Source organism: Miniopterus natalensis, chromosome 7 (assembly GCF_054644295.1).
Source record: "Miniopterus natalensis isolate mMinNat1 chromosome 7, mMinNat1.hap1, whole genome shotgun sequence".
Classification (NCBI taxonomy): Eukaryota; Metazoa; Chordata; class Mammalia; order Chiroptera; family Miniopteridae; genus Miniopterus; species Miniopterus natalensis.
Genome location: NC_142087.1, coordinates 46,627,391 through 46,915,748, shown reverse-complemented (window position 1 = coordinate 46,915,748; position 288,358 = coordinate 46,627,391). Strand labels below are relative to the sequence as shown.

Below are 288,358 nucleotides of genomic sequence, written 5' to 3'. Positions count from 1 at the left end.
GCCTTAGCATTCACACCATGGATGGGCTCCTCTCAGTAGGCCCAGAGCACAGAAACGGGAGTTCCTGCACAGAAACAGATTTGCCAAGGACACATAATAGATCATTCAATTTAGGAAAATGACTAACAGTAGCCTACACCCTGCTAAGATTAATGAGCAAACAAAGTCATCAATGTTGTGTTGACTTCAAGGACTTTTTTAAAGGGATAGAGGACCCCAAGTGGACCTGAACATTATACCAAAGAATTTTCATTTGCGTACATAGCTACGATTTTCTTCAGGTTTTTTTTCTTTTTTTATTTCATAAAGCAAATGAAAATATTTACTCCAGTTGTAGAATACAAGATCAGTAGTTAATAAAGAACTTGAGAGGAATGATGAAATCTAAAAGAGAGACCTTGGACCATGTGTGAGCCAGATGTTATAGAAAAGTAGAATTCAACACATGGAAAAACTTCCTAAAGATTCTAAACTCACTTAAAAAACAGAATGGGTTGCCTTATTAGGTGGTGAACTCCCCATCGCCAGAAATATGCAAGATAAGGCAGCCCTTGCCAGGGATGCTGTGAGGTAACTCCTACATTGGGGTGGGAGGTGGTACCAGGGGACCTCTAAGGGCTGGAAAGGAGGCTGGGCCCCATTACACGGCTCCCTCCCGTCCCTCAGAGAGATGCTGTGTGTGCTTGGATAAGCCCAGCTATGTCAAACCAGGAGGTGTTAAGTCATTATTTCAGACAGCATGTTAATTCTGAATAGCACAGGGACCCTGGAGATGAGTGAATAATAAATAAAGCATTTCTTCTTTTGTTGGTAGCGTCTGTCTCTGTTCATTAACTCTCTTTCTGGGCTGCCAAGGGGGGTCGGGGGGTTGGAGGCATGATGCCTTGAGGTATTCTCGCTGCTGAGCAGAGCCACTAAACAGCTTGAAGCATGCTGCCTGCAGTCCCCGAAGGGAAACTCTCAGAGTCTTTCCCCCTTTTTCCATCTACAACCCCTCCTTTATTTGCTCTCTCCTGATCTGTATATCAAATATGATACACACAAGCTACATACATGTTCCCACCCCACTATCCATTGTCATTTGTTTCTTAATGACTTGGGCATAAACGTTGGAAAGGTAACTAATTATGGCCTTATTTTTTAGCTACTCATTTTATTTTTTCTAGGTCATATTATGGAATATGTTGTTGTTTTTTCATTAGTCTTACTCAAAATTTTAGAATTAGAGGCTTTTTTTTTTCCTCCTCAGAAAGCAAATTTCTCTATCCATTTTTCACTGCAACTGTTTTGTGTTTTGATCGTGAGAAATGACTGAGAGCGAGAACTGGAGAGCTCTCGACCTCGAGGGAGAGCTGCCACTAACTTCCTCAGTGGCCTTTCATTCGTGACCCACCACCGCCACTCGATCAGCACACCAGGCTGGCACAGCTACAGACCAGCCACCCCGAGGATCTCGTCTGGGCCCTGACGCTCTCATCCCCTCTGCGGCCCTCTGCATGTCGACTCCTCCTCTGCAAACTTCTCTTTTTCTGCTTCTGTGCGACTGAATTCTTCTGATTCTTTTGTTTCTCCAGTGATCATTCTAGGCCTCTTTGGTTCGTTTCATACTCTCTTTTCATCTAAATGTCACTGTCCCTTTTCTCTCCCTGTTCCTCCCTTGCCCTCAAGACCTAATTACCTCATTGATAATTATTCTCAGAGTTGTAGCTCTACCCCTGCCCTCTGCCCTCAGCTTCAGACCTGCTTGTAAACTGCCTGCTGGACATCTGCACTGGACACCCCACTGACCTCAATCACAACAGCCCCCTAAGGAGTCACGTCACCTCGAAGGTCAGTCCCTTCAGGGCCTCCTCAATGGCAAAGCAAAGGAGCTTAACCAAATTATCTCCAAGGCCCCTCCTAAATCTATAATATGGCAATTTCTTCAGATGTTGAACTCATCCTTTCTCCCACAATAAGCTCTCCTCTTGTCTTCTGCTTGATTCCTCCCAAAGTAGACTCAAACCCCCAAAGATCACTGCTAAAAACGGAAAAGTCAAACTTAAACTAGGCTCACCTCCAGCTCAGGATTCTTCCCACCTGACCCCACCTCAGTATTTCTCCATCTGCCTCAGCTGTATCTTCTCCCGGACTTGGGATACTCCCTCCTGTATGGAGGAGGTCCTCTCACATTTTCTACACACCCACCAGTTTCACACACCCATGGCTTTTCTCCTCCTTCTCAAACATCTTTCACTCCCAAGTTTCTCTGCCTACTAAGCAGAATCACATCTACTTCTTCTGTTCTCCAATGCTGTCTTTTCTGATCTCAAGGAAATGAAAGTGCCTCTTGGACATCTCTTGGACGCTCTTTGCCAGTGGTTCTTACCCTTGACTGCATTTGAATTAGCTGGAAAGCTTTTCTGAAATCCCAGTCCCCCGGCTGCACCCCAGACCAATTAAATCAGAACCTCTGGGGAGGAACCGGCTGGGGTGTTTTTATCGCTCCCAGGTGATTCCAATATGCAGCCAAGGTCGATAACCACTGCATTGCACCATTTATCACCTTCTTCCTTGTCGTTGTAATTACACCGTATTTATCTTATTCCCACCACTAAATTTGAAACTCCTTGAGGGCACAGACCATCTTACCACATCTGCTTATCCCCTGCAGTTCCTAGTGAATCAGGGAGGCAATAAATATTGCTGAATTGAATTTGGAAACTTGAAATTAACCATAAACTTCCATTTTAGATCTTGCATATAATTTTAGAAAAGGAATTATATTAGTGGAGAACTAATCTGAATTTAAAAAAACAAAACAAACCAAAAAAAAACCCCACAACAACCAGGATGCTGTTTGCCATTACCAGAAATATTCTGATATGCCTTGGAAATCAGAATAGCTCTCATCAAGTACCAATGACCTGCAGATAGGTGTATGGCTGCTGTCCTTTGCCCTTACACTTTCCTTTCTGAACTCTTCATAGATCAATTGCATATTCTGTGATTCTTTGAGAACTAACAGCAAAATGTGACTGTGCGTACACGCTCATTTCTAATTAAAATCAACCAAAGCAGTCGATGCCTTGCACAGCGATCTGCCTTCCCTGAGACAGCCCTGAGACAGAAGGTACCACCAGCAAACACTGCCATGTGAACTTAACACAGCGCATCTGACCTCCTTTCAGGAGATGCAGAAAATGAAATGAAAAATGAGACAAGAAAGACTTGCCAGCCTTTCGTGTGGCTACAGTTGCTAGGGAAACTGCTTTCTTAGCTTCAGCCTTTCCAGTACAGCCCCGTTTCACGTATTCTTCTGGGGGTTTTGACAATAAGGATATCAAAGAGGGGAAGATGATAAAGAATAAAAGTCGGGGTTGCATTAGTCCAAGCAGAGCCCAGTGCGGTTTCTCCCTGCTACACTCTTTCTCAGTCACCCAGAATACCTGTCACTTGGCAAAACCCTTCTGGAACTAAAATCATAGAATGAGTCGATACGGTAAACAAAACAATAGGAAGTCCTATTTGACATGCAGCAGTGGCTGAAAATCTGCTTCCTCACCCCAACTGGGCTCACTTTCCTGCTGGGAAAATAGGAGGCAACTCTTAACTCAGCAAGAGAAGCACCTCAGCCCTCTCCTGCCCCACATCTGGGAAGAAAGTGCCCCAAGTCTCTCAGCGTCCTGAATATGACCTGGAGCTCGGAGGCAGCACCCGAGCAGCGTGGGTGGGGAGGGGCAGGCAAGGGACTCCAAAGTCTCCAGGTCAAGTGAGGGCAGGTGACAGGCTGGTCAGAAAACAGGGAAATCAAAGGTGAGGAGGCCCAGCTTGCCTGATTCCAGGCCTCACAGAGGGTATGGAAACCGAAGAGAGCACACGGGAGCATGTGGCCTACCAAGACGTGGAAGGAGGCTAGCATTCCCTCTACTGCCAATTAAATGAGCAAATATTTCTTAGACGGCACTATGCTTGGACAACAATTGATGGAGATTGATTTTGAAAAGTAACTCAAAGGTAAATATGGGCATAGTGCATATGCAAAGACCATGCCACGTTCTTCATTTTCCATCGAAACTTATTTTTGTGCTTTCAGTGAGAATGATCTGCTTCGTCATCCAATTCTACCTAAATGTTGCATAAATGAAAGTTCTCTATCCAAGGGACTGGTAGCACTGTGTGGACCAAGAAGGGGAAGTGGGTAACTGGAAGAAGGCTGGGAGGAAGGCTTTTCACTGTTGGCACCTTTCAAAATATGCAAGTATCTGAAAATAAGTAAATAATATCTTAAAATAAAATTAAATGCTGCTTACCTAGGTTAAAAGGCCCAAACTGTACTATAAATGTTTTTTAAGATTAGGGGAAATGTGTATTGATTTTCCTCAAATTTATAGAATTTTCATAGGATCCAGATAATATATTCAATGTGTTCATCTAGTTACTAATCCTATGAATGACAATTTTAAATGTTTTCATTATATTTTATATAATATGTATTAGGTGTGTCACACATATGCTTTTTAAATATAGGATTCTACTATATTATGTAACAGAGCTTAATACATTCTCTTTATTCAGGCTCCTGGAATATTACAACTGAGCCAGCAATAACGCCCTAAGATCTAAACACATGTTTGGGTTTTCTTGGTCCTCATGTCAGAAACCATTTCTGCTTGAGGTTTCGACAGAGAGCCATGCTGTTCGAGGGAGATGGACTCACTGTGGTCCGAAAGGTGAGCAGGCTGGCCCAGTCGCACCCGGATAACGCTGACCAAGCTGCCCAGGTGCTTCCACTTCCTCAGCGAAAGAACAAGGAGCAGATATAATTGTGGCAATCTGAAAAGACTGACGAATGACCAGTGGGACTCTCTCAGAGGGAGAGTGAAACCCATCCAAACACTCATTACATTTGGGTTTTTCTTCATTTTACAAGTAAAGGAAAAGATGCCAACGTGTTTTCTCAGATGTGTTTCCCCTGACAGGGAAACTCGTGGGCATGTGACAGCTGGAGGCTAGCAGTCTGCTAAGCCAAAGATTACCACGTGGCCACACAGGACAGTGTGAGCGATTTTAACACTTCTGGAGACCTGCTCCACAAAATCAATAGGTCAAAAGGATTTCCTGTATCTAAAAAGCGTGACAGTGAAATCCACCTGAAGTACAATATTAAAAGCATATTCTAATCTGGCTTAAACTCAGAGTTCTGACCTTGTCCTCTCCTCTAGGCTTAGTAGGGATGATCCAGAAGCAGGTGAGGGCTGATGGTCGGTTGTGCTTCTCCATAGATGTCAGGGGTTCTCAGCCCGGCCTGAATGTCAGAGCCACGAGGGGAGCAGGGGAAGCACGCCCAAGCCCCAGGCCCGCTCCAGAACCGTCAAATCCAGTCTCTAAGTGTGAGGCCTTGGCTGCTTCCCAGGCTGAGGGCTGCTGGTTTAGACAAAGAATAATTTCAAAATGTGATTAGTCAAAGGTAAAAATATTTCTGAATGCAAGGACCATCTTAAGAGGGAATTAAGATATTAGTTGTTGGGACTGTGGTCTCAAGGTAGGGGGGTGTGTGTGTGTGTGTGTGTGTGTGTGTGTGTGTGTGTGCCTATTTATACTATGACAGGTTTCCTCGGTGCTATTATTTCAGGGTGGGGAGGGGAGAGGGAGTGGCTTGTATTTACAAAATTGCCTTAGCTAATAAAACCTCGGGGCAACCTGCACATAGAAAGGCATCCATCAAAGGAGTAAAATATGTCACTTCCCACTAGGGAATGCTTTTGTTGCATAGGTGCCAACGGCTTGGCCTGCCTGAAGAATGCACACTCCTATACAAAACCTTGGCCAGCCCTTCCAGAGCTGGCTGGAAGATTCTACGCTGGGCCAGGAAGCATTTTCTGTTCCCCACAGCAACCAGTTGGCAAGGACTTTGCTCACACACGCAGATCCTCTCTCTCAGCTCTCATGGCCAGGAGCTTTTTGGGCACTCGGAGCAAAACGTCTCCTTGAAGGCTCCCTCGTCTCCAGGATGCACATGTGTACTCTCCATACATGTATGTATTTTGGCAGCTGAGAGGTTTCCTTTAGGATTTCCCCTGAGGATGCTTTTAAAGCACTGTGGCCTGTGGACAGAGGCGTCTGCAGGCAGCATATGGGCTCTTCCCACCTAGCATGAAATCCGATAGAGCATCTTGGGTCTGGGGATAAGGCGGTGGGTGGAGAGCTGAGGAATGTCTTCATTTCCTCTCCTGTCATTAAGCCCCTCCGTAGCCTGGGCTTTGTCAGCTCCAGGCAGACTCCCATCGTCAACGTGAGCCCAGGCTGCTTTGATTTCGCTTCGTTTGGGATGTAACTCAACCTTGTTAGATGACAAATACCCTCCAGGGTGTCCTACTTTTTCTGGATCTTCTCCTGTGTCAGAGCTACTGCAGCTCTGTCTTTCTGTCCTTTAGGAGAACAGCACCCCACCACCTCCCCACCCTTCCCAGGCTGTCCTCTAGGCTGGTTCACCTGCTATTTAAAACACTGGGCAAGTGCATTTAACAATCTTAAGTGAAGATTGCGAATATGTGAAGTACTATGACAAAATTATACCAGCCAGGTTTGAAAATAAATGGAGCATGCTCTGAATTTGACTGAAAAAAAAAAAAAAAAAAAAAGATTCAAAAGTCATTTGAAAAATTGAGTAGGGGAAAAAAGTCCCTTTTCTCTGTTCCTGCCCAGACTTTTCTTGGTTTCTTTCTTCCTTCCCTATCCAAATCCTATTTATTTCCACTTAGAGTGACTTCTCAAGTCTGAGAAACTAATGGAGGTGGAAGCAGTGTTTCTTAGAGAAGCCAAAGATATTTTAAACCATACAGGCTCCAGAAGAAATTACAGGGCACCAGAATTTCATGATGCTCTGGAGTTACACGGACTTGGGGTTAGATTCTTGATCTGCCACATAATAACCATGTACCTGGAGTGATGCACTTGATCTCTTTGGGCCTCAGTTTCCTTCTTAAAATAAGACGAGCATCTCAGAAGATTAGGATGAGTATTAAATGAAATTACATGACATATTGGTGTTGACAAAATGTTATCTTTTGTTTTCTAAAGAAAACAAAAAGAGTTCAAGTTCCGTCTTTGGAATTCACTGGTTAAGTAGCCTTGGGCAAGTTATTTAACCTCTCTAAGCCCCAGTTTTTTCAAATATTAAATAGAAATTTAAAATTTAGCTCATGGTATATGGCACATTCTAACTGCTCAAAAAGTCATAATTTTAGAAAAGCATTATTTTAAACCACTTTCAGATTTATTAATATAACTATAATATTTTTCTATTAACATGTATATAGCTCTGCCCCAAAATATTTGCTTTGCTGGTTTATGCAGAATTTGCTAAAGACACAGTTATCTCCTTACATATACTAAGTGTGTTTGTGTAGTTGTCAAGTTCTTTTTTATGTGGAATGTTTGTTTTGAACAACTAAATCAAAGATAACATTGTACTGGTCAAAATGACACAGAAATGTTTCTGTCTCCAAGTATGACTAAACCATGTCACCCTACACAAGATAATCAGCTACCCCGTGATTGAATTGGCTTTGGTGAGGATCTTAGGAGTCAAAAGTCAACAAGAGAGAAGTTTCCATTGTAATTAAGGATTTGGTGGAGCCAGCTCATCTGGTTCTGATAGGAGTCTGGGAATGGGGCATGGAAGTGCAGGAGAATTCCACACTGTGGAGGGACTGCGTTCCAGCAGGAGACTGACCAGACCCCACGCATGTGCAGCCTGCCTGATCAGTCTGCCTCCATGACTTCCTAGTAGTGGGGATAAGATCATGACAAGACATGCTCTACTTTTGCCTATATAACAGCCACATTCACCCCAAGAGAGAGCATGCTCAAGAGACAGGAGACTCTGGTCCCAGAAACAAAAGCAAAGACTGGGAGACAGCTGGTGGCAATCCTTCTTCTTTCATTTTATTTATTTATCTGGTATTAGAATTTTACAGTTTGGTTGATAGGCATAAATAAATGAGATAAAAGTGTGCAACACTCTGCTACATCTGAGTGCAAAAATGAATTTCACATGACTTTAAAGAAACTTTGGATTCTGAAAAGTTGAAATTTTATGTTATTATTTTCAGGGATGAACTGAGAATTAAGGCACTGAGACCCTCCCAAGTTCCTAAGTGCAGGACACTCAACTCGTCCAACCCTCCTTCTCTCCCACATGCCCTTGGCCGCCCATGAAAACATATTCACACGCTCCCGCAGACCACTCTCAGCAGCACTCCTCAAACCGCCCCCAGATCAGCAGTTGCCTGTATTGCCTGTCCTCCAGGCTCATAATCTCAGTCAGCTCGTATCTCCATTCTCCTGCCGTAACCCAACAGACACACTGCGGGGATGCGGCACGTTTATTAAAGCAGGGACCAGTACTTGCTTGTTGTGATCACTACATGTGACACACAGTAGGCATTCATAAGAATAAGGGAGAGAGGGAGGGAGGGAGGGGGAAGGAGGAAAATTTTTATAGCTTAATTAACATTAACTGCCCTAAATGTATCCATTATCTTGTCCTGTCTCTCGTTTTTGCTCTAATTCCAAGGTCCCAATCTGAAAGGGTGGTTCAAAATTAAGATCAAATGCTTTATTGTTCAAAATAAATGTATTCTAAAAGAAAGCCTAAGGTATCAAAATAGATGCTGTTCTCCATCATGCAGACAAACTATAAAAGTCAGAATTCTGTTACAATTCTACCGTTAGGAAGTGGTCAATGGTTAAGTAGCTATGGTACATTTATACAGGAGAAAACTGTGGCACCTTAAAAAACCGGGTTTTAGAAGAATACTCGATTGCATGGAGACATTCTCACAACAGATCCTTAAGTGGAAAAAAAGCAGATTATACAATGAAATGTATAGTAGATCCCAATTTTGAATATGTGCATGTGAGTATATATATTTATGAAAGAATAGAAGAGCATATCCCAGAATGTTAGCAATGGTTACTTCCAGGTAGTGAATTCGTTGTGGTTTTCATTTTACCTTTATATTTATACATGTGTTGCCAAAATTTTTGCAAAATGTACATGTATTAAATTTATAATGAAAAAGAAAATGATTATATGAAAATAAAAGCCATATGAATACTAAATGAGAAAGAAGTGGTTTAAGAAAATATCTACATGCAAGTCAAGATTCCCAGAACATGCTGGTTAGTTCCAGATGTCGTAAAGGCAGGAACGGTTGTTATAATTATTGCTTTCCAGATCAAGCTTCCCAGAAACTTCCACTGCTGTGTGTGAGTGATTTCTGATGACTATACAACAAACCAACTTCTGAGTTTCACTTCTCATTTTCTAAGCAAGGCTGACCATGATCTCCAGGGAAATACAGCTGACTTAATCCTTGAGGTTTTCTGAAAACTGCAGCGGCCACCCCAGCCAGTTACATTGTTGTTATTGTTGCTCTTGTCTGCTTATTTGTTTGTGAGGGTTTACAAACACAGACCCGCACACAGACAGGAAACCGTAAAACAGTAACCTCACTGTGTGAAACCTCAGGAAGACATGTCTCAGAGTATACCATGATAACATCTGCTTTTAATTGAGATGATTTATCAAAGTGGCCATCAGCAGGAACGGGTCAGCAAGTGCATAAATCTAGCACAAACACTTTCAGCTCTGAGCCTGGAAACATGAAAGTCTGGTTTTGTTCCTGACATTAAGTAGCTAGTGACTGAGCCCATGGAAACCGATTCATCTCTCAATAACTCAGGCTTTCCATCTGCAAAGTGAAATTAATATTAGATATTGATTGTCAATTTGTATGTCTGGTCACAGAGACACTTGTGCTTCACTCATTTATTCTTCCAATAACCATATATTGAGGGTTTCCAATGTTCCAGACCAGGGCCCCACAGACAGGCTGCCTGAGGACTCCAGCCCCGCGAGTCCTGTGCTCACACTGCCGGTCCCCTCGGAGATCAAGGTGGGAATGGGGGAGGAAGGGATAGCAGAGGGCACAATAGGGGCTTCACACTTGCAAGGTATGTTATAACAGGACAGAGGACCAGGTAAGTTATAGAGAACACAGCTGCTTTCTCACATAACATCGCCATAAAGCTGAGAACAGCATGGCCTCCCGTTGGTTGCACCTGGAAATGATTAAAGTCTTTCTTTTGTTTTGTTTAGCATCCATTTGTTTGGTGTATTTCCTTGGCGTTGTTTTGGCACTAGGACCCACTGAAGGTCAAAAGCAAATACACCGTGGTCAAAAAGATGACCCCACGTGCTGCAGCAGGGTCAAAGAAAGATGAATTGGCCTCTTTTCAAAAATGTTAGGAATGCTTCCTGGGCTCCCCAGCAGGAGGAGAGAAGGCTCTCTTTGCTTGAGGCGGAGCTGCTCAGGGGAGTGCAGACCTTGTTGCTTCTGCCCAGCAGGAGGCATCTGCAAACGCTGGTGCCCAGGACTGACTAGCTCAGAGGAACCTTGCTTGGCCTTCAGTTTTTTTTAAAATCAAATCTGGGATCTCTGGATTCTTTAAAACAGCACTGGCGTTGCCATATGGGCGCTGAGTCATAGAGTCAACATCGCCAGAGCCCTTTCCTTGTAAACAAGGAGGGACTCTGAAACCAGTTCAAGTGGCCGGCCTGTAGCCTGGCTGAGGGACGCGGGTGGGGTGGAGGGGGAGGTTCAGGATGTGTCTTAAATGAGTAGCTCTGTGGCTTGTTTGAAGTCTGTCTCATTTTTCACATTTTTTTGTTTTGGGTGAATCTAACCCAAGCAGGCAATTCCCAAGCTTTCATTTTAAGCAGTAAGGACACTTCTCAAATATTTCCCTGAACAAAGGGAACTGGCACAGAGGCATTGTCTCGTGCATGCTAGTCCCCATGAGCATAAAATTTAAATTAAATTTCCTTTAAAGAGGAAATAATTCATGTAGTGATGCAGGCAAAAAAAACAGGAAATAAAAATCTATCACGACGGGATGGTGGCCAGCATTAATCCTCCCATGAAAAGGACTGACCTGAGAGTTACATTAGCAAGTCCGTAGTAATAGTCTGTACTAGTACTTTTTAAAAATGTGTACACCCATGATTATAACAGCATTACTCACAACAGCCAAGATGTGGACACAACCTAGATGCCATCACCAGATGAATGGATACACAGAATGTGGTATATATAAACAATGGAATAGTATTCAGTCCTAAAAAGGAAGGAAATTCGGATAATGCTACAACATGGATGAACCTCGAGGCCTTTATGCAAGGAAAATAAGTCAGCTGCAAAAAGACAAATGCTGTATAATTCCAATTATATGAGATATCTAGAAGAGTCAAATTTATAGAGAGAGAAAGTAGATTGGTAGTTTCCAGGGGATGGGGAGGGGGGAATTGGAGTTAGTATTTAATGGGGACAGAGTTTCAGTTGGAAAAGTTCAGATGAAACCGTTCTGGAGATGGGTGGTGGTGATGGCTGCACAGCAATATGAGTGTGCTTAATGCCAGAGAACTATAAACTAACAGTGGTTAAAATGGCAAGCACGTTATGTATATTTACCACAAGAAAAATAAGTTTAGAATTTATAGAACATCTTTACCAAAAATTAGAGTCATAAAGTCTTTTGACCATGAAGATTTCTGTAAACAAAGCACCAGGAATTGTTACCTATAGTGATGATGTATTTACATCCATTTATCTGTCTGCTTTTATACAACGAGGGTGAGAGAAGTACATGACTGTCCAAGATGAAGAATGAAGTCTCTAGGCATAAACAGAAAATATCTCCTCGCCTGCAAACTCGAAGGCTTCTTGTGCACATAAAGGCTGAACCTCTGATCTTCATTGGCTTCTTTGTACCATGCACTGTTATTCTATCTCAATTATCATCAAACAGCACTGAGTGAGCACCAGCAGTATACAAACCACCAATTAAGTCACAGTGGAAATTAATTACAATTAAAGGGTGTGAAATAGAATCCCTGACTTCTAAGACAAAGAAAGAAGAAAGAAAGAAAGAGAGAGAAAGAGAGAGGGAGAAGAAAGAAAGAAAGAAAGAAAGAAAGAAAGAAAGAAAGAAAGAAAGAAAGAAAGAAAGAAAGAAAGAAAGAAAGAAAGAAAGAAAGAAAGAAAGAAAGAAAGAAAGAAAGAAAGAAAGAAAGAAAGAAAGAAAGAAAGAAAGAGAAGAGAGAGAGAGAGAGAGAGAGAGAGAGGGAGGGAGGGAGGGAGGGAGGGAGGAAGAAAGAAAGAAAAGAAAGGAAGGAAGGAAGGAAGGAAGGAAGGAAGGAAGGAAGGAAGGAAGGAAGGAAGGAAGGAAGGAAGAAAGAAAGAAAGAAAGAAAGAAAGAAAGAAAGAAAGAAAGAAAGAAAGAAAGAAAGAAAGAAAGAAAGAAAGAAAGAAAGAAAGAAAAGAAACTTATGTTTGTTTTGAAGGACAATTAGCATTCCAGGAATCACTCCTGCACTAATTAATCATGGATGTCACTGATTGCTTTAGGACACATGGGTAAGAGACTGTTTTTAATACCCAATTCTATATTAAGAATAGTCCTTTTGCTGGTTCTAGGAGTAAAGATAGGTAAAGATCAATTTATGATAGATAGCATGTATAGATAGCCTATGATTTGAAAGTCTGAATGCTGACTTTAAAAGGTGTCTGGACTGGCCTCTTGCTTTCAAAAGTCTCTATCCAAAGTCTCTGAATTCCTACCTCTAGCTCGTTAATAAAAGTGCGCATGCTTCCACTGTAGCTCTTCACTCTTCATATGATACCATCAGCAATGATCACTAGAATATGCGATTTTGGTCATTTTTGTAACAGCAAGCATCCACTTGTGCTGATTCATCCACAGATTTGTCGGCCAGATGCCCCACTGGCAAAGCCCTGGAGCCTCCCCTTCATTAGCTCTCCTCTCCAGCCATGCGAGGTAATGCCGTCCTCTCCTCTCCTCTCTCTTGGTCTGCCGGCTGCAAAGAGAATCTATCTGGGGAATAAACCAATCTTGCGGAATGGGTACACTAGGCTGCCTGAGGTGCACGTGGGCAGGGCCTGCAGAGGTCAGAGCCTAAATTTGGGAGAGGGCTGTTTTTCTCTGCCCCTGACACCTTCCCCTGGCAGGACTGAGAGCAAGGTGGAAAGAACAAGGCCACCAGTGAAAGGAAGGAAAGAAGGGAAACGTTCGCTGATATGGAGAAAAGCCATCTATGTGTTCCATTATCTGTTATTTCTGTTCAAATTTGTTTTAAGTGCTTTGTTTGGCTTACTTTTGATTGTAACAGGAACTCAGGCAAATTTTTAAGAGAGCTAGACTTTGAATCTCACTACTAAGTGAACAAAGAAGACTAATGCAGTGTGTGTGTGTGTGTGTGTGTGTGTGTGTGCGCGCACCCATGCGCCAGTGCTGGTGAGCATGTGTGTGTTTTTAAATCAGCAATAGCAGATTGTAGCTCCAAAGGCTTCAACAGATAGTCAATGATTAGGGGGAAATAGTGAACTGAGGGCTACTGAAAAGATGGTGTCCTGTAATGCATTGTTCTCTTGATGACTTTGCCTTAAAGCCAGGACACAATGGGGCAGAGCCTGGAGATGAGAAAGGAAACTAACTTTTATTGAGAGCTTACAGTGTGCACAGGTGGTTCACTTAAGGTAGTTTATTAAATCTTCCAAAACAGCTTTCAAGTTAGTATTGTTATCTCCATTTTCTGGCTGTGGAAACTGAATCCCAGAAAGTTTCACTTACCCAGTGATCCATGGAAAACAGGAAGGGGTAGAGAGGGAGTTCAAAGCAGGTGTTCCCACCTTCTCCCAGCAGGGGAGGCTAACGGGACAAAACGAGTGAGACAGCCAAGAAGACAACTGTTCATATAATGTATATGCATAACCAATGGACGCAGACAATAGTGTGGTGAAGGCCTTCCGTGGGGCAGGGGGTGGGAGAGGAGAGGGGGAAAGGGGAGGGGGAGAATTGGGGGACATCTGTAATACTGTCAAAAATAAATTAAAATAAAATAAATTAAATTAAATAACGTTTGCTAACAATGAAACAAACTCAGAATGATTTTTCTTAATATACCTTTGATAATCATTGATAGTCAAATAAGCACTTTGAAGGGTTCTAGGCATAAAGCTGGGTGTGATTATGATATCCTCGGACATATAAAAACCCCATATAATCCAGAACAAGAGTTAATTAAGGGGCTATTGTTTTTTTAAGGTTTTAAATATACAGAATACATATTTAATTTTACAGAGAGTTTCATATTCAATATCTTGCTTTTTTTACACTTAGTTACATAATGAGGGTTTTTTAAATAAATCAATAAAAGAAAATATATACTCAAGGGAGAAACATGATAATCTGTTAATAATCTTCATGAGCTAGACCATAAACTCACACCTCAGCCAGCACCCATAAACCAATGTCAACACATCCTAATTATAGGAGGAAAAATCTGTAGGCAAAAATAAACCTTCTCTGGGGCACTGGTCTTAAAGGTAGAAACTTATGAAATGATAGCTTGTGATAGATCAAAGATAGCCACAATTTTTTTTTTAATTCTTCCCATCAAGCATTGGGTTTATGACCACTCTTGGCCAAGATTATTTGACTTTAGGTGGACTTCACTGCTTGACCAATAGGATGTGGTTGAAGTGACTCTGTGTCCATTCCTGGTCTCCGGTCTTAAAATACTGAGTTTCTTGGAGCCTGGCCACCATGCTCTGAGGAAGCCCAAGCAGTTCCACGTGGAAGCTCAAGCAGAGAGGGCAGGAGGCCCTCAGCCACATCTCCAGCTGAGCTTCCAAATCACAACCAGTAGCAAATACGTGTACCAGTCACCTTGGAAGTGAATCCTCACCGCCTCAGCTGGTGCTGTGTGGAGCAGAGATAAGCTATTCCCACTGAGTCCTGCCCAAATTGTGGATTTGTGAGCAAAGTAAATGACTACGGTTATTCAAAGCCACTAAATTTCAGTGTGAATTATAATACCACAATAGAATGCAAAACACATTTTATTGCTTCCTTAGCATTTAACAAAATTTGAAATTATACAGATATTTGTAAATCTTGTTTAGTGTCTGTCTCTCCCATCAGAGTGTAAGCTGCATAAGGATAGGAACTGTATCTGTTTCATTCATCTCTCTATTCCCGGCTCCAAGAACAGTGTTTAGTGCCCAGAAGAGGTGATCAATAAAATATTTGATAATTGACTAAATAAATGAGAGCAGGATCAAGCCTGCATATGCTGCACTCCTTCCTCCCTAATTTAAGGATAAAAACCATACATTCAAACCATTTAAAGCATTCTTCTAGAACACTGATGTTTTCATGAAATGAAAGAACAGCAACAACTAAAAAAGATCAACAACTTGGAAAGTATTGGGCTCCACCCAGAGAGAAGAGAGAACTCACAGGGTCTCTCGTCAAAGATTACGTCACTGAGCAGAGCCCAACAAATATTTTAACCTGGTTAGAGTGCCCATCTGTGAGGTATATCTTCTCCACGTTAAATAGTCCTGGTTTCATCAGTTATTACTCAAAATGACATCAAGAATGAAAACAGCACAGGATTTGGACCTTGGGCAAGTCATTTAATCTCTCTATTTCACATTCAAGGTCTGTAAAGTCACTGTGTTAAAAAGTCCTACTTAATATGATCTTTGTATGTTATAAATAAAATGATAGTTATGAAAGCATTTTTAACCAATGAACACAATTTGATTATTAGTTATCACCATCATTTTCATGAAGATTGATGAGTTCATATTTGTGACACATTTAGAACATTACCTGGCACGTAGCAAGTGCTGCAGGCATGACTGTTAAATGTAATAAAATAAATGGGGCCATCTTGTATCCCCACACTAGAGTCCTCACCACCATCCTTTCTGACTTCACTTTCTACTACTCTCATCCTCACTCATTACTTCCCAGATACACCTGCCCTATGTCTTTGCTGTAGGTTTTTTCTCACCTCAGGGCCTTTACACTAGCTGCTCCTTCAGCCTGTAGAATTCTTTTCCTGGATAGTCCCATGTTTGCCTCTTACTCATGCTTCAGCTTTCAGCTCTTCAGAGAATCTTTTTCTGACTACCCTATATAAGTAAATCACCCCCTCCTTCATTTATTAAGTCACTTTCCAAAACGTCACCTCATTTTATTTTCCATAAGACTTATTCCTATATACAAATATCTTATTTATTTGTGCACTACTTGACTGCCTATTTCTCCCCATTGGAACATAAGTTCACTGGGAGCAGGGACCATGTCTATCTTGTTTGTGGCTAAATCCCCAGTGTCTAGAAAAGTATCTGGCACTTAGTAGGTGTTCAATAAATATTTGGGGAATAAATGAATGAATAAAGCCTCTCTCCTGGCTACCTTCTGGTGTGTCAGTGATCCTCATAAAGTGTGTTACCCAGTACTGGACTCAGGACAGTAGGGGCTACCAGACAAAGATTCGTTACACAAATTACTAATATCTATCAATGCAGCCTGAGATCAAATGAGCTATTTTAGGAACTACATTCTAATCTTGACTCACATCATGCTTTCAACTCAAATCCCCAAGCCTTTTTCGATAAGCTGTTTCTGACATAGTTTCCCCTTTATTTATGCTTGTTCACACCTGGCTGGTGTCTAACTATTCCCTTCCCACCCATGCCTAAGGCCATTGCAACAGTTAAAAACAGCACAGCAACCACCGGCACAGGAAGGGCCCCAGGCTCTGCCTACAACCTGCCTCCGCCCTCTTCAAGACTTCTCTGTCACAGATCTCTACTTGGCTGGCATTGTCGACAGATGCTCCCTCCCTCTCTAACCTCTTTGGATATTACTTTGTTGAATGACCTGGCCAGCTTTTGGTTCAGCATCTCCAAGACAATGCCCCAACCCCCAAGCCTGAATACTACACTTTGAAAAACAACCTTCCCCCTTCCAGGAGACAAGAACAAGGCATGGTGCTGGGGTGTGTGTGTGTGTGTGTTGCTGGTGTGTGTGTGTATGTGTGTGCGTGTGTGTGTGTGACCCAAGCATGTGACTTTACATTTATTCTTTTTAAATTCTATCTTGTTTGATTTCACCCACCGTTTCAATATTTCTGGATTTTTTTTCTGTCATTTAATGTATTTGCTAAACTGATTCTGCTTCCCATAATCTATATAGGTGATCAGTGTGTCATGAGTGATCTCATCCAAGTCACTGATAACCAATATTTAACAGTAGAGATTAAAGGCAGACCATTCATTTCAACATCCTCCAAGCTGACAATGATCCTTTAAGCAGTAGTCTCCAGGAACTAGTGGCTCCATTAATACTGCCTAAACACAGGATCAGCCAATCCACCTGTTCCCTCAAATTCATAAAAGAATTTGCCAGCTGCCTTGCTGAAATTCAGCATTGTTTGCCCATGTAATATTTTTTTATAATCCTTGAACCATGCCTACAGGCACCACATAATTAAGTAGCCTCTCTCTGGCTGCCTTTTGGTGTGTCAATGATCCTTGGAAAGTGTGTTATCCAGTACTGGCCCCCCCTGAGGGTTGGGCCCACCATTACCTTTAGCCCCATCTACTCACCAAGAAAGAATGTGGCCAAGAACCCAGGGTTAGGATGGTATGGCCTCAGCCATCTAGACTAAAGAGGGGCTCTGACTATACCTGGCAGCAATTCCTGCCTGCTCTGTCTTGATGGGCTCCCCCCACACACACCTCTCAGAGAGCCATGGAGCATCCAGATGGATTTCCCTGCCAGCCCTGGTTGGGTTTCTTAAAGAGGACAGATTGATCACACACCCCTATGGCTGCAGTTCAAAGCAGTGAGCTAAGCAGCAAGGTGCCTGAAGGAGACGATGTCTTTCTGCCAGAGCGAGAACACAGGCAGCTATGAACTTCGAAGTCCAAACCCAAAAATGCTACTGCAAGGGAGCAGGAATGGGGAAGCCATTCAGGGTGGTTGGCGGTATCTCTCGAAAGCATCTTGTGCTATGAAGGAAAGAAAGATAAAGACAAGGATCACTTCCTCTGAAGAAAAGTGGTGAGGCTGCCCTTAATCTGACTTTCCTCAAGCTTCCAGGGTTGTTATCTCTGTGTCTAAAAGAGAAATACCAAAAGGCAGAGGGGTGAGACTAAAGCAAACTAAGTCTTAGTTATAATATGGCTTACTGGCTTTGGATTGACCTTTTCATTGATAGTTTCCCCCATTGTCTAGATCTTACTGGTAAATGCCTAGCACCTGTCTTTTTTAACACAGATCTCAGCAGCCAAAAGAAAAGATTAGAACGTCCTTCTACCGTTTGAGCAGTTAAGGATTTAACATATGACAAATGTATCTTTTTAAGTGACCAGGTAAACAATGACCATGTGGGGTGAGTAGTGTAAAAAAAGTGGGCAACGGCAGTCAGAAGAGAATCAGGATCCAAAAACTATACTCCAAATATACATTACCCCATTTTCTAAACTATGTGCAATTTGACTCTTCATTAAACCTGCAAAAAGTAGGACCACTCATTTTTCAAATTCCTAGAAAAAAACAACTGTAATGTTTTGTGGGGAAAAATCAATTTTTTTAATTAACTAAACAGAAATGAGCATGAATCTTTTAACTACACAAACATAGCAGAATCATAGATGCCAAATATCAGAGGTGTGAATCCAAGTCACTCTGAAAATAGCAAGAACAAACGTATTTTTGTTCACTCTTTCATTAAGTACTCAATGGGTATTTACCATATGCAAAATCCTTCATTAAGTACTTTGTGGGATGCCAAGGCATATAAGGAACCATCCTTCTGCTTCATAATTGTATAATGTTTTGATAGAGATAAGACAAACCCAAACATCTATAACAATGGAAGAATTGTATGGGATAGCACAATGTTATCAAATAATGTTTGTATCAATTATCTGCTGCTATGTAACAAAGTACCACAAACTTAACCACTTGAAACAGCACACATTTATTATCTCATAGTTTCTGTGGGCCAGGAATCTGGGCACAACGTAAGCAGGTCCTCAAATTCGGGATCTGTCACAAAGCTGCAGTCAAGGAGTCGGCTAGGACTGGGGTCTCATTTGAAAGTTCAATTGAGGAAGAATCTGCTTCTCAGCTCACGTATGTGGTAGTTGGCCGGATTCCATTCCTCTGGGGCTGTTGGACAGAGGGGCTCAGTTTCTAGCTGGTGATTGTCTGCAGGCCATCCTCAGCGCCTGTCCATGTGGCTTCCCAAACGTAACAACAAGCCTACAAGGAAGAGTGTCTGCTGACAAGACAGAAGTCATAACCTTGTAATGTGATCATGGAATTGGCATTCTCTCAGGACTGAGATATGCGACTCACTAGAAGCAAGGGACTCAAGGAGCGGAGGTCGCACGAGGCAGTGAATATCAGGAGGGTATGGTGATTAAAGGCCATCTTAGAAACTACCTGCCACCATGTTTAAATACAAAAGAGAGCAAACAGAAGGACATGTTAAAAAATGGCATGCATTCAAATTTGGTCCACATTTTTTCCTTCTTATATAAGGTGTTTAAAAACAGGAGAAAATTTTTTTAAGTCTTAGTAATCTTTGCTGCCCCCATTGAAAAATAAGGATCACAATTGCCCCAGAGGTACCCCCACCCTGGAAAAAGAAGGAAAAGAAGAATTGGGGGAAGGAATTGCCTTTACTGGGTGCTGCTCAGGCCAGGCCCTATAGAAGGCACAGAAGCCACCACCAATCCAGACAGCTCGGCTAGAGCACCCCTGTGGCCTTGATTATGCAAAGCACCTACTAGACATAAGAGAACGGAAGTACTTCATTTCATTGCTAGCAAAGTAGACATTTGACTTAAAAATAACAGAGTCGGAGACACCTTCCAAAGCCATCAGGAGATAGCAACCATCTGCCTTCTTAAACCTAAAGCAGTAGGCTCCCCCTAAAAAGGCATGTGTCACATCCACGCTTCATGATTTGAAAGGCTGCACGTGTACTCATCGACCCTTAACACCTTCCTCAACAGCTGAGCCTTGTTAAAAGGCAAAATTCAGAGCACTTGTATTTTCATTTTGTCTTGCTATGCCTTTTATTTACATAAATAATATAACACCCTGTTTTCTATAAACTCCTTCTTTGAAATCCGAATTTTTAAAGCTAGCCTCTCCATCTCGTTTGCGCCTTGCGAGTGTTCTAGCACACATGCGATGAACTGAGGGTGGAGTTGGATGGTTATGACAAGCCTTGTCCACAAGTAACAAGATGAAAGTAGCTACCTCTCCTTTTTCTCCCTTAAAGGAAAGTGTCAAGGGCAGATTTCTTTTCTCTTCCCTCTCTTCTACTCCAAGGGAAATATCAAGAGTTCTGTGGGTCACACTAACAGACTAAAGCACTGCTATGACTTTACCAGTGAGCTACTAGTGTCGGTTTGCCACGTGAGCATCTTCCCCAGGTGCAAAAGGAGAAATCTTTCTGTTGCTGCCCCTTCCTCTATCAGATTCCCTAATGCATGAAGATTTTTATCTGCACAGATTTTTAAGTCTTGACTGCCCCTTTACGTCCTGACGATTATTATCAAATGTAAAGATCAGTACCCAAGAACCATGACGTGAAAACAATTTCCCATGACTTATTTTGGTGTCACTAAATGGAACCTAAAACTCTTATTGATAACATTTCTATTGTGTAATGTGTAATTTTTTTCTCCCTCCCAATTTTATCACTTTCTCTTCTCCCAATTTCTCTCCTTCTTTCTCTCCTGACAATCTTTAAGAAAAAATATCCCTCTCCCCAAAAAGTAATGGTGGCATGTGGAGGCTGCCATCCAGAGTGACGTAGAGAAATCAGTGAGCTCTTCAAGTTCTTGGGTCGAGGTCCAGGCTTCAGGGGTTTTTAAGTTTCCTGATAATGATTCTATTGTGTGGCTAATTCAGAGCTTCTCCAATACTTGGCCTGAATCTCTAACTGTATTTGGTCTCTGTATCTGAAGCAGTAGAAAGGGTTATGAATCATCTCAGAAAGACACAACAGTAGGAAAGACAGCAGGTATACCCATTTCTCCTGAATATGGTAGGTTCAGTTAGAACTATGGGTCTCAAACTGAGCACACATCAACATCACCTCAGGAACTGTTTTAAATCCTGATGTCCTGCCACACCCAAACCAGTTAGGACAGAACTGGGGCCCAGGATGTTCTCCCAAAAAGGTTCCCAGACAGACCTGTTCCTCTTCTACCAGCTTCCCCTCAGTACTTTTTAAAGATCTCCAAGTGATCCCAAAGTACAGCAAGGCTGAGAATGACTAAGTTAGAATCATTTCATTTTTCAATCTAACCAAGCCTGGCATTTTAAATCAAGTTTATTTACATGAACATAAATGCTAACAACTGTCTAGTTTTCAGTTCTATGCACTTCAACAACAAAGTTCTACAGCACTCAGTGGCAGGGTGTTAAGAGATGGGGATATAAAAATGCATGTGACAGGCTCTGCCTCCCAGAATCTTATAGTCTGGGAAAGGAGACAGACATAAATAAATACTTTTTATACATGTGGCAAATGCTTTGATAAACAACAGACAGGAATTTAGGAAGTATAAGAGGATAACTTAGTTCAAGGTGGTGGAGATAGGGGAGAAGACAAAGAGAATGGTAATAAAAGAACAGCTTCCCAAGGACAACTAAATGGAGTTTTCAAGTTGCCATGCACAGAAGGTATCCTAGGTAGAAGGGCAGCTTGAAGGAGCCAAAAAGTATGAAAGTCCATGATGCATAAGACTCTAGTGTGTAGTGTAAGGCTGGAGAAAATGAAAATGAAGCTGGAGTGGAAGGCAAAGCCCTACTTAGGAAGCACATAGCAGACCATACCTCAAGAGCTGAACTTTATCTGTTGGAAAAGAGTGCACAGAACTTGCAGGGGAGTACTGGGGTCAAGTCTTCATTTAAAGAGGTGACTCCAACAGCATCTTGTCTAAATTTGAGTGTCATAAGAACTAGCTAGGAGTCCAAGAACAAAATTTCAAGGGCTGAACTAAGCCAATGGCAGTGGGAAGAGAGGAGAGGGCCAGCTGGAGATCTTAGGAAACAGGACTTGGGTAGCTAACTCAATGTGTCCTGGCTTTCTGGATTGAGCAACAAGGTAAATGAATGATGGTGCATTAACTAAAGAAGTGCATATCTGAGAGGTGCTAGAGTCCCAGTAAAAGATGAAATCCATCTATATGCCTTTTTGGAAGAACTTTGTAATTTTACTAATTGTAACCTGTGACTGATTTTCAGAGGTACCCCAAGATCTGGGCCTCAGCTGTTGTCATGGTGAGTTTGGCTGAGTGCTTCGCCATCCCCTTGACTCTCGAACTATAGAGCCATTTTGGAGGGCTGCTGAGACTTTTGCCTATGTTTTAGAATGATCACCTTTTTTCAACCAGAGTTCAGAGGAGCCCAACAAAAATACATCTTTTAATGCCTTCTGGAAAGTTACTTGACATCCATTTCTGACCTCACAGTTCCAAGACCCAGAGCTCCTGTGATTCTCATTCAAAGAGAAGAAGTCTTGGACTCACTATGACTCCCAGCCTGGGAGACAAGAAGGAGGTCTATTACGCTCTGGGTCACAGCTGGGCCCCCATTATTTCTACAGCAGCACTAGGTGGCTCTAACAAAGGAGAATGGGGAGTTTAGGGGGCCCTACACCTAAATCTTTATACAGTATTATTCTGCAAAGACTAGTTCTCTAGGAAAACAATGAGAACTTAAATGCTAGAAAGTAAATTAATTGCTCCCAAAATTCCATGCTACTTTAACATATTGTGGTCATGTTGTTGTGTGTTTTTTTTAATTCTGACAAATGCTTAAAATTTTGTCAAAACAGAGAAAACTGCAATCATGCCTTGTTACGCTGGCATTATTCACACTTGCTCATGATTAACTTCCTTTGACACTGTAGTGCTGTAGACAGCAGAGTTGAACAAACAGCTTCAGGGGGCCCAGAAATGAGTTACATTAGACTGGGCCAACTGAGTTGGAAGAGCTCCAGTGCTAGTTCCCTAGTTTAGACTTGTCCTAAGGGGCATTTCCATTTGGGGACTTGAAGTTCTGGAATTCCTTCCTCTTCCTGGTTCAACAGAACTTTAATTTATTGACCTGCAGGGCACAGTGTAAGACATCTGTTAAGTTTGGCATTTCCTTGACCTGTGCAGAATTCTGGTGAGTAAAAATGATTTGTCTTTTTTAATTCCAGAATTTTTTGCTTGCAGTATACATGCATCAGACTTTCATTGAAAGGAGAGACCTCTTTATAAAACCATGAAACAAAAACGTGTTGCTCCTTTGTGTCAAAGCTGCTCACTTTGAGGTATCCCCCTAATGCAGTCCTCTCTTCCAGTGTGGTAGAACTTTGGATAAATAATCAAGAATACTCTTTTTCCTGTACAAGGGGAAAAGAAAATTTATCAAACAGCAAAATTTTGTGCTTTGCATAGAGAAAGTAAGTCCTGCAAGAATGTGAGAAAATTTCTATATACAAGCCAAACAATTGTATTATGAGCGCTGCCTAATAGCTCATGTTCACCTTGGATGAAAAAGATGATGAAACATAAACAACCTTTGGAACCAAGAAAAAGGAACAGAAATGCTTACAAAGCTCCCACTTTGCACTTTCTCCAGCCAACAACTGACAGCCAGGCAATGCTTGGCAGGTCTCGGAGATGGAAGAAAGAAGCTGAAGGTGGCACATTCCCCATTCCAAATGAGGGGTCCCGTGGGTGACACTTAATATTGCTGAATCTCTGATTTTCTATTTCCTACTCTTGCCATAATGGGAGGTGTCCATGGGATTTCAGCGGGAAGAGACCTGGAATTAGATTTGTATAGGCCCTCAGTCATCTAAAGGGAAAGGAGGAAAACTTACACAAGGGCTGGTGGGCTCCTAATCCCTTCAGTTGGTCAGAAACAAGCTCCCCTAACTTCAAAAAAAAGCCAAACTTTTATCCCAAAATGAGAGATTTCTTTTTTAGTGTATCCAGATTAAAAGGGGAAATAATTCCAATTTGTTTATAGAAAGTGTAGACATGCCCAGGGGTTATGATAAATTGAGATCTAGGTTTCATGTGGGAGTTGAGCCTGCACAGCTTACAATAATGGTAAACTGTGTAGTGTCTTTAATACAATGTCCTCAGACCTTGCAAAGCCAGTGTAATTGGAAACCATAGGCAGAAGATTAAGCTGTTTACCAAGGATAGAAAGAGATATATTTTCACTGAAGTTTAGGAGGAGCCAAGAAGTTGAAAAAGATGGTAAAAAGTAGACTTGTGACTACAGTTGACCCTCAAACAATGCAGGGGTTAGGGGTGCCGACTTTCTGTGCAGTCAAAAATCTTTGTATAACTTTTTACTCCCCCAAAAGTTAACTACTAATAGCCTACTGTTGACTGGAAGCCTTACCAATAACATTAACAGTCAATTAACACATATTTTTTATGTTATCTGCATTACATACTGTAGTCTTGCAATAAAGTAAGCCAAAGGGGGAAATGTTATTAAGAAAATCATAAGGAAGAGAAAATACATTTTCAGTATTTATTGGGGGGGAAAATCCATGTATAAGGGGACCCACACAGTTCAAACCCATGTTACTCAAAGAACAACTGTATATATAAGAATTTCAGGAATAACACATAATACTCTTCATGTAGCATGTTCATTATCTAATTATCTAAAATATGAACTTATTAATGTTTAAAGAAAGAAGGTATTTCCTGATTTTGTCTGTATAGAAAGAAAACAATGTTATATATTCTTAAACAAGCATGTGATTATATATTTGTGCATGTTTTCTAAAGTACAAGATAGAGTCCAGAGAGAAAAAAGAAAGGAGGCCTATTGTGATTCACATTACATTACAAAAATTAATTAAAAATATTAAACTTGGTAGAGAGTCAAAGATACTGCCCCAGTGGGCCATTTTTGTTTAGATTTCCAACAGTGATAATAAAAGTACATTAACCTGCCCATACTATTTTTTCTAAGAACAAGTGCAAAGATTGGGTACGCTCTACAGATAGATACTACAGCTAACTGGCACCTGCCCAGATTCAAACCACGGGATTTGTTTTCATGGGCACCTTCAATTACAACAAAGTCATCCAGCCAAGCAGAGCAGGACATTCTCTCTGCCTCGTGTGGTTTTTGCTGATCAAACGCAAACTACTTGTTAGGTCCTTCTTAAAGAGTTTAGCCTAAACCCTGCAGCCATTTGCAGTAGTAATGATAGATTTGAAGCCAAGAATTATCTGACTTTAAGAGTTGTTTCAACTTTTTATGTTCTGCTGCAAATAGCAAATTTTACAAGGGCACTAACTGGAGAAGCCAGGTGGGATCAAGTTTTGACTGCAAAAGGAATGAAAACAAGGAAGAATCTGTGATAAGAAAAAATGTTCATGAAATTCACACAGTTGTGCTGTTTGCTAGGGCTGCCATAACGCAGGCTGTGATGGCTTAAGCCACAGAAATTGATTTCCTCACATTTCTGGAGGCTAGAAGTCAGGATTAAGATGTCCACAGGGTTGGTGTCTTCTGAGCCATCTCCCCTTGGCTTGTAGATGACCATATTTTCCATGTGTCTTCACATAGCCTACGCTCTGTGTGTTTGTGTCCTAATCTCCTCTTCATATAAACAGCCAGTCATATTGGATTAGGGCCAACCTTAATGATCTCATTTTAATTTAATTACCTCTTTAAAAACCCCTATCTTTAAATATAGTCACATTCTGAAGTACTGTACTAAGTTTTAGGACTTCAACATATGAATTTGGAGGGAATGCAATTCTACCAGCAACAACAGTTAAATATGCTAATATCCCCACCAGGGACCACCACAAGGAAGGAAGAAAACCACAGACACAAAAATTAGGAACTGTGTGTGATTGCTTTGAAACAATTCAACCTGCCATGAATGTAGATAAAAGTTACCTGTGCTTGAGATGGAAACATTCAAGAGCCCTGCTTCCCGCACTCCCCTCCCAAAAAAAAGCTTTAAATCAATCCCTGAGATTATGTAAGAGAGTTTCATAACTAAACAGGGCCACAAAAATCATGCTCCAGGAAAAGTAGGTAAGAGCTTGTAGATCTACAGAGATACCTTCTTATAGTTCTTGAGAAACACGGATGGCACCTAGCATAGTACCTGGCATGTAGTAAGCACCCTCAGTAAAGGTAAATTGTGTTATAAGTATCTGGTCTGAAATAAGTATGTGCTTTGTAATTACAAATATTATAAATAAGTTGTTTTATAAACTCAGAAAAGCTATGTCTTCTGAAGGTCAGATGACTGAAATGCATTTCACTATTAATTTATTCAATAAACATGAACCCGGCACCTACTAAATTCCAGGAACTATACTGGACACTGAAGACAGTGTCTACCCTGGAGGTAGTCACAGCCTAAGAGATGAGATAGACATAAAAATACATGGGTGCCTGGCCAGTGTGGCTCAGTGGTCAGTGGTTGAGTGTCGACCCATGAACCTGGAGGTCACAGTTTGATTCCCCGTCAGGGCACATACCCAGGTTGTGGGCTCCATCCTTACTAGGGGACGTGCAGGAGGCAGGTGATTGGTGATTCTCTCATCATTGATATCTCTATCTCTCCCTCCCCCTTCCTCTCTCTTTGAAGTAAAAAAAAACACATATGGATAACCAAGTAAAAGCTATAAAGTAGGTGTGATAGTTACTTTTATGTGTCAATTTGGCTGGGCCACAATGCCTAACTATTTAGTCAAATATTATTCTGGATGTTTCTATGAAGGTATTTTTTGTAGGGAATTAATATTTAAATCAATTGACTTTTAGTAAAGCAGATTGCTCTCTATAATGTGAGTGGGCCTCTCTAATCAGTTGAAGGCCTTAACAGAACAAAGACTGACCTCCCCTGAGCAAAAAGGAATTCTGCCAGCAGATGGCCTTTGGATTCAAACCGCAACTTTTCTCTGAGTCTCCAACCTGTCAACCTACTTCATCGGAATTTAGACTCATCAACCTCCACGCTGGTGTGAGCCACTTGCTTTAAATAAATAAGTAAATAAATAAATAAGTAAGTAAATACATAAATATAGTTTTCTGGAGGACCCCAACTAATAGAATAGGGTTAATTTTTTAACACCCCCCCCCCCCCCCAAATTACAGAACGTTTCACAGAAGAACTGGCATCTCAGTTGAATCTGTAGAAGAGAATACTTTCCAAAACCAACTGGTTATAAAACTGACTGGGACCAAACCAAGGGATAGTATTTCTAAGACTAGTTTCCGTCAACCAGACAAATATGCTGAAATCCACAGATGTCTACAAGAATTTTTTATAATTTTGCTTCCATCTTGGTAATCTTTATAAATATGAACATAATCATATGTGTTATCACCTGCATAACTACACAGTAATAGAATGTTTTCATGCAATTTTAGCATCTCCAATTGCATTTATGTCTATGAAAAGTTTACAAGAAATGACATTAAAAAGGGATCTACAGTGACATGATGAGAGAATTTAGATACCATATGGCATACCCTGTACTGGATCGCCCAATAGTTAGGTTAAGGAAAGCAAAGATACATGCATATAAACACACACACATTCATTCACATGGGTTTTTTTTTAAGATTCCTGATATTTAGTAAGTCTAAAAAATAGTAGATTAAACTAATACAGAAATCTCTCACCTATGACACCAAAATTGAATAGTTGAGCTTTGAAAGAAGAAAAGAAGATGGAAAAAGGAAAGGAGGAAGGAAGGAAGGAAGGAAGGAAGGAAGGAAGGAAGGAAGGAAGGAGGGAGGGAGGGAGGGAGGGAGGGAGGGAGGGAGGGAGGGAGGGAGGGAAGGAAGGATTTTTAAGGAAATGGTAAATATATTGATTACTTATAGATCTGTTCTGATCAAATGGTCATTTTAAAAGTTTAAGGACAACCACTAAAAGAATAAAACCAAACGTTTAACAGAGGATAAAGGGAAAAATAAAAAATGTAGGAAAGGTGGCAAAAAATAAAGGAAAAACAGACACAAGGCACAGAAAGAGATGGTATAAATAAATTTTAAATATCAGTGATCTCAATCAATGTAAATGAAGCAAACTCAACAGTTAAAAGACAGAAACTCAGAAGCCCCAGTAGCCTAATGGATAAGGCATTGGCCTCCTAAAAGACAGAAACTCTGCCCTGCCGGGCGTGGCTCAGCCGTTGAACCTTGACCTAAGATCCAGGCGATCTGGGTTAGATTCCTGATCAGGGCACATTCCCTGGTTGCGGGCTTGATCCCCACTTGGGGGTGTGCAGGAGGCAGCCGATCAATGACTCTCTCTCATCATTGATATTTCTGCCTTTCTCTCTCCCTCTCCTTTCCTTTCTCTGAAATCAATAAAGATATATTTAACAACAACAACAAAAGACAGGAACCCTCAGATTGAATAATTTCCACTGAAAGGAAATACAGGGGATTGTAGAACAAGATAATGATATCACAAAGGAAAACAGACTTCAAAAATGCAAAATATGGGCCATTCTACAGGAAACTAACTTGTTTCTGCAATAAGTCAATAGCATGAGAGCAAGGGGAACTGTTCTGTATTAAAGAAACCTCAGAGACATAACAACCAAATTAAATACATTGACCTTGCTTGATCCAAATTCAAATTACCAACTGTAAGAAAGCACGAGAAATTGGAGGAAATAAATTATACAGAGGTGGGCAAAATCAGGTTTATAGTTGTGAGTTCATGAAACACAGAGTTTATTCTTATATTATTACTGAATAATCATTGTATTCTTTTCCATATTAATAGCTGTAAACCTACTTTTGCTCACCCTTGTATTATATGATACCAAAGGATTATTATTAATTTTGTTGGGTGTGATAATGGTATTTTGCTATGTGAAAAAGAAAATATTCATATTATTTAGAAATGCATACAACGTACATATGGTTAAATGACATGATATCTGGAAAATGCTTTAAATTCTTCTGCAAAGAAAACAAAAAGAAAAGAAACATTTTTAAAAGGTTTGGAGAAATATATGAGATAAAATCTTAATAAAGGATGAATCTCATTAATGGGTGTATGAAGGTTCATTGCACTATATTCTCTACTTTTAAGTAAGTTTTTAAAATATATTAGTCCAACTATAAGAGCTGTTTTCAAAAAACACATTTCTAAAAGACAGTAAAACACAAAATATTTAAGTAAAATGATAGAAAATTACATACCCACCCAAGAAAGTTGGAAAAAAACTTATATTCATATCAAACAACTAGATCTTAAAGCAAAAAAAAATAAAATAAAATGTGTAAGCATAAAGAAGGTCATTAGATAATGATAGAAGAAACAACCAGTGGGGGAAAACCCTGAACCTATGAGTACCTAAAACATCACCCCCAAAATACATAAAATAAAAATTGGCAGTGGTGTGAGGGCTTGAAAATTGACCAGCATAGTAGGAAATTTTAACACATTGTAGTAAAATGTGTTACTACAAAAGATATGTGGACATAGACGACAGTGTGTTGAAGGCCTGGGGTCGGGTAGAATGGGTCAATGGGAAAAAAGAGGACATCTGTAATACTTTCAACAATACAGATAAATTTAAAAAAAAAGATGTGTACTCATCCTGCCCAATATTTGTAACTAACCTTATTTGGAAAAAGGATCTTTGCAGGTGTAATTAAGGATCTCGGGATGAGATCATCCCGACTAATCTGGTGGGCCCTAAATCCAGTGATAAGTGTTCTTACAAGAGACAAAGCAGAAGACACACAGGCAGAGGAGAGGCCGTGAGACGATGGAGGCAGTGATCAGAGTGAAGCAGTCACAAGCCAAGTAAAGCCTGGAGCTCCCAGAAGCTGGAAGAGGCAAGGAGTCCTCCACTAGTGTCTTTCGGGGGGATATAGCCCTGCCATCATCTTAATTTCAGACTTCTGACCTCCAGAACTGTGAAAGAATAAATTCCTCTTGTTTTAAGACACCAAGTTTGTGGAGATTTGTTATGGCAGCTCTAGAAAACCAATACATACATCTCTCTCACTAGTTGACAAATCAAGCAGACAGAAATAAAAATATATAAAAGATTTGAACAATGTCATTAGTAATTTTTATCTAACTGGTATATGTGCCATCCTGCACACAATTATTTTTAAAAATATGCATTCTTTTTTCATTGCACATGAACGGTTCATATAAATTTGAGTAGTGTTGTAAGAGAAAATAATCTGAGTCAATATTGTAGAGCTGAAATCATTTTTGCCCTCTAAAACAGCAGGTGCTTTGCTCAAGTGTGAGAAAAATTGGCTTAGAACTTTCTGATCCTTTAATGTGCTGGAGACAGCTTGTCTTCTCTGTGCTTAGGAGAGAACATAGTTCACTAACTGGCCACAAATAAACAACTACACCCAGACTCTTAGTTTTATCTCTTTTGGATGACTCTTACAGGAATTAAAATTTTCGAGGACACATAGATGCCGTTGTCATTTTGAAGTAAGCACTCATACTGGAGTCATTGTCATCATTACCAGCAGAATAATTACTCTTAAAGTAACAGTCCGGGAAACAAGAAGGATTTTCCCCCCCTAGTGTTGCTGGTCAACCCTGAGGCTTCATAAGTAAATACACACAAAGTTAACATGCTTTAATATATTTTGCATGAATCAGATCGTGCATTTAATATGCCTCTCACAAAAGGAAGTAGGTTAACAAGTATAACACATTGGATATCTAGGAGGGAAAAAAATAAAGATAGTTTCCAGCAACTAGCCATATCTGTCTTTTTAAACTAGTATACCAACATAAACAAGAATCAAAATAGAGCAACAGGATGGGAGGATTACTGACAATGTGAGCTGCCTTTTCCTTTCTCCTTGAATTGCATCATTCATACCGTTACTACCTCAGGGCAAGGACTAGGTTATTACTTTTTTGCAGAATTTTATTTAACCATGCAATGCCTGTACATTTAACCATGCAATGCCTGTAGAAATATTAGATAATAATTTTATTAAAAGAAAAACCTCTTACTACTTCTGCCATCTAGTGTGTGTGTCTCCTGGCCCCCAGTGAGGGATGAAACCTTTGGAACTGAATCCGTTTTGAAGGAGGGATGTTTGCCCAGTGAAGCATACCATGTGTCCTAGGATATCTGGGAGAAAAGTCACTGTGCCAGGATTTCCATTTCATCAGCTGTACACTGACTCGGCACTTCCTGGAGGGATCATGTAATGTATTTGGACAAAGACTCTCTGGTTGCCCACTCTTAGTAAAAAGTGAGCTTTGGAAGGAACAGTTAAGGCATAAAGAGACAATTCCTTAGGGCAGCTTGGCAGATAGAGCCACAAAGTCTCGTGACCCATAAAATACTTTAAGTTCTAACCAGCTTTTGCCACAAAGCAGTGTCAGAATCACAGCTCACAGCATGAGCTGCATCTGCCAGCAAATGTCATGTGATGGGTTCCAAATTTCTGTTTCATTCTCACTCTTCCTGATAGTGTGGTTTCTTTTCAAACTAGATTGATTGCTTTTGAATTCCAAACCTAGAGATGTATGCTATTTGCACGGCTGCCTTAGAGGGGTGGAAGCGTTCCTCCTGAGAAGCCATCTCAAATATTAGGTAAAATCAAAATTTTTGTGACAATTTTTAAAAAAAATATATCTGTATTGATTTCAGAGAGAGGAAAGGAGAAGGAAAGAGAGAGACAGAAACATCAATGATGAGAGAGTCATTGATCGGCTGCCTAGCCCGCAACCCGGGCATGTGCCCTGACCAGGAATCGAACCCCGATCGCCTGGATCCTAGGTTGACGCTCAACCGCTGAGCCATGGCCGGATGGGCAATGCTAAATTTTAAGAGCAAATTTGTAGTGCTCTAATTGTCCTCTCTAAAAACAATGTGTGCGTTTTATTTTTTTTAAAGAAATTATCTCAGGCAATAGCTAAACAGCTGATTATAGACTGATGTGTAAATGCTACCCCTTGATTTTCAGGAATGGAGCAGTTAGAACCAAAATCTTGGATTAATTACAGCACATTAATGTTTCATGGCTACACAGAAGCACATTCCTTTTGGAAGGTAGACATTATAAGCCAGGTGATATCAATGGGTAAAGAGAAATGCTTACAGGTTGTTCTGGGAGAAACAAGGGCTTTTAGCAAAGGGCTGCCCCACCCCTCAGATGTTCTATGGTCCTGCAGATGCAGAAGTTGTCCCTTATCTGGTCCCTTACACCTTTTTTCTCCAATACATTCTCAATATCAGTGCTAAAGACTGTGTAACCCATTGTTTTCAACTATCTATACTTTTCTGGGGTTCCTACATTCATTTCCCATTGCCCTCGGCATCAAGACTTAGTCTCTCCTTCAAGAACTTGGGCCGCCACATTCTACAAAGATTCAGCAACCACAATACCCTGCACTTTGAAACCCTCAAGTCTTCCCCAATGGGTTTCCTTCCCTTGGCTTCTCCCCTTTTTACTTATTTTCTGTTACCCCTCCCACCCACTGTCCCAAAAAAAGAAGAAAAATGAAAGGTGTGCAGCACCTTTCATGCTTAAGCCACACTGAACTCGAAACACCAACTTTTAAGCTAGCCCTGCCCTCGCCAAGGCAAATAGGTCCTGAACCTTCCCAATCTCCTCACCTCCTTCATCAGCTCCATAAGAGCTTTTGCAGCCCTGGCCCAAACTTCCTGATCTCCCACTATACTCCCACCTCGCCTCCAACCACTGGATCTGCCTACTCCTCGGCTTTTTAGTGGGTGCTTAGCTAAATGCTAGGTGGTATGCACCTTCATAAGATAAACATGGCATATCTCCCAGGGGTGACAGTTTTTCTCACATTGAAGATGGGTGGAATGAGGAAGGAAGGATCGAGTAATTTAAGTAATTTGAAATATTATTTTTGTTTTAGTACACTAAATATATTTAAGACATTAAAACATTGTTGTAATACAAATGAACACATTTAATACATTAAAACATTGTTTAAATACAATAAACATGAATGTGTTGTGGAGCAGAATGCAAAAGCCACATTCATTTTTTAAATGAAAGTGAGACTTCAAAGGAGTTTAGCATCTGTGGAGGGTGGGTTCTGGCTGCACCATACCTCTCTCTGCTTATACACTTCACTTTCCTCTACCTGAGAGGTGAGCAGAGACACTGGTAAACACCTGCCAAAATCCCAGGCCACTCTTAACTCAGTATCAATTTCTTCATTCACCAAATTGAGCACCTACTATGTGCCAGGCCCTGTGAATATAAATATTATTTCAACACAGTCCCTACCATCCAGCAGCACACAATTTACAGACTAACATAAATAACTATGTATACTACAATGTGATAACTTTTATAATAAAAATAAAGGTATGTACAAATGTTATGAAATCGCATATAAAGAAAGTAACAACCATTTCAGAGAGAACCAAAGAAGACCCAAAGTTTAGGAATCTGACTATATTCCTTATATTGTGTATACTTTTCTACCATATCTCCTACTATCAACAAAGTCTGCCTTAGGCACTGTATTTTTGTGTCTAATGAATTTATTTTGCATTGTACTGAGTACTTATAGAACCTAGTGTATTCTTTTGATGCTGGGAAATGGTAGTAGTAATAGCAGTTAAACTCATTGTTATGGTTGAATTGTGTCCCCCAAAAAAGGTATGTTGAAGTCCTACCCCAAGCATCTCAGAATGTTACCTTATTTGGAAATAACATTTTTTCAGAGGTAATAAAGTTAAAATGAAGTGATTAGAGTGGCCCAAACCCAGTATGACTGGTGTCTCTACAAGAAGAGGAATTTTGGACACAGACACACACTGGAAGAAGATGATGTGAAGAAACATGGGCAAAAAATGGCCATGTGACTGGAGTGATGTGTCTATAAGTAAAGGACTGTCAAGGATGGTTGGCAAACACCGGAAGCTACGAAAGACAGGGAGGGATTCTCCCCTACAGCTGTCACAGAGCTTGGCCCTGCTCACACCTTGATCTCAGACTTCCATGCTCCAGAACTGTGAGACAATAAATTTTTGTTTTAAGCCACCCAATTTTGGTTTTGTTTTCGGTATCTGTTAGAGCAGCCCTAGGAAACTTATACATACATGTTCTCCATTTCAGTGTAAGTTTATAACCTTTTCTCAAAGTAACTCTCAGCTGAGTCTCCATCAGCAATATTCTCTGCTTGAAGCTAACCTTCAGTGGTTCTCAAAGTGCCGTTGCTGGACCAATGGCACAAACATCGACAGGGAGCTGGTTAGAAATGCAAATACTCCAGTCCCACCCCAGGTCTACTAAAATCAGAAACTGTTTGAGCAGGTCTTCCAGGGGATTCTGGTTTGAGAGCCACTGCTCTACTGCAAATGTCAGCCAATCTCACTTTGCCTCTGAATCCTATTCTGTTCCAACTACTAAGGGTTGTTAGATATTAGTTCTCACCTTCTGAAATACCATAACAATAAAAACAAGCTATATTTTGCATATGATGGTCTCCCAACTAGGTCTGCAAAGACCCAAGAGAGTTTCTTTGGAAAGGCCTTTAATTATGCAATAGTCAAAACCGGCAAATAAGTGAAGTGTAGAGATTTTAAGATTTTTCTCCTACTCTTGGCACTGGCCTCCTGCCCCTCAGGTGTCCTGGTGTCTAGCATCTTCATGGATAGCAGGTCTATCCAAATTCACCAGACCACCTCACCCGGGCCTATTTTTTCCCATGATACTCCATGATCTGAAATTACTTCCTTTCCCTCCCACCAATAAAATATCCATTCACTCAGAAGATTGATCTCAACTAAGTAGTTGGAGGAAACTATTGATTAATTTATATTAAAATACTAATGACCAACAATCTTCCCTTTTTAATTAGTCCAGGTTCTATAGTTTTATTTTTAAGGTGATTTTTCACCTAAAAGTACTCTATTTGGGAAGGTTTCAAGCACAGTGTGGAAATAAAATGAAGATGTTTGTTTTTCTTTTTGATGGTGGGTTTGAGGAATGGATGGCCAGTGCCCTTTAAATGACAAGTTCGAGGAACAAACACTCAGCTCACAAGGCCAGTTCTGTTTGGCAACTCCCTCCCATTCCTGGTCACCAGCCTGCCAGCTCATTGACCTTGAAGACATGGCAGCAGGCCTATCCTTCTGCTTTTGCTGCATTCCATATTGGGTGGTTTGGGGGTATTTCATTTTCTTAACAGGAAATTTTAGCTGCTGGTTTGAATCTAATTGAAGTATTTTGTATCCACACCCTGAGACCCTCAGGCTAGGGTATATTTTTAATAAATCAAACAAATAAATCCCAAGCTTTGTGCTAACTGAAATGTCCTCATGCCTTTAATGGTGGCCCCCTAAATGAATATACTAAGAAATGCAGGAATAATGCCTCCTGAGTGGCAAACAAACCTAATGAAGGAGGGAGCAGGGAGCCCAAGTTTAAAAGAGAACAAAGTTCATGGCATAAATTGTCCTGGAAATTGGCCCCCAGTTCTCAATTTACAGAGATTACTCTGAACCTAAGGCTATGGGGGGGGGGGAGGGGGAATAAGGGAAATTAAAGTTTAATGAACATTGTGCCAGATGTTTATTTCTATTATGGAACAGTCGGGTTACGAAACTTCAACCAATCAAATATAACCCACTGAAGAGCAACCCCAGTTCTTGGTCAGGGTTTAGGACTGATTTACATTTGCCTATATAAGTTATCGGCCAAGGTTACATGATGATTTGATTCACTCCCAAGCTAACTTCTTACTCTCAAACTGAAAGGAAACCAAACCAGCCATCAGAGAAATGGAATCTAAGCCATTCTATGAGTTAAGATATTGTTTTAAATAATCAAGGAAATTTGTTGGCTGTTACCATTGGAATGTCAGTGGAAAAATAAGTTTCAGGGGCTGTTTATTGAGCAACTCGAAAAGGTCATTAAGCAAGAATCCAAGTTCTTTCCACCCCTCCACTCTGTCCTCTACATAACAGGCAACTTCAACCCAAGTCTTCTTCATGGTGGCAATGGCACCATAGTTCCAGGCTTCACACTGTTATGCCACAGTAGCCGGAAGAAAGACAAGGTCTTTTTTGATACCTCTCTCAGAAGAGTGAGGAGACTTTTTCCTCCAATTCCCTAGCAAAACTCTCTTTTATTTCATTTATTCATTCATTTAATATTTATGGAGGACCTGTATGTGGCAAGCACTTGGGATTCATCAAGAAACAATACTCACTGCCCTTATGGAACTTAGGTCCTAGCAGAAGCTTACTTTTTAGTGTCTCTTGAGTCTCAGTTGACTGTCCTATGAACTCTTAGACCCGGATAACCTCACTTCTTCCCTTTGTCCCCCAGCCTTAGGCATGGTGGCTGCTTTCAGCAGTTCCTGATCTCTAGTTAACTGAATGTCCCCTTTTTGTTCTGTCAACTTTTAAACATCTGTGTAACCAGTTCCCCAAATTAAACCCCCTTCTGTTTGAAATGCAAGTGTGTACCTCCTTTCTTGAAAGGACCCTAACTGATACAGGATTAAAAGCCTAAACAAAGATCTAGCGGCTACTGGAAAAAGTTGTGAAGGTGAGAGTGAATCCTACATAGGCACCCAAGCATTGTTTCTAATCACTGATTATTTTTCACAAACTGAGAGACTTCTGAACAAAAAGTCATAAGTTAACAATACTAATAGGATTTTTTTTTATTTCAGTAAAGGTGGCACATGTCTGGACGTAACTGGTGAATTGATCTCCAGGCATCTATCTGCATAAATTGATTTGAGTTGAATGGAAGGTAACCTTCTAGAAGATGTTTTCTGAATAGGCATCTAAAAGCAGAAGAGGAAAGGAAAAGGGAAGAAATTATAGGAAGATAATGTGGCGATGCTGCCAGACTTCAGTCACATGGTCTAGGACTGTGCTCCATGGAGAGACAGAGCACAAGCCACCACAGGAGATACCCAGTGCTACTTAAAGCCCAGGTGACAACTGGCTGGAGAATTCTCTGACTCTGTATGGAACTCAGCAAGCTCTGGCTCATTCTTCCTTGGATCTTGCTCGAATTGGATTTGCATTCCATCATTCCACCAAAACTGCTCTTGTGAAGGTCACAGATGACTTCCATGTTGCCAAATCCATTGCTCAAATGTCAGTTCTCATCTTACTTCAATATCAACATTGCTAATCTTTTGTGTGTTTTTCCAAAAGCTTGTGTTTTAAAGACATTCAGCTGGTCTGAATGAATGCCAAGTAGCTAAAGGAAAACTAATCCATCTAATAATTTGACTAATAAGAATAATGACAACAGTAATAGCTAACACTGTTGAGCATTTGCCATGTGCCAGACACTATTCTAAGCACCTTATATAGATTTAATCCTCACTGCAGTCCTGTGAGATTAATACTATTATCTTTATTTTACAGATGAGGTCTCTCAGGTATAAGAAAGTTGAGTAATTTCCTGAGGTCACACTGCCAGTGTGCAGAGCCAAGCAGTCTCCATATTTCTATTATTTGACTTCAAGCCCATCAAACTCTCTATCAGAATTTTTAAATTGTCATCCAGGTATGTTTTGGTAATATCTATATCAGAAGACTAGAGAATTGAGCTCAAGGAGGTCAGGTTTTGGGAAGATCTCTACACTATTTTTCCATCTCCACATTACTGGCATAGCTCAGGCCATGGCTGGCTATGGTGTGGTTACCTGCAGCAGGATGGGTTAGAGCACCAGTCGCAGGAGCCATGAAGGGCATGTGGTCCAGTGGGCAGGAGGTCTATGGATGGCCATCAATGTTCAAGGAGCCCAGAGTTCCCAGAGCAGGACAGAGGGAAACCTCAGGAGAGGACAATGCTCTGAACAGAGGCCAATGGAGAAATCCTTGGAGGGTCCTAGGGACCCAAATACTAGTTGGGGTTCAAGGATAGAACTGTTACACCTGCAAAAAGAAACTGGGGAAACAAAGCAAGACGGGAGCACTAAAGAAAAAGATTTTTCAGCAGATTGTAAATACTCAGAATCAGGAGCAGTGGACCAAACATAAAACCATAGACTCCAGAAGTGCAGGAAACCTCTTTATCCTGCGCCATCATATCCCCATACAACCTTGCACACAATCCACACTGGTCAGTGAGTTCCAGTTATCCAATCTCAAGCCAAAGACCTGGCACTTACAGCATGTTCAGGTTCATATTTAGTAGACGTTGAGCACGTACATGGCAAGAGGCGCTGTGCCAGTTTCCTTCCTACTGAATCTAAGAGTGCTGGGCTACAATTTCTTGACCTTCTCCAGCCTAAGGATATATAAATAGTAATGAGTACTCACTCGTACTGTACTAATATGAGTACTAATATGAGTACTAAAGACTAGGTTGAGGTTGGGTCTGCAGTTTTCGGTCTTAGCAGCCAAAAGTGAAGGAATGTGAAGGATAGAAACTAGGTAGGTCAAGCAATTTTCTTTTATCTTTCCTACCATGAGTGCTGGTCCTATTTCTGAATTTCCATGTCATTTTTCATTCAAGTCATACTGCTATTAGAAGGCTAAATGTATCACCAAGCGCTCCTGAAGTCCGATAAAAACTGATGGGATAGTCTGATATTTTTTGAATAACCTTAGCAATGGAATCAATTAAGATCAGAAGCAGATTATTTCCAAAATCCTTTTTTTCCCCCTTAGTAAATACCCTTTATTTATTTATTTCCACCTGGTTAAAATGTTACTTGGACATTTTTTTTTACCTTTATTGGGATTCTTCATGCAAATGATTTAACATTAAAACTAAATGGAATCAATTCTCAAAACCAAGTCAACCAGTTGAAAAGGGGTTCATTCACATGCATACAGAGACTTTTGTTTTTATTAATTCATTTATTTTCTCCTTTCCAAAAATGCAGAATTGTGCAAAATTGTGAATTAGTTACAACACAGCTTTGCAGGGCTCTTAAAATATATTTTGTTTCCTTGAAACAGTAGTGTATTTCCCTTTCTTGTGGTTTAATCATCCCATCATACATTCTCTATCTCAATTATCAAAACTTTAATTTCACGAGGCCCTTGTATCACCAGAAAGTTCACCTTGCCCCAACAATGGCGTTTAAACTGTCCTTGCTCTATCCCATTTTAACTCTCCGTCTTAACACATACCTTACCAAAAAAAAAAAAATTTCTCATGAAGAATGACAAAAGAAGGGATAGATCAAAGAAGTTCAGTAGAAACCCTGCAGTCTTAAACTTGAATTGGAAGTAACAGTATAAATTCAGTATAAACAAAAAGACTAAGAAAAATATGAGACAATTAGAAATATGAACACTGACTAGATATTTAATAATATTAAGGAATGAATGCTAAATTTCTTAGGCATAATGATGATATTGTGGTTTATTTTTTAAAATAATCTTTACCTTTTAGAAAACCATACAAAATATTTTCAAATAAAATGATATGGTATCTTGAGATGTTCTTAAAAATACTGCACAAGTGAAGGAAATAGTTGTTGAGTTTGGGTGATGGATATATGGGATAGAATGGTACTAATGGATCTAGCTTTGTATATATTTGAAGTAGTGCAGGATAAATTACTGGATAGTCATGGCTAGCTGCCTTGTAGCTGTACAATGTTTTTCTCGAGAAAATTCTCTTCCTTTTTTTTTTTTTTTTCAATTTCCTTGCTTTTATAGGGTTTTCTTCCACAGATTTATATCTTCCTCTTCCATTCATGGGGAGTAGAATCAAACTGAATATTAATAAAGAAGGTCAAATTAGACAGCAATTTCAAAGGAAGTCACTTACATATGCCATTTCAGGAGTGGAACTAGTAGTAAAACACTAGATTATTTTTTATTTTCTAAGAAACATACTTTTATGGTCATCAATACTAAAAAAAAACCCTTCACCACCATGTCACCTAAGACAGCCCTCAGTCTCCTGTGCCTCTGGGGTTAGTTCTGCCATCTCTAGAGTGCAAAAGGCTGGGGAACACTACTGTGTATTTCGGTGCACTTCCAGAACTCCCCCCGCCAATACCTTCAAGGTACCAATAGTTGGAGTTCATTAAGAACTGAACCAGCAAAATAGAGACAGGCCCACAGAGAGCGAGCAGGCTGACAGCTGGCGGCTGGGGGTGGGGAGGGTTACTATTGAGGTGAAGGGACTGGGCAAAAAAGAAAAAAAGAGAAAAAAACTCATGGACAGGGACAACAGTGTGGAGATTGTGGGGAGAGGGGTGTGGATGGAAGTGGAGGAGGGTATAGGGGAAATAAATGATAATGGAAAAAATAAAATAAATATATATTAAAGAATAAAAGAAGTAAATGTAAGAGTCAAGTTTCTGAGGACTAATTCTGGATGGATAATAATAATAATTATTATTATCATCATTTCCAGTTTATATATATATATATATATATATATAAAGAAACTAATGCTGAGAAAGATTGAGTAATTTTTTCCAAAAAATGCAAGAACTTGTGATAAACAGTCAGAATTCGAACCCAGGTCTCACTCAGGCTATTCCAGGCCTGCTTCCCACTATTAGATATCACCAGGAAGAACTCACATTCCTGTTTGCTCTTTAAATTCATGACCACAAATGTTCCATGGATGCTCAGCTCTTCTAGGAAATTCTGCTACACTTCATTATTTAATTCACTTTCCAAAAGGATGATTTCACTGTTCTTTCTGCTCAAATGTACAGCGACCCCTTCCCATCTCCTCTCTCATAATTGTTGACTTCGCCTCATGCTTCTTCAAGAAAATATAAGCCACCCGGCTGGGCATGGCTCAGCGGTTGAGCGTCGACCCAGGACCCAGGCAAACAGGGCTCGATCCCCAGTCAGGGGCGTGCAGGAGGCAGCCGATCGATGACTCTCTCATCATTGATGTTTCTCTCTTTCTCTCCTTCTCCTTTCCTCTCTATGAAATCAATAAAAATATATTAAAAATAAAATAAAAGCCATCAGAAGGGAATTCCATTGTCTTTCCCAAACAATTCTGCAGCCTGCGCACATCTCTGTCAGTGCTCCCTGCCTCTATCCTGTTGCTAAGGGAGACTCCTATTGCACATGGTGTATTGTACACAAACTCTCCTTGGTCCCTCTCTCCTTCTGGAGGAGTTTGTGATAATAACCACTTCTTCCCTGCATCTCAGAGACCCTCCTCTAAAGCAGCCCATCTCACAGAAACATGCTCTGTTATTTATCTTCTATAATAAATAAAATAACAACACTGCCCCTTATCACATAGTCTCCTCCACCTACCGCTTCATTTCTCGTCTCTCCTTCATAGCAAACACCCCGAAAGAGTCAACTCCAATGACATCTTCTTCTTCCTCCAATGACATCCTTCTGTTCCTCACCTCCTTTTCTCTCCTCCATTCACTACAATGAAGCTTCCACTCCCACCAGAGAAATTGCTATTGTCAGAATCTCTAATGATCTCCATCGTCCCAAAGTTAGTGCCTGATTCTCCACCAATGTACTCAAGCTCTTGACAACTCTCAACCCAGTTGGCCATGCCCTCCCTCTTGAAACACTCTTCTCTGAACCTCCTTGATTCCAAACTCTCCTGTACCGAGCAAGGCAGGGATGAGGTGGGTGTATTTAAGGGACAGCAAGATCATCAGTATGGCTGGACCGTACTGAGTGACAGGAGAGTGAGATGACATAAGGCTGGAATGTGAAGGGGACTGAGCATGATGTAGGACCTTTCGGGGAGGGGAAGAAGTTTCAGACATTTGGGGGGGTTTTAAGCAGCTGACAACGTGCTCTTCGGTTATGTTTTTACAGGTCACTCTGGTGGTCTGTGGAAAGTGAGCTGCGCAGCCATCAGAGCAGGCACATGGGCAACACGTAGGGCCCTCTTCATAAGTTCCAAATGAGCGTGTGTGGGTTTGAACTAAAGTGGGAAGAAGGAAGGGAGGCACCAGCAAGCAGAGATGTCCGGAGGACAGAGATAGAACCAAAGGGTAAAACTCCAGACACAGACAAAGAGCTCGTGGAATTAGTGGGGGGACAATTTCACCCGTGGGATTTGGCCCCGGTCCCAGCAAACCCAAGACATTGTCAAATGCAGGTGCTTGTGCAGGTGCGCCCGTGGAGCCCGTTTGCGCCCACGAGGGGGAGCAGGCCGTCTCCTCCAGCGCCTGCGATTCTACCGGGAAATCGGCGGCGGTCGGCAGCGGGGGCAACTTGGCTCAGTATCGTCCACGGTGTGTGTCCTGTCATGTTACTCCTCAGGTCCTGACAGAACGCTCTAGAGACACGATGCATTAGGAATTGACACCGGTCACCCGGTGCGGCGCCTCGTTAGAGGGAGCGGGACAGGCGCGAGCGAGGGGCAACCCGCTTTGTACTATCCCAACCCTCTCCACGGCTAAGGAGTCTCTTGGTCCTTTTGTGGTGATCATTAGGGGCTCAGAGTTTTATGTCCTGGTCAAGTTCCAAATGACAGCTGTTAGTGTCAAAGTGATCAAGGAGGGCCGCTTTCCCCTCCCCGCAGTGACAGCGCAGACAATCCCAGGAAATTGATCATGTTGGATAAACTCACCTGATCCTAAAAATGATATTGCCTTCATGCTCCAGGGCAGGGCAAAAACAACTGAAAAATAATTGCCAGTACACCCCAGAGGGAGATTCTTTCCCTTGCCCAAATTTGACAATCAATCTAGCCCAGCGCACGTGACTAAAAACCACTGCTGTAAAGAACATAATTCCACTTACACACCAAAATACCATGGCAATTTGGTTTGAATTGGGGGTCATTCTGTCTGGGTATTTACTTTTCCTTATGAAAGACTATATTTACAAGAGCAGCAAGGACTTCACAATACAAAAACAATGACCACATCAAGAACATGTCCTGCTGCATTTTTTTTTTTATCAATCCTGGTTAGATTAATCTTTAACCGTGTTTTAATTATTCCTTCTCAATTTTTAAACATTAAAAAAATATATATGTGGCACACTGTAAGGCTCTTTTCCACCGTCTCAGAGTTAAATGTCCTATCTTCAGAAAACATGCCATATTTTTTAGCCTTTCACATATGGAAAGTCTCTAGAAAGGGTTTATTCATCTCCCCAGAAGTGAGGAGTCCAGCCTGACCAATATGATTCAGAGAGAGTCTTTCTGTAACCAGGAAAAAGAGCTTTCTCATTCCTTTACATTTAATTTCCAAATGCAACCAGGGCTTTTAATCTTTGCATTGTTTGAATTTTTAGGGAAGTACAGGGAAGGCACTTTGGGTAAAGTTGCTCTCTGAATTAGTAAAACAGCCTGCAGGGCTAGGCTGTGACTTTATAACGTGCGCTGTCCTTTGAAGATCTTGAACTAATTAGCACATGTCTGCTCATCACTTGCTGCACTGCCCTTCCATAGCGAAATGACCCTGTGCTCATTTGTATATTATTTTGAAGATGTTCGATTTGTAGTTTTCTCTCTAAAGGCTCTGCTCTCTCCCCAAGCCCTTCAAGAACCAGAGGTCCTGGGTCACCATGCTTTCTCCATGCCAGGTTGCCTTTACACATCCTACCTGTGTATTTCCAACTGGCAAAACGGCCCTGACTGTGATGCAAGAAACCAAGCAAGCCCTTTGGAAAAGAGAGCCAGGTTCAGAGTCCTAGCACACAAATCATCATCAAATTCCAGAACTGTGTTTCCTAAACTCTATGTTGTTTTAATAGTTAGAAGGAGATTCAGCAACCGATAAATATACAAGCAACTCTGAAAGTGTTCGGTGAGAAGATTAATTGATAAAGGACAAAGGAGACATTGGAAGACAAATGACAAGCTTGCCCAATGTCATCCGAGGATAGCATCTGGCTATAAGAAGCTGTGTCAACAGTACTTCCCACCCACCGTATATAGTCTATTTCTTTATCTGCATTTCTATCATTTACAAGATGAGTATCTCTTTTTTTCTTCACATCATCTTTTTCTGGATGTATAACAAAGGCCACGAAACTTAAAAAATAAAAACTACAGTTGGAAATTGTGTGGTGTGCATGGTTTCTTGACTTGTATTAGAGGTTTCATGGTCAAGTCTTTTTAACAAATCTAAGGTTAAATCTACTTAGGTGTAGGGTGATCTAAGATCTAGGGATAAATGAAGTTATGTCAACTAGTAAGGCAGGATGGATTCAGGGAGAATCCCGGCTCTACTATTGATTCATCACTGTATTTCTTTGGGCAGACTTTCTAATCCCCCAGTGTCTCAGTTTCATTACCTTTCAATGGGCCAGTAATAACACTCATAGTGTTATTGTGAGGATTTAATGAAATATATGTAAATCAACTAGGATAGCTCCTGGTACTACATTTTTGGTGATCAATTATACCAGTTCTTTTTCCTTTTACCTCCTGTTAGTTTTATAAAGTTCTTAGAAGTCCATACTTACATTTTAATATGATCTGTAATAAACTTGAACATAACTATGAAATAAATGTTTTATCTTTATTACAGATCCTAGTTTAGATCATTCCCTTGTCTATTTGAGGGCTAAAGCCAAAATCTCCATGCCAACCTGGACAGCAGCCATATGTGGCTATGGAGTACTTGAAAAGTGCCTTGTACAATTTGAGCTGTGCTGGAAGTATAAAATACGTGCCAGATTCCAAACACTTGGTATCATAAAAAATGTAAAATATCCCATTAATAATTTTTATATTGAGTACATTTTAAAGGATATTTTTATATGTTGAGTTAAATAAAATTTATCATTAAAATTAACTTGACCTGCTTCTTTTTCCCTTTTGAATGTGGCCACAAGAAAATTTTAAATTATATATGTGGTTCACATTATATTTCTATTGGACACTGTTCACCTAAAGGGTAAAGACCCAGAGATGACCCAAAGGATCACAGAAGGTGAGGTGTATGCCAAGTTCGCCAACACCCTGAAGGCCAAACTCAAAGAATTAGGGGTCTATATGCTTATTTAGTTCAGTCCCCCTGTTACAAACACACATCACAAAAACTCCTTTGCACCTGGCACAGCTGGCCTCTCCCCTTCCACTCCTGCTTTTCCTTCCTTGCTTTCTTGCTTTCTAATGTATCTTTATTGATTTCAGAGAGAGGAAGGGAGAGGGAGAGAGAAGGATAGAAACATCAATGATGAGAGAGTCGTCATTGATCGGCTGCCTCCCGCACACCCCTGACCGGGAATCAAGCCCGCAAACAGGGTATGTGCCTTGACCAGGAATCAAACTGCGATCTCCTGGGTCCTAGGTCGAGGCTCACCCGGTGAGCCACCCCCAGCCAGGCTACTCCTGTTTTTTCTGGAGAAAATTTCTAAAGCAGTTCTGTCTTATAATCTGGATGAGCCAAATTGCAAATGCTCAGTAGCCACAGGTGGTTAATGGCTATTGTACTGGGCACCTTAGCTGCAAAGTATAAATTCCCTATATTTTCTTGAGTATAAAAATTGGGGTGAATTGTCAAAATAACAGAAATATGGCTTCCAAAAAAACCAAAAAAAATTAAGCTCATGCACTTCCCCTGTCCTAATCAAATTCTATATTTTTATAGGTTACTATAATAACCTTTATTTAAATAACAACCTCAATGTAAGTTTTGGATTGGCCTGGCAATCAGAAATGTTTGTCCCATAGTAGGCTTACAAAATAGCAAAAATACACAGTCTAAGTAGAAACAACCTAATCTCCCATTTGTTACCGCACAGTTGCCAGATGTTGCATCTTGACCCTGAAGAATTCAGAGGCACACACCTTGGCCAATTGCAAAGTGGATATAGGGACCTGGTAACATGGAAAAGACTGGCCGTGTACAGAGTCCTGAATCAAAGGATCTTTTTTTAGGATTTAGCTGCTATTCCTGCCTTTCACAAATGACAAAAGATTTTTTAAATCATAAGACACCGTGCAGTCTGCTTCTCGGGTTTCTAAGGCTTCACTGGTGGGGTAGTTCTGTACAAAGAACCACAGCAGTTTATTTGGCACTGCAGATTGTATATGTAATTTTCAGTGACACCTTCAAAATGCTGGGGAAATAGCAATTAACTCTTCTCATATAGAATTCTGGTAACAAAGGCTTGCAAAGGCATTAATTATTTACTACCCTGAGATGAATGCGCTTTGAGATTTTTCCCCAGAGAGAGAAAGTTCAAGTAGAAGTAGTGGCCATGAAGAGCATGGAAGCTACTGTGAACTAGGGTTGTGTTCTGACTAACTTTATTGCTCCCCATTCTTTGATTTGACCAAATATCTTAAATTGATTTATCCACTTCATGAAATGCATTCACTTTAAAAAAGCAAATCTGTATTTTCTTAGAGAGCAGATGTTGCTTAGCTGAGCTGTTGGACCACACAGGAAACACAATGGTAAGAACAGTGGGATTAGAGGGGCTGTCTTCTCCTCCATGTCTCAACTCGGCTTCAATAAACATAAACTAATCACTTAACCCCTCTGGGTCTCTGCTTCCCATTAGGAAATTGAAAGCAATCACTCCAGCTCTTCTCCACGGCACAAAGACATTTGCATGGCTAGCAGAAATAAGAGTGTGGCTCATTCCTCTGTTCCCTGGGAATGAGTGTCGCTCATTCCCAGGGAACATAGGTTTAACCGCTCACCCCATCTCCTCATCTCCCTCCTCCTCCTGGCACCCCATCCAGCTCCAGGAAGAAAGCAGAGAGACAGAAGAGAGAGCTGTACAGCAGGACTCAACAAGAAAAAGTAATGAACTGAAATCAATTAATCCTTAACCTTTAAAAGACGGCATTTAAAAGATAGCATCATACAAACTCCATATATTTTCCAGGACCAACTGTACAAATAATGGTTTCTTTCCTTTTGCCTGTAAAAAAGAACATATATGCTTAGGTTTCTGAGTATTTAATGGGTTCAAGAAACTCAGAACTCCCAACGAATTTGATCTCGCTTCATAAGTCACTAAATGCTCAGTGCCTTTTTTGTGTCCAGCCCCTTGCTAGCCTCTGGAAACAATGCAAAAGACCCTCCAGATGTGGTCACTGCCCACTGTTTATTATCTTGCCATGGAGACAATATTCATTCATGAAGCCAGCAGAGCAGGTATGGACAACTTTTTAAAAATGAGGTAACACGTTTTTCTGTTTCTCTGTAATGCTAAGAATGGAAGGAAGACAGTGATGACTCCTGCTCATCTGGCAGGTGGCTGGCAGACGTGGAGAAAGTGTAGTGGGCTTCTGCGTAGGCCAACACGTGAAATTCTCTGTGTGGCGGTAGACAAGCAGGGTGCTGTGGTATATCCAGACACTGAGTATGAGGAATACGTTATTTCAAAATATGAAACATACACAATTAAATTAATGGATTTTTAATATAAATAAAAGACTTGAACAAAATGTTTGTAGCATGCTGCCTTTAATTTATCCTACTCAAGGGACATGCTCACTTCCCTTTGCCCTTAGAGGTTCTTTGGTATACATTTTTCAGAACTTAATTTCCTGAATTTTTCTATTACCACCAGTAGTACTTATCACTCAAGTGTTTCAACAGACAGATCCTCAGAGGATTCTCTTGGGGACACAGGGAGAACATGCTAATTTCACTCTTCTAAGAAACAAATCCAAATGAGTCAAACCAAAGAAGATGACCAACCCCTGTGGGGTCCTCAGAAGCATCAGGAGGTTGTGTTGTGGGATGTTTAAACAAATACACATGTCCATGCGGAACTCAGTGTGCAATAAACATACCCAACCCATCTTTTATATTTTCAATTACTTGTCAATAGATCTGAGGTCAAAAAGTTGTGGAGTTCTGGCAGGCAAATGGGTTACATTGGAGAGATGAAAGATAAAGGATTTGCTTTTAAGTTCCCCCTGAACTTGTTACTTTCCAACTTTAAAATGGCTTTGGTAAGAGGAAATAACACAGAAGACAGGACTTTGCTTATAGATGGAATGATAGAAAGCAAATTTATCCGCCTGCCTTAAACAGCCACCACCAAGGACGAACCCATGACTGGTTTTCAGACATTAAACAATAAGCAGTGTGGAAATGTGATCCCTGAGCGAATGGTGACTGATAACAATTGATGAAGGCAATTTTCAAGCTGCAGGCAGGAAAGAAGAACCTGAACAGAGACCAGCAGTCCTCTTAAGGTGAGACAGAGATCAGAGTTCAGAGAAGCCAAGGCAGCTGAACCTTGAGGGGTAGAGAACCAGGGGCATGAGAACTGCATAGTGAGAGAGCTGCAGATCTCTGTAGAAGGGTCCCCGTCAGTCTTTGACTTAGTACTGATCTTCACATGTAAAAACAGAAATTATCAGAGTTAAGAAAAATACCAGAAATGAATACACAAAAACTTTCCAAAGTTCACACAGGTCTGTACCCACCACCCCAGACCAAGAAGGACATTTTAATATGGGCATCAGGCAGAAGCCACAAAAGTGAATCCTTTATTATTTACTAAGAGATTAAATTAGACCTACAATCTGCTCTGGACCTACCCTAACAAAACTTATAAACGAATCAAGAAGGCAAATTGATTTCAAGTCATTGAATCTTGCACCAGAAAAAAATTCAATAATATTTTTTAATAATACACAAAATTCAGCAAGTAACAACATAAAATTCATAATATATAGTATCCAGTAAAAGATTATAAGGCATGAAAAGAAGCAAGAAAATGTGTTCTGTAACAATAGAGAAATTAATAAATGGGTACAAGCCAAGAAATAAAAGAGATGATGGGACTAGCAGATAAAGATGCTAAAACCAATAAATAATAATAATAAAATGACAAAGTATACCTAATAAGTAAAAAGGAAAGACAAAGTAGAACCATAAAAAATTAATCTAAAAGTAGGCAGGAAGAAGCAATAAAAGGAACAAAGAATAGATGAGACAAAGAGAGAGAAAATAGCAAGATGGAAGTTTTAACTCAAATACATTAAACCTATATGTCCAAACACAAATTAAAATACAGAGATTCTCAGATGAAATGTAAAAAAAAAAAAAAAAAAATCCAACTATATGCTATCTACAAGAAACCTATTTTAAATATAAAGTCATGGCTAAGTTAAAAATAAAAGGATGGAAAATTACATGCACTAAAAAATACTAATCAGAAAAATGTTGGAGCCCAGCCACTGCTGCTCAGTAGTTGATCACTGACCCATGCACCAAGAGGTCCCCGGTTGGATTCCCAGCCAGGACACATGCCCGGGTTGTGGGCTTGATCCCTAGTAAGGGGCATGCAGGAGGCAGCCAATCGATGTTGATGTTTCTCTCTCATCGATGTTTCTGTCTCTCTTTCCCTCTCCCATCCTCTCTCTCTAAAATCAATAAAAACATATATTTTTTTAAATGTTGGAGTGGCTATATCAGACAAAGCAGATTTTAGAACCTGGGATAAAGAGAGAGAGATTTCACAATAAAAAAGTCAACTCATCAAGAAGGCATAATCTTAAATATATGTACCTAATAACAGAGTTTCAAACTATATGAAGCAAAATTGATAAAATTCAAAAGAAAAATAGACAGATCCACAATTACAGTTGGAAAGTTCAAAACTCTTTTTTCAGTGATTGATAGAACAAGTAGACAGAAAATCAGTACACGTACAGAAGACTGAAACAACCTTATCAACAAACGTGATCTAAATTTATAGAAGACTCCACTCAACAATGCCTAGACCAGTCACCGACTTAGACTGTATTGTGGGCCATAAAACTAGTCTGTATATATACATATACATACATATGTCTGTGTATAAATTATATAAAATATTTATATATAAAAATACTCATATATATAAATTAATAAAATTAAAAACAGAAAACCTATGGAAACAAAAGTTGACTTTTGGAAAGATAAACAAAATTGATAAACCTCTAGCCTGATTGATGAAAAATAAAGGCAAGAAGACACAAGTCATCAACATCAGAAATTAAAGATAGGATTTTATTAAAGATCCTATAGCTGTTAGAAAAGATAATAAGGAACTACTTGGAATTTGATGCCAATAAATTTGACAACTTGGACAATATGAAAAAATGTTTGAAAGACACAATCAAAACTTATTCAAGAAGAAATAGGTAACCTGAATAGCCTTAGTTACAATAAAGATATTGAATACATAGTTTTAAAACTTTACATGAGGAAAATCCAGAAAACTTGACCTAAGGAATTCACTAATGAATTTTTCCAGGCATAGAAGAAATAAATAATATAAATTCTATACTCAATTTTTCATAAAAATAAGAAGCGTGAACACTTTCTATCTTATTTTATGAGCCCAATACCAAAACCAGACAAGATATTACAAAGAAAAATAATTGCAGACCAATTTTCCTTATAAACATAAACATTAAAATCTATAACAAAGTTTTAGAAAATCAAATCCAGCCATACATAAAAAAATTTCACCTTATAACCAAGTGGAATTCAATCCAGGAATGCAAGATTGGTTTAATATTCAAGACCAATCAATGTAATATTCAAGACCAATCAATCAATGTAATTCACCATGTTAACAAACTCAAAAAGAGAAACCAGAAGTTCATCTCAATAGATTCAGAAAAAGTGTATGACATAATTCAATATCCATTCATGACAAAAGTTCTCAGCAAACTAAGAACAGACAGAAACTTCCTAGACTGGATAAAGAGCAGCTACAAAAACCGTACAGCAAACATTTCATGTAATGGCAAATGACTAAATGCTCTCACCCTAAAATCAGGAACAAAATGAACTTCTTTCTCTCGCAGAATGGGAGAAAATATTTACAAAATATGTACCAAATAAAGGACTCGTATCTTTACTCAATAAGAATTTTAAAACAGGACTAAAAAATTAAGTTAGATGCTCCACTAAAAGAAGATTTACAAATGGCAAAAAATTTCCGGAAAAGATGCTTAGTACCATTAGTCTTTAAGGAAAGGCACATTAAAACCACAATGAGATACCATCACACGTCCATAGAATGGCTAAAATTTTTAAAATTCTGTTGACTAGGATGCTGACAAGGATGTGAAGGAATTAGATCCCTCATTCATTGCTGATGGGAATGCAAAATGATAGGGATCCATTGGAAGCCAGTTTGGCAGTTTTTTCTAAAGTTAAAAATACACATACTACATGACTCAAGAATCCCTCCCAGATGTTTACTGAAGAGAAATGAAAGTATACATTTACACAAAGTCTTGTACTCAAATGTTTAGAGCAGTTTCATTCAGAATAACTACACACTAGAAACAATACAAATGTCCAACTGTTGAATAGATAAACAAATTACAGTTTACTCATTTAATGAAATACTACTCAGCAATAAACAGGAACGAATTAATGATACATGAAATAATGTAATGCATCTCCAAATTTCACGGTGAGCAATAGAAATCAATCACAAAAGACTGTGAACAGCGTGATTTCGTTTATATGAGACTCTAGAAAAGACAAAACTGTAGTGATGAAAAGCAAATCAGTGATTGTCTCGGGTAAGCGGTGAGAGGTGGGAAATGTCTACCAAGGGGCACAGGGAACTTCGGGGGGTGATAAAATATGCTGCTACAGGCATTTGTATCCAAGGTTTTGAGTGAACATATGTTTTTGTTTCTCTAAGGTATGTCCTTAGGGGTAGAATTGCCAGGTTCTATGATAACTCTGTGTTTAACTTTTTAAGGACCTATAGGGTGTCAAAAAAAAAATGTGTATACACACTTTGAATAATTATAGAGGTATTGTTTATTGAAATACATTTCATTTTCAAAATTGAGCTATCAGCTGTTCAAGTGTGTATATAGTTTTTGGAACACCCTGTATATCATGAATTGCATTGGTGGTTGATTACACACTGTACACATATGTCAGAACTTACTGAATTATACACTTAAATTCATGCAATTTTATTCCATGTAAATTATACAACAAAAAGAAGTTACTTTTAAAGCAAAAATTAGATCAAACATCAAAAAAATTATTAATCCTGAATTATACACTTTACCGATGCACAGCACTCAAATGAACAAGATGCTGCCGAATCTATTCATTTAGTGCTGTGCAGAGCAGCCAAGTCCAAAGTCTCCTGTGCCATTCAAGAAGCTGTGACAGGAACACAGGCAGTAGAGAGAAAAGACTGGGTTTCACTCCTGGAGCCATCACCTACCACCCGAGGGGCGTGTGGTATGCTAGTTGAGGTGCCTCCAACCCCCCCCCCCCCCCCGCCGCTTCAAGTATTCCACCCCCACTTGTGGCCTCTACACCCCTCTGCAAAAGCACTCTCTGTGAGCGTTTCAGACTGGGTTTCCTTCTTCAGTCTAAATCTATCTGCTTTCCATCTTTCCAGGATTCCTTGTAGTTTATGGTTCACCGGAAAGACTCTTACTCTTGTCTTTGAACGTGTGTGTGTGTGTGTGTGTGTGTGTGTGTGTGTGTTCTGTCATTTCTAAGGGCTTGGAACAGAACACTATGTGTGCTTAGTCTGCCTTCTTCTTGTATCTCTCAGAGTTAGTTTCCTGATCTAAAAATTACAATATATAGTCTATCAATTTTTTGGAAAAAGAAGTAAACATAATGATGTAAAAGAACTGTTTAAATGGAAAGAAAAGAAAATGCTTGTAATTAAAGCCAATTACTATAGAATGAGTTAAAAGCCAAAATGAGATTTCTCATTAAGAATTTAACTCTAGCCCGGCTGGGTGTGGCTCAGCGGTTGAGCGTCGACCTAGGATCCAGGCAATCAGGGTTCGATTCCCGGTCAGGGCACATGCCCGGGTTGCAGGTTCGATCCCCAGTCAGGGGCGTGCAGGAGGCAGCCGATCAATGACTCTCTCATCATTGATGTTTCTATCTCTCTCTCCCCCTCTCCTTTCCTCTCTCTGAAATCAATAAAGATATATTTAAAAATAATAATAATAATTTAACTCTAGCCCGCCAGGCATGGCTCAGCAGTTGAGCATCCACCTAGGATCCAGGAGATCTTGGTTCGATTCCCAGTCAGGGCACATGCCTGGGTTGCGGGCTGGATCCCCATTCGGGGGCGTGCAGGAGGCAGCCAATCAGCGACTCTCATCATTGATGTTTCTATTTCTCTCTCTGTCCCTCTCCCTTCCTCTCTCTGAAATCAATAAAGATACATAAAAAAATTTTAAGTCTTTTCATTAATAAATTTTACTTGTCTACACATGTCCTACTTGAGGTCACCCACAGTTGCAGAAAAATCTTAAAGTGTATTTATCCAGAAACACAAATTAAATTAGTGCTGGATTTTTAGCATAATGTCGATGAGAGAGAAAGAGAAAAAGAGAGGGGTATAGATGACAGGTAGGTAGGTAGGTGTTGTTTCTTATTTTCTAATGTTGTTAAAGGAATATGAAATATACCTGTATGTATGTCTTTATTTTAAAATGATGAAACTGAAGTCTAGTACATATGAAAACCTTCCCCTGGAGTGACCTTCTAGGATTCTGCCTTAAAACACAAAACAGAGATACATTTGTCTTTTTTTTCTCCATCATATAACACACATTCAGAATTCTCAGAAGCTTTTCTAGCTTCTCTCAGAAAACAAGCGGGGTTCTCTGCTCCTGATTATACAAAATCTTGCCACATTCACCTGACGGTGTCTGCTCACTAGGGCCTGAAGTTGTCCAGCCAGAGGTTTTCTCAGGACAAGAGAAAGTGCCAAAGGAGAAAGAACTGGCAGGAAGCCAATGTCAGCACCGACGGACACCTGAGACAAGAGTGGGTGGCGTGGGCAGACCCAAGCTACACTTGCACCATGCTAAAGTGCGGGTTTCAAAGTGACACTAACCATTTAAAACATTAACAAGTAAAACTTGTCATGCACAAAAGTGTACAAATATCAGGGCTAAATGTCAACTATATTTATTTAGCTAACAAAGGAAAGGTTGAATTTGGCCAGAATGATCAAACACAAAGAAGAAACAGATTCGTAGATACAGAGATCAGACTGACAGCTGTTGGAGGGGAGGAGGCTGAGGGGCTGAGTGAAAAAGGTGAAGGGATTAAGTAAAAAAGAACAAATCACAAACTCAGACAGACCACAGTATGATGACTGCCAGAGGGAAAGGCGGGTGTGGAAGGCAGAAGAGGGAAAAGGGGGATAAATGGTGATGGATGGAGACTTGACTTTGGGTGATAAACACACAATGCAATATACAGCCTGGCTGGCATGGCTCAGCAGTTGAGCGTTGACCTAGGATCCAGGAGATCCTGGTTCGATTCCCAGTCAGGGCACATGCCTGGGTTGCTGGCTCGATCCCCAGTGCGGGGCATGCAGGAGGCAGGTGATCAATGACTCTCTCATCATTGATGTTTCTCTCTCTCTCCCTCTCCCTTCCTCTCTCTCAAATCAATAAAGATATTTTTAAATGTAATATACAGATGATGTATTATAGAATTGTACACTTGAAATCTGTATAATTTTGTTAACTGTCACCTCCAATAAATTCAATAAAAAAATTTTTTTAAGGTACTTAAAAGAAAAAAACAATTCTCAATGTTTTCAACATTTCGGTGGATGTTGGATAGCACCCACAACCAGGAGACAAAGCACAGTCAGTAACTCCCACCACTGTCCCAAGGCAGCGATTTTAGCCCACCAAGCAGAAGTGAGAGGGCACTTGTGACCAAGATATTTGCTCCCAGGGCTTCCAATGTGGCAGACACACATGTGAATATCCAGTAATAGAAAGTGCCATTCCTTATGTTGTGTCAGTTTCCGAATCCAGCAAGATGGAGATATAGATGTCAGCTCCTAGGACAGGCCAGCTTCATTGCCCACGGACATCACACTGCCAGCACCTGTCGGCTCAGCAGGTTGTGTGCCTTCGAGTGGAGGAATACGCATGATCCCTCCCCAGCCTCTCCTCCCTGGGCTGCAGTGGCCGTAAAGGGGGAGCCTCCCCTCAGTCTGTGCCAGCACATGGAGAGCAGTCAGGGGAGACCACTTATAATTATTTGATGCAGATGGTCACTTCATTAGCATATACACTAAGCAGCCCGTTGCAGGGTGTTGAGCTTGCCTACCAATCCCTCCTGTGCAAGCCTTCAGGCTGCCAGGCAATATAGTTTAAGCAAAGAAGAGCCTGCTCCTACCTACCACTCCGGAGGCCCATTTGTGAGACAGGCAGAGGTGTTTTAGGAAACCCTGAAAGAATGACAAGTTCCTGGGTTTCTGCCACTTAAGACCAGATGCAGATGCAGAAGCTCACCTGTTCCTAATGAGGTCATCAGAGTGCGTGGGACTTGTCATTAGACCTGGCAGTGTTCTCAGTCCCTGTTCCATGAGTTTAGACCATGTGAGTCCATAGCAGGTTCTGAACTGTAAAAATGGGGCCTCACCATAGCACTGAGCTATGACAACTCACCTCTCCCAGCACAAAGAAAGGAACCAGCCCTGCCGTTGTGGCTCAGTGGTTGAGCATCCACCTATGAACCAGGAGGTCACAGTTCAATTCCCAGTCAGGGCACATGGCCATATTGTGGGCTCAATCCCCAGTAGAAGGTGTGCAGGAAGTAGCGGTTCAATGACTCATCATTGAAGTTTCTGTCTCTCTCTCTCCCTCTCCCTTCCTCTCTCGGAAATCCATAAAAACCTATTTTTTTAAAAAAAGAAAGAAAAGAAACCAGGTGGCCAGGAGCAGCTGGAGACTCAGGTCTCCAAAATTAAAATGAGAACAGAACTTAAGAGACACACAAGTCCATTGGTTTTCCAATCATATTTGAGAAGCACATGTCATTTGCAAATAACATCTTTGAGTGAGTGCCAATGTACAGGCCCAAAAAGGCAAAATGGTTTTGAAGGAGGCTTTGGGGCTCAGAGCCCCATCCACCTGTCCCCCTCCCCTAGCACCTTGCCTCAGAATGCCACAGGGGAGCTCTTAGAGGACACCTAGGTCTCCTCAGAGCACAATCTGGAAAACACTGATTAGAGATTCTCTTTATGGGAAGAAGGAACAGAGCCCTGGGAGAAGAAACCCCAGGCCCTGTAATCTAGTCTCCCTTTTCTCTAGCCAGGCAGGTGCCCCATATTGACCCCAAGGACTCAGAAGTGTTGCTAGCAAAAGTGCAACGACCTTTTTGGACAAAGAGCAATTCCGTTCAGGTTTAACCCTGAGTTCTGTCACATATAGAGAGGGATCCACTGAGGGGTTCTCAGAAAGATAGCTTAATCTCACCATCTGCCCTGCTTTCCAGCCCCAGGTCACCAAACTATATACACTCATGCTATGTATTTTGTGGTGAATGTATAAGTAGGTTTGAGTGAATGCCAATGTATATGGAACAGGAAAAAGAAATGGGGAGGCAGGCATCTAAACCTGATCAACGAGGACAGACTATCTGTAAGAATTTATGGCCCTCCGCTCCTTCCTACCCTCCCTTCCCCAGGATTTTGCTGCCTGAGTTATCTAAATAATTGCACTTTGCCTGACCTTCTGTAGAAAAATCTACAGCAGAAAAATTCCTTCCTGTTCACGAGTAGAAATTTCTTCAGATTCTTCTCCATCTATCTTCTGTGCATTTTAAAGTCTTTTAACAAACACTTGCACCATTCCTAAAAAGTGCCAGCTATCTGAAAAGCATATCTTAATCTCAGAGTACAGGGCTGATTTATATTCCCAGGCAATCATGACTAAGACGTTGCAGCCACATTTATTTCATGGTTCACATAAGGCTCCTTGCTCAGCGCAGTCTCCATGCATCTTCTCACTAGTCAAGTCAACATCAGTGTCTTTTTAAAAACACAGTAAATCTCTTTGATTGGGACTTGAGGCTGCAATCATTCAATTTGTGTTCAGCTAAATTGTCTTATCTCCTTGTGTGCCAGGCTGTGCCTGGCATGTCCAGAACCACATCCCTGGATGCCAGCGCATGAAAGCAACTAACAGGAGCATTGGAGCAGGACAGACAGGCTTTCTCTGGCTCTCCCACTACTGGGATCCCAGTGATGACAGAAAGGAAACTGTCATGTGATCATTACTCCAAAAATAAGGCTGTTTCTTCCATGCAGAGACAGACAGCAGCCTGAGCACAGGCTTATTAATTTCAAAAGGGAAGGGACAGCTGCACATGTTGCCTATGACTGATCTTAGGCAGAGTCTCCCAAATGCCAGGAAAACTATTTGTCAAGAATGTTTTTTAAGAATAGCATTTCTCCTGCAGTTTTAATGCTTGTTTTTAAAAATTTATTCATCCCATCACTTGACATTATTGAACAACTACTACATGCAGGCATTATGCTGCACATGGATGCATTTACTCTTGGCCTCATTACATATTCATTCTTTTAACAGCCAAGTATTGAACAACTATTTAGCATCAGGAACCTTGTCATGGACTGGGCAAATAGAGCGAAGACACTATCCCTCTCTTTGAGAAAGTCAAGGGGCATTGGTGCTGAGTTAGTGGCTGTTTAGTGCCAGGTCCTTGCCAAGGACTCTATGGCCATTGTCTCATTCAAGACTCACTGCAATCCTGGACCCATTTTACAAATGAGGAATCTAAGGACCCAGGAAATTGAAGGCACTACCCCAGGCCTTCCTAATTCCGGAGTTGCAATTCCTTCCAGCTTACTAATGACTATAACATAAGAAGAAAATGTACTATCGAAAAGATACATAAAGAATAACATAGAACCATCCTTTCCATGCCAAGGCCACAGCAATTTCTACTTTCCTTTGTGTGCCTGTGATTAAAAAGAGATGTATGATGTGGAAAAGGGTTTGACAATTTCTCAAAAAGTTAAACATAATTATCATCTGATTCAGCATTCCCACTACTAGGGATATACTCAGAGAAATGAAAACATTTCTTTATACAAAAATGTGTGCTTGAATGTCCATAGCAGCACAATTTGTAATAATCCAAAAGTGGAAACAACCCAAGTGCCCACCGATGAATAAGTAAACAAAATGAGAAATATCCATACAATGGGAAATTACTCATCTATAAAGAGGAATGAAATACTGATATCTGAAGTACAGGTGGCTGAATCTTGAATATACTATGCTACGTGAAGGAAGCCAGATACAAAAGACCACATATGGTATGATTTCATTTATATAAAATGTCCACAAGAGGCAAGTCATCCTGAGCCAGAAAACAAATGAGTGGTTGACAGGGGCTGGAGGAGGGGGGTGACTGCTAATAAGTACACGGTTTGTGTTTTGTGGTCATGAAAATGTCCTAGAATTAGATAGTGGCGATGGCTGCCCAGCCTTGTGAATATACTAAAAATCACAGGATTGTGCTTTTTTTTTCTCATATGGTGGCAGCTGCCTACTTAACCTTGAGTAATACTGAAAATCAAGTAAACAGCCGCCGGATGTGAATGCGAAGCCCGTTAGCACTGGGCCCACCGGTTCTAAGGTGGACGGCTGCAGAATTGAAATCTCCTTCTAAGGGAATGCCCCTCCATCAGAGGCACCCGGGAAACAGAAATCCGCTGTACCGGGAGGCCAGCCGGGCGCTCGGTACGGTAAGTCATAGATCTTCTGAGCTGGAAGAGTCTTCCAGATCATTTAGTTTAGACCCCTTGTTTTATAAATGAGAAAGCTGAGCCCTGGGCCCTTATGTTCCTTGTCCCCAAGTCACAAGCTAATAGAGGCACAACCCCATTCTCTGCTGCCTCCTGCCCAGGGCTCTTTTTAACCCAGCACACTGCTTCTCCAGGGTCTTTTCTTATTTGTAGAAATCCTATGCTGGAAATGGCCAAAAAACATTTGTCCTAACACCTGCGACAAGCCTGAGCCTCTCCAAACCCACTGTAGCCCAGGCACAAAATTTCGTCCATTCGAAGCTTGTTTGTAGGTTCAAACAGAGCTGGACCTTAGTTAAGTGAAAGTCAAGAAAAAGCTAGGAGTATCATTAGGGGAAAGTAAATGCTGCTGCTAAAATTTTTATCTTAACTGTGAGAGTCTTAATCCATGAAACTGTACCTTCCCATCATAGCATCTGTTTCATGGGGTAAGGTAATATTTTATTTTATTTTTCTTAATACTGTGACTACTAGAACTCTTGATTGAAACTGAGAGAAAACTCAATTCAAACTAGCTCATAAAAAAGATTTATTAGTGCGCAGAAGTAGACTTTAGAGAGGGCTTGATCACACTTCAGCAATGTCACCAAAGATTCAGTGTCGCTCTCTCTAACTCTTGACAATTCTCTCCTCCACGGAGGCTCTGTGCCCACAGAGACCTGCCCCATTCCAGAACCTGCCCTTTCTTACCCTCAAACCAAAGGAGAAAAGTAAGCACCTACCTCCCAACAAGTGTCTGAGAATTGAGTCTTGCTGCCTCAGGTTGGCCTAACTGAGGGTTTTTTTCCTCCTTCCATGGAAATAGTGTCTTATTTTCATTCTCTCTGACACTGCAGACGAATTACTAAAGGGCCATTAAGCACAGAAGAGAATTCTGCCACCATTTGGCTTATATCTATTAACAAAGGTCACCTCAGCATCAGACCCCACCTTCTGAAGAGTGGCTGCCTCACTCAGCTTGGACACCAAAACCCATTTAGATTACAAGAATCCTCTACTGGGTCCACTCAATATTTTCCTTAGACTAGGAGATTATTCTCTGGAGGTTTGCAGTGCTAATTATAATACACAGTGTGAGACCTTGAAGTTGATCTAGCATGAAAGCAGACTAAAGCCTCCTGCTATCTGGATGATTCATCAAAGCCAGAAAGTGTGCCTGGTCTGCCACCCTCACCCCCACAAGAGGAAATTGTTGGGAAACGTTATTTTTTTAGTCATTTGGCTGCACCAGTATGCTCATTCGTGCTAGACAGGGTCAGCCCCAGGCAAAATGTAAAGTAGGAAAAGTTGGATTTTCATTATTAGCAACACCCCTCACCCCAATTTCCTTTTTGAGCAAAACTTTTCCCTCCTTTCAGTAGCCTTGACCATTCCCACACTCCCACTAGTGCCTTCATGTTGCCCCCAGGATGCCTGGAGTTCCCCTCTTTGAAGCCTGGGCCTCCCCTTTCCTGGAAACACTTCATCATCAAACAAACACTAGTAGAACACCTATGATGTGAAAGCATTTATGGGATGAGTTGGACATCTGTTACCTTACATCACTTTCCTTGGGAACCTGCCTCTTCCCTATTCCATGCAATTCTTTGGAACTGCCAGTCAAGGGGAAACTCTTCCACACTGATTATATGGCACCCCCACCACCTGCCTGCTCTTCCATTAGCTTCACTCGTTGGTTTCCTCTAAAAACTTTGTCCGAGAACATTTTGAAAGGTTCCTGGCTTTCCCCAGCAGACATCAGATTTTCAGCTTTCACTCTTCCCCTTCTGGATGTTATTAATATAGGCTTCCTCCAAACAGCTCCCTCATGCACTGAAACCTCAGTCACCTCGAGATTATCACCTACCCTGTATCACCACCAACTCCACCTACCCTATGGGCTTGTCATCTCCGAAGGACAGTTGGGAAAAGTCCTCTAAATACTTGAAAACAATTGAATGTTAACTGTAAGTGAAAATTTTTTAAATACTTTAAAACACTACAAATATAACATGTTGCTTTGGGATTTCTTTGCTCTCAAGATTGGGAAATCTTATGGAGCAATGATTAAGTATTAAACATAAATCCACAACAGAAATCTCAATTATAAAAAATATATATAAATAGCAACAAGTCTGTTAACTTTATGGCTTTCTTTTCTTTTTAAGTAGTATTAGTAGCACCAGCATTGCTCTGGAAAGGATGCTCTATCCAGAAGCATAAAATGGGAAATAACTATGGCTATATTTACAACTTTCTTACTCTGCTTCACATCCATTTCTTTGAAATATAGGTGCTTGTCATCAAACCTCAGTTAAATATTATGATATCACTGATACTGAACTGAATACATTCATGATCTACGAAACACACAGGACTATCAGAGTCCCTGAAAGAAGAATCCAAGAGTTAATTTTTGAGACAAGAGGAAAAGGTTGGTTTAGATGTTATCCCAACTTCTTTTGTGACATAAATAAGTTCTTTAACATTTATGGACTTGACTAGTCCCCTCAGCAAAATGTAGGCGATGCCTGGCCAACCACAAAGCAGTGTCATAAGAGCTTGCCAAATGGTCCTTTTTGAAGGCCCAACTAAATACACAAAGTTTAAAGTATTAATTATTCTGCATTATTTCACTCATTACAATTCAGCTTGAAAATATAAAGGACTATATACAAGGTTACTTTTGTAAGCATTCTATAAAGACTTCAAAATCAAAGGATATAATTAAGTATATAATTAACTTTTACCACATCCATATGATAGAAAAATTGGCCTCCTCCAGTTGCCTTTATTGGAACACTGATTAAAGGCAAGCCCAAAATGGCTGTTGTTGGCTACAGAGTAGTACCTGATATTATATCAAGTGTCCCTGGTTCTCAACAGAACCATACCTTTAAAGAATTTTTGTTTTATTTCCCAGAAGAGCTGTTGTAGCCTTCTTACTTTCTCCAGAGTTTAACATATGTATAATTTCAGACCAAACACATTTCTTTTTCAAACTCACATATCAAAATTGTGCACTGCATCTTAATGCCGTCTGTGCCCCAGTATGTAATTTGTTTGGGGTTTTTCCGTTGCTTTTTTGTTGTTGTTGCCTTACTTTGAATAAGTAAATTAACCAATGAATGCCTGAGGACACGCAGCACATGTTCAGGGTTTGTGACACAGGAGGGCATAAAAGCAAGGATGGTAATATCTGCTAATAGAACTTCCCATCCCACGAGGGGGTTTTCATTTCTTTTGTTTGCACAATTTGAATAGGCAAAGCTACCCCTTTAAACGACAGGAACCTTTTGTCCCTATGAGATTTCGGTTATCAGGCCACAGTCTGTCGGTTAAAAACCATTTCCTTCCCAATTAGCTTGCAGTTGGGTGGTGCATCGTGCTGTTTTGCAGTTTCTCTACCTTCATTTGACCTTCAGCATTATCTGCAGTGCTGTCTGTTTAGCACCAAAAATCACAATCAATGCAGAGAGGCACTTGGGGTGTTTGCTCAAGAATTCTGTGCCTGAAACCCTATAGCTTGAGAGAATTTGAGGACTGTGGTTTGTCTGTAGTTGAAGGTTTTCTATGTGACCAGGATGCTTTCTCTTCCTGGGGCTTCAAGGAATAAAAACCTAGAAAAAGCTCCCATAGTTTTAGGGCATTAGCAGCAGTGCAAAGGAAAACACCCTTATCAGCAGATTCTATCTCTCCAACCCTTATCTGGTTTTAACTGAGATTTGGGCTATTTCCCCTGAAGCCAGTCCTCTCCAGCTATTCCTATCTCCCTTCCTTCCGGTTCTGCAAAGATAGCCTGCAGACATTCCTCCTCACACTCCTCTTTACCACCATCTCCCAGTTACAAACGACAACTGGACAGCATAGAATAACAACATAAATGGGGGTGGGGGAATAAACGAGTCCAGTGAAAACACCAGTCTGTCCAAAAAGACCCCAGAGCAAATGAAAAACAAATAGCAGTTCACCTACCACTTTGAAGTAGGATCCTTCCTAGTGAGTGAACGGTAGCATCTGATAACAGTCAAGGGTGTAATTAAGAAAACCTTGAAATTAAAATATAAAAGAGACACCTGTTCCCATGAATATATCAGGGTATCATTAAGGTGCTGGAGGGGATGTAGGAAATATTATAGGATCACTTTTAAAATCTCTTAAATTAGAATCTTTATCTTAAAACTTTAAAACTCTTCTAAAAAAACAAAAATTTGTCTAGAATTTTTTTTTTTAATTTCAAAAAAACAACAACATAAAATCTTAAACATCATTTGATTCAGCCTTGTTCTATAAGTGAGGAAACTGAGGCCCCACTAAAAAGGCAAGGCACCAAATCCAGTTAAGTGAAATGACCCAGCAGCTTAGCGGCACAGCTAAGTGGGAAGGCCAGCTCTGTTAACTCCCAGCTCTGCTAACTCCCAGCTCATTTTTTCCCCCATACCGTTCTATGGGAATTAGAAGAGGCTTGAGAAGTAACTATGACAGAAAAGAAAGGTCTAAGTTTTCAAAATTTGTTTATTCTGCATTTTATTTGGAGTCCGCTTCTTTTGACATTTAAATCATCAACCTTTTGCTGGGTGAAGACTGAAAAGGAAGAGCAATTGCAATCTGGACTAAGGAGTGTGTCTGACAAAGAAGCAAAGCCAAGAAATGTCACAAGGGTTAAAGCTAAACATCCAGGCTACACAAAGAAACTCTAAGTGAGCTTATTGTACTAGGAGCATTAGCCTGAAAATCAGTTCTGCCCCGAGCGCTTCCATCTGTCAATCAGAAAACATTAGGGCGGGTACTTAGGAAGCTAAAGTCGTGAGTTTCCACAGGAAATCTAAGGAATATCAGCCGTAATTTGTGCTAGGAGATATCACTCACTCCATTATAAATATCATCATTGCTATCAACATCAATTTTCTACCTAGATACCCACCAGAATGGCTAAATTTTAAAAGGCAGGCAACACCAAACACTAGCAATGATATGGAGCAACCGGAACAACCACACATTACTGGTGGGACTGTAAAATGGGGCAACCACTTTGAAAAGGGGTCTGAAAATTTCTTTAAAATCAAAAATACACCTACCCTATGACCCAGGAACAAAAACATATACTGTACTCACAAAAAGACATGTATAAGAATAGTCATAACAGCTTTATTAATGTAATTCAAAAACTGGGAAAAACGCAACAGTGGGAAAATGCATGAACAGGCTATAGCATATCTATACAATGAAATACCACTCAGGGATAAAAAGAAACAAACTCTTGATACATGAGACATGGATGACCCTCAAAAATACAGCCTGGTGAATCTCAGGGGGAAACAGGGAGGGGGGGAGAGATTAACCAAAGAATTCATATGTGTATTATGCATAACCCATGGACACAGACAATAGTGCAGTTTAAGGCCAGGGGAGGGGCAGGAGCGAGGTGGAGGGAGTCAAGAGGGGGGAACATCTCTAACGCTCTCAACAATAAAGATATATTAAATAAATAAATAATAAAAATAAGTTTTAAAAATACTATACTGAGTATTGGAAGAAGCCTTGGATTACGTTGATAGAAAAATCGGGATGATGGTTGTCTCTGTCAGTGAGGCAGGGGAAGCAGGAATGGCTGGGAAGAGGAAATTTTCTGAGGTGATGGTAATATTTTATATCTTGAGAGGGGGTTGGGTTACACAGATATATATGATCTTATCAAAACTCAGCAAATGTGCACTTAAATCAGCATCAAAAGAACTGTAAACAAATATTGAACTTCAGTTAAATATGCACATTGTGAAAGTATTTAGGGGAAAGAGTACTGAAGTCTGCAATTTACTTTGAAATGCATCAAAAAAAGATAGATTCACAGATTATAGAGGTATAGATAGAAAATGATAGATAGAAGATTGATAACAGATAGATGATAAAATATGGTAAAATATTAATGGCAGAATCTAGGTGGTACACGAATGTTCCCAATAAAATTCTTCCAACTTTGCTCTTTGTATGAAAAGTTTTATTATAAAATGTAGGGGACAAATTCTTTGAGATTTAAGGCTGTGCTCAATCTGTATTAGCAAATCCTTCTCTGGTTCTTTCTCTCTCTCCCTCTCCCTCTCTCTCTCTCTTGCTTTTTCACTCATACGCACACACACCCTGTTCTCTAGGAGTTTCCAATCTCAGATGTAAAGCTTATTAATTTGAATGTGAACATATCAGGGAGAATTTTCTCGAAGGATCCTTTCAGCATGCACAGCAAGATATAGGGTGGACTCGTGGCAAACTGGCACAATCTGACCAACTTGGACTTAGACCCTGCATCTACTACTTAAAGAAGTTGTCTACACTCTCGGAGCCTTACTCTTCCCACCTATAAAATGGCTCATAATCATCTACCTCTGCAAGTTGGTATGAGGATTAGAGATGTTTGTGGTGACTTTAGTTACCAGCCAACCTGACCCCTACAAAGTGCTCATCAGGTTGGGCATTCAACAAGCAGTGCTCACTGTAATTGAATAACAGGTTACCTTCAACATGCTAGACAGTTCTTCATTTAGGGAAAACTATGCTTGAAAAATACCCTACTTAGAAACACTCTTTTCACATCCTAACTTCCTTTGGAGATTTTCAACTATAACAGTCTGGAGGCGGGACTCAGATGAGAAAGAATGCCCATGTGCTCTGTACATAGCACAACACCAGATAGATCAAAGCAGACAAAACAATACCGTCAAGCTGGGGGAGGTCTGGGCATTAGAGCCCCCATTGATTTTGTAATTTTTCTCCTGTTAAACGCACATGCCGGCACATGAACACTATTACCTTTGCACTGTTGGAAGGGTGTCTTGAAGGACATCTTTTGCTCTCCTATTTTCTCATGACGACCTCCCACCCCTCACCCTTCCACAGAGTGTAACTACTTCATCAGCGTTTCCATGGCCGGCACAGGGCCCTGACTTTCTAAACAATAAGTGCTCTGTTTCTCACAACCATGTTCTTTGCCAAAAAAAAAAAAAAAATCTGTTTGTGAAAGACCAAGATTAAAACCTTCTTTGCTTTTTGCAAATGCTGTGTTCTAGCATTATGAATTCTTAGAGGAAACCATAACCAAGTTAGTCCTAAATGCCATATAGTCATCATATATATCATACTTTGGGGGGAAGTATGTTGAAAAAATATTGTCCTTGGAGACTCTGCTCCCATTTTCTTTTCTGAAAAGCCAGAGCACCCCCAAATGAGAAGGCATGGGATATTGGCAATTGCAGATAAAGCCACCAGCATGCTCTGACTAACCCTCCTTACCTGTTAAGAACATTCCCTTGGCAGCTTCATAAATAGTGCACATTGCTTTGGGACCACTGCCTCTGACTGAAGGATTTTGATTATGGGTTCAAAGGACAGCTCATAATAAGGAAGTCTGAGAATTGAAAACCAAGATAGCTTGACAGTAGCCATCCAAGTAGGATACCTTGCAAGCTGAATATAAAATTGCATGTTACGTGAGGGTCTGGCTGGTGCTCTCTACAGGAGACCCTGTGCATTCTTTTCCCTCTACAAGGGTGGACCTGATTGATTCTCTCTGCTGGGGAACTGAGCCGTAAGCAGGCATCATGTCCATTCACCTTGGCACCACCATACCCAGAACGCTTCCAGGCACATAGAAGGCCCCCGATAAGTGTGTGTTGGACTAAACTTCCAGGCCCTGAATCCTCCTAGGTTCAAATCCTGGCTCTGCTACTTACTTACTAGCCAGGCAAACTTGAACAAGCTATTTAACCTCTATGTTCCTGTTTTGTTTTGTTTTCATTTGTAAATGGGAATAAAAATAGAACACCAGTCTCAGAGGGATACAAGGGACTGAATAAATTAACACATGTAAAAACACATACAAGAGAGCTTAACTTATGGTAAGTGCTATATAGATGTTATCTACTATTTTCATTTTATCCGAGCAAGTCAATAGGAGTGCAATTTGCATAAGAATTCCCTTCTCGGAGAAAATTCAGAAGGAAACTGTCAGACTAATAGTTGGGCACCTGACCACTATCTTTAAAAAAATCAGGCACATTGGAGGATAGATCAGAAAGATAATTTTTATACACCCCCGTTGTTCTAGTATCATGAGTCATAGCACGTCTATTTACTCTCAAAATTATCTGTCTGGATCACAGATTATGTGATCCCCTTACACATGATGTGCCACCCCATGTGCCCTTTAAGGACCCGCCCACTTTGTTTCAGTGGAGGCCACAGTAAAATGCAAAGAACAAGATCCTTTGATCACCAAAGAGTTGTAATTAGTTGGGGTGAGGAAGGATACCTCTAACTCTGAAAACCCTGGAGCTAGGAGAGCGGTGCTTCGAAAAGGACAAGCCAAGAGGAGGGGCAACCTCATGAGAAATGGAATGCAGGGAGGGCAGAGCCGAGCACTCACTCAGGCAGCAGCGCTGGAGGAAAGAGGGTTGGCCGCAGCTGTGAGGACGGACAATGGCAGTAACCAAGCTACAGCGGGTGGTGAGGAAGGCTAAGCGCCCCTAAATCTATCCTCCAGACAGGGAGAGGCTTTGAGAATTTGGAGACTTGGAGAATCAAGAACCATACTGAGATGAGTGCTTGTACCTAGCATGTAGCAGGTAGGTGACAAATTCTCTTTCTGAAATCCAACCCTGATTGCTCTATTCTTGGCCCTTCAAGCCAAACTTACTCATCTGCCAACAAAACACCTGCAGGTTCCTAGAGGTAAGTTGCAAGTTTGTAGCCAGGAGCATAATTGTCCAGATCACTCCCTCTTGCTTGTTACTCACATATTTGAGGTGCTGACCTATCGCCCCAGCTGAGCTCATGGATCTATAGGCTAGACCCTGATGCCCATCTTTCTGACCCCTCCCATCTGGCATTTATTATGTAACCCTGGATACCAAGCCTTGGATTTCTCTAGACTGCAAAAAGGCTGGCCCTGTGCCTCCCAGCTCCTCGACAGTCCAGTACAAGCTCCCTCCCTGCTCAAGGCTGGTTCTCTCAGAAGCAGCCACTAGCACAGTAGCTGCCACAGAGCAGGCACTCAGTACCCCTTGAATGAAGAAATGTGTTTGGGTTAATGCTTGCATCTACTCCCATAAAGAGGGAACTGCACCAGCATTAACACGCTTTGCCTCTCTGTACCCTCACCAGGAAAGAAAGACTAAAACACCAAACTGGGAAATCATCTGAGGATATTGACTCAACTCTTCACTCTCTGCCATCTGCTGAAAGGGTCTATCTGAGAGGGGAGGCCTGCTATCTCTAGAGATGCCTGTGTGGGGTGGGTAAGTCTGCCAAATCCTGGGTTTCAGGATATCCAGCCCACTTGTCGATAGAATAAAGCCATGCTCTCCAGAATCAGTTTTATCTGTATCACAGCGCCTCTTCTTCAGCAGTCCAGCTGAAATTCTCCAGCTCCACTCTCAAAAGCACTGTGACCAGGAATGTATATGCACATAAAGAGTTCTTTTTGTTTGTAACTTCATGGCAAAATGAGTTACAAGTATTCATTTTTAAGGCATGAGTTCATCCCTTCATTATGTTCATTCCATGCTCATTCTGAAGCCAATAGGAGGGCCAAGACCAAAACTGGAGCCTCTTCGCTTTCATTTCTTGGTCAGAGCTCTGGACTAAACACAGGTCCTCCTGTTTATGTTGTACAAAGGAGTACGAAGCGCTTCATGTAGACACCCACGGGAAGAAGGAAGACATGAGGTAGGCGATGCCACCGTGTTTGAGTCGATGAGGAAACATGCTGTGATCACAACGGGCTGCGAATTACGGAAACTAAGCTACCTGGAACACATGCACCTCACCTGAGACACTTGGCTTGAGAGTAAAATCAAGCTATTGATTTAGACAGGAAATACTAATCTTCCCAGAGTAACATGTCTCTGAAACTTATTCACCTTCTCTAAGAATCACTACTCCTGCAGGGGTTCCAGGACATATAGCTCTTCCTTAGAGAAGCAGTTCTCGAACTCTCTGGTCTTGCGACCCCTTTACATTCCTAACTATCACTGAGAACCCCAAAGATCTTTTGTTCTTGTGAGTTGTATCTATCTATATTGACCATAGTAAAAATTAAAACAGAAAAAAATTAAATATTCATGTAGTAGTTTATTTTAAAAGAACAATAAAGCCATTACGTGTTAACATAAAGAACACTTAGATAGCATAAATAGAATTTTTATTTTATAAAAAGCTATATTTTCCACAACAAAAGAATAGTGAGAACTCTTATGTTATTAAACATTTTTGTAAATCACTTTAACATCTGCAATCAATTTTTTTGCAATATGTTGTCTTAAATGATGTATTTTAAGAAAATCTAGCCTCATACACATACATAGTTGGAAAACAGAGAATCTCACAGACTCCCGAGAGGCTCTTGGGGACCTCCAGACTGTACTTGGGAACCACAACACTAGCAGGAGTTTTTAAATTTAATTTTTCAATTACAGTTGACATTCAACATTATTTTGTATTAGTTTCAGGTGAACAGCATGGTGGTTCAACAATCATATACTTTACAAAGTGTTCCCCCCGATATTTCCAGAACCCACCTGGCACCATACATTGCTATTACAATATTATTGACTCTATTCCTTATGCTGTACTTGACACTAGCGAACTCTTGAACTCATAAAGGAGGCTGACTGAGGCAGGGTCCTCTCTCCCACCATCTCCCCTCTTTGCTGTACTTTTTTATTTCCACCCCTTTCTACTTGGCTCTCTTCCTTCTCGGTTTGGTAATGAGGAAAATCACATCTGAGAGTGTCTTCCACTTGGGAGACCCCCCCGCCAATGACCCACTGCCAGGCTGCCAAGCAGAGCTTTGGTAAAATCAAACTAGCAGTGTGCCTGGAATATCCCCTGCTGTGAACATCCCCTGGGAACCCATGACAACAGCAGGCAGCTTAGTGCTTATCCAACCATCCAAACCCTGGTTATGCCTTTTTCCACCAAAAATGTTACTTCTTCTCCTCACCTGTTTTTCCTAGTTTAGTATCACCCTATACTTTCCCCAGGTACGCCTATGGGACACTGACAGTTTACAGCATTTAAGAAACCATGGGTGAGACTCATTGGAAGAGGTAAAGAAAATTTCCCGGAAAGAGACACAGAAACCACCCCGAGAGATGTTAAGCTGAAGCAAAAGTCAAGGATTCAAGACGAGAAATGAAGGAAAAAGGATGTGTGTGTACATGTGTCAACTTTTCATGTGTTCCGTTATAATTTCAAAGGAATTCTTTTGAAAATAACAATTTTATAAAAGGAAATATTTTAAGCTCAGAGTGGGAATAAAAATTTCACTTAAGAATTATAGTATCCATGTAAGGGACCATTCCATCTTATAAATAATCAATCTGTATTGACTTCCCAGGTAACTCTTGCCAGAAGTTAGCCAATCAAGTCATGTGAACTTTCACCAGCATCTCCTAACACTATGGTCGGTGTCTATGTCTGTTGGAGGTCAACTCTGATTTTCAAAGACCTGCGAATCCTTGGCTTTCCCTCCTTATTGGATATTTAGCTGAATGACTAAATGATACTTGTTCAAATCTCTTAAACAAGGAAATTATCCCCTGACTCAAATTCTGAAATTCTCTGTATAGTGTGATTGCACAGCTATCAGAGGTGCAAGTGCATCAACTCACAGCAGTGCTTTTAATGGTTGCGTGTTCCTCAGGCACTCACCATAATCAAGCATCGAGGTGTGTGTGCTCCTGTGGACCTCCATCCGCACATCCTTCCTCTCTGCAGAGAAGGGGAAGAAGCAACTTTCCTCCTCCTGCATCCATTTATCCCAGTCCTGTTAGTATGCTCCTCATTTGTTTCCCTTGGTTTAGAGCCCTGAAGCTTTAATCTAAGAATTGCTTAGGGATGCCTTCCCCTATCTCCACCTTGGAAAGAAACTGTTAAGCTCTCAGTCAATTGTAAAGAGGCTAAGCATAGGAATTGGGGGCTAATTCTCAGATACTTTGCACCTTTCACCACCGCCAAGCTCAGGCAAGCACTTTTTATCACTTCTCCCCACTCCAACTTAAGAAATATTATCAACCCCAAAGAGTGACTTGGGTGCCAGCAGACATGAACAAGCATAAAAATTTCATTTTCTATTTACACTCTACTCACATGCTGGGTGCCCCAGAGTTCCTGTGCCCCTGGGAAGTTCTTGGTAGCCCACCCCATGCCCTCCAGGGGAGGAGAACAGCCACCCCTGCTGCTTGCACCACCCTCACGTGACACCCCATTAAAAGGGCATTCAAAGAAGAACATTAGCTGACAGGGCTCTTTGAAGAATTTTTTCCATTCCCGTAAGAGTATCTTCCCAAAGGGAGATTCAGATCACTGCCTTGGTTTGTTTAGTGCTTTAACTTTAGTTTGCAGCTACCCCTTTGCAGGAAATCAATCAACAAATATTTAATCAGCACCTACTCTGTATCTATCACTTGGAGAGGCTCAGAGTGAGAAACAAGGGAAACCAAAGCATCATCTTTGCCCTCAAGGAGAACGTGACCTATTTAGGAAGAAAAAGCTAACACAAAACAATTAAATGCTGCACTGTGTGGATCTAAATAAGGGAGAGAGTAGTAGGAAACTATATCCTAGGAGAGAGAGAATTTGTCTTAGGACTTGAAAGATGTATAGGATTTAAACAAGGCAAGGAGAGAGATCACTAAAAGCAAGAAGAGAGTGTATAATTAGGGACACTAAGGAGACTGCACCAATTAGAAAGAAGATAACACCCCAGGAATTCTTGGGAAACAGGGTGGTTAGAGACCAGAGTTCCCAAAGTCAGAGACTTCAGTAAATTTGAATACGATCTTGATGTTTTCTGGAGTCATAATTTTAGATTTTCCCTTAGATTTTTTCTCTGAAAAATACGGCATCTTATCACCAGGTCCTGGCAATTATGTGATGTATACTTTGCCTGAAATTCAGTTAGCTATGAACATTGCCTTTCAAAAAAAAAATTTAAGTATTATTAAAACAGTCAAACAGCACACAGTGAAGACTTTCATTTTTACAACCCTTTAGGGCAATTGTTTTCATCCTGGCTCCTCTGAGCCCTAAAATTCCTCAGGGAGGCCTTTGGGGCAACCTTAGGTGATGAGACAGGAATAAACCAATGAGGGCCTGCATGCCTGGGAGTGACTGCGCTTATCCACTTGTTATTGGGTTTCCATTTAGAATTTTCAAACAAGCACATAAATAAACCCCTGATGCAAAGAAATCCTTGGTGACCAGTCATTTGTGTCATCAAAAGCACTTACTGACTTGTTGGGCCTGAATTCTTTAAAAGACCCCCCCCCACACACACACACACACCTCTATAAGTACATTACTGATGGATTTATTCTCTTATTCCTCAAGAACTTGTGGAGGGCCTATTATGCACCCAGCACCGACTAGTCAACATCCTATAAGGGATGACGCCACATTGGACTCTGGCCTTAAACAGCAGGACAATGAAAAGGGTGTGAAGAGCCCAATTAATGACAGTGACAATGATGACACCACCAACACTGAGCACTTACTGTGTGGCAAGCACTGTGCACAAAATGCATGATCTAATTTCATTTTGGTCATAATCTTATGAGATAGTATTAAACTTGAGACTGACTGAGGTTTTAGATACTCTGCCCACAGTCATATAGCTAGAAAGAGGTAGAAACTGACTTCAAAGGCCATACATTTAGCCATAAGGATTAATTGACATGATTTTTATAGCAAAGACACCCTACCAGAAGCATTCATTTGTTCTTTAAATATTGGTTTACACATGAGGACATTTTCTGAATATTTTCCCTACTCACTCTCAGACTTACAAGGCTAAATAAGCATTCTTCATCCCCTAACCAGGGAAGGACCCTCCCACCATATCCCCCCTTGCCTTGCCAGTCAGTCTCACCCTCCTGCTTGGAGTCCATGAACAGCCACACCTGAAACGACAAATTAAAACAAAAACTGGGGACAAACTTTAAGACCACTTGGAGAGAAAACAGGAACTACCAGATTCAGACACTGTATATTTTTCCAAACATGCGCCTATTAACTTCATCCCAGAGCTAGTGACAGTGACACACACCCTGTACCATTGTTAGTCCAGAGCCCAAGTTTGGAAATCACATTATTTGCTAACAGGATTTGGGTACTTGCTGCTGTTGTCTGTGCTAAAAAAGGGCAAAAAGTAGAGGAAGAGAAGAGGAAGGAGAGGGGCGGGGGAGAAGCAGAAGCACATCCATATTGCTCCTAGGAGAGGGGGTTTCTCACAAAATTGCCCAGTTGCATCATAAGTTACCATTACTCTTACAGTCACTAGGAACAAAACAGAAGTCAGCCAAATAACCCAGCCCTAAGCAACTCTTATTTGCTGGAGGAGGGAAATGAGACCATAGGATGCCACCACGATGTCCCCTTGCTAGAATTATTTCAGCACACTATCAATTCCACCTGAGAGCTTTAAAACATTTGGCTTTCCAGAAAGTTAAATTGTATATCATGACACAATACAAACTTACATATGTATGTAAAAATATGATAAATTTCATGAAACTGAAAAAAAAAATAAAGCATTTGCCTTTCTCCTATGGATCAGGCTGTAAAGCATTGAAACAAAACCAAAAAATAAGTACATTATTAGCATAGAACAATATTAGTGTTACTAGAAAGGGAATCAAGATGTTTGGGAGGCAGGGAGAAAATAGCTCACGTAAGTCGTCTCCGCATTTCAATCAACTTCACTGTAGCTGATAAACTGTGAAATTTCCATAATAATATAGAGTACAGAAAACAAACAGCAATTTTATTTGATAGGAAAATTGCATCTTGTTACTGGATATAAAATTCTACAGCATGTTCAATGGCATTTTCAAAGCATTGAATATGTAGACATATGTTTTCATTTTTAAATGCAGTTGTAATGTAAATAATAAATCTACCACAATTTGGCTGGTCCAGAGACTGCTAGCATCATTAACCCAGAAACACGAATGCTCTACTTACCTTCTTAGGCCCACGGCCAGAGTCCCCTATGACTCTGTGGATGTTAATACATGCCCTCTGCTTCATCTACATTTCCGTCAGGCTTAAGGAATCTTTGGGGTTCTTTATTGTTACTTGTATCACATTTTAACCACTCATTGCTCTTTGATGCCCTTATTTCTCCCTTGACTGGATTCTTTTTTATTTCTTCCTACTTCTCTGCTCAGTCATTCAATAACAAATCAAGCTTATCTTTCCTCAGCTTCCCAACACTGTCCATTCTGTATCCATACCCTTTAAAATGTGTCTTTGCAGCTCCTCTCACCAAGAGGACTAGCCTTGTCATTAGCTTGGGTATGTCAAAACTTGTAGGTTTCCACTTTTTCTTCAAACTCTGCCACTGCTGTAGGAATAAGCTCATGATAGCCTTCTAGAGGATGAGAGACAACCCACAGCCCCCAACCCCCAGAAGACCCAACCAGTCAACCTAGAGTCTGCAATAGACACATGAGGAAGACGAGAGCAAAACTGAGCCCAGCCTAAATTGCCAACCCTCAGAATCAAATGCTAAATAGATGCAACTGGTCGTTGTTTTAAGCCACTGAGTTTTAAAGTGGTTTGTTACACAGCAACAGCAGACTGATACATTTATGTTGTCTTGCTTTTCTCTTATTTCTCTCCATTCCTCACACTAAAAAAACACATATTTCTTTCAGGAATTCCAGCACACTTTATAAAATGACATTACAAACCAAACAAATCATATTTACCACTAATTCCCATATATAAATGTGTGGGAAGATGGATAGTCACCAATTTAAAGGGATATAAATGCTATTCCCAATTTCTACCACCACCAACTCCCATGACGTTTTTTAGCCTTCATTTTCTGTCTCAATATCCTTTATAACATGGGAGTGAACATTTCATTCACCTACTATGGAAAAATTACTTATAAAAAAACTATAGATTACATCAAAAAATCTTCAAAAATCTTCATAGATTACATAACATTCATTAAGCTTCCCAGTTTTAAAGCTGAAAAATTCTTGCTCTCTTTCAAATTCACCCGGCAACGTAAAATACCTCTGTGAGGCAAATAAAATCAATTCCATTGATTTCCATGTAATTTATTAATTTCAGCCCTGACAAATACCTGCAGAAGCTAAATGATAGCTATTGTGAGGTGGGCCTCTCAGGCAGTGTTCATGCATTAAACAGCGTTTATCCAAACTAGAATATGCATAGCAACTTGCTTTCCATTCCTCCCCTAAAATATCCCAAAATTTCATCTTCAAGTGTGATTTAATTGCTTTGTGACTCTAAATTAAGTTTGTGTATTTCATTCACATCTTTATCACTGACAAATCCAATTGACCTAGCACAGCATTGGGCATATAGGAAGAATTGAATCACTTTGTCTTGCACCAAATTTAACTGGAACATTGTCATAATTATTTATATAATACACATTGAAAGAATGCATAAAAAACGTATCGATTTTGCCTACATTAACTGTACCCATTTCAGTTTCAGGATAGTCAAGGAGAGATTGAGAATATAATTTACTTTCTTGTAAAGCATATTCTTAGAACTGCCTTTAGGAATTAATAGGATTATGCTTGACACACTAAAAACACCTCAAAAATAAGAATTTAAACAACATAAAAGTCTATCTCTTTCTCACGTAAACATTCAGGTATAGGCAAGCCAGAATTGTACAATGGCTTGTTCCCTGAAGTCCTTACGGATCCAGGCTTCTTTCAGCTCATAGCTCTGCCAATTCCGAGATACAGTCCTGGTCTTATGGTACCCGATGGTGCTTAGAATTCCACCCATCACACCCACATTTCAGGATGTAGGAAAAGATAAAGTAAAAAGGCAAAGAGCACATGCTAGAAGTCACCTGGAAGAGCTGTTTAAATCCCTTTGTGAAGAGGTTAGCCACATGACCACACTGAGTGATAAAAGCATCTGACAGTCTTTTTTTTTTAATTGGTTATGGGTCCAGTATAATCAGGACTTTGAGAGGGAAGAACAAATATCAGAGTAGTATTCTGTTCTCATTTGGTCATCTGAAGTCTGTTTGGCCCGCTGAGCCTTTTCTGTATCTTACTTGTTATATCTCTCCTATGAAAACTTTTATACTGATACTAGAGAATTATTAGCTCCTCTGTCCTCGGTGGCCCAAAGTTCCTATTTCATATACAAAGTCTTCATCTCATGAATTTCTAGGTACATCTTCCAACACAGTCTTGGTAAAAATACCAGCTGTAGCAATGATCTGGAATGGTTTCCTCTGTTAATTCCTAGGCATTGCTTCTGTCTGTCTCCTCCTACAAGAAACCCTGGGAGAGCTTTATAGGCCCCAGCGTTGGGCAGGAAGTGAACAGTTTTCAGGTTCGTATCAACCTGTTTCCACCAGGAACTTCCCAATATATTTTCTTAACAGCAGTGTCCCAGCACTTTGAGGTTTAGGCTTTTATGTACTATCTGTGGGTTCAACAGCTATCTGTAAATGGTAACAATTATCATCTATTGAGCATCTACCGTATCCCAAACATTCCTTGCACATTATGTATTTTTCTCTCAAACCCAGTTTGTTTACCCAATTTATTATTCCCATATCACAGAAAAGGACACTGAGGACTTTCAAGTTTTTGTCAAACACCCCATGAGGGTGAACAATGAAACTGATTTGAAATCAGTGTTGTCTGATTCCAAAGTCTCTGATTTTTCCACTCTGATATGTTGCTATTAAAAAGTTATTTCTTAAATATACCAATTGGGTAAAAAGCTATTTACATTTGATAAATTATTGCAATTAGACTTGTTGGTATGTGTGACAGTGTGTCATCAGTGTGGTGTCTCACTACAAATCAGGATTCACCATGGAGTCAGTAAGTATGCTCCAAAGATACCCACCCTTGGCCAAAAAAAATAGGGAAGGGATTGGCTGGCCTGTAGATAGAGCTATATAATTTGCTTCCATATTAGGCCCTACAAAACTCATTTCCAAATATTAGTTCCTGTGCATCCCAATCAAGTGGACACTGGTTACAGTGCAGATTCCCAGGCTCCACTCTTGTTGATTCTGTTAGTTTTGTATTAAATTATCCCATTTGATCTGCTGCCTTAATCAACTAAACTGATTATTTACCAGATCACCCTTTCACTTTGTGCAAACAGCATATCAGAGCTCATGTGAACAATTTCTTAGGTCCGAGCTCCTATCTTCTTTTCTAAACACTAAGACTGCCTCCCATCTCACCTTTGGCAGCACCTCTGCCCCAAACCTCATGTTCATGATTCTTTATGCCTCTGTCATTTGGTTTGTCTAAAAAAAAGTCAGGAATTTCTGATTTTTATTACCTGTTTGGGGGAGACATGATTTGGGGGAGAGTTGGTGAAGTGACCGAATAAAACCAGTTGAACAGTTAATGCTTTAACCTTGCGTATAATTTATACAATAAACAAAGTCACATGCTCCCCTAATAATTTAGATGTAAGCAAATGTTGATATATTCAGGAAGGCTACTGCCAGAAGCACAGCCTGCAGCACTAAAATTTGAATTAAACTAGGACAGAAGCAGGCTAGTCTATAATAACATTTGTATAATTTTATTTTTGCCCTTGGCTCAGTTCATTTCCTTGTACAGTAGATGCATGAAATTGGTTCTTCAGCCACCTTTAGCTGATGTTCATTGATATCCGGGCAGGCAGGCAAGCAAGAGAACACACCTCTCTAAGCTTTGTGTTTTCAGTCACAAGGCCTGGAATTCCTAGGTCACTTCTGACAATGATTATCTTTCTCTGAATTGTGTTTTTGACAAATATCTCAGAATGGCTTCATTTAACCTCGAGATATGGTTTTTCCCACTCGCTGTGAGGGGGCTTTTGGAATTGAGGCTGCTAAACAGATGCAAATGTTGTGCTGTTTTCATTCCTTTATTCAAGCCCAGGGGCATGAAATCTGAGTTCTCTTACTCTGCTTTCAGCAGTGAAATGAGGGCTGGAGGAAATTCTTTAAATGATGGTGAAAATAAACATTAACTTGAAACAGTGAGGGACCAAACCCCCTTTTACTATTAACCTCTGGCTTAAATAAAAATTAGAAACTACATCTTACAACTGACCCCTTTTGTTAGGGACTGAGGCTCCTTTGGAGGGATCAGGTTTAAGCCGGTAAATAATTTGCAAACGCTTCTGAAAACTCGGCGAAGTTTTCCATCCAAACAGAGCGAAATTTGGATTTTCACAGTATTTCCCTGCAATCCGACACCCACCAACATGCACAGTGCACAAAAGGAAGCATTCTTCAAACCCACCATCACTTAAATGCCTTAGAATTTTTATTCAATCTTGTCCATACTTTCATTTCAGGCAAAGTAACAGCCCTTAGGGGGTCAAGAGGTCTGAAATAAAGAATTTCTTCCCTTAGGTCAGGAAATCAAATATGCTAAAAATTCTCCCTCGCCTTTGTTTAGAGGGAGTTAAGAAGAAGAAAAAAAACCCTGAAAATAAGAAAGAGTTGGTATTTGCACTTTATGTGAAATATGTATTTATCACTCACTTCTTCCAGCTGAGAAAGTAACTCGCAGCCCTCGTGTTTGGGAGGCAAATATTGTTCTGTCCTATTCTTGGTAACAAAATCTGCTCTCAGGCCTTCTCTATCCCTGTCTGATTGTGCCCTGGGGCTGTTGCAGGCAGCCAAAGGGAGCCTTTCAGAAAATCCAGGCCATGTTTTGACTTCATTACAAATTCCAAATAGAACAAGTTTTCGCCTGGCTTAGGCTTGGTTATGAAAGTTTCCCACAGCTCTGGAAAATATACAGAATAATAAATGGCTGGGCAGAGAAATAGAAGGCAATAGTAATTCCATCAAAGGTTTCTAGTCACATCAGAAACCACAATTGCAGAGCCTGAGGAGCTGATGTCACTAGGACCCAGAGATAAAATGTTTTGCCTGGGGCCCCGAGGTCACGCGCTGGGGCAGGAGCTTTGAGGTTCTGTCCTTTGTTCACCGGCTGGCAGGGAGAAGGGCACTTGATCCCTGACTAGAAGAGAAAGGACGCCTCTCTTCCCTACCCTGTGGCCCGCTGGCCTTCCCTGGGGACACACCGCCCTGAGGCTCCTTGGGCACTGTGAAGCCTTCTCACCCCAAGGGGTGGCTGTGAAGCTTCCAATGTTTGCGGGCATTTCCAGCATAAAAGCAAAAATTGATGAGTTTCAGTGGGATAAGCTATGAGGCGCAAAGGAAAAAACCCTAAGGCGGTGGGTGTGAGGAGGAAACTTTTTATTGTCTTGCTGTGGATTTCTTCTTTCATTTTTCTTTTCCTTTTGTGAGTCTCTTTATTAAGTCAAGATGTTATATGAATGCACCAGTTAAATATTACATGCCAACTTCTTAAGGGAACCTTTCCTCCCCAGTTTATAGATGAGATTCCAGTTTGGCCATATTTCTGTTCCCCATCCTTCTTGCCCCTCCCATCTCTCTCCTTCCAGGTTCTCCCTTCACTCACCCTTTTTTTTTGGGGGGGGGGGACATAATGCAGTGCTTTAATGACAAATTCTAGAAGGCCATATCTTTAGAACTCCAGCTATTGATACTGCCAGCTCCCACAGCCTGCCCTTCTTTTCCCACCCATTTTTATTTTAGAAAACATGCATCTAATACTTAAAATATCTCCAGCAATGGGAGATTTACTCTAACTCCCCCCCCACAAAAAAAGTCTATTAACATATATTTCTCCCCCCCAGGCAGATTTCATTGGCTCCTTATTTTTTAAAAGCCAATAACTTCTAGCCTGACAATTCCTAATCCATCACACTGACATCAGATTGGTGGTAGACCCTGGTTTATGACATCAAAGCCATTGATTATGGCTTTTTCATATGTGGTTTTCAAAGCAGCGATTCCCATTATCCATACATTATACTCTAACCTCTTGGAACCACTGAAGTGATGATAGAGACATGCTGTGGTTAGTGATTAAAGACTGGAAAATAAATAAATAAATAAATAAATAAATAAATAAATAAATAAATAAAGGGGGGGGGCAAAGAAAAATAAAGACTGGACACAAAATTCCAAAACCCATTTTTGAGAAGTTTCTGGATGTGACCAAAATTTTATTATGAGCTTTGGCTGGGAAGAACACTCTTGTATCTCTATCTCTGTTTCCCCCACTTAGTTAAACTTGTAAAACTCATCCTCTAGACGTCGTCATAGTCAACAGAAGCATTAGATAGAATCTACAAGAAAGTGTTAAATCTTTTTCTATTTATACATCCCCTGGTAGAGAATATGCACCTTCAGTATAAATTAGGTTTTAGTAAATATTTCTAACTCGATTCAATGGGAATATAAAGAGAAACTGTTTTACTGGAAAATCTACTGTTTGCAGGGAGCAGCCTGCAGGCCTATGTGCCTGGGTGCATGTGTCTATATCAGGCAATGGAGGAAAAGCAGCCAGGAACAAGGTGGAAAGAAGTTCATTTACTGTCTCAAGGAAATAAAGGCTTCAGATATTTAAAATGAAAATATACCATTGGCATCAGATACTAATCACAGGTAATTATTTTTGAAGAGTTTCCTGAGTGAGACGCACTCACCCATGACACCCTTAGGCTAATATATGCACCTAGAGACTAATTTTGCCCTTGGTTGTCATGAGTTAGTTGTCCCTGGAGTAAATAAAAGCTGCTTTCCATGTTACTCTACCCTCCTGTTAAAAAAAAAAAAAAAAAAAAAAAGCCACTTTAGAAGATATGGATAAAAATGCATCAGATTAAAAAACACTCCTCAAGGGCAATTTGAATGAAAAGTTAAGCTGGGCAACATCAAACTAGGCCCCTTCCCGTAAAATACATCAAACTCAAAGAAGTACTTTTTTAAGTTACTAATCTTTCTAATGAATCTCAGACTCCATCAGCCAAACTACTTTTTTGGCAACAACAGATTTTATCTATGTAAAAGACGGCAAGGATTGATTTAACAGAAAACACCCAAAAATTAATCATTTAATAAAATATCTTTCTATTCTTTGTCCAAAGAAAAAGTCTTTGTTCAAGGAATTTTGACCTAATACAATTCCCATAATGGAGGGGATGATCCTTAATCCAGGTAACTTGTCAGTGTAGGTCTTACCTTTGGGATGCCCAGTCAGTGGGCACTCTGAGAGGTCCTGCCCTCAGCACATCCCTTATATCTTCGATGGGATGAATTGCAACACCAGGTGGTCTCCCCAAGACCTTTCCATGACTAAACCTTCAACAGTGTAAAATAGCAGATGTTGTGCCAGATGTCATGGGGATTGTTTTCAAGCATAAAGATAATTCCTGACCTCATTAGGCTACATTTTAGACTACATATCTGTCCATATCTTTTACCAAGCCTATGAGTTATGTTCCATAACTCTCTTTAGAGCTATATTATAGTTAACATTCTATATTCATTCATTCATTCATTCATTCATTCATTCATTCATTCATTCATTCCACCACTAGTTATTGAAGACCTACAATGTGCCAGGCACAGGGAATCAGTGGTGAGGGAGAGAGATAACATCCCACTCTCAAAGAGTTTATTTTCAAACAAGCAAAGGCATCAACAGACCAGCACACTAAGGAAGGCAGTAGTTCCAGACAAGGATTAGTGACACAGCGGGAAAGGAACGTGGTGATACAGAGTGAGCTAACATGGACGGAAAGCCTCGCGGGGGAGGTGAAAATGTTGCGCTGAAACCGGAAGGCCAAGAATGAGCCAGTTGTTGCAAACTAAGAAAATGAATTCTGCCTGTTTTCTTGGTCGTGACATTTACTCATATTATTGTGCAGAGTGCATCCCCTCACAATGGTATCTCAGAAAACTCTTGTGATCCCAAGCAGAGCTCTTCAGTCCCAGGCACAGCGAGAACACTTACCTTTTACTTACCAGCAGGACAACCCCAGGCATTATTCCTCAGCTGAGGGCACATTTAATTACCAAATGTTCTGCAAATGTCTTCCAAATTATATAGATAAAGCCATCTAAACTGATGACCTTTCAAGAGCATATCCTTCATCTTCAAGGGTTTGTTTTAATTTGCAATTATTTTCTTCAGCCCTTCTAAACCGCCAGGTACCTGCAACAAAGGTGTGCTTTATGTCATTGGATAACTAACTTCGATGCTACATGAGCGATTTGAGGCTTGAGAAGAAAATGCAGCGGGACTGTTATTTCACTGTGCAAGGAGCATGCTCTCCACACCAGCCAGAGTTAGGAATGATTACTTTAGCTTGTGGCTTACAAGAAAAGACTTCCTATCACATATTAATTTTTAAAATGTTTTCTTAAGCCCCTTTTAGCCTTTAAGGCTAACCCGAAAGCCAGGTCAAGATGAATTATTAGGATATGGTTTTGTTTAAAGGCAAGAAAGTTTACCATTGCTTTCCCCCCCCATGTCACATCTGGACACCTCCATAATGGTTACTTAGGTGTCTGACGGTTTGTCAGAAAGCTAGCCATAACTTAGATGGAAAACTGGACTCCATTAAAAAAACATTAAAAGCTGAGAGGGAGGCGAGTCGATGGGGCATGGCTCCCAGCAATAAGGAAGCAAGAGTGCATGCTGCAGCTTAGAAATAGAAAGTGATGTCCTCATAAAAACATGGCTCGAGGCTGGTGTGCCACTAGAAATTCTTCTGTCAGTTTAGAATATTTTGCTCTAAGGGATTTCGACTTTCAAATGTATCTTTGGATGCAAAATAGGCTGCACAGGAGGAGATAGCATTGAAAGAGGGGAAGAAGCATTTGCTCCCAATTATGATCGGTTTACGTTAAACTGCAGATTTTTTTTTTCAGATAGAATATTTGATCAGGAAGTGTGCAGGTGGGTTAGATGAGCTACCTCCCTGACATCAAGAGATCTACTGGCCTTTGTAACTAGAGAACGTTGCTGAGAACCGATAGAGCGAAGCAATATTAAAAGCTTCAGCACTACTGGTTATCAAGGGAAACTTTCAGCCTAATTGGAAAGCTCAAAGCTTCGGGCATCTAAAATTTTTGGTTTGGGGCTCTTCTAGGGCATTCCAATGCAGCTTTCCCAATCAATAACGTGATGCTATGCACTACACCATTGTGAGGTTTATTAAGTCCCCTGAGTTTTGTATTTGACTTGTTAAACTGTAAAAAGAGTTAGAGAAACAAACAGAAAAGAAATATCTTGGTCCCTAGTTGCCAAAATATAAAAACAATAGAATAAACAAGCTCCAGTGCTCAAAGAAAACTGAAAAGGGGAAAGTAGGAAATATGTACAGATGTATTTTCATGCACAAAACATGAGCATCTTGGGTGACCTTCCTTAGTGGGATCTGTCCTTCTGGGTCATCTGTCCAGGCAGACTGAATTATGTGTTAAGATTGAGTTATAATGATGTAGATTCCCCCTGAAACCTATAGATACGAGGCTTTTTCCACAACAAACTGTGGTATTTTTCAGCCCAACCTAGCTCCAAGTGGTGGGTGATGGACCAACAGTTACAGTGTCACAGGAGGTCAGCACAGTCCGCCCCCCAGAGCGACTGTCATCTGCACCTGGAATATTCCACAATTTTCTTCACTAATCTCCTTGCACAAAATTGAGCAGCAGAATCTTCATATTCTGGCGATCTTGATATTTATGGAATAGTGTGCTCCGGAGAACTTCTGCTGAAATCACTGGGGAGCGTTCGAACTGGAACAAGACCGGAACCAAGTATTCACTGGGCTTTGAATTTTCTTTTTCTCCCCAAACTTCACCAAGCTGCCTTCATCAGAAGTTTGAAAAGGGACACAAGATACATTAGCAGTTGAGTGAGAAATAAGGAGCTGAAGAAGGTGAAATACAGATCACATCCAGCACCAGCTGCTTTTAGGTGTGAAACATCCGCTTCTGGACCAGAGGACAAACGCCTCCTCTGTGTGTGGCTAGGAGAGAGGCAGGCCTCAGGTTGAACCTAAAGACACATGTGTACTCACCTTTTCATATTTTTGAAAGCAGAAAGTTGTCATTGCCTGTACACAGCATAAAACTTGTGGAATGGTTCAGAAGGGAACCCTGAGGAGCAACCTTTTAGGAAATACTACATCGCCAGTGCTCTTGCTGGCCCAGAGGATGAGCCTGTGCAGCAAAACGGGAGCACCGCTGACTCCGAGTTGGAAAACAGTTCCTGAAAGTCGCACTCTGGATGTGCAGTTTCTTAGATACCTTAACCAATTTATTTCATTTATCTTTTTCTTTTTCTTTTTTTTTAAATCCTCACCAGAAGATATGTTTTTTATTGATTTTTAGAGAGAGAGAGAGAAATAAACTCGATGTGAAAGAGCAACATCAATCGGTTGCCTCCCGTAGGCGCCTCAACCAGGGACGGAACCCGCAACCTAGGTATGTGCCCTGACGGGGAATCAAACCTGCAACCTTTTGGTGCACGGATGACATGCCAATCAACTGAGCCACCCAGCCAGGGCCATATTTTTCTTTTTACATATGCACAGGAGACATATACGTGAGAAATCATTGTCAAAATAAGTTCAAGAACCAATAAGTATATACAGTAATAAAAATTCTAAGGCATAAGAAATCACTATGCTACAGTTGTGGGAATATTTCTTAGTGGTACGTAAAATCATGGTGGGTCTGACAATGGTTGATATCTAAAATTTAATGAAATAAACAATTTGCATAACCTAGCATAGTTTGCTTAATAGCTCTGAACTTCGGATTTTCCTTCTGAAAATGGAGAGCCATAACCCCCACATCCTAGAGAAACAGGGCTGACAGAGTTACTTTATGTGGCATGCTGTCTGTTCCAGGTCAGTGGCAGTAAATATCACTCTCTAGTTATTTATCTGTTTCAACCAGGCCACAGTACAAATACCACAAACGAACTCATTCAACTATCCTAGGGTGCCTTCCTTTGTTTGCTTAACTTGTCAACTCTGTACCAGTGGACTAAAAAACAAACGGCAATAAGGCCTCCATGACAAGTGTATTTTTTGGTGATCTCTTGTGAAGCAGATGAAATGAAATAATTACTTGGATCCAGTGTTATAACGATAGAATGTGGCATCAATTCAGATTTTTTTAAATGCCATTCTAGGGGAATAGAAAGGAATACATCAATCTTACAGTGGATAGAGGGAATTGGTTTTGTATGTTTGTTTGATCTTCACCCAAGGATGTTTTTTTATTGATTTTAGAAAGAGAGGAAGAGAGAGAGAGAAACATCAATGTGAGAGAGAAACATCAATCGGCCACCTCCTGCTCGCACCCCGACCAGGGATCAAACCTGCAACCCAAGTATGTGCCCCGACTGGGAACTGAACCCGCAACCTTTTGGTGTTTGGGAGGACCCTCCAAACAACTGAGCCACCTGCTCAGGGCTATTTTATTTATTTTTAATTAAATTTATTGGGGTAACATTGGTTAATAACATTCTATAAATTTTAGGTGTACAACTTGATAATACGGCATCTGTAGACCTCATTGTGTGCTCACCACCCGAAGCCCGGTTTCCTTGCATCATTGTGTATTTGACCCCTTTTAACCTTTCATTTTTCCCCCACCCTTTTCCCCTGTGGCAACCACAATTCTGTTGTCTGTATCTATGAGTTTGTCTGTTATTTTGTTTTGTAACCAAAAAAATTGACAGAGAATGAGCGAACTGAAAAGCTGAAATGTTTTTAAGTTAAAAGGCTGCATTATAGCTGCTCTTCTCTGATTCTAAAAGTCTGTCTTTAGGAAAAACAAGGTTGAGTAAGTGAGCAATCTTCAATCAAAACTAAAAATTTTACAACTAGCTTTTATTTTCACTTGTTTTTTCCCCTTTGAAAATCCATTTTTAAAATGACTGTTTCTTTGTCAGCGGATAAACAGAGAACCTCTGAGCTTCTGGTGCTATTTTCTTTCTTTGCTTATTAGTAATTTCCTGCATGAATTCTGACCAAGATACTGTGGATATCTTACTCCTGCTTGGCTGAGGTCATCATGGCGAAGTCATAATACAGAAGAGAGCAGGTTAGCCCATTTACACCTTAACAAATGTGCAACATTTCTCTTTTAAAGGGCTAGATTACTTTTCAGGGAGTTAGAAAGAAACCAAAATAGAGAATATCTGGACAAGTCAGCAATAGTTACTGTATTCTTAGATGTATGGAACTTACTACCAAATTAAAATCCCATAATTTTAGGTCAATGTACACCTCAAACAAAGAAAACAATCTCTTTCTAACACTCAGGGAGGAAAAAGATAATATAAAATGTAACACCAAGAAAAAATAATTATACTTGATAGAGACCCATGGAACAGTGAACTGAATAAGGAAGCAGTTGGCCATCAGCATATTCAGGATCAATTCAAGATCTTTCCTTTTTCAAGGGTCCTGAGGCCCCTATCCAGAGAGTGAGATTTAGAACAGGCAACATCCTAAGGCTATAATTTAGGTTTTATATTATACACCTCACACCCTCCCATGGTATTTCTCCAGGTATCTGTGGACTGACTGTAAGAATGAATCAATGGAAAAATTAATGAACGAGATGAGATAGAGAGCAATATTCTCTAAGCTCCAGAAGTCCAGGATAAGAGCTGGTTAAGAAGAAGCTGTTAGAGATCAAGAGTTCTGAGATCATTGCTGGTCCTGGAGCAGGGACATCTGGTTGACCTTACGGGATAGGGGCAGGGTCATGCTCATGACTACAATAGATGATATACTGGACAGGAGTGATTCAAGATCTCCAGAATGTTCTCAGGCCCTCAGAACTCCAGGGAAGTCCTGAATGTTTTGTATATATTTGAAATAGACTAAAAGATGGAAAGACAAGGAGAAAAAAATCCTAAGAGTAATTAAAACTCTTTCACTTCCAGTTGAAAGAAAACTTCTAAGAAAGGAAATGAAAGGAGAGAGGAAGGGAGGGGGGCAGAAGGAGGAAAGGGAAGGAGAATCCCCCAAGATGAAGACTGTTCAGGAAGCAACATGATTACTTTTGCTACCCAAGAACCAGTACCTGAAGTCCCTTCACCTCCTTCCCCAACCTCAACAGACCAAGTTTTATGTGTCTCATAGGAGGAAGTAACTTAAAACAAAAAACATTTTTTTCAAGCCAAAACATTGGGTTTCAAAGTCTGATCACCCTAAAGACTCTTATTTTAAATATTATAAAAATACACATACACCTAGTCACTGAACAGTAACTGGAGTTCTTAAAACAATAGAAATAAAAAAAAACCCAAAGATTCTCTGGGGTTTTTTCCTATGAAGCATTCTAGGTGTTATCAGGGGAGGTGATATATCAATGCCTTATAAACGACTCCTTAATCCAACTCTTGTGAGTGTCAGCTGGTGTGGGAGCTGCAGTAGGCAGCTAGATCACCGCAAGAACTAGGTTTGATATTTTAGTTGAGGGTGACTCCCAAGAAAAAAAGTCTGTAACAGTGAACTTGAGCAAAAAGGGCAAAATCCAGGAATAAGAAGAAAATGGTTAATAGCAAGCTGAAGGGCAAAGAGAAGCTCAACCCTCGGAATCAGCTGGAGGCTAGTTAAGACACCACGTAGAGGTGTTCAAGGTCTCCGTGCCTCTGAGCACAAAACCAAAGTCTGAAAGGAGGTAAATTGGAGACCGTTGAACGGAAAAGTGTGTAGATTTATGAAAGCAGCCTGTAAAAACTGCACACTTTATCAGAAACTAATGAAACAAAGAGTCCTCTCCCTCCTCCCCTCTATTCCTTTACCATCGCTAATCAAAGGAACTGACAAATAAAATAAAAGGTCTTGAAAATTGGAAGGGGGGGGAAACAGATGGGGTGGGAGGGATTGGTGAGGGGGAGAAGAGAATTCTACATTTGAAGACAGAATCCTACAGGTGAGACTGGGGGCGAGAGTTTCCAATTACAGTGAAGGGTGAAAATGGCAGAGAAGATATGAAATATCATATTTGTGTTTGTTCTGTACTGAAAATGAGGATCTTCCTACCTCAAGGACAATTTTCACAGAAAGCAAAATGAATTGTGAGGGGGATGGGGGCTCTCTCCACGTTCACCAAGCAGCCTAGAAGGGGCTGTTCCGCCCACCTTTGCGAGTGCCGATCAGACGCTGAGCCCCGCGCTGCAGCTGCGAAGAGGCCCAGCCATGACCCTCATGGGTCCTTCACTCCAGTCTAAAGCATTCACTGTTGGGACTAAAGACCCATCCGAATGAACACATACACCCACAAAGGTGTCTCCTTTTTTGTCAGAAGACACTACAGTCCTCCTTCTGATTTTTCTTTCCTGCTTACTCCAGCCCATGACATTATGATAAATCTGAAAAAATAAAATAAAAAAAGGATCTTTTCTGCCCTTTTTACCACCCCAGAGAGGCCTCAAACTCCCTCTAAGGTCAATTCTGAACCACTACACTTGATGTTAAGTGACCCACCTTAGCACTCCATCCCCTCCCTCAATTCTCCAGTGCAATATTCTCTCGAACCCAAGTTCACATGCCCGGATTACATGATCCATTTCTCATCTACTCTGCCCTCCTGCTCTTCTAGACCTGTCCAAATAAATACCAGGCCTTTTAAAATTCACTTTTTTTTTTTACAGCTTTATTGAAATATATTTCACATACTAAATAGTTCACTAATTTGAAGTGTACAATTCAGTGGCATTTAGTACATTTGCGATGTTGTGTTACCATCACCACCATCTAATTCCAGAATATTTTCATCACCCCTAAAAGAAACCTCAAATTCATTAGCAGTTATTCTGCCTTCCCACCATCTCCATCCTCTGGCAACCATGAATCTACTTTCAATCTCTATGGGTGATTTGCCCACCCTAGGCATCTCACACAAATGAAGTCATATAATATATGATCTTTTGTGACCGGCTTCTTTTACTGCATTTTCAAGGTTCACCATGCTTTAGTATGTATCAGTATTTCAGTCTTTTCTATTGCATATAATATTCCACTGTGTGAACATACCACATTGTGTTTAGGCATTCATCAGCTGATGGACATTTGGGTTGTTTCCACTTTGGGGCCATTATTAATAATGCTGCTATAATATTTGTGTACAAGTTTTGTGTATATATATTTTCATTTCTCTTGGAGCAGAATAGCTGGGTCATATGGTAACTCCATGTCTAATATTTTCAGAAGCTGTCAAACTATTTTTCCAAAGTGGCTGCACCATTTTACATGCCCACGAGCCATGTATGAGGGTTCCAGTTTTTCCAATACTTGTTATTGTCTAAGATTCGCTTTTAATAAGAAACACATAACATGTAGCCAATTTTTTGATCTTTTACTATATGCCAGTGTCTGTGCTTAGTGCTCTGTATATGTTATCTTGTTTAATCTTTACAACACCCCAAGAAGTAAATGTCATTTTCTTCTCTTCACAAACAAAGTAATCAAGGACTAGAATTTAATGACTGGACAAAAATACCAGTGGTAGGGTGGGGACACATCCCCATTTCTGCCTCCAAAACCCACTTTCAAATACTACCCTAGGTAACCTCCCAAGGTGCCTTTCCAGGCCAACCCCAGCCCCCAGGGTCGTTTCTTCTTTTGAAATGAGAGCTAGTTGGTAATGGTTTGTGTACCACTTGGTATTGTTCTCGGGTTGTTTCCTGTATAAAATGTTATTTTTCCCAACTAGACAGTGAACACTGTTGGCTGGCATTACTCTGCCTCCATTTTGTACTGGAGAAATAAAATGTTTAATAAACATTTAATGAGTTGACAACACTTTTTGTGAGTTTGACATGCTTTCTTTCTTTTCCTGGGATGTGGGGGGTAAGCTGAAGACATAATTTCCCTTTCAGCTTGTTTCCATGATGCTTGAGTGAAGCAAGAAGGACTAGACCGTGACAACGCTTACACTCAAACTCATGTAACCCCTAGAAAACTCTAGAAGTTTGTGTTTCAGAGAGTGTTACTTGGGTTTGGTTTTTTAAAGCAAGACTTTATAATAGAAAGTCTGGGCTCTTCCTTTGGAACCCAAGATACACACACACACACACACACCCTGCATACACATATATACATATGTGCATAGACATGAGTATTTTTTGCATGTGTATTATATACCAGGCACTTTATATATGTTATTTCTTATCCACCTAACTCAACTACAAAGTAGGTACTAATTACCCCCATTTTATACATAAACTCATAATGCTCACAAATTCATTTGACCAAGGTTACACAGCTAGTAAATGACAACTTTGGCTCTTTAGCCGATGCTCTTTTCACTACACAGCACAACTTCTCTCAGATGTCCAAGAAGGAGCCACATAGCTTGGCCACGGGGCCATCAGTTCGTCCTCTTATCTTCTTTCGGCACCTACCCTGTGGCCACCACAACCTGCCCCACATAGTCCAGCTCAGTGTAATCTAGTGCCCCACTCTATCACCACACCCTCTATACCCAAACATCCTGATCAAACCCTGGGAACTTACATAAAAACATTCTGGAATAAGAAGCAGGTGCACTTTGGGTTCATGGGATTGGGCCTTCAGGTTTTGAAATGATGTGCTAGTACTGAATGGTTTTGAAATAAACTCATAAAAACATGCTCAGCCTCAACAGGTTCCAAAGTGTTACCCAAAAACCCCTGTGTGTGGGGTGAGGGTTGGGGGTGGAGAATAAAAGGTTCCACAAGTTAAAATGAGGTCAACTTGATCATGTTCTCATTAGTCACATCTCATAGACAAATGTGAATGAGCATCATCAAAAGAACATTCAACTCAATCTAGATAGCTTGGTTTTAATCCAGTGTGACATTCATCGCTTAATTTCCTTGGGCCCCTGTTTCTTCTCCTATTAGGAAAGCTATTTGATTGAGTTACATGATCCCTAAATCTCCTTTAAATGTGAAATTATATCATTCTTTAGTAATGAGGAAGGGGTCTCTCTGGGAGGAAGAAGATTGTAAACAGGGTAATGTATCTGGACTCTACAGATGTGCTTCAAAGGCACAAGAACCTCCGGAGGGTACGTGGACATTTTTGCAAGTTCATGTAGGAAGAGAGAGGATTCATGGTTTCCTTGTATTCTCAATAAAATCAGTAACCTCCCAAATTTGCCAACCACCAGCTCTAGATTAGAACTGAAAAGTGATTGTGAAGAATCATTTTCCACAGAGGACTGAGTGAATTCAGATTGAGGACAATCTCAAGGTTTTCTCCTTACCTCCTACAAATAGTACAATACAAAATATTTGGACAAAAAATACGGACTTAGCTGAGCTCTTTAAAGGTTCCTCCTCTAAGGCAGTGAGCGGGGTAGACCAGTGTTTCTCAGTGTGTGATGAGGCTATCAGCATCAAGACGCAGATGTTCACTATCACACGCCAAACTTGCTGGGTGAGCTTTTCCAGGGCTAGGGTCCTGGAAATCTACAGGGGATTTTCACCCACATTTGAGATGATCATTCTTCATTGGAGAACAAATGTGAGAGATTCATATACCACCCATATTCCTTTGTACATAATCCTGAACTCTGGATTTTGCTTTAAATGTTAAAATTGTCTCTTGGATTTGCTGATCTCTATAGATAAGTAGATTAGATCTGAGAGCCAATTAAACATACAAATTCAGAGGAAGTATAAAAATAAGGGTATAACTTTCTCCTGGAGAAGCTTCAAATCTGAAAATAGTTTAACTATGGAAGTTTAAATGGGATCAAACTCACATGCTATGTGTGCTGGCCTTTACACAACCACTCAACATGAAGCCAAAGAGGAAGAGCTGGATATTTTTAAAACAGAAAATACAAAGGACAGGTAATAAACACTTCTGTTTTAAACAGTTACGATAGGCCTTCATTTTAATCAAATGGACGCTGAATTTTAGGGGATCTTAGGGTGTGTGTGTACATAGTCTTTCAGTGTTTCTTGCTTAAATTGAAGTAAAATATACATACATACCACAAAATTTACAATTTTAATTGTTTCTAAGTGTGCAATTCAATGGCATTAAGTACATTCATATCAATATGTAACCATCACCACCATCCATCTCTGGAAGTTTTTCATCTTCCCAAATTGAAATTCCATACCCCTTAAACACTAACTCCTCATTCCCTCCTCCCCCAGCCCCTGGCAACACTGTGTAGCTTTCTGTTTCTATGAATTTGACAACTCTAGGTACTTCATATTAGTGGAATCATACAATGCATATCCTCCTGTTTCTGGTTTCTCTCCCTTAGCACAACATCTTCAAGGTTCATCCATGTTTAGCATGTATCAGAATTCCATTCCTTTTTAAGACTGAATAATATTCCACTGTAAGTGTACAATAAGTTTTGTGTATCTGTTCATCCATCAATGGATAGCTGAGTGTTTCCACCTTTTGGCTATTGTGAATAATGCTGCCATGAACTTTGGTATACTGGTTCCTGATTGAATCTCTGCTCCCAATTCTTTTGGATAGAAATCTTAGATTTTAGGATAAGTTCTCCAAGACCTTGGAAACCTATGACAAAAACAAAACAAAAAACACTACTGCAAATTCATAAAATCACCAAATCCCAAGGACACTTATTTCTCTCTCCCCTTACTTACCTGTTAACAATCTCAGCCTTCCCCCCTCTTCAGTTGTTTTTCTAATGTGTTCTTTCCTTTATATGCATTCATTCATCATTCATTTTTTCCTTCATTAACAAGTACTTATTGGACAACAACTGTGTGCCAAGCATTTTGTTGGGCGCTGGAAACACATGTAAGAAAAAGTGGGTCTAGTTCCTACTTTATGGAAATAGATGGTAATCAAATGATAAACAACTGCATAATTGTAAACTGATTAGTACTCTAAAGGAAAAGTCCAGAGAACTATAAGTACTTATAAAACAAAGCAAAGCGCTGAACTGGTCTTGAGGGGAAGAAAGACCTCCCTGAGGAAGTGATATTTGAACTGAAGGATAAGCAGGAGTTACCAGTGTAGACAAGGGAAAGAGCACTCTAGGTACAGGAGTTTCCTCCTGTGCAAAGGCCCTGGGGCAGAGAGCTGCGTGGAGGAGCTAAAGGAGGCCCAGAGTATTAATTAGGGACAACCCAGAGTGAGGAGAGAGAAGCCTAATGTGGGTGTAGAGGGAGATGGACCAGCTCAAACAGGGCTTAGAGAAATTTTGGTCTTTAAGAGCAGAGAGAAAACATTGAAGAGATTTGTTTATTTATTGAGAGCCTTCTGAGAGCCAGGCCCTTTCTAGCAACAAGAAAAGTCTGTGCCCTCAGAAAGCACAGGAAAAGGTGGGCCTCTGTTTCTCTGTACTGTGCCATGCATCCTTCCTGAGTGTGAAGCGACCCTTTGGCATAACACCAAGGCTGTGGGGATAGTGGTTGACTGGCTGGTTTTCAATACTCTTTTGAAACTTCTCTTGTTACTCTCCAGACAACTAACTACTATAGCTGTGAACGTGGAGTTTAGAATTCCACATCAGCCAGACCTTTTGTTCATTACCAAGGACATGTGGAATTAAGCAAGCCAAGGGTAATCAATTCTGATGCTTCAGGCTATTAGACCACCCATGGGGCTTGGGAGAGATATTTCCTCTTTATATAAAATGGTACAATTGGCTTTGTGTGAGAGGCGCTCTCCTCTCCCTCACCCTGACGTATTTATTACATTGTGGCCTCTGCCAGAGGCAAGTACCTGACTACCCAGGTCAGGGTCCAGCTCAGTTTGGGAAATCGTAGATTCATTTAAAAAATAATGGAATTGGTTTTCATTTGCAGGAACCATTTCCTTTTCCTTTTTCAAAAGGAAAGGTGCATATCTCTACCTGTAATTTTTATGAAATTGCACATACAGACATAGTACAGGCAGAGAAAAGAAAACTGGGAGACTGACAATTTTAAAGTTAAACTTAGAGCTCTGCAGGATTTTTCTGTGATTTGATGCATGGTATATAACTGGGCAGGGGGTGCAAGGCCTCCTCTTGTAAAAAGTTTGATTTTAACTGAAGCTGGAGTTGGGTGTAGTAATTACAAAGAGAAAGAGCCATGGTTTTCTTTGGATGGTAGCTGTTCTGTGCACACAGCTTGCCTCAGGGAGGCAGTGTCAATGCTCCCATTAGGATTTCCGGGTCTAATTAGGAAACATACACAGTCAAGTTTCTCCGAAATGAAGAGCCAGCTAATTAGGCTGTGAGGATGTTCCTCTAGAACTTGCGTTGGTTTGGAAACACCTTTCCCTTTATTTGTCATCAACAAAGGGTGAGTGGAGGTGGTGAGAAGGAGAAAGATGTATGCAATTTAAAAATAAATGGGGATAGCCCAGCTGGTGTGGCTCAGTTGGCTGATCATCGTCTCATGCACCAAGAAGTTGCTGGTTGGATTCTCAGTCAGGGCACATGTCCAGATTGTGGGCTCAATTTCCAGTAAGGGGTGTGCAGGAGGCAGCCGACTGATGTTTCTCTCTCTCTCCCTCTTTCTCTAAAATCAATAAAAACATATTTAAAAAATAAATGAGGATAGAGTATGAACTGGCTATCCAAAGAATGGAGACCTTATATTCTGCTCTCTCAAATCCTATCTGTATCCACTCAGCCTCCAAGTCCTCAAGTTGCACCCTGGCTGGGAGCTAAGCCAAGCGACAGGGATTAAACCCTAACAGTGTTTGTCAGCTCAGCAACATGCGGAAGATACTTTCTGCTACTTGTCTACCTGCCTGCCTCCTTTATGGTTTCAAAAAATAAGGGTGGGCATGGGCTATAGAAAGTCTCAACCACACCATTAATAGTTTCTCTTCCTTCAGGGCAAAGTAAACTCCTTTTCTGCTCACCCACAGGACAAGGTCTTCCTGAGGATTCTAAGGACAGCTGCACCTTGTTCGATGATCTGAGATGTGGGGGTGACTAAGCCACGGTTCTCTGGAGAGATCATCCTCGTATTTCCAGGGGATGGTATCAGAACAACTCCAAGAGTCAAAGTCTTCACAGAGAAATAGTACAAAGGAGGGTAAGGAAGGAAAGGGGGAGGTCGCCTGCCTGTTTCCTTACGCAGACTAGGAACTCAGCATCCTATGGATAAAGAACTTGGTTCATTTGATTCCTCTTGCTCTACTTCATGAATATTGTGGTGACAACCCTGGCTGAGAAGACCAGATGAAGTAATGGAGGTGACTGCCAGTGTTTGGTAAATTGTATAAATATAACTCCTCATTGTCTCAGTCTGAATAAGAAAAGTTAAAAAAGGAAAAAAATCATAACAGGATGACGTGAAATCGTGGCAGAGCTAGTTACGGTTCAATTTATTGTAGATTAAAATATAGACTCAAATATGTGTCAAGAGGTTTGGAAAGTAAACATGTGGCCTGAAAATGGAGATTAACATTATCATCTTAATTTATTCATTCTGGTTCTTCAGCAAATGGCCATGAGAACGTGGGACCCTAAAGAGTCCAAAGGAGTAAAGGGAGAAGTAGGTTTATTCATTTTCCACCACCAACTCTAATCCTACTGCCCAGAAACCTGCAGAGAAATGGGTGGCTGGAGTTGGGTCTATCCCTTAATTTATTCATTACCCATTTAAAATTTCTTCTTAAGTTTCTACGACAGGCTTAATTTTTCTAGATCAAACACAAGAAAAATACTTCTCATTCTGTTCTAGACCCTCCCTTTTGCTTGGGTGAGCTTCTAGGAGACCCAGATACAACTCTGAGAGGACAAGTTGAATAATAATACCAATATCTGGAAAACGCATGTCTCTAGTGTGATCATGATAGGCCACTCTGCCATTAGCACCAGCACTCCTTACAGAGAACCCACAAGAAATAATAAAAGATAAACCATAGACGAAGGCCAGTTTTTAGGTTAAACAGATTTAAAAACCAGACAGTGACTCTTCTATAGGAAATGAAGGGATGTGTTCTGATTCTTTAAAATCTAAAGCTTCCTCTTGCTATTATTTCCAGAATAATAAAAAGATCAATTTCTGGGAAATAAAAGGACACCAACAAATCTATGACAAGTTACTATGAGCCCAAAGGAAGGGGGTATTTAGGTTGAATAGACAAATCTAAGCATCTCTAGGTGGCCACAAGAAGGTAAGCAAGAAAAATTAAAGCTGTGGTTATAGGTGGTTGATCCAATGCAATCCAAAACTCAGGAGGAATTAAAAAGTAAAAACAGATTTTTTAGTTTCATGAATTCTAAAAGCAAAACAAAACAAGGCATCCAGTTCTCTGATTCCCTTCTTAATGTAGCAAATGATTCAGGTTAGTTAATTATTTTACTAATCTACAAGCTGTTTTAGATTTTGCATTTTTCAGGTACAAGTCCATGTCCACACAATGGCAAACACATAGGACACATCTAAAACACTGAAACAACCCAATGCTTTGCCTACATAATTCCAAGTATCCAGACACAGATGTTTTCTCTTTGATATCTCTTTACTACATAAAGATAAGTTTTCAATTATGTATTTGTTGCAGACCAATTTCTTTTTCTAGGCTTTACCATAGGAGGAAATGTTGGAAAACTTCAACAATTTCCAGGGATTTTACCTGAATCAGAATATTCAAGTTTTTATAACATAATGAAGAAATCTTCAATGAATGGGGCATCTTAGGTGATCTGGATACAGAATAGTGAAATGGTCTGTCCAAGCTCCCACACAAGCTGGGTCTTCAATGCAATGCCACGGCCAACACAGAGAGCTGGAGTTTCTGCCCCACTTCTTGACAAGTAGGCAGAATCAGGTGCAACTCATTTGCCATGTGTTATGGATGTAACGCTAGTTAAGAAAAACATCAGAGAATCAAATGCCTTATTTTGTTTTGGTTTTTACCATATCGTAGCCACTCACCATATTTTTAAGAGATATTTGTAGAGTTTTTTCTTTTTTGTTGTGGTGGTGGCAGTAAAATATAGATCAGATAAAATTTAGCATTTTAATCATTTTTAAGTATACAGTTCAGTGGTGTTAAGTACACTCAGGTTGTTGTGTAACTGTCACCACTATTTATTAATAATCACTCCAGATTATTTCCATCTTCCCAAACTGAAAGTCTGCACCCATTAAGCAGTAACTTCCCATCCCTTTCTCTCCCCTAGCCTCAGTAGCTACAGATCTACTCTCTGTCTCTAGAAATCTAACTACTCTAGGTACCTCACATAAGTGGAATCAGGCAATTTTTGTCCTTTTGTCCCTACTATATTTTGACATGGCGAGAGAATCTAAAAATTAGAAATAGCTAACTCCTGGGCATAATAAGTAAAACTAAAACAACAGATCTACTCATACTGTCCATTTTCCAGGTTCTGAGTGAGATGCTTTCTCTGATATTTCTCATTACTACATAAAGATAAGTTTTTAATGATATATTTGTTGCAGACCAAAGGTTAGGCCCCCCCCCCCCCAAAAAAAAGTTCTTTCGGTAGGCTTTATTATAAGGAGAAAACCTGGGAAAATTCTTGCCCCCGACTTGGGTAAGTGAGGAGTCATAGTATTATAATAATATTTTACCTATCAAAAACCTTCAGAAGCAAAATATTAAAATAAAAGGCTAAGTTACTATCATTAATTTACAAGTTCTTCCACAGAGCCTTTGTTTTGTTTTGGGATAGCAACAATTAGAAAAGAAATAGACATGCAGGCTTTGTTTTCTCCGCAGGAACTGCTCTGGGTTTGGTACAATGGATATGTTTTCTCTCTCTCCCTCTCTCTCTCCATCTCTCTGTCTCTCTCTGTCTTTAAAAATTAAGATATCCATTATCTACAAAGCAACCTTACAGGGACAGATTGAGGATTTAATTTTAGAATTTCACATCTGACTATCATAGCCAGATGGTCTTTACACAATGGAAGCTCCCTACCATCATTCATAATTGTTTCTTATCACTATCATTAATGTTATTATTAAGAACAATGTTGAAATCATTTAAACGCCCACGTTTAATAGTCTTGATGATTTGCTCCCCTCCTCCCAGTGCCCATTTGAACTGATCAGGCTCATTAAGACTCTAGAAGCTGCTTTCTCTCTTGATAACTTTAAAGCAAGCACGCAGGCCCTTGCTTCCTGTAGCATTTTGTGGCTCTTAACACAATTTGAAGAGAAATATGTGTGTTTCTCGGTTAATTATTATTTTTTGACCAGATATTTTTTCCTTCTTGGGTTTGTTTGCTTTTAACTAGAGCATGTTCATGATTCTTTTTCTTTTAAGTAAGCCTTATGTTTTTAACCACAGGATGATTCCATCAAATAAGTTTTATAGGGTATTCTTCAGGGGCGGAGCAGGGAAAGGTTTTTTAAAAATTGAAATATGACATCCGTATCATTAGAGTTTTAAAGTTAGTAATATGCTTAAGGCAGATATTTCATGGTTAGCAAAGCTGAGAGGTTCTGACACCCAAGGATGCACGAAGAGATAACTACATAAATGTATATGGTGCCCCCGAGGGGCCTCGATTGTATCACGGGGTTTCTCACCAACGGCCGTGGTTCAGACAGAAGAACAGTGAAGCACAGCTAAGTGGTTCTCTACCGGACGGGCTGTGCCTGGGCCGCATTACGCTGCAAACAGAAGCACCTTCCAGTGCCAGCTGGTTACCGCGAGGCACTGAAATATGAAATAGAACAAAACATCTAATGAAATGTTTATCTTATTTTAAATATTTCCTTAAAATAACCATTGCATGGCTTTAAATTGGATCGCCTGCCAGATGACGTGGAACAATCTGAAAATGGGAAGGTCTAAAGCTTGGGAAAGAAGACGTTACATAAACTGGGGGAGGTGGGAAGTTGGGTAGTGGGATGACCGATTGACAGAGGGGACTATTCCTTAGAGATCTGAGAATCGGCCCTAAAGTTCATTTCTTCTCATTTCCAATACACACACACACACACATACACACACATAGATATATACATATATATATGTATATATCTTACTTGCTTGTACTGATTCTGTAATTCCTGAAAGGCAAAAAGCAAATAATTATGAAGAAAGAGGTTCAAGGCAGAATTCCACTTGAGTCCCATTTCTTGTACAAGCAGTTTATAGAAAATGCTTAATTAATTATTTTATGTGTGTGAGGCAGTCTTGTAAAAATCAAGGCTCCTCAAAGGAACAAAAAGAGTGTTCCCTAGCATGCAACATCACAGGTATATGACTTGTCATTGCTAGAATTTACCTTGGAGAAAATCTCTTTTTCCCTCATTATTTTACAGCAAAAAATGAGGTGTCTGTGTAATTTCTGGATAAAAGAATGAGATTTAGTTATTATCCTTAAAAATGACGAATCACAAAATTTTCAATATATTAGCTATCTCCCATTGCATAAATATTTTTCTTCTGTGTTATTAAGTTAAACAGTAACATTTTGCTAGGGACCATGTTATTTATTCAACAACTACTGTAAACCGTAATGACAGTAATTGCTATCATTTATTGAGAACTCCCTGTATGCTAGGCACAATTCTAAATATTTTCCACATATCCCATTTAACCTCAAAATAAGGCTTCATAGGAATTTTCATTCATATTTTATGCCTAAAGAAACTAAGGATCAGGTCACACTGAAAGTTAAGATGCAGAGTTACAATTGTAACTCAGAGTCATAAACCTACTTGCAATTATTTATTCTAAATATAGACTGTGAACACCCACCAAAGAATATTAAATGCCAGTAAGGAGTATAGGTGCTTCGGGACTCTTGCTGCACACATCTACTTCCTTGCCAACGAATGTATTTCTCCATTAAATAAGACCAGCTAAAATGGGGCCCAGGGCATCTGACCACAGTTAAGTTTATTTCTGCATTCACCACCTACGTTCTCTATAATGTGAGAATATAACCAGTATTCATACTGCACAACTATAGAAAAAATTTTGATAAAAGACTGAACTGATTTAAGGGCCTCGGTACAAGAACTTGGTGTCTGTTTTTACTCAGATTATGGGTAAACTGAAATGAATCCCCAACAGCAGAACTGCCACGGTTAGCAGATCTACCTTTTCAGAAAGTGAGACATTACAGACTCGACATGGACAGTGATAGAGAAAACTAACCTGTTTTCCAGAGGCTAATCATAGGGAGGTGGTGGTCGGGGCCAAACCTCCAGGAATCGCAAACCCATTCTGTTTCAGCTCGTTAATGCTTCTAGTCACCTCCAGAAACATGTGCACATTCCACAGTATTGTGGGGAGTCTTGGGTTGGCTGATAGAAAACAGGTGATTGGCTACAAAAAAACTGACTCAAAGATAAAATAAAACAACAGAATGTGCCTTCCCGTGCTGCAGGGCCTCTTGTGGTGACTATAGGTGGATCCTACTGGAGCAGTGATGGAAATGCTGCCATTTAGTGACGCTCAGGGAGAAGAGCGTGGCAGCCTTGTGGTGCTGGTCACAGCCAGCACGTCCAGTTTGAACCCAAGCACTGGGGCTTCCCTCTTCTTCCTGATGGAAAATGCAGTAGAATTTTTAACTTTGATCTGGGTGTCTGGCTTCTTCAGCAAAGGGCTCTTCAATTTCACATTTCATCTCAGCAGCTAATGTCCACATCTCGTCAAATTGCCACCAAGAATGTACCACAGGGCAGTCCCTGAACAAAACCGTGATGTTCCGTGAGAACTTGTGATTTGAGGGTTCAGTGACTATAATGCTACCCAATGAGCTGTCCCCAAGTTATTAGAAGGGGCTGCCGCTCCCCTTAAAGGACATCCCATTTTCTCTTCTTCAACAGTCATTGTGCTAAACTTTTTTCTACCAAGCTCCTGGTTTCAGTTGAAAATATCCTATCACTGTTTTTATGCCTTGAAAAACTGGTGGAACTCATTTTGATAATGAGACCCTGGAAGATGGCAACAGAGGTCTGTGTTTTCTTTCTGATTGTTTTCTTGCTGATAGTTTTATTGCCATTCTCTTCCCTGTTGCTAATGGTGTTGAGGCTGTTGATCTCACTTCAACTATTTAATGAAAAAGGAGGTTAGAAGGATTTTTAATATGCTTTTTCCCCCAACTTCTTCATGATTGGCAAAAAAGGGGGGAAAAACCAAAACAAAACACTGTAGAAATCACAAAATGCAGAAGTTCACTTGCACAGGTATTTAGATAAAAAGTACTTTGTGGGTAGTTTTACAATTGTAGGGGCCGATTAAAGTTAAGTTGGTAGGTCTTGGTATCTTGTACTTGGCAAGATATGGACTCTGCTTTCCACATGCCATTTCATCAAAAAGCTATTTAAATTTTAAAGTAAGTTGTCAATCTCCTTGATCTGAAGGTCGTGAAATTTAGTCATCTCTTTGTATTGCACCATCCAAAATAAGTTTTGACTCTGAATCCCTGTAGTCTCAACTTTGAGTCCCCTTTAAACTATAAGAAAATTAAGATCCTCACTACAATAAAATGAGACCTTACTCGGCAGTCTATTTGCCAATGAGATTACCACAGATTTACTGATCAACCAAATAGGTTGGATCACTTTAAAATGTCAATGATCTAAAGCTTAAAGAGCATCATTTTGTAAGTGGTATCATTCTGAAATATTAAAACATCTAAAATGAACAATTCAGAACTTAATTTGTTCAAGTGAATATTATTCCCTTCAGAACAGTTATCTTGGAAAGCGAAGTGCCAGTAATTCCATTGCTTATAAGTAGTTTGAGAATTGTCTTTAGTCCATTGGGGAACTAATAAAACTGGTCTCAATATTTTTAGTCTCTCTTTTTTAAACTCTAAATAGCATAATCCATCTACATCATTCACTTATTCTCAGACCTGGTATTAATTTTTTTGTGGTGGGGACCCAAAAGTTAAACATAAAGGACAAAGATTTGTTGCCATCAGAGATATTTAAAAGAATGTGCTAACAGGTTTTTAGGACAATTCTAAAAAGGAATTTCCAAAGTATGTTTTTTTTAAGCCATGTCAGCACAATTTAGAACTGTGCAGTTTCTCAAGGTGAGTGACTTCAGGGGGCTACCTCTTACCTTTCTTCTAGTCCTGCGTCTTTGTGGCCTAGTTTTGGCTCTGTTAATGGCAGGCTTGTGACCTTGTATAAGCTGCTTTAGTTTCCTCATCTGAAAAATGATGGGAAGGCTAGATGCCTGCAAAGGATCTTTCCAGTTCTATCATGCCAGGATAATCACACAACATTCCCTAGACTTTGATTAAAAGTCACTGTAGGCCACCATACCCTCAATGTATTGTCATATTAATAATTGAGGATGTTTCTTCCATAGTCTGTTTTCTTCTCACACTAGTATGTTAACATTTTGTGCCATTTGGGGGCAAGAACAAAGTTTTTATTCATTTGAATTGGGGGTATTGTGGATATGTAAAAATTTTTATTGCAGATCAGAGGATGTATTTACCTTGTGTGTATGTGTGTGGGTGGGTGGGGGTTGCAAAGAATACCATTTGATATTGAGTTATTTTGTAAGTCATTCTGTTTTTAATTCCTACAGAAGACTGATATTTTCAAACCAGATACCCTTGTTAGATGAGCTTGTTATGTTAAACAAAATCTACCAACACACCTGATTCTTATTATGACATTAGTTTCTCATGTCATTTTAGCAGTAATCTGACTGACTATATTTTTATAAAGCTTGGCCCTTCCCTTTTCTGCTGGTGTTGCAGAAGTTGCCGACCTTAAAGGTAAAATGATGGTTAAAATATACATTCTGTGAAATGTTGCCAATTGCAGGTATTCACAGGACATGTCTGGTTCTATTTAGGTGTTTGCGTTTTTTCCTTTTTTCTTTTTTTAGTATCTTGGACTTACAGGCTGGTCTTTTTCATAAGAAATGTCAGCAAAGTCTGTGAATTAATGAACTGTGAAGTGCTCAAAAAACATACCATTTCAAAAAGTATCCTGCAAGGATATAACACTAATGGGAGGTGACCCTTGAGTTACAACCAAACATCCCACTCTAACTAAAAAGAATTAAGATAACAACTGGCTCAGGCACACACAATGTCTTTGAACAAAGACCTAGACAGAAAGCAGAAGTGATGAGGAGTGGGGGAGGTCAGAACTCGAGTAGCAATCTGGGGAAACGTGTTTATGTTAGAGTCTCTTTAGCTCTGTTGAGCACTTCCGTCAAATAATGGAATTATACAAACCCCCCTATAAAAGATACCAGGTGGAGAGAGAGCAAAGAGAACGGAGCAGGCGAGGTATGCTCAGAAGGTTGATTAAATAAACCTAAATTGTAGGTCCTTGGCTACACCTAATGTACGTTTTGTTTAATTTAGCTATTAAAAAAAAAAGGCAGTGTAACTCCTTCAATCTTTTTGCAATTCTGCATGGTTGAACATTTGAAATGAGTTTGTGTATCACCCCCAGGCGCTGATTCAGACTTGATTGGGGCAAAGCAGATTGCATGTGCTTATTTTTATCCACGTCATTTGGGACGTTATGTCGCCAAAGGAACCAAAAATGTGCTGCTCTATTGCCAAATTATCACCTATTCTTTGACCAGACAGGGCAGCAATCCTCCCTCAACAAGTTGCGCGACCTTAGTGTAACAGCAATGTCAGGTCAACTTGAGAAAGTGAAGAGAGAGCCCTAAACACAAATAAAAAGAAACAACCAACAATCCTTATAATTATCATCATCTGCTGCTTTTCCCTCTTTTGGCAAAGAAACACTCCATCCATTTGCAGAAATCGCCCGCGGAAACGTTACATCAAAACTAATCACAACGATTAAAATCAGCTTTTCTGTGCAAGAGGAGGGTAAAGCGCAAGTTGGAGGCTGGAATAAGGCTGTTTTTCCACCCAAAAAAATCTGGGGGGAAAATTTCCTATATGTATATTTATCTATACTATGTGTAGACCTTTATTTTTGAAGGAGATCAATTGTCTGCCCTGTGATCAGTTAATTTGATTTAAGTTTTATTTTGGAGATTGATTTAGACTGGAGGTAGAGGCATGAGCTAATTGTATCCTGATCCTTGCCTTGAGGGGTTTCAAAGCCCTGGAGCAACTCTTCTCTGTATTTTGTTCTGTCTACCTTAGCCAAGCTATTGCATTTCTCTCTGGTGTGGCGAGCCGAGCAGATCGCTGGGAGAGAAATCGGAAAAGGGGGGAGAGGAAAAGGAAAAGGGGACTTGGAGAGAGACTTTGTGCTTCAATGTTTCAGGTAAGATCTGACGGTTTGGGTTTGTTATTATTTGCTAAGGAGGGTATGGCTGGGACTTTGGGCGCAACTCGCTTTTACGCATGTGCCAGGCATGGGGCGAGAGCGCGGCACACTCGCACACACACAGCCCGCCGCGGCGGCTCGGGACCCGCTCGGCCGGCGGCCGGCTCCTCCGGGGCTGCGCCTGCCCGTTCTCGGCTTTCTTCCTCGAGTGGGAGCGGGCACGCGGGGCGGCGGCGGGGGCAGAAGGCGCGGGCGCGGCCGGCGGGGGCTGGAGCCGGGGGCCGGGGGCCCGCGCGCCGGGGCCGGGCTTCCGGAGCTCCGGGCCCGGTTCGGGAACGCGGAGCGGAGCGGCCGCGGCTCTCGGAGCCCGTGCCAGCGCCGCCCGCCCGCCGCTCGCGCGCCAGCCTCCCGGGCGGCCGCTTCGCCGCGGCTCTCCCCCCGCCCTCCTCTCCCCCGCCCTCCCTCCTCGCCCGAACCGCGCGCGTCCCTTTCTTCCCGGGCGCGGAGCTCGGCGCCTGGACACGAGCCCCGCCGGGAGCCTCCCTGCGCCGCGGGCCCCGAGCCGCCGCCGGCGGGAGCGCCCGCAGCCAGCACCGCCCCGCGGCCCCCGGCGCTCCGCTCCCACCCGGGGAGGAGGGGCCGCCGCCCCCTCCGCGCAGGCAGCCTCGGCGGCGCCCCCGGACGCCCCGTGAAAGACGCCATTGTGGCTGCCGAGCGGACGGAGCCCCGAGGCGGTTTTCTCTTCCCCTCTCGCTCGGGCCGGACCGCGCCGCTCCCCTTTGTGAGTGGCGGCGGGTGCCCGGCGCTGTCCGCCGTCCGTCTCCGGCCGGGCTGATCCGGATTCACCGCCTCCGCCCACCCGGGCGCCTTTAAAGCCCCCACCCACCACCCACCCCCTCCCTTTCCCAGCCCCCCCCCTTTAGATGCAAACGTTTCACTTATTTTTAAAAAGCTCTCATTCCTCTCGCTCCCCACCTCCTTCCCAGATAAAGGGCACGGCACATGCTCCGAATTACAAGTCTCCTTGGGAGGCGGAGACGGGGGAGGGGGCCCTGGGTGGGGGAGGAGGGGAGCGCTGCAGGTAATGGCTGTGGCCGCGCTGCGCTCGCTCCCCTCCGCGGTGCCTGCGGCGCCCAGGCCGGGGCCCGCATCCTTCCCGCCCCTGCTGGCGGCCAAGGTTCCCTTAAAGGGCCAGTTTCCCCGCCGCCTCCCGTCTCCGCCGCGAGAGCCAGCGCTCGGGGCACCGAGGTGGGCGGGAGGGATGCAGTTGGGCTCCTTTCTGACCTCTTTCCTACCCCCCCTCCACTCCCGCCGCCCCTCTCTATTGAAACGTGAAGTGTGCTTCCTCTCGCGTCCCCAAGAGGGACCTGGCTGCAAAACGGAGTCCGCGCCTCCTGGAGACGGAACGGGGTGGGGGGCGCGTTCCGGTGACTTCGTCTTAGAAGTGCGGCGGCTCCCCCGAAATATCCGGGAAGAGGAAGGCAGACGCGTGGCGCGGGACTCCCTCGCCGGGACGCGTGCGCCCCGCGGCCGCCCGAGCGCCGCAACTTCCGAGCTAGCGCGTCGACATTGTGTGCCTTTGTGCTTTCCAACACTTGCACTGTCGTGGAAACGGTTCTCTGGGATCGAAACGTTTTCACCGTGACCGTGCTGCGGGGGCCGGCGGGGCGGGAGCCAACTAAGTTAGCGAAGTTGGAAAGGGGCCGTCGGCTTTGCGCGTGGGGAAGAGCACGCGGGAACTGTCCAGTGTGCCCGTGGCCCTGGCCGAGAGGGGCACCGCAGTAGGCAGAAGTAATTTGGTACAAATGCTACATTATCTTTTAGATCTCAGAGCTGGCTGCTTTCAAGCAGATCCTTGACTCGTGTGTGCGCGGATGTGCGTGTGCCGGCGTGTGTGTATCCTAGGTGGAACTAGGAGAGACATAACAGTTTAACATACTCATTCTTTAAGAAACGTTTGCCTTCTGTTTTCAATCAACGAAGCTGGCAGCTAGAGATACAAGTTTATTTGAGAATACCCTCTGGGTACCAAGCATGCTTGGATTGTTTTAGCAAATTAAAAATGAGCAAAATGCTTTTACCTTCCCAGCAGTAGACTCCTTAAGAGACCTCCTGTTTTGTGGGTATGTGTGCATTTTTTAGAGAAACATTTTCTGCGTGTATCTCAAATGTGTTTTTAATGTGGGAAAGGAGAAAATAAAGGATTTTAAAAGGCTTAGGCTGATGCCATAGAATGAGCCATTAAACCTGATTGTACGTCAAGAAATTCACCTGCATATATGGGAATCTGTGGAAACTAATAATAGCTAACCTACTTGGCGAATTTGAAATAGTGGTGGATTCATTTGTCTCCTGGATAAAGGGCAATGTGCTGATCTGTTCCTCGTGTTTATATTTGTGTGGCATTTGGTTTACCATGAGGGGCTGGTGTTCAGGAGACTGCTTACAGACTGCACCAGTTTGGCTCAGGAGTCCTGCTGCTGCCTGCATGGAAGTGTTAGCAGTTATGGTGAAAGTAGGTTTGATGTTTGCCAATTAGGTTGCAAAGGTGACCATTGAATTGGTAAAACTTTGCATCACAGAGAAAAAACTTCATTGGTTTAGGCCGTATGTTTATAAAAAGAAAGTAATTAAGTAAAAATATTAGACATTTGCTGAGAAAAATGTGAAGTGAATTGAGCGTGAATGATAGTTGGCAAAAAAGAAATCTCCCACCACAGTATTCAAAATGACTGCAGTGACTTTGCTGTATTAATTATGCCTGAAGCACAATATAAAGTTCTCTAACACACACTAGAGGTCTCTCTTCCAGCTGTAAGATTTTCGCGTTTGTAATTCTTTGCCAGGGCTTACATAGTAGGGGTGTGCGATGATAACTTGGCTCATACTTCCTGAAGTAATAGTGATTTACTGACCATTCAGATTACTCTGATGTAAGGTACTTATTTTGGAGACTAGTCAGTAATAACAGCACAAATTAAACTAAGTACCAGTAAAGTAACTGCAAAAAGACTTTTACTAAATGATGATGAAAATATATTATTCAGTTTGTTAACTAGCATTATGGACCTTTTGGCATACAATTATTTATCCAAAGCAATCTGTTTCTAAATGTAAAAGTAATTAGTTAACGATGTATGATGTCAGAGAACTTTCTGAAAATTAAACTTCTATTTCACTCTAGGTTTTGCAATAAGTTGCTCGCACAAATACTTTCTTGTCTTGACGTTTCCAAAATCCAAATGATTGTTTTCTAGTTCTGAGATATGATGTTGCCTGCTAAGATCTTTTTTGTTTTAATTTACATTGCTTCTGAGTCATTCAAAGGATGTTTATTTGTTTGTGAACCATCAATTCACGAAGGCTTTTATTTAGTTGGATCTTAAACTGCATTTCTGAACCTTCTGGGGGGACTGACATTTATAATTCCCCAAGCAAATGGAGCTTTTATTTTCTTTATCTTTAGAATGAACATCTTGGGAATAAAAATGAAATTTTCAGATGCAAGCATGTATGCTGATTTTAATAGCTTACTCATGCAGAAGTTAGAAACAACTCAATTTTCCTAGGCACTGTAATAGTGCTCTGTCTTTTCATTCATAAAAAAAGTACTAGATGTAAATCACGTTATGGTTGTTGATGAGTTTGGTTTGAGAAAATCGTGCAGAAAACAAAACAGATAACCCTTTAAGAATAACAAATCAGTATTCATTAAGTTCATTCAGTCAGCAAATATTTACTTGTGCCCGCTGTATGCAAGACAACTGTGCTAGATGCCAGAGACACATGCCAGTGATGAGAAAAGCGTTCAGAGTCCCCAGTCTCTAGGAGTTTATGATTCAGGTAGGGAGACAGATGTTAATAAAATCAGTTGAACAACGAACGCACAGAGATGAGTGCTTTGAAGGAAAAGGAACATGGGACTCTGTTAACATTAACCAAATAGGGACAAAATGGCCAATACTGGAGTCAGGGTTCCGGAGGAAGTGTTTACAAAATGAGATTTAAGGTGACAGGCAGGAGAAGAAGAGAGAAAACAGGGAGTAGGTCCCAGGCAGAGGTCAGAGGAAACAGCATTTGCCAAGCTGGGAGAGGCATGGCAAAGCGAGAGGAGCTCAAGGGTTAACTAGCTGGAGTTGAGGGAGGTAGGAGGGAGGGAGGAGAGAGCATCCTTCAGGGACTGGCTCCTGGTCTTAACCCTAAAAGCAGTGTGACGAGTGGGCCAGGAGGATTCAGGGGCGGGGGGCACAGCAGTGACATAATCAGACTTGTGTTTTGAAAAGATAATTCTGGTGTCACTGTGAACAATGAATGGAGGCACAGCCCTTGGGAGGCTATTATAGTAATCCAGGCAAGAGAAGGCATAGCTGGGGTTAGGGGAGGGGCAGAGGAAACAGAAGAATGGAAGAATTTGAGATCTACTTGGGCAAATTGACAGAACATAGTGAAGGACTGGTTATGGACAAACAAGGAGAGAGATGTCAAGTGGCTGCCCACCTAGATTTCTGACACATTAACCTAATGGACACCAGACTTCTGAAGGCTGGGTAGATTTTGTACTTTTCACTTAATTTCTAGTAGCCAGAATGAGTACCAATGATGTGTTATTCGCATCCCATGTAACTGAATTCACAAGAGAAACCAAGGTCATTTTTTTAAAAATCCTCACTCGAGGACATGTTTTTATTGATTTTTAGAGAAAGGGCAAGGGGGAGAGAGAGAGAGAGAGAAACATGGATTGTCGGTTGCCTCTTGAACTCACCCTGACAGGGGATCGAACCCTCAGCCTTTTGGTGTACAGGACGACCACACTCCAACCAACTGAGCCACCTAGCCAGGACCCAAGGTCATTCTTCTATCCCTCCACTGCTCCCCAGTCGTGGATGGAGGACCTACAGTGTGTCCGACTCTATGCCCTCTCCGTTATGAACTGCACTGCGATGTTTCGCCTAGCCAGCTCCCGCTCATTTGAATTCGTCCTTTGTATAGGCCTGTGTTTAACCTGAAACAAAATCAAGTCTATGTCTTATGGTGTAAATTAATTGTGCTTAAAAATATTATAAACATGTATTCAATAACTATGAAAATTAATTGTTCAACCATGCTTTTAAAAAGGCCGTTTACAAACAGATAACTGGCACAATTACTGCAAATCACTCATTGAAAAAACTTTTAAGGACCTGAACATGGTCAAGTTTGTTTGGTCTGATCTTAGTTGACTCAGCTCTGCTTCCTCCCAGTCAGATTTTAGTGCATTTGTCCCTCAGGTGTCTAACTTTTTGTGCTGATTCTTGGCTAGTGTCTCAATGCAACATTTTCACACTTTTCTTAAGTGGACATTGTTTTTGGTATTTCTAATATCTTGTCTATTCTTTCCATTTGCTGTTATTTCTCTAAATCCTGTTCCCTTATGCTCAGCTTCACAAACATGTATAAACCACCAGGAGATAGTGTTTTGCCCAGTAAGTGTGTTATTCATCACCCAAATAACAATGGCTTATGAGAACTGTTGATTAATTTTAAAATAACCTAAAATTAGGCGTTCAGTTTTTCTCTCAACATTAAAACTTTTAGGAAGAGAATTTCAGTGAAAGAAGTCTGCCATGAAAGTTTTATGATCGCTTTCTCCCTTTCTGGTTGCTCTCCTTCCAGGAAATTCCAGGTTAGAGCTCCTTCCAAGAAATTTGGTTTCAGTTATTTCCAGGAAACAATTTGAATATCGCTCTCTGCATAGAGGTTTGAAACATATATTCAATTCCATAGGATACTTTCCTTGGTGGTTCCTCACATGGGTGGCCCTGAGTTCAGGCTCTGGTTGGAAAAACCAGTTCGTTTTAGCCAAGTCACCTGGGGATCCATTTCTCATGTAAATATGGGAGTGATAATATCTCTCCAATCTGCCTCATAGGATTGTTGAGAGGAAAAACAAGAGTATGTATGGCAAACTGATGTGCAAATAGGAACATCAAGCAACCCCAAAGGGCATTTTTTCTGAATTTCTGGCTCACGTGAATTTCTGGTTCCGACTACACGTAGTAGAGGCCAGTCTGGATTACCTCACCAAACCCCAAAACAACACTGTGAGATAACCCCACCTTCCAGGTGAAAGAACTAAGGATTAGAAAGGTTATGTGACTTGCCTAAAGTCAAAGACTAGGCTAGTGGCAGAACAGAGGTCCAACCAGCAGGCTGGCTGCCATCCCTCCACCCTCCACTGCCCGCCTGGCGCTCCCAGTCCTTCATGTCCAGGAAGTACTATCTGAGCCCTTTCCAGAGGCACCTAGCACAGCGTGCTTTTCTTCTCAGTCACCAGCTTCCATTCATCTCTCACCTCTTCTTCCCCTTCTGTCATCCCCTGGTGTCTCCCCTCCAGCACCAGCATCCCACTCTTACACCTGGAGAGGAAGAAACAATACGTGGTTTGAGATTGTTGCCATTAGACCTCTGAAGTGTTCTCAAGCTCTTGCTGAGCAAATCATTCACTCACACGTACTCTGTCACGCTGACCGAAATTCGGATTTGTCTCCATCCAATGAGAACTGACAACAATTAAGGCCCAGCTGCCAACACCAAGGCCACGATTAAGAAGAGTTATGAACTGGAGAATGTTACCTAGATAGATTTCAAATGCTTGCCAGAGGAAGGGATATTCTTCCTGATAAATCTTCCCAAAGCATCTACTGCTATCATCACTTACTCTGTATTGTAGCACTTTCTCTTTGCTGGAAATTTGTAGCTAATGTGTATACACAGAATATGTGTGTAAAACCGAAGACTAGGTTCTCTACGTGGGGGGAAATAAAGTACATGGGTCCAGGTTGTCGACACTTCTCCACCTACCCCACGCCAAATACCTACCCCATATTCAGATCCCACTCCAGCTCTTTCTAACTGTATTATCTTAGGTACCTGACTTAATCTCTCTTAAGCTTCACTTTTCTGAACTCTAAATGAGATAGTCCTTATAAATGAGATGATAATATGAGATCATTATAAATGAGATAATAATGGATCTGATAGAGGGTTGTTCTGAGGATTCAATGAGATGTAAGGGGATGTTGATGCCTGGCACCTAGCAAGCATTGGGAAGCAATTTATATAATATTCTTAAGTGCAGGGGCTATGTTTATTCATTTTTGCTTCCTCGATTCATAATACAGTCCCTGGCTCATAGGATAAGTGCTCACTCAGTGAATAATTATTGGCTACATGAACACAGAATTTCAGAGAACACAAGAATGAAGCCAGGTGGTTATTTCACTTCCCTGTAAGTACTTTTTGCCATTGACAAGAGGATCCAAGTTCTTTCAGATGCCCCTGCCTGATGGTTATGGGTTTTTCCTAACCAATTAAATCTAACATTTGGGAACAGACCAAATTTAATCTAGGGAACAACTGTTAGTGCTAAGTGGGACGTTGCCTCCGAGATGTCATCAGTTTACCTTTTGATTACTCACAGGAAGGTCCTCCTGTACTCAGTTGTCATGAGATTTCTGAATGTGCAGACATTTAGAACTGATGCTGTGAAATGTTGAAACCACTGGGTCCTGAACCCACAGTGGGAATCAGTGAGTTTGGTTATTACTCAGGAAAGAAACATTGGGACAGGACCGATACCCATTCCATCCAGCAGATGGCAGCGGTGTACACTCACTACCAAATTCTGGGAGTAGCCTCTGGTCTTTCTCTTTAGTTTCTCAGCAATGCCCCGCCCTCAGTGGAAACGAAGCCTCAGCCAACTTGCAACCCACCCCACAGCCCCTGGCTCCTTTGGAGGAACAACTGAGGTTCAACAGGGCTAGCTGGAAGAATCCACGCCCGGGAGTCACCCTTTCCCACTGTGTTGTGGAGCAGGGCAGGGGGAGAAAGCAGTCACCCTGGTATGTGAGAACCTACTTCCTGCCAGGTTCCAGAGAGACAATAAGCAAGAGGTCTGTTTTCCTATGCCCTTAAGCAGATCAACAGAAGAAAGCGCTGGCAACCTCCAGCATCTAGGATGCTACCACCTGCTCTGGGCGGAGAGAACTTGATGCCAGTTAGAAACCAGGAGTACTGGTAAAGATGATAACCTGTTTTAGGCAGTCATGTGGTGCCAGGGAACAGAAGAGTGCCTTGTGCAACTGGAGACTCATCGGTAGCCCTCTCATGTGGGGAAGTGAAATGAGCTTGGTCTTCCAGTTGCTTGGAACTGTGGACACACTATTAGCTGTGTGACCCTAAACCTTGGCTTCATTGTCTATACAAATAGAGGTGTTGACAACCACCTTACAGGGTGGTTGTGAGAATTAAAACCGTAACACAGTACAGTGCTTCAGTACAGTGCCAGGCTGCTTTTTAAGAACTTTACAATGTATTATCTTGTACTGGTATGCCCATTTTTGCGATGAAGAAATCGAGGAACAGAGAGATTAACTTGTCCAGGGTCACATATTGATGAGTGATAGAGCCAGGATTTGGATGATGTATTCAGGCTTCAGAGTCTGTGCTCTTAATCCCCAGGTACCATTGCCTCTTACTAATAATGATTGTTACTAACAGCTGATAATTCCTAGGCACTTTCCTTGTGCTAGGAATTTCACATATGTTAACTCCTTTATACTTTCAGCCACCCTATAAGGTGGAAGCTGTTACTTTCCCCATCCTATTTGTAAGAAACACAGGAAAACATTAATGTGAAGACTCTTAATATATTAAAGTGCTAAATGGTGAGTCCCTCTGTAACTGCCATAGTGATTTAGAGATAAGAGAGATCACCAGTGAGAATACAGTATATGGGGGTTATGGTCCAATTGTAGAAGATAAGATATGTGAAAAATGTTAAATGTCTTACCCTTTAAAATTTACATCAGGGCCCTTAGGTACAGGATTGGGCAAAAGTAGGTTTACAGTTGTGAGTATGCGAAACACAGAGCTTTATCCTTGTGTTATTGTTTGTAATTGTATTATTTTCCATACAAACAACTGTAAACCTACTTTTGTCCCACCCTGTATTTATAGCCTCAGAACCATTTTCAGAAATGGTGAATGGCCTGCACGACTCGAGGTTGGTCCCACTTCTGCTTAACACTGCTTTCCTCTTCTAAGCTCATCATTTAATAAGGAGGTGGGAAGATCCAGGCACTTTGCTAACTGCCCATGGCCTTCCTCTCATACATGAGAGCCAGGAACTGGAAATGGTGAAAAAAATTCACCTGCAGTATGAACTAACTCAGCTTCTCTCTGATCAAAAATGCCATTCCAAACCTGGGACAGGAGGCAGGTTTTAGTACCTGGAGCCTAACGGTTTTGGAGCCTACCTTCTACATTATGCCCAAGTGAGGTTTGGGAGGACAGACAACTCTAAATGAAGGGCAGATTTTCAGAATGAAGCCTTCCTCAGTGGCTGACAGTAACTGGATTTCAAAGATCCAAAGTCTCTAAGAAGTTGATAATCCTAAGGTTGCACAAGTCAAACTAGCTGCATAAGAACTGCAGGTGATTTTCTATAGGAAAAACAGATCCTAGCCTAAACCTGCTTCCAGTGTCGCTTGTCCCTATTTAGTAGAAATAGTCACAGGAGTTCATGACCAATGGAGTCACAGGGACCGTGCCAGTCATGTATATTGCTGGGCGATGAACCGGGGCTGAGTAACTGAAAGACAGAATGGAAGCTCTGCAAACTTCCACCTTAAGAAATCAAGGACATTCCCTCCCTCCCTCCCTCCCTCCCTCCCTCCCTCCCTCCCTCCCTCCCTCCCTCCCTCCCTCCCTCCCTCCCTCCCTCCTTCCTTCCTTCCTTCCTTCCTTCTTTCTCTTCCTTCCTTCTTTCTCTTCCTTCCTTCTTTCTCTTCCTTCCTTCCTCCCTTCCTTCCTTCCTTCCTTCCTTCCTTCCTTCCTTCCTTCCTTCCTTCCTTCCTTCCTTCCTTCCTTCCTTCCTTCCTTCCTTCCTTCTTTCTTTCTTTCTTTCTTTCTTTCTTTCTTTCTTTCTTTCTTTCTTTCTTTCTTTCTTTCTTTCTTTCTTTCTTTTCTTTCTTTTCCAGATAAGCCTTTGTATTCATGCAAATCTTGGCACATTTTTCTTTCATTTCTGATATGACTTTATGTCTGAATGCATTAAAAACTAAGAATATTTTCAGCTAAAGCACTTTAGGAAGCTCAATCATTTAGCTATACATAATCATTTAAGGGGTCTCCTTTGTTTCTTTTTCCCTGTTACAGAAAATTCTGAGTCAAAATGCATTTTAAGGTTTAGACTTAGATTCAGATTTTACTTTTGAAAGCATGCACCCAGATTCCTTTTAAAGTCACACTGGCTTTTTTTATCGCATAGTCAAAGCATTTATAGATCTGATTTCTTTTTGACAGCTCTTCTGCAAACTATAAATGTATGATAAACACGTTTCCAAATTATTCTGCTAAGGGGTAAGACAGAGACATTTTTAAACACTTGAAAATTATGCCTTTTGATAAATTTGTGTTAATGTAATAACCATTTATTATGGATGTGGGTAAAGTGCTCCTGAGCTGACCGATTTATAAAGTTTTTAGCAAATAATTACTCTTAAAGTCAGTTTCTAAATGTGAGTCTATATAGCCACACATATAATACAGATACTTCACATCGGTTTGGTTATTCAAGAGCTGATGGTATAGTTTCTGTATGCTCTATTGTCTCTCCTTCTTCCCACCGCTGTCTACCTTTTGGCCTCATAGTTACTTTTTATATGGAGAAGGGAAAAGAAAGGAAATCCATTTCAAATCCATTTCTCTTTCTTTCCCTCTCCCGCTGGCCCAACAACTTGACAAAGTATATTAGAAAAGCATCTGCTCTTGATTCACGCTAACAGAGGGACCTAACAATAATCCCAAGGACAGGCAATCCAAAGCCACTTTTATTAATATTTTGATGTGATTTGTTAAGCTAGTATTAAATTTTAAGGTCTTTATTTGAACATTACTGTCAGACACACATTTCTCTTCTCCGTTTCAGCTCCTGCAGTCATACTATATGACTTCAGCATTAGCGTGAGTGACTTATCCCACTTCTTAACAAATAGTCTGTCCCAAATGTGAACATGAATCAGTCTTCTCCAAAGTATTTTCTACCTCTATGAGAATCGCCTGGAGGGCTTATTAAAACACAGATTCCTGGCTCCACTCTTAGTTTCTGATTAGACTGGTCTGGGATGGGGCCTGAGAATTTGCATTTCTAACAGGTTCCCAGTGGCTGCTGATGCTGCTGGTCCAGGGACCACACTTTGAGAAGCTCTGTTCACGGGGACAGTAGGCCTTAGAGATGCTCCTGGAAGGACATATGAAGAATTAATCAGTCAAATAAATTTGGCAAACACTGTCCTCTTTTGCAGTCTTTTTAAGTATTTTAAAGATTTGCAGAAGCGTTGCATTTGTGAATCAGTTTCTGACTCGTGTTTTCTAAATGTATTTGACCACAGAGCCCTTTATTTTGTTAGTACCAATTGACTCTCAGAATTGCTACTCCTGGGACACGTTAGGAAAGGCTGCCCTGCCTCATGGTGCCTTGATGGGGCTAAACTTCAGTATCTTTCACCTTCCCCCTCCTGTGGGCAGCCACCTGCCATGGACGCAGTTTGGATGTTTTCATCACTGAGCACCTCTCCGACTCAGCAGTCTCCTGCTCCAGCATTCTCCTCTCAACCAGAGCATCTTATACTCAAACTCATTCCCACTAGACCTGCCTTTTGCCCTTTCCCCCTTTTCCCAGCTCTCTGGTCCTCCATCTCCCCCTCATTCAGCTGGGCTCAGTGGACCACCATTTCCACAGCACGCTCACCGACACCCTCAGTTCCTCTGTCGTGTGGCCCTCTCTGTCATTCCCACCTTGCCGACGCTCAGTCCTGGATAACCTTCTTGTCTTCACTTTTGATCCTGGGAGCCTGAGCGACATTAGTAGAATGTCACATAATTATTCTCATTGCGGCCATTCATCCATCTCTACCAGTGGAGACTTCTTTGGTTTTTACTGGATTAGGCACTACCCTAAGCCTTAGAAATACAGCAATGAGCAAGGCAAAAAGATCCAGGGCCGCATGGAGTTTACATGCTGGTGGAAGTATAAGAACTTAATCAGGCCACGATTAAGTGCTAAGCAGAAAATTAAAAAGGAGGTCAGGTGAAATCTCCATAAAAAGCCGACATAAAAGATGATGTCTGGATGGCAATCATGTTAGCTTTCCTTGGCAGGCCCCTTGATATTGCATGGCAGTCCCCAGTTAATTTCTATCTCATTCCCCTCCGGAGGCTGTTCTGGATTTTTTTTACTCTCCTTAAATTTCAAGCCCTTTCCCACTAGTCAGATAAACTGGCCTCATGATTTACTGAGTTGTCCACTCCCTCCACTCCCTGACACCAAAAGCCCCTCCATGGCTCCACTAGTCCTCTATTGCTTTCCTATCCCTCCTCAGTGTCCCATCTTTCCTTTCTCCACTGGCTTTTCCCTTTAGCCCTCAACCATTTGTGAAACAACCCATTTGTTTGTGACCCCAAAATTCACGTGTTTAAGCCCTAATCCCCAGTGTGACTGTATTTGGAGATAGGGCCTTTGTGAACATAATTAAGGGTACATGAGGTGATAAGGGTAGGGCCCTGATCTGAAGATTCATTTTCTTTTAAGAAAAGGCACCGGAGAGCTTGCTTTCTCCTCTTAAAAGAAGTGATGTGAGCCCACAGTTAGAAGGCAGCTATCTGCAAGCCAGAAAGGGAGCCCTCGCCAGAAACCAAATCACCAAAACCTTGATCTTTGATTTTCTAGTCTCCAAAACTGTAAGAAATAAATTTCTGCTGTTTAAGTCACCCTGTCTGTGATGTTTTGTTATGGCAGCCTGGGCTGATAAGGGTGCTGTCTTCAACACAAAACAGAAAACCTATGCTCCTGTTTCTACTTGCCTCACCCCCCCCTCACTGCCAGCATGTAGCCAGTACTGCATGCCTCCTGCCCACCACAACCTGGCTTCTCACACCCCCCTCTTCCCTCCCCTCCACTGCAGGTTGTACTTTTCAAATCACCTTTTATTTTAGTGTGTGTTCTTAATGCCTTTTCAGAATGCACTAGCATTGCGAAACCTAGGGTGTTCTAAAAGGCTTTATTTTTAACTTCTCTGGGATTGTAATCTCTGCAGTCTTTGAATGTTTCATGCCACTTAACTGACCTCAAACACCAAAGTTAATCTCTACTTGTCTCTGAATCCAATCATATTTCTCAGTGAAGTTCCCTTATTTCCTCAACTGAATGTTTTTTTCAAACGATTTAGAATAATAGGGGTAGTTATTGCTCTGTTTTCTGTTTCTACATCAACACTGTTGGTTTCCTATCATTTTCCACCTGAAGTGGTAATAGCCCTAAGCAGAGTGAATTGTGAAAATAAAGATTAGGAAGATGATTTATTCTTTTTAAGGAAACTTTCCCTCCTGAACTCTGTCTTCTCTTTTTAATTTAACTAGAATCCCATCAAGCTTTGCTTATTTAGTGGAATATTGTCACAGACACATGCCCCACAGGCACTGGATCTCTGGGGGAAGGTCAACATCATCATTGCTTCCCCAAGTTGGCCTGTGGCATCCAGAGGCTGGTCGCTGTCCCTGAGGGAGAGGTGATAAGAGATAGAGGTGAGGCCGGGTCAAGCCATCTCACTTCACTGCTGCCATGGATTTCCTCCAAAGCTTCTGTGCTGATCATGGAAAGTTCCTAGGTTTCCCCCTAGAACACCCCCAAAGGGAAAGCCAAAAATTCCTACCCAGCACTGCAGTGATTTACTGGCAATCCCAAAATTGTACAGCACATGAAAAAGCCGCAAACAGGGAAGGGGACATTAAATGAAGCCACGTCTATAAGGCACTTTGCATAGTGCCTGGTATGCAGGGAGTTCTCAGATACGGTAGTTGTTATCAATGCCGTTGTCGTCATAATTATTACTGCTCTATCACATACACATACACACATATATACACATATACACAGGTATATGAGTGAGGATTTTTTCTGGCTCCACATGGACCCTGCGAGGATTGAAGGAACTCAAGGTGAAGCCGTGACACTCTAGGTGGAGATGTGCCGTGTGCCATTATAGTTGCCTAAGGGCAGGTGAAACACTGCTGAGTTCTGTGCTGAAAGAAGGGTCGTGGAACAGACTGTATCTGCCTCGATCCCATCAGGTTGGTGAATATCTAGAAAGAGTTCAGTGGATGGGCAGACACGGCACACAGGAAGGACTGCACCGTGGGTTCTAGGATGAAGCGGCGGGTGGTCCTACATTGGGAGTGAGGGAGGCTGAGGCACAACCCATAGAGACCAGTGGGGAAATGAGGAAAGGAACGTGAACAGATGAGTCTCAGCTCCTGGGCTGCCTGGGAAGCATTTGAGTAGCAAAGGCCAAGGCACCAGGGAAGACTATGCCATGGGAAGAAGTCACAAAGCTGAGATTGAGCTCTAAAGGGCGGAAGAGCTTCTGGTGTGCAAATAATCCAAAATAAGTAAAATAATACACTGTATGCTGAGGGTGTAAGCAACAAATTAATCAGCACCTTGTTATCAGGCTCCGTGGGGCTCCAAGGAAGACAGAGCCCTGCCCCAGGTGCTTGGCCTCTTGGGAGAAAACAAGGTGAGTGACAGTGAGGAGGTGAACAGAGAGCTGGAGCCCAGAGCCAGGCAGGTTGGGACGGCTTGCCTGAGGAGGTGAGAGCAGCCAGGCTGAAACAGTGAGGCACAGCAGAGATGAACAGTGAGAGGAGCCTGAAAAGGGGTGGGGGGTGGGGGGACAGCAGTGAATCCAGCAGCCTCTTGTTCCCATCCTGTCCTCTCTGTGGCCCTGAGCTTCCTCTGCAGATGTCTCCTCTTTTTCTTCTGTCTGTTCTTCCCAGGGAACCTCCAGTCCCTTGACTCTGGTATGAACGAATGTAGCCGACTCCACTCTGTTTTCACCTGTGTGTCTCTAACTGCCTGGTGACCAGGTCCACCTGCAGACAGCACCTTCTCGTGAGGTCTCACGAGAACTCATCACCCTCTTGGTCTCCCAGACTCTTCTCCCTCCTGTGATGGCTTTAGCATATAGTCAGGTGCTCAAGAAAGAATCCTCAGAATTTTCTACCACCTAAGGGCCTCTGAATTTATCACCTCTTCCCACCCTCATTCTCATAGCTGCGCCCGCCTTTGCATGGGTGTCTGCAGCAGCAACCATCGAGCTTGTCTCCCTCCCACCACACTTTCTGAACCACTACCCACCTACACAGCGCCTTCACAAGTTCACCGAAATTCTTTTTAAAACCCCAATTTGGGAAATGAGGATGCCAAACTCTATTTTAAAGAAAATTCTGCATCTCTTCGTGTGTTGTGTTGATTGTGTAACTGCTGAGCAGCAATGTGGCCTAGGGGCTGGTGCCCAGTTATCTGTTCCAAAGTCCAATTCTGCCACTTACCAGTGGTGTAAAGCTTCTTAACGTTTCCTCATCTGTAAAAATGCATAATAATTCTGTCCACAGCACAGAGCTGTGAGGAGGACCTAAGGAGAGCTCTGGTAGCCATGCCTGGCACATAGTAAGCACTCATTGCACAGAAGTCAGAATGAGAGAGAAGGAAAGAATAGGAAGTGAGTACATGAATGCCATCCATGTTTATCTCTGGACCACAGGATTTTTATTTCCTAATTTTAATTTTCTGTATTTTTCCAGTTCTCTGCAATAACCAGGAAATCCTTTTATGACCATTAGGCTGATCCTTGCTTAACACTGTTCAGTACCTCCCACTGCCCCCAGGCTAAACGCAAGCCGTGGGCTGGCCTAGGAAGCCCCGAACCACCAGCCTGGGCTCCATTTAACGTGTCCTCTCCCACTGCCCCACTCATGCCCCAGGTTTCAGCCTCTGCAGACTTCTTTGCCTCCAAATGCTGTGTCCTGCCATCACCTTCTCTTTAGTGTGTCTTTTCTTCCCAGGGACTCTTGCCTCCTCTGACTTGAACACCCCCAACTAGATCCCTGTTTCCAGGGGAGCCAGTCCAGATCTCAGCTTCCCCAGGTGGTGTTTTTCCCTCTGGGTTCCCCCTGTACTCTGGGCTTTGTCACATCTGCCAAAGATGTGAGCTTCCAGAGTCTGCAGGCTGTGTCCAAAGTCTGCGGGCTGGGTCCCAGTCCTGTTGATATCTCCATATATTTGTAGGGCCCATTCATGTCTGAAGGCAGAGGAAGGATATGGAGGTAAAGGAGGGTGAGAAGAGGAAGGGAAGACATTGGGAAGCTATTCCATGCAGGGCTGTAAATGCAAGACAAATCAAGGGGATTTTTGAAGACTTTTTTTAATAGGAGAACAACATGATAAAAGCCACATTTGGGAAACAGAAGTTGGCAACAGTATGCAAAACGGATAGTGTGAGGAGGCCAGAAATCAGTTAAGGGCAGTTGGCAGGAGTTGAGGCAAGAGGAAATGAGGCTTTGCTTTAAGGTGGCCTGGCCAGTGGAGACCTCACCCAGGGCCACAGCAGCACCCGAGCCTGGGCTCTGCCCTGTGTGCCCTGCGGAGCAGTTCCTCTTGTGGTCACAGTGACCCCCACCAACCTAGTGGCAGGTACCAATGTCACATTCACCTTAAGCATGGAACTTAGTCACACAGTTGACTGGTGAGCAGGAGAGGTATGATTCCAACCTAGATGCATGGGAGCCCAAAACAAGGGCATCTAGCTAAACCTCCCACATCCTAAACAGCCCACACAACATCTTCAAAACAGAAACGCAGAGGGTGAGAAAGAAAACAGGAGGGTGTGATCAGCCCTGGAATGTTCTTGCAGGTGCACTTTTAAAAAGTCTTAGAGTTACCAGAAAAACTGTGGTGAAAGATAAATAAAATATGAAAGAGGGAAAAGATGCTCAAGTGTCGAGGAAATTAGGAAGGTTAGGAATCGTGAACCTGGAACAATTTGCCATTGAACTGAGAGGGAGGCTTTCGGGTAAGTAAAGAAGCTTCTATTCTACACAGCAGGCCACAGAGGGTGTGAACTTTATCGCCTGCAGGGATGATACGGGACGAAACTAGAAAATGGGTACAAAAGGCTTGGATAGATTGATGGATCTGCCATAGATTTTTTTAAAAAAACAAACTGCATATATGTGGGAGAGATTTCCCTAACGTTTTGAAGGGTGACACCAGGGAGAGCCGGCCTGTGATCTCAGACTGTCCTCGATAAGACAGTCTAAAATAAAGAGTGACAACTATAGCTACAGTGTACTTTATGCCAGGCACTGTACCAGCATCATCTTGTTCAACCCTCATAACAACCATGTGAGGAAGGAGTTATCATCCCCACTCTTGAGAAGAGGAAACTCCTGAGAAGAGGCACAGTGCTTACGTAACTCTCACAGGGTTGCACAGAGTATGCTGGCAATGCTGGGATTCTAGCCCAGGTCAGTAGACTCCAAAGTCAACGCTCTTTCCATTATTGACACTGCCTGTAGGTGGACTGACCACTGGACTCAGACAGAGTAGCCTTCCCAGTACTTGTGTGTTCTGGAACCCCCTCTACTTGCAGGAAAGGACACTGCGCCTCTTAGTCATGGCCCACCCTCCCTCTGTTTCTAGCTTTGAATTCACTCCTAGAGTGGTCACCCTCCCCATTATAGAAGACTTCACACAGTGGTCACCCTCCCGTTATAGAAGACTTCACACAGTGGTCACCCTCCCCGTTATAGAAGACTTCACACAGCGGTCACCCTCCCCGTTATAGAAGACTTCACACAGCGGTCACCCTCCCCGTTATAGAAGACTTCACACAGCGGTCACCCTCCCCGTTATAGAAGACTTCACACAGCGGTCACCCTCCCCGTTATAGAAGACTTCACACATTTCGCTGCCTGCCCACACCAAGGCACCTCCTCCTCACAGCTAACCTCAGCACCGCCCCCAGCAATCTGGATAGGCCCGTGGCATTTGGGAGAACACTCTTAGTTATTCACAGCCTCTGGTGTTCACATAAAGGCCAAGTTAATGCTCTGGAGTGTTGCCATCGTCCTGTGACAAATCTGGACTGGGGCATAAGCTTCAGTGCGTGGACAGAAAGAGTCAGGGGGAGGAAGGCGGCAAAGAGCAAAGGGTGGAAGATGCATGGAGATTTCCTAGTACCGTGCAGGGAGAAAATGCAAAAAGACCATTTGATCGATTTGAAAAGCAGGAGCGGTGTTGGAAATGTCAGCAGTACACAGAGCACAGACGACGGGCCTGGAGTCACCCACGAGGCCCTTGGAGCTGGGGAGGTGAGGGAGGGAGCGTGTGGGCTACAGCACCCGCCTCAGGAGCATGCTCGTGGGAGTCTGGGCCCCGGCTTCACCACCCTCCAACCCTGGAATCACGGGGGGTTGCTTAACTTCTGTGAACCTCAGTTTGCTCTTCTTTATAAGGGGGTGATAATAATTGGAAGAGAGAAAAATGGCCCGGGCGGCGGCCAGCTAGGCTGTGATGGGTCCAATCCTTGGACATGTGGGACCCCAGGCAAATATTTTTTACAGGTGCCTGTCTATATGAACAATCAGAGTGAATCTTAAAAAAAAGTCAAATTCATAGAAACGGAGAGTACAAAAGTGATTGCCGGGGGCTGGGGGGTCAGGAATAGGAAGAGGTTGGTAAAGGGCATGAACTTTGAGCTATAAGTTGAATATGGCCTGAGGATCTAGTGTATAACATGGTAGCCATAGTTGATAACACTGTATTGTTTAATTGAAATTTGCTAAGAGAGTAGAGCTTAAATATGCTCACCCCCTTAAAAAAAAGATAAATATGTGAGGTGATGGACCTATTAATTAACTAGATGGGAGGAATCCTTTCACAATGTATACATATACCAAAGAATCACAATGTACACTTTAAATATCTTATAATTTTGTCAATTATACCTCAAGCTAAAAAAATAATAAAAATTAAAATATGCATTAAAAATAAAACACTATATGTAAAAAAAAAAAAACACCCATATGCATACACACACAAAAAAACCCCCCAGAAAAACAAAAAACAATTTGTCACTCCAAATCAGCATGTCAGCAGCATTCTGGCAGCTCAGTTCCACACAGTCTGCAAAAGAAACGCTGCATCAGCCAGGGGGAGCAATCTGCTTGCCAGGTGCCCTCCTGGAGCAGGTGTCCAGACACAGGGCCTGGAATGACCACCTGGGCATGAGCCCTCCAGCTCCGCGGGGCATCAGGCGACCCCGTGCTCAGGGCAGAGATTAGAGAGCGCTCTGAAGGTGAGAAACGGAGCCCAAAACCCCCATGAGCTCCATCGAGGCTCAGGGTGTCTTGGCATGATGGCATTGCCAGCTTTGGCTGGTCTCAGGCATTGGGAAGGGACCGAGAAAATTCCAGGGGGCTTGCTCCAACGTGAGGGGTCCTCTGAGGCACAGGGCCAGGTCTGGACAGCTCTGGCTGTGATGTTCCTAAACGAACATAAACATCACTCACAGAATGAAAACAATAATCAGACAAGGTCATTCCATGACTGTGTTGGAACAAACCAGCCGCACGGCCACCCATGACTGTGTATGACACAAAACAAAGAGAACATAATTAATGTCCTTGTCTTTGGACGAACTGGTATGACTACTGCTTCTCTATAATGACATTTCTGTCTGCCTTAATCCTCTGTCTTCCTGTACAAAAAATAATTACCAGGATGCCCAGTCATCAAATTGCCCTTGTGCCTGGGTGGCACCCAGGCCAGAACTGGTGCCCCTCCCCTTAACCCTCCTGAGACTCCCCCAGCACAAGCCCAGATTCCATAATGAACCCCTCCAACTCCCTCATATGGTTCCTTGGTGCGTGCTCTCTCTTGCAGCAAGCTGAATGAATCTGACTTGTGTGACTAGGGGTGTGTTCGTGGGTCTTTGGGTAGAGGGCGGCAAGGTAATAGAACCCACCTTACAGGGCTATTGTAAGGACTAAAATGTCCACAGTGGTGCTGGTGTATAGTGCCCTGTCATTATTTTGGTGCATTTTAGTCTTTCTGACCCATTCACCACGTGTCCTGCCCGGCAGCACGTCACGGCTCACAGGGAATGAGGTCAGTGGACCAGGCCCATGGGCATCACCTGGGAGCATGTCAGCAATGCAGACTCCTGTGCCCCACCCCAAACCCATCGAGTCCGAATGTGGTTTTTAACGATCCCCAGTGATCTGTGTGCAAATTCAAGTTAGAGAGGCACTGCTCTGCCTTAAGAGGAGTGACACAGGCCCAGGCAGCATGAGGGATGAAGGCTATCGCACCTGCCAAATCGCCACCCAAACAGATCAGAACTATGGGCGATTTTCCAGCGATGCACGTGGGCAGGACAAGTGCATGGGAGCACGTCCAAGTCTAGCAGCATCTTACTCAGAGCTGCTTAGTTTCTGACCGCAGCCCTGTGAGGGGGGCAGGGAAAGGATCGTCCCCCTTTATAGATGAGGAAACTGTCACACGGTTGCCTAGTGATGGAGACAAGCAGGACCAGGATGATGCTGAGGCAGGTGAGACGCTTACCTCGGGCACGACATTTCAAGGGGCGCCCAAAAACTCAGTAATCAAGATAAATAATGTTTTAATGCAATAATTTTTAAAAATCAAAACCTATGTGAAAACTCTATGAGCAAAATACCAAATTTTCCGTGAAGACAACATCCAAGGGGGTTAAGGTCATGTTGAGGCGAGTGAGGCTGAGCTGTGAGTGTGCAGGGTCAAACTCTGTCTTTATTGCAAATTTTCATAACTTTGTTCAAATATGGAGTTTTTACATTAATTTCATTTTTTTTTTCCAAATATTGTTTCTCTGGCTTTCTTAGTTTCTCAGTACCTCTTTACATTTTGCACCTAAGACAAGTGCCTCACTCACTTCTGCCAAACTCTCAGAAGATACCTAAATATCTTGTGGATGTGACTTGTGGAGTTAGGCTGTCTGGATTCAAATCCATGGTTTTCCACTTCCTAGCTGTGTTCATTTGAGCACGTCAATTAAGCTTTACAGCTTTCGTTTCCTCTCTGTGAAATAGAGAAGGCTAACGTTCAGTGTGAAAATAAAGGACCAGTATGATGTAGTCTGACTACAGAGTTCAGAGGTCTACTTTAATTCAAGGATCACACTCAAAATATCTACAAGACGGACAGTGTTTTCTTTGAGTAATCCTCTATAAATAAAAACTTGAAATACATAAAGCACAAATATAACCATGTCATGAATACTGTGTTTTTCGCTGTCTTTCCTCTTTTGGCTTGATGCCCCCTTTCCCCTCTTTTCCTTCTTCCATTCCCCTCCCCTGAGATACAGACACAGCGTCCACATGTATATACATAAATACACGCTGACAGACAGAGGTGGGCCCCTGTTTCACAAACACGGGATTATGTTGTTGTACTTTCAGCCCCTTGTTTATAAACAATACCTTTTAGAAATTCCCCCCGAACCAGCTGTTATTCTGCCTTCTTTTCTCTGTCGGCAGTGTGGTGGTCCTTGATGTGTACTACAGTCCCCCACTCCTTACTCAGTGTCTTTCGCCACTCTGAATAATGCTTTAATTAAACATCCAGATGCACATATTTTAACACTGTATATTAGTTTTCCCTGTTCTAAAAGCTGGCATAAATGAAATCATAGAGTCTGGACCCTTCTGTGTCTGTATTATTTTGCCAGCATGTTTTTGAGATTGAACCATGTCGTTGCATATAGTCCCTTCCTTTTCATTGCTGAGTAGTATTCCATTGTGTATACATGCCCCCATTTGTGTATCTAGTCTTTTGAGTATGTATATTTTAAATCTTAATGGATAATGCTAGATGTATTTCCTCAAATGCTATAAAATTTACATTTCCACTACTAATATAGGGTGGGGCCAAGGGAGGTTTACAGGTTTTCGTATGGAAAATAATACAATAATTAATAAATAATAATAAAAGTATAAACTCTGTGTTTCGCACACTCACAGCTGTAAACCTACTTTTATCCCACCCTGTATGTGTTATAGTTTTTCATTTTGACTGGCCTACTGATCATGAAGTGATGTCTTGTTATTACTCTAATTTGCATTTCCCCAACTTTGGTACATTCAAACATCTTTTTGTACACTTTTTGGCTGTGTGGATTTGTGCTTCTGTAAATTGCCTTTTCATAGTCTTTGGTCATTTTTCTATAGAGTTGCCAATTTATAAAATATCTTTCTATATTATATAATTAATTCCTATATTTATCCCTATATAATTGATTCCCATATAATTAATTTATCCTATGTATTTTGAATTTATTTATAATATCTTTTGCCATACAAATAATTTTTAATGTGGTCAGCTATATCTTTTCCTTTATAGTCTCTGTTTTTTTCAGTCTTGTTAAGGTTTCTTTGTCCCTAGATTGTACACAATGTCTCCTAGATATTGCTGCAATATTTTGTTCTGTTTTGTTGTTTACTGTTAAGACTTGTTTTGTTCTGTTTTGTTGTTTATTGTTAATCTCTGGGGAATGTATATGGTGTAAAATAGGAATTTTATTTTATTTCAGATGGATAGCCAGTTGTACTGGTATCATTTTTTAAATAATTTAGTATTTTCCCACTAAATTGAACTACCACATTTGATATATAATGTATATTAAATTCTCATATACAAGACTATTTCTGGATTCTCTTTTCTTTTACCACTGATTTATTTCCCATTCTTATGCCAATACCATATTTGTTTCATAGCGGCTTTATAGCATACTCTGATGTCTAGTGAGGCAATTCCCCTGCCACTGCTCTCTTTAATTCTTTTCTTGGCTATTCTTGAACATTTATTCTTCTGTATGAAGTTCAAAATCATTTTATGTGGTCTCCTCCCCCCCCAAAAAACCCCTGTGCAATTGCAATCATAATGGTATCATATTTATATATTTATTTTGGGAGAATTAATAATTTCATGATGTTGCACCTTCCCATCCAAGAATGTGGTATATCTTCCCATTTGTTTAGACGTTGTTTTGTGACCCTTGATAAGATTAGTTTTCTTCATATAGATGTACCTTTATTATTAACTATTTCTTGATGGTTTTGCTCACTATTTTACAAATAGAATATTTCCTCGTTTCAATTTCTATATGCTAATTATTAGAATCAATAAAAGCTAGTAATTTATGTGTATTTATCTTATATTCTTAAATTTATATTCTTAAATTCTCTTAGTAATTCTAGTGACTTAAAAAAACACAAGGAACTTTTTGATTTTCATATCAGCAAAAAGCCATAGTATTTATGTCTCTTTCCAAGTGTTTATTCCAATTATTCTCTCTCTCCTTTAATTATATTCACTAGAACTCCCAAGCCATGGTCAAATTGTAATGGTTGTAACCGGCTTTCCTGGGGAGATCTTGGTTTTAAGTGAAATGGTTTTAGTGTTGCCTTTAAGACATTTGGTTGCCAGAGGGAAGAGGGGTGGGGGGTGAAGAAGACCTAATACATGGTGACAGAAGGTGATAGGACTTTGGGTGGTGGGCACACAGTGCAATATACAGATCTCGTAACATAGAAATCTACACCTGAAACATACGATCTTATTAAGCAATGTCACCCCAGTAAATTTAATTTTTTTAAATAGACATTTGGTGGAGGGTTTTTGGGGAAATATTTTTTATTATATTTAAGTGGTTTCCTTACAGTCATGTTAACTAGAGTTTTATTGGTCTGCTATATTAAATTAAATGCCTTTTAAGGGGAGGAGTTTTTAAAAAAAGTGCCTTATAAGCATCTATTGATAAAATCATATTTATTTTCTCCTTTAAGTTATGCTATGTTTACCAGTTTCCTGATATTGAAATACTTTTGCATTCCTCAAATAAACCCCAACTGGTTTGTTGATATGGTGTCTGATTCTAGTCTAATTATAATTTTTGTATCTATATTTATAAGTAAAATACAGGTTTTTTTCACACAGGAGTTTTTGAAAACTTGCTGTAAAACAATTAGTGGTTATATTGTCCGATGGGTACCTGGAATATTATCACTATCAGTCCTATCAGAAAGTATTTGTCAGTATTGGGTAGATATCAAGATCCCCACTAAGAGGTACAAGTTTTCCACAATTCTAAAATTTTCACTTGAAAGCTTAATTTTTATTTTTGTCAACAAATACTATCAGTTGTTTTCCTTGAAGTGATAGGCATCCTTTATTCATTTTTAAGAAAGTGTGTGCCTTCGCCCTGGCCGGATGGCTCCTTTGGTTGGAGTGTCGTCCTGTACACCAAAAGGTTGCAGGTTCAATTCCCAGTCAGGGCACATACCTAGGTTGCGGGTTCGATCCCTGATTGGGGCACATACAGGAGGCAACCGACCTATGTTTCTCTCTCACATTGATGTTTCTCTCTTTCTCTTTCTCTTCATCTCTCTCTAAAACCAATAAACATATCCTCAAGTGAGAATAGAAAAAAAACACAGTGTGCCAGCTACCCAAGTCTTAATAACAACACCGCCAGTTTTTCTTTCAAGTAAAAATGGCCTTTCATGAAAAGTGGTGAGCGCTGCTCACAGCTCATTCGCACAGATGCTTTACCTTGAGACAACCTTCATCCTTCAGTATGCAGCAGACGCGCTTCATACACCCTTTCCAGTTAGCAGCACAGAATATTAAAAAGACATGCACTCGGGGGTTGAGGTTTAGTAAGCCTAATGATTTTTACCGCATCATCAAGGACATTCTTAAGTGAACAGGCATTTTTTGAAACTGAGTGTGTGGCAGTGAAAAACAGTGACCTGTTGTGCCTTTTGGTGTCATTGCCTTTACCATCAGTAAGGCACCTGCACTTTTATCCACTGTTGCTTTTGCACCACTTGGGTAAATGTCAACACAGTGAAAAACCAAATATCTCAGTATTATTATAAATGCGCTTTTGACCTTGCTCACCTCCTAAAAAGGTCTCAGGGACCTTCCAAGTTCTATGGACCACACTTGGGAACCGCTGCTCTAAACAGATTGGGCTCCATTTTTGTTCCTTGAAAGAGCCAAATCCTTTCCCACCTCATGGACTCTGCTTATGCTGGTCCCTCTGACTGGAATGCTGATCCCACAACACTTTGCCAGATCAACTTTCCTCCCCGAGGTTCCAATTTAAACATCTCTTTCACAGGGAAGCTTTCCCTGGGCCCACTGCTCATCCAGGCTCAGCTCTCATGTTCTAGGTCCTCAGTAAGCCTCGACATTTCTGACATAGCTCTATTATAGTTTTAATTAACACAATACTTGTAAATGTATCCATTAATGTCTGCTCCCCCAGAATGCAATAATCTTGTTCCTGTGCGTTTTCTCTGCCTCAGTATCCCCTTCACCTAGCACACCGCACTTAATCAAGATTATTGAGTGAAAGAGTGAGTGAATGATCTGTTTTGCCGGTAAGTGGTTAGCTCAGGTCTTGGCTTGAAGGGCTGAGTCCAAGGTCATGGGTTGGACCTACCTCATCCTCTCCCCTTTCTACGCCAGTTATCAGCTTTTACTTCCCAAGCCCACCTCGGATGAAGGGTGCATGTGAATAAGGGCAGGCCCATCACCACTAGTAGGAAAGGCATGCAGAACTCCCTCCCTGATCGTTTCTTGTGGATCTGCTGTCATCTGCAAAGCCAGAAAGACAACTACAGCAAGTCCTGCTCATCTGAGACCTACTTAAACTTCCTGAGACTGTGAGATGTTTCTTATTTATTCATTTACTGAAAGTCCCCTGGTCCCCCAGCAAATACACACTCCTTGCAGAACCTTGAAAAGTCATCGGAAACTCCCTAGCAGTTATGAGCCATAGTTTAAAAACCTCTGAACTAACAAAATTATCATTCCGTCCCAGATTTAAACCGAATTGTGGTGATTATAGCGAATACTGTGCAGTTCTGGTTGAGAAGGCAATTTAATTAGGAGCCTCTATCTTGAGGCTCTTGTAACTCCACCCAGACACCTCCCACCCCCAAATAATTCTTTAGGATGAAATTTCTAATGTAGTCCCTCAGCCTAAAGGTATGTTTTTTTATAGTTGAGTAAGATTACTTTTAGGCTATTTTTTAAACTCAAGAAAAAGGGGCAAAAGGGGGATTTCACCACTTAAGAAATCACTCAGATGCGTTTTTACTAGTTTTTTTCCCCAAATGCAAACTCCTTCCTTTAGAACTTTCAAGTTGTCCTTCTTAGTGCCTTTGGCACGTTTAAAGAAATTTGGTTGAGCTGTAATGAAGTTGTTCACAAATATGTATTACTCGTATGAAGATATTTCCACTCTTTCAAAGAAACTTGCATGGAGATTGTACATGGGGGAATTATGATCAAAAGCAAAGTTCTGAATAAAAGTGTGTGTGCCTATAACAGGTGCATTAACACCTTACCAATGAAAAGTCACTGGTCAGCCATAAGATGTTTGCTAAAAGTGACCTTAGAAGTTGATTAGTCCTTGTTTTACAGGTGAGAAAACTGAGGTCCAAAGAGTTATTTAAGTGTTTTGGTCCAGATGAAGAATAAACGGTTAATTCTGAAAAGTGTGCCTTCACATAAAGAACCCAGCCTCATAAAGCAAGAGTAAAATCTACAGCCACTTTACTATTCTGGAGGGAAAGGAGGGCCCCAAGCCCAGGGAAGGTTCTAGTTGTCACCACTCCTGGCAGATCCTGTGATAGGAAGTGGGTTGAGGGCCAATGCCATCGTCCTGGCAACCAGATCCCTGGGGGCAGCACTGTTTTGTGTTCTTTCATTCAAGCACGGGAAGATAGTTCCATCCGGGGAGTTCCTGGGCCCAGAGTCAGGACCCAGGGGTGCCTCGTTTATGGGTAACCAGATATAGTCAAGGCTTCTATCTAAGGAGGCTGCTAATTTCTGGCCTAGATGACATATTCACTAATAAGTCATCACTCTTCTCAAATCATTACTAAAAAGCAGTCACAGGCACAAAATGTAAATGCAGCATCCAAACCTCAATTCAAACAAATACTAAACTGCACAGTGGTTTTTCAAAAGTAATTTGCTGGCCACAACTAATTTAGGGGACAGTCAGGTGATTGAGTGTACATTTCATTACAAAGGAGCATTTCCTTGAAGGGCCCAGGTTGTACAAAGGGAATTTTTTTTAGAACCATGACCAGTGTATTTGAATATTGTGGCAGAGTTGGACTATCTTGTAATTAAAGGTGATGCTATAATATGGGCTGAACCATAAGATATTGCTGATATTTGATATTTTTGACCCCCCGAAAAATTACAGTTCTGCATTTATGTTTCAAATATACCCTGGTAGGGAGGCAGTGAGTCTAGAAGCACAGTGTACTTTTATAGCATTTAAGTTTCCCAGTGTTAAGCTTTTGTGATGGACACACTAAAAATATAAGATGCTTTCAAAGACTGGAGATAAGTTGAAGAAGCCAATAAAATCACAAGAAACAAATTAGAGAGCCAGAGAAGACAGTACATGACAGCTGCTTTCCAAGCCCTAGTTCCCAAGTGTAAAGGACGTCATGGCCTGGGAACACAGTAGTCCAATAGAGAAGGGATTCTTAGCTCAGTCAGGGCAACTTCAAGAAGGAGGAGGGGCATACGATAGGCCTTGAAATCTTCCAAAGAGTTCTAGAAAGGGGGAGGTAATCAAGGGTGTGACGAGAACAAACATCATTGCCTTATACTATTCTCCCCCTTTGCTCAGCCACAGCGCTCCCTGTCTGTTCCTGGAAACCACCAAGCTTTTTCCTGCTGCAGAGTCTTTGTGCTGGCTGTTCCTTTTAGAATGTTCTCCCCATCCACCCATGGTTAGCCCCTGTTTCTCATCAAATATAATCTCCTCAGAGAAGCCTTTACTGACTACCCAATCTAGAATAGCCGTCCCTCTGCCCAACCTTTCTCTGTCGTTGTGGGGTTTTTTTCTTCATAGAACTTACCAATATATAAATATTTGTTTGTTTGCTTGTTTGTTTGTTTATTGTATGCCTCCTCCCAGCCCCACAATACTAGGAAGGCTTCATGAGAGTAGACCCGTGCTTGGAATACAGTAGACTTAGGCAGTTAGGATGTTCTTGATTGCAAGCAACAGAAAGCCCTGATCAATGAAAGTTCAGTGTCCCATGTCATCAAGGAAGGGCCTAGTTTCTTCTCTTTGCTCTGCTTTCCCTCGTGTCAGCTTCAGCCTACGCCTGGTGGCAAAATGACTAAAACAGTTCCAGGCTTCACGTTCATGCATACATCGTCCAGGAGAGAGAACATCTCTGTCCTAGGACTCAAGAATCCAAAATGCACTCTGACTGGTCTGGTTTGGGTCACTACACATGCTCTCCCCAGAGCAATGATGGTAGCCGGGGAAAGGGGACGTGCTGAGACAGGGTGGACTACGTGGAGAAGTGGAAACCAGAAGGAAATTCTGGATCCTGTCAGGAAGAGGGAATGGGGAGGTGAAAGGCACCCAGTACATCTCCACTGAAGCTCTGATGCATGAAGATGCTTGGAACTGTGAGGAGACTTCTTGTAGGGCACTAAGGCAGGATGGCTAGAATGGGGCCGTGATGGTGACGATCTTGAAGGAAGAGAAGTTGAATCATTATTTGATAGGCAATAGGAAGACATTGGAGATTTTTTTTTTAACCATCACCCGAGGATATTTTTTCCATTGCTTTTCAGAGAGGGTGGAAGGGGGGGAGAGAGAAACATCGATGTGAGAGAGACACATCAATTGGTTGCCTCCCGCACACACCACGACCGGGGCCGGGGATCGAGCATGCAACCGAGGTATGTACGTGCCTTTGGTCGGAATTGAACCCAGGACCCTTCAGTCCACAGGCTGACGCTCTGATCACTGAGCCAAACCGGCTAGGGTGCCACTGAAGATTTTGAATGGTGGCATAATAGAATGAAAGCAGTGTTGAGAAGATCAGTTGGCAGCAGTTTACGGACTTAGTAAGAAAAAAATGTAGAAAGTGAATAGGACTTGTGGTTGGGGAGGAGGAAGAGATTTGGGGCCATGGGACCCAATTAGGGGATCTGTCTAATCATAAGATTGTCTAATCTAATTACCCAGATCAGACATTAAAGATGAAAGGATGTAGGAGATAGAAAAGATGTTCAAAACAAAAATTAACCAGATTTGATGACTGCATATAGACGATGAATAAGATTAAATGAAAGATGTCCTGCCATCTCCCTTTGAACACAACCATTCCTGGTTGGCTGGGAGGACCCCGTGGGCCCTTCCACCTGTATCTTGCCCCTTTCTCACTCACTCAGCAGCCCCGCATCACACTGGTTTTCTTTCAACTTCAGCTGCTCCTCTGGCATGCCAGGATCTCCCCACCCCTCTCTGCAGCCCTGTCCTCCTGCATCAGGTCTCAGATTCAATGTCACCTTCTCTGGCTACCCAAATTAGGTGCTCCTTTCTCATACTGGCACATGCACACACCCACACTGTGTTCGATTAAAAATATATGGTGACAGAAGAAGATTTGACTTTGGGTGGTATATACACACAATGCAATATACAGATGATGCATTATAGAACTTTACACTTGAAACCTATATAATTTTATTAACCAATGTCACCCCAATATAAATTTACTTTTTAAAATCTTTTTTAAAAGAATGTTTTTTATTGATTTCAGAGGGAGAAAGGGAGAGGGAGAGATAGAAACATCAATGATGAGAGAGAATCATTGATCAACTGCCTCCTGCACCAGCACCACCCTCCACTGGGGATTGAGCCTGCAACCCGGGCATGTGCCCTGACCGGGAATCTAATAGATGACCACCTGTTCCACCGGTCACCGCTCAACCACTGAGTCACACAGGCCGGGCTAATTTTAAAATAATATATTTTTCTTTGTAGAACTCATTACCATGTATAATAGGCCTATGTATTTGCTAAATTGTCTTCCCCACCAGACCTTAGCTCTAGGATCAGTGGCTCGCAAGGTCTAGATGAGTAGGATGAAATTTAATATGCTATCAGCAGGTAAGGATGCTGGGAAAGAGAGATGGTTTATGGAAGAAAGACAACAGCTTTGTTGTGGACAAGTTGAGTCTCTGGAAGACATCCAAGTGAAAATATAAAATAGGAAGCAATGAAGGGATTAGCAAACTTAGAGCTTGAAAGATCTTAGCCCAGGGTTTTCCCAAAATAAGGCACATCTTGCTCAGCCCTAGCCCTCCCCCCTCTGCCTCTCCTTTCCCCTTAGTTTATCATGACCTGGTTCCTGTAGGCCCTTCTCACCCTTTTTTTTCTTCTTACTTCTGTGTGTTTAGTAGAGAATTTAAATACCTTGCAATCCATCGTTTTATTGGATTGGGTAATGTAAGCCCTAATGAGTCCCTTTGTTTTGCAAATAAGAAAGATACATCCCAGAGATGCAAAATTATTTACTCAAAGCCACACAGCTAGTTAGAGAAAATCTGGACAAGAACCCATGGTTTGTTGTTTTTGGTTTTGCTTTTTAATTCCATTTCGGTGCCCTTTCATTAGCCTAGGCTCAGTATGGAAGTGTAGATCAAGCCTTGGGAATGGATTGCCTGAAATGCATGAACTTCTTGGTTCCTTTCTGGAACCAATTTAATTCCCCTAAAAAGAGGCCACAGAAAGTACATGAGAACACTCAATGCATATTTTGTTCCTATTTAACATGGATTAAAATGTGCTTTCTGACAACAAAGGAAATATAGTCAATAATATTGCAGTAACTACATATGGTGCCAGGTGGGTACTGGAAATATCACGGGGAACACTTTGTAAAGTATATGATTATCTAACCATTAAGCCGTACATCTGAAACTAATATATAATAATATTGAATGTAAACTGTAATTGAAAAAAAATTGTTTTTAAAGAAAGTAAAATAAATAAGTGTGCTTTTCTAGAATGCATGATGACACTGTTAAAGAAAGATTCAGCTACTCCAGTACCTTTTAATAAAAGAAAGTATAAGCCTACTCTGTATTAACAGATATCATTAAAAATAACATTACCACCCTGGCTGGTGTGCTCAGTTGGTTGGGCATTGGCTGGTGCACTGAAAGGTCGCTGGTTCGATTCCAGCCAAGGCACATGCCTGGGTTGTGGGCTCAATCCCCAGTAGGGGGCATGCAGGAGGCAAATGATCAATGTTCTGCTTTCACATTGATATTTTTCTCTCTCTCTTTCCCTCTCTATGTAAAAATCAATAACAAATCTTTTTTTAAAAAATAAATAACATTACCAAAGATCAAAATATTCAGCAAGCTGGCATTTGCCGCAGCTCTGGCTGCTCCGTGTGCATACTGCGTGTTAGCTTGTTTGTCAGGACAGCTCAAGTGAGGGAGGGGGAAGGTTGGATTCTTCCCCTTTTGAGTTCACTTTTCTCCCCCCACATCATCCCTCCTTCTCCCCCTTCTCCACTTACAAGTAACAGAAACACAACTAAAAGTGACTTAAATAAGAAGGTTACTTGTTATCTCACGTAACAGGAAGTTCAGAGATGGCATAATGGAGCTCCTGAATTCATCAAGAAAGGATGTCTGCTTCCTTTCACCATGGCCATTCCCAGTGCTGGCAGTATCTTCCCTTATGATCTGAAGATACAGATAGCGCCACCACTGGTAAGAAGGGGCATTTCCTCCTACAATTCCATTTTACAGGCCCCTCCACCAACCCATCTGCACACATCTCTGGTCCCATTGCCCAGGCCTTAAGGCAATCATGGGCCCAGCAACAGGAGACCTGGAGGGCCGCCCCCAGCCAGCATCCCTCAAAGCACGCGCATTAAGAAGACTGAACACAACCAGGTTCTAAGAGCAGTGAAAATGAAAATGTTCTTAGACAACCTGTGGTATCAACTACAATATGTCTGTATCACCCCCACAAACAGATGGCATGCACCAAAGTATTATTAGTATTGCTAGGAAGTAACATTATAGAAAAATTTTGCTTTCTTCTCTTTTTACTTTTCTATTTTCAAATTTCCAAAAGTGAGCATATAGTCTTTTTATAATCAAAAGTAAAATCTATTTTAAAAGTTAAAAAAAAGAAATAAGCACTACTTTGGCACAGCTGTTAAGAAAGCACTCAAATAGGGAAAAAGGAATAGGAACACAGGTAGTATCTGATATATTTCCTACCCAAAAGGAGCTTAGGACACACTAAATAGTTTGTAAACAAGTGAAAGTTTCTGCCCCCGTTTCCAATGTGGGGGGTGGGGGGTGGGAGGTTTCCCTCACCAACAAGCTACTGTCAGACACCAGATGGGCATCCTACAATTTAACTCAGTTTCCACACTATCTACCCAAAGATAGCATCAGACCCCACAGGTGAAGGGCTCAGTCCACAAGACTACCCCCTTCCCCTTTAACCCCCCTCAGCTTTCCCAGTCACAATTCTAGGTTGTCACCTGTGCTTCTGACCTACTAGCTATAGATTGGAGGTCCCCATGACCTCCTCCTTGGACTCAATTAATTTGCTAGTATGGTTGGCAGACTCAGAGAAACATTTTACTTACTAGATCACCTGTTTAGTATAAAAGGATATAACTCAGAAACAGCCAGATTGAAGAGTTCCATGGGTCATGGTATGGGGAAATGGCTCAGAGCTCCCATGCCCTCTCCAGGCTCTCCACTCTCCAAGTGCCTCCACACCCTCAGCAACCCAGACACTCTCTGAACCCCTTCCTTTTGGGTTTTTATGGAGGTTTCATTACTCAGGCAAGGTTGATTAAATCATTAGCCATTGGCTACTAATTCAACTTCAAGCCCTCTCCCCTCTGGAGGTCAGGGGGATGGGACTGAAGGTTCCAACCCTCCAATCACATGGTTGGTTCTCCTGGCAACCAGCCCCCATCCTTAGGTGAGGTCCGAAAGTCACTTCATTAACATAACAAAGGCATCTTTATTGCTATCAACACCTAAGAAATCCCAGTGGTTTTAGGAGCTCTGCGCCAGTAATGGGGAATACCTACGACCAAATGTTGTATATATTTCTTATAAATCACAATATCTCAATAGCAAAGGCATATATTCACAACCCATCTAGGCTAACTTTTTTCTGGTACTGAAAGTTAGAGATCAGGAAAGTGTCAATTATGCTAATTCTGCCAAATAGACAATAACTATGCAAGAATTCAAGGAGGACAGAGGAACTTCCATCTATGGCAAGAAGAAAAAGACACAGGCTTTTCATGGACGATTGTAAAATGCTGTTCTTCCTATTCTTAAAGAAACCCTGAAAAGGGCAGCATCCAAACAAAAATGCACTTCCTCTATGAATAACTTCCCAAGTGTCAATAGAGGCACAGCTACTTTAATTCTAAATAATAACAACCTTGACCTGGAAAGCAGCTGAAACAGAACCCTAAGTGGATTTGTGGCACATCAAGACCTGTACAGGATGGTAAATTAAGTGGGTCAACAGCGTCAGTCTTGAAACACTTTCTTGCTTTCAGGTCCTTCCCCATTTACATTTATCTCTGTCCTAAGATCTTCAAGTCTGGAAAAGATGAAGGTTAGAAGCATCATTTATTCCGAGAATGTGTTTCCTTGAGTCCTTGACTCTTGGTTCTCTAACGATGGAGTTAGAGGTGGTAGGTGGAATGCACCCAGTCCCTATAGTGTGAGCTCGAGTCCTCTCATAGGGTTCTCTAAGACCATTCAGACACCATAATTTACCATAAAGGAGCACTGACAAAAGTGAACTATGTTGCTTCATCTCCCTAATCCATTCAGTGAACTTCCTTGAAGTCTGATCTTTTGAACCTGTGAGAACCCCTTAATTTGACAGTTCCCAAGGGCATTCACCTCGTCTGCACAATCCCTTATAAGAGTTGTCCCACATATTGTACAAAAGAGGAAAAATAAAATTCAGAATGATAAAACAATTTGCTCAAGGTCACATGTCCTTGGGTGGCAGAGTCTATTTTTCTTAACTGAGGTCTTCATGTTCATCCAAGTTCAGAGTTTTTTCCTTGATAAAAGCCTTAATACACAGGCATAGGAAGAATCAGCCAACAAAGAAGTATTATATATCTGGACTGTGTTAAGAAGGGTTATAGTTCAAAAGTTCATATAGACTTTCTGTCTTCTCCCTTTCTTTTCTTTCCTTTTTCTCTTCTCCCTTTTTTCCTCTCTTCCACTCTCCCCCTATCCCTCCCTCCTTGTCTATCTGCCCCTCAGTGTTTAACACCAAGCTCTCAGCTGTTTGGGATAGAAACAAATACCTTAAGCTAAGTTCTCTCTTCCACCTACACCCTCTTATTACCATATACAACTGTTGGTTCTATTATAACAAACATAAGGGAGACTTGGACACTGCATTCTAAATGCCAAGTCCATTCCCTACCACACAGGAGACTGTGGCATAGTTTGAAAAGTTAAATGCATTAAAATTATATTGTTGGCTACTTAAAATACCTCTCATCATTTATAAAACATTATCCCCTTTGGTTTCTCATATTTTTAGCTCAATAAGTACCCAATGGACCAAAAGACTCTTATTTGTTTATCTTGATTTTCCCATATAGTAATATTTCAAAAGCTAAATTGTTAGTTACCATGACTATTGAGAGACTTTCCTCCCCAGACAAAGCATGGGAGTAAAATATGTTGAGAAGCTTCAGCTGATTCCCATCTTTGTCTGGGCAGTTGACAGCATGCATTCCTCGTGGCTGACATAACTAGCTCTGTGAATTATTGCAATGCCTGCTCCTTGATCCTGAATGTAACAGTACTCAAGACATAGTCTATTTTTTGAGCAGTGTTTTTGAATGGGCTCAGCCTATAGAAACGACCTTGAAAGAGTCTCTTGGAATGGCCAGTTTGTTAAAATGCATGGGTCCACTACTCAACGGTGTTAGGTGAGCAGAGAAAAACAAACTTGGCACTTCTCTTCCTTTTTCCCTTCCTTACTTGACCAAATGCAGGTCAGGCAGAATACACTTAACAATCTCATAATAATAGGGACAAGCTTTGCCTGTTGCCCACATTGGTGGAATACAAAGAACTGAATGTATATATAAAACCCTATGGGAGATTGAGCATCCCATTCCCTGTGAAATGGCCTCCCACCAGGCCATGTCTATGTCCTCACTTGGAATGGATAAGCAAAACGGGGTGGAGTTCTCGGTTGCATTAGAAGTCAGGGGTTAGATGTAAACAATATCATGAATAGGCCTTGAAGGAATACTATAGAGTGAAAAAAGAAATAGGCATATAGCAACAATCCACATCTGGCAAGAACATGTACAATAAAGAAATTCACCTTAACGCCCGGCCGGGTGTGGCTCAGCAGTTGAGCGTCCACCTAGGATCCAGGAGATCGGGGTTCGATTCCCGGTCAGGGCACATGCCCGGGTTGCGGGCTCGATCAATGACTCTCTCATCATTGATGTTTCTATCTCTCTCTCCCCCTTTCTTCTCTCTGAAATCAATAAAGATATATTTTTAAAAAGAAAAAAGAAATTCACCTTAAAACTGAAGAAGGGGGGTTGTTGGGGAGGAAGGGCAGATGAGCATAAAAGAAACCTGATCAATCAGTCAATCACTCAATCGAGTGAGGGCCTGGTACACACCCAGGAGGATGAGCCATGAGTTGAGGAGTATGGTTAACTCCAACTCAGCACCTGAGGTCCAAATAGGACAAGAAAGGGGATAAAAGAGGAAAATTTTTAAAAAATAGAATAAATTATTGTCTCCCATGACAACTACAAGCACTGATTATCTAAATTCCCATTTCTATTGGCTAGTGCTGGGATGTTTTCCTAGCCCTGTTCCTATCCTTGGGATTTCCTTTTGTATCCATCCACCAAAACACTCCCATTTTTAAATAGATAAGTGTTCATTTTTTAGTCACAGTGGGATAGGATACTGTATCTCGGACTTTTTAAGTGGCCAGTAATTTATGGAGACAGGGGACAGAGACTGGAGGACTCACCCAAAGCAGACATTTCCTTGACCTCTTCTGTCCCAGCTTTAAAACCCATGTTGATTTTTTACTCTGATCATAATAGAACCTCATTTGAACATTAAAATGCTCAGTACTATTTATTTCTTAACTTATTTAACTCTTCCCTCTCTTACTCCACCAAAAGCCCCCTCCCCAAAACTCTTGAGTAAAACTGACAGACTAGCAAAGTGGCCCCATTGACGCTGTTGTTTCCAGTAGCCCTGACATAACCTGCTTTTGTCCAGAGATAAGAAGGGTAAAAAGCGCTCTGATCAGACTCATAGGTTTGGTCCAGCCCCTGAGCAGTGGGAACCTTTGGCCCAGTTATTCCATCTGGCCGAGCCTCAGTTTCTTATCTGTAAAGTGGTGGAGTTGGCTTGAGCCGGATGGGGTGGAAAGGGAAGGAACAGGGATGGGAAGTTGTTTACAAAGATGTGATAGTCTCTAGGTTTCCCTCAGTCCAGGATGTTTCCCTGCGCAGGTGGGGAGAATCTGCCCCACTTCTCCTCCTTACACTGACTGCATCGAATTCATTGGGCACACGTGACCAGACCCAGAGGCCTCCTCAAAAAAATGCTGTGTTCCTTTCTATATAGAAACATAAATGAAGATCGCATGTAAGGTAAGATTATTATTTAAAAAAACAAACACTAAATGAATCAATGAGGAAATGGTCAGTGAAAGCTCTTAATGACTCTTCCCGGTGAGACAGCCCTTTCACAGTACATAATTGCTAAGAGAAACAGTGTCAGTACATATGTTTAGGGAACAACATAAGCATAGTCACCACCTCAATGAGTTCATGTTGAAGTGCTGGTATGCTGATGCGGCAGGCTGATAAACATCCAGGTTTCCTGGGTGAGAGACGGACCAGCCAAAGAGGGTTTTAAACCACTAACTTAACTCCTTTAAGATAAATTCCAAAAGCCTTAGCTGGCTTTCCATGATCATCAAGCCCCAAACCTCCATTCTCACCCCATCCCCTTCTACACCTTCACAAACCCAGCCACGCTTGTCTCCTCTCAGGTCCACAACAGGCCTGCCACCCCAAAGGCTTCGAATGCCCCCCACTCTGTGCCTTCAGGCTGGACTCCCCAGCCATCCCCTCAGTGGTAAGGGTTGTCACGCTTCTGCAGTAGGGTCATCTCAAAAGCCACTCTACCTCTCTTCACCCCTCCTTCTTTTGTGCTTTCAAAATACATTATTTATTCCATTCTTCTGCTTTATAGCATAGTCTTGGGTCTTTGTGCTTGTTTTCCTCTTAGAAGATAAATTCCTTTAAAGGATTGGGGTGATTCATATCATAGTCCCTCGAGTGCCTTTGCAGAGTAGGAAATCAGCAAATATTTGTTCATTCATTTAACAAATACTTATCGAATGCATACTGTGCACTGGGCACTTTTAGATGCTGAGAATATAGAAGGAAAAGTTTCTCTTCTGTTGGATTATGTACTGTGGTCAGGAAGGAGATAGACAATAAATAATATGTGTTATAGAAATATATATGTATAATTTTACTCAACTGTCAGGTGGTGAGTGCTAAATGATATGAAGAAAATAAAGCAGGGTATGCGAAAAGAATATCACTTGGAGTAGGAGTGGGAGCTGCAGTGCCCTTACAGATTGGGTCGTCAGGGAAGGCCTTGCTAAGGTGACCTTTGAAGGAAGTGAGAGAGTGGACCTTGTAGATACCTGAGAGGAGAGCAATCCAGAAGGAACAGTACATGCAAAGGCCCTGAGGTACAGACATGCTTGATGATTGTTGAATAAATGTATACAATTATGTTATTAGCACATCTGCCAGCCATCTGGTCCTATGAAAGTGTCTCTTCTTTCTTTGTTCAAAGCAGGACAATAATTCTGCCTGCCTTGAAAATAATATGTTAATGCCATGAATCTATAGCTATGTCATTCAAACAGCTTATACTTGGAAAATCTTAGGCCAGAGTTTATGTATCCTGTCTCTCAGTGGACACCTTCCTTTAGCAGTACAATAAAAAAACAGTTAATTTGAGTCTCCAGAATGAAAACACAAAATGTGATTCTGTTTTTCCTTTTATGCCCCTGTCAGAAAAAGCCTGGTTACCAAATAGTGTTATATCCTTCTTTGAAAAGAACTGAGAGACCAACAAAAATGACAGGCAGGAAATCCAGATGAGCGGTGACAGGCTGTTCGTTTCACTTCACAGTCTGGGTCGTTGGACCCGAGAATTTCCTCCACAGCTCTGTGCTGTAATGTACATGGCTGTTAATTTAAAAAGGGAACTAGTGAGAGTGTCACTTCTTTGAAAACAAGATAGGAACAAAAATATTTTGGTTTCAGGCTATTTTTCACTCGCTAAAAATATCGAGTTGAATAAGAAATTTCACATCCATTGATTTTTCATCATGAGTCAATCCTTAGTGTGCTGAGTCTGAGGAACCCAAAATATGCTGTTTTGCTCCGATATGTGTTGCACTCTGATTGTGTGCAGTGCCCTAGCCTGGGCATTGTGGTTGGTACAAAAAAGTATGAGACATAGCCTCTGATCTCAGAGTTTATAATCCCATTGGCAAGCCAAGACCTGGTCACAAGAATATGAAACAGTGATAGTGGACACCATGCAAATAAGGATCGAATGAGTAAGGATTTCTGCTTCCAGCCAAGGAGTGACAAGGACCAGACTTCCCCTTCCACCTGAAACAACAACAAACAGGAAAGACATTGGCTATCAGACAATAAAGGACTGTGATCTCTGAGATGGGAAACACACTCAGTGAATCGTACAGTTGTTCCAGCTTACAGCCATGAGGATTTCCAGACCACAGTGCAAGAAGGATATGTTCGTCTCCTAGGGCTGCATAACAGAGTACCACACACTGGGCCTTAAACAACAGAAATTTATTGGCCACAGTTTTAAAGTCTAGAAGTCCAAAATCCAAGTGTTGGTAGGGTTGGTTTCTTCCGAGGGTTGTGAGGAAGGACACGTTCCAGACCTCTCTGCTGGCTCAGGTAGCCTCGGGCACTCCTTGACTTGTAGATGGCATTCTCCCTGTGTCTCCAATCATTTTTCCTCTGTACCTGTGGGTATCCAAATTCCCTCTTGTTTTAAGGATGCCAGTTATAGTGGATTAGGTCCCACCCTTACAACCTCATTTTAACTTGATTACCATATTAAGACCCTATTTTGAAATAAGGTCACATACTGAGGTACTGAGGATTAGGACTTCAACATCATCTGCAGAGAACACAATTCAGCCCATAACAGAGAGGGACTCCAGAGAGAGTCTGGTGGATTCCCTGAGTTGATGAGATGAACCAAGGGTTTGGGAACGCCAAGGCTGCTACAGTTTACAAGACAGGATACCAGAGGGGAGAAAGCTGCACACAGAGAGACCCCTGGAGATCTGCATGTGCACCCTGAAGTATCCAGCAGAGTAGGGTCAGCACATTCATGTGAGGAAACTACACAAGTCTTTGGGAAAGACCATTCAAAAGGGTGCTCAGTGCTTTCACAGGCCACAAGTACCGCCTATTCCTACCAGCCAGGTTGGAAAAACTCATAATTCACAGGGCTTTGGGTAGCTTACTAAGAAAAGTCTTGCCTTACTGTGGTGAATAATTAGCCTGAGCACTGCTACAGACACACCTGGCAAATCATAAAAGTAAGAGCCAAAAGGATCAGACTGTTTCCAAATAACTTAACTGCATCCCAGAACAAAGCTCAAGAATATTTATAGAAATACAGAAGTATCCAGCACCCAACAAGGTAAAATTTACAGGGTCTGGCATCCAAGTAAAGATTACCAGGCATACAGAGAAGCAATGACCTACAATGAGGGGAACAGTCAATTCATCAAAACCAACCCAGAACTAATACACATATTAAATGAGCGGGTAAAGGCATTAACACAATTATTATAACTGTTTCCCACATGTCCAAAAAGTTGAGGCATGGGAGATATAAAAAAAGACCCATATCAAACTTCTAGAAATGAAAATTACAAGGGTTGAGATGAAAAATACTCTGGATGGGATTAATAGCAAATTACACATTGGAAAGGATTATTGTTCTCAAAACAACAATATAAATATCCAAAATCAAACAAAAATTTAATTTTTTTAATTTTAAAAATTAAAAAGGCTAAAATTAAAAAATTTTAAGAACAGACAAAAATTAACTTTAAAAAATAAAAAAGCATCAATGAGATATGTGACAACTTCAAGCAGCTTAATATACCTATAATTAGAGTTCCCAAAGAAGGAGAGAGAGAACCAGAGTGTAGGAAATATATATATATTTGAAGAAATAACGGCCAAAAACTCTCCAAATTCAATGAAAACTATAAACCCATAAATCCAAGTAGGTCAATAGATCCCAAACATAAGAAATATGAATAAAACTATAAGACATGTTCTAATTAAATTGCTCAAATCAGTTATAAAGAGAAAATCTTAAAAGCAGCCAGAGAAAAAGGGGCATGTTACTACAGAAAAACAAAGATAAGGATAACAGCTGGCTTGTCAGAGAGTACAGAGATAAACCCACATATGTAGGCACAACTGACTGTTGACAGATACAAAGGCATTTCAGTGGAGAAGAGAGAGTCTTTTCAACAAATGAGGCTAAAAAGCTATATACATAAAATAAAAAATATGCAAAAAATAGAACTTGGAGTCATACCTTACACTATAGACAAAATGGAATTTCTAGAAGAAAATAAGAGAAAATCATTGTGCCCTTCAGTTAGGCAAAGTTTTCTTCATTACAATACCAAAAGATCAATCCATAAAATAACCAATTGATAAATTTAACTTCAAAAAATTTTTTAAAGTTCAGATTTTCAAAATAACAGTTGAGATTTTACAAACTTCCCACAGGCTGTAAGATATTTGTGAAGCATGTATCTGATAGGGGACTTGTATCAGAATATATAAAGAGCTCTCAAAATTCAGTAATAAGCAAACAACCCCCAACATTGGAAAAAAGATCTGAAAAAATACTTCACAAAGGAAGCTATTCAGATGATAAACAAAAGCTCGAAAAGATACTCAGTATCATTCATCATTAAGGAAATACAAATTAAAACCACAATCAAATACCACTATACACCTATTACAATAGTTAAAATTTAAACGATTGTTGGTAAGGATGTGGAGAAACTGGAACTCTCATACAATGGTGGTGAAAATATAAAATGGCACAGCCACTTTGGAAAATGGTTTGGCAATTTCTTAAAAAGTTAAATATATACCTGCCATATGATCCAGCCATTCCATTCTTAGATAATTGCCTAAAAAAGAATAAATAAATCCTATATCCATATAAAGGCTTGTACATGAATGTTCATAGCAGCTTCATTTATTAAAGCTCCAAACTGGAAATAACCCAAATGCCATCAATAGGTGAGTGGAGGAACAAATTTTAGTATTTCTGTACAATGGAATACTATTCAGCAGAGAAAAAAAATTAATGAAAAATTGATGCAACAAATGGATAAATTTCAAAATAATGAACCTGAGTTAAAGGAATCAGATCCAAAAAGATACATACTATGTGATTATATAAATCTCTGGAAATTGAAAATTAATTTATAGTGACAGAAAACAGATCAGTGATTACCTGGAATGGAGGTGGGAAGGTGGGTGTGAAGATGAGATTACAACAGGGCATAAAGAAACTTTTGGAGGTGAGGGATATGTTCATTATCTTGATTGTGATAATGGTTTCATGAGCATAAACATATGGAGAAACATCAAATTGTACAGACTACATATGTACCTCAATAAAGCTGTTTTTAAGAAAATAATTAAATGAGTTGTCCAGATAATGAACCTTAGCAGGGGTCAGAAAGAGAGTAAATGCTGAGGACTAGAGTGAAGGGTGATCTATAACCATTCTAAATATTATTGTTCCTTCTCCTGTTTGGGTTATTTTTGTTGTGTAACAAAACCATCCAAAAAGTAGTGCCTTAAAACATCCATTTGTTATTGCTCATAATTTTGTGGGTTGAGTGGGTGGTTCTTCTGCTCTATGTGGTGTGGGCGGAGGTGTTGGGAAAGCGGGGGGTTCACTGGGCTACATCTTGCTCGATGGCTTCCCTACACCACGGGGAGCTCAGCTAGGGCAGACTCCTGGAGGGCCTCCAAGTGGCCTCTCCTGTGACTTGGGCTTCTCATAGGATGCTAGCTGACTTCTGAAAGGCAGCAGCCCAAGTACAAGACAATCAAGAAACCCAGGTGGAAACAGCAAGGCTTCCTATAATCTAGCTTCTGAGCAGCCTACTTTTTTGGTTAAAGCAAGTCACAGGCCCAGGCCAGATTCAAGGGGATGGAAAATAGACCTCACTTCTCAATGAGAGGAATACTAAAGAACTCCTAATCACCTTTGATCTACTACACTATCCCTTCCCTGACACTCACCAACATGATTTATATTTATTTATTTACAGGATTACAAGGTAAATAGGGACAAGCACTACACACATCTTATGCCATGCCTCATTCTCTTGGCTTCTCAAAATCAACTTTTAAATGAAGCATGTTTGAATAAGTTGTTACATGTTCAGTAGATAAAATGTCACAAGGTGGATATAGTGCAAATATCCCCATTTTGCAGATCACAGACCCAAATCATCAAGTTGGCAGACTTTATGTATTTTAGGGAGGAAATCGAGCTCACTTTTGACATTACTTTCAAAGTTTACCACTGGAGCCTTTGAATTTAAATGAATATCCAAAATGAAATATGATTGATTTTGTGCTTGTAGAAGTAACATTTTGAAAGCTCTTTCTAGAATTTGAAGGCTTTAGTTTCAGCCACTAAAAGAACAGAAAATCACCTGTTGGTGATTAGACAGGCAGGCATGTTAACACTGAGCTTTGGAGTAGCTCCAAAGTACCCCATTTAGAGCTCAAAGGCAAGCTTTCTGTGCAATTCTGAGACACAATCTTAATGGGGTGGGGGATCAGTCAATGATTTAAAAAATAAATTGTGTCCAGAATTTTAAAGAGCAAAGAATTTTAGTGCTGCACCCCTGTCCTTTCAGCTGTTTGCAAAACAGAACTTTTAGGTGTGGTTGTCCATCGCCTGGTAATATGTCCCCACTAACCTCCTGCGGGCTGAATTTGGTACTTAAGCAGGAAGCCTTTTGCCTCAGTGCAGTGGCGCGATTTGCCCATCTTAGCAGTGCACCATACCGAGAGCTGGAACTAGATTTATTTTAAAATCAGAGCCCATTAAAGAGAATTAGGCCAGGCACTTGAAATGTTTACTCTTTCCATTAAAATTTTCTCCTTTTAAATAATGAATGCTTACGAGTTTTTATTTAAATGTATCATGCAAAATGCAACAGCTGATGTGGCAGGACGTAGCTATTACATTGTCTGAGTTCTTGGTACTGCTTTAAAAATGTATCCTATGAACGCAGAGGTCTAGCGGATGGGGCATGAGAGTTACAACCCCAATTTTGATATTGCCTTCTGCAGCCCTGGGCAAGCCACTCATCTCTTATCTCTGTTTCAATATCTGTAAAACAAGCATCATAATTTACTGAGCACCACCAGAGCACAATGAAGTAGAACTAATTAGTGTTTACCGTCTGGTTTGATGAAAGGCATTAAGTGTTGTTGTTGTGTTATTATGTAAATGATTGTTGTTAACTTTGACATCAGAAACAATTGGCTTGTGACAGCAAAGTTTTCTGATGAAAATCAGACCTCGCAAGAGGCACACAACACACTTCTTGTCAGTAGATTTCCTTCTTCAAAATAATTAAGTAGATTGTATTCAGTGTAAGGTCAGTGAGTCATCCCTATGCACTCAGTGAGTCATCCCTATACATATATTCGTATGTAAGATATAGGACGTGATAAATTATACATTCAGATGTTTGGGGACTGACACATGAAATACAATAAAGAGTAATGAGGGGGCAATGGGCTGGAGGTGGTGTCACAGAGGAGGGGAAGCGGCCTGTGAAAGCATTTCCCCAGTTTGGTCTGCTCTCTTCTCCCAGAGTCCTTCCATTAATGCTACAATGACCAGAAAACTCATTTTTGTGCCTTTCTTCAAGTCCTTTCTGTCACAACTTCACCATTTTGCACTAAGGACTGTCAATTGAGCCGTGTCCAACTGCCATATAACAAATGATGTATGAGTGAATGGGTTGAAATTTAAAGAACTTGACACCACAGGTCACCAAATCCTGCATCGTTGTCAATAAACTTGTGATAAGAACAATTTGCTCAGCCTCCTTTACTCTCACCTAACAACAGAAAATTAGTGTGGTAAATAAGATGAGATATCACTTTAAAGGAAGCTGACGGTAAGGCATGGAAAGCAAATGAGTAAATTTTTAGTCCAATTACAAGGGTAGTAATGAATATGATTGAAAATTAAATTGAACAATTGAGAAACTTTAGGAATTTGACATTTTAAGAGTATTTGCAAGTAACATGACTGTCCAATATGAGAAATTATCAATCAAGGAAAATATGACATTGCACAGTCTTAAAAGCCACTTGGGGAAAGGAGAAGGGGCATAAACAGGTTAGCCAATATGTGACATATGATTGAAATTTGGGGGGCACATCACGTAAGGAAGGACCTAGGCAAAAAAGGAAGAATATTTATAGTTTGGAAGAAAGAGAAAAGAAAAAGGATTATATATGCTTAACACCCTAGCATTTATTTATTCATTCATGCAACAAGTATTTTTAGTGTACATGATATAATAGGTCATCCTTGCCCTCAACTAAAGCAGAGATGGATGTGGGAACAAGTAACTCTGTTGCATGCTATAGTCGAGGTGGGAAGCTCATCAAAGAAAGTGGCTAGATCTGCCCAGATAGGGACAGGAAGCTTTCCCAATTAAGATGATTTTTAATCTGGTTCTTGATAGATGGATTCAGATTACCAGACTGAAAACCAAAAAAAGAGGCATTTCAAGGCGAAGGAATAGCACATACAAAAAACACTGTATCCTTGAGTTATTGCCACAATGAATGTTGCAAACAAGCCTCCCCAAAGCTTGGTGGCTTAAAACAGAGCCATTTATTATGTCTCCCGAGTATCCGTGTCAGTGATGCCCTTCCTCTGATCTGAGGGTGCCTGGGCTGGTCATAGCTGAGCTGACTTACAGGTCTGAAGTCAGCTGGCAGGTCAGCTGATGGCTAGATGGCAGAGTCAGTCTTGGCTGGGGTGACTCAGCAGCACTCCTCGTGGCATCTCATCGTTCAGCAGGCTAGCCCAGGCTTGTTTTAATGGCAGAGACAGAAGTCCAAGGAAGCAGAAGTGCACACAGCAGCTCTGTAGGCCTGGACTCAGAACTGGCACATGGTTATTTCAGACATGTTCACTGGCCAAAGCGAGTCACAAGGCCAGCCCAGATTCAGAGTGGGAAAATAGACCCTATCTCTTGATGAGAAGATATACAAAGTCACACTGTAAACAGAGAGGTGTGAAAAAAAAAAAAAATAGTGTAATCAATCAGTTAATCCACAGTTACTAAGATGTGCAAGAATGTTATATATTCAAGGAAAAGCCAGGCTTTAAGTATGGCTTGAGCATCAAGTTCAAGTAGAGGGAGAAATGGGCAGAAATGAAGTTGTAAGATTAGACTAGAGCTAGATCATAAAAGGACTTGTAAACTACATTTAGGAGTTTGTTTTGTCTTTGTTTTTTTCAGTTAATTGGAAAGTTATGTGATTGATGTAATAATATACTTAGAAGGGAAAAATTCCTAGAGAAAAGAGAGACTGGATTTAGGAAGATCAGTTAAGAAGTACTATGGTAATTTGGGTGAGAAGTGATTAGTGTCTGTACAAAGGAAGGAGGAATGGAGAAGAAAAAGGGGTGACAAATTTGGAAAAATATTGGAACAGAAGTAAAAGATTGAATGTGTGGTCATAACTACTTGTATCTCTCCCCCTTTCTCGTGACAATAAACCCCCTAATTTTCATGAGCCCGTGTTGACTCAAAATAATGACCACATTTCCCAGCTTCCCTTGCAGCTAAAGGAGATCATGTGAATACAGGATCCTGGTCACTGAAATGTAAACAGGTGGGTCACGAAGCAGTTTCCTGGAACCTTCACTAAAAGACAGCTGAGGCATGTTTTTTGCCTGCTGCTTTTTCCTTGCACTATCCTGTTGCTGGAAATGCAAACATCCATTTTGGGGCCAGCAGGGTAAGAGCTGCACCCTAGGGATGGCAGAGTGGTGAGCTGGAAGGAGTCTGGGTTCCTAGAGAGTTAATAGAATGAAGCCACCGTATCAGCCCTGAACTGCATGCCGACTCCTTGACTTTAAAGTGAAAAAGAAATAAACTACTATCACATTTAAGCCTCTGTTATTTAAGGGTCTCTGTTATTCACAGCTAGCCTAATCTGAACTGATACAGATGTGGACGGATAATTTAATATTTGTTTGGATCATGATATTATTAGGCCAGGGGGAGGAACAAGTCTCCAAGGGAAGCTCATAAGTTCTGTTATACAGCAGATAAGTTTAAGAAACAGAAAAAGGTCTTTACCTCTGGGGATAGTGTAAGGGAGGGTATTGAAAAGAATTATAATAAAAACACTTTTGTATCTTTGATATATATTTTGTACCACTTGCTTCTTTTACCTAAGCATAAATAATTAAATATCAATACTTAAAAAAAATACTTCCAGAAAATAAAAGAGGAGAGAATATTTTCCAGCTCATTCTATGAGGCTAGTATTAACTCTGATATCAAAACAAGGCAAAGATATCACATGGAGAAAAAAAACCTGCATCAATATTCCTAATAAGTATAGTTTAAAATATCCTCAACAAAATGCTAGCAAACAGAATCCAGCAACATATATAACTGGGACTTATCCCAAGAATGTATATGGTTTAGCACATGAAAATGTGTAATATACCATTTTAATAGAATAAAAGACAAAATCACATGATCATCTCAATCAATACAGAAAAATTATATGACAAAATTCAACACCATTTCATAATAAAAATAAACAACTTCTTCAACCTGATAAAAGGCATCTATAAAAAGCCCACAGTTAGTATCATATTTGATGGTGAAAGATCTAATGCTTTCTCCCTCAGATCAGAAACAGAACAAGAATGTCTTTACTCACCACTTCTATTTAACATTATAGTGGAGGTATTGGCAAGAGAAATTAGAGAAGAAAATAAAATAAAAGCAGCTAGACTGGAAAGGAAGAAGTTAAACTATCTCTGTTTGCAGATGACATAATTTTATATATAGAAAATACCAAAGAACCTACCAAAAACTATTAAAATAAACAAGTTCTGCAAGGTTGCAAGGTATAAGATCAGTATACAAAAATCAATCATATACACTAGCAGTGAACAATCTGCAAATGAAAATAAGAAAACAATTTAATTTACAATAGTATAAAAGAGAATAAAATACCTAGGAATAAATTTAATAAAGGAAGTGCAAGATGTACACTAAAAACTACAAAATATGTTCAAGGAAATTAAAGAAAACAAATAAATGGAGAGACACTCCAGATTGAAAATTTCCCTCAGTTTATCTTTTGAGTCAATGCAATCTCTATCAAAATCACAGCTGCTTACATTACAGAAATTGGCAAGTTCATCTTGAAATTCATGTGAAAATGTCTTGGAAAAAATAAAAGAACGAAGTTGGAAGACTCACACTTCTCTATTTTAAAACTTAATACAAGCCTTCAGTAATCAAGAGAGTGTCATATTGGCATAAGGATAAGACATAGATTAATGGAATAGAATTAAGAGTACATAAATAAGCCATTACACTTATGGTCAATTGAATTTCAATAAGGGTGCCAAGACAATTCAATGGAGGAAGAATAGTCTTTCCAACAAATGATGCTGAGAAAATTGGATATCCACATGCAAAAGAATGTGATAAGAAAATGAAATAAAAGATTTGCTACCTCACAACATGCAAAATTACATATATATTATATACAAAATTACCATATACAAAAGTTAACTCTTACACCTAAGTGTATAAGCTTAAACAGTAAAACTCTTAGAAGAAAACAATAGTAGTAGATCAGATTTAGCAATGGTTTCTTAGATATATGACACCAGAGACACAAGCAACTAAATAAAAATAGATAAATTGGATTTCATCTAAATTACAAGCTTTTTTTTTCTTCAAAGGACACTATCAAGAAAATGAAAAGAAACATAAAATAGGAGAAAATATTTATAAATCATAACCAGATAAGGGACTTTTACCCAGGAAAAAAGTATGTGTGTATATACATATGTGTGTGTATATATATATGTATATGTATATATCTTATAACTCAACAATATAAAAAGACAAACCAATTTAAAAATGGGCAAAGGATTTGAATACATATTTCTTCAAAGAAGATATACAAATCACCAATAAGCACATGAAAAGATGTTCGATACCATTAGTCATTAGGAAAATGCAAATCAAAACTACAAGATACCACTTCACACCCACTAGGATGTCTATAATCAAAAACACCGACAATAACAAAGTGTTGGTGACGCTGTGAAGAAATTGGAAGCCTGCCCTGCTGGTGGGAATGTAAAATGCAGCTACTTTGGCAATCAATTTGGCAGTTCCTCAAATGTTGATCTGTTTGAATCCAAAGTATGAGTTGTTTAATAGCTAAACTCCCATGCTAGAAATCCCTTACTGGGTGCAGTAAGTTAGAATTAGGTTACCTTATATGTTCAGTCGTAAAGGCTTCTCTTATTATGGAAACCTTGAAACTTTAAGAGGGTCTAATTAAAAGTAGATGGAAGCCAAAAATATCCAGTGGTGGTGACCTCGGGTAGGTGAGGACCCTGGAGTCCTCCACACCCATTCTTCTTTGTGATTGCTTCTCTGTGCAGGACTGCCCATCCCAAAGTCACCTCATGGAGATCTAGCCATCCCATCTGCATTCTGTCTGCAAGAAGGAGGAAGAACAGCTCCCAAAAGTTATACAGACCACTTCCCCTTACATTTCTTTGGCCAGAATGTAATAACATGGTAACATATACCTGCAAGGAAATGTAGTCTTTATTCCAGATGGCCAAGTGTTCACCTAAAAAGTGAGGATTCTATTTCTACCGAGGAATGGAGAAAGGTTATTGGCAGTACACTAGCAGGAGCAGGTTCTGCCACACCAGAGAAGAATGAAGGAATCCTAATGAAACTGAGGGCTGAACTGAAGACGGAAATAAGAAATGAATAGTGATGCTCAGGGCCTATCATGGGAATGGGGTGGGGAGAGAGGGGAAGACCCTTGTGTTAGGCCTGACATCATTCATGAAGAGCCTCAGATTTAGACTTTCAACCTCATGTCTAAATACAGCCATACATAGAGTCTGTATTAGTTAGGGTTCTCCAGAGAAATAGAACCAATATGATGGAGAAAGAGAGACTAAGGAACTGGCTCACATGATTGTGAGGGCTAGCATGTTTGAAATCTGCAGGGCAAGACGGCAGGCTAGAAATTCCAACAGGGGTTGATGTTGCAGTCTGGAGTTCAAAGGCAGTCTGGACACAGAATTCCTTCTCCAAGTCTTTTCTCTTAAGGTCTTCAACTAATTGAATGAGGCCCACCCACATTATGGAGGGTAATCTACTTTATTCAGTGTCTACTGATTGGAATATTAATCACATCCAAAAAATACCTTCACAACAACATCTAGACTGGTGTTTGACCAAATTAATCATCCCAGGATCAGGAAGATACACGACTGAAATGCACTCGTGCCATGGGGTTTGTGCTGCAATCATCCAGGTCACACCACCTAGAGTACACTGTGGTTTTTGTTTCAATTTCTCTGTTATATGAATAGCACAATCATAATGCACTATATTTTAACTTTAAAACCTAATTGTTAAATGTAAACTTTAAGATATTTTAAGGGAATTCAACAAAAATTATTTCTCTTCACCTGACTTCTAAATGTCATTTAAGAAGAGTCAGCATATGGATGCTAATATTTTTCCTTTGCTACTAAATAAGCTTCTATTGGAGAATACAGCAGACAGATGCAGGTAAATGGGCTTTTTGACAATTTTAGACATTGTCTCCTCCTTCCTCCCCTCCTCCTTTCCCCTCCCCCTGCTCCTTCTACTCCTTTTATTCCTCCCCAACCCCCTCTCAAAAACAGGAATTCTCAGGGCCTTTGGATAACCTGAATGTTCTCAGCAGCCTGCGGGCAACAGTGAGCCATGGAAGTGTCCCATTTTTTCCGTGGTTGAGTGTTAACTCAGACCACGTGGTGGTACATCTGAGAACCACTGGGGAGGGTGAATGAAATGACTGACCTTGAAGGGGGTTGAGAGACTGGTAGGGTCACAAGACCAGCATTTTCTTTGAGATCTAAGAATAAAGTTTGTAGGTGTGAGAACTAGAAAGAAGGAAGGGGAGGAGAGAAACTAGCTTCACTGAGCATCTACTACGTGTGTCACTCGTTCCTTTCAGTCCCAAGATTGTAACCCATATTACAATTACAATCCTGCAAAATACATGTTGTTGTCCCTCTTTCACAGATAAGGAGTATGAGGCTTAAAAACATAAAGTCATTTGCCTGAGGTCACATAGCTAGCAAGGGGCAGAGCCAATTTTTAAACCCAAATTCTCTCTGGTTCCAAAACCTGTGTTTTATTTGCCCATTACATCAGCTGCCAACTGGGCCATGAGAAAACTAGAAAATAGAAAATTTCAGAGAAAAGGGGATTATAATGTTTAAGCTTTCAGAGCTGGTAAAGTTTCAAGGGAAGATAAAGTAAAGGGTGCGGCCAATGGGCGTGAGTGGATGAAGCGGCAAGGAGATCGAGCTCTTTGGAGTACAGAAGGTCAAGAGAATATGGGGCTCAAGTTGAATGGACCATCAGCATGGACAGTGAACTTGTCTAGGAGACTTGTCTGAATAGAGATAGAATAAGCATGTCAGTAGAAACCCCAACTGATATTGGGGAGAGAACTAGAGATTGGTAGGCATGGAATTGTGATAAGCAGTTAGACAGACATGAGCAGAGCAAGGTCGATGAGCCAAGTATAAAAGGTCATGGTGGGGGGAGGGGGAAGAGGCCCAGGTGCCTAGCAACAGGCAAAACTGGGAAAACAAGGACCTCACCCCCAGGGTAAGCTTTCCTCCCCTAGCGTATCTCTGTTCGTGCGGTTCAGAGCCTCCCCTGACCTTTTGTCCCCTGGCATGCTGCTAGTCATGCAAGTTAGACCCCCTTAGAGGGGGAACAAACAAGGGGGTCAGAGAGTAGCCCTTAAGCATTAAGTCCCCGGAACAATGAGGTTCTGACCTGCATCAAATACATCTAGTCCTCAGTTGTGTTTCATCTCCAGGCCCAGAAAAGCAGCAAAATCATATGAGGTGATACCATGGCTGACATCAGGACTAGCAGCCTTGACTAATGACCCCCTGCCCTGGCACTGACCAATCATTAGAGACCACACCCTGAAAGGACACACCTGGGAAGTTGATGAATATTCTATTGGGATCCTCCCCTGAGATCTCCAGATAAATACTCTCAAGACTAGAACGCAGTGCAGCTCTCCAGCACAAGCACTACAGCGCCTTTCCCCACCCCCTCCCCCGGGCATGTTTTCCTTTGTCTCTTTCTTTCTCCTAAGCTCCAAGGGCCCTTCTTTTGCTTCTGCAACTTGTTCCCTGAGCCCACGGAGCTCAGAAGGCTCACTTCTTCTACCTCTGTGACTTTCTAAATAAGCTTTTACCTGTGTGAGTCTTGGCTCTGAATTCTTTCTTAGCCAGAACTCAAAGTACCAAGGTTGCTGAACCAAAGTCCAGTCTGCAATAACATCCTGGTTTCATTTTGCTGCCTACAAAATCATAGGTACAAAACCATTATAGCTTGGTGACATGGTCATTATGGAAATACTGTAAATGAACAGCCCTAAAGTAACTGGAATTCTGAGTTTTTATCTCTTTTGTGGTTTTCTCTACCGTTTTACGGGACCATAGTCATCTTCATATACTTCACTGTAGAACCAAACAGTTTTGCAGGATATTGTTTAAGTTATTTTTCAGCAAAGGGAACAAAAAACCTGTTCCTCGGGTTTTGTAATAGAAGGGATTTTTTTTTTTTTTAAAGGATGGGTTTTAAGAATGTAGACAATTCAACTCTTAATAGAGGGAAACTGAGGGCTTAATCCTTTTGTTACTAGAGTCACAAAGTAACCAGTAGTTATGGTTACTGTGTAAGCAAGTGATTTTGGGAAAGTTAAAAATAATCCATTGTGCCAGGATATTTATTTAATTCTTTTGATAGGATTTAAGAGTAACTAGAGAATTTGTACAGCTGATTACTAGATAAGGAGATAATAGAGGTCCTTTACTTCTACCCTCTTCTCTGCCCACCATTTGAGCAGTTTGCTGCTTATCACAGTTCCTGCAGGCAGGTGGCCTTGGTGAAGTTAAGGGGTTAATTCCAGCAATTGGGACTGAGTTTGGGGTGCATCTGAGCTCTGCCATCAGGTGGACCTGCAGTTCAATCCCAGTTCAGGGCCTCTTTTTTTTTGTTTGTTTTTTTTTTTTTTTACCAGCTGGGAGACCTTGGGTAATATGCTTTATCTTTTATCTTCAGTTATCTTTTCTGCATGAGGATAAAATAGTCCTTAAAAGATGGCTAAAGGAAGTTGAAAATAATTTAGTTTTGCAAAGTATTTTCATATACATTATGTAATCATAACCATTGATCTTTGTGTTCCCCTTAGTGTGGATAATCAATAATTAGCTCTCCTGGCCTGTCAAATAACCCAACAATGAGTTTACCTTCAGGACCATTGTACATGGAAATCTTTTCTTAAATAATTATTTAAATGGTTTTCTTTTGAAATTAGTCCCTGTCAGAGGGGGACCTAGCTAAAATCTGTTGAACCCATGACAAAATGCTATATTCAGTGTCTCTAATAGATCCAGATTTTTTTGGATTTAGAAATACCAAAAATGCATATAGACATTTTTGTATAGAGCATAAATAGTAACCTAAATAAGTAAATATTTGCAGCTGTATCATGTAACATTTTGACATTGCTCTGCAAATAGCTATTCATCTTTCAGCAGGTACAATGGTGCCAGACAAGCAGAAAAGAAAGCCTGATTGAGTTTATATTTTCTAAGAGAAGCTTTGCTAAAAGAAAACAATAGTACATTTTAAAGTATTCCTTGATCAGTTACTTTTCTAAATAGATAGGGCAATAAAAGTAACCAGTCATTTAGGATGCTTTGGACTACAAATAATAAGAGACTCAAAAATGGTCTATTTAACAGTAAGTAAAATAAACATATTGTCACTTAAGAAGTACAGAGATCAGCACTGCCTGGCATGGCTCAGTTGGTTGTCATCCTGTGCACCACAAGGTCACCGGTTCAATTCCCAGTCGGGGCACATGTCTAGTTTGCAGGTTCTGTCCCCAGTCGGGGTGCGTACGGGAGGCAACCAATTGATAATTCTCTCTCACACCAATGTTTCTCTCTCTCTCTCTCTCTCTCCCCCTTCCTTTCTAAAATAATAAAAACATTTTTTTAAAAAAAGAAGTACAGAGGACAGGGTCTTTTGGGGTTTGCTGACTCAGCAGCTCAACAACAAAAGCTTTGCCTCTTTTCAATTCTGCTTTCTCAGGTGGGCTCCCCTCTGGTTACAGGATGGCTGCCACAGATCCAGGTGTCACGAGTAATAGGACTACATGAAGTGGGGAAGGGGGATGTTTCTTCCCATGCATCTCTTTATCAGCAGGAGCACACAACATTACCCCTGTAAACGTCTCATTTCTCACTGGGCAGAATTGCCTTGTGGACCCATTTCTGAACTAGCAAGGGGATCAAATCACCCTGCTGGGCTTAAACCAGTCAAGACTGACCCTCTTAGGGCCAGGGAGGGACCTGACCTCCCTGGATACACATGACCACCAGATACCTGAATGAGATTAGGATTTTGATAGCGAGAAAGAAAGGGAATGGCCAGTTGGTAGACTACTAATAATAACTACACCACAGTGGCCAAGATGTTTTGAAAGCATTGTTGGCATGTTCTTTATGTTTATTTAAAGTCTGCAAGACTTTATATGACTAGTTTTCCTTGAGAACTTTGGAAACTGGTGCTAATATTATCTGAGTGTTGATTTTTTTTTAAAAGAATGTAATATCAAATACCAGGACAATACTTAAATGACTCATTACTTCAGAATTTTTAAAAATCAAAATCTTTTAATTTCAGCTTTATTGAGGTATAATTGACAAATAAAATTGTAAGATATTTAAAGTGCACATCATGATGATTTGATATACATATACATTGTGAAAGGATTCCCCCCATCTAGTTAATTAACACGTCCATCACCTCACGTCTATCTCCATGTGTGAAGAACATTGATGTTCTACTCTCTTAGCAAATTTCAGTTATACAGTGTTACCAACTATGGTCACCATGTTATACATTAGACCCTCAGGTCTTCTTCTGATTGCTGAAAATTTGTACTCTGACCAAAGTCTTCCTATTTCTCCACCCCCCAGCTTCTAGCAACCACTTTTCTACTCTGTTTCTATGAGCTTGACTTTTTTTTTTTTAGATTCCACATATAATAGCATAGAGTATTTGACTTAAAATCAACTTCTGTTGTCTTGGCTGTTGCCTGCTTGCATTTCCAAAGCTGTATCTCTAGCTCAGACTCTGTGCTCTCAGTTCTTTCCTTTTGACTCAGTACAACTCCAGTTGGATGCTCTACAAACAGTAAAGATTAAATGTTGAAAACTAAGCTCCTTGAGGGCAGGAACCATCTTCACTCTGTCTCTCCTGTGAGGTACTAGTGGGCGCTTCACGACTCTTTGTTGAACGGATGGTTGGAAGAATGGAAGAAACAATGATCTCATCACCTTCTTTCTTAAACCAGGACAGCATAGTTCTTAATAACAAGAACTCCAGGATCCTCTCCCCGAGTTCAAAGCCTGGCTCCTCCACTTCACACCTGTGCCCCTTTGTACCAGTTACTTAATTTCTTCACGCCTCCGTCCCTGTAAAATGTGGAAGATAGTACCTCACAGAGGTTTTGTGAGGGTTAAACTAAATCATTCTTGGAAACTACTTGACAGAATGCCGGCCATATAGCAAGCATCTAATATTAACTGTTATTCGTTCTTCACTCTTTACAATGTCCTCATGCGGCCAGCTGGCTGGCCCCTGGTCCAAGACTCAAAGTCTGAGGCCCACCTCTGCATCCCTCTCGGTTTCCATCCTGTCCTCTCCCGGCTCTAGTCCCACAGCCACAGGTCAAGTCGAGGCTTTCATTGCGACGTGGCCTCCTGTAGATGTACCTCCCCCCCACACCTTCGTGTCGTCTCCCCCACACATGGCCCCAGGGAGGGAACCTGGGCCCACACCCTCAGCGTTTCCCCAGCCCGACTGATTGTCTGCAGCGGGGTCAGTGGTTTCCCCGAGGCCCAGGGAAGGGGGGCCCTTCCTCAGGGCTGGCTCTGTCTGAGGTGGGGACAGGTGGGCTAAGGACACCAGGTCGCACAAGCCCCTTCCCTACTTCAGCCAGACTGTTCTGTGCCATATACAGGGGGGCTTCGCGTTGGATTCTGCTGGGAAAGGAGCTCCACTCACTCCTCGGAGAGTCTGAAAGCGACGCACTGCATGGTCCCTCCAGGCGCTGTCAGGAGCCTGTCAGAGCCTCTGCCCTGCGCGGTTTCCTGTCTCACGCAAACTCCCTGTAGCTTGCGGGCCCCCCAGCTGGTTCCTCTTTCTCTGGGCTCTGCTTCCTTCACCACCCACTCTATCCTTCTCAGTCTAGAACGTTGGTTTTACACACATCTGCTAATGTCACCTGCCACCCAGGCAATTGTCATCTTCAATGCTGCACCCCCCAGGGCCAGTGTCTCAGCCACTGTTTATTATTGATCAGTAATCCCTATGTTCAAACCTTCTGTTTTCTGCAGAGTACAAATTCTTTTGAGCTAATCCTTGCCAGGAGTTCTCAGAGTGTGTGGACCCCTGGGGTTCCTCATAAAACCATGCAGGGGAGTCTGTGACTTAAAACTGTTTTCACAGTAATAGTAGACATTATTTGACTCTTTTACTCTCATTCCAGAGACCGCATGACATGGGATATCACTACAGACTGAATGCAGAAGCAGATAGGAAAACCTAGCTGTCTTCTCTTAAGCCAGACATTAAAAAGACTTGTAGCCCGGCTGGGTGTGGCTCAGTGGTTGAGCATCGACCTGGGACCCAGGAGATCGAGGTTTGATTCCCAGTCAGGGCACATGCCCGGGTTGCTGGCTCGATCCCCAGTGGGGGGGGGGTACAGGAGGCAGCTGATCAGTGATGATTCTCTCATCATTGATGTTTCTATCTTCCTCTCTCTGAAATCAATAAAGATATATGAAAAGAAAAAAAAGACTTGTAAAAAATGTAAAAAGAGTCCACATTTCTCACTAAATTTTTTTGTTTTGAAAAATATAGCTATTTTCATTAAAATATGTCATGTATGCTAACATAATAAATTTATTATTTTTAAATACATTTTACAATAAATATTAGACTGTGTTCTCAGTTTAGATTTCTTAGATGGTCACTATTGAGAGAAATAACCCACATTAACAAAAGCTTTTTGTGGTTTTCAATAACATATAAGAATGTAAAAAACACCCTGGTACTAAAAACTTTGAGAACTGCTACTCTACACTCTGCTGTTTTAGTATTTCCCAGCACAGTGCCCTAGATTCCACAGTGGAATCCAGAATGTTCCATACAACGGGAGCCCCACGATGGCTGCTGACCACTGACTTGAGCTGGAAAAGTCTCCAAAGCTCCTGGAAATCCTATTGGGTCAAAACTGTGCTAGTTTTGTTTGCTTATTTAATAATTGTATAATGTACTTGTATTGAAATACAATACTTTTTAAGTGTTAGTCCCAGTTAATCAAATTTGGTAGGTTTTAAAATGATCAGGAACAGTCTGTCCAAGGGGTGCATATTGCTCTCATTTTGCACATTTCCCTTTAAAAAAATTATAATAATCATCAGATGTGTCACACGGCATAATTCAATAAAATATGACATTTTTGAATAATAGTTGTGAAATATGTAATTAGTTCTCTGTCTTGGACCATTAAACTGAATGAAATCCCATTTTTGCCTTCTTGCTATTGTACCTGGATTTTTCCTAGTTAGATAATTCTTTTCTTTTCATTGATTTGAGAGAGTAAGAGAGACAGAGAGAGAGACAGAGGAAGACACTGGTATTTATTGTTCCACTTATTTATGCATTCATTGGGTGATTCCTGTATGTGCTCTTACCAGGGATCGAACCCGCAACCTTGGCATATTGGGACGATCCTGTAACCTACTGATCTACCCACCAGGGCTAGATAATTCTTTATTAGTGTGATGCTAGTTACCAGGCCCTGTGAAAACCACATACGCTGTTTTTAATTTTCTAGTGTCCACCTGAAAAAAGTCAAAAGAAACAGATGAAATTAATTTTAGTAATAAATATTGTTTAACCCAATATATCCAAAATATTATTTTTCAAGGTGGACTCAAACATACAACATGATTAATGAGATTTTTTTATTTTATGCATTTAAGTCTTCAAAATCCAGTATGCATTTTATACTTTAGAGCACATCTCTGTCTACGCTAGCCACATTTCAAAACTAGTGCTTTGGTACTGGGAAATGGAGGTAGATTGATCCCAAGAAATTTCTGCCCAGGATATTACCAGGACACTCATGGCTCATCATAGCTCCCACTCCAGTCACATTGCCTTAGAATTTTGGTCTGAAACACCAGAAATGACTTTAAGTCAGATGAAAACTTCCAGGCCAGTATCAAACCCATCTGGCATTTGGAAAATACAGAGAGGCCACTGTGTAAGACTTGCCCCTTGACCTTTGGACTGATGTTAACTTGAGGATGTAAAACAACAAGCCAGACTCCAAATTGAGGTAAGCCTGGCATTCATTTGGAGGGAAAGGGGACAGCTGTCCTGTGCAGTCAGGGAGGAGATACCGTAATTGAGAGTATCAGACTCTTTGCCCAGGGTTCTTAGGAGTTGATTTTATATTTTAATAGACTTTTTTAAAACAACTTTTCTTAATCAGAAAGATATTTTAAAACAACTCTTAAGAAAATGTCAGGTAAAGTGAAAGCTGAAATGACTGAGAAGTGACTTCCCTGTGTCTTTGTTGTGCTAAAGATTTATAGGATAACAGGATCAGATGAAAGAACCTTTTATCCATTTTTATTCAATTTTATCTATGGCCAAGTGCTTTTGAATTCTTTAAGGTAGAGTATATAAGATAGTATCCATTTGCATAGAATAAAGGAGCAGGCAGAGCCAGGTTGCATATTTTAGGTGACTGGTGGTTGTAGTAGCTGTCATAGTAGGTCTTATGCTCTGAATAAATAAATAGAAGCACATGCTCACTTTTGTTCTCTTACATCTGCATTGTGGTTTACTTTTCTATGCACTTTAAACATAGAAATATAGTATATAATTTAAAAATGAAAGTTCCCTATAATGTCAATTGTATATGTTCTTTCATATTTTATTATGTATGTTTGGCATTTTTTCTTCAAAAATTTCTAAAAATTTCAATGTTAATGGTATTTATTAAATATATTAAGAGAACCAAAAGGTATGAAGTAAAAGTGAAGCTCCCTTCCCTCCTGTTCCCCAACCAAACAGTTCCCCTTTTCAAAGGCAACCACTGTTACCACTTCTTCTGTATTTTTCTAAAGATAGTTTATGCAAGAAACTCCATATAATTCTTGTTCTTTTTTTAAACAAATGTATCATTCCATTTACATGCTTTGTACCTTTTTCACTTAATATAATTTGGAGATCCTGTCATAACTGTACATGAAGAACTGCCTCCTTCTTTCCTAGGGCTGCATGGTATTTTTCAGGCTGCAGAATTTTTTTCCCCCTCACCCAAGGACATGCTTAGAGAGAGAAAAGGAGAGAGAGAAACACGGATAGGCTGTAGGCTGCCCTCCATTTGTGCCCTGACCAGGAATCAAACCGGCAACCTTTCGGTGCGCAGGGTGGTGTTCAACCAACTGAGCCACTCCAGCCAGGCAGGCTGCACAGTTTATTTCTCCTCCTGATGGACATTTAGATATTTAGGTTATCTTCAATATTTTAGGATTAAAAACAATGCCACAATAAATAACTGCAATTGTTTCAAATGTGAATTTCAAATGTGAATTTTTCTGGAGGATGACTTTCTAGAATTAGAATCACTAGGTGAAATAGTATATGCACTTTAAATTTTGGTTAGTTATTGTCAAATTGCACTCCCTAGAAAGTTTTGCCAGTGTACAATTCCACTAATGCAATGTGTCCTCATTAGCTTAGAGGTAGGAAAAATAGTCTCACTTAGTTTGTTTTCCTCTTATAAGTAGCTTGCTCCTCTTTTCATAGGTTAAAGAGGTATTTGCAGCTCCTTCTCTGGGAATTGCCTATTGATATTTTTCCCCACTTTTCTACTGGGTTGTTGTTGGTCGTCTTATTGATTTGTAGGAGCTTATTGAGGAGTAGACTCTGTGCTTTTTGAGGTTTATCATTAGTCTGGTGGATTTGCCTTGCAAAAACAATTTATACTTTTTTTAGTTTTGTATAGCCAAACTTATGAGTCTTTTATTTTATAGCTCCCTAGATGTTATATTCATTCAACAAATATTTACTGAGAGTATACCTTGGATCCCACGATTCTAGTTACTAAGGACACAACAATAAACAAAACAGCACTCACAGTGGGATATTTGGCAAAGCCATAGGTATTGCACTCTAATTGTTTTTGTTTGTTTTACTTAACATATCACAAACATCTTCCTGTGGCAATATAGAGATTTATCTCTTTTTCTTTCATGGCTATAGTATTCTTTTTTTAGCATATACCATAAATGTTATAGCCAGTTCTTTGCTGAGTCCATAGTCTTACCCAAGGGTCAGCTGACATTCTTATAGGGCAAATCATAAATATTTTAGGCCTGATGGGCCATTCAGTCTCCTCCCAACTAGTCCACTCTATTTTTTTTATTATTGTCTTTAAATTGATTTGAGAGAGAGAAATATCACTTTATTGTTCCACTTATTTATGCATTCCTTAGTGGCTTCTTGTATGTGCTCTGAGGAGGGATGGTATCCAAAACCTTGGCATATCTGGACGACTCTGGGACTGGGCTACCCAGCTAGGGCTCAACTCTATTGTTGTAACACAAGAGCAGCCATAGACAGTACCTAAAAAATGAGCATGGCTATGTACCAATAAAACTTTATTTATAAACACTGAAATTTGAATTTCACATACTTTGCACATGTCACATTATGTTAACTTCTTCCCAGTCATTTAAAAATGTACAAAAATATTTTAGCCTATCGTCATATAAAATAGGCTTTAATAAAAACAAGCAGCAGGCTGGATTTGGCCTGTGGGCTATAGTTTACTGACTTCTGTTCCCAACCACTCTGCTGCATTGCCTTCCAAATGTTCTCTGAGCCATGAGTTTCAGTGGCCACTTTAAGAATTAGATCAGGTAACAACCCAGGAACTTCAATGCCAAGGCCACCTGTAGTAATAATCATTATAGTAATAACAGTACTAATAAATCACATCCTCAACTGCAGAAAGCAAAGGCCTGCTCCCGGCCACTGTTTGTCCTGTAGTGTTGATTGTCACCGTGTGTCCTGTCCTTACCAAAATATAGATCTGGTTCAGTGATTTTGGCACCAGGCTCACTCCAGAATCGGCTCGTGTAGCCTTACAGACTCTTGGCATCTCAGGCCCTGCCTTTACCAGCAACAAGCCTCACCCACCCATAGAGCTTTTCTCTCTCTCATGGGGCGTCCTCATTAAGAGTGTCCTCATTGCACTCAGGACACCTGACTTTACAGGATATGTTTACATGTTTCTTGTTTACACACTCACTGTTTAGTCCCAGAGCCTAGATCCGGGCTTGGCATATGGTAGGTGCTCAATAGATATTTGTTGACTGAATGAATCACCTCTCTTAGCAATTCATCCACTTGGCATTGGGCAGGTGGAGTCTGAACTCTCATAAACATGGAAAGTCTTACTATAGATGGAATATATCTGCTTCAGAGACAATCAGTGAGGACCAGGTTACTATTGGCCACGATCTTCGTACAACTGGGTAGATAAGAGAAGAGGCAGATATGAGGCAGCTCACATTTTCTTCATTGCACTTCCTCCATGACTCAAAGGATAAACAAGGGTCCTTCCCACCTCCAGAGAATTAAGCACCAATGATAAAATAGTCCTGAAATGGTCAAACAGAGCCTGAGAACAATAGGTAGGAACCTCTGTGCTTTGTTTTTTACTCTGAAGCTGAGAAATTGCTTTGGTTTTCTCCTTCCAGCTTAAGAGTCAAAAACAAATAGTTAGGTGCCTACCTGTTGTTCTCAGGCTCTGGTTTGGCCATTTCTGAACTAGTTCATTCTTACTGAATGTTTCTGCATGTTAGTAAGGAATGGAAATATGAAATTTTAATGGTGGGAAATAGCTTCTAGATTTTGCATGTCATTTATGGAAAACCGATTTTTTTCTAAAAATATTTCTATATAATATTTGTATTTTAAGTCTAACACAACTAAATTTTAAGAAGAAAATTAAGCTTCCTAGAGCAAGCTGTACAGAAAACTTTAAGTAAACTTTATCTAAATCAAGTTGAACACTCTAGATGACAGTTACTGAAAAATGTACAGTTTTGTTTTCTCTATAGTTATCTGCAAAATAGATGTCTGATTTAATTAGTTCCTAAGGTCATGCACAAAATAAAAGAATTATCAATCACCAAATTCGATGTGACTGCCAAGTATGTAAGACAGCAGTAAATATGGCTGAGGTTGGGGCAGATACAAGAGGTCTTTGCCTATAGGGCGATTACAAAGGAGTGGAGACTATAGGGCATAAAGCTAAGAAAGGGGCTTTTGAGTGTCGTCACATTGTCGCATTGACCCTTACTCATACCTATTGTGAAATTAGGGGTGGGGTGGGGTAGGTTATTAATCGCTAAAGTAATTTCTAGCTCTAAAACTTTTTATAAATTTAAATACCCTAGCATATTCAGGCCTTTGGATGCTTTTCTTTTTCTTTCTTTTTGTCATAGCAAGAACAAAGCCCTCATTGTAAAAAATTAACTTCCTTTCTACTGTAGTTATTAAAAAGATCCAATAAGTATGTTTAGAGAGCCTATGAAGTGCACAGCTACATCTTGGAGACACAATAGAGTAAGACAAATAAGGAGCCTGCAGTCTAATGTTTCCTGCTGCTTAAGTCTTTGTCTTCCACATTCAGGTAAGAACAGATCCTGTGGGAGCAACATGGGACATATAAAATAAGCCTGGCTTTGTTGAAAAGGATTCTTATTTCCTATACAATTGGCATGTGGTAATTATATTTGCTTTCTAATTCGTAATGAGCACTTGCTAAGTAATTGGCACCCTGTTCATGCTTCCCAGTATAAGAATTACACTGGATAACCTCCACGGAAGTGGTGTGTGTGTCATTTGATGAACTGGAAGGGAAAGGCACCCACTGTAACTGAAAGCAGTTTCCCTGTTGCATTTGATACGGGCATACCAAGAAGGGGGACAGGAGTCACATGTAATCATGACTAAAGGGGAATTTGTCAGGCATTTCAAGGGCTTCTGCACACAGCGACCTAGGTAGGAAATGGGTAAAGTCGTGCTATTTCTGTGGCACAGAGCCAAGCCAGTGTCTGCAGCGAGGAATCAACCGAAGTCACTTCTGTTAAGTTGAGCAAACCTCCTCAAACTATGTGACATGCACTTTGCTAGGTACAAATTAAAAAAGAAAAAGATGCAGGCTCAAAAGCTCTTTGTAATTGTTCAAAGAGTTTACTAACTACTTGGGTAGATAGGACGTAAGAACAAATGACGACGATAGTTTGTGACACAAGCAATTTCAATTCCTTGATAGAGTTTTATTTTTTTTATTTTTTAAATATATCTTTATTAATTTCAGAGAGAGGAAGGGAGAGGGAGAGAGAGATAGAAGCATCAATGATGAGAGAGTCATTGATCGGCTGCAGCCCGCAACCCAGGCATGTGCCCTGACAGGGGATCAAACCCCGATCGCCTGGATCCTAGGTTGACGCTTAACCACTGAGCCACGCCCGGCTGGGCCCTTGATAGAGTTTTAATCTCAGGATAAATATATTTCCATTAAAGCCAGTTCAGGTCTTTTATAAATTATATTACACTACCAAAGTTTGTAAAAGTGATTTGTTTATTTTACATCATTATTTATAGAACTTTGCTTAATTGCTTATTAGGAAGCAAAATAGAGATGAGTAAATAGGAAAGGCTGACATGCATACAGTGATGATGGCATGGAAATAATAATCATGAGTGACATTTTCCCAAATCTTTATATTCTTTCTAACAATTCAAATCACATACACAATTGTATTTAAGAGCAATTAGAATTAAGAAATGCTAATGAATGTATCTGAAAGAAATAATCACTTTCAAAAGAAGCGGGAGAGCCCAGTTCAAGATTGCAGGCTAAGTCTTTATCTTTACTACCTCCTCAAGCCCCATTGAGATAATAAAAAAGAAATCCTGAAAAAGAATTGGTTTATAACAACTCTAACAGCAAGATAGGTGTTATCAACAGACAAGACATCTCGACTAATTTCTGGATGCCTAAAGCAGAGGTGGGCACAGAAAAATGGAAACCGCTAAAGCCCAGATACAAAAATCACAGACCCTGACAGTAGCTGAGAGAAGTTTGACAAAGTGGGAGGAGAGGGAAGTGTAGATGCTCTAACATCTGAGACACACACAGCAGGATGCCAGTAGTTGTCGGTGACAGGTTATAGGGCAATTAGAATTTTAAGGTCAACAGTGTAACCATTGAAATAACTAAACCTAAGGACAGAAAGAAAACCAGGTGGTGAAAGGGGGAGGGAGGCGGAGTAAAAGCACTAAATTCTTCTACTTTCTTATCAAGGACTTGATAGATTCTATCGATAGATACCATCTAGTGTTGAGAAATCAAGAAGTAATTTGGAGTTGTTGAGATAACAACCAGAAGTAGTAAAACTAAGCACAATTACAAGTGTTTACTCTGAGGTATGGAATGGCCAAGAGGAGCACTGTAGACTTTCTGTACTGTTTGAGTTTTCAAACAAGGGCATTGGAACATTTTTATAATGAACAAATAAGAAGATGAATACCTGAGCAAAGAACAAGGCAGTCTATGTATTCAGTGGGGAAGCAAGGCAAGACACAGGAAAACACCTAAAATATAAGAGTGTTTTTAAAAAAATACTTTTGCTATATTAAATATGTGTTTATAAATGCAAAGAAAAGGTATTAACTGTGGCTTCCTCTGGGAGAAAGGAGTAGGGTTGATAAGGAGGCAGAAAAGAGACTCATTTTCCCTCTGTGTGTACTTCCGAATTATTGGAAATGGTTACCAGCAGCCTCTATAACTCTTGAAAGCCTAAAAACAGTGTATAAAAATGAATAAATTAAATCAAGAGAATGGCAAACATCCATTAAAATCTTAATGGAGGTCTACACACTTATGTATCCACTGTCCACTTAACAAACATACTGAGTTCCTATGGGGAGGGAGGTCTCTGCACTGTACTAATCACAGGCGAAAGGGCAACAAACAATAGTCTCTGCCTTGAAGGAGTCTGTAGTCAAATGGCTCAAAAGGCAATAAATGCACAATTGCAGTACAGGATAAGTGCTCTGATAGCCACTAATAAACACACACGATCACAATACAAGGTGATAACTGCTCTGATGTAGGCTTGGGCGCAGGAGGGCATAAAAGGGCACCCACCATTCCTGAGATGGGCGGACCGGTGGTAGCGAGGCGTCCTGGAAGGGATGGATGGTGTCCCAATGGGGGACAGATATGGGAGTGTCAAGGCACACATGGAGTGTATACTTCTGAGCATATTTTATGTGTGAGTATTTGTACGAATTAAGAGTAGGCAAGTCCCGTTAGTAACAAAGTGGCACCCAAAACTGCCATGGCTGACACTAGCGCCTCAACCCTTGGCTCTCTCTCAGGAGCTCCAACAATCAAAAGATAGGTGCGTTCCATGGAGCTGTGGGGAGAAGAAAGGGAAGACAACATTCTCAAGTTTTGGAGTGATCCAAACTCCCTGAGAAAGTAGGAATGACCGGCACAGCCTAGAAAATGCACAAATATTCCAATACTGGTTGAGAGTCATCCCTTTGAAGATTCAAAGCACCCTGGCACGATGCTCCTTTACAGATGGCGAGCCTGAGGCTAAGAAAGCCATTTCCCCAAGTCGCACAGATAGGGACTTGCAGAAAGAAAACAGCCCTTGCTGCTTCTGGCTTGTCTTTTTGTTCTGGTAAGAACAGGCCCCTCCGCCCAACACAGAAGAGACCGCGGGGAGGGTTACAAAGGGTTCCGGGGAGCCGCAGAATTTGGTATCAACAAGCCTTGTCTCCAGAGCCCTGTTCACACACACACCACGTGTTTCACGAGGGCTGCCTGTGGCCTCTGAGGAAAGAAGGCTTTGGCACAGCTCTGCATTTCAAGTCTGCACGGGTATCCGAGTTGCCGCGACTCGGCAGTGCTTTTCTGGCAGGTTAGTTTTGCCCTCCAGTCCTTTCGGTTGGTTTTTATGGTCTTTACAACCAGCATGAAGGTCAGTGGGCCCAGAATTCAAACTTCTGAAATATCCTGCTCTGTTGTTGAGATTTCGGTGTTCCGTGTTTCTTTTTGCGACAGGAGTCTCAGCATTTAAGACAAGATAAACGTGATAAGACAACAGCAGAGGAAATTGTGGGTTTATGTCTCCAGGTGGGCTAATTTCCAAATTACACTAGAGAAAATTGCTCAGGATAATTTCACAGGTTTCCTCCGTGGTTCGTGGTGGGAGGATTGTTGCACCTGCAAAATTTAATTACACGTTTATTTTTTTTCCACAGCAAAGATATCACTGTAATTGGGGGTTGCTTGCCTTAGCCAAACTTGTTTGTCGTATGGCCCAGGAGAAACAGTTTTATCCTGGGAATGAATAAATGATGACGTGAGGCTATCTGACATAATTACTCTGCAGACCTCAGCTTACTCCATTTTATCTACAGTGAAATCACTGGAAGAATAGCCTGCGTAAAGAGTTTTGATCTTCACTACGACTGACTCATGTTTGTCTTCATTGATTGTGAGGTGGTGACGTACTTGAAAGTGAAATACGGTCCACTGAAATGCCATCTATCTGGAGAGATTGAAGCAAGGGTATCTGATCAATTCAATATTGGTAGTTACTATAAATATTTTACATGAACAAATTTAATTCATTTCAACAGATATATTTATTGAGTGCCTTCTGTGCTTAAGGCTACAGAGGAGGCACTGTGAGAAATGTGAAAATGAAGGCATGCCCTCAAAGTATTTGCATTCTTGAGAACTATGAACTTTTTCAGTGAAAAGACCATGGTAAAAGTATGTGTTAACTCAGACTCACTTTGACTGGAGGTATTTCAGGACATAGCAATTACCTGAAAGGCAGGGGTGAGAAATCCCATGGCAACAAGAACCAAGGATTAATTTTTAGAACGAATATCTGATATCAGCTCCTTTATTTGTCAGCTTTTATAAAAGTAGAGAGACAGAGGAATGTTTATTTAAGATTCTCTGTTATTTGCTTTTCAGCTAATTGGGAAACATGGTTAAAAGTCATTCAATTATTTATTAATTCTGATGCATAAAAGACAAGCAAACTCTGTGTTCCAAGAATGAGGAAATCAGAGTGGAATGAGAAATCTCAGACAGCTTTGATGAGAGAGGGTCATTGGATCTGGGCCACAAAGTATGGTCAGCATTCGTCAGCGGCTCTCAAGAAGGGGCATGCTGAAATTTGGAGGGACTTTCAGTTGTCACGACGACTGTGGGGTACACTACTGGCATTTGGTGGGCAGAGGCCAAGCATGGGAAATGCCTGCAGTGCTAGAAATAGTCTTATCCTGTGTCCTTCAAAACCCAATGAAAACACTGCTTATGGTTATCTAAGAATCCAACCCTGTTTTACATATAAACACAATGTACCTTATACATTATTCTAACTATGCTGCATTTTCCAAAAATGCAACTACCGCATATATATCAAGAGGGGAAAACTGTGCTTTGTTTTGTGCAGAACATCCCAAGTTACTTGCCATCTGATAAATGCCATTGTCAGTATCACTGCTCTGGAAACACACGTCAGACTGCATGTGTAGCACTCATATTCATATGACTCCACAGACAGCCAGCTCCTAACCAACTCCTTACGCCTTCTAGCATAGTGCCCACGCATGAACCTTTTGTTGTTCATATTATTAGGAAAAAATTACTTTCCCTTTATTTCTTTTTTATATTACAACTAGGTCAATATAATAATTTTCTTTAATTGTGGTAAAATACACATAACAGGATATTTACCATCTTAAGCATTTTCAGTGTACAGGTCAGTGGTATTAAGCACACACACACTGTTGTGAAACCATCACCACCGTCCATCCGCAGAACTCATTTTGCACAACTGAAACTGTTCCCATTAAACACTCCCCACTCCCTCCTCTCCCCACCCTGAGCAACCACTATTCTACTTTCTGTTTCCACGAGTTTCACTACTTTAGTACTCACAATATAATGATTTTTTAAAGTCTGTTTGTATTTACAGATAGATTATATTACCTGTGAATTTCATTGCAGGACAGTAAGGAGGACTTACAAGATATTTGTTATGAAAAGGAGGCATTGAGTCTGATAGGGTTAGAACCAGAGGTATCTATGAATCAGCTAACAGTACATTTGCATGGTCTCTAACTTAGAAAATCAACCTTTAACTTAGCAATATATTTAAGATAAAATAGTTTCCTCCAAACCAAAGCTGTTTGGGGATGGCCTTTGTTTACTTAGCTTTTCCAGTATTGTTTCAGTTCTTACACTAGTTTGACTGGATCTGAGAAACACAATCACCATCTTGAAGCTGAATTTACTGTAGTCAACAAAAATGGGATCTCCTTGCCTAGACCATGTCTACTTTGTTTAGTATCTCAGAGATCACCACCATGCTGGGCAATTCCTGAACAAGTCATTGTTGGTTGGTTGATTGAAGGACATTTTAAAGGGCAGAGAATGGGAGTGTTTGGCAGCCCCACTCCACGTAGCTCATCAGTATCTTTCCACATCTCAGCTTTGCAGTTCTTGCCTCTGGAAGCAACCAAGCACCTCACCTACTGTTGTGACCTACACACTGATCAATTTAATAAGAGCACCATCCTGTCACTAAGTTACCTCATTTTATCTACAGGGAAATCACTGGAAGAATAACTTCTATAAAGAGTTTTGATTATCCCTCAGACTCACTTTCGTCTTCATTGATTGAGAGATGATGACGTATTCTGATAACTCTGGCCCTAATAAAATACCCCAAACCAATAATAAGACCTTGTATAATCTGTACTTGTTTGTACCATGCCTGCAACGTGTCTTTTCCTGAATACCTGAATACTCACACTGAGAGAAAACTCATTTATTATTCTGTAACGGTGCCAGCTAAGAATGAAAAAGCTTGCTATTAGCACGAGGTTCAATTTAAAAAGTGGGTACAGAATTGAGTACCCTCTACTGCTTTGTATTCAAACACAGTAAATTCACTCAGTGGGTTAATGTGTTCTTCTTTGCAGCCACACCAAACACTCCATGCCCTTGTTTAGAGGCGATATGGAACATTATATATGTAGGTACATTTTAGCAAAGCTTACATTTGCAACCCTGTGGTGTTTTTTTAAGGAATGTCTATTTGAAGTGCGTTGCGCTATGACAGCCAGTTAACATGCACAATCACCATACGTGATTCTAGAATATCTACCTACATATAACACTAACTTTTTATTCTTGAACAATTGCTCGGATATGGACATATTTTAAAACTTTAGTATGGAGTGTTATTGCTTATTTCTTTCTTTGTTAAGGCTGTGGCAGCTTTCCCAAAGTTTAGGGAACTGGAACTTTGTCATTCATTTACTTCATTCAGTCATTCAATGTGTATTATATTTACTTGCCTAGTGTATGTGAGGGACAAATCGGTTCTTTAAAAAAAAAAAAATATATATATATATATATATATATATATATATATATTGATTTTAGAGAGAGGAAGAGAGAGGGAGAGAGAGAAATAGAAACATCAATGATGAGAGAGTCATTGATCGGCTGCCTCCTGCACGCCCCCGACTGGGGATCGAGCCCGCAACCTGGGCATGTGCCCTGACCGGGAATCGAACCTCCATCTCCTGGATCCTAGGTCGATGCTCAACTGCTAAGCCACGCCTGGCCAGGCAACACTGGTTCCTATTAATTAAAAAATGAGACTCAGTCCCTAATCTCCAAGTAGTGAGAGAAAGATTTTTTTTTTTTCATATTCAGTGGTTACTTGGAGATTTACTGTTGAGCCCTTCAATTCTATAAAAGAAAGCTGAGAAATTTTAGATGCAAGGGATATTTATCAGTAGAAGTATTTTATTTGTAGTAGCAATGGAAGTGAAGAATTTGTGAATTTCCTCTGGCAGAAAGAAAATAAATCTTTAGAGCTATGGAAGTGCCTGGAGCATGCTCAGAGAGTAACAGTTATACCTAGAGTATGACTGGGCAACTTCACAGAGTAATGGAGTTATGTACTCAGGGTATACTGGGACATCCTCAGAAAACATAAGAGAGTTATGATCATAGTTAAGACTGGAGCGTTCTTAGACAGAATAAAGTTATAATATAATCCCCCTGAAGAGGAAAATTTCTGAATTTCTTCATTTTCTGAATTTCCTCATTTCAGTCAACTGAAGCACCATTTTTCCTGTCCCCAAGCTATCAATCACTGGAATCACAGAGTTCTTGCATGTCAGAGAAAGGCAACTTAGTTATTTTTCAAGTGAAGGGACTTAAGTCCAGAAAGACATGATGATTTTCCTGAAGTCAGAGGTCTCATAATAAATTCAGGAGAAGCACTGAAGTGAGATCCCAGTGCCCCAGGTGGGGATGTCCTCATTGGATTCTTTCTAATTAACTGTCCATTCTAAAAGCCACTCCTTCCAGTGGTCCTCAGATTTTGCCCTTCCTCATCTCTGGTTCTCCTAAGCATATTTCTCCTCTAAATTTCTCTGCACACTTTTAAAAATTAATATTCCCAGAACATAGCTGTCACTCCTCAGTATGAGATACACGACAGGCTAAGCAAACACTTCCTGAAAGGTAACACAACAGACCCCTGCCTCCATGAAGCCTTCCTGGATTGGTTGTTCCAACATGTATTTAGCTCTCCCTATTTGGAACTTAGTTGTTTTATTACCTAGCATGTGAGTACAGCCTGATTTGTGTTATTGGGCAATGAATGATTTTTACTGATAGGTCTTTTCCGAATATTGTAGTCAAAGATCTTTTGGATGCAGAGAAGATTAAGTTCTTGCTGCAAGCTGATTGTTCTTACTCATGGGCCCTTCGCTTCCCCCATAACTTTGGCTTGCACAGGTCCTTGGATGGACTCAGTGCCAAATCTACATAATCTTTTTGTTAATTGACTGCTGATATCTAATTAACTCAATTTCTCAGACAATATATGACTCTTAATTATCTGGGAATGAATAACTTTATAAACTATGTGTCTTTCTGTCTAAAACTAAATTCCAATCGGTGAATTCAGGTCTGAGCCAGGAGAGAGTTATGATCAAGTTAGAGGAGGTATTTCATAACCAGAGGTGAACTGGGGATTATCTATCTGTTCTTTGTGCATAATCTGTGCCCCTCCTTCCCCCTCAACAATTAATGTAACAGTTTAGTTGTCATCGCTGTGAGAATCAAGGCAAAGAGCCCCCTCCCTCCTTGATTTGAGTCCCAGAGGCTTTGCAAGAAGAATCTGACAGCCTGAATAGAAGAGCTGAGGGGGCGGGAGAAAGGCGGAGAGGTAGGAAGTGTTTCTTTTCCGTGACATTTGAGCTGAGTTGTCAGGAAGGGAGAGATTTGAGTGGGCTTTTATCAGTTACTGAGTGAAGCTCTGCTCAAAGCTCTAAGCTTATTTCTCAGAGCCCCCTGGGGTGCTACAATTTTTTTTATTTTTTTTTTAAGGTGGCAGCTGTAGTGTAATGAAGGAATACAGGATTTAGAATGGAAGTCATGGGTTCAATTCTTGACCCTGCTACCTGGGTTAAATAATTTGGGGTGAGTTATTTAAATGTGCTCTGCCACAATTTTCTAATCTGTCAAGTGGGAAATAACAGTAGCACCTCTCCATTTCTTGTCGCGAAATTTAGATGAGATATACATATGAAAGTGCTTTGTGAACTCAATCTCCACTCCAAGGTCAATTACATACTGGTAAAGGTGCCTCAGCTCAGTCCTTACGCTAAAATGCTGCTTGTGCAAAGAAGGCAGGATCAATGAACAGGCTAATTGCCTCTTTTAAATGTTAATCAGTAATCCTCTCCCTTATCCCAGACCCAAACCAAATGCATTTGTCACAAAAAAGGAAGAAAGAAAAGAAAAATAACATTGTTTATTTTCACCAAGAAATACATTTGGAATGCAACCTTAGATTTTCCAGCAGTATCAACAAAGGTCAGTCCAGTACAGGAAGATACGAGGGCTGTTTGTTAGCTTTCCAGGGTTCTGCTTTCATTCTGCAGCGTTCAATCTCAAAAATCTGTAGCAGCAAATTACTTACAGATGAACAGGGGGCACAGTGTTGGTCTTGATTAAGCTCTCAGTGGATCACATTAATTATTCCAGTTTTTACTTGTATTATTTTTCTATAGTGTAATGGTTTTAAGTGCAATGATTATATAAATGACTGCCTTTACACCCTACCTACCTTGTTTTAATATATGGGTGTGTGTTTTTTATGTTGAAGGAAAAAATACTTTGAAATTCATGAGCTGGGTGGATTATATTTGTTAACTCCATTCTTGATAATTACACTTATGTTACTTTTGCTGTGTTTGGGGCTTCGTTTACCATCACTTTATGGCATCTGTTCATCATGCGCTATTAAGTAGAGAAGAAACAGGTAGAGAATGAATTTTCAGATAGCTTGATAAGAACTTAACCTAAAATGTCCTGAATTGAAATCCTATAAATGTTTAGGGAAAGAAGGTCTTGGCTATCTTGATTTGGTTGCATAAACAATATTTTTCTGAAAATTGTTGGTTATCTTCTAATGGATTCAGAGAGAGAGAACTGCTTTTTATATAGATTAGAAGAAATCACAGCCATTGACTTCATATATTCAACTCCTATTTTATATGGTGCCCTGTGTCTCTAGAACAACAGCAGCTCCCTCTCATTCCCACAGGATGGGTCCTCCTTTGGAGCCATAACAACTACTCTGCCTGTTACTCTCAAGAAAGCACATTGGAATTGCAAATCGATTCCAAGGTATATGTAAATAATTTTCCGATTTCAACACTTTAGAATTAGTAACACATTTCTGGAAAGAGTGAGAAATGCCTGGGAATTTCTTATCCTAATATAGAGATCAGCAGAAACCATCAATTCTTGTCCTGTGGGATGTACTAAAAGATAGAGACATGGGTGTTGTTTGGGTATGTCTTTTTAAAAAATAATTTGGGGAATACTAGGTAACTAGTGTCAAGGGACGACTGATTGGGACTTGGACTCCACTGGGAGAGAGGGTTTGCAGGAGACCCTCACTCAGAGGCATTTCCCTGCTTCCCTTGCTGCCACCGAGCCTCCTACAGCGGAGAAGCCATTCCCTCCGTCTTTTATCTCAGGAAGCACTCCTTTGTGTCAAAGCTGTCCTCTGAACCAGCCCAGGACATAGGAGCCCAGGTTCCTGGGTGGAAAAGAATACATGGCTTCCTCACAACCCCTCCCTCTTTCCTTCAAGATCTTGCCTCCAACACAGAGCTTGGGGATTATTGTCTAAGGTTCTCCAAGCCATCAAAGGGAGATGCCAGTTGTGTGGGCTGTGACTTTGGGATGAGACCACAGAGCCTGCAGAGTCAAGTTGAACCTCCAAGTGCCAGCCTCGTGCATTTCGGCACACAGGCTGCTCCAGCAGAATGTTCAGGCAGAGGCTCTGTGAACCAGCTCTCTCCCCAAACTGCAAATTCAGACTTCCCAAACAGATTTGTCAAGTTCGAGATCTCTATATATACCCACCCTCACCCTCCGTAGGCAGCAGCAGTTTCAGAGCTGTTTTCTCGGTGAATTGTTAACCAACTCAGAGCCTGGCAGTGCACCCGGGGTGGCAAGTTTTTGTTGGTTTGTTCAGGACAGCCAGAAGGAGCTCGGTGGAACTGGTCTGGTGTCTCCGCAGTGCAGGTGTAGACCTGGTGGGGTAGGAAATGCAGCCAGGAAAAACAAGCAGGAGCCTGGGAGGACAGGGCTGTCCTCATGGAATCCAGTTTCCTGCTTCCCTACTCAGGCCACAGATACAGGGCTGGGATCTTTGGACAGACCATGAAACCTCGAAAACTGGAATATCAGGAAGAAAAATGGTTAAAAATGCCAAAATCCTCCATTGACCTAATTGAAGAGGAAACAATATTTCCAGCTATCTGATCACATCTCAAAGTGGAGAGCCATTAGAGTCTACTCAGTTCAACCAATGACTGTTGTCCCCTACTGTGTGCCCTGGGTATAGCCTGAAGAAACAGACTATATCCCATAGGGTGCAGATTCTACTGAGATAAGAAGCTATCTTGGGTAAGAAATGTAAAGAATACTTGTGAAAGAAACGTATTTTTCCTAAATAAAACTGAAGATGCCATAATCCCACAGAGAAAACTGTTCAGTAATAAAATACTCTCTGAATGGCGAAGTCCCATAATAATCACAAAACAGCAATGACAAGTATACTTAGGACAGATCTATTTTTTGCCTTTCATCTAATGATTTCAAAGAGCTTAGCAGCCACTGCTGAGTTAATCCTTAGTATTAAACCTGACTCTAACATCTCCACTTGAAAAAAATACACACAAAAAATTGACACTAACACCTCAGCATCCCACAAGGAAGACGTTCTAGAAACAAAGCATGAGCTCACCCCCTCACAAGCATCAAGCAGCACATTAAAGACAGGCTAATTTATTCAGAAAAGTAAGTTGGGACCCAGAAGAATCAAACCAATGCCCACAAAATGAAAGTCACTGAGAAAAGAAGTGCACATTTATTTCTTGCAGGTGGGCGTGAAAAACTCTTTAGTGCCCCTTGGGCATGCTTGTTGGGCTTTCTCTGTCTCTGTAAGGTTGGGAGTACATTCTGGGAAGGCTTGTTTCACTTTCAAAGAGAGAATCACTTCCTCCCATTTTAAAAGCAGAAAGGATGGTACCGATTTTATTTCCATAGCCCAATATATAAAGGCCAGCTGATTCAGCTGATGACCTCCAAGTCCTTTGATGGTTCCTCTCAGAACCACATTCATCTGAAGAGAAAGGTTATGAATGAAAGAATACAATTGTTTGCAAAAATAAAGACACACTCTGCCAGAGATGGAGATGATCTGGAACAGACCTGATCCCTAATTACACAGTAACCTGATACTTAGCACTCTTCACCTGGCATCCTTCCTCTTCAAAGGACCTTACCATGTTAATGAATTCTTCACCTCTTTTCCTCTCATCTACTCGCCAAAATAGCTACTCTTTAAAGAAAAGTTGCTCTAATTCTTGAGAAGACTTGACTCACATTATCATATCATTCCAGGATACAATCACAAGTACCTCTTTCCCTTTGATGTTTTGGGAAGCTTCCTTTTGCCTTGTTTTGAACAGATATTGTATATCCTATGAACCTATAAAACTGTTCCAAAAATAAAAATAAAAAAAATACAGGCACACTGGAGCCTGCCTGTGGAGATATTATAATAAAATAATATAGAAGTATTAGCATAGGACAAAGAGCAGGGATGCTTCACGAAAGCCTCTATGACATGGGAGCTGGGTCCTAACAGATAGGTAGGAACGTGTCAAGTGTGTAAGAGGGAAAGGCATCCTAGGCAGAAAGGAGCTGTATGGACAAAGGCCATGGACGTGAATGGGCACTGATGACGCAGACAGAAGGCTCAGTGCAGTAAGCTAGAGGCCAGGCTGGAGGTGTGGGTCAAGGCCATTGGATGAGACGAGAAGAGTGACTTGGTCAAGGTTACAGAGCTACGAAATGACACAGCCATGATTTAAACCAGGCAGTCTGGCTCCCAGAACAGGCCCAGTCTAAATTATCACCTCACTGCCCCTCCCTATACAAAGAATAAGATGGATACAAGGGACTCACAGCCTAACGGGTGACACAGGAAAGTAAATTCACAATGACAGTTTGCGCAACAGGCATCTATTGAATATCTTCTAAGTGCCAGTAACGATGCTAGGCAATGTGAATTAAAAAAAAGAAAAGAAGAAGAAGAAGAAAAATTAAGTTTCTGTCTTTTAATGAAGGCCAAGGAGTCTGGTTAAAGAGAGAATAGCGATTATAATACATGCAACTGCTAGAACATGGGTCTGTCCAGAAATGCCAGGAAGCATAGCAGAGGCTGACTGTAGGGAGTCAGAGAAGGTGCCTCAGAAGACCCGAGCGGACACTGAGAGGCTCACAGTTCAGTGGACAGTGCCTGGGTGCTATGCAGGATCATGGTCATGGCTGGCATTTATTAAGCACTTACAGTGTACTAGGCACTGTCCTAACCACTTTTTCCCATATTAACTCATTTAATTGTTGCATCAATCCCCCATGCTTACAAGCAAAGACACGTACAGAGAGAGATGAAGAATCTTGCCCAAGATCACGCAACATGTAATCAGTAGAATTTGTATCCAAGTTGTTTGGTACCCAGCCCAACCACTTAACCACTATGCTATACTCTCTTACTATAGAGCAAGGGAACCCCAGGCCTGCTGAAGTCAGGAAAGGCTTCCACGAGAAGGTAATGGGTGCAATCATTCCGAAAAGGTCTCTGGGAATTCAGCCATTGAGCGAGGGGATTAAGAGGTCATCAGGCCAAGGGGTATCACGCCAATGACAGGTGAATGGTTTCAAGGAAAAGAAATTACTTCTGGCAGCTGGAGGGTGGGGTGGGTATTGGGGGATGATGAGTGCCACTAAGGAACAGGCAGAGAGCATGTGTCAGTCTGGGCTTGTTGGTTTTCAAGGAATACACACACAAGTTAAAGGATTTTGTAAATTGTTACTCTACAAAGGTATCCCATGGACATACAAGGATAAGAAACTCATCACAGCCTGGGCACATGTGGAGCTGCTCCCTCTTCTGTGGGTGGTTCTGTCTCAATCTCAGCTTCCACTATGTTCCCTGAGTCACAGAACAGTGGAGGTGGCCTTAATTAGGGTGATGCCATTGGAGCTGCAGAGCAGGAGCCAAATGGGACAGATGTGACTTAAATATGAGGAACCAGTGGAAGTGACTACTGGGTTCCTAACTTGGGTGCACTGCAGAGACAAGACATAAGGCAGGAGGAGCAGGTGTGGAGGATGTTATGAGCGGAATTGTACCACACCCTCAATTCATATGTTGAAGACCCACCTCCCAGTGTGCCTGTATTTGGAGTGAGGGTCTTTAAGGAGGTAATTGGGTTAAATGAGGTCATAAGGGTGGGGCTATAATCCAGTATCCTTATAAGAAGAGAGAGAGACACCAGAGATCTCTAGCTGTCTCTCTTCACACATGCACAGAGAAGAAGCTATGTGAGAACACAGAGAGAAGGCAGCCATCTACGAGCCAGGAAGAGAGGTCTCACCAGAAACCAGCCCTGATGGCACCTTGATCTTGGACTTCTAGCTTCCAAAACTGTGAGAAAATAAATTTCTGTTGTTTAATCTACCCAGTCTATGGTATTTTGTTATGGCAGCCGAAGCTGACTAATACACAGGGAAAGATAATTAATTTATGCTTGGATAAAGACACAATAGATTGATTTAAAGCAAGTCATGAGTTAGAATTGGTAGGGCTTGATGCGTCAGTGGAAATAGAAGGTAAGAAGGAGTATGGAGGGGGAGGAGATGTTCAGGTTTCAGTCTTGCATAGAGGATGAACTGTGGTGACTCTCACTGAGTCTGAGATTTGGGAGTTGGACCTGGGCAGACAGTGAAGGTGTAGTTAGGATCTTGGTTGGTAGCAAGAGAAATTTAACTGTAGGGATGTAGGGGGACCATAATGGAAGTGGAACCTCATTGAAAACCAAGGTCAGGATATTTTCAACAAGTGAACTCATACTTTAAATTCAAATTCTTGACTCGTTTAATACAATGCCTTAGAGACCATTCCACTCAGCATGCACAAACATACATTATTCTTTGTATCTACAGCTACTATTTTGTTTAATAGATGATCCACTTGTAGAATTGGATTGTATCCAATGATGTTTTATTACAAACAATGCTTCAAGAACATCCTTGAACATTTTCTTTGTGTACAGCCTAGATTCCTAGAAATGAGTTGCTGGGTTGAAAGGGATGTGCATTTTGAGTGCTGATAGCTACTGCCAAATTGTCCTCTAAAAAAGACTGTACCAGTTTATACTTCTAGCAATAGAGGATGCATGTGCTTATTTCTTCATATCTATATGTATGTTTCGTAAACTACTTTGAGTCATAGACTCCTTTAGGTCCTGCTGAAAGCTATGAATCCTTGTTCTAGGAAAATACACAGATGTACATATAGAGAACATTTTGCCTACCATTTCAGCTGGTTTACATCAGCATCATCTGAGAGTTTGCATATCCTTGGGCCCCACTTGAACCTGCTGCGTCAGCCCTCAGGGAATTCAGATGCACATTCAAGTTGGAAGGTCAGTGTCCTGGGGACTCCCAGCCATGTTTTCTCCCTTTCCAGCGCTGTTCTCTCTGGACTCCTCTCCCGCAGAGAGCTGGGCTCATGTTAGGGAGATGCAATGAAGAATGTTAGGAAATTAAACTGTAGCCAAGATTATGGGGAGTTTGGGCTTAAAATTAAAGAAAGGAGCCATGATATCTTTTTGACCAGGGGAGGAAAAGTATTAAAATGGTGTTGGAGTCTGGCCAGGGATGGCTCAGTGGTTGAGCATCGACCTATGATCCAGGAGATTGCGGGTGGATTTCCAGTCAGGGCACATGCCCGGCTTTCAGGCTCGATCCCCAGTGGGGGCGTGCAGAAGGCAGCCGATCAATGACTCTCTCATCATTGATGTTTCTATCTCTCCTTCTCCCTTCCTCTCTCTGAAATCAATAAAGATATATTTCTTTAAAATTCCTTTAAAATGGTGTTGGAAACCAGAAAAGAGCATTTTAAGAATACAAGTTGACCCAAGTTCCCCTGAAATCATAGGCAAAATTATGGATATGCATCTTCTGAGGAAGAGGTTTCAAAGCTTTCATTAGATTTTCAAATGAATTCAAAATGATTTAGTAATCACTAATAAAGAGGAAATTATTTTATTGCTTGCTAAATTATATTAGCTTTTGAGCAGTGTTTCTCAAAGTGCAGTTAAATTAGTATTAAATTGTCTGAACTGTGTGTTAAAAATGTACATTCTTGGACTGTCCTCTAGACCTACTAAATCAGAATCTCTGGAGCTGGCACCCAAGAATCTGCATTTTAAAAGAAATTCCCTAGGTGATTCTGGTAGATTCTGATGCACTCTGAGGTTCACCAACTGCCTCGGGCTTTAAGTCTCAAAAGCCAATAGTTCCGGGAAAGCTAAATTAATAGTAAATTTAGAAAGCATGTGAGCCACTAAAGCATGATGCTGAGACACACACAAAAAAGCTTTTCAATGACCAAAATACCACAGAACTAGGAACGTTAGCCAGAGCAAACCCTTTCCTGCCATTTTAGTGACCGTCCACTTAAAGCTGTGTTCTATATGCCTTACCATGTGGACAGCAAAAAGACCTGAAGTGAGGTTCGTCCTTGAACTCTGACAGTTCAACTCAACTTCCCAGATGGATGAAGAATAGGTTCATGGCCCTAGCTAGTTTGGCCAAGGGGTTAGAGCGTCAGCCCTTGGACTGAAGGGTCTCCAGTTAACTTCCAGTCAAGGGCACGCACCTCAGTTGCAGGCTTGATCCAGGCCCTGACCTGGAGTGAGTGTGGGAGGCAACCAATGGATGTGTCTCTTTCACATTGCTGTTTCTATCTCTCTCCCCCTTCCACTCTCTGAAAAGCAATGGAAAAAACAACCCTGGGTGAAGATTAAAAAAAAAAAAAAGAATAGGTTAAGAGGTTTTTCTGTGGCAGATGGAAATAGGATAACTATGAGAAAGGCAGAAGGAAAACTCTTGACCACATGAACCTGACTCAGGCCAGGCATGATCCTGGAGAGAATCTTCTACCCTTCCTACCTCTTCACATGTGCTTGGCGGAGTTTGCCCCCAAACCTACTGTATACATTCTCTGAATTATGAATTTTGTAATGTGTAATACTTAAACAGTAAACCATGTGGGACTGAATTCATGAAAATACACTCTAATGTAAAGAGTTTTCTTCTGGACGATGGAAACAGAACTGAAGGACCTGGTCTGGGGAATTGTTAAGAAAATGTGTGCACTCCAGAGTCTTGTCCTCAGTAGCTGTGTGATGTTGGGCAAGTTATTTAAGCTCAGGGTTTCTTACTCATCTGGAAGATAGAAACAATCCTCACATATACTCATGAGAACAACTTGAGGGTGTTAATGTAAAAGACCAATCTCACAGCCAGCATCCAGTGAATGTTAACAAGAAAGATATTTTTCCACATTTCTGTACTTTCTGGACCTTCTCCAATGAAGGCTGACTGCTTTTATAAACAGAAAAGAATGGGGGGGAGGGGGAAATCACAGTTTTCCCTTTCCTTTTTATATTTAAGAGAATGAGCCATGAAGAGAGAAAAGATAGGGAAACAAACAGATGCCCTCATCGTCAGGGGAGTCTGTTTTTATTTGGAGTGATGGCAGCATATGACCCCTGGGGGATCCTAATCAAAGTGCAGACTGTAGGAAGAGTAAACATGAAGAATTACGAATACTGTACTAGTATCAACCGTGCCCTGGCTCTGCACACGTAGGTCCCAAAATAGAGGGGTTAGGTCACAATGTGTCCCGCTCCCGTCCCTCTCCAAGGCTGTTCTCTTCCATCAGGTACAAAGCCTGGATCTCCAGCATCGAATTAAAGAAATAGAACAAGCCCATCCCAGGGCTTCTTTAAATATTCAGATAAACCCATGTGCCCCTAACAGTTAAATTAAGCTTTCCTAAGAAAAAGTAAGTCAATTAGTTCAAAATGTGGGTTAGTGCTTCTGGGTATTTAAAAGGGGATTTTTTTTTTCTTTTTTAGTTCATTTAGAAACATAGCCACGGGGCAGGTATATACCCACTCCTCAGCACATCCTGTGAACTGCCATGCTATACCTAGATACTAAATTCTGACATCTAGAGCTCCAAAATCTGGTCCTTAAACTTTCTCAAAGTCATGAAGACATTGAAATAGAAGCTTTAAAATGTATCTTCCTTTGCCCTTTTAGCTTACATCCTTTCACCATGATTATCGATAGTCATCAAAGGGTGCCTGACATCGCTACAGAACAGGATTCTCCCTAACTGAATTTCATCTTTCCTTCACTCAACAAATACTAACTCTCTAAACTTTTGTAAACAAAGGTAGGTCTCCAAGACATTGTGAAGCGTAGTTCTAGAGCACCCTGTATGACTTGTACTGCAAAGCTCATTTATCCAAGTTGTCTAGATGCAATAAGCTAAACTTGACCAAAATACAAATAAAATTTGATATTTCTTAAGATGAATTATTTCTGGAAGGAATTTCTGGGTCACAGAATATGAACGGTTTCGTGGCTTTTTTAAAAGGCTATCTTAATTGATATTGACAATAAAAATAGGAGAATAACATTTTCATACCAATATTAGGGAATAAAGTGTTTTTTTTTACATTTTTGTTGTTTTATTTTGCTTTTACTAAATTAATAGGCTACTTTTAAAAATATGGTACATAGTTTCAGGAACACTTTATGTTCTGAGACAAATGTAAATAGCTCATCCATTATTTAAAATATATGTGTTTGTTACATGACATTAACACATATCTTTATTTCCTTTCCACCTTAATCAATATTACAGTGACATTGAAATAAATGTTATTTAATAATAGGACTGACATCCACTTCAATCCCACATACCCTTTAAAAATATATGACTAGAAGATAAACTACTATAATTATTAATTTTATTTTTGATTTAATTTGGAAAGCCCTCACATATGACTTCTTTATTAACCAAGTGAAGTTGCATTGTCAGAATATTATAATAGCACATTTTTTGGCTCCACAAAAACACAATTGACTTTTGAAAAACTACATTTCCCTCAGGTATCACTTGCTTTCAAAACATCTGGGAGACTGGTAGGTGAAAAGATCAAGAATTATAGTAACTAGGTAGCAATTAGAAACCAAAAATTCCACTCCTGTCGATCCTTGTGTTAAGTTCAAGCTGACCTGTTTTTTGACAAAGCATCAAAGATAAAAACAGGTAATATTCTCCTTGCTCCCAGGGGATTTAGGCAGAACAGCCCAGGATTTCAGCAGAAAGCACCTCATTTTAGTCTGGTTGGGTTTGTGGACATTCCTTTGCCTCTAAACTCTTTACTGTCATTCTTCTAAGACACAAATGGGTCTCTACTTCCAACAGTCCAAGAAAACAGCACCAGTGTTTTAGGTGCCAAGTACAAATGTGACACTGTCTCTTAGGCCATATCCATTGTGCACACAGTCCAAGGCCTCGCTTGGCTTAGGACTATTCTGGCTTTCGAAGATTCCCAAATCAAATGACACACAGAACTATTTTAAGGAAGTCGTTCCCTTGAAGTTTTTTTTTTTCATTCCTTGGTTCCTAGAAGCTCAGTGTGGTCAAGTGGCTCAAGCATGGGCTATGGAGCCACACTTTCCTGCCCTAGGAGGTCTGGGAGACCTGGGCAAGTAGCTTAACTTTTGTGAGGCTCCTGGACTTGGTTTTCCTGTTTATAATCAAGCCTTAATGAGAGCAAGGAGTTAAATGCTTACTAATGCTCCGGGCACTGTATTACATTCTTTACTAATATTAACTCATTTAATTTTCACAACAATCCTATGATGTAGAGGCTATTATTACCATTCAGATAGTAAAATGAGAGAACTGAGACATAAAAGAGGGCCCCTGGTAAAGCCAAACTAGGAGTCAAACCCAGGCAGTCTGGTTTCAAAGATGAAGCTTTTAACCACTCTGCTACATAACCTTGTGGAGGTTAGCTCTCTCTCCACACATAAATATTTGTATGTTTACTGAGTGTCTACTATGTGCCAGCCACTCTGCTAAAATATGCTAAGAAACTATACTAGAAATGAATCAGACCTGCAGTAATAAATAAGACATAGTTTTTGTCTTCTGGAGTTTTCTTTTCTTCCACTTTATAGAATTAGATTGCATGGGTTCTATTTTCATCTGAGTTCAAAAAAACATTACTCAAGATGATCTTCAATTGAATTCAACAGAATTTAGTAGTGAAACTGAAATAAGGATATGTCAAAATAGCTTCAATCTGAATTCATATTTAACCTCCAAAATACTTTATGAATCTTTTAGTAATCAAATCAAGAAAGCCTGACCTAAAAGTGATGGACTAAACATGACTTAAAGTGATGAACCAAACATTTTTCTGACCTCTGCTCCCAGGAGCCCATGCAATTCCTTGAATTTATCCATTGAAATCCCCCCCAACCCACCTCTCTTAGTATGTACCTACCTCCATTCCCCGACCCCTCACTCACTTTTGCAATAACTTCCTACAGTGTGTTCTACTAAAGAGGGAATTCATGGTAAGGAAATATTAAACCGAAACAGTCACTACATTCTTTTTAACTTGCAAACAATAATGTTGCCTTGTAGTTACTTTTTGTCCTGATTCTTAATATAGATATTCGGGTCCATGTTACTTTAGATTTTTCACCAAAAAGTTTCTTGCTAAACAGGATTTCCCTAAACACAGAGCCTGTTCATTCATTCCTTTAAGGTAAATGACTAGAGTGCTCACCAGGTCCCAGGCACCAACCTAAACCACAAAGGTATACTGCTTTAGTAGTGGAACCAGGCAGATAAAAAACAACTACACCAGTTACGTAACAGATGATGCTCAGAAGACTGGAAGCCAAGAGAAAAAAGAGCTGAATGTTTTTGGGTAACTGTAACCTTTCATAAAGTGTGACCTGGAAGTGGGAGTAGGTGATTATAAAATGAGGGGGAAACATTTGGAGTTTTTCCTTCCAAAACGGTCATGTCACTACCTTCAAGAAATCTAAGAAATGGAGAAGCACAAATTTGTAGATGGTACTTTATAATGATGATGATAGAGACAAAAATATGGCACATCTTGTTGAAGTTGTAAACATCTTAGCGTAGCTTATAGTAAAGAGTTCTGACAGTTAAATAACTGCAACAAATGTTCCATACAGCACTGGAATCATTTTTATATAAAGTTGATATGCATTCTGCACAAGAAATAAGGAAAGCTTCCTGACAAAGGAGTGAGGGAGCTGGCAGTTGTAAGAGGAGGGCTGAATGGACTTCGTGATAGGGCAAAATCAAAGTGGCGGGCTGGGCTGATACGCAGAAAGGAACCAATATTGCCTCTGTACCAGAATAATATGGAGAAAGCTTTTTTAATTCTCTCAGTTTGGAATTGCGTGTATGGAAGCACAGGATGTTATTAAGGGACCATTTATTAAACCTCCTTTAAACTTAACTGTAATTTTGTATTGTTGGGTTTTAAAAATTAAGCAACTTTGGGGGAGAGAGTCAGAAGAGGGATGGGTTTATAACTGCTTGGTTTTTCTGGTTGTTCTTCCTGGTAAATACTAACCTGAAGAGGTAGGTACTAACCTAAAGAGGTGTTTTCCAATATTTGATGAGGTATCATTATGGGCAAAGAATTTTGGTAGCGTTTCAAGAGCTGGTGCCACGAAGCTGATCCACAGTCTCCCTAATAATCAGGGCCAGGCATACTTTCCAAGGTGCGTTTTTCGTACCTAACGTAAGCGGGAGTCCTGCCGGTGGTTTGCAAACTGTTCTGGCAGCATCTGAAACTGTTGTTTTTCCAAGTCCGTTAAAAAGTTATTTGCGCTTGGATTTTTTTTGATTTTTTTTTTTTTTTGGCTCTGCTATTCCCCACCCCCGCCCTCTGGCTTTTTCCAGTGGAGACCTGCCCTGGGGGGTATTTTGTCCTGGGAGCACAAAACTATTTTCTTTTCTGAAAATAAGTTGACGTCAACCGGGAGCTGTTTTTGGTTGCTTTGTTTCCCGGAGCGTCCAACCCAGTACATCGCCTCCGGTAAACTGCGAGCAATTCAAAGCATCTTGCGGGTCTGGGAGGAGAGCTGGGGGGCGGAGGGGCCCCCCGCAGCCCGCAGAAGGGGGAAGAGCCTGGGGGCGCCTTCACCCCTGGGCTGGAGCGTGGGCCTGAGTCCCCCGCAGAGCCCGGAGCACGGCCCCCAGGTTCGCTGCTCCTGCACCAGCGCGTCCTGGGAGCGGCCCCTGGCAGGTAACCGGCCTGGCTCCCACCTGAGCTCTCGGCCCCGCTGAAATTTCCCGCCCGAGTGTGCCGGTGGCCAGACAACCTGAAGCATCCCGGGACAAAGGCCCAGACTTCCAGAAGCAGCCGTACGCGACTGGTGTATGCCGGCTCCTGGCGAGGGGCCGGGTGTGCCGCCAACTTAGCCGCTTGCTGCGCTGGGCTCCGGGAAACACACGCGCCTTTCTAGATATTTTGGGAGGCAATGAATGCAGTTTGAACAAAGCCGGCTGCACATCTGGGACGATTCCCTGGGAGTGTAACCTACGAATTCCTGGCCTCCCATGACGGTTCTTTGTGGAGAGCTGGGCGGATGAGTGTGTGCGTGCCGTGTGTGTGTGTGTGTGTGTGTGTGTGTGTGTGGATGAGTGTGTGCGTGCCGTGTGTGTGTGTGTGTGTGTGTGTGTGTGTGTATGTGTGTGTGTTTTCCCCGAGGAGCGGGAGGGGGCCCGCGAGGCAGGGACTTGCTCTGACTTGTTCACACCTGGCGCTGTTTCCCCAACGCTGCACGGCGTCCAAGGCCGAGGAGGCACGCGGAGGACAAGGGCTGATCCGTGGAGACGCCACCAACTCGCACTTAGACGCTCACACGGCACAGAGACCCAGTTCTGCCCCCTTTCCTTTTCCTTTTTTAAAAAATTACAAATTGACGGGCGCGTTTCTATCGATGCGTAAAATTATAAACTGCCCAGGAGGGGGGAGTGGACAGCAGGCAAGACTCCCCCAGCCGACCCGCACGGAGTTCGGCCTCGGAGGCAAACCGAGGCGCTGAAGGGGCTGCCTCGCAGGAGGGCGGCCTGGGCCGGAGTCCTGCCACCGAGACCGCGCTCCGTCGGCTCCCCTCGCCGCGGGGGCTAGGGGCTGGCCCGCGCGCCAGGGGACACTCCGGCGGCCCGAGCAAGTTAGGATGCAGGACGAGCTCCGGAGGTGGCCGGGCTGTGCCTCCAAAGTAAACAGCCCAGATTTCTGGCGGCTCCCGGGGCGCTGCCCCTGGACCGCGACCGCGGGAGGCGGCGACGCGAGGGCGCGCAGAGCCGGAGCGCGCTGGGGGCGGGCGTCGGGCTGGAAATGGGGCAGTGTCTCCTATGGGAAAGCGGGACCGGGCGAGCTCTTTGGCCGCCTTTCCAGTTTCGCAGGTGCCCGCCCCCGTGCGCCCCGAGGCAGCGCAGCCCTGAGGGCGAAACGAGTGGCGGTTGGCAAACTTGGAAGGAGAGCGCGCTCAGGATACGAATTGCCGGAATTGTGCCGGCAGCGGGGGCGGCCGAGACCCAAGTTCACTTTTTCCGCCCGCTCGCCCGACGGGCCTCAGGGACGGACAATGCTCTAGTGCCAACCAGGTGGAGCACCTCTCCAGTGAGAGTTGTGTCAGCTTGCTCCAAGCTAGGAGGGCGGTGGCCTGGGTGGGAAGGGAGGGGTCCCCTGGGGTCCCCAGCGCCTCTCTCCGCGTCTCCCCTCCCAACCGCCCCTCCCAGTCTTTCTTTCTCGCTGCTTCCCCAGGCAGGCTGGACCGGCGCGAACTTGCCCCAGACCTACGGGGAGCGCCCCAGGTCTTTAATGACAGCTTAAAAGTAGCTGTTGGAAAAGTCGAAAGGGATGAGGCTGACGTGGGGCGTGTTTCGCTCCTTTGCAAGAGTCGAAAAGGGAGCTGGGAGCTGTGCGGCTGGCCCCAGGCCCCCGCGCCTCGCCGCCAGCAAGTAGGTGGGGGAGCCGCCGCCAGCCCCATCCCGCTCCCAAGCCTCGCCCGCTGCGCCCTGGCCGCGGGCGCAGAGAGGGTGCGGGGCCTCACTGTGCCTCCTCCACCCTGCTCATTAACCTGCCAGCTCCACTCCGCTCCGGGCGGCCCCAGACACGGGCTTCTCGAAGCAGCACCCGCGGCCTGTCCGGCGCAGCCACCTCCCCGAACCCCCGGCTCCGGGGGGCAATGAGGGGGCGGTGGAAGGGGCACTGCTCCTCGGGCATTACTTAGAGAAGCGAGACCGCCCCGCCCTCCCGCCGGCCCTCCCTCTCTCCCGCCCGGGCCCGCGCGCCACTCCGCCAGAGGGTAAGTTGGGAGTGTTCACCCCCACCGACAGCTCTTCCTCCCCTTTCATTTTTTTCCCCTTCAAAGTTTCCTTAGGAGTGGGGAGATGGGTGGGGGAGGAAGGGGGTCCAGCCAGCCTCCGTTCTCACCCTCTCCCCGTCTAACTTTCCCCACCTCCCCTCCATCCCTTGAGCGCCGCTGGCCCTGCGGAGCTGCGCTCCGAATTGACAATTGGAGCGCGGCTCCTTTAAGAGCCCTGCTTTGCCTCCCGGTAGCTGAAGGTCATTAAACACAAAAGCTCTCAGCGCTGCGGTCCAATATAGCGCATGCGCCCTGCCCGAGGACTGGCAGAGAGACGGCAATATGGCGAGAATGCCTGGCAGCGGGGACTGTAACACCAGCGCGGGCGGCAGCGCCAGCGCGGCCGCCGCCGCCGCCGCCGAGAACAATGGGGAGCGGGGCGAGGGCGAGCGCGGGGCGGGGGGCCGCGGCCGCCGCCACGGCCGCCCGCACTACTGCAGCGCGGGCGAGGAGGAGGAGGAAGAGGAGGAGGAGGAGGACGAGATCCAGGAGGTGCAGATAACGGGGGACGAGGAGGACGGCGGTGGGGGGCTGGAGGAGGACGAGGAGGAGGAAGAGGAGGAGGAAGAGATGGGGCTGGACTGGGACGAGCCCCTGGAGCCAGAGGATTCGGCCGGGGAGGAGCTGGAGCCGGAGCCGGTCCATATGATCAATATGGACCAGAGCGCCGCGCTGGAGCCGGAGGCGCCGCCGCGCCTGCTGACGCCCCGGGCCCGCGGCGGGCCTCCCGGGGACGGCGCCGAGCTGGACCCCGACGTGCTGCAGCGCCCCGAGCGGGCCCGGCTGAGCGAGAACACCCGGCTGGCCACCCGCTACGCCGTGCGCATCTTCCGGGAGTACCTGAGCGAGAAGGCGCAGAGCCCGGACTTCGAGACCATGGACAAGGGGGCGCTGTGCCGCGTGCTGCGCTCCTTCTACGCCGAGGCCCGCTCCAAGAGCGGCCAGCTCTACAGCAAGTCGTCGCTCATCAGCATCCGCAGCTCCCTCAACCGCTACCTCAACGAGCCCCCGTACTGCCGCACGCTAGACCTCACCAAGGACCCCGAGCTGCGCAGCGCCAACCTGACGCTGGCCGCGGTCATCCGCAAGCTCGAGGAGCAGGGTGCGGGGCCCGTGGTGCAGAAGCAAGCCATCACGCGCGCCGACCTGCGCAAGCTCTACACCTCCAGCGTCTTCAGCACCAACACACCCTTCGGGCTGCTCAACAAGGTCTGGTTCGAGACGTGCATGTACTTCTGCACGCGTGGCCGGGAGAACCAGCGCGAGCTGGAGGAGGACTCTTTTGGGCTGGCCATGGACGAGGACGGCCGCAAGTTCGTCTACTTTAAGTCCCTCGGACCCTACCACAAGTCGCGCTCGTCGTCGTGGAGCAAGAAACGCGCGGAGAGCAGCGATGAGGAGAACTTGCCCCGCATGTACGAGACGGGCACCGAGTTCTGCCCCTATGCCAGTTTCGTCAAGTACTTGTCGAAGCGCAACCCCCTCTGCAAGGCGTTCTTCCAGCGGCCCCGGGACCACTGCAGCGAGGGCGATGTGACCTGGTACGAGAACAAAGCCATTGGCAAGAACTTGCTGGGCACCAGGATGCAGATGCTCTCCAAGGCGGCCAAGCTCTCCAAGACCTACACCAACCATTGCATCGGCGCCGTCTCCATCGCCACGCTCAACAGCATCGCGGGCATCGGTACCAAACTGGGCTCGCCTGCCCTGCAGGGCTGCTACGCTGAGGCTCTAAACGGGGCGGCTCGCCACCACTCCCATCACCCCCCTACACATCCCTCCCACCACCACCGCCCCCAGCCTTCCTCGCTGGGGAACACCTATATCCTCCCCAAAGACAGCTTGATCGGGCCCGACGTGAAATCTGAGGCTGCGCCCAAGCGTGCCCTGTACGAGTCGGTGTTCGGGTCAGGGGAAATCTGCGGCCCCTCTTCCCCCAAAAGACTTTGTATCCGTCCCTCGGATCCTGTGGATGCGGTGGTGGTGGTTTCAGTGAAACACGACCCCCTGCCTCTTCTTCCAGAAGCCAATGGGCACAGAAGCACCAATTCTCCCACCATAGTTTCACCTGCTATTGTTTCCCCCACCCAGGTAACCAAACTAAACTCTATGCATGAAATGTTTCTTTGGTACCGCTTGGAGACTAACTTGTGCTAATGCAGTTCTTGACGGGTTAGGGGAAGCTTCAAAAAGTGGCAAATATACTGAATCAGATTCGATTTCACCCTTAGAAGCTTAACTCTTGGTGCTTTTCAGGAAAGTTTACACCTCGCCTTAAAAGATGTGAGAGGGCAATCGCCCTAACAATCACTGCTGCGCAGTAAGCTAAAATCTTCAAAGTTAGCAGAACAAAAGGGTTAGCTCGGCCCTGGCAGCCTCTCTCCATTGAATGCGTGAGTTTTATAAGGCAAAGAGTGCAGGAATACTGTACATATAAAGGAAGCAGTTAGTTCAAATATATTTGAATAAAGTAACCATTAAAATACTCTTACATATTCACCGTAACTTATGAAGTTAGAAAAGCATAAATTATTAAAAAGAAAGCATGCCAATCCCACTTCCTCTAAGGGGGTGGGGAGTGGAGAGACTGGCAGTTGAGTGCCAGTAACGTGTAGCTGGATGTGAAGTGAGGTTTGGGGCGTAGTTTCCATAAACTAAAGTCAGTTGTTAAAGTTATTAGATGGAAAGGATATCGCCCTACCAGCCAGGCTCTTCCTTGGAGCATATAGCTTGTGGTGCCCAGCACTGAGGGCACTAAAACATTGCTGTCTTTCCCTAGCCCCATGGAGCTCATAATCTAGGGGGCAGAGAAGACTCATGAATATATTCGTATTATTAAAATGATACTCATCTTGGATACTCTTCTCTAGGAGTCAGAAACCAGAGGTCTTTGGGAACTATGCTCTGTTCTGCAGGCAGGAGTAGCCACTGGAGGTTTTACCACTGACCTCCCTGTCATCAAGCAGAAGTAGGAATTTCAACTCTAAGTCTGGAAGTGTAGTGCAGGTCCTTCAAGGAACAGATGTCAGGTACCTCTGTGCTGTTTCCAAAGTAGAAATTCCAGTTCTGGACAAACTGACCCTTTCAAACATTTACCAGCTAATCAGCAAGCCTCAAGGCCAACTGAGAAAGAGGCTGTGAACGATAATATAAACACCAAAGTTCTCTAAAATACATGAGACCTGTAGGCTATGTGTCTTTCTTTCTGTACTTCTAGTGAGTGTAGTACATTTCTGACAGACCACGAGGTTGTTTTCAGGAGTTTCAAGGATGGAGAGGAGAATTTTTTCTCTCCGGAAAATTTGGGTTTGCTTTTTCTTTGAAAGCAAAAATAAATGTTCACTTTTTTCTGCTAAAGTAAAAACCCTTAAAATGTCCTGGTTCAGAATAGCATCTGATTAAGAATTAAAAGCCTAAGAGAGTTTATTAAAGTATATACCTGCTTGGTATAATAATGAAACAGTTTGTCTACTGGCATCTGCCTGTTGGTTTCTTGACACCAGTGTCATAGAATCATGACTTAAGGTTCACAAAAGATTAAGCTGGGGTTTGTTTAGTTGGCTTTATTTTGTTTTAAGGAATGCAGTTGCTCTCTTACAGTCTTTATTTTAACCGAGTGAGATGAATGAGTTCTATAAACCTGAATACTGATTCTTTTAATTTTATTGAGTCGTCCGTTAACTCCCAAGTTAAGTATAGATGTGAGTATCCATATGTTGGTTATATCATTAATATGGCTCTGAAACTTTTTGTAGTATTTTAACTAAGTCCCCTGTAGTTAAAATACTACAAAAAGTTGTTCTCTTTGCACATTTTTAATATGTGCAAAGCTTTTCACTTGTGTTAGAGTAAATTTTTAAAAATCAGTATTAAGAAATTTACAGGAACTGTTTAGTAACTACTGTAGAACTCATGAAGTCTGAGTATTCTAAGTATAAAACAAATGTTTAAGTAAAAAGTAGATATTAAACTTATATTTCCTCTATTTATTAAAATCACCGTAACAATTGAGGTCCAGGGCATTTCCTGGGGATTAATGACTAGCCCAAGGCATTGCTCTAGGTTGTCAACTCCTCTGGCTGGCCATTAATCCCCAGGAAATGCCATGTGTACTTCAAGTTTCAGTCATCATTACTTAATTATAAACATAGGCTGTCTAACCTTAGTACTCACAGCACCTCATCAAGTGGTGTGTCACTGAATTCCACTAGTGACCATGTTACTCTAGACTCCTTGGTAATACAGTCACACCCTGATGCTTTAATTCCCGTCTAACAGTGTGAGTTTCTCAAAAAGTGAAGAGCCTGTTACTTTAAATGCACTGACTCTTATTACTTCTTGAGGACATTAGTAAGTGTGTCATTTATGGGACTGGTTGAAAAATGAATGCACTTAAGGATTAACAAAGATCATGGAATTTATGATTTTAACTCATGTGAAGTGCCTGGGTTTTGTTTTTTATTGGGGGGGAGCGGTGATGGTTGCTTTAACTGATTCACTCTTTAATTCTCTGGAATGGCTGTGTTCAAAGTAAAGGGTAGTTTTAGTTCCCTTTTCCTCCACCAGCTGTTGTAATCTAAGATGATCCAGTTATTGGTGTAAATTCTAGCTCCCAGGTGGAGTTATCACGTGGTACATTTTAAAAGGTGCATTTTAAAAGATTTATCGGGCCTATTCTACATTCTCATAGCTGTTCCCTTTGGATCTTCACAGCATTTTTCCTTCCTCAGAAAACAGTACTTCAGTTTAGATAGAGATAACAGAGATTTCTAATGTTCGTCTATAGAATACTAATAGGAACTTAGATTTTAAATATAGTTTTGTTGCTTAAGTTTTTATGGACTGTGCCTCTCTCCAGTACCAAACAAAAATGTGAACATTAGCTTCCTAAAGTACACTTAGAAGCATTCATAAGCTTGTGACAAAGCTGCAAGTAACTTGCTCTTACTTGACCCTAACCCAGATTGTTTCCAGAAATACTTTTAAGGAATTCTGAAAGTAGAAAGTCTATTAGTGGAAAGATTCTGGAGTCAGCGGTGCATGTCCACTGTTTCTGTTTCATTGTCTTCACTGTGGGCCAGAGTTTGGTCCTTACAGTTTCCAAGTTGAAAATTGGAACAGCCTCCCTATGGGGCACATGCAGTCATTCATGACCTTGCCTTTGAGAAGCCAGATGCTGATAGCACAGGAAAACCAGTTTGCATTCAGATTCTGGTGCTGCAGTATGGGAAGGGGAAAGGAATATTCGATCTATTTACTTAATAGTTTTATTTTGCATTTGGAGAGTAGGCAGAAGGGATACCCTTTTCTACTTAAAGACAGATACAGACTTCTATAAGTGTGAAAGGAGTAGTGTGTTTAACAGCTATAGCAATTGTAAGAACTTTTTTGCAATGATTATCAGGAGCTACTAGGATTAGCTGCACTGTTTAAAAGGGATATTTTCCTGATTTTTGATGTTAGTTTGTGGCTACATTTCTCTTTCTGCTGCAGGAATGTTTGCTCTGCTTTATGGCTAGTTCAGATTGGTGGAGAAACTAAATGTCATTAAGTATGTACCTTTTTTCATTCATTCAGAAAACAGTTACTGAGCACCTACTAATCTGGCTCTTGTACTAGGAATCTGTATAAATTAATCTATTTTCCACTTGTCAAGTAGTCTCATTGGCAAGATTTTGACCTCATTAAATATTAAAACTGTATCAAAATAAAGTTAAATGGTAATTCACTCAATGTTTTGCAGCAGTCTTTTTGGGGAAGAAGTCTGCACTTTTACTCTTGCATATTACATTCAGTACTCAGGCATATTATTTTAAATTGATATAAACCCTCATATATGTCAGCTCACTATCTATTAAATCTGATCCAGGAAATAGAAAAAGAAGTTTTTGCTGCCAGAGGAGAAAGTGAATCCCATCTATCTAAAACTTAAGTCCTTGTGTCATCCTGATTTAAAAATCTGGCTGCCCTAACAAATGACACCCAAAAGGTCATTCATTCTCTTGTCATTGCAAATGGGTAAGAAGCAGGAAGAGCCCCTTCTTCTAATAGGACTGCTAGTTGTATGTGAGATCACTTACGCAGGTTCTCACCTTGGCTTAAGCCAGTCAGAACTCCACTTCAGTCATTTAATAAACAGTTCAGTTTCAAGTTATCTTTTGTATGTTGACTGCTATTTTATTATTTATTTGTTTATTTATTTATTTATTTATTTATTTTAATATATCTTTATTGATTTCAGAGAGAGGAAGGGAGAGAGAGAGATGGAAACATCAATGATGAGAGAGTCATTGATCGGCTGCAGCCCGCAACCCGGGCATGTGCCCTGACCGGGAATCGAACCCCGATCTCTTGAATCCTAGGTCGATGCTCAACCACTGAGCCACACCCAGCCGGGCTGTATGTTAACTGCTATTTTAAAAACAAAATGTAGATAGGAGTTACTGTGTGGTTACCTATGTTGGAAATCTTAGGGCCAGACATAATAGTAATCTGTGGGCCTGTCATATTCTCAAACTTTTATTTCTAGGACCTAATGTACGTCTCTCGATTGGTCATTCATTGCATTGTACCTCTTAGTCAGGATGCCTTTTTAAATACTTCATTGGAGTTTTTGGGTAGGGGATAGGGGAGTGGGAATTAATTAGTCCAAGAGGAGATACTGATTGAACTTGATAAATTAAAATGAAAGAAAACATCACTTTAGGATTTGAAACATTGTGCTGGTAAGCTTTTTTATTTAATACTAGTGGTGTTCTAAAGATGCTGAGTTCACCTCAACCACTGTTATACTGGAGCCCCTTTCTACCTGCTAAGTGCTGCCAAGAGGAGCAGGATTCCTCAGTTTGTGGACTTCAAGCTGAAGTGATTCTCTGCTTGCTACATGAACATCATAGTGGAAACAGATGGACTTTTAAAACTTTAAGCTCTGTAAAGTTTTAGGCTCTGTGGTTTTTCAGATTGATGGAAGTTTCCCTTTGTCTTCTGTTCTCCTTTAAGAGAGGAAGGGTTCTGAATGGTGTCAGGTCTTTATAACAGAGAATGAGCTATTTTATGTGATCTAGAAATAAATGTTTAAGCCCTTTGAGGTACCCCAGTATAACAGGGGCGCTGGGCTGAGGTTAAACCTGTGTATGAGGTTGTATTACCTCACACCCATGACTGTAAACCAGGGGTGGGCATCTTTTTTCTGCTAAGGGCCATTTGGATATTTATAACATCCCATACAAAATTATCAACTTAAAAATTAGCTATGAAAAAAATCTCCTAAACTTACTGAATTTCGAATCCCACCTGCAGTTGCCTTGGCAGGGCCAGACCAAATGATTTCACAGGCTGTGTAGGGCCCGTGGGCTGGACGTTCCCCACCCCTGCATAAACTAAATGGCAGACCACAGTATATCCCCTAGTACTACAGGAGGCCCAACCCAATTTGACATGTTTTAGGTTTTCAGTAATTCTCCCCATCCTTCTGTTCTGTACATCCTTTACAGTTAGACTTTCTTCCTTTCAGCTTATACTTCAACAACCTGACAGAAACTCTTCTTTCTCCCTAAAAAATACTCATTTATATATGACAGCAAACTTTCATTAGCGACTGATATATTTTTATTCATATCATATCTGAAACTTCATCCAAGTCTTGGGTAATGGAATTTTCAGAAACAATGGAAGTAGGAGTATCTTACTCTGTTGCTAGTTGAGTGTCTCAGCTTCAGTTGGAGTTTTCATAACAGCAGTTTGCTCATGGGCTGCTTTGGGGACCCCAGTGGGAACTTCCTTTTTCTGGTAACCCTCTGCCTTCTGAGATTTGTGACTCTCCACATTCTGACTCTCCAGGCAGTGAGTTGGGGTGTTTTTAATATGTGGGGGACAGGGAAGTCCCAAAGTGTGTCCCTCACAAAGAAGGAGCAGTGTGGAGATGGTAAAGGTCTCCCATGTTGATTCCATTTATATAACCCTGTAAAACTGGGGAACTTGGGGAGATCTTGAGAGGATGGGGATATGCTAGAGCAGCTGAGGTGTTCCCACATCACCACCCCATTCTTTGCCTTTCCCCTCCTCAGCCCCATCTCCACCCAAATATTGAAAATCATCTTTATAATGCAAACATTTCCTGGGAGCATGTAGACTTTCTTGCCTTGAATTACTGCTTTCCCTGATCACGTGGCAGTGAACACTGGAAGATGGATGTTTTGATCTGATCTGTGGGGAAGGAGGTAAAAATGTGCTACCTGAAAAGACTGACAGATTTAAGAGAGCATTAGGTAGTAGGCTTCTGGGAAAAAAGGAAAGGAATTTGGAAAGGAATGCTGAAGGGTGACAGAGATAAATGTTGCTTCCTTTGTGAGTAATTTAGTTACCAAATTAGAATGTCAAGACTAGTTGGGCAGATTGTAATCATCAATTTCTAGTTTTACTCCATGCCTCCTGTCCAGGTTAAGTCAGGTGTCCCACCATTTAATCCCCATGCTTTCTCTCTTAACGCAAGACAAGGGGAACTATTGTTTATGGCACCGATTCCCATTTGGGCACTTTCTACCGTGCCAGAGACCTAGCTAGTAAGTATACCATATATATTCTAATTTAATAATTATGGATTTCTCTACCTCCCCCTCTGTTTAGACAAAATGTCCATGGATAATATGTTTAGATAGATTTTAGATACACATATCCAAATTTGATCCATGAGGAAACCTTCCACTTTTTTATGACAGTCTGAGAAATAAGTGTTTAGGATGAGTTTCTTGAGCTTGTAGACTAGTTCTGATATCTAAACTTGCTATGGTTTTGCCATGTAGTTTTCAAGGAACATAAGTTAGAAATGTGAATGATTTCACCATTCCTAACTTTCTAGCTATTTTGAGTCAGGAGGAGGACAGTTGGACCATATCCAGGCAGGAGTGGTTGGGTCCATGAGGCTGTCATTTCAGTGGGCTGCAATCTCTAGAGATAAACATGACTCCCTTCCTGAAGAGTTTTGATGTCAGCTGTCCCATCCTCTCGCGGATTCTGTAGTTATGAAGTAGAGTGTAATCATTAGTAATAACCAAGATGTACTGCAGGCTTTAAAGTGGTCCACCTACTGGCAGCCTCTGCATCATTTGGGAGCTTTCCAATAATACAAAATTTTGCCAACCTGTTCCCCTGAATCAACACTTGCTTTTTAATAAGATTCCCAAGCAATTTGTATGTGCCAAACATCTTGATGAGCAGTGGTATATGGTCTCTAATTTAATCCTCACATAGCCCTTCAAGGAGTTATGGTTATTATTTCCATTTTACAAAGGAGGGGACTAAGGTGAACAGGTGTTGATGAACTTGCTTAAGGTCTAGGAACTGGTAAGTAACTATGTTGGGATTTGAATCCAGGCCTTTCTGATCCCAGAGTCTTTTGAATCCATGGTTTGCTGATTCCTAAATTCTTATCACCTGTTCAAATAAAAGAATCCGGTAAGGAGAAGATGATATAACATTAGATTCACATCACTAACTTACATGTTTTTCCAGAAAAAGTAAGAAGAGAAAACTTGTTTAAACACAGGGAAAAATTAAAAAGTGGAAAACAATAGAATATAATTGTCCCTTTAACAATGTGGGAGTTAGGGGCATCAGTCTTCCCCCAAACACATACACAATCGAAAATCCACGAATAACTTGACTCCCCAAAAACTTAACTACTAATGGCCAGCTCTTGATTAGAAGCCTTACTAATGACATAAATGGTTGATTAACACATATTTTATATGTTATATGTATTATATACAATAAAGTAAGCTAGAGGAAAGAAAATGCTATTAAGAAAATCATAAGAGAAAATATATTTACAGTATCGAAAAAAATCCTCATGTAAGTGGTCCCCCGCAGTTCAAACCCCTGTTGTTCAAGGGTCAACCGTGTTTCCAGTGTATAGCATGTTTCTTTTGTTGTATGTGGTCCCTAGCTGGGTCTGGGGACTGTAACAGCCTCTTTTGAGAATCCTTGTTTCAGAGTGGTTAAGAACAGGCCAGACTCCCTGGGTCAAATATCAGTCGGCCCCGAACCTCCCTGTGCTCCAGTGTCCCTCAGATGGGAACAGTGGTGATACTTAGGGTCTGTGGTCCTCGGTGCTTAATGAGTTGTGTTTTGAAAAGTGCTTAAAAGGTTTTCTATCATTTTACTGTCTTAGTACAGAACGTTTTATGTTTGAAAATAGCTGGTCTGATGATAAAGTCCCAGTCTCAGTCTTCAGTTCTTCTCTTGTAAATACCTTGTCCAGGTGCTGTGCAGGGCCTCTTTGCTGGGCCTTCTGGGGCGTCCATTCATTCAGCGGTCACCCTTCCTCTGTTCTCCTAATAGATAGGAACTCTCAGAAGCCTCTGGCACCCTCCAGGCCCCGCGCCCTCACCACTACTTCAGAAAGCCCATCCCTGTGGATGCTTGCTTTATCCCAAAGCCTGTTTTTGTCCCCTCTGCTTTTCGTTAAGATTTGCATATGCTGAGGGCTAGGAGAGATTGACCTGCACACCTGTTCCTAGGTTTGTCTGCAGACCCTTCCGGGTTCTCTTAACGGATCCTTGGCAAATTTCAAGTGCTAAAGGGGTTGGGGGAGCTCCGATGGGCATAGCTGCTGCCCATACTCCAGGGGATTCACAAAAGTTAGATGAGAGTGAAATCAACAGGTTTTCACAAGAGATTAAATTTTATATGAAATGGTTTGGGATTAAGGGAACAGTCCTAATACTGGGGTTCTTAAAACATTATGACAGTTATTATAGCAATAACTGGTGAATTCTAATTTCCGTATTCTTGGAGTGGGGACTATATTTGGCTAGATCCTGTGTTAGTGTATTTGTAGTTCCCTGATGAATAATCGGGCTATAATTTTCTAATACTTGACTTTTGTCTTGGAGACTGTATAAAATCAACAGAAATTCCACTTAAAGTTGGTGTGTACTAATATATGTTTTGAATAGACTGCAGAATCAGGGTAATTGGTTGGTGTTTTGATGCAACATTGCTGACCAATTAACCCTTTTGTGACTTGACAAGGTGCTCTTATAAAATAGAAATGATTGATATGATGATGCAGGATTTATTTTCTCTAATTTAGTTTGCCCTTCAAATATTCACAGTATTCAGCCACCACAGTCCTAATAGGATAACTTCACGGGCTTTTAGAATTTTAATTAAATTAATTAATAATTAATAACGTTAATTAATAATTCTATTAATTTTATTAAGTCAGCTTATCTAGAATGACATTTTCTACTTTGTGACATTCTTTCTGACAAAAACTACATATGAATAGATTTTCGATATTCCATCTTGAACAAATATCCCTGTTTTTTACTCCAAAAAAAAAGAGACTTGCAGAATACTTTTCAGTGGATTGAGGTAACAGTTTAACACATGTTGCTGCAGAAACACACAGACAGAAAAAGTATAATGAGATTATTAGAAAACTGATTTGCTAGCTTCATTTTCTTTTCCTCCCAACTTGGTATTCATTCACATGTTAATTTTTTTTTTTTTTAAGTCTCACCTGAGGACATTTTTTTCCATTGTTTTTGAGAGAGAGTGGAAGGGTGGCAGAGAGAGGGAAACATCGATGTGAGAGAGACACATCCACTGGCTGCCTCCCACAGGGGGTCAGGGATTGAGCCCCCAACTGAGGCATATGTCCTTGGCCAGAATCGAACCTGGGACCCTTCAGTGCACGGGCCGACTGATGCTCTAGCCATTGAGCACAACCAGCTAGGGCCACATGCTAATTTTTTATAATTAACAGTAGAATATTCATAATGCTAGTGACTTCACTGTTTGGGGGATTATTTTATAAGGGGAGAGGGAGTTGTAAAGTTCCAGGTATGTTTCTCAAGATTTTTTTTTTTTAATTTATGAAGAAGATAATGGAATCATAGATTCTGTTCCCAGTATTTAATCACTATCTCAAGTGATGTATTTTAGAACCACCTCTTGGATGTGAGTGGAAAGTCAAGAGGAAGGAAACTGCTATACAGAGAATCTCTGAACATAGGATTCACTTATAAAAGCTTTTATTGGGCATTTGCTGTTTACCAGGGTGGGAATTTGGAGGCAAGGAACAAGTTAGAAATAGTTCAGAGATGACACTGGAGAAATTGCATGGGAACACTTAGGACAAGTCAGAAGGAGGACTGTTGGAGAGGGAGAAGAGGGTCTTAGCTCTCTTAATGACTGCTTACAAGCAAACCCTGGAGAGTAAACGGTGTATATTACTATCTAAGAAATGGGACTGAAGTTGGCCTAACCAAGACTAAACATTTAAACCTAAAAGTGTATAAGGAGAATGTGAAATTTTGGAAAAGATAAAATCTTACCTTGTCAGATATTTAAGGCTTTTCTTTGCTGTCACACTGAGACATCTTGGGAAAGCCTCAGTACACTATTGTAGGTGTCCCAGAATGAGGTAGGCTGCCACATTTCACCATTTATCAATGTCCACTGTGCTGTTAATCCACAAATATTTAAGACTGAGTATTGTGCAATAATCCAAAGGAATTCAGAACTGGTACTGAGTTTGCATTTTAATTATAGATCGTAATGATTACTGAAAGCCTGGCTTCCTTGGTACCTAGCATTGTTTCTTTCACACCTCGGATCTGTGTGATCATACTACAAATACTCAATTACTAAGGCCCTTGTAAATAGTGCTTTATAGTTTGCAAAAGGGCTTTTCAGTATTTGATTTCATGCTAGGGCACTTCCTTGTGTCACGTACTGGGGTAGATAGATGGTGGGGACACAGATACAGTCCTCGTCCTTGGAGCCTCACAGTCCTGTAGGGGAGACAGACAAGCAACCTGAAGAATAAACCCTGACAGTGGGGTAAGCTCTGTGAAACTATATATACACATAGTATGAGCAAACTGAAGGCGGGGAATAAGAACTGAGATACCCATTCTACAGAGGAGAACAACTGACGCTCCGAGAGGTTAAGCAGTTTCCCAAGTTCACCTGGCTACCAGAGAGTGAAATTGAAGTTCCAACTCCAGGTCCAGTCCTCTTACACAGTGGTGCCTTCTAAGCTGTAACTTACAGCTAAAGTTTTAAAAGCGTTGTTGTTGGGCATTAAAGAAAAGGGGGGAAAAGGACGCTGATTTTTGTGTTTCAGGGAAATAAAAGGGAACATTGTAGATTAGGGTGACTTAGAATGGCCCAGTCTTCCAAATGTCAGCACTTGCTCAGGATGGAAGTGCCTGAAAGCTATGGTAATTTGGGGATCTTTTTCTAATATAAAATCTCACTCCCCACGTAGCCCTCCCTTCAGTGGTCAAGTGCTGACAGGCTCCTGGTCTGACACTCGCTGGGAGCAGGTGGCAGTCTCTGCGGCTCTCTGTCTGCTCCCTGACTGTTGAGACTGAAGACTTGCTCCCCAGGGCCTTCGGTCTTTTCCACTTCACTCAGAGCACTTAATTAAAGAAAAGTGAGTACAGTACTGATGCAGAGTTATGACTAGTAAAAAGCACCAATAAAAATGACTATAAAGCACCTGACAAATCAAAAATGTTTAATAATCCTAAGGTGCTTTGTGGGGTGAGGGTTTACCCCTTGGCACAGGATGACAGGCCTTCCTGTGGAGGCTTTCCCGGGATGCTGCTCTTGGCAGGCAGTTCCTGCCCAGCCAGAGCAGGTGAGCGAAACGGATCCTGTCGTCCTGGAGTCACCTGACTTCTTACTGCAAGCACGTTGGGAAGTGATAATGACAGACATGTAGATAACACCAAGGATAAACATGACACTTTGCTGACATAGGGGCAGAAAAGGAAAAGACAGCAGGAAGAAAAGGAAAAGAGAAGTGAGTGGCTAAGGCACCTCCAGTCTTATGGGAAGTTTGGAGCAAAACCAATATTCTAAGTTCTAACTTGAATGGCCTTAAGCAGGTTACTTAGTTTCTCCTCTGTTAAATGAGGATAGTGGGAATACTACTGTTGTGATTAGTAAAAGCCCATAGTAAGTGCTCAGTAACTGGTAACTTTAAAAAAAAAATTCTATTGGTTAGAGGTTATTGACAGGCCTGAGGAAAAGTAGAGAGATTATATACAATTTACAACTGATCCTCAATTTTCTCTTTTAAAGTTAAGACAAAGGATCCCCAATATTCACAACATATTTATAAACACAGATGAAAGAGTGGAAATATGCAAAGAAACCAGTAGGAAAACCTACATCTGTGGTAAGAATAAAGTGATAATCAAAAGGCAATAGTAAAAACAGAAGTTTAGAGAAAAATGCATATTAAATTCTAGGTATCCCTATTTAAACCAGTGTGTAACTCACTAAAAATAAAAATTAAATCTTCAAGCTTTTATTCTCTCCTCAGTTATGTCATGGAAAGGATACTTTAAATGTACTTTATATAAAATGTTGAAAGGATTAATTTTGAACTAACTTTTATGTAGATTTTAAATGGAAAAACATTGAAATGACTTACAAGTATTAATATGTCTTATGTGTTCAATAAAATTATCCATGTCATTAAAAAATAGACAATTTGTCCAGCCAAGTGTGGCTCAGCAGTTGAACATGGACCTAGGGTCCAGGAGATGGAGGTTCGATTCCTGGTCAGGGCACATGCCTGGGTTGCGGGCTCCATCCCCAGTGTGGGGTGTGCAGGAGGCAGCCAATCAATGACTCTCTCATCACTGATGTTTCTATCTCTCTCTCTCTCCCTCTCCCTTCTTCTCTGAAATCAATAAGGAGACTTTTTTTTTTTTAAGAAAATAGACAATTTGATTTTTCCCCATTATCAGCAATTAATTTATAGAAATCGATCTCTTTGTTTATAATTTTCATTAGAATGTTGAGATACCAGTAAATCATATTCTAAATTTGTTTGAATAAACGTCTTAATCATACAGAATACACAAATAGGATCTTTTAAACATCTATCATTAAAAGCAGTACATATGACCAGATCATAAGTTACAGGGTGTTTTTTTTTAAATAACAGTTTTTAAACATTCTCATGGCCACTTTATAACCAGAAAAATCTCTCATTCAGATATAATGAATATGAAAGTTTCTGGCAATGTCTTGCATCAAACAGTGGCAGTCTGTTAAAGTGCTAATTTGAGAGAGATTATGTCATTCTCTTAACTCTTTTCCTACTTGACAAATAAAATACTTTTCAACTGACAGAAATCATCAGATAATTCACATATTAGTCTTAGTTTATACCAACTTGCTTAGAAATGAGGTCAATAAATGTTATCTGCATATGAAGTATGAATTGTAATTAGATTATTGGCCTTCAATGCATTGCTTGGTATCAGGGCTACCGATCTCATTCCTGAAGAATTTCTCCCCATGCTCAATCCAGTAGCTAACATATATTGTTGGGGAGGGGGAGAATTCCCCCCTTTTGCCTTTCTTTAGTTCTTACTGCTGGACTAGTAATAATGTAATAAAATTAGCACAAGACTAGATTAACAGGAGAAAAAACAATTTAATAATGTGTACATGGGAGAATGACAATATATGATGCCCAGATCATAAAATGAGGCTCAAAGGAATGCTAGAATTAGGCACCTTTTAAAACTTTTTAGACAAGTAAGCAATACATTTGTGAGAAATTGATAGGACAAAGTTGGTGCTCATTAGGAAGGAATCTAAGCCAGGTTTATGGGTATCCTTTAGTGAGGAATTTAAACAAAGTAGTAAAGTAGAAAAGAGGCAATAAGATCTGATTACACAGTCTTTCCGTTCTGAGTTAACAATAGTGTCTTCCAGGTGTGGGGAGGACACCTTTCACATGGGAGATACATTTCCTGTATTCAAGGGGACAAGGGAGGGTCAAGGTGCTCTTCTGGTATCAGGCAGCTGGTCAAGTAACTTGAGTCAAAGTAATCAATATGCCATTGTGGGGTATTTTGGGGTGACCTGTCGTGGGCTCCAACAATATGTAACATGTTACTGTAAATCTTCAGTGTACATAATTCCATCTAATCCTCATAACAGTCTTGTAGGCTAGAGATTTAGTAGCCTGCCCCAGGAAGTACAGTTAATAAATGGCAAATCCAGGACTGTATCCCAGGTCTCTCGTCCACTCATTCAACCTATATTTATTGAGCACCTACTATGTGCTAGTCACTGATGACCCAGCATAGAACAAAACAGAAAGTCTCATTTCTCATGAACTTGACATTCAGGTGGGCTCTGCCTGGACCCAGAGCAGATGGAACTGTGACTGGCCTCCTCCACTCCTCTAGGTCAAGCAGTCACTTTTGGATGAGCCCATCAGATTTAGCATTTCCCTGATTAAAGTATTAGGGGAAGGATGAGTAAACTGTTTAGAGTGAGTGTTAGCATAGTTGCTTTCTTAAGAATTCAGTGGATGACAGACCTGACCACCTCACCTTGGTAGGTCGGGAGAGGTAATGGAGGCCCAGAGAGACTGAGTAGCAGAACCTGGTCCAGAGTCGGAACTGACCTTCATTCACAGGCCGGGTACGTCTTTCCTGGTCGACAAAGCCCGAGTCTCCTCGCTTCCTAGGTTTTGTGTCACCATTACGATGAGATTGCTAGTCTTTATTCAGTTGATTCTCAGCCTGGGCAAGGTTCTCCTGTGCTATCAAATGCTGCCTGAAGGACTGAGGTCTTTTTTTCTCTGGGGTACACACTTCTCCAAACTGCCTCCCCAAATAGGTCATCAGAAAATCTGTGCTTTCCCCCCAACTTCCTCTTGTAAGAGAACACAAGCACGGTGTTGTTGGAATCAAAAGAAAATATTAACATAGGGAGGCATTTGTTTGTGAAATGCTTAGTCCGTATTTGTGATGCTAAAGAATCAAGATTAGCATTTGAGAACAAGGATCAGCTGGCGAGCCTCCTCCTGTCTAAATAGGGCTAAACTGTACCCTAACCTTCCTGGGCTAACACCCAAACCAATTTACCAGAAGCCCCTCTCAGTAAGACAGCTGTTACAGGAATACCTGGTCCAGAGACCTTTAGAAACACTTCTGCCCTAGAAACCTGTGATGCTATCCTGGCAAAAATGTCTGCAAATCATTTTTGACAAATCAAATATTTGTAAATTAGATCACAGTATTTACACTGAGGGAAATTCTGTTTTTAGAGCCCTTGTTTGTCTTTGATATGATATCGGGTCAGGCTGTTTAAAGTTAAGCATATCTTGGTATACTTACAGTGTCTGTTGCCATTTCTAGTTGTAATTTATATGTTTTAAGGGTGTGTGTATATATATATGTATATGTATACATGTGTGTGTGTATGTGTATATAAATGTATATATGTGATTATATACATATATGTAATATTTTGTTTACAATATTTGACTTAATGTGATATATAAAGTAATGAATCTGACTCAATGTATTTCAGCCTGTGATTGAAATTTTCTAATTGATTTAGGGCTATTTTATCTTTTTAAAAATTTTTTTTTAGCTTTCAATTACAGTTGACATATACATATTAGTTTCAGGTGTACAACATAGTGATTAGACACTGATATAACTTACAAAGTGATCATTATTTTATATTTTATTTGCCATATGCAGAGTAGCCCTTCAAAAACTACTGGTTGAATGTTGTTAAGAGTGAGACTATTTTCATGATTTTTATTCATTCTATCCTGTGCAAAAGACCATTCTTGGGACATTGCCTCTTTTGCTCACTGCTCTGTTGCCAGTGTCTGGCACAGTGGTTGGCACATTTTAGGTGCTCAAAAGTACTTGTAGAAATGAATACAAATATTTTATAGTAACATTTTAAAGTTAATTTATAATCTTTGCCTCCTAGCCCTGAGCAGAAAGGTTCTTAAGTATTTTACCTTCATTCTAATTCTTTAGATCTCAAGGTTAGAAATAAAATCTCCTCTAATAACACACAAGGGGAGAAAAAACACTTTTCCTTAATATTTGTTGCACACTACCGTGTGCCTGGCACTGTGCTATGCTCTGAAAGGTCGGATGATTAAGACAGTGCCCCTGAAGATGAAGTCACGTTCTGTACTGTGTATGTTCCAAATTTAATTTGTTCTCTTCTGATTTCTTAGCACACAGTGGGAATCACACATACACCCAGATAAATCAACAGCCACGTTAAATGTGGTAAAGGTATCAGTGCTGTCCTAGCACAGGTGTGGGTCTGGTTGGCAGGTGTGCCCTCTGGGGATGGGGAAGGGGCAGGTCTAAGATGGACTTGCCTGCGGTCACCAAACCTGGACTTCAGCCTCTTCTGTGCTCTAGGTCTGGACCAATATTCTTTACCTCTCTACCTCAAGCCGACTCAGATGTTCTTTCCTTTCTCCTTTCCCCATAATCCTCAGTTCTCCTCCCTCTGTCCCTGGCTCCACCTCCAGATCCATAATTATTAAGAGAAACCCTTTCATGAAGGTACACATTTGATTTCACAGAATCACCCAGTATTTAGTATTTGCTCAAATTATAGAATTAACAGTTGAGAATTTCTTAGGGAAGGAACTCCAGCTTTAGGGGGGCTCAGTGTTATAGTTTGGGTTTAGGGAAAAGAATTCCTTTGACTTGTCTGTCTTGGTCTACCTGTCCAGCTGTCTACCTTGGGTTTTTACGGTTGTCATTTGGCCTCTTCTCACTCTCCTGTGTTAATTTTCTTAATATTAGGACATATCATATACTGCATTAAGAAATATCAATGACATTTGTCACTAATCCCATTTTACTTTGAGGAGATTTGATCCTGGACTCCAGGCACCTTTCTGATTGTTCACCACTATGGAAAAATAAAATCAGTACCCTCACAGGTGGTTGATACTGTTTGGGAGCTTATGTCTGTTCTGACTTAAGCACAACCTCCTTGGGCTCATTTTCTTTTAAACTTAAAAAATATGCCCGGAGAGGGCAAAGTACAGTTAAAGAAAGGATAGAAACCTACCTGCCTGTTTTTCCTTCTAGGTAATTTTTTGGTTCAACTGGTCTACTTCTCTTGATTCTTATTTTCCTTTGGGCTTTACTCTTTGTTTCCACTTCAAGGGGTGTGGAAAGAACAGAGAAGAGGGAAGAAAGATTTTGATCTGAGAGTCACGGTAGAGAGAGGGCAGTGCATGAGCAAAAGCCCAGAGACAGAAAATAACATGGATATTTCAGAATATTCCAGAACAGGAAGGAGGTCTGGGGCTTTGTGTATAGAGAGAGATAGGGAAGTGGTGAGAGAGAAAGCTAAAGGGTGGGACAGGGGCCCTATGGTTTCGAGGCCATGTTAAAGGTTTCTAACCTCATCTCATGATGTGAGCAGTTATGGAAGACATTTGGTAGAGGGGACAGGATGCAACTTGCTTTTTTTTTTTTAAACAAGTTCTCTTCAGTTGAGATGTGGACCATGGTTGCAGAGGAACTAGAGCAAGGGTGGAGATTGTGGTGTCTGAGGACTAAGATAGTAGTAATGGGGTGGGAGGAGGTAGAGCCCACAAGACACGGACGTGGACATGGACATGGGTGTTGGGTACGGTAGGTGTTCTGGCAGTGGACAGAGCGAATGGAGGTGCTGCTTATTCAAAGGGGCCGCTGCCGGGGGGCTCAAGGGGACATGGCAAGTTCTGCTTTGGAGATGCTGAATTTGGAAGTTCACCAGTTTATAGGTGATAATTGAAGTCACTTGGGGTGGATTATTTTGCTTAGAAAGAAATCGTAGCAGGAGAATAAAAGAGGACTCCCCCCCCTCCAAGAAACTTGAATGTTTGGAGGTAGGGCAGAGAAGGAGTTGCTGGGATAGAGCCACAGCAGGGGCCAGAGGGGAAGGAGGGCACTCGTGGGTACGGTATCAGGAGCCAAGGGAGCGGTCGGTTTTGTTAGTGCAGCTGGGACTTCAAGTGAGGTGAGGCCTCGGTGCGTGTCTGGCTTCTCTACGGGAAGCCTTTAGTCATCTTGGCAGGGCAGTTTTGTGGGGTGATGCAGGGGGCAAAAGCTACAGTGGAGTGAGCTGAGGGAGCTATGAGAGGTGAGGAAAGGTCATAGCCAGAGGAAACTGAGGGGGCTTCTTGCAGGTTTGACAGTCTGAGAAAAGGGGGGTGGAGGTAGGTGGGGTCTGGAGATGAGTTTGGGGGGGATATTGTATATTTTTAAGATGGAAGAGACCTGGACATTTTACACGCTGATGGAAGGACAGGTGGTAGCAGGATCTGCAGGACAGGTGGAGTGACTGGCTTTGGTTGTTTTATTCATATTTTATTTACTTTTCTAGAGGAAAAGGGAAGGACTCACCCAGGTTAGACTCAGACAACACTGCAGCCTCGGCTCCCTGGGTGGCCCTCAGAGCCCCCTCCTAGCATCCACCCACAGTACTCTCTGGGAGTCCAGATTCCTGGTCATAAGGAATCTCGCCTCCCATTTAAAAGGTAGCCTTCTTTCAACCAGAGTCCTCCCCATTTAGGAGGAGAATCTGAACATCCTTTGTAATTGAACAGAGTCAGTGACAAAGCTGAAGATCAAGTTCAAGGTAAGGGCCCTTTTTATTGAAAGAAAAGCTAGATAAAATAGCAACACTGTCTGAAAATGTTTCTCAGGCCAGGGAAAGAACAGATGAGTTGCATTCTGTGGAACATGCTGGTTCTTGAATTTCTTGGAATTCCGAGAGGCTCTTGTTCGTGTCACCTTAACTGATTTTAAGTGTCATGCCTGTATGCAGAGAGAGACAATTTCTAGACTTCCTTCTGAGTTGGGCTTAAGTAAAGTAGATAGATATTCATAAAGGGGAAAAGACAGGCTTCTGTCTACTGGCTTTTTTTCTGGGGGAAAATCACTGTGATTTGCAATGTGTAATTTTTTAAACTCATTTTTCTTAATAAACTTTAGTTTTTTTAGAGCAATTTTAAGTTCACAGCAAAATTGAGCAGAAAATTCAGAGAATGCCCAACTATACCCTGTCCCCAAAACCTATACCCTCCCCTGCTATCTATATCCCTACAACAGGGAGTGGTACATTGTTACAATGAATGAGCTTAGCACCCAAACTTTAGGGTTCATTCTTGATGGTGTACATGCAGCGGGTTTTGACGAATGTACAATGACATGTGTCCACCATTTGTAGTATCTTACAGAGCAGTTTCACTGCCCCAAAACTCCTCTGTGCTCTACCCGTTTATCTCTTCCTTCCCTCTATTTATTTGTTTGCAGTAATCTTTCATGTAAACATAAATGAAGACCTTGATAGAACCTTAATAACAGCTTTGTTTTGGTTTGAGTACCTTTGTTACACAAAGGAAAATTCAGCCACAGACCTGGAGTTACAACTTTAAAGCAGCAGTTTTCAACCTTTTCCATCTCGTGGCACACACGAACTAATTGCTAAAATTCTGTGGCCCACGAAAAAAAAATTTTTTGCCTATCTGACAAAAAAATAGGTATAGCTTTTATTCCTTCACACTGATGGCTATTGTTGTGTTGGCTATTGTCATTTTTTAATTTGACAATCTAAGGAAAAAGAGGTCAGTGCCCCTGACTAGTCAGTACTGCGTGTTTTAAAAATTCTTGCGGCGCATCAGTGTGCCTTGGCACACTGGTTGAAAATCGCTGCCTTAAAGCAATGACATCTAATTCAAGCTTTACTCTTTTCTTGTAAGTATTCCCTGCCCCCCTTCTTAAACTCTCTGTAGGGAACATTTCACCAGAAGCTCTTTTCGTTACCTCTTTGGGGGATGGAAGAGAGGGCAGAGACTCACCCTTAGCCCTGGCCCCCAGCTGAGGATGATTCGGGGCCTCTTCTATGTAGTGCGGTGTCCATTTCTGTTCCTACAGGGCCGAGGAGGGGAAGCTGTGGCTTCTCAAAGGTACTGACAACAATGTTCATGACGGGGACCTTAAACAAGAAAGCCAGAGAAAGGTAGTTTGGTGATTAAGAGTTTAAAGCGCTAGGGTTCAGAGCTCTGCTCTTGACTCGTTGCTACTTTGTACAGAAAATATGTTGCTTTAAAGCTTAGGGACACTGGTTAACTATAAAGTCTCAGGTTTGAAAGTTGTTGGAAAATGTGCAGGGTGAACTGCGCCAAATACCAGCTCTCCGGGGAAGGTCCCCTTGGCATTAAGCTGCTTTGTCTGAACGGTGTTTTCATTACCAAGTCCTTACAGCACTCCTGGGTTTCCAGCATCCCTCTGGAGGCCTTGGAGGAGACACGGAAAAGCAAGAATCGCTTCTCCAGTGTCCTGTGCACCGCTAACGTGACTTGTGCTGTTTCTCATTTACCGGTATTCATATTTACCTAGTACTTTTCTGTTGACTGTTTTAGACTCATCCCCAGAGATAGTAGCCAGGGAAACACAGATTTGATGCGCTCGTTATGTTTTCTAAGACTTACTAAAACACACTTATTATAAGCATTTAGATACAAGAAAATAGTCATCCTGTGTCTGCCCTGAAACAACCCCGTATCTCCACTGTGTGGGAATACCCATCCAGACCACAGCCTCATAGGAACCCCTAGTTGTCCAGGTCAGTAATTGAGGCTCAGGACGTTTGTTATGTATGCGAGAGGTGGCTTTCCTTCTCCAGGGGCTCAAAATGTCAAGGAAGGGCTGCTTCCTTCCTGGTCTCTTCTCTCATTCAGCTAACTCACAATTTTGTGCATCCTTGGATTTTTATTTTCCATCCTGGGGAAAATGCAATGACTGGCGTCCTGTCCCCAGGACTGTAAACTGAGGGCCCCTGCTCTGGGGGGTGCGGGTTTAGAGAATTTTAAATAATTTCCGTATCTCTCAACTACCCTTCAATAAACACCTACCACAGGTGCTGTGTAGGCTGTGGAAATGGCAGTGATCCACCAGACCAATGTATATTCTAGGGGCTATGAGCCAGATGGAAAGGGAAATAGGTAATGTAAGAAAATGCGATGTAGTAGTAAATGCTCTACAAAAAATAAAAAAGGGACACGAATAGCAAGTGGCTTTGAGCAAATGAGGCTGCTTAGATGGGACCTTCAGGGAAGAAATCTCAGAGGCACAAAGAACATTCCAGGCAGAGGGAATAGCTTGTGCAAAAGTTTTGGGAAATACCAAGTTAGTTCAATTTAACTCTGGGATGCAAAGAAGGGAATGAGGTGGAGCAGTTGGTTGAACCTCACTGGAGGTAGTGCGGAGTTACGGACACTGGCTTACCCAGAGGCGTCAGATCCCAGAATTCAGCCCCAGAAACGAAGCAGATTGCAGAACAGGTTATCTTATTTCCTAACTACATTTGCTCTGTGAGGATATTAGCAGCCCTGCCTTCTGAGGGAGGTATCTGTAGGCTAGTGGTGTCTTCCTCTTAACCCCTAAGGCTTTCTGCAGAATCCTTACTGGTGGAAAGAAGGTTGCTCATGAGAAATAAACCAAGATTATATAAGTTGCTATTTGGATAATTCTGTTTTTCTCCAGACTCCTCAAAGGAAGGCTCTGGAGACTGGTTGCTTCGAGGGGCTGGATTTTCTAGGAGAGAGATTTTTTAGGGAAATGAACTCTTGATAGTCAGCATTCTTTCCAGAGGACCTTTCGGGTGGAGTTCATCCAGGCAGTACTTGCAAACGATGAGATCAAGGTGTTTTGTTAGAGGAGCAAAAGTCGTGGCTCTAACAAATAACTGGAAGAGCATGTGTGGATTTTCACCTTTAGATATTCTTAAATTTAAAAAATATTTTATAATTTAACACAGGTACATGTTAAAATTTAAAAATATACCATAAAAAATACCTTATATACCATAAAAAATAACCTTTCCTCTTCTGAGTCTCAGTCCCCTATTTTCCTCCCTAGAGACAACCACTGTTATATTTTCTTACGAATTCTTATAAATGTAGACATTTAATATGCATCTTTAGACATATTGCATGCATGCATCCCATTTGATTTTCAAAGCGTAGAGCTTTCCTAAATGTTTGGGTGTGTGGCAGTTGCTCAAAGGTTTAGAAAGAATAATACCAAGATGGAAAGAAGACTGAATCATGTCATAGGGATATTGATTCCCAACCATGAGTGAATTTGGGGGATCACATAAATAATAGAAATCTTGGCCAAGGGAAAAATAAAAATCACATATATGATTAAATGGAGCTAATTCTATCTGCGGAGACAGAATGTTTTGGAACAGAACCTAGAATATTCTTGTTATGTATACACTAGGCCCAGGGGAATCTTTTGGTGTCTTTTCTTCTCTCTCTCACCAAAGCCTGAAAGTAATGGGGGAAGCCTGTGTCACCTTTACCTTGGGAGCCCTGGCAGGCAAATATGGTCCACAAGTAAGGGTGGACATGCTGTTCCTAGTGATAGATGAAGGTCAGCATCCTAATCCAGTTGTCGAATGAGCACCTCACCTCTAGGCAGGGGGCGGGTCACACAGGGCATTGGCATTGGCATTTGAGGCCACTGTGGTAACAGTTGAGAAGCTTCCGAGTTAACACCTCCCTACGCCCACCCTATGTCCAGTGCCACTCCTGAAGCCCTCAAATCCTGTCCTGGACTCTAAACAATGTCCATATTTCTCAACTACTCTTCAGTAAACACCTACCACAGGCATTGGGCTGCAGATTCCAGCCTGTTCTCTGCTTGGAGCCAACTGGTTTTAGCTGGGTTTTCTAGTGAGGGAGCTCAGACCCTGGAGACCAAGAGCAGTTCTGAATGGTGCCAGCCCAAGTTCAAGCCCTGAAAGCTTAATCCTTGTTCCACAGATTGCTTTTTCCAGTCTGCTAGAAGCTTTTCTTAAATGGGCAAAGAAGAGTCAGCAGTAGGCTAAGGGAGGCTCCTTACCACTGTTCTTCCAAATTTTAATAAGTATGTTAAATAGTAAGATTTTCACAAAGCCACATAAGGTTTGCCTTAGATTTACAGTTTTTCAGAGAGTAATATCCTTTCGTGTATATTACCTAATACTTTCCTTACAACAGCCCTTCGAGAGAGTAAAACATTATTATCCACATATTATAGATGCAGAAATTGAGTCTTGTAATCGCCAAATCCCTTGGCAAGTTCAAGTAAAAAGTAAGTCATTGTGCTCAGTTAACTCCCCTCAAAGTAAGTGAGGGGAGCACTAGTCCTGCAATAGTCGGTATCTGTCTATAAACATAGGATTCCCGGGTTGGGTAAGTTTGGGGAACAATGCCATCATTTTGGAAACCCTATAGAAGAAACCTGTTTAACTCAGTTTTTCCAAATTTATTTGGTCATTAACTCATACCTTCCCCACCTGGTAATATCTAACAGTAGTATTTCTCATAACATTTTGGGAAACATAAGTCTACAGCATCTCCAGGAAGAAATGTAATTTTTTAGTAACTTAATATATCTCTGTAAAAGTTTACTTGTACTATTTAAAATAATTTAGCTCTGCCCAGCCTGTGTGGCGCAGTAGTTGAGCATCAACCTAGGAACCAGGAGGTTACTGTTCGATTCCCGGTCGGGGCACACATGCCCAGGTTGTGGGCTTGATCTCTGGTAGTGGGCGTGCAGGAGGCAGCCAGTCTGTTCTCTCTCTCTATCCCGCTCCCTTCCTCTCTCTCTAAAAATCAATAAAAACGTATTTTTTTAAAAGATGTTAATTTAAATAAATAAATAAAATAATTTAGCTCTAATAATATTACCTATAATAATTTAGAAACTGCAGAGGCACCCACATGGCTGTCAGCCACCAATACTATTTTCAGATTCATGGAGCAGCTTATAGGCATCGTGGGAGATGCTTGAGATCTGCTGTAGGTCTTAGCCACTTACTGGCTTTGTGTCTTGGCCAAATAACTTCACCTCTGTAAACCTCAGTTTCTCTATCTGAAAATGGTGTTATGTTATTACTTAATGGCCATTGCAAAGATTAAATGAGTTGACTCACATAAAGCACTTGGCACAGTGCCTGGCATATAGTAAGTGCTCAGATAATACCTATCTTTATTATTCATGAGCTCCATGCAGATTTGCTGCTCAGCAGAGTCTGATAGATGCATTCTTGTCTTGGAGATAGATGCCATCAAGATTTGATTCCACTTGAGGAAATTACAGTTGGCTAAAGTGTCCGATCTGAATGTAACTAGAGAGAAAAAAAAATTCCTGATTGTATTAGTTTCCTAGGCTGCCATAAAAAAGGTACCACAGACTAAGGGGCTTAAAAAGAAATTTGTTGTCTCACCTTTCCGAAGGCCAGTAGTCAGACTGTATGCAAGTTTGGTTCCTTCAGAGGGCTGTGCGGTCAAATCTGTCCCAGTCCCCTCTCTCCTAATTTCTGGTGATTTGCTGGCAATCTTTGGCTTCCTTGGCTTATCGCAGGGGTGGGGAATGTCCAGCCCATGGGCCATATCGTTTGGTCTGGCCCTGCCAAGGCAACCACAGGTGGGACTCAAGAGATCGTTTGGTCTGGCCCTGCCAAGGCAACCACAGGTGGGACTCGAAATTCAGTAAATCTAAGAACTTTTTTCATAGCTAATTTTTAAGTTGATAATTTTGTATGGTCCACGAATGATGTTATAAGTACCCAAATGGCCCTTGGCAGAAAAAAGATTCCCCACCCCTGGCTTATAGGCACATCACCCTGACCTCTGCCTTCACATTCACATGGTGTTCTCTCTGTGTGCTTGTCTGTGTCCAAGTTTCCCCTTTTTATAAGGACACCAGTTATATCGGATTAGGGCTCACCCTACTCCATTATGACCTCATCTTATTTAACCACATCTTCAAGGACCTTATTTCCAAATAAGGTCACATCCTGAGGTGCTGGAGGTTAGGACTTTAACATAAGAATATTTGGGGGACACAGTTCAACCCACAACTGCAATATAGTAAGGTCAATCCCAAAAAGGACATGCAAGAGTAAAGATTTGGTTAAACATGCAGTTGTGAAATTTTGTGCTTGCTTTTTTTTCTTAGAACTATTTTTTCAATCATTTTTACCCAACAAAATGCATCCATTTTAAGTGTACAGTTTAGCAAGTTTTGATAAATGTGTATACTTGTGTAACCATCACCCCAATCAAGATATAGATCACTTCCACCATTCTAAGTTTTCCCTTCCCTTCCCCACCCCCACACTCCAGCCCCTAGGCCATCACTGGTCTGCTTCCTGCCATTGTAGATTAGTTGTAGTTGTATCTTTTCCGGCAGTTTATATAAAAGAAATTACATAGTATATATATTCTGTGCTAGCTTTTTTGCTTGTGTCTGCTTTTAAAGTGAGCAACTAATCCATAGGAATCTAGTGTAGAAGTTTTTAGTAACTATAAACCCAATCCTTAGAATTCCATAGTTAGATGGAGCATAATTTTGTTAGGTCTTTTTAAAAAAAATTTATTATTTCCTTACTATGCCAGTGACCTATGTTAGACACCTCATACCCTCATTAAATCCTCAGATCAACCTTTTTAGGTAAGTATTCTTTTCCCCATTTACAAAAGAGGCAGTTTCTTTGATTACTGCTACCTGAAAAATGGGTTTAATTGGGGAAAGTTGAATGTTTAGAGCTTCCTAATATTGGAATATTCCTGTAATAATATTTTTAGTGAAATGTCACAGGTCACTGTAAAGATTAAATGAGACTGCGCATGTCAGGTGTTGAGTGTGGTGCCTGATACACAGTAAGGGTCCCCACAAGGCTACTTGTCCTTACTGTTATTAGTGGACTCGACTGTCACAGCTGGAGCCCCTCTGTTATAAACCAGGCCCGAGCTCTTCACCCTTCAGAGCTGGACAGACAGCCCTCTTCCAGAGAGGGGTGGGCCTGGCAGAGGGAGGGTGGTCCTGCCCCCTCCTTCTTTTCCCTCCCTGAGCGGTGCTGCCTTTTTATGCTTTTCACCTGCAACTAAATTGCACGCTTTCCCTGAAAAGAAAAGATTCCACATGAGCAAATGTGGGCACTGCCCTGCAGGAGTTCTGCCTCCTCGATTTCTGGCAGGAGAAGGTTTAGTGACTTCGGGCAGCAACCTGTGCAGGAGCACTCGAACCCAGCTCTCCAAACTTACAGCCTTCAGGAAATTAAGACCGGAGATGCCAGCCCAACATGGAGATGTTGTAATGTTGTTCCAGTTCAAAGCAGGGACTGTTCTTACTCATCTAAGTATTTCCAGTGCCAGCCAGGCTGGAGTAAACGTTTATAGGCATAAATGAAAGTTAATCATTTTACAGTTTCTTGTTTGGGACATATAAAACATTGGGAGCTAAAATATGGAATTGGCTAGCACCATCTTTTTAGCAGTTAGTTTTGGCAGGTTTTTTAGTTCCAATTCATTGTATTTTCCTCACTGCTTATCCTTCATATCACTTTTGAAATATGTGTGATGAAGGTCGATTAGCGTGTGTGTTGACATCCACCTCAAGCTAAATCTTCAAATTATCTTCATATAAATCTTGAAGAGGTAGTAATTTCAGCGTAAGTGGCAATTAAAAAGCAAGACTTATATTTAATGACCTCTACCGGGTACTTGAGGTCCTCTCTTACGGAGTTTTAACAAATACTATTCATCATCAATAATTTAGGTGGGCTATCATCTGACTTCCATTTAGTTTTACAAGGTGACACAGGACTCCATTTCTCTCTGGGGAGATGGCAGAGAGAAGATCGCTGGGCACATGTGTGCCTTGAAGCAGAGACTAGCTGGCCATTCTCAGCTATGGGCTCTGAGCCGCCCTCCGTGTCACCGTGAGCCTCAGTTTCTTTTGGGAAACATCACATACCAGCTCTTTTCCAGCCCTGAGTGCATTTGCTACTCATTATCAAAATATTAATATGCAGATTCTGTTATAGAGCTGCTAACTCAAATATGATCCTGTGTTACAGGATTAACATTAATTTAGTTAAGCGTATTGTCAGACTTGACATTGAGAACATACTCATGCTAATTAGGATAGGTACAGTGAATAGGCTCCTGCTAGAGCTGTCTCATTAAGACTGAACTGAATTGATTTTGATGCTTTCCTACACATTTTTAAATTAAGAGTAACAAGTGTCAATTGGCTCTAAGTATATAGACTCTTACCTCGAACAGCCGCCATCCCTCTCCACAGTCGTTATTTTTACGTTGAAACTATGCTAATTTCTTGCCTCGTCCTATCTCCTTTATTACCATCCAACTAAATTATAGTAGTGCAACCAAAGATAGCTTTAGAGAGAGACGTGGTAATCACTGCTTAATAGGTTAATATTTTAATTCCCGTATACGGACTACATGGAATAGGATATCATGTACATTATTAGCAGGTAAAATAATTCTAGTGGAATTTATTTTGAGTCCTAGTTTATGCAAATGACTGAGTAAATATTAATATTCAGATCATCTTCTCCTGATGGTGATAAACAGGCCAGAAAGTTAAGTGCCATTATTATAAACTTCATTTTATTGCTTTTTAGGTTAGGGTTTCCATTAGAAGACCAGTGTATTTTCTGATACAAAGATTTAGAATGCTTTTCTGATTCAACAAAATGCTTGTCCGTAAAATACTGGACTGACTTAGAAGTAAGTAGTTAATATTTTAGGATCGCTCTCATACCAGAGTCTCATCTTTTGCATATTTGTCATACGTAAGAACTGCAGAAAGGAGGAACGTTCTGTATTTCTGACACGGGAGTTCTGAAAGCAGCCACTAAGGCCATCATTAGTTAGAGTTAGGAGTTTCTGGAGATCTGTTAAAAACTCTACTTGGGAGATTTAACATAATTGTGAAAGCTTGACTAATTATTCACTAACTGTCTTCATTGAGATAGAAGTCGTACTTAAACAGATTTGAGAATAAAGTAAAAGCAGGAAAAAATGTACTTACTGCTTATTATTTTCAGTGGTTAATAATATCAAAAGTTAACTGATACATATGTATATCAGATAGTGTGTATTATCTTCTCTCAGCGGAAAAGGTAATACTTCCAAAGTTTAAATTGCTGGACACAGTCACCCCTCAGTATCCATGGGGGGGGGACTGGTTCCGGGACCCCCCTGCCGTGGGCACCAAAATCTGTAGGTGCTCAAGTACTTCACATTAAATGGTGTATACAGTCAGCCCTCCACATCTGCAGACTCCCATCCATGAATTGAAAATGGTGTTTTCAATCCGCAGTTGGTTAAATTTAGGATGCAAAATCCATGGGTGGGAGAGCCAACTGTATTTGTATACTGCTACATACTATGCAGTGTAAAACAAGCTAGGATCTCACAGCAAGTTCAGAAACACTGGGAAACTGAGGGAATGAAGAAATAAGAATGGTTGTATGAGCAATATATGTATAAACTGGGATGTTGTAAATATCCCTTAAAAAAAAATAGTTGACTTTTTCTTTTTTTTTTTTAAGTCCTATTTCAGGCATTAGGTAAATGCCTTTCATAATTTTCTACTTTTTTACATGAATCACTGATTTTTCAGAATAGTCCTGAAAGGCATTATTATTATCATCATCTTAAAGATGGGGAAACTGAGGCACAAAGCAGTTAAATCACACAGCAGGCAGGTGGTGGCACTAGGATTGAAGCCCAGCACTCTTGCCCTGGAGCTCACGATTTCATTCTGCCTCTACAAACCATTGCTAATGTTAATATTTAGTTATATTTTTCCAAATAGAATTTATAAAGAGTAGCTTTCAGTTCATAAGCTTATACCATAAAATATTTTACTTCTTTTAAAAATGTTATTTTTATTACAGAATAAACGTCCACCCAAGTTATCTATAACATTTCTGATAGTCTCTGTGTTTAAATAATGTGCAGCTATATTGCTGAATTTACATTGCATGAAGCATTCTGCCTGTTTGAGCCCCAGGTTAGTTTTTTGTTTCCCTTCTGCTTTCTATTCCCTACATTAAAGTGGATGTAATACCCTGTATGGTCATTGGAGAGAAGGGAAAGAAGTCTATGCGAAGGAAGGTGAAAGGCGAGGAGCTGTGAAGCACCCACCTTTTCCATTCTCTCCTGCACTTCAATATTAAGTTATTCAGCAAATGTTTATTAGTGCCTACTAAATGCCAGGCTCTGTGCTGGAGGCTGGGATACAGTGAACAAAGCACAGTTTCCATCCCCACAGAGCCTGCAGTCTGGTTGATTTCCAAGGGTGACTCTGGTGCTGACCATCCCCTCCCCACCTGCCCCCCGCTGTCCCTCGGAGCTGCAGGGACCCAGAGTCAGCCCCATAGGGCTGGTTGGCTACACCCTTGTCATTTTTTAAAACCTTAGCAGTACCAACACTCCTAACTCCCTGCTTCTCAAGAGTATGGACTGCTAACCCCAGAGGTTCCTCAGAGCACGGGTGTTTTTACTGCGCAATATGACAGCATCAGGCTTCTCCTTTGGGGAAGTTTTAGGTGTTTACTTTATTTCCACAAAATTCCTTTCACTGTATTAGAGTTTAATTTTTCCTTAGTTGACATTTATGTCTCTTAATGCCCTGAGATTGTGGGTTTTGTTTTTCTTATTTGGTGGGTGGGATGGGTAGGTAACAAATCAGATGGCAGTTGAGGGCCATTGCCCTAAGGGAAAAGTCACTGAGATCACTCACTGGAAGGAGATCAGAGCACTCAGTTATAGAGCCTTATAGACTTACTTTGTCATCATCAGTACTGTTTATTCATTTTCTACTGTGTGCAAAAATAAAAAAGTATTTCATTAAGTACTGTGGGGGGGTTGATAGGAAAAATAACTGAGTAGCCCTTACCCACTGATTTCATTCTGATTGTATCTGTAGGCTTTCCATTGATGCCCATAATCCTCCACTCAACAGGCTGTGACCATTTATCTGTGAGCTCATTTGTCAGAGTGAACTTTGCATCTGGGTCAAGGATCTACATGGTTCTCTAAAAATTAGGCTCATCCCCACAGTCTTCAGAAGGAAGCAGTACACAGGGGGATCATTCAAATTTGTTATTAAGAGGCTCATAGCACATTGCAAGACCTAGAGAACCTTTTAAACCCTCCTCCTAAACTTCTCTCCAGCTGCCCACTTGGAGGAATCAAGTAAGATCCTACTGTGGAATAAACAAAGGGAGCTATGGGCTAGGCTAGCCCACAGGCATTAAAAACTGACCTTCTGAATAGTTAAGTAGACAGGTGCTTGAAAAATGAGCTGAAACCAGTCCAATGTACCCCACTCTCCCCAACACACGCACTCTTCTTGTCTCTCCTGCATTTTTCCTTCCCATCGGTTTCTCTTCCCATCTCCCTCCACATCACTGGCCTTTTTTTCTCACTTCCTTCCCCTCTTCCATTCCTTTTTGTCTCCTCATTTCTTCATAGCCTCTGTTCTTGGGCTATTTTCTGTTCCTTTCCTGCTTCTCTAACATTGACTGCTTTTCTCCTTAGACAGAATTTCATTACCCACCTCACCCCGCCACCCTCACCGTGGCATTATATATACCGTGTCTTGTGGTTAAATAACCCTCTAATAAAATTAAGCTGGGGCCTTTAAGAAGACCAAAGCCATTCTTCCTGGCATGGAAAGGCTCTAGTGCAATGCTCTCTGCTGCCACGGGCAAATGAAAAACCCGTGTTCAGAGTGATTCAAGCCCTAGTGGGTCAGAATAAGGTGCTGTATAATTTCCAGGTTTGATTTTTTCCTAATGCATTTCCGTTTTCGTACCATACTTTTCTTGCCACTCAGGTTGATCTTTAAAAAGTTGGTTGGTTTTTGTCACTCTTGTTGGTATTTATTTTAAGATATTTCTCCAAGAACACAGATGTCTCCTTTATAGTGTGACTATTCTAAAGAATATCTTAGTGCAGTAAAATACCAAGGAGGAGCATTGCCTCGCTGCTCATTTTGCCACTCATTTGCCTTCTTCCTAAGCTGTGCTTTCAGTGCTATCTCCTCTCCCATCTGGTCCTAAGCAGAAAGTTTCATCAATCAATGTGCCCTCTGAAACATCTCCAGAAACAAGTGCTCATACCAGGGCTAGCAGTTCAGCTGCAGGCACTGTTGGGCCTCCCAGGGTCACTGGCCAGTTCACTGCTGGCAGACTCGGCTTTGGCCACGTCATAAGGAACAGAGCCAAAGTAGCCCATTGCTTCACCTCCACTTTTATTACATACCAGTTCAAATGGGAATTGTATAATTCAGATGGGAGTGATGTACTAAGAACCAGAATGACCCAAACAGCCAGAAGAGAGTCATCTATGAGATTAAAGGTACCCAGTACCAGGTATCACCCAGGAGAAGCCTGTTGGCAAAGCACTAGCCGTGTGGCTCGCCCCTCAGCACAACATACCACCCCCTGGTTCTGGCGTGTAAACATTGAGACTACTACCCTCAGTCACCCCAGTTTTTTATTGATCAGTAGGTCTTTTTGAAAAGATGACACTGATTCTGCATATAAGAGATTCTTACTTGACTAAAAAGCATCTGTTTTTGTCATCAAAACAGTTTTTTTCTATTTTGTAAGGGAATCTGAAAAGGGATGCTTTCAGACCACTCTAATATTTTAGAACAATGCAAGATATAAATAAATAAACAATACTCCAATGAAATGGTACTAAGTAAAGAATCTCTCTGAAGTAAGCATTCTGCTCATTAAGCACTGTGTTTTATTGGCCATTTCCTCCTGTCAGTGAAGGCAAATAAAAAGCAGTAGTGATTAAAATTTAATCTTCCTGATTAGCCAGAGAAAATGCTGTGATTGTTAAGAAATCTCTGTGTTGTCTTCGTTTTTTTTTTCCCCTTCTTTTTTTCATTCATACTTTTGGAATGCCTTCCATTTCATGACCGCTTCTCCCTTCTTTCTAAGAATTTTAAATTCCAGTCTGACCTCCTAAAATGCTAACTTTTTTAAGACATTTGAATCTCTATGGTTTACACTTTTTAAAATCATAAAATTGTGAAAAATCAGGACTGAAAAAAGCCTTCTAGACCAATTGATTCAACTGCATTTATTTTAAATGGGAAAACTTGAAGTGAGAGACTAAGTAATTTGCCAAGGCCACATGACTCATCAGTGACATGGCCCAGGCTAAAACTTGGGTCTCTGTTTTCTTGAATCCTCGGGAAACCGTTTCTGAATTTAGAAACCTCCATCGATGTCAATACCGTGAGAAGCACTGCAACTACTTTCCTCTTTAAAAGGTAATTGGGTCAGAGTTAGGAGCATGATCCCTGTAATGTAGAATTACCAAATATAGGTATGTCTTACTTAAAAATAATGTGCCCTGGATTCATAAAACCAAGAATGGTGTGTTCCTTGCTACACCAAACTATTGTTTGCCCCCCAAACTGATTCCCTTAGGAATGTCAATAAATAATTCTCAGAGCATTTAAAGCATAATTTGATTTAAAAATTTTTTATTTGCATGGGGATGTCATCATCAGGAATTCGCTGTGCATATGCCTAATTCCCACATTAGACTCTCAGCTCCCTTAATAGTTTACTTCCTCAGTGTCCAGCCTAGCACCAAGTAGAGAGCCAGCCAACATTTTCTAAATGTGAACAGGAGAGCAAATAAACTTTTTGAACACACCTCCTACTGTATAAGTTAGAGTGAGCCAGTATATTTACAAACCTGTGTATCTTAATTTTTAACTTTTTTATGCAAAAAGGTCAAGTCAATAGGCATCTAAGAATCTTAAGAGGAGGTTCCCAGGGATTCAATTAAGGTTAGAAGGAATTTAACTGTTGACACTGCTGGACAAGGAATTTTTATGACCACATCCAAAAAGTCAGTAAGTCAAGTTTATTGTCTGTTTAGAGGTAGATGTGTCCTGTAGTTAACATCTCAGGCTAGCAGTTAGAGGAGTAAATAAAATGCCAGGTCTGTGTTGTGGAGAAATAAAGAGTTTGTGGTGGGGGGAAGGGTTCTCTTCCTGGGCTGACTGGCTCCGCCTCCTGCGTGACCCTGACCATCCTTCTAACCCTCCAGCCAGTTGTGTTCATCCTGGAACAGACCAAGTGGAAGCATGTGGATGGATCAAGGCAAATCCGTCCCTTCTCTTGTGAAAGCCAGGGCACAGGCAGCCTAGTAATGGAGAGTGTAACCTTATCCTGGCACACAATGGGCAGTGTAACTGTCACCGTAAATTCATTACTAGGTCATTACAGGCTGAGCACTTCACCTCAGAGTCAACTTCCTTCTCTGAAATGGTGATAATACTTCACAGTGTGCAGAGGTTTCTGGTTTCAGACAAGAAGGCCCTCTGAGCTCTTGACACTGCTTCCCTGCCAACCTTGGCTGCTATTTGCAGCCTCCATCTAAGAGCGTGTGTACAGAACACTGGCTTCTGTAAACGCAGGTGTGCATGGTGGCTTTTAGCATCTTGCTTTTGCTGTGTTTTAGATCTGGGGATGGAGGGGATCTGGGGGAGGGGACAGATGACCAGATAGTTCCCAAGAGCATGGAAATCATAGGCTCCAGCCCTTTTCTTTCAGTGTCAAACTAAATAGACTTCTGTGTCAGCTAAATATGAGCTTACCATGACCTGAGGCCCATTTAATTTTCTGTTCTGCACATTTCCTCTCTGGCAAGAAAACAAAGGGAAAGGAAGCGTTATCCCTACGTTCAGTTTTATTTCTGTATTTCTTTATTCAGTGCATTTTAAAATGTCCAAAAAATCCTGATTAGGAAGGTAAAATATAGCAGTGTTCCAAGTATGTATTAATTGATTTAATTAGGCAATAAGTTTTTTCCTTCTTAAAAATAGCATTTTAAAAATTTTCAAATGTAACGAATGTTCAACACCATAAAGCACAAAAGAATGAAAACAAAACTAAAATTCGCTGGTAGCATCGTCACCTTGTCCTAACCCCCTACTGATATTTGGTGTGTTTGATTCCAGAATTTTTTATTGTTACATATTCATACTTTTGCAAAAATGGCCTTTCCCTTTAGAACTGTTACAGAGACTATTTCACTTGAATGCTATGTTTTAATTTTTTTTTAACCCTCACCCGAGGATATGCTTTTGTTGATTTTTAAAGAAAGGGAAGGGGGGCCTGTTGGGGTGATTCAATTGGTTGGAGTATCATCCTGAACATCGAAAGGTTGCAGGCTCCATCCCAGGTCCAGGTGCATAAGGGAGGCAACTGACCTCTCCTCCCCCCCCTTCCCCTCTCTCTTAAAAAAAAAAAGTCAATAAACATATCCTTGGATGAGGATTTAAAAAAAAAAAACTTCTTTAAAAAAAGAAAATAAAAATACTCTGTGATGTTTTAAGTACATTTAAAAATATCCAAGAAATCTAATTTAAAATTTAATCTATCTATAAAAAACACAGCAAAAGTCTATCAAAATGTTCTCTTTCTTTCAGATTCACTTTCCTCTTGGAAAAAATTAAAAGTAGAGAGCTTTTGGCAAATAGTCATTTTTTTCATGGTCCCAGGTTGGTAATCGAATAATGGAACTTCTCAGATACATATTTCATTATGAAAAAGAAAAGAGCAAAAAGGCACGTTGAGGCCCTGGCTGGTTTGGCTCAGTGGTTAGAGCGTCACCCTGTGGACTGGAGGATCCCAGGTTCCAGCCAAGGGCACGTACCTTGGTTGCGGGCTCGATCCCCAGCCCAGGTCTTGACATGTGGGGGAGGCAACCAATTGATGTGTTTTTCTCACACCCATGTTTCTCTCTCTCTCTTCCTAGTGAGGATTAAAAAAAAAAAAAGGCATGTTGAGGACACTCACTCCCTATCTGCAGAGGTCATACATTGAAATAGATAAACAGTAGTAAGAGTAACATTTTGCTATTTCAGATTAGGAAGTAATTGCAGATTAATTTAACTCAGTTGCAGTCATTTTGAAACAGCTTTGAAGCCTCCTATTTTTGATTTCTGGTGTGTTTTTTTAAGCTGTGAAATTAAGATGTTGATCTGAAAAGAAAAATCAGTATAGCTCAAGTGCCATTTCATTTCATAAACCTACTATGACGATTTCATTCTCTACTTCCTTTCATACGCTTTGTCCAAAGCACAAAACTAGCATCTGGTTATGATCTGTCCTATGTTCTAAGTATATCTATATCCCACAATGTAATATTTTATCAGTGTAAAATGCTGTCTTTCTCACCCATGGCTCTTATCTCTTCAACTTCTGTAAAAGTTCTCTGAACATCTCCCTAGATCCACTGGCTTGTCAAATTTCAGTTTTCACGGGCAGAAGGAAAGGACCTCCCCTTGTCCCGCTCTGTGCCATGTACACTGTTGCACGCCTTCACAAACATGTTTCTTTTCCTGCTGCTTCACCGGTGCAGGGTGGGAATATTCATCCCTATCTTAGAGATGAGGAAACCAGAGTACAATGGGTCTGGTAACTTCTTCAAGACGGCCTTTGTGTCAGGCTAAGCCTGAGCTGAAACCAGGTCTTGAGATTCCAAAACTCAGGGCACTTTCTCCTGTACCCTTCAGGTGTTCTGTACAGGTGACTTTTCCAACTATATAATGTTTTGAAAGTTGTTTTTCCTTTAAAACAAAATGTTTTTCTTTACTTTTTTGGGCAGAAATCTTTCTTTAATAATATGTTATATACTTTCCAATCTAAGTCTGGGGTTTGGTTTTGGGATGACTTAATTTTGGATGATTTTTGTGTGGACTGGAAAACCAATGACCACGCCTGTTATGAATGTGTAATTGAGAGTCAGTAAGCTCTGTGAGCTTGAAGGGGGCTCCTGTGAATAAAGTGAATGGAAGATTTGGTGTCAAATATGGGTGCTGAGAAGACTTTTCATTCTAATTCTATGCTTACTTCAGAGATTGGCAGAAACTGGCTTCTAAGTAAATCATATATACAGTACTCATCAAGTTTGAAGCACTGCTGGAGCTTTTATTTTTAATTTGTGAAATTTGAAGAAAAGGTGTGGTTTTTTTCTCTCTTCAGGGTCATTCTGCTATTTAGTTAAAGCCAATAGAGACCATAGAGCTTGACGCCTGGTTGGAGCTCAGTAAATAGTACTTGAATGAATGAAGAAACAAATGAGGCCTCTTACAAGATACACTGACATTATCATTGAGAATCTGATTAATATGATTAAGTAACTGTGGTCGGTGAAGTGATGTTTTTCTACAGAACCATTATGATGAGTCCAATAGGATCGTGTCAGTCCTGGAATAACACTCCCAAGGCAACCACAAATTACCGTCCTAGGAATAGCATGATCCTTGACTAAGGAACTTGGATTACAGTTTGCGTGCTCCCCCCACCCCAGGGGTGGGCAACCTTTTTTTTTTTTTGCCAAGGGCCATTTGGATATTTATAACATCATTCTCAGACCATACAAAATTATCATCTTAAAAACTAACCTGCTATATTTGGTCAAACATTTAATTAACTCACCCCTAATGTGATGGCTGGAACTGCTTCTCTTTGGTGAGGCCTTGGTAGGGCCAGACCAAATGATTTCCCTCGGGCCGGATGTTCCCCACCCCTTAGTTGGCCTAAATGGTTGGCCAACTATCAGAAAATAGAATTAATCAAAGCACTGTATGCTCCAGACATTCCATATAATATAGATGCTACTTGAATGTATGTGTGTGTTGGTGCACGCATGTGTGTGTGCATGTATTTTAAACCAGGTTAAAATTTGTGGAAAAGTTATGATTTATATTAAATTCCTTTGCTGCTCTATTGAATGATATGAATTACAACATCAAATAATACAGGTAAGTATTTTACAATTGACATGGTTTTCTGGAAATATCCCTAAGAAACCTGTTTCTTTTCCCAGTGAAAGAGGTAATATAGTCCAACTTGATAGAGAAACCTGACATAAGACAGGGGCATACATTCTTAACAAATAAAGTCATTAAAACTTTCAGTTTAAACTTCAGCTCATTTGTTCAAGGCAGTGCCCCTGGGGCCCCTGTTTGAACAGCACATTGCTAGGTTAGATTTAGGAGGCAGGTTTTTCATTAGCTTCTTTTGAAAGATGCCTGAAGTCAAATCCCTTGAAGGATTCTCCTACCTACCAAAAAATCATTGCTGCTCTGTTGGGTAGGTGAGATGGATGATTAAGCTACAAGGAAGCTGCAGACTGGAAGCAGCTGGGAAATGGGAATGTTAAAGATAAACCGATCAACATGCCTGGAAAATCCACCCAGGATAGAAATGGAGGAAAGAAGAATTAGAGATAAAATTTCAGAAGGCCTTTTCGCGTTAGTATTTTAGTCAAATTTGGTGAATCCTAGGAGAGGCTTTTTTAAAAAGTAGCATTTTGTGCAAATTTAAATGAGTATCTGAACAGCAAAGTGTTTTGATTGGAGAACTTTTTTCCAAGATTATTTTTGGTTTATTTTCTTTTTAAGTAGACTTTAGAAAACGAAAAAAAAAAGTGAATCAGTCTTAGGTATTCAAGTCGATACAACTGTGTAACCACCCAGATCAAGCTTTAGAATTTTTCTAGCTCTCCAGAGGGCCCCTTCTTACTCCACCCCTGTCAGACCCACCACAGGTGGCCAGTGTTCAGAGTTTTGTCATCACAGATTCACTTTACTACCGATAACTTCGTGGGCATGGAATCACAGAATGGGCTTTGTGTTTGGCACCTTTCCCAGCACTTTTTCTGGGAGATCTGTGGATGCTGTGAGCATCATCATTCTTTTCCTCACTGTGTGGCTATTCATTTATTTTCCTAAAATCAATAAAGAAGGGAGAAATAGTGCTAGAAGGGGAGAGGGAAATGCACGTGTCACGGGGTCATAAACCATTTGTGTTCAGTCCTGAAATACTGCTGTCCCTCCATTTCCACGTGCGTGATAAGTTCCTGTTTGTCATGCTTTGGGCTTCATGTATTAACAAAAATTCAAGCAACATTTACTACATTGTCCAATATGATAGCCACTAGCGACAGGTGGCTACCTAAATTTAAATTTAAATTAATTAAGTTAAAATTAAAAATCAGTTCCTCAGTTGCACTATCCCGCATTTTGAATGCTCAAGTATCCCCATGCGGCTGGTGGTTACCATACGGAAGTGTGCAGATAGAGGAGGCTTTTTCCATTATTGCAGAAAGTTCTCTTGGACGCTGTTTAGAAAGCTGGTTGTTAGCTCTCTTCCTTGTCATCACACTCTTTTTTGGATATAAGGATGTTATGGTGGGTTTTATTTTTTTCATTGTAAATTATCATTTATAGCCAACCCTTGAACAATGTGGGGGTTAGAAGCACTGACTCCCATGCAACCAAAAATTCAGTTATAACTCTTGACTCCCCCAGAACTTAAGTTGTCCCTTGATATCCATGGGGGGCTGGTTCCAGGACGCGCCCCCCCCCCCCCAGATACCCAAATCCGAGGACGCTCAAGTTCCCTTTATAAAATGGTGTAGATCAGTGTATACAGTCAGCCTCCGCACTCCTGGGCTCCCAACTGCAGATCAAAAACAGTACAGGTATTTATTGAAAAAAAAAAAAAAAAAGCTGTGTATAAGTTGAACCGCATAGTTCAAATCCCTGTTCAAGGGTCAGTGCAATTCTGTAGTTCTCAGACCATGACGTTACAAGCTTCTGTTCCCTGCATTATCCCTTCACCTTGGGAGGAAATATGCTCTCCCACTTTTGGGGTCTTGTCAGTACTGCTTGGAACCTTCCTTCCAGCATCCCACGGGGTGTGGACTTGTCATCGGTTAGATCTCAGCTCAGACTGCCTCCAGGGAACTTTCCCCATCCCTCCACCCTGCCTTCCAGCCTGGGTTACATGTCTCCTCGATTAAGCGACCATAGTCACCTGGCCTTCCTTCCCCTGCCTGGTAGCATGTGCTTGTTCCCTGGCTTCTCCCTCCTACTGCATAGCAAGCCTAGTAAGGCCAAGGACCAGTCTGTCATGTGGCTGTTATATATCCATCCCTTGGTACAGGGCCTGGCACATAGGAGCTGTTCACCAATAATGTGGAAGGAAAGAACAAGGATCTGCACAAGGAAGGGGCAATAACCAAGTAGCTTAGTGTTAGGACGGCGTCATTCCTCTCCCCTGGGTGAGAGTGTGTCCCAGAAGGGGGTTCATCAGACACAACCTACTGCCTGGCTACCTTTCGGAACCTACATCAGTGCTTAGCTGTTTCTTCAATAGTGTGATGCACATCTAAGCCAGTAAAGTTTATGGTTTTCATTTCATCGGAAATAATATGAAAATGCATGCAAACTGAAATGATGATGGGTGAGTGACTCAAGGGAAGGGCAGATAGGAAAGTAGAGTTGAAGAATGGTGATAAAATGATAGAAAACTCTGCTGCATCTAGCAGCCAGCAGCTGTCCTGGGCGTCAAGGGCCAAGTGTCACCAAGCCACATGACTTCATGGGGAGGCAGCTGTGGAAAGTGGGGGGGGGGGGGGGATCTATCGGGGTAGGTAACAAAAATCCCAACTCAAACTCACTTTAAAAATAAATTTATCTTTCCAAGTAACAGGACCTCTAGAGATAGGAGGCTCAGAGTTGGTTGATTTGGTATCCTGACAATCTCAGTGAGAACCTGGGTTCTCTCCAACTCTCAGTGGGCCATTCTGAGCATTGGCCTCCTCCTTAGGCTGGCAGTGAAATGGCTGCACAGGGATAGACATCCCATCCTGGACCTTAGTGTCTAGGTGAAGAAGAGAAAGTGGCAGCCCCCGTCAGAGGTGAGGGAAGGGGGTTGCCAGAGCTATTAGATAAAGCCTCTGGAGTAGATGCAGTAGATACTGAGTGGCCCTGCCAGCACCAAGACCTCCTAGCCCCAAATATCCTTCCCCAGCCCCAGCCTGTGAATTTTAAAAGTGCTTTCAGCCTGCACCAATACAGAAAATACTGAATGGAAACCTGTGACTCCTGTAGCTAATATCAGTTAATGCCTTTGAAGTGATCGTAACCAAGGGGACGGTGAAGAATGGGAAAAGCCTCCAGGATGGAAAGAGAGAGCCTCGGAGAAGAGCTGGGAGGGCTCACCAGAGACCTAGGCAGCCTGAGTCCAGCCAAAGGGAAACTCCCTCCTCGCCCTTAGGGGGTAATCCCCCTCCCCAACCCCAGCTGCAGAAACACTGGTTTAATTTTAAAGTTAGCGATATCCATATACTTACAATTTACAATGTAAATGGTATATATTCCAAGAAATCTGGAATCCTTCAACTGATCAGTTATGCTTTTTTTCCTCCTAGATAGACCTCGCAGTGTTAGAGCTGTGCTGAGTGAGGTCACAGTCTAACTACGGTATTAACCCTGCAAATCTGTTCATTTTCGCCCGAGCACCCTCAGGCAGGATATAGAATGTGTCCAATTGAAAAACTATTACAGACACTGCAGTGTGCTGTGATGGGCTGAATTATAGCAGGGAGGGGGATGTGGGAGTGGGTGGTATCTTTAGCCAGGAAGTCATTTTCTAAAAGGAAGTCAGGTCGTATGTATCTCTTAAAAGCAGAGGTCATATGATTGCATTTTCGAAGGAAAAGGGTGTTCTCTGTCATCCAGATTTTAAAATGCTACTTTTAATATTTCTGAACCTTAACTGTTTTATATTTCCTACCAACTATGTCTGGGTGGGGTTTTTTTGTTTGTTTGTTTCCTTTACCCTATACCTCTTTAACTTCTTTTCTGTGCATTACAAACCTCCTTTTGGGGTTTTAATATCTGTTTTGCATTATTGAAAATATCTAGGAACATACAAAGAATAATTAGTGAACACCGAAGAACCTACCACTCAATTTAAGAAACAAAACATTAACTCTTTTTCTGTGACTGTTTCTGAGCTCTGTTTAGTTCAGCATGGAGAAAAGCACAACACGGGTGGTCAACATTTTGTGGAAGGGCCCAGTCACCACCCCGTTCACAGCAGATGCCGGGTTTCAGAAAACACGGCATTCACCGTCTTGCCTGGACATGCATGTGGTTAATGCTAAGTAGTCTAACAGTTGTGCCCCAGGTAACTCCTAAAGCTATTTCAGATCATAAAATCTATGATGTTTTTCTTTTTTTTTTTTTTGGTGGTTATTTATTGTTGACAATGTTGCAGACGTCCCCACTTTGCCTCTCTCCACCCAGCCCCTGCCCCACCCCAGGCCTTCCCCACATTGTTGTCTGTCCATGGGCTATGCATATATGTTCTTTGGTTAATCTCCAAATCTATGATGTTTTGCAAACTAATATTTTATCATGCTGGATTTTTATACAGAAATTAGATATCTCTCCCTTTGTAATCTCCTTCAGAGGCATTTTTCAAAATCCCCTTACTAGGCCTCATCGCTGGCTTTGGCACATAATCGTTTACATGTTTGAAAAGCAATCTCTGGCTACATTATAAATCTGAGAGTATACTTGTGGTGTTCAGGATTCAGATATAAATTCTATTTTAGCTTATTCCTCAGTTGTAGACTTTAAATATGCGACGCCTTCATTGATGGTCCCAAGACATGACTTGACTTGTCTGTGGTTTGGGCTCTAGAAGCAATCAACGATATTTGGAGAGTCTGTGAAATACTTATAATGTCTCTATGGAAAGAATGTAATGTTTCATTTTCTCAAAGAAAATAGTTTCTTCTACATGTTCTTGCTGCCACCGTGTGATCTGCTCCTGCTCCGAGTGCTCACGTTGCACCTCTGCCTGTGGGACTAAGCATTCATTGTATGTCGACATCTGTTTCCGCCCCACCTTGGGATCTTGGTTTCTTCAAGAGGTCCATACCGAAGAGCAGCTTGCTTCTGGCTCATAAGCACATACTTATCGCTGGAGAGTACAGTAGTTCCCCTTATCTGCAGGGGATGCCTGAAACTGCAGATAGTACCGAACCTAACATACATTATGTTTTTTCTTATACACCTGTACCTGTGGTAAAGTTTAAGCTATTCTTGTGCTTTGGGGCCATTAAGTAAAATAGGGTTACTTGACCACAAACACTGCAATACTTCGACCGTGGATCTGATAACCGAGATCACCTGATAAAGTGACTAACGTATGGGCAGTGTCCGCAGTGTATAAACACCGCACACAGGTATGATTCATCCTGCGTGCCACAGAGAGGGAGGCAAAGATTTCATCATGATACTCAGAATGGCACACAACTTAAAACTTAGGAACTGTTTATTTCCAGAATTTTCCATTTCATATTTTCAGACCATGGTTGGCTGTGGGTTATTGAAACCACAGAAAGTGATACCACAAATAGGAGGAACTGTTGTATACTTTTTTCAAAGCATCCCCAGACCTGGTCTTACAGGGAGAGAAACAGGAAACAAATGGGTGGAGTGTGGATAGATTTTTTTTCATCAGTTGACAGGTAAAGTATGGTACCTGCTTACAAGGTTGCTACGAGTATATGAGACAATGGCTAGACCAGCCATACCCTTTTTCCTGATTTGAAAAACAGAAATTGGAGAAAACATGTAGTGGAACGCAGGTGCTGATAATTCTGTACTTACTTCAACTGCATCGCATTAGGAAGTATTCAAAGAGGAGGGTAATGCATACATATTTTATTTAGATGTGTATTGTTTTAAGTGCTGATTTTCTTTTCACTCGGAATGAATAGTGCTTCTCCACACGCCATGTACCAGTTGTTAAATGTGAGAATTCAGGAGTAAAATTTGTCATAGCACTCAGAATGATTTGAAGTGAACATGAGTTCAGCTCCTTGATTCTAAGCACAGGAAGTTTTCCCCTTTGTTACAGGATTTGTTTTTCTAACATTCATTATAACAAAAGTGAGAGCTTGCTGATTTTATTGCCCAGTGAGTATCATCAGCTCTAGTCACCGGCTTATTCTTTATGATGTATGTGTTTCCTTTCTCTCCACTGTAAAAAGAAAACATGTCTAACTTGCTTATCTCTCTGTAGGACAGTCGGCCCAATATGTCAAGACCTCTGATCACTAGATCTCCTGCATCTCCACTGAACAACCAAGGCATTCCTACTCCAGCACAGCTCACAAAATCCAATGCACCCGTCCACATTGATGTGGGCGGCCACATGTACACCAGCAGCCTGGCCACCCTCACCAAATACCCCGAATCAAGGTAATTCAAAAAACAAAAGATCACACTCCAGTGCATGTATTTGATGACTTAACTGTTTTTCCTTTGACCAGCAAAAGAGCTTGGCCCCACTGGGACCCGGGTTAGGGCATGAAAGCACCCCACAGGCCACCCTGCTCCCAAGGCTGCTCTTGGATGTGCTGTAAATCTTCTACGAGTCAGGGCTTGACCCACTGCTTAGTCAAGGACACGTAGAACTGTCACGTGAGAATGGAGTTTGGTGCTATTTGGCTCTGCAAAGGTCTTCACACTTTTTTAGTGTAGTTTGAAAAGGACAGTGACTTCTACCCCAGGCCTTTCTTCTGTCCTCCTTCTAAAACATACTTGTTGATCAGTTCTTAGAGTTTTATAGGCGGTCACTTGTCCCACCAACTTGTGAACTAGGGGAGAAAAATAAGAGAGAGACTGTTATCAGTGAGGCAGTATATTTAGAACAGTATGCAAAAGTTCAGGAAGTCAAGATAGTCTTGTTTTAAAAAAAAAAAAGGAAGAAGAAGGGTAATGGAACTAACGAGAGCTCAAGGCAGATAAGTAAATACAGAAAGTGTATGAAGGTCGGGTGGTTTACAGACAGGCAGACACACTGGGCTTATGAGCTCTGCCCTCCCATGCCCCGACCCACCCATCTGTAAAGGAGTCCCAAGGCAATAATTGACTTTATACCGCACCTGGGACAACCCTCCTAGCTCTGCCTAGATTTGGGGGCTATGCCCAAATCCTATAAGGGAATTTATCTTCACCAGCTCTGCTGGTGGATAGGGGAGGAAGCATGAACTCATGTGGGCTGATGTCAAGAAAAAGGGGGTTTCTCTGTTTCTGCTCCTGTGAGATGGAAACGTATCACTTGGGCTTCAGGAGGGCACCAGTTGTATTCTCAAGACTCTCTTACAAAGTGACAGGTAGCTTACAGCTTAAGTAGATAGCACTGCCTTAAAAACCAGTCATCTTGTAACTACATGAAGACTGGTTTTTATTTTTGTTTAGTTCATCTCACTCCACTACCTGATATTTTATGAAAGAACACAAAGGCTGAAAAGAGTAAAGATGAAATATTTTCCCTCTTGATTTCCAGATTTAATATCTACAATGAAAATGAAATGATTGTTTGAAAAGATAGATATCTATTAATTCAATTATCCAAAATAACTATATATTTTTTAACGAAGTGATCATACCAGTCACTTATTACTGAGTCCCCACCTTCCCTGAGTACATTGTAGTAGGTTTACAAAATCATGTTGCATGATAGCTATATTTCCCAAGAATATCATTCTATAAATAGTGATCTTTTTAAAAAATGTCTGTTTCCATTTCTTCTAACCTTCTGCTAATATCAGCATCAGCAATAGAAAAATCACTGTGTCTCTTCAGGTGAACACTTAATTCTAGGGGGCAAGTCACAGAACATATGTAAGAGTCAAAAAGCAAATCCTTATCTATAGAAAAAGTCTCTGGTCTGGTCTGATAGCCTTTTGCCTCAGTCTGATTTTAAACTCTGATCCAGGAGGGAGGTTAATAATGACACCATTTGCCTGCGTGTAAGCGGTAGGCTTTCTTCCAGTGCTCACTGTAGCTGGGTGGGTGTCTGCCCACTGCCTGAGTCCCCATGGCAGTTTAGGCCTTTGAGAAGCTCCCTGGAATCACTTGGCCCATTGGCAGAGGTTAGAGGCTCTGCTTATTCATTTTCTCTCTCTGAAATAATTCACCACATTAATCATTTTGGTGCTTCACATTATTCAAGACCTTGGATAGTGTTTTATTGGGAGAGTCTTCCTCTGGCCACCTCTGAATGGGCATTTCTTTTTTCTTTTTTTTAATATATCTTTATTGATTTCAGAGAAAGGAAAGGAGAGGGAGAGAGAGAGATAGAAACGTCAATGATGAGAGAGTCATTGATCGAGCCTGCAATGACATGTGCCCTGACCGGGAATCGAACCCCGATCGCCTGGATCCCAGGTCAACGCTCAACCGCTGAGCCATGCCCGGCCGGGCTCTTTTTTATTTTTAATGGGTGTCTCTAAGAGTCTACTTTTTGTCCCTCATCAGCCATACCCTGAGACCTCAGGCATCTCAGTATCTGCTATCTGTATTGTCTCATACGGTGGCCACCTGGCACGTACGGCTATTGAGCATTTGAAATGTGGCTGCTCCAAAGTGAAATGTCCTCTAAATGTAAAATGTACACTGAATTTTAAAGAGCACAAAAAATGTAAACTATCTCAATAATTTTTATATTGAGTTCCTCTTGGAATAATAATATATTGAGTTAAATAAAATATGTCATTAGCATTAATTTCCCCTGTTTCTTTTTACTTCTTTAATGTGGCTACTGGAAAACACAAAATCATTTATGTGTCTTGCTTTTATTTCTGTTGGACAGAGCTGAACCATATACAGATTTTTTTAAAAAATCAAATTAAACCTACCCCTCCCCCAACCTGATACTTAGGCATCATATGTCAAATTTCTCTCTCACCAACTAAAAAAGGTAAAACGGCTCATCTTCCTTTCCCAGTCTTCCCCTGTGCTTCCTTGTCACCAGAGGGTCACAGTTGCACTGGAGCAACATCAAAAACACTTTGCGGTTCATTAGTCCCAGGTTTGAATGTTGATGCTGCCGTTTATCCAACAATTGTTTGGCCGTGGATAGGTCCAATTTCTGAGTGCCTGTCTTCTCTCTTGTAAAGTCGACACAAGTGTGTCTTCTCGCAAGGTTACTGGGAGGATTAAGTATGATTACACAAAGCACACCATGGCCCCACGCCAAGCACATAGTATTGCCTTTATACTTAATCTCCTGCCAAACCCAGCAATCGTTTCTTTTCAAACTGCCTTCCAAATTCCAAATACACTTCACCCCTTCATTTCCTAGACTATGGAAACAGCCTTACTTCTGGATTCTTGCCTGAATTACTACAGGCTCAAGGGACTCCTCACCTGCATCTTCCGGCCCCTTATCTTCAATGTCCCCATCTGTCACAGAACTACAGAGCCATTCCACGATCATTTTTATCGTTAAAAGATATTTTTAACATATGTCAGGACTCTTTGAAACAAGCCTTGCAAAGTAACTTCTGTTTCTGTTGCTTACACTCAAAGCAGATGACACTGGTTTAGATATTGAATTGACCACTGTGTGTTGCTTTGCTCCCTCTTGGGGTTTTTTTTGTTTCTTTTTTTGGTAAGTAATGAAATATTCACTTCAAAGCAACAATCAGTTTAATGGGACCCATACACAAATTAGTAGTCAAAGATACAGGGAAAAGATTGTTCTTCGTGCTTTTCCCATACATATCAGGTGCTCCTTCCAACTTCTGGGAAAATCTTTTGCATATCATCAACCCTTTTAGGATAAACCCTAGAACATTAGAATGCCCATGAACATAGAATTACAAATAACTCTAATTCGAGTTCTCTAGATTCTAGGGTATTTTGGGCCCTCTCACCCTCTGGGACCATTCCCTGCCCCACCCTACCGCCGTTACAGCACCTGGTTCCTCACCACCCCTTCCTTGGGGTAGTCCAGAGGGAGGAGGACTTTTCCTCAGTTTTGTTTTCTAGGATTTCAAGGGCAGACTTGTAATATAAAAGTACTCATTTGTTTGTAACAAGTAATCTTGAAAGATGTAATGTCTTCCTACAATTTCGAAGGTCCTATAAAGAGCCTTTATTCTATTTTGTAATTGATTTTTAAAAGTTCTGTCTCTTATTTCCTGCCCTCTTGGCTAAAGACCACCTTTAGATCATCGTCACCAGAAAGTGGTATGATGGACCACATGGCTAAACCTCAGAAGCATTGAAAAGCCATGTGAGGCCCTACCCCAAATAAATAACAGGAATCGCTGCAATTTTCCTAAGATATCCTGATTTTCACCATCTGGCAAATATAGGCCTCTTCCTTAACAAATATTTTTTCTATATTATAATGGCCATTCCACCAAAAGAAAATACCTTTGATCTTAACTTCTTTAATTACCAAGGTCACCTAGTTCTACTGTGTGTGTACCAGTGTGGTGTTTTTTGTGGGGTTTTGTTTGACTTGTAAGCCCTGACTGAGCAGGGATTCAGTAAGCAAGTTGACTTCTGCGTCCAACAACAAGGTTAATCACATTGTTACTCATTTCCATCATCAGGTGTTTTTTAGCTAAAGGGACTGAATTTTTGAAATGAACTGAAGTTTTGCATGCATTAGTAATGTGCTCTGTTTTTAACAGTCTTTTGTGTAAAATGCAAAACAGCTCTTTGGAGGTGTTTTTGAGGCAGAAGCTGATCCACACCACCTTAGTGATCCACACTGTTCCTTCCCTTCCAGAGGAGCCTGTGAGTCTCCAATTCTGATGGCTCTTTTGAATTGTAATCACCAAGAAAAAGACCCAGTTCAGATATGCAATAGTTTTACATCAAATAATTAAAATTAAAATGTCAAGAATAATTTATCACCATCATGAAAAGATTGTAAATGGCCCGGCCTGTGTGGCTCAGTGGTTGAGCATCAGCTTGTGATCCAGGGGATCTCGGTTTGATTTCCAGTCAGGGCACATGCCCTGGGTTTGGGCTCGATCTGTGGCGGTGGGGGGTGGGGGTGAGGGGGTGTACAGGAGGCAGCTGACCAATACTCTCTCTCATCATTGATGTTTCTGTCTCTCTCTCCCTCTTCCTTCCCCTCTCTGAAATCAATAAAATATACTAAAAAAAAGAGAGATTGTAAATGGATATGCAAAGAAGCTAGAACATATTTTATTTAACTGCTTGATTAATAAGTTGTAAATATCTAACATATGGGAGGTGGTCCTCACTTGTACTCTCTGGACCTGGGCCCTGCGAATTTTAAGGACAAAGCTGGTTATATTTGATTCAGAAATCCAAGGTATCCATTAACATCAATAACAAAAAAATCTAGGTATCTAAATAATTTGTCATAAGTAATTAAGATTGATACCAAGTTACATGACTTTCATAAAATCTCCCAGTGTTGACACTCTGAAAGATCTTTTGAGCCAAATGTGTGTATGATATTGAAGAAACATACTGTGACTGCTTTAAAAGAAGGCTCAAGTCTGAGTTCAAAGTTAGGTCTGTGTCATCCTCTACTGTCCACTTCGAACAAAAGCAATATTAATAGCAGCTATACTGATGGTTGTTCAGATGTGGACTTTTTAAAACCAGATAGTGGGCTGATACTACTAATTAACTAAACCTATGTGGTGGTAAGAGACAGGGGTTTTAGGGAAGAGAGCTGACTGCCAGCCAGTGACCTAGAGGTGAAAGACAAGATCTCACATTTATAATCCCGAGCTATTCGATCTGACTGCTGGACAGGAGCTTTTGTATACTTTAAACCCAGTACATGAATTAACTCCCACATAAGTGGATTATTCCAAATTAGTCTCTCCTAAATGGCAGCAGAGTTACTAAGAACACTGGCATATGTAGGTGGTTGCAAAACTCAAGAGACTGCCTTGCAGTTGACACCCATGGCCACCCAAGGGGTGTATGTATTTGGAGCCTGAGGATGGAGATGCTTTCCCAGCAGAGATCTGGCTTCTGCTTCACTCCCTGATGTGTCAGCCATCCTGCATTGAAAAGGAAGTCGAATGCGGGCAATATTAAAGGATTGGTGCCCACGCTCTCAGGACTTAGGACGACTGAATTCTAAGGCTTGGCTTTCCATGTGACTGTTGCGTGCCAGCCTAGGGAGTTTTCTGTAATCCGTGTTGGGGCTGGGGATTCTGTGCTGTGCTTTATGACTTCACAGTTCCAATTTCACACTAGTAACCCTAGACCTGGGTCCAGCGTCAGCAGACCCACGTTTAAGAATCTCAATAAAAATGCCAAAAGATAAATGCATCATATTTGCCGAACAGTTCCCTGAGCTTTCTTTCAGAATGATTGAGTGGCACTGAATAGAGAGCTTTTAATTATAACTTGTTCCTTAGTTGATCACGACTTATAATTCAATGTGTATATCAAGTTAAAAAGTCACAGAGTAGGTTATTGGGGTTTTTAGATGTGTAGAAGTCAACCTGAGATCTGTAGTCTCAGCACAAATGGATAGAGAAAGCGAATCCTTGCTGCTGTGAGAACGCCCGTAGAGATGCATCAAATAAGGGCAGTCTAACTAATGTGAACAGTTTCGACTGGTAAGATTGGTTGGTCTTTAAAAGAAGAAAATTAGTTTATGGAGGGATTTAAAAGGAGGAAAAGCACCTAGCAAATGAAAAATGGAAAGTCTCTCCAGGGTAATAGGGGAATTTTCCTCTTTGTCTCTTCTTTTCATCTTGCAATATTGCTTTTCTAAAATTGCTCCTCAGTTATACAGGTGAAGAGTGAATGAAACCAGCTTCAGGAGACTTTTTCTTTTAAACAACGAAACTGAACTTTCTGTTTAGTGCTGAAAAACCAGTCCTTCAGTAAACTTACTCTGAGCTACTGGTGGATTCAGTAAACTTCCTTTGCCACTTGGAACAAAATAGGCCCAGCCTTTCAAGGTGTCTAATTCATAAAGTCTTGTCTTAGAGCATAATTCAAAGGAAAATGCAGCCATACTCCAGTGCCTAGAGTTTTTCCTTGTCATGTTCTTTCCTTCATCCAACAGATTTTTTTTCTGTGCTCTCCACTGGCCTGGGCATATACACGTGGGGGAGGGGGAGGACAGACAATCAACAAGTAATCAATCAATGAACAATATTTGAATTAGTACCAAGTGAAGTAGGAAGAAAAAAATAACAGAACAAATAGGCCCACTTTGGGATGTAGTTTGCCCCTTACTGTAAGCCTTTCATTCCTATGTTTTGTTTTGTTTTATTTTCAAGAAACATCTTTATTTGTTCACCTATACTTTCAAGACAAAAGTCTAGTTCTAAATTATCCCTAATTTATGATCCATTGCCTGTTCTGAGTTTTGTTGTTCACCTCCTGTCAGCTGATGTATGGCAACTCTAGGTGAGGATGTTCGTAATATTCACCCTGCATTTCAGCAGGAGGCAGTTTACTCTCTGGGCCACAGATGTGGGACAACTCAAGGCCGGATCATCCTCAGGTCACCTTCACAGTCTTGATTTCTATTAACTTCTCAATTATCGAGGACTCAATCTCACTTAGAAAGAAACCCTCTCCCTGGAGAGCTCTTTCTCACTTAGCTTTTATCTTTGTATTCTTGATACCTACTGTTGTGCCTGCCACAGAGCGGACATCCAAAAGTTTGTTTAACATATGAATTAATTAGTGGGTAAAATATTGTAGACAGAGGCCAGATCCTCAAAACAACAAAGGGCACGTAATTGAGTCAAGCTATTCAAAATAGAAAGTTGAGTTTAAAGGCTGGGCCGGGTTCATTGGCTTTGTTATCTCATTTAATGTGCCTCAGGAACCTTGTAGGTAGGGGTTGTTATTTACCTCTGTTTACTGATGAGGACACTGAAACAGAGAGATTAAGCAACGTGTCTAGTCTTATTCAGTAAACAGGGAAGAGCTCAGATTCCAACTCCCACTCTGACTACAGGCCCCTTATTTTTCTGTTTTATAGCCATGCTTCTCAACCCCAGGGGCATGTTAGAATAACTGGGACTCCTTATTTAAAAACCTGGCCCTGCCCACAAAGGTTCTGATTTTATTGGTCCAGAGAGCTCCAGGCCATGGGGTTTTTAATGCTTCCCATGTCCAGCCACATAGTCCATCTTACCACTTCTGGAACTGTGTTCTAAAGGTGGTCCTTAGCCAAGAGGGCAGGTCATCTACAATATTTCAAGCCACTTTGTTCTCATGATGGCTTTCACCTAATCCCCCTTTGGCCCCTGAGGTCTGGTGCTCCTGGTTGGTTACCCCCCAACCATGAACAGCCTTCTCTTGTCTGTCATTGTCTGCATGTGTCATGGCTGAAAAGTCTGAAAAGTACCGCCTCCATCCGACTGGGCAGTGGGATAAGTGTGTCTTGTTATTTGCCTATGGATTTCAGGAAGTTCTTCTTTTCAGGCCTCAGTGTCCAGTATATAAAGCCTGCCCACAGCAAGGGACAACATTGGCCTTGGACCAGTGACCTTGCCACTTTCTGATGACTGCTTGGTTCTACCTGTCAAGAGAAAATCATGAACAAAACATTAAGGACTAACTCTGGCCCTAGCAGGCTGTGCCCACAGGGAGGAATGGTACCCTGGTCAACACCATGATGTAGAAGGCTGCTTCCCACATTGGGGGTGTCTAGGCCTATTTATATGCTAGTCACTCCCTTCCTGCTGGGCACCTCCCTTCCTGTTGCTAATAGAACAGTAGACCCAAGAGAGTCCATCAAAGCAGCAAACTATCTCAGGGTTCACACCTGTGCTCAAAACACATATGCATGCACCAATCAAAATAATTATGGAGTTTTAAAATTCATTTCAAAACATGCCCTGTAAACCCATGCCTTTGTTTTTTAAACAATGTTAGACCCACCAGGAGCCTTCAGTGCCCTGCACACTGTGCCTGGCACATAGCAAGTGCTTGATAAGTGTTTGTTGAGTGTTGACTGGGTTTTGCTATAACCTGAAGCAGGTCAGCCACCTCAGCTGCTATAGTGGGAAAGTCAAACATTTTGAATCGTCAGGTGCTGGGGTGACGTTAGGGCTTAATGTCTGGCCTCATCCAATATGGGCAGCAAAGATGTACATTCTTTTTCATTCAAGGCAGAGCCCAGAAAGGGATTTTCTAGTTACCTTAAAGGGAAAATGTAAGGAGAAGGGAATAAACTGACCCAGTCACAACCCAGACAACAAGGAAACAGATTGAAGGGTTACACCTGCCTCCAGAATGTTTCCTCCATCTGACACCGCCTCCCTGATGCCTGCATATCGGGTCATGTGGAGATGCTTGAAAAAGGCTGATTCCTGGGCTCTACCCACCATTTACATAATCCATATCTCAGGATGTGTGGGAAATCCGCCGTTTTCATCAACCCCAGGCAATCTACCGGCATCTTGGGGTTTGGGCACCGATCTGCAGAGAAGGGTGGAGAAACTGGTCAACATGCAGCACGGTGGGGACAGCAGCGGTGTGGCTGGGGACAGGTTGATAAAGCAAGGCTTTCCTTATTGATTCTGGCTTGTTTCTTATCACTTGGGACAATAACACGGCTGTGCGCATTTTGATCTGCCATGATGAAGTGTCATTGAGCAGTGCCAAGGTCCTTTTCCTCTGTTTCTTTTATTGTATTTTCATGCTTCCCCTCAGCATACAAGAAAGAAATAGTATAATAATAAACTGTTCTAGTTACTGTTTGAAAAGTTAATTAGTGAGGTATTTCATAGAAGATTCCAGTAATCTGTTACAAGGTTAATGTGTGAAAAATATACTCTACTGTGTTCTTGAGAACAGTTTCATTAGGACGGCTTAAAAATGACGTTGTTATTTTATACAGCCCAGCTCGCAAACCTCGCGCATTTGGCCCCTTGAGCCCTGTAGTTTCTGTCATTCACATAACCGTGATTTGGGGTAGTGCTTCATTCAAGAGCTTCTTTATGGCCAATGAGGATGAATTTAGATGAATTTCCCAAAGACAGCCTGCATTTTGGCCATGTAGAGAGCTTTGTGGGCAGGAATATTACCCCCCAGAGCATTATTCTTGTGTTTGCTGTGTAGTTCTGATACCATCTTCGCAGGCCACCACGATCTACTTCACATAGATATGAAATCTGCCTGTATTCTTTTTTTTTAATCCTCACCAGAGGATGTTTTTTCCATTGCTTTTCAGAGAAAGTGGAAGGGGGGAGAGATGCTTCCCCCATGCACCCTACCCAGGGCTGGGGATCGAGCCTGCAACCGACGTACTTGCCCTTGGCCAGAATCGAACCCAGGACCCTTCAGTCCATGGGCCAATGCTCTAACCACTGAGCAACACCAGCTAGGGCTGCAGTGTATATTCTTGCAGGAATAAAACAGTGTGCAAGCTCTTCTCAAGTTGAGAGAATCTCTTTTTATTAAGCCAATGTAGAAAATAAATATTCCCCTCTTAACTTCCAAACAGAAGCATTTATTCACAACCAAAACACATGATGCTATAACTTGCATGAAAGCTTTGAGGACTTTTTTAAAAAAAGCAACAACATCTGAGCAAGTCACACGGAGGGATGCCCTGTAGGTCCACTGAGCACACTAACGCCCTCTGCTGAAACCATCCAAAGGTCCAGGTCACTGTCTGCCAGACAGCTCAGTCTATTATTATATAAATCCATTGTTTGCGGGTAGTTTTTATCGCGTGCTCTACTACCAGTCAACGTAAAACGTATAAATACGTTTCCCGCATACAATGTGTAAATAATCCATTACAATGCCATTTCTTTTCATTAGAAATGCAAGAGTTCCAGCCTCAAATAGATGAATTATCAATATACTGCTTCTGAAAGATTAGTCTCAAGATGCCTGGAGATAGAAAGCAGCAATAACTTGTCCCCAAAGCAGCCTGCAGGAGTGGGCGCACAGTGCTTTGCATGCTGGGCTTCTGAATGTGGCTGGGGGCCCTGATGGGAGGACAAGGCAGTGGAGGAGGGTGAGGAGCCCGCTGTCGTCTTACAAGGTGTGCGCACTCCATGAGCTCATACTCCAGCGGCAGATCCCCGGAAGCTCCAATCCGGTGGCAATCCCACTTGCAAAAGAAAATATTTTTTAAAAATATGTATTTCAGACCCACAATAATACTGGCTCTTTGCTGGACTGTCTGAATAATTGAGACCCAGTGTCCATGAAAATGACACTGTCACTGGGCAATGGCTTCCCGTTGCTACACGTGTCCGTGTTCTCTGTAATGACATTGTCTGCTGTTCGTCTTTCCTGTTGGTAATGATTACTTTTGCTCTTGTGCAACTATTCTTCCTGTGCTCCCCATGTTCAGAAGGTAAATTCCGCTTGTGCGGAACAGCCAACCACCACTTTCAAACAGAGGCGCGCCTTGCCAGGCTGGGAGGGCTTCGTCACTGAGGGGTGAACCTGAGCTCGCCCCAACCTGTTTCCGCGCTCGGAGCTGAGTGTGTTCCAGAACTCCCACCCGGCCTCCTCGGGCTTGCCGAGGCCCCGCCACCCCTCCGAAAATTGATTTTTGAAGCAACAGCTCAGAAGGCCCTGAGGGCTTGAGAGCTTACCTAAAAAATGAAAACTCTTCTAGTCTCAAAGCAAGGCGAACAGTCGATACTGAAGAAAAAGAAGAATCTTTTAAGTGTATCCCACTGATCCATAGTCTTCGGGGCCCCAAGGAAGACACTCCATCAGACATCCCCACTCTGATGATACGTCGCAGGAGGGCCAGGGTGGCATGAGGGTGGAATTCAGAGGAAATTGTTGGACACATTAAAATGCACTGAAATAGGGTTGTAACAACCGAGCAAACCAAGGGAACCGTGGTAAATGTGAATGAAACTGTTCTGCACCGTGGCAAAACGTCTGTGACCATTAGAGAACCAAACAGTGGCGATACGGTTTGTTTTTCCAAGTACTCGGCCTGTCAGGCTCTTGAAGAAGCCATTTGTAATGTCAATTTTTAAACCTCAGCAGAAGTGTTTATTTGAAGACTGAGGTTTGGCTTTAGTGCACTTCTCACACAGGACTTCCAAATGGAGTCACAGGAAGAATGGAAATAATGGTATCAAAGGACTGCTAAAACCTGTCCACTTCTATGATTATCTGAGAAGAAAGAGAAAAAAATAAGGAATTCTTGTCATTAGCTGGGGAACTTATTTTTTTTTAAATGTTTTGCAGGTTAGGGCTTGGTTCTGTGTTTTGTTGAAAGGGACCGGGAGAAGTATCAATAGATACACCTACCGCCCAACGTGCCTAGGGACCGGCTTGGTGCCTCTGGGTGAATTCTTGAACTATGATAAACCGAGCCTGAGCCCCAGAAGGGTGTAGACGGTTACACAAGACACACCTACGACAGCGCGTTGTTGGCCCTGGTGCAGCTGAAGGCGAAGTGCTGTCAGCGGCCTCTTATTTCTCAACCACACACGCCCGGGAATGTTGTCTTTGAATCATGAGCTGATAGATACTTAATATTTAATATACTTAATGCCGTTTTGACTTGGTGACTATTTAAATAATCTTTTGACATAAATTTGAAATCTTAATTTAATTAAGCTTCTCAGAGTATAAAGCCAGCGAGGCCCATCACCCATTGTGATTTGAAGAAGCAATTAGACTTTTTTTTCTAAGCAAAAGGGTGGTATGAACCTTTTATATATTCTTTAAAATGGTTAGATACTTTTGAAGCTGCATAAGTATGACTCTGCCCCAGTTGTCAGCTTTCTTCCCTTATTCTAAGGAGGCATAACTCACAGTCCTGAGGCGAAATCTCCTCCCTTGGGCTTTGTCATTGTAAAACCTGGTTCCTGAAAATGTTCTTAAGCTTCCTAGTCATGCGGTGAGGGAATAATTCATTCGTTTTCATTCATCCAACCACCTCTGATACTCTGGAGTAGTATTTGAATGATACTCCGTTGCTGTTGTAAGACCCTTGAATGGGTGTGTGTGTGTGTGTGTGTGTGTGTGTGTGTGTGTGTGTAGGATTGGGAAAGGGGTACAAAGGAATCGGGGTAGACTCACTTATTTTCTTCCTTACAGCTTCTTTTAGGTTTTTGAAAAGCATTTACCTAGGCTCTAAGTAAATGATATATTTCTTGTTCTTTTTTTTTTTAAATCCTCACCCAAGGATATGTTTTTATTGATTTTAGAGAGAGAGGAAGGGATTGAGAGAGAGAAACATTGATGTGAGAAACACTGACCAGTTGCCTCCCATACATGCCCTGATAGGAAATCGAACCCGAAACCTTTTGGCGTACGAAATGATGCTCCAACCAGCTGAGCCACCCGGCCAAGGCTGTTATTTCTTTTTTATTAAACACCGTGTTAAGCCTCTGGTTTTTCACTTTTAGGTACTCAGCAAAAAAATTGAATACTTCATTGTAAGCTGCTGTTTTGCTGGTCCCATTACGGGGGGGGGGACTGATAAATTGAAGATAGAGACCGCTGGCTTTCCCATGGCCCTCTCTTAGTGTCATGTAATTAATATGATGCTTTTATTTGAAATGACTACTATGACATTGTAAGCAAATCTCAACAGTCTGGAATAGTAAACTCCAAAGGAAATGGGAAGAGGTTCCATTCCACTTCCTGTTGTCCTTGATAATCTCACAGTACAGCAGAGCGTGGGGCCACTGGGAGAGCAGCAGTCGTGGGGTAGGGGCCGAGAGTCCGTTCCACTTATCAGAGAAATGCATGGCACAGATGGAAGAATCAGGAACATTTCCTCAGATGGAAAGGCACCGATTCAATAATTAGGGCTGCTAGTACTCAGAAGCCCAGGAGTAAGAACAGTTACTCAAAAATACACTAAATTCAGTGGGAACACATGCAAAAGAGTACATGTGACAAGAAACTTAGAAACAAGAAACCTGGAATGCAGCTGCAAGATGAAGAAAGACTGGCAGGAGGTGGTGAAGCTGGAAAGGAGCAGGGCGGTCTGGGAAAGACGGACGTGGAGAGTCAGGGACAGTGTGGAGGGTGGGCTGGCCTTCACTTTTGGGGGAAGAGAGGCTGCATAGCTCAGGATCCCTTGGGGAGTTATCTGATAGTTCTGCACCTCCGTTTCTCCATGAGTAAAATGAAAATGTTACATGTGAATACTTCCTAGAGTTGTTGTGAGGATTAAATCAGATTATCTGTAACTTTAGCAGGATGCCTAACTCAAACTCAAAAAATATTAGCTTTTATAATATTTTGTTCTCTGAATAGTAATTATTAGTGGAAAACATATTCTAGAAGTTTTAAATCAAAAGGAAAATAGAGTGTGTCAGAAATTCCTCCAAACATAGACAGACTGCTGGGAGGCAGGTGGGCTGGGCCGCGGGGCAGGCGCCTGCGCACCTGTGCTTGCTTGACTGCCCCGCTAGAAAGCCAGAGGAAACCTAAGCAGAAACTCCTGGAGCCGAAAACACCAGAGTGGGCTCCCTGGGGAGATTAGGGTGATCTGATCTGGGACTGATCTTAGGAAAATAGCCTTTTCCCCTAGAAATCATTTTAAAGCAGGCACTTTCTCAAACCAAAGGGCAGGACTAGGTTATCTTAAAAGTTTCCTTCCGATTCCAGATGCCCAGCAGGATTCTCTGTACAGTCAAAACTCTGTTTCGGCACAGCACACACTCTCCGAAGGGTGAGAGCCTGTCAGCATTCTCTGAGCCCAGGCCAGGCGGGCAGAGCGCTTACTGGGAGCAGCGGGAAGCGCTGGCGGTAAGGGCGGGCTCAGAGCGGGGCTCAGCAGCCCCACCGCTGACCGGCTGGCTGCAGCGTCCTCTGTATGTGGGGATGGCAGTGTTCACCTCACAGGCCTGTGAAGACTCAGCACCACGTCCTGCACGAGTGAACACTCAGTAGATGTAGCTTTTATCGGGCAGTCATTTGTTCCTCAGAAGAATTATCCCATTTCTCAGATGAGGAAATCAAAACTCAGACTGAATTAGTCTGAAAGAGGGTAGAGCCAGGATTCAAACCCAGGTCTGTGAGTTTTAGAGCTGATTGTGCCAGGGTCTCCCAAGACATTACTGAAAGTGCCACGCCCAAGCTCTTGTGAATTATGATGCCTTTATAGGCTCTACCTAGGTCAGCCCTCTGAGAGAGATGCTCTTCACTGGCTGTCCCGCCTCACCCATCATGTGCTTTCTTGCCTGAAATCCCTTCTCCAAGCCCCTATGCCCCTCTCCTAATACCTAGTGATTGTTGAAGCCCTGCACAAGCATCACCTCCTACAGGAAGCCTTCCCTGCCTACCCCAAGCTAGCTAGGTCTTTTTCCTCTGTCCTGCCAGGCTCCCAGTGGGACTGTATCATGCTCATTTTAAGAGGTCTGGCAGAGCACCAGGAACATGGTAGACATTCAAAAATACAGAAATTAAAAGCCTACTTATGTAGTAAATTCTGGTGGTTTTTAAAAAAATCAGGTTAATTGTAATAATATATTGTTCATAGTAAACAGTGTAACTCTGCTAAAAAATGTTGCTAGCCAGAGTCATGGGGAGAACTCATGGGATTCCTGGAGGATTAGCAGCCCCCCAAGTGGCCTTGGGTTCCCCCTGAGCCATCGGTATCACCATCAGTAATCAGTTTTCCAAAATGCCGAGTTCTAGAGTTGTTTTTGCGTTCAGACTTCTCATATTTTAAACTTGCCTTTCCTTTCTTCCCTACTTTCTTCAGTTTTATGTATCATTTAAGAAAATGATGCTGCCTCAGGGAGCAAGTACTGGAAGCATTACTTCCCAATAAGTAGATATAATTTGTTTTGTTTATTTTTACTAAGAAGGTATTTTCTCCCTTCTCTTAAATTACTTCTATCCATTTCTGTAACAAGCTTTGAATTAATTTTTATCTGTGTTCATAAAATATAGATGGAATTTCCCAAGTGTGGAAACTAAAGAATTATTTCTAGACTTTTTTAAAACAGTTACAGTTCTTTAAGCAAATTAAATGCTGTTTATGATCCTTCAGACTTCTAAAACAGTAAGTTGACTAGTGATTTCTTTTTATTTTTTTTACATTAGAATAATGTCCAGCCCTGGCAGGGTGGCATCGTCCCATACACCAGAAGGTGGAAAGTTCGATTCCCAGTCAGGACACATACTGGGTTGAGGGTTCGATCCCTGTTTGGAGGACATATGGGAGGCAACCGATCAACATTTCTCAATGTTTCTCTCTTTCTCTCTCTCTCTCATCAATAAAAACATAGCCTCGTGTGAAGATTAAAAAAAAAAATTTCCAGCATTGCATTCTCTTTTTTAAAAAGAAAAACTTTTCAATATGAGCTTTTAAAAATATATGCACATATAGAATTTGGTATTAAACCCCCATATTTCAAAAAGTTTCAGATATAAACTTAGCATTTCTCTTTCTCCCCACATACTTTGTTTCCTCCCTCTGCCATCTCAGCAGAAAGGAGGAAAAGGCCCCCACTGGTTGCAATGCTGACACCTCTGTCCATCTCTCCTTCCCTCCCTGCTATTCTGAGTCCAGGTTCCACCTACAGGGATAGCTCTCCTCACACCTCTCATTCACACACGCACGTGTACACGCACACACACACTCACGGCTGTGCATGCACAGACATATATACCCTCACCCATTCCTCTACCCCATTCTCGATCTTTCTTAGGTTTCAAATATTAGGACAGAAACTTAATTGGGAATCTCCTAACTTAGTTAGGAAAAATATTACGAAGTTACAACTGCTTCTGAAAACAAAATTATTCAACAGAAAAATACTATTTAAGTTGGGTGTTTTTTTTAAGTAATGCCCTACCGGTCGGTGGACTCATGACAGATTGCTTTTCCGTTTTGCTGTTTCTTCGTCATCTATATTTTTCCAATTTTCAACAATGAGTAGATGCCACTTTTATAATTTAACAGTATCCCCGAAAAGTAATGCTAAAGAAAAAGTCATTTGGAAGCTGCCTCTGAATTGCTTAGCAAATTAATCTGGACCAGAAACTAAATTAAATATTTTCCTCAAGTGCAAACAATATTTTCCATAGCTTGAAAACCCAGAGATGGAGAAAACAGGCACTTCTTGGTCAAGAAGAGCCAGTGGGTGAAAAGGCCCAACAACCTGTGTCCTGCCCTTTTCTCACCATCTTTATCCCTTAGTCTGTCTTTGGCACTTCATTCCCAACCCCACCCCTGGGCAGAGTGCTCTCCACCCTCCCTGGGGCACTGCAGATGAGGCCTGCTCTTGATGCGTCCCTCCCTGTGTAATTACCGTGTGCGCACCAGCTCTGGAGAGTTGAAAGGATTAACCCCTGCCTCTGGTAAAGTAGGGCCTGGTGTCATCTTACATACAGGGCGCTGGAGGGACACTGTGTTCGCCGGGCAGCTTAGGAGGATTGGGTGTGTGGTGCCTCAGAAGGGTTGGAAGCCTCTTTAAGTTAAATTTCCTTAGCTGTAAAGTGACAAATCCCACAGGAGTTTGTCAGGATTAAATGTTGGGACACAGCACATAATGGAATACAAAAGAGCTTCAAGGTAAATGGAGTTGGAACTGCATAGCTTTCCTCTCCCCAGAGGAAGTTTTCATTGTCCTAAGAATCCTCACGTTCCCATCCCTGTTACACGCCCTCTCGGTTATACTAACAGCTTGAAAGTAACCTCTGAAGTCTTGGGGTGTTTTGGTTTGGTTCAATTTAGAGTATCTTATCAGTGTACCCAGACCTCAACTACACCAAGCCTCTGAGCCTCAACTTTTTGCATCCCAGCTATTAGGTAAATTAGTTTCCCTACAAAGCTGATAATAACCAAGCTTGCTTGGGATATTGCAACATCAGCAAACTCTTGAACTGTAAAACTTGAGCATTTCCCAGGGGAAGTTGCTCAGTTGTCTTATTTTGTCGTTTTGTGCTATTTTTTTGAAATTATAAATGAAAAAGCAGTATATTTAGTGGTCAGAAACACAGGCTTTAGTATCAGACATAGGTTGGAACCTAAGCCAAGTGACAACTATTCTGGGCTTCATTTTCCTCATCTGTGAAATGGGAATAATATGGATGCCTCACAGGATCATTATAGGAATGAAATGAGATAAAGCCCATAAAAGAGCCAGCTCACACTCTGGCACGTAATACTATTTAATAAATAGTAACTAGCATTAGAGCAGTTGTCCTCCATAGGCTTGAATGAGACCGACTTCTGTCTAGGGGCAGCATGGTGGCCTTAGAGCCAGCTCTGTCTAGCCAGCTGTGCATCCTTGAGCATTGCATATTTGGAAGTGTTTCTCCATTTGTAAAACGGGAGGCTGAACTAGGTCATCCTGGAGATCCTTCACTTCTAAAAGTGTAGTTGGCTATTTAAGAAGTGCTGTGACAGTTCAAAGTGACAGAATGACTAACTGAAAGCATCTCAAGTGGGTGACGTTGACTTGCTCCTCTTAGTCTCTGCTCACCCTCATCTGCACTAGTTCTCAACTCAGCTGTTCACTAGACTTCCTTGGGGAGCTATTGAAGAAATGCAGACAGATGCCTGGGCTCCAGCCCTGACCTCAGAATATCTGGCAGAGGGCATTGGTATTTTTTAAAAGCTCCTCAGGTGATTCCATTGTGTAGCCTGGATTGAGAACCACTGTTCTATGCAAACGGCACAGTCACCAGCAAGGCAAAGGAGACAGGATCTGGATAAGCCACAAGCTGCATCTACCTGTGAGATGTGATTTCAGATACGGTATTTCAATTCTGTCTCACTTCTGAATTTCTTCTTTTCCTTGACATCGCTGAGAACATAGCCTGGCATCATTCCCCATCACCCTTGAAACCAAATCCTTGACCTGGCTTGTACAGCTCTTCGTGATCTGGCTTCTGCGGCTCCCGCCTGAGTTTCCAGTTGACCTGACTCTGCACCTCAGGAGAGAGTAATCGTGTGCCAGGCTTCTTCCAGCTGCAAGTCTTTGTAACTTCCCTACCCCTCTCCTTTCTTACCTAACCTTACCTCCCACCTCTGTACTTGGCCAACATCTGCTTGTCCTTCAGGTCTCCAGCGAACTTTCTCTTTCCTTCCTGCCTCCCCAAAACTGAGCTGGGTGCACTTCCTTGGTACCCCCATAGCTCTCTGCGCACCCAGTGACACACTCCATCGCACTGCATCTGATCTGTATTCCCACCCCGCAGACTGATAAATTCCACAAAAGCGAGGAAGGTGGCTCATTCGCCACTGCATCCACTGGGTTTCACACCTGGCCAGGCTCAGTGAGTACTGGTGCAAAGGATGAATCAACAGCTGAGTGACTGCACAGTAAAGGAGGAAAGAGAAATTCTTAAGGAGCCGAGTCACAGTAAATTACCGAAACCAGGTCCTGTGAATGAGCGAATGCACAAGAAAGAATAAATTCTTAGTGGCTGATTCAGACTGAGCCAGGTAAATAAGGTCCTATCCCCACACTCTCTCTCGTTTTATTTCATTAAAGACCATTCTTTAATATCAGAGAGTAGGGAGCCATAGTGGGGAACCAGACTTACTTCCCGCCAAAAGTAGCTTAATTTCTGCAAAGGAGATCTGGTTCTGCATTAGTTGCTCCATAAACAAGAGTAATCAATAGGGTGTTAATATTAAAAAGCAAGAAAGAGGAATGTATTTCATTATCTGTTAATGTATATTTTTAGTGAACTTTTATAATCCTGTCAGTCAATGAAATATTTGCAAATAAAATGACAGCTGTTTGGAATTTACTTCATAAATCCCGGTGGGGACAGCAGGTCATCGAGGTACAGGTGGGACAAGCCTGGCCAACGGTTGGTTGGTAGCTTTTGAAACTGGATGGACACACGGGGCTTCGCTGTATTCTTTTCTCTGCTTTGGCCTAAGTTTGAAAATGTACAAAATAAAATGTAAAAAAAAAAAATTTTAACTGTGGAAGGAAGTTTTTCTCAGCATTGGCCACTTGGTTCAATGAGTGTTAAAAAAAATAAGAAAAAAAGGGCAGCAATACATCATCCGGAGCCAGCTTGGTCTTGGTCAGTTGAAAAACAGGAATGTTCTCCAAGGTTAGTAAACTGTAATCAGTTCCACATAGTTTTTAGGCACCAGAGTTTACGAATCACTGCAATTTTGATTTGTAGCTCCATTCATATGTCCACAAGAATTACAGCGTGTCGATTTCCCCGTGTTTCTTAGCCGAACAGCGCTTTTCCACAGCGCAGGCGGCCCCGGCTCAAAGCCGCGCCGGGCGCCATTTTCCCGTCGCTGGCACAGCCCGGCCCTTCCAGGTGGTTCTCCGGACCCGAACAGTCCTCCCTGTGAAGGCACCAAAAATCAGCAGCACTGTGCTTGCTTTTATCATCCCTAACGTGTCGCCTCCAACGCGAGGACTCTTTCTTCCCCAAGAGGCCCCTCACCCAAGTCAGGAACGCGCAGGAGGCGCGGCCCTCGGGCCACCTGTCCAAGCCCTTCCTCTTCTCCCCACGGCCGCTCCCCTCTGCGCTCGCGTGTCGCCCACCCAGCTGCTTCCGCCCTGAGCCGAGGCCGGAAGGGCTTCCCCTCCGTCTTCCGGCCTCTGGGTCCTCCACGCGTGTCTTCCGCGCCTGCCGCGGGCTCCCCGCCAAGGTTCCGGCGCCTCCGCAGGTGCCGGGCGCTGCCAGGCTGGGAGCTCTGCCGGGTGGAGTCCAGTCTCCTCCTCAGTTTCTTTCTTTTTTCTTGAATGGTCATGCCTGGGGACTCCACCCACTGCCTCACCCCGAGGCCGAAGCCCCCCTCAGTCCCCCCACTCGGCCTCCTTTCAGGTTTCCCTCTCGCTCTTCGCATCTTCCTCCCTTTCCTCTACGTCGGGGTGGTGCTGGAAACGCCCTGCGGACGGCACGGCCGGGTCTTCGCAAAGGCGACCGCCCGCCTCGCCGGGGTTGCTCCTTGAACCCCGTTTCCTTCCGTGCCGGCTGAACCCCTAAAAACTGGTCTCATAGAAATTTTTATTGGCTTTTGGGACACCCCTCCTGCCATACCCTTCTGAGCGAGCCGTGACCCTGTTTGCATCAACTCCAAGAGTAAGGTCGTGTAATTTTATAGAAGAACCAGGCAACTTTATACAGAAACGGAGACGCAGAGTTTATCTCACCCGGATTACAGCTGGTACCCGGCGCACCCCCCCCGCCGCCGCTCCCCGGTGCCAGTGTCCCCCCAAGTCTAGGTCTGGGAAAGGAGCACCTAGGTGTTAAAAAGCATAGGGTTTATTTACGAATAAAATCCTTTTTAATCTCTTTAGGAAAGTGGCTCGCCATCACTGATACTACTTTCTTGGGGGGCCACAGAAAATAATCATTATACGCGCCTGGGTGTCATCGTAAAGCTCCTGCCGAACAAATAGAAGAAGAAGTAAACCCAGGCAGCGGCCCTCCTCATTCCGCTGGCCCGCCGAGGATCAAACAGGCCGCCAGCTCCTCCCTGTCGGGCGAGGCATTCCTCACCCTGAGCCTGCTTCCCCGTCCTGAAAAGGAGGAGAATAGTTTTGTTACATATAGAGAGTGCTTAGGATGGTGCAAGGTGTCTGGGAGGCGCTTAATAAATCCGGCTTCCGCTCCCCGTCAGCTGTAAATTATGTTATTCGCAGCGAAGCGTAAAATGCCCTAAGAATGGGCAAAGCGGCGGTGCTTTCCCGCCCGAGACGCGCTCCTGGAAGCGCGCAGCCAGGGCCCGAGCGCGTGGCAGGGCCCCGGCCTCTCTCCCTGGCAGCCGCTGTTTGGGGGTGTCCCCGAGAAATGAATGACGAGGTGGAATGCATGCAGCAACCCTGGGGGGCTGTCATCCGCACCCGGCTAATCGCCCTCAACTCATGGAAAGTTGGACGAAATACGTTAGCGGAGAAAAATATCTTAAGTTTTAGAAATGTGACTTGACCGTACTTAGTTGCTTTCTTCTCTACCTTTACTGCTTTCAAGGAGGACCTGAGTTTTCTAATTATCTTAGAGTTTTATGGAAACAGAAATTCGGAGGCCTTTCTTTCTTGGGAGGGAGGGGAACAGCTTTCCCGTTTGTTCGTTGTATTTTAAGAGGGGTGGAACTATTGATTTACCATTACATCTGTCTCATTTCAACATAAGATTAGAAGATGTCCGATTCAGAAATCATCTTCAAAGCAATAAAATGATATTCAAAGTCAAAGATACGAGTTCCACAAAAGCTTTTCATTAAAAAATGGAGCTGTTTGCCTGCCTACACTGTTAATGAAAAGCAAAAAGCCTCTCTTGGTAAAAGTGACTTCTAGTGTTAAAGCTATATTTTGATATAGGATACTTGTCATTAGCCAGTCCTTCACTTGCTCTTAGTATAGATGTGACCACTTTCTGTTAACTAAATATATACTGACGTGTCTATATTCAGCCTTCCTTAAAAGGTTAAATGATAATGCAAAACACTTTAACTGTAGCACTCTGTTCAAATGTTTACTCTATAAATGGCGTATTCTGGATTCCTGTTTTTAAAAATTACCCATAGCCACTTATGTTCCAGAACTAGGTCATATTTTGGGGGTGGTCAAATGTGTATTTTTCACAATGATGCCTGGCTGTTAAAAATGATTTTTGCTGAGACCTAAGAAATTAAACTGTGTGTTGTTTATGGAAAACATATTCTCCTGGATGAGTGATATTTTCAGTTACTCTTTTTTATAATTAAATGGAGATGTTGGCATATAGGCATTGCTTTGTTTTTGGAAAGTTTGAGATTCATGGGTGGGGAAAGCTCAAAAAACAGATTTCTTAAAAACAAAATTGATTTTTTTCATAGAGTTCATTTAAAAGACAGTTTGGAACACTAACATTTTTAAGTAGCAGAGAAGGTTGTTTTAAATAACACAGGAGGAAAGACTTGATTTTCTGTTACAGTGACAGCACTTAGCCATAATCACCATGCCAGGAACATTTTCTTTACAGGTAAAAGACAGTGAATAAAAGAATTGACTTGACAAATCCTGAGACTATTTTGAATTGCCTCATTCTGAGGTATTTATCAAGCAGGGATCAGTACTTCTCAAAGAACCATAGCTACTTAAGGGGTCATTTTTCTTACCTGCCATCTTCAAAGCTGCTACCTTTGACAGTGACACAGAATGGTGGCTCTTAGTGTTAGTGGCCGAACAATTGATTCTAATTGTCTTCACTGTTCCCTCTTTTCTATCACAGAATCGGAAGACTTTTTGATGGTACAGAGCCCATTGTTTTGGACAGTCTCAAACAGCACTATTTCATTGACAGAGACGGACAGATGTTCAGATATATCTTGAATTTTCTACGAACATCAAAACTCCTCATTCCCGATGATTTCAAGGTGAGGGATTCATGTTAAATTACCAATAGCATAAATATATGACTTGTCTTGATGTACTCCCCCCCCAAAAATATTTCTAATTCTACACTTTAGCATATACCAACTCGAATGGCATCAGAGGTCTCTGACTTCATTTATGCTTTCTTCATAAAAGAGAGTACATGATCATTAAAGTTTTACATGACCAAAAGAGGACCGCTTTTTACTTAAAGAGCTGAATTAAAATTCATTATAACGTACTAAAAATCAGTTGGTCAAATTCATACCTTATTTCTGATAAGTCTTAATGAGGTTGAGAATAAAAGAAAACCTCTTTAGCTTAATGAGGACTTTTTCTCCCAGAAATTTAAAGGAAACATACTTAGCAGTAAAATTTTAGAATTTCTCCCTTTAAAGTTAGTACCTAGTGTTGAAGTTAGTTCCACATTATGCTGGCAACTGTAGGCAATGGAATTAGATGAAAACAAATAGGAAGTGTTAATTAGAAGGGAATGTATAAAAATATAATCAAATGCAGCTGTTAATACTTCTCTAAATAGAAGACTCTAAAGAATCAACTAACTACTAATAGAACTAATAAAGAACTCATTAAAGCATCTAAGTTCAGGATCAATATATTGCAATCAGTAGCTTTCCTATAGAATAGTAAGAGTCAACCATAAGATATAATGGAAAAATCTACCACTCACAGTAACAACAAAAACTATAACACCTAGGAATAAACCTAACCAGAAAAAGGCAAAGCCTGGTTAAGAAAACTGCAAATCACTACCTACAAGTGTAAAACAAGAGTTGAATAAATGAAGGGATAGTCTGTGTTCCTGGGTGGGAAGCCTCAATATTGTTAAAATGTCAGCTGTCCCTAAATTACTCTGCATATTCAATGCATGGCTATTTTAGTCACATTTTTAAAATGAAATTTGAGCCATTTATAAAGTTTGTGTGAAAGAAAAAATGCTTAAGAATAGCTAAATAGCCCTGGCCAGTGTGGCTCAGTTGGTTGATCATAGTCCCATGCACCAAAAGGTCGCTGGTTCAATTCCTGGTCAGGGCACATGCCCCATTTTTGGGCTCCATCCCCAGTGTGGGGGGTGCAGGAGGCAGCCGATCGATGTTTCTCTCTCTCTCTCTCTCTCTCCCTCTCCCTTCCTCTCTCTCTCAAATCAATAAAATTTTATATATATATATATATATATATATATATATATATATATTTTTTTTTTTTTTTTTTTTTTTTTTTTTTAAAGAATAGCTGAATAGCCCTGTCTGGGTGGCTTAGTTGGTTGGTTAGAGCATCGTCCCTTACACTGAAAGGTTTCAGGTTCAATCCCCAGTAGGGGGGCATGTTTAGAAGGGACCAGTCTTTTCCTCTCACACCAATGTTTCTCTCCCTCCCCCTCTCTCTCCCTTTCTCTCTCTAAAAATCAATAAAAACATACCCTCAGGTGAGGACTTAAAACCAAAAGTATAGCTAAATAAATTATTGTGGGTGGTAATAGTGGTGGTGGTCGTGGGCGATGATGGATGTGTTCTACCAGACGTCAAAGCGTACTATAGAGCTATAGTAATTAAGAAGTGTGATCCTGACAGGGCTAAAATTTACAAATGCATCAATGGAGAAGACCAGGGTCTGGAGGCAGATGTGTATATATAGGAATTTGATATATTATAAAGGTGGGAAAAGAAAGGAATAATCAGTGATTGGCACTGAGACAATTGGCGTGAAGACATTTGGAAAAAAATGTAAAGCCAGAGTCCTATTTCCTATCATAAGTTGACAAATATTCTAGAAATAGACATAAAAATTAAAGCTATAAAAGCATGAGAAAAAATATAAAGGAATTTCTAAAAGTATAATTTTGAGGTAGAAAGGGCAGGACTGTTCCCAGAGGGTATCCTTTAAAATAATTTTTCAGTTAAAGATACTATATATTAATAAAAGACACGTGTCAGACTAGAAGAAATATTTGCAACAGGTCAGTATCTGTCATAAAAGAGCTCCTAAAAATCTATAAGAAACATACCAACAACCTGATGAAAACACTTAAGATATAGCAAAAATTTCCTAAAGAAAAAAATAAAAATTGCCAATAAACATTTGAAAAGTATTCATTCTTTCTAGTACCAGAGAAACAAAACTTAAATGAGATACCTCTTTTTTATCCATCAGATTGGCAAAACATTTTTAAAGTTGATAATATATAGTCTTGGAAGATTTACAGTGTGGGTGGGAGTGAAAAGTAAACATTTTTGGAGGACAATTCAGCAGTAATTTTTAAATTTTCAAACATACATTCTCTTTGATCTAGCAATTCCATGTCTATTAATTTATCTTCTAGAAATGTTCAGATAAATGTGCAAAGTTACATGTACATAGGATGTTTATTGTAATCATGTTTGCAGTAGTAAAAACTGGACCCAACTAAAGAAGGGTTCTACAATGGCAGATGGTTACAAATATTACAGGATATCTGTACGATGGAATAGTTTAAAAGAATGTGGTAGCTCTGTGTCGGTTGATGCATGGGGGCAGAAATCACCAAAACGTTATCATTTGGTGAAAATTCTAAGTTCAGAATATGTATAGTATGTTCCTATTTATGTAAAAAACCTGTGCGTGTGTGTACAGATAAATACATTAAAAAGATCTAGAAGAGTAGACCCCAAATTAACAAGGGGCTCAGGACCTCTCTCATCCATCTCTCCTTTAGGATTTTCAGCAACAGGGCACATGCCAAGGACGATTAGCCAAATGGAAAGGTGTGTAGGAGAATTATGTCATGTACACATTTATCTTACATGTAAACAACTATATACATTGTGCAAGAAAATAAGGGAGCGAGTAATAGGTGCAACGAGCACGTGCAGTTCCCCGCATCCCTGGAATGAGCCTGAGAAAGACTTTCCTGAGAAAGACTGGAGACCCTGCAGCTCCCATCAGTGGCAGGTCCCAGAGCCCCCTCAAAGAGTGCGCAATTCTAGGATTTAAAGACATATGAAGTTGATTTGTGCAGCATGGCTCCTAAATTAAAGTCTGCTCCCTCATCAATGATTTTTTCCAACTCAGGAAGGAAAACGTATTGAGCCTGTTTCTAAGATGCGCCTTCCTGAAAGGTTTTTTAAGGACAATCTTCAACATACTGTGTATACTTTTTCTTTCCACGCCAACATTCAGACCTCTTTCCTGCCTTCCCCTCATGCCACTTCATTCGCCAGGCAAGCGTCATTATGCAAAGGCCAAAGTGAAGTCTTCTGCCTCCAGCCCTCGGTCTAAAATCTGGGGACACATCTGCTCAGACACAACTGCAGAGAGAGCTGGCTAGATGTAGAAAGCAGGCCCCAAGGCTGTGTGCACCATAGTGCAGGACCTAGTAGTTGACCAGCCGCGTAGCAGAGGACAGCAGGCCGCTTCATAGCCCAGCTGCAGATGGAACAGAGGCTTAGGAAGAAAGTCTGGACTAACTGGCAGGCACTGGCCCCATGTGGAGATAAACGGAGCTGAGTCCTGCCCTGGGCGCCAGGCGTCGGGAGAGGGGCCTGCTGTACGTGGGCAGGGACGTCAGCCCCACTAATCAAACCTGGCACCTCCCATGACAGGCGTTCACCAGTCAGGCTGCGCTTTTTCCTGTGCGGGAGAGCAATTGAGCGCGTAGAAAGGAAAGGGTAGAAGGTGTGATGCGGAGGTAAGGCGGCTAATGTTTTCTTACTCTCTCACGTTTTCCTAGAAGGAAGGCTGTGGAGTTGGGAAAGTGGGTGAGGGAGGGAAATTTCGCTTTTAATTCTGTTTTAAAGTGATTGCATTTCTAAATGCCCATTCAGAATCTCCACCCGGATAGTTCATTGCCTCCTTAAACTTAAGCTGCCCAACATGAGCTGGCGTCCCCTTTCCACTGCCACTGCCGTGAAACCTGCTCCCCTCTCTCCAGGTCCTACGATGCCAGAGTCCACCTGCCGGCTGCAGGCAGGGACCTGGGAGGCATTCTGCACTTTTTCCTCTGATTCACCTCCCACAGAAGATCCATCCATGAGTCTCTCCGTAGCACCTTCCGGATATGTCTTGAATCAATCCGCTCCTTTCTTCCACCTCCCTAGTCTGAGGCCCAGCAGCTCTCTGGGTAACTTGGAGTCCCCTCTCCCACCCATGTTGAGACCAGGAGACACTTTTTAAAATTAAGCTTTTTATTTTCAGATTGTTGTAGAGTCTCATCATTTGTAAGAAATAATAGAGAAATCCTGTGTTACCCAGTTCCCCCAAATAGTAACATCTTGCAAAATTATAGTGCAACATCACAGCTGGGATATTGACATTGACACAGTCAGGGTACATAACATTTCCATCGTCGCCAGGAGCCCTCCTGTTGCCCTCTTATAGCCACATGCTCCTTCCTCATCGCCCCCCCCATCTCCCACTTTATCCCTCCCCAAGGAACACCTCTTAAAAAGATAGTGTGTGTATCATAACTCGTTCTGCTTAAAACTCTGCAGGGGCTTCCCAGTGTTTATGGAGTAAAGCAACACACCCTTGTCGGAGCCCATGAGACCCAGAAGGCTCCAGCCCCTGCCCACCTCACCTGACTCAACCTTTCAGGACTTCTCTTGGGTCCTCAAACACACCATCTTCTTGCCCCCTTCAGAACAAACCGTTCTGTCTGCTTGACGCTTTTTCCTAAACAACAGAGATGAGTAATTACAAATATACTGTGTGTGACTACAGAGAATCCGGGGGGGGGGGGGGGGGGGGGAGGTTACTGGCAAACCTAAGTCAGACTAGGCACAAGGCGGCTTAGTAATGAATGTGGTGAGCCCTGAGTGACAAATAAAGGTTAAGGAAAGAGCATCAGGCAGACAGAAGATAAAAAGCATGTCAAATGAAACTTACGTATCCCAGGGCCCTGAAATGTTTCCCACGGAACCTCTGGGTGACAGGCTGTAAATTATTGGGCGTTCTGGAACCTGGCGGAGCTGAGCTGAGGCGGCCGCTCAGCCCTTGTGGCTGACGATGGAATTGCGCCCACAGCACCAGTAGGTTTGTAGGAATCACAAATGCAGGCACCCCGGTGAGCTCTCAAGTCGGCCAGTGCCTGAGCAATAGAATAGGTTCGTTCTTCCTTGTCAGAGTTTATTTCCTGACCTTGGAAAAGGGACATAGATAGCATGTGGCATGTGGTTTGCCTGGGTTTGCTATGGAGAGCGTTCCTTGATTACCTGCTTCCCTCTCCAGCTGTTTAAAGCTGGGTTGAGCAAATGCATGACATCTTGAAATCACAGCATCCTACACCCCTCAGAATCTCATTCTGCAAATGTGCTGACTGAGCTAGATACCCATTTAACAATTTAGATAATTTCGTATTTCAGAACACTGTTTAAGTGGCAGCTGCTGGTTCCCTGTGCCGACTGAACGCCATTGGAATCTTTTCTCTAGATAAGCTATTGTAGAACCTCTCTGCAGTGTTTTATTATGGATATGACTGTGTATCCCACTTCCCTTAATTTCCCCTCCTCCTAATTATACTGATTGGTTCACTGTTGCTTTATTTTCTGCTTACCCACATGCATGAACATGCACACACACACACACACACACACACACACTGTTATAATTCCCAGTACGCCAGGAGTCCATAGCTTTGGTTCCCTTTTTGATGGGGAACCACAAAATTCTCTCACTAGCCTTTTATTCTGAACATCTTTGGGACATGTCCGCCAGGCTGCTAGCATCTTTTGTGGTCTCTGATGGATGTCCACCCTTCCTAGATATAGAAAAATCTGCTGACAGGCAGCCCCCAACTTATCTATTCCTGGCTTATGTTCAGAAGTCTATTAGCTATTTTTAATAACCTTTTAATATTATAGAAGTATATGTACATTGCAGAAAAAAAAATTTTAAAGTTTAAACAGTATATTCCAACCACTCAGAGATTGCCAGTGCTAAAACCTTAGTGCTTAGCCTTCTGAATTTTCCATGCTTATTTCAGACAATAATCTCTGAAACCTTTTCATTTTAATAAAATTTTATTTCCTCTAATACTGTAACCGTATTCGAATTTCCCTTGTTTACCTCAAAATGTCCTTTATAGGTAGGTGGTTTTTCCGAGATGGAATCTGATCTGAGACCACATTTGAATCCGATGATGTCCCTTCCTTTTATTACCTGCCATAGTCTCTCTTCATTGCTGCTGACTTGCTTAGGAGACCGTGCCAATTGCCCTCCAGAAGCTCCCACCATCTGGACTTGTCTGATTGCCTTGTCATATGTAGTTTAGCTCATTACTCTATCCTCTAGTTTCCTGTAAACTGGAAGTTGTATCTAAGGATCTGATGGGGTTAAGTTAAACATTTTGGGGAGAATACATCTCTAGTGATATTGTGTACTTTCTATTACATCACATTAGCAAATACATGTGGTTGAACCACCATTCATGATGCGAGGACTGACCATTCGATCAGGGTGACTCATGTGTTCCTTAGGTTGCAATAAAAATGATCTCTGCCAAATTCAGTTTCTCACCTCGCACTGTTAACATTTCGAGCCAAATAATTCTTTGTGGTAGATTTAAATTCTTTGTGGCTGCGCTGTGCATTGTGGGCTCTCGGGCAGCATTCCTGGCCTCAGATGCCATTAACCAGATGCCATTAACACCTCCCTTCCCAGTTATGACAGCCAAGAATGTCTCCAGACATTGCTACAGTGTCCTCTAGGGGCAAAATTACTTCCAGCTGAAGACCAGTAGTGTAGCTTAAGGAAAAGAGGAAGGTGGTATTTATAGGAAGGATACTAGTTTATCTCATAAAACCAGTGGGAGTGCTCTCTAGAGTGGGAACCCAGGGCGGCTCTGAGGACCTCAGTCATGAGAGTCTCTGGGCTTCTAGAGCACTGCCCCTAGCATGGCTCTGTGCCAGCAATGCCCAGGGTCTCTTTCCCTTCCTTGGTTCTACAGAGAGACTGTCTGATTGGCTCAAGTTGGCTCCGATGCGTACACTTTAGCCAATCAGCTGTGGCATGGCTGCTAGGTTCCCACTCCTGAGGGTGGAACTTTCTCAGAGAAGGCAGAGTGGTGAGCTGGGTAGACCCCAAGAAGTTTCTTCTCCAGTACCTGAGCGCATGCCCACTAAGAACATCCACTGCAGCCCATGGTCTCAGCTGCTGCCACCTAGTATTTGTGTCCCTGGTGCATAGACTGTACTCTTAGTGCTCCTGCCCAGGCCACTTCTCTCCCTTAGAGGCAAGACTAGCTGCAGCAGTCAGCCCCATCCAGCCCCGCCCCGGTACCATCCAGGTAGCATCTCTAGCCCCTGCCCTCGACGTGCCCTGCACATCAGGCCTTACTGCTGCAGCAGAGTATCCAGGAGACTTGCCACGCCAGAGTGTGGCTTCAGAATACAGACGGATCTGTCTTCAGCTCTGCCATCAGCACACCGTCATTAGCACCTGTGGATACTGTGGCCTTTCTCTACGAGATTTGGAGGGTGGTGTGGTGGCCAGATAGAGAAAGAACACTTTGCTGCTGCTTCCGTTTCCTTTAATAGCCATCAGGATATATCTTGGGCTGGGTATTATCCTTGCCCCAGAAAAACAAGAGTAGTCAGAGAAGCTGGAAGTGGGTGCCACTGGACAAGTGAACAGAAAAAGCTACGGTGGCTCACTGCCTCCTCAAAAAAAATCTTTAAAGGAAAGCAAGTCCTGCAGAGATCTGCTATTTTCTTCAGATGACTACTACTTGGATGCTGTTTCTGAAATGTAAAATATAAAATCTTTTCATTTCCCCTCATTTTCTTGGTGCCTGTACCTTGCAGGTGGCCTGATACCTACATACCTTGCTTCTAGGGAACCTGTCCCAGGGGGGAAGAGCTGCTAGAGTTCCTGGGAGGAGTTGGATACACTCAAGCCTTTTTGTACCCACAGTGCCCAGCATGGCATCTGACTCATAAACAGATCTTAAAATGAATGAGCAGTTAGTTGCCTGTGGAGTATAAGAACCCGTCAACTACTATGTAAAAAAATCAAGTACATTAGTTGTTAAATAAGCCTTTGAGCTGTTTTGTGGAACTAGAAACTGTGTGTGGTAAGTTGAATTATGGCCCCCAAGGATATCCATATCCTAATTCCTAACACCTATGAACATGTTACCTTGCATGGCAAAAGGGATGTGCTGGTTTGAATAAGTTAAGGGTCTTGAGGTGGGAGGTTATCCTGGGTCATCCTGGTGCGCCCAGTGGGATCACAAGTGTCCCGATGAGTGAAAGAGGGAGCCGGAGGGTCAGAGTCAAACAAGGAGATGTGATGAAGGAAGTGATGTGGTTACTGGCCAGGAGCCAAAACGTGGGCAGCTTCTGGAAGCTGGAAAAGACAAGGAAATGGGTTCTCCCCTGGAGCTCCAGAAGGAGGGCAAGGCTGCCAACACCCAGACTTTAGCTCTGTGAGACCCATTTCTGTTTTCTGACCCCCAGAACTGTAAGAGAAGAAATGCGTGTTGTTTTTAAGGTACCGAATTTGTGGTCATTTCTTACACCAGCAATAGGAAAACAATACATTATGTGTGTACATATACACATGTATGCATATCGCTTTTCTCTTTCTAGGGAAAATGTTTTCTGTATCCCAAAAATTTAATCAAGAAATAAGCTTTTGAAACGCGGCCCGTTTGCATTTTGGGGTCCACCCTTCCTGACCTTCCTATTCCATGTACTCTCTCCAGGGTCTTAAGGAAGCTTGACCTAGGCATCTGTAAAATGAGATCTTGATCTTTCTGCCTCAATAAATCATTGTAAATCTCCAAAAATAATTATTTAAAAAATATGTTTTCTAGGATTTAAAAATTATTTAAGCGTGATAATAGGTGTGTGAATAACCTGTTTCCCTTTACCTGGATATAAGGATAAGCAAGAAATATGGGTGGTGCTTTCCTCACCAGAGAAGATTACATGGGCCTGGGAGCAGAGAAGAGGGATGGCCTCTAGAACGTTCTGGAGCTGGATTCATGTCCTTCACATGAAGGACTAGGGCCGAGCCTGCCGCTGTCCCATGAACTCCTGCTCATCCCCCTTGCACCTGGGGCATAAGAGACCGAGTCGCCTAGAGTCTGTAAAAGCCAAAGAAAGGAACGGTGGGCATTGTCAGAAAAGAACGGAGGCTTAAGGAAAGATTTCAAGAGAGCCAGAACCAGAAGGAAATGAGCACAAGGCCAGAAAATCTGAAAGGAAACATGATAGACTTAAAAATAAGGGATTTAGATAATAAAGTGAAATGATCCTGATCGAGGACGGCAAGGAGGACACGGTTCCTGAAGAAGGCAGCCTGGGGACCGCGCCTGTCCTGCAAGGAATCTCCGAGGAGCCCAGGTGGGAAGCGTGCACTAGGAGGGGAGAGAGACAAGTACAAAGGAGCCTGCCGGGGAAATGAATGGCCAGCGTGCGCTTAACCATGCAGAAAATGCTAACAACAACAGGGACCTTTTTGAGTTCTCTGCTGGCCGATGCAGGCAAGTCAGCACGGAAGCTGATGGCCAAGCGAAGCCCAGTCACTCAGCTGCTCTCTAGTGCCCGCTGCCCCCAGCACAGACCTGGTAGAACCACGTGGTAAAGGGAGAAGTAGAGCCCAGAGAGCCAAGAGAGTAAAGGAACGAACACCTGGTGGCTTGACGCAGGTCCAGGCTAGGCCCGTGAGGTTATGTCCCAAGTGCAGGATGACCTTGGGGAGCCCTTTTAAACCTCCACTTTAATAACCACTAGCAGGATCCTTGAGAAACCGTTGAGCAGGGCCAAAAGTCTCATAAGGCACAGTGTTTCTCTAATTCTCCAAGAGCAGATCACGATGAATGGGAACCACGTTGTACAGGGAGGCACTCTGTCAGTCCATGGCCAGACGTCTGAGTGGATTACCACACATGTGGTCTGGGAACTCCGAGGGAAAAAGAAGGCGGAGAAGATTCAGAGTCAGCAGGGGGGGACTTGTAGCCCCTCGTCCTGTTAGCCTCATTGCCTTTGGGCTGTGCTAGAAAAACTGGTAGATAGGGGCATTGTCACTGTCATAGACTCATAGGATATCAGGGCTGGATGCAACTTTAATGTACTTTAGTTTGGGCTCCAGTGACTGGAGCCCTAAACAGTTAAGGAGACTCTCTGGGCAATATGGAGACTTGGACTCTCCCACACCTCCAGCCTTTCCCTTGGAGTCCCACCCAAACACATGGTATTTCAAGAGACATCTAACAAAGGCCACAATTATGGGTTGGATGATCTTAGAATTACAGGTTTTATAACTGCTTGAACAGCCAAAATCCAGAGTCTTAATTTATTACCCAAGCATCAGCTTGAGCAAAGTTCCTGTATATAGCCCTGTCTGCTCAGTACTTTAAGAAATTATTCAGCCCTGTCCAGTGTGGCTTAATTGGTTGGACATCATTCATGCACTGAAAGGCTGCTGGTTCAATTCCTGGTCAGGGCACATACCTGGTTTCAGGCTCGATCCCCAATAGGGGGCATGCAAGAGGCAGCCAATCAATGTTTCACTCTTATATAATGTTTCTCTCTCTCCCTCCCCCTTCCTCTCTCTCTAAAAAACCAATAAAAATATTTTTAAGAAATGAAGAAAGAAATGATTCACATATAGAAACAGAACACCCAGTTCGAAATGACACAAAAATGAGAGAACGTTATGGGAAAGAATCCACATTTTCTCAATGCATTGGAACAAAGTCAGAACCTACAGTATGCAATTTAAAGAGACGATATTGTATGTCAACTTCAGTTGAAAATTAATTTTTTAAAAATAAAGGGATAAATAATGGAGGGTTTTAAATTTTTTACAAATGCTGAATGAGGAAGACTTAGCTCAATACCAGCTCTCGTGAAAAATGCGTAGGGATTTCACTGTAAACACAATGTGAAGAGAGTAATGGGACTGCCAAGGAGGCTGATGCAGCCTTATGCTGTGTGGGAGGCAGAATGATGGCCTCCGAAGATGTCCGTGCCCTAATCCTGGAAGGTATGAATATGTCACTTTATATGGCAAAAGGGATTTTGCAGATATGATAAAATTAAGGATCTTGAGATAGGGAGGTTATCCTGGATCATCTAGGTCGCCCAGTATACTCACAGGGTGGTTATGAGTGAAAGAAGGAGGCAGGGGGGTCAGAGTAAGAGAACAGAAGTGACAACAGAAGCAGAGGTAGGAGTCATGCAGGGCCACCAGCCATGGAATGCAGGTAGCCTCTGGAACCTGAGAAAGGAAAGGAAATGGATTGTTCCCTGGAGCTTCCAGAAGAAACACAGCCTTAATGACCCACTTTAGACTTCTGGCTTCTAGAACTGTAAGGTTAACAAATTTGCGGTAATTATTGCAGCAGCCACAGGAAACTAATACAGGCTGCATTAATAGTGGTGAGAGTGTCCAGCCAAGCCAGGTTGTACAATGCACTCATTGGATCGTATCTAAAAATGTGATCACATCAGTTCTGGTTTGGGTTTTAAGAAGCATGTTGACAATGTCAAGTACGCACCAGATGTTGATTAACTTCAAAGTTATAACAAATGAAAACAAACTGAAAAGATTGGGTATTTTCACCCTGAATAATATTAAGACATAACAGTGGTCTTTAAATGTTTAAAAAGATAATATGGCAAAGAAATATTAAGACCACTGAAACCCCAGAAGGAAGAATTACAACAAATGAGTTGGAGTTATAGGGAAATTTAGGTCTTTTTTTCCCCCCCTTTAAGGAGCAAAACAGGAAGAGTGGGGGGAGGAGAGAGAGGGAGAGGAGAGGGAGGGGGAGAAGGAGGGCAGAGGACACACACACACACACACACACACACACACACACACACGAGTCCACCAAAATTCAGGTCATTTTAATGAAAACATTTACAACAATCAGAGCTGCAGAGTAAATGCTGTGCCTTGTTAGGTAGTCAGCTTCCCATCACTGGAAGCATTCAATCAGAGGCTGAATGGCCACGACTCAGAGATGTTAGAAAGAATTCCTCCATAGGGTCAGGCTTGGTAAAGAAAACTGACTAATTTGAGGACTTGACTCAGAAAGACAAGGCATATTTCCACTGGAGTCCAAGTCTTCCTTGTGCTAAAATTTGTAATTAAATCTCTTAGAAAAATAAAAGGCATTAGCAGGGGTTCTTACTTCCGTTGCTTGTGTAATTCTCACTGCTGTTTTTAAATCTCCTTGAGAGCTATCATCTTGATAAGTAAATAAAGGCTTGAGGTCAACATCTCACAGTTGGTGTATTTCAAAGATAGCAAAGCCACCCTAGTGGGGAGCCCCAGGTCAACCGGAGGAACCCGCAGTCCCCCCATTCCTACCCTCAGGCTCACTAGGGGGCCTCAGTTCCACCCTGTCTTAAGAGAGGCCACACCTCAGCTTAGTTCCCAAGTCCTCAAACCAAACAGTACCTCCTGTGGGTCAGGAGGCTAAGCAGGGAGCAGCCTGTGAAATGAAAGTGATCAGAGCAAAAGACTGCTCTCCTGTAGGGAACCAAGACTCCCGTGCGGTGGAGTTGCTAGGAGAAGACAATAAAGAAGCAGCCCGTTCTGCAGATGAGTATCGACGATAGGAGCTTCCACGGGCCCTGGTTTCTCAATATAGAAAGTGGATGATCCAGCTAGAGGCTCACTGGTACTTTCTCATCTCTCCACGCTGTTTTCTCTGGATGCCTTCATAATGCTGCTGCTTGATTTACCAGAGGAAGAGCCAAGTGCCCGATAGAACAGCCCTCTCGTGGCCATGCTCTCCCCGGGCTCCGTCCCGCGGAGGCAGAGGCTCTGGTGGCGCCCGGCCCGGGCCTGCAGCACTGGCCCTGCGGCGGGCGCCAGGCTCCACCTGCCAGCTCCAGCCTGGGAACGAGGGCAGAAATGCCTGTCAGTTGATTACAATGTTCTCAGTCGACGTGTCTGGACAAGTGCTCGCTTACCTCACACCCGGAGATGATTGTGGCCATAGCTACGTTTAGGCATAATACTGACCTGCTTGATAACATTGTTCCTGAGTTGCCGCCTCCCCCTCCTGTTTGTTCTCCCTTTAGGTGGCCTGTGTGTGTGTGTGGCTACCTGTTTGCTAGATTTCTCCTCTAATTCAGTACATTTTTTCAGGCAAGAGAAAAAATGGGGTGCCTAAAGATGGGGTGATAGTGCTTCCAGAAAGGGACTTGTTTCCTTTCCCGCACCTCTGTCCTGAGGGGTCAAGGCCTACAGCTGTTACGACAGCAGGGGCAGTGTGTCAGCCCCCAGGCCTCCCTCAGCCCCCCACAGTCGCAGGTCAACACCCAAGTGCAGCTGAAGCAGCGTGCCCTCCGGCGCCCCGCCCACCACCTCTCCAGCCCCCCCCACGGTCACGCTGCCCCAGCTCTCCCGCAGAGAGCTCCCGAGCTGCCGCTGGAGGTGACCAGGACTACAGGCCTCCAGGGAACCGAGCACAGCTGTGTCTCCTTCACCTCAGTCGATGGGGTTTTAGCCGAGAGGCTAGAAAGTGGATCCCCACCAGCACAGTCAGACTTTAAATTCCCAATGACATTTCTCTACAAAAAGAGAAAACTCTCGAGTGAATCTTTCCACATCCCAGTGTTCTCATCTGCAAAATGGGAGTACTAGTGATTCCAAGTCACTGGGCAGTTACGGGGATTATGGGACTTAATTCATGTGAAGCCCTTAGAAGAGGGCCCACCTGGTCCTTAATACCCCTAGGTCCTTTTCTAACCGCTGAATGAATGAATCGAGGGAGTGAGTGAATTCAAATTGAGTCTATACAACGTGTTACAAGTGAAAAATTTACACCCAGATTTAATTATTGAAATAACAGAGGTGAGAAATTCACCTCTTATATGTGGACGTTTTCTGTCCTTTATGTTGCATTTTGCACTGAGAAATACGTGTTTGTTTTCCCCCCAGGACTACACTTTGTTATATGAAGAGGCAAAATATTTTCAGCTTCAGCCCATGTTGTTGGAGATGGAAAGATGGAAGCAGGACAGAGAAACTGGTCGCTTTTCAAGGCCCTGTGAGTGCCTAGTGGTGCGTGTTGCCCCAGACCTCGGAGAAAGGATCACGCTCAGTGGTGACAAATCCTTGATAGAAGAAGTGTTTCCAGAGATTGGCGACGTGATGTGCAACTCTGTCAACGCAGGCTGGAATCACGACTCAACGCACGTCATCAGGTTTCCACTGAATGGCTACTGTCACCTCAACTCAGTCCAGGTATGGCGTTGTCACACACTGTGTGGCATCAAGCGTCACTCTTAGTGCTGTTACTTACTTAACCTTGCCTTCACATGGTGCCTGTCCTCCAGTGAGCTGGGAAACTCTTGTGGTAACACTTCTGTTGGGTTGGTAAACCTGTTCACCCCTCTACAGCATTAATTCAGCCACTCCACAGATATTATTGAACAGCTACTTATGTGCCAGGCGCTGGTACGAACACGGGAGACAGAGAAGAGAGAAACAGAGACATCCGCTCACTGTTCATGGAACTTACACTATGGGAATGGGGGGAGGGGGCGCACAAGTAGTAACCAACACAAGTGTTGGTCAGGTAGTGACAAGAGGATATCTGGGATTGAGTGTTTCCAGCAAGTTTCCAGCAGTTTCCAGCAAGTTCTGAAGACCCTGAGATAGGAGTGTGTTTGGGATAGTGAGGAATATCAGGGATGCCAGTGTGGCTTGAACAGAGTGAGGCCTGGGCAGGGAGTGCTAAGAATGAGGCCAGGGATAGATTGTGGATTGCCTCATGGAGAAGGGTAAGCACTCTGGGATTTTTGGTGTTGGTTTCTTTTGGTTTGGGGAAAGCCATGTGAGAATTTTGAGCAAAAGAGTGACATGGTGCCACTCGGATTTGAAAATGAATCCTCCAGCAGCAGGTGGAAGACAGTGGACGCAAGGGGGACAGTTAGAAAGCTATGGGCCAAGCAAGAGCTGAGAAGTGTCTTATTCTGAATATCTTGAATGTAGAGCTAACAAGGTTTTCTAATGATGGCTTCAGGTCATAAGGCAGAAGCCGAGAATGACTAAAAATTTTTTAATCCTCACTCAAGAATATGGTTTTTTTGTGTGTTTTTTTCCCATTGATTCGAGAGAGAGAGAGAAAGAAAGGGAGAGAGAGAAACAGCGATGTGAGACGGAAACACAGATTGGTTGCCTCCCACACAAACCCCAGCCGGGGGCTTACAATTTTGTTATGTTCCCTGACTGGACTCGAACCCGAGACTTTTCATTGGTACATGAGATAATGCTCTTACCACTGAACCACACCGGCCAGGGCTAGAATGACTAAAATTTTTGACAGAGGAACTGGATGAATGAAATTGCCGTTTTCTGAGATGGAGAAGTCTATAGGAGAAGGGTGGAATTCAGGAGTTTGGGTCACACCACCTGAGGTGCCATGTGCCTCAGACGCTGGTGGGTGTGGTCATCCTAAGTAATGTGTGTGCCAGCCCTGGGCCAAGGGTTGTAACCTGCACTGCCTTCTTCTAACAACCCTAGCAGGTGAGCACTATTAATCTCCCTCTTTTGCTGGGGAGAAAACAGGCACAGCTGAGTCTTGACTCCAGGTCTCTGTGACTCAAAAAGATTTGGAGTCTGTGGCATGAGGATTTGGGGGTTTTCCCCCTCCTTTTAATTGGAATGGGCCCGTGACTTTGCTATGGACCCAACAAAACCTTTCCCAAAGCCCAAAGACTAGAAGCATCCACTCTACCATTCTGCCTCTTGACAAGTGTTCCACAACTATTTATAATTTTTTAAATTGATGAGCCCATGTTTGAGAGCAGGACAGCAGAAACTGTTGTCAGAAACTGGGCCCTGGGCATGCTAGAGGAGGTCACACACTCTCAGGGTTACCTAGATCCAGAGGTGCACCCCACACACCCTGCCCCGCTCTCCTCTCCTCTCCACAGAGGGAGGGGAGAGCCATCCGTTCAGAGCAGGACAGCGTTGCATGGCTTCTCTAGGGCTCCATCTCTCACATGTAAACCCTCAGTCCACCCCTCAGGCCATTGAATAAAATCATGTGCCTAACAAGTTTCCTGTCATTGGAGCCTGCTCAGATATGGAGGTTTTCACCTGGATTAATGTTGTATGACATGACCACGACCCGCTCTAGCTTTCTGTTCCATTGACCAAGAAATTGGCACCAGGACGGTCCTCTAGGTCTTCAGAGACTTTGCGTTAAAGCACTAGAAACCTGAGACTACACAGAGTGGTTTTAATATTCTCAAATGATTGCTAACTTTAAGGAACTTTTAAGATGATCTTTAAAAAGGAATGGCTGGCCTGGCCGGGCGTGGCTCAGCGGTTGAGCATCGACCTAGGATCCAGGTGATCAGGGTTTGATTCCCGGTCAGGGCACATGCCCGGGTTGCGGAGCTGCAGCCGATCAGTGACTCTGTCATCATTGATGTTCCTATTTCTCTCTCCCTCTCCTTTCCTCTCTCTGAAATCAATAAAGATATATTTTTGAAAAAAAAAAAAGGAATGGCTGCCTGGCCGGGTGTGGCTCAGCAGTTGAGCATCAACCAATGATCCAGGAGACTGAGGTTTGGTTCCTGGTCAGGGCCCATGTCCCGGTTGCGGGCTCGATCCCCAATGGGGGGCGCGCAGGAGGCAGCGGATCAATGACTCTCTCATCACTGATGTTTCTCTCTCTCTCTCTCTCCCCACCACCTCTCCCTTCCTTTCTCTGAAATCAATAAAGATATATTAAAAAAAAAAAAGTAATGGCCAAGAAGCATAAGCTATTTCCATGCTGTTGGAATAAGCTTTGACCACATCCAAGGTATCATCGGATCATTTTGAATAATTATCATATTATGCATATTGAACCCCTTGGGGAGGAAGCTTTGGGATGTCCTTTTATTAGCAATTTAGCAACTGTAGCAACGCTGAGAGACAAAAGATATCAGAGTTCAGTTCTTTATAGTTCAAAGCTTCCTCTACCTTTGTAATTCTCGCCCTCATCACGGCAAAGAATCCTTTCCAGTGAGGTGGCTTGGCCCAGCAAACAGGGGTTTTTCTTGCTGACAGGCTGCATTCCTGCCTCTGCTGGGGAAACCTCCTCAGAGCGAGCTGGTCTTGGCCTGTTACTCACCTGCCCCAAAGCACACCTCGATTTTGAACTCAGGGAGTGTCTTCTTCATCCGGTCCTTTTGTCGACTGGTATGCATGCGTGTGCATTGTGACCACATCTCCAGAAACAGACCAGTGCAGGGTAGAAGGTTCGATTTTTTTCTCATGAGGACTTTTTTTTTTTTTTTTTAATTTGCCAGCATTTGAAGTTTTAATTTTCAGAAAGCATACTCTTGCTTTCTAATCTTATCTAGTTAGCTGTTTTACAAGATAGCAGATTATAGTCCATATAAAAGTAGGTGACCAAAAACTATTTTTTTTTTTAAAATAAGGGTTCCCTTTGCATTGACTACATTCAGAAAGTTATTTAGTAACATTTCACTTCATTCAAAAAAGAAAAAAACTGAGCCAGACATTTTTTTAGTTATGATGGAGTCATCTTGCCTTTAGAATGGTGTAGAAATAATTTAATTATATCCAGAATCCTGGCAGGGAACATTTGCAAGTCTAATATTTGTTGAATTCCTAAAGAAACAGAATGCTCCAGTTCGGTTTCCTGTGTTTTTGCCTATCTGAGGGTTGTAGGAACTGTTTCCAGCATTTAAGAGTGTCAGACAGTAACAAACCCAGGGATTTTTCTGGCATTAGGTATTTGAGTCATTAAAGAATAGGTTAGGTAGCTTGTATTTATGTGAGATGTTTAGAATTTCTTTGTTTTGGATATGTTCTAATATATCACCATTACATTTATTCTTGCCTCCCTGAATGCACACAAGGCAATAAATCTGCTTCAAACACCACAAACTTGAAAACCTGTCAGTAAACCTCAGTTGTCTTCAGTTTTGCTTTTAAGACGACCTTAGCCTTCCCAGCTGAAATATATTAACTCAGAATGGGGAAACTTGAACAATGTCAGGGTCAAGAGTGAATGAGTGGAGAGTGAATCACTGGCTGAGTAAATTCAGATAATATCACTGACTTTCCATATCCTTCACCTCATAGAATGTATTTTAGTGGCCAATGAACTTTGAAATGTGAGCCTTTTTTTTTTTTCCAGAGAAGATAGTGTCACACATTGCAAAAAAACATGGGATTTGAGGCCAGTAGACCGGATTTGGAAACCCAATTCTATCACTTACTGTGAGCCTCAGTTTTCTCATCTAGAAAATGGGCTACCACCACCCATTATGACCGGAGGTTGTAATGATTAAACGAACTTGGTATGTGGAAAGCTAGCATGTAAAGGCACATTTTAGGCGTCAGAAACTATTGCTCCTTTCCTTCCCTTTAATTCAAAGTCTTCGTTTGAAAGCAGAAACTTAAAGATACATAAGGGTTAGATAAGCTTGACCAGAGCTGCACATGATGTCAAACTTTGGGACAGTTCTTTGGGCTGTTTTTGTGGCCAAAGGACATATCTCGCCCCTAACAGGATGCTTGTCTTGGCCTCTCACAGGTCCTGGAGAGGTTGCAGCAAAGAGGATTTGAAATCGTGGGCTCCTGTGGGGGAGGAGTGGACTCGTCTCAGTTCAGCGAATACGTCCTTCGGCGGGAACTGAGGCGGACGCCCCGAGGACCCTCAGTCATCCGGATAAAGCAAGAGCCTCTGGACTAAACGGACATATTTCTTATGCAAAAAGGAAAAAAACAAAACATACACAACAAATAACGCAAACAAAAATGGGACATTTATGTGCAGTTGGGACAGCAAACCAAGTCCTGGACCTAAAATTGAATGAGACACATTTATATCCAATAGAGACCACACCTGTACGCATAAGGGAACAATTGGAATAGTGATATCCTCAAGGTGTAAAAAATATATAAATATATATATATATGTCAAAAGGTAGGAAATGCAAAAAAAAAAAAAAAAAAAAAAGTGGTAGCTACAGTTGGTGCTGTGATGGCCGTGAAGTGTCCTGGGCCTCCCAAGGCCTCCGACTAATAAACAAGCCATGAGCAGTGAGGACGCATCTCCTTACCGTTTCCATTGCCAACAGCCATCCGTTGTTTCTTTTTCCTTTGTCTTTCTGTTTCCTTTTTTCTTTTTTTAAACACACCTTGAATCAGTTTCTTTGCATATGGTTTCACGTCTGTCTCTGGGCGGGGACCGGGCAGGACTTCAGAAAAACTCTCGTGAGCACATTGCATTCGAAAGATGTTAGATATGAAATTTTAAATGTAGTTTGTACAGAAGTCACACTTTTTTGTCCGCCTCACAGATGTGAACGTTACCTTGTTTTTAAACTGATCAGTTTTGCAAAGGGGCCAGAATTATTACTTGTTAGAGTTGCACCAGTATGAGTCTGCTGCTTTCCTACAGTTTTTCAAATTTTATAATGTATTAAATACAATAAACTCTGTTTAAAAAATAAGGTCTGTGTGAAACACACATGTCGGGGAGAAGCTATATTAAAATGAAATATTCCTTTTTTAAAATTTTCTGTGTTGAGCATCAAAAAGAGGCCTAAAAACTGAGGTGAGCAGTCAAAACCCTGTAAAGGACGCAGGCGGCCGTCACCTGGTGTAAACAGTCCTGTCCCTCTCGTGGGTGTTATGTCCCACTGTCACTCTGCATTGGTTAGCAAGAGAAATCTTCCTTCCTTTGAACCCTTTGTTTACAAATATCACTCGCCTCCTGCTGCAGAGCAAACCACACCGTTGCAGCTTAAGACAACATTTTACTCTCTTGTGACTGTGGTTCTCTTGTGTGGACCGGCCTGCACCGGGCCGCTTCTGCTGCACTGACGTCATCCGGGGTGTGGCCGGGCTCCCCCTCGGGGCTGTCAATTGATGTTGACCCAGGGCCTCTCCCAGTGGCTTGGGCCCCTCCCAGCATGGGGCTGGGTTCCAGGAGGGAGTGTCCTAAACTCAGGTGTTTCCGAGAGGGAGGAGGCAGAGGCGCAGTCCTCGGAAAGGGCTGGCCGGGAACTGTCCCGTGCACTTCTGCAGCAGTCTGTTGGTGACACACACACAGACCAGCCCTATTCCAAGGGAGGGGAAATAATATCCACCCCTTGAGGAGAGTAACAATTGATAGCCAACGTGGACCTGCTGGAACAGCTGTCCAAAAGATCCAAAAAGTAGGGTATTAGGGTTTTGGACGAAGTAGGGAAAACCTCTGGGCCTCTCATTATCCAGAGAGGAAAGAAACCTGAGGTTTCAGTGCCCTTTGGAATTAAGCCCTTAGCTTTTCCAAGGCGTTAGTGGTTCCGGAGGCTCCTCCGTCAGCCCTGCCATCACCTCTCTTCCCTCCTTCCTCTTCCTCATTCCACACACTCAAAATAAACTTGGCACGATAAGATTGACAGGTAAACTATAATGTGTTTCTGCTACAGAGACGTTCCTGTGGTGATGGGCTATTTCCACCCTGAACTTTCTTTTTTTAAATTAAAAAGTCTGTGCCCGAGGACACTAGTAATGAAAATATCTCTGGCTTCTGAAACTAAAAGTAAGCTGTTAATGGCTCCTATCGCCCCCTGAAACACAGAGATGGCCCACACTCAGTTACTCTGATGACTGCAGCCAGGCTTCCGCGTGGCTGTTTCATTTCCCTTTATTTGAGACGAATACAGCGCCGTCTCGGGTGGGCGCACCAGGGCCGCTCCCCGGCCGCTTGCGCATCCACGTGCTACTGAAAAAGAGTGAAATTGCTACATGATTTTACTCGTAATCCATTCTCATTAGGCAGAATTTTCCTAAATCAATAAAATCAAGAGCCCTCACCTTGGGGCAGTCAGCTGGTTCCTGCGGGTTAACATTTACCCCGCACTCCTATGTACAGCTAGTGCTGTCCCACCCAGTCACTCCGCCGAGGTCTGTGCCTTCCTATGGTCGCCCACTTTGTTCCTTTCTAAGTTCTATGCCCATTTGTACAGCTACAACCCAACTGCTCATTCTTTCTCCTCTGGGTTTTTCTCCCCCCACCGGTGATTTTAACATTCACTGGTAATCTTTTCCAGAATTAATCATTTACCTTGGTGGCTATAAAAGTGTACTTTAAAAAAAACAACTCCTATTGTCTGCACCATTGTATTTCAAAGAACCTTTTTTTTTTTTAAGCAAAATACAATCTTTTAGTCTAGTGTACACAAATTACATTTTCTGACCTGCTCTTTTCTAAGAAGTATTTTAGAAAAGTAGAATGAAGGAAGCCATTTCTAAACTGGTTTCTAAATACTATATGAGTTTCTACCTAGTAGTAATAATAGTCATGCACTCAACATTTGCTTCATGCCAGGCACTGTGCCGAGCACTTTAACTTGCATTAACTCATTGACTCCTTCTGCTCATACAAGAGAGTGTATTATCCACATTTCTGTTCAACTAAAACTCCCAAGACGTCAAGTAAATGATATGCTAAAGGCTAATGTCCATTTAAGCTTTATAAAGGGAGCCCCAAACAAAGTATTTGAGAAAAAGTAAGTTTTCATGTTTTAATAAGATGAGGAAGGAGATAATTAATTAAAAGCATTTTCTCCTTGGAATAGAAAAGTATTCTTGTGTTTAAATATTTGGAGCATCCTTTACAATATGCTGGGCACTCCGTTTGGGTGGTACAATGATGACCATGACATGATCTCTGCCATGGGGTGCTGGGGTGCTTAGGGACCTGCACAGCATGAGGCAGAATTCAGGGATGTGCATTCGCTATCGTACAAGACACTAGGGATATGTGCCTTTTCATATTTACAAACCAAGGATATGGAAATGCCAAGTGATAAGGGATCACATCTAGTTGGGGACATTAGAAAAGCATCAGGGGAGGTAGCACTTGAAAGATGGGGAGGCTTTCACAAGGGGTACAGAAGGAAGGCAGGGGCTCAGCTGGGGAAGCATAAGGCAGGTTCCGAGCATGGAGTGAGGTGCAGCTGGGTAGTTGGGTAACAGCAGAACATTCTAGAAAAGGAAGGTGGAATTTGTCTGGAGTAGGGGTTGGTCTCTAGTACCAGGCTCGAGGTTTGACATCGTTCAGGAGTTGTTAGAGAATCACGAAGGTGCGCTCTGCGAATATTCACCTGGGGGTCTGCAGACTCAGCTGGCTGGGAACAATCCGTTGGTGTGGCTGGCAGTTAAGTGGCTGTTTTTCCATTTCATCCATCATGACCTACCTGGCTAAGAGCTGACAATCCAAAGATATATGAGAAAATAAGACATCACCTTGAGTGTAGGGGATGACAAACTCAGATGCCTATGAGGACCAGGTGAGTCATGTCAATTAGGAGACAAGCAGGAACGTGTGTGCCTCACTCAAAGGGGCAGCCCCCACTCAACACAGGTTCTCCAGCAAGAGAACAAGACTTCTGTACACTTAAACTTTGGAAAATCTGGAAATTCAATTTCTGTGAAGTCTCTGGATATTCAGATGTTAGAACCAATTCATTTTTTCAAATGTACAGACCAAAGAAGGAAAGTTACGAAGTAATAAAAGTTGTAGACATTCTAGAAGAATCCCATTTGGGCGGAGTCATATGTAATGGCACAAGAACTAAACTGTTTGAAGACATAAGTTTTATAAAAAATAAAAATTTGAGACAAACTTTTAAGCATAATACCATTTGATTGTAAAGAGTAAAATTCTGGCACTGTGATAAGGGCTTTACAGATGCTCTTCCCTTCAGTCCTCAGAGAAACCCTATGAAGTTGGCATTCATTATTATCCCAATTTTATGGATGAAAATATTGGTGAGTCAAAAAAATTTCCAGCCTGGCCGGTGTTGCTCAGTGGTTAAGCATCGACCCATGAACCTGGAGGTCAGGTTGGATTCCCAGTGGGGGCACAGGCCTGGGCTTCCGGCTCAGTCCCCAGTAAGGGCCGTGCAGGAGGCAGCCGACTGATGATTCTCTCTCATCATGGATGTTTTTATCTCTCCCTCTCCTTTCTTCTCTGAAATCAATAAAAACATATATAAAATTTTTTTTTCCCAAAGTCCACAAGACACTTGGAACGCATACACACACACACACACACAATATTCGATTAATACCTGTACTCAACTCTTTCTGGTTTCCTAACCAATGCAAAAAATGATTTTGTTCTGTCACTGGCAACCACAGTGAACTTTATTACAAGACACTAGACGAGAATATCACTATAGTAACTTACCGGTTATAGAGTAAGAATTACTAGTAACATCTGTGACCAACTAAAGCCCTGAGAAGACGTTGTCTCTGACTTTGTAACTGTCAAGCAGCTCTTCTCAGACTTTACACTGGTGATATCAGGGCTCCCTAACCTGGCCTGTTCGGAAGACGTACAAAAGGCACTTGTTATAGTTACAGATTCTAGTCCATCACCACCCCATCTCCCCAGAGAGGCCCTGAGCCTCAGTCTCTAGATGAAGAGCTGGGAATCTATTTTAACAGTGCCCGCCACAGGCAGCTCTGCAATCAGGCAGGTTGGGAACAGACTGGGTAGCATTGTGCGCCCTCAACCTAGGAGAGGAAGAGCAGGCGACAATATTCCGGGCGTGCTTTTGAGATAGGCCTTTGTATGACTTCACTGATGTTTGTTAGACAATGGTTGGCTTCTCCTACTCTTTTGAAGGCCAGATTGACTTCGTCAGATGGAGGTAGTGGGGATGGAGGACTCGGCTGAAATTTAACCTGAGGGCCTCCATCCCTTCTCCTCGGGTAGGAAGGGCCCCGTCCTGTGGAAACAGCCCACCAGCTACAGACCTTGTCCGCCTCCCCTTAGAAAGCTGGCAGAGACACGAAGAAACAAAAACTTTAGGGACAAGAAATGATTGCAGTAGCATCTACCACCTGCAGCAGTAACTTACCACGGGGGTGCTGGAATCTCCTGTCTCCCTATATTTTAATTGGTGAGTTTCTTTGGAATTTAAATTATCTCAAACCTTTAGAATTTGAAGAGGTGTGTTAATCTATAAGCCCAACCATTTATCCCATGCACGTGCTTCCCTGTTGCACATGCTTTGATATGTGAGCTTCAGAGAGCTCCACCTGACTGCTTCCCTTGGCTCCAAGTTCATTCTCTCTCCCTCTGCTTCTCCTTTCCCCCTCACTCCCATTGTGAAACCCAGTGTTTCATCGCTCCTCCCAGTCCACCTACCAGACTGTGCTTGTCGGAGTAAGGAACAGGCAGTACAGATATTAAATTATGCTGTTGATCAACAGGGCTGAAAACGCCAGAGAAACGCTTGCTGTGCATTCCATTCAAACGTCGGAACTTGACTCAGAGGGCCTGTTCTGGAAGCTGAAACCAAATCCTCGTCACGGAAGCATCAATAGTTAGAAAAGAAGCCCGACCAGAAGGGGTAATTGACTAAATCCAGTCTGAGAACTTAAAGGATCATCTAAAGGTCTGCAACTTGAGCAACCTATTTGATGATGCTAGTTTTCCTGTTAGCAGTATTGGGCAACTGGATTGGCAAGTGGAAATGATGAGGGGTAGATTGCTCATGGGTGCTAAAATTTACATGTTTCGTTTATTATTCTTTATTTGAAACATTTTATTATTTAAAGTATTATTTTGCTATAAGTCATATTCTCAAATAGTTGGTCTCTAATATCTATAAATATCTAAAATTTTGGAATTCTGTTTAGTAAGTTACATATTCATGAAAATAATTCAGTTATACTTTAAGCAGAATAGAAATGTTTCTAAAATGGAACATTGACCTTAAACTCTTTTTCTTACTGCCATTATAATTTCAAAATCAGAGTTATTTCCCATAGCTGCAGGGGGAAGGGGACAGACTACATACAGCCCCTACCCCAGTCCTTTCCAGTAGGTTTCTGCCTCCATCCAGTCTGCTCTCCACACCCCACCCACAGCCCTGCCACTCCTTGGAGCTTTTCTTCCAAGCAAAGCTAGTCAAGTGATTTCACATTCAATTGAAATGATTTCACATTCATTAAAAGCCTTCTGTGTTAATATTAAAAATATACAAAGGGAACTATTACCCTAAAACAAAAACACTGCCAAAGCAGCAGGACTGCACCTACATGGTATCACAGGGCCCATGGAAAAGCCACATGACAATGTGGGGCCACAGGTAACTCATTTCTCAAATGCTCACCCCAAGGTGTGAACATCTTTTCTGGGTGTATCACTGCTTTTCTGTCTCCTCTCTCCTTCCCCAGGTGATCTCATGCATCAGCGGCTTTCCCCTCACCTGTGTGTCAGACCTGACCTCTCCCAGAGCTTCAGGCAGAGTAGCCAGCTCTGGGGATACAGTGACAAATAAGACATTGTCCTGTCACTCGACCTTTAATTAGACACATGAGTAAGATGTAATCGGATCATTTCAATATATTTTGTCAAAAACAATGACAGATGTAGGGTCTACAAAATGTTTCCATTTGACTGTACAGAACTAAATGTATTTTGGCCCCTAGATCTTTCCTTTCTCCTTTTAAATTTCCTATCTCAGTTCAAGATGCTTCCTTCCACCCAAACGAGGAATCCATTTCCTGCCTTCCCCACTTTAGCTGGTCACCAAGTTCTACAGATAGCATCTCCTAAGGGTTTCTCAAATCAGCCTCTTCCTCTCCATCTCTACTGCCACTCCCCAATGTCATATATCAACTCCTCTTATGTGGACTATTTCTATAAGATCTTAATTCATTTTCCTGCTAAGAATTGGGAGTGTTGGCCTTAAAACCCATCCTCCCTGTTATGGCTGCTCACTGCCCTGTTAAAAGCCCAGCAGTGTTTCCTCGTTGCTTTTGGGACCATCTGTCTCCTTTCTTTGGCATCCAAGGTCCTCTTTGATCTAACTCTACCTACCCCTCAGCCTGGTTTGTGGCTACCCCGGTCTCTGCATAATGCTTTTAGCTCCCCCATGGGTCATATTGTTTTAAGTCTCCCTGCTTGGGAATATATTTATCCCCTTCAGTCCCTGAATCAACTACCACTCCTCCTTCAAGGCCCTATCACCACCTATCACCACCTTCCCAGGTATCTCGACGCTGGCTGACCCTTGCTTGTCCTAACTCACCCTATTTGTACTTTTATTATTGCACTTAGCACATAATATTGAAATATCTACTTACACTGTCTACACTAAGGACCAAATTTAGATCTTTAATGGGATAGATCTGACTTATTTATATGTATGTCACACCTAGTAGCTGCTAAAGAAATGTTCCTTGGTGACAGATTAAATAAATAAGTGAAGTCTATTCGTCTTAGAACAAAGCAGAGTATGGGTTCCATGTGACTAACTCCTTCACTTGGACAGTTTGTTAGTACTCATAAAAACTAGATGAAATGAAAACGTATTTAAAGGAACTAGCATGCAAGAGGGAATCAATTATTAGCAACAGCAAATCCCTCAAGCACTATGGGTTTTCTAACGTTTACTTTGGATTTTGCTTGGTTAAAATCATGGGGGACTTCCACATTTGACCAATATGGAATAACAGATTTACTCTCCCACCTGAAACAACTAAAGAACTGGACAAAATATATGAAACGATGGTTTTCAGGACATTTGATATTAAACAACAGAGGACAGTGATCTCTGAGTGATGGAGAACAGGCAAGGTGAGCCCTACTGTTGTCCTGACTAACTGCCTTAAGAAAGTCTCCAGGCAGGTACAGGGAAGGGTAACCACGCAGAGGACAGTGGTGTCCCTGAGTTGAAGAGATAGAGCTGGCAGTCTAGGGAAGCCAAGGCAGCTAGAGTTTACAAGGCAGAGTTACGGAGAGGAGAGAGCTACACACACAGAGAGGGCAGACTAAAGAACTTAACAGTGAATCTGTGGAGTCTTCAGCTAAGCACTGATCAGTGCATGTGTCTGAGGAAACTACCCAAGGCTAGTCAAAGTACTATGTAGGAAAATTAGGAAAAAAATCCCCATAGCTCACACAGGGCTGGCTGACAACAGTTCCTATTCCCATCAGCCAGAGGAGAAAACCTCATAATTAACAGGGTATTGGCTAGATAGCTCAGAATGCCTCATTGTGGAGGGGGGGAATTAGCCCTAGACTAAACATAGCACTGGTCTCACCTAACAAAGCTTAAAAGCAAATCCCAAAGGATCAAACTATTTCCAAGTAACTCAGCCTCATGCAAAAACGAAATTCAAGAATACTTATAAGAATACAAATCTATCCAGCACCCAAAAAGGTAAAATTCACAATATCTGGCATCTGATAAAAAATTACCAGACATGCTTTGAAGAAGCAGGAAAATACAACCCATAGAAGGAAAATCAACCAATGGAAACTAACCTGGAAATGATAGAGATGATAAAATTAGTTGACAAAGACATTAAGACAGTTATTAAACAATATTCCATGTGTTCAAGGAGCTAAAGTAAAGACTGACCATGTGAAGTGGTAACATGGAAAATACTTTTTTAAAAACTAAATTTCTAGAAATAAAAATTACGGTATCTGAAAATCATACCTGTAGGATTAAAAGCAGATTACGCATTAGAGAAGAAAAATAATAGTGAACTTGAAGATAAAGCAAGCCCGGCTGGCGTGGCTCAGCGGTTGAGCATCAACCTAGGATCCAGGAGATCGGGGTTCGATTCCCGGTCAGGGCACATGCCTGGGCTGTGGGCTCAATGCCCAGTAGGGAGCGTCCGGGAGGCGGCCAATCAATGGCTGTCATCATTGATGTTTCTCTCTCTCTCTCTCTCTCTCACACTCTCCCTTCCTTTCTCTGAAATCAATAAAGATATATTAAAAAAAAAAAAAAATAGAGCAATAGGAACTACCTAAAATGAAACAGGTTTTTTTTAAAGGCTGAAACAAAATGAACTGAGCAGCCCTGGCTGGTGTGGCTCAGTTGGTTGGAGCGTCGGCCCATACACTGAAAGGCTGTGGGTTCGATTCCTGGTCAGAGCACAGACCCAAGTCAGGAGGAAACCGTTCAATGTGTCTCTCTCACATCAATGTTTCTCTCTCCCTTTCTCTCTCTCCCTCCCTCCCTCTCACCCTTCCACTCTCTAAAAATCAATGGAAAAATATCCTGGGATGAGAACTGACACCAAAAAAAAGATCTCTGGAAAATTCCCAAATATTTGAAACTAAATAATACATTTTTATACAACCCTGGGTCAAAGAAGAAATCAAAAGGACAATTAGGAAGTATTTTGAACTGAATGAAAATGAAAATATGACATATCGAAATGTGTGGGATTCTGCTACAGTAGCACTAAACATCCGAGGAAAGATGAAAGTTTTCTAATCAATAACCCTAGCTCCCACCTTAAGAAACTAGAAAAAAAAGAGCCAATGAAATTCAAAGTAAGTAGAAGAACAAAAATAATAAAGATCAGAACAGAAATCTGTAACACAGAAAATGGAAAACAATAGAGAAAAGCGATGAAATAAAAAGCTGGTTCTCTGAGAAAATCAGTAACATTGATAAACCTCTAGACACACTAATCAGGAGAAAAAATGTGAGAGGACACAAATAGTATCTGGAATGAACTAAACAGTGAATTAATGAAGGCGCCCAGATTCTAAGCCAGGCCTGGCCAACTGTCACACCCATGCCACACGGACTCCTCGGGGTTCAGAAAGGCACACCAGATTGACAAAACAGGTGGAGTGTTGCTTGTATGAAGTTTTCCTAGGTCCATGAAAGTGTCTTTAACAAGTTTAATAACCTTCCAAGTTACACATTTGCAACCCAAACACTGCCCAACAAAACTTTTTTTTGTTACTCTCTAGATGAATTTGTAATGAATTTCTTTTAAATTACTTTTAAAAAAAAGTCTTTATTGATTTCAGAGAGAGGAAGGGAGAGGGAGAGAGAGCAATAGAAACATCAATGATGAGTCATTGATCAGCTGCCTCCTGCATGTGTCTGACTGGGGATCGAACCTCGATCTCCTGGAGCCTAGGTGGATGCTCAACCACTGAGCCACACTCGGCCAGGCAAATTACTTTTTTATTTGACAAATTGTCTGACTTTAAACATTAAAATATCTTTTAAAAAATAGATTCTTAAATTCTATACTTTTTAAAACTAAGAGTATTTGCCAGAAAAACAAAAATAATTAAGGATTGTATTTTAAAGATGCTGTATGCCTGGCAACACACTCGAATCCTAGCGATGTTCAAGTTTAGACACGGCTGCCTCCTCTTTTTAGAAGCCCCGGGAAGTAACTATAGGGTTAATCCGAGCGATGAGATGGGGTGGGGAAAAGAAACTTCAACAGTCCGTCTTCCCCTCGCCTCTCCGTCTGAATGGGGCTGATAAATGAGTTCACCCAGCACACAAAATAGCCTTTGTTTCACTCGGAAGCTTCCTGGCGTTCCGCTGCTGGGAAGAGGTAATATGGTTTGCCTCAGCTTGCCTACTTACCGCTGGAGCTTTTCATTTTTAGGCTCACGATACAGTAAAAGTACTTCTTGAAGTTTGCCTTTATTTCAGTGTTAACCACTTTTGCCCGAACTTTCATTTGAAAATATTCAAGTAAAGTCCCAGTACTAGATACTTTCAAAATGTGGAAGGAGCCGTTTCATTACATCATCCCGAACAAGTGACATAACACGTTGAAAAACGGTGCAGGGCACTGAAGTCAGGGAAAGCCGTGTCTCCAGTCCTCACATCGAACACTCCCCCCCAAGCCATGCTGGGGTTTGATGGGGGTGAGTGCCAGTGGGGGACACTGGCACCTCAACCCGTCCCAACTTCTCATCATTGGTGAAAGTCAGAAACACAGGCATCCTGCCCGGGCCCCCTCACAATCAGACACTTGGCGTGTGTATGTGGGGAAGGGGTTGGGGTGGGCCCTCGGCACCCCAGCTTCTTCTAGCTTCTCCTTCAGCACCTTGATCATGGGAGGCTCAGGGCGTCCATCAGGCCGGAAGCCAGGACACCTGCTCTCCAGTCTTAGCTCTGCAGCCTGTGAGCTGCGTGACCCTGGGGAGGTCACTTGAACACTTTAGCTGTTCATTTTCTTTAGCTGCAGCAAGAGTACGTCATGGTCTGCCTCAGCTCTCCCCCAGGCCGTGTGGGGAACAGGCAAGAAAGAGCGTGGAGGGCAAAGCTCTGCGCCCCGTGGGCCACCGCGGCCACTGTGGGCAGCTCGCGCCTCCACGCGCGACTTGCCCTTGCCGCCTTGCTTGTCTTCTCCTTGGTCCGCTGTCCTCTACTGTTCGAAGAAAGGCGCTGGACCAGCCCTTAACATTTTCTTCACCAGATTAAGCAGCCCCATTTGTTTCAACTAAAACGCCTTTGATCTTGACACTGCAGTTGACCATGGAACAACCGGGGGTTAGGGGTGCTGACCCCCTGCCCCACCGCACAGTTGAAAATCCACTATCACTTTTCACTCCCTAAAAACTTAACTAGGGCCGTCCCTCCGTATCTGAGGAGGACTGGGCCCAGGACTCTGCTGATACCAAACCCGAGGATGCTCAAGGCCCTTCTATAATCAGCCTAGAACAGTGCATGCAGTCAGACCCCGCCACACCCCGCCCCGCCTCCCCACCCTGCCGCCCGCATCTGTGCCTTCCCAACCGCAGGCTGAAAGTCTGCTGCCGCCAGGGGCTCGGTTGGTTGGAGCCTCCCCTGGCTGTGGGTTTGATTCCCAGTCAGGACATCTGGCTGGGTTCTTGAAAAGAGGAACTATCAAC

The 288,358-nt window shown here is 41.9% G+C and overlaps 1 protein-coding gene across 4 annotated transcripts; it reads left to right on the top strand.

Moving 5' to 3' along the window:
• The first annotated feature begins 103,423 nt into the window (after nt 1-103,423).
• On the top strand, nt 103,424-277,163 carry KCTD1 (potassium channel tetramerization domain containing 1). Of its 4 annotated transcripts, none has more exons than XM_016195918.2 (5): nt 103,424-103,499; nt 234,729-234,907; nt 257,576-257,720; nt 271,618-271,923; nt 276,242-277,163. In XM_016195918.2, exons 1-5 carry the CDS (start codon nt 103,491-103,493, stop codon nt 276,398-276,400), a joined length of 798 nt encoding a protein of 265 aa, XP_016051404.1. In that variant the 5' UTR covers nt 103,424-103,490; the 3' UTR covers nt 276,401-277,163. The 4 variants fall into 4 exon arrangements, with proteins under 4 accessions (XP_016051404.1, XP_087675148.1, XP_087675147.1 ...); XM_087819022.1 differs by lacking the exon at nt 103,424-103,499 and adding an exon at nt 180,151-180,224; XM_087819021.1 differs by lacking the exon at nt 103,424-103,499 and adding an exon at nt 190,020-190,040.
• The last annotated feature ends 11,195 nt before the right edge of the window (nt 277,164-288,358 follow it).

Bases quoted from the DNA above. Each gene is read 5' to 3' on its own strand.
- KCTD1 (XM_087819020.1), top strand. From the start codon at position 190,383: ATGGCGAGAATGCCTGGCAGCGGGGACTGTAACACCAGCGCGGGCGGC. The intron at 192,192-234,728 runs GTAACCAAACTA...ATCTCTCTGTAG, and splicing joins CTATTGTTTCCCCCACCCAG to GACAGTCGGCCCAATATGTC. The intron at 234,908-257,575 runs GTAATTCAAAAA...TTTCTATCACAG, and splicing joins ACCAAATACCCCGAATCAAG to AATCGGAAGACTTTTTGATG.